Source organism: Struthio camelus, chromosome 18, assembly GCF_040807025.1.
Source record: "Struthio camelus isolate bStrCam1 chromosome 18, bStrCam1.hap1, whole genome shotgun sequence".
Lineage (NCBI taxonomy): Eukaryota > Metazoa > Chordata > Aves > Struthioniformes > Struthionidae > Struthio > Struthio camelus.
The window spans coordinates 8,000,422-8,277,416 of NC_090959.1; the positions used below are offsets into that span (position 1 = coordinate 8,000,422).

At 51.6% G+C, this 276,995-nt stretch overlaps 11 protein-coding genes across 25 annotated transcripts; 5 read left to right on the forward strand and 6 right to left on the reverse strand.

Annotated features, from left to right (window-relative positions):
• Positions 1-23,574: 23,574 nt before the first annotated feature.
• Positions 23,575-50,577, forward strand: ADA (adenosine deaminase). Of its 2 annotated transcripts, XM_068911980.1 has the most exons (12): positions 23,639-23,677; positions 24,607-24,840; positions 33,233-33,294; positions 36,746-36,868; positions 37,045-37,188; positions 38,007-38,122; positions 40,547-40,671; positions 43,723-43,794; positions 44,113-44,214; positions 44,836-44,903; positions 45,424-45,553; positions 47,000-50,577. In XM_068911980.1, exons 4-12 carry the CDS (start codon positions 36,855-36,857, stop codon positions 47,099-47,101), a joined length of 873 nt encoding a protein of 290 aa, XP_068768081.1. In that variant the 5' UTR covers positions 23,639-23,677; positions 24,607-24,840; positions 33,233-33,294; positions 36,746-36,854; the 3' UTR covers positions 47,102-50,577. The 2 variants fall into 2 exon arrangements, with proteins under 2 accessions (XP_068768080.1, XP_068768081.1); XM_068911979.1 differs by lacking the exon at positions 24,607-24,840 and having other exon boundaries at positions 23,575-23,677.
• A 127-nt stretch (positions 50,578-50,704) lies between these two features.
• Positions 50,705-69,482, reverse strand: PKIG (cAMP-dependent protein kinase inhibitor gamma). 4 transcript variants are annotated; one of them, XM_068911984.1, is made up of 4 exons: positions 69,365-69,482; positions 63,410-63,477; positions 52,155-52,339; positions 50,705-51,641 (listed from the first exon to the last, which is right to left on the reverse strand). In XM_068911984.1, the coding sequence occupies exons 3-4, from the start codon at positions 52,303-52,305 to the stop codon at positions 51,562-51,564; spliced, it is 231 nt and encodes a 76-aa protein (XP_068768085.1). In that variant the 5' UTR covers positions 52,306-52,339; positions 63,410-63,477; positions 69,365-69,482; the 3' UTR covers positions 50,705-51,561. The 4 variants fall into 4 exon arrangements, with proteins under 4 accessions (XP_068768085.1, XP_068768083.1, XP_068768084.1 ...); XM_068911982.1 differs by lacking the exon at positions 69,365-69,482 and adding an exon at positions 69,057-69,358; XM_068911983.1 differs by lacking the exons at positions 63,410-63,477; positions 69,365-69,482 and adding an exon at positions 57,628-57,741.
• Positions 69,483-83,477: 13,995 nt separating this feature from the next.
• On the forward strand, positions 83,478-91,802 carry SERINC3 (serine incorporator 3). Its single transcript, XM_068913084.1, has 10 exons — positions 83,478-83,629; positions 84,036-84,197; positions 84,678-84,871; positions 86,010-86,089; positions 86,800-86,937; positions 87,798-87,967; positions 88,702-88,792; positions 89,204-89,381; positions 89,795-90,022; positions 90,845-91,802. Exons 1-10 carry the CDS (start codon positions 83,591-83,593, stop codon positions 90,981-90,983), a joined length of 1,419 nt encoding a protein of 472 aa, XP_068769185.1. The 5' UTR covers positions 83,478-83,590; the 3' UTR covers positions 90,984-91,802.
• A 401-nt stretch (positions 91,803-92,203) lies between these two features.
• On the reverse strand, positions 92,204-101,469 carry TTPAL (alpha tocopherol transfer protein like). Of its 3 annotated transcripts, none has more exons than XM_068913088.1 (5): positions 101,435-101,469; positions 99,867-100,319; positions 98,947-99,140; positions 96,832-96,942; positions 92,204-96,054 (listed from the first exon to the last, which is right to left on the reverse strand). In XM_068913088.1, exons 2-5 carry the CDS (start codon positions 100,303-100,305, stop codon positions 95,779-95,781), a joined length of 1,020 nt encoding a protein of 339 aa, XP_068769189.1. In that variant the 5' UTR covers positions 100,306-100,319; positions 101,435-101,469; the 3' UTR covers positions 92,204-95,778. The 3 variants fall into 3 exon arrangements, with proteins under 3 accessions (XP_068769189.1, XP_009669401.1, XP_068769188.1); XM_009671106.2 differs by lacking the exon at positions 101,435-101,469 and adding an exon at positions 100,772-100,899; XM_068913087.1 differs by lacking the exon at positions 101,435-101,469 and adding an exon at positions 100,586-100,723.
• A 9,753-nt stretch (positions 101,470-111,222) lies between these two features.
• Positions 111,223-153,274, reverse strand: HNF4A (hepatocyte nuclear factor 4 alpha). 3 transcript variants are annotated; one of them, XM_009671101.2, is made up of 10 exons: positions 132,664-132,943; positions 128,368-128,545; positions 126,210-126,304; positions 123,531-123,637; positions 119,732-119,887; positions 116,359-116,446; positions 115,644-115,799; positions 115,128-115,364; positions 114,376-114,498; positions 111,223-113,687 (listed from the first exon to the last, which is right to left on the reverse strand). In XM_009671101.2, exons 1-10 carry the CDS (start codon positions 132,782-132,784, stop codon positions 113,545-113,547), a joined length of 1,404 nt encoding a protein of 467 aa, XP_009669396.2. In that variant the 5' UTR covers positions 132,785-132,943; the 3' UTR covers positions 111,223-113,544. The 3 variants fall into 3 exon arrangements, with proteins under 3 accessions (XP_009669396.2, XP_068768143.1, XP_009669397.2); XM_068912042.1 differs by lacking the exon at positions 132,664-132,943 and adding an exon at positions 153,040-153,274 and having other exon boundaries at positions 111,226-113,687; positions 128,368-128,542; XM_009671102.2 differs by having other exon boundaries at positions 111,226-113,687; positions 128,368-128,542.
• A 2,445-nt stretch (positions 153,275-155,719) lies between these two features.
• On the reverse strand, positions 155,720-161,473 carry R3HDML (R3H domain containing like). 2 transcript variants are annotated; one of them, XM_068912370.1, is made up of 6 exons: positions 161,335-161,473; positions 160,356-160,715; positions 158,571-158,689; positions 157,647-157,779; positions 156,515-156,630; positions 155,720-156,356 (listed from the first exon to the last, which is right to left on the reverse strand). In XM_068912370.1, exons 1-6 carry the CDS (start codon positions 161,419-161,421, stop codon positions 156,224-156,226), a joined length of 948 nt encoding a protein of 315 aa, XP_068768471.1. In that variant the 5' UTR covers positions 161,422-161,473; the 3' UTR covers positions 155,720-156,223. The 2 variants fall into 2 exon arrangements, with proteins under 2 accessions (XP_068768471.1, XP_068768472.1); XM_068912371.1 differs by lacking the exon at positions 161,335-161,473 and adding an exon at positions 161,106-161,328 and having other exon boundaries at positions 156,137-156,356.
• Positions 161,474-185,304: 23,831 nt separating this feature from the next.
• FITM2 (fat storage inducing transmembrane protein 2) lies at positions 185,305-192,807 on the forward strand. Its single transcript, XM_068912297.1, has 2 exons — positions 185,305-185,507; positions 188,646-192,807. The coding sequence occupies exons 1-2, from the start codon at positions 185,335-185,337 to the stop codon at positions 189,286-189,288; spliced, it is 816 nt and encodes a 271-aa protein (XP_068768398.1). The 5' UTR covers positions 185,305-185,334; the 3' UTR covers positions 189,289-192,807.
• A 6,724-nt stretch (positions 192,808-199,531) lies between these two features.
• GDAP1L1 (ganglioside induced differentiation associated protein 1 like 1) lies at positions 199,532-216,946 on the reverse strand. Its single transcript, XM_068913086.1, has 6 exons — positions 216,539-216,946; positions 212,823-213,015; positions 207,741-207,914; positions 204,313-204,410; positions 204,091-204,205; positions 199,532-200,972 (listed from the first exon to the last, which is right to left on the reverse strand). The coding sequence occupies exons 1-6, from the start codon at positions 216,716-216,718 to the stop codon at positions 200,629-200,631; spliced, it is 1,104 nt and encodes a 367-aa protein (XP_068769187.1). The 5' UTR covers positions 216,719-216,946; the 3' UTR covers positions 199,532-200,628.
• Positions 216,947-221,431: 4,485 nt separating this feature from the next.
• On the reverse strand, positions 221,432-226,391 carry LOC104141686 (oxidative stress-responsive serine-rich protein 1). 2 transcript variants are annotated; one of them, XM_068912224.1, is made up of 4 exons: positions 226,264-226,391; positions 225,057-225,177; positions 223,768-223,878; positions 221,432-223,080 (listed from the first exon to the last, which is right to left on the reverse strand). In XM_068912224.1, the coding sequence occupies exons 2-4, from the start codon at positions 225,131-225,133 to the stop codon at positions 222,387-222,389; spliced, it is 882 nt and encodes a 293-aa protein (XP_068768325.1). In that variant the 5' UTR covers positions 225,134-225,177; positions 226,264-226,391; the 3' UTR covers positions 221,432-222,386. The 2 variants fall into 2 exon arrangements, with proteins under 2 accessions (XP_068768325.1, XP_009669393.1); XM_009671098.2 differs by lacking the exon at positions 226,264-226,391 and adding an exon at positions 225,816-226,062.
• A 79-nt stretch (positions 226,392-226,470) lies between these two features.
• On the forward strand, positions 226,471-235,887 carry LOC104141685 (oxidative stress-responsive serine-rich protein 1). Of its 5 annotated transcripts, none has more exons than XM_068912220.1 (5): positions 226,513-226,591; positions 228,373-228,450; positions 230,102-230,218; positions 232,058-232,171; positions 232,960-235,887. In XM_068912220.1, exons 3-5 carry the CDS (start codon positions 230,142-230,144, stop codon positions 233,651-233,653), a joined length of 885 nt encoding a protein of 294 aa, XP_068768321.1. In that variant the 5' UTR covers positions 226,513-226,591; positions 228,373-228,450; positions 230,102-230,141; the 3' UTR covers positions 233,654-235,887. The 5 variants fall into 5 exon arrangements, with proteins under 5 accessions (XP_068768323.1, XP_068768320.1, XP_068768321.1 ...); XM_068912221.1 differs by having other exon boundaries at positions 230,105-230,218; XM_068912222.1 differs by lacking the exon at positions 228,373-228,450 and having other exon boundaries at positions 226,471-226,591; positions 230,105-230,218.
• Positions 235,888-237,852: 1,965 nt separating this feature from the next.
• JPH2 (junctophilin 2) lies at positions 237,853-276,469 on the forward strand. The gene is made up of 6 exons (XM_068912674.1): positions 237,853-238,503; positions 248,029-248,812; positions 266,269-266,387; positions 270,301-271,175; positions 272,749-272,846; positions 273,984-276,469. Exons 1-5 carry the CDS (start codon positions 238,125-238,127, stop codon positions 272,827-272,829), a joined length of 2,238 nt encoding a protein of 745 aa, XP_068768775.1. The 5' UTR covers positions 237,853-238,124; the 3' UTR covers positions 272,830-272,846; positions 273,984-276,469.
• The last annotated feature ends 526 nt before the right edge of the window (positions 276,470-276,995 follow it).

Genomic DNA, 276,995 nt, shown 5'->3' on the forward strand with positions numbered 1-276,995 from the left:
CACAGAGCCCTTGAGTCAAAGGCAGGATCAGGTCCCTCTATTTCTAGGGAGACTCTGTGATTTGCTTTTGATTCCCAGGAGCTATGGCTGCAGCAATTTGCCGGGCAAGCTCTCCAGGCATCCTAGGTGCATTGCCTTTCTAAGTCTCTCTGACACACCAAGAACAGGAAAGGGATTTGCTGTGGTTGTGGTGCTGCCATGGCTTCCACAGTGCTGCTTCAAACTGATGCTGCTCAGAGAGGCTCCTCTGGGGGTACGTGCAGGTTTAAGTGCACATCGTGGTGCGTTGCCTGTGGGCCAGTACATATTGTAGGTAAGGCTGCAGGTCTGGCCCTTGCAGCAGCACTGATAACTTCAAGCCTTGTAAACCCAAATTCAGCTCCTGAAAGTTATGACAGGCTTAAACAATCATGAGAATTGAAAATCTAATTTTAGGGGATAGAGCGCTTTGTATTTGCCTCCCAATGCCTCCCTCGTTCAGTTTGCCCTTTGCAAGCTTTTCTCCCAGCTGCTGTGTCTGAGGAGTCAAGGCTGGCTCTTCAGAAAAAAAGAAAAAGAACATCTCAAGACCTCCGGTAAACTGAGCCCTTCCTCTAGGCCCTCCTGTCCCCCTCCTATCAGAAGATATAAGAAGGGGAATTTGTGAGCTCAGAGCTCGTAGGAAAGGCCCCAGCTCACAGGAGCATGCATGCATGCCCTGCAGCTCTCCTGTATTGCTCTCTTGCACCTCCATTGACCAAAGACATGCTCTGTCTTTGGAGCCACGAACGTGTCTTCCCCCGTTGGTCCAGGGCATGGATCCTGGCAGGCTGCACACAGCAAGACTTCATCCCTGTCGCTCAGGCAGGCCAGATGAGAACTGCCCTGGGAATTGCAACATATATTGGCAAACATGCAGGAGAGGCTAAGTGCCGTTTAAGCAGGGCACTGATGTTATAAAGTTATACAATTACAAGTGATACCCCATCCCTTCCTCCACCCACTTTTCCCTTCCTCTTTGCTTTTTTCTGGCTGCAAAATGGGATCGTTCTGAAAAGGAAGGTGACAAATCCTTAGTCACTTGAACAGCAACGCTAGATCTCAGCTTTTTGGTACGTGAGCTCTCTGCAGCTTGGAATAGCTGCAGAGCATGAAAGCAAATGCCTTCCAGAGCACAGCTGCTCTGCAAGACACCCAGCTGCAGGAACAGAGGCAGTGGAGGAAGGAATACAGCTTTGGGTCTCCTCAGGTACCAGTGCAATTCTCTGCTTTGGTTTCGCCTCATTAGCTGTAATCAATTTGCTAATGAAATCACGGCAGCTTGTGAAAATATGCAGCCGCCTCCCAATGGCTGCTGCGACTTATCCTGGAGCTGGAATTTCCTCTCCCCACGGACGAGCACAAAGTTTCCTGCCTCGTGGGGACTAAAGCTGTGCCTGCCGGCGGCTGCACGTTCTCCCGAGGTGCGTCCGCACCGGCAGCACTGCAGGTCACGCTGGAGGCACGCACGCCAGGCATCTCTCCATCCTCACAAGTAGGTGGGTTCAGGCCCTACAGACAGATGTTCGCAAGCCAAGAGGGTCAGCACAAAGGGCTGGAGTTGCATCCCATGCTGCAGTTTTCTCCTGTCTTCCCAGGAGCTGGTGAAGCCGCGATGCCTTCTTGCCTGCTGCGGTGTTTTAGTCGCTGAGGCTTAGCCAGGCTTTCCGTAGCCAGCTGCGGTGCGTGTATCAGCAACTGCTTGAAAGGAGCCAGAGCATCACTCCAGTCTTGTCTCGAGGAGAGGGTGGTTTAATTAATTGATTCAAGGCTCATGTTTATTAGGGAAACCTCATTAACAGGCATGCCTCCACTCTCCAGTTACAAACCAGGTTATAGTGGTGCTAAGGGAAATAAAACCCTCTATCCCCTTCTGTCAGCAGGGTTGGAGCAGCTCCTCAGTGCACTGACAGGTGAACGCGAGAGGCCTCTGCCCCACGGGCAGCACCCCAAGCCCCGCGGGGTGGCGGGAGCCCTGACCTGGCACAGCCCCAAGCCCGGTGCTGCGCATCATCCATGGGTACAACACCGGGGCTTAGCTGTTCCTCACTCTGCCTGCCTTGTCCTCACTAATGTTGAGCTCTTTGGCGTAAGGACTTGTGCAGCACCTCATGCATTTGGGTCCTGGTCCTGGCTGGGTCCATGCAGCTCCCCAGGCCCTTTCCAGGGGAGCAGACTGCATCCCTGAGGGCCAGCGGGCAGGATGGGAGGATCTCAGGGGTTAGGAGGAGGAAAAGCCTCTTCCAGTGATGCTCTGGCATGTGGCAAGCTTACAACCTGAGTGTCCCAGAGGACTGCCGCTGGGCCTGGGATGTCAGTGGCCCACTCAAGGCTCAGCCTGGCTTATCCCTCCTGCAGCTGCATCCTGCTGTGGGTCCAGGATCTTTACTGAGCCTGCTCACAGAGTGTGCAATCTCTGCTGGTGGCCATGGCTGCGAGCCCTAGGGACGGACGTGGTGCCCCAGCTGGGCAGGGAGGGCGAATGTCCCCCCTCACTGCAGGCTGGGCAGAGAGGGAAACCTCCAGCATCATCTCTGACTTCACCAAGATGACGTGATGTCACCATGAGAACACAGCATCACTGCAACAGTGCAGTGTTGCTGGCATGATATGATGTCGCTGTGGCAAAGTGACATCGCTGTGATGACACGACATCATCGGGAAGCAGCGTTGCTCTGGCTAGTGACAGAGGGCTACAGCATTAAGGAAAACAGCAAGACCTGACAGAGGCCAAAACCACAAGCCCAAGCACAGCCAACTGCCCATACTTCAGATTTTATCAGAGCTGTTTATGAAGGAAGTGTCCTCGGCGGTATCAGCTCTGGCCTTGTGAGGCTTCCTGGCTGCCCGAGGAGCCGTCCCTGTTTCTACACAGCCCTCAGCAGATGTCCCCCCTGGGAAGGCTATATCTGTGGCTGGTTCCCACCCGGTGTAGTGGGCCACCTCTCAGCTTGCTTCCCTGTCCCCAGCCAGCCCAGTATCCCCACCTCACTGGCAAGTGTGCCCCATCCTGCTCCCCTCCACCTTCACAGGGCTGGGTCCCTCCTCCAGCACTTCTGGCCACCACCTCCTGGACCGCTCTGTTAGATGGGGAGAGGAGGGTTAGGTGCAACCTGAGCAAACAACACATCTCCTGGGACATGCAGGTAGTCCCTGGCCAGGGAAGCGTTTGAGGGCTCCAGGAGGAGATCAAAAGTGTCCAGGGGGAAGAGGAGAGATTCCTCGGGCAGTGCCCAGCAGTGAGCATGCACCAAAAGCATGGAGGGTCTACCTGACCTCAGGGACTTGCTGCCTTTGAAAACAAATTTTGCAAAAGCCCAGGAGCCCAGGGGATGAGGCAATGCTGTGCCTGGCAGTAGGTGAGAGAGATGCAGGTAAGCAGGGGGCCTGTGGTGCTTGCACCCCTTTCCAGCCTGTACAGGAGGTCAGGACAGGAGTTGGACTCGTGTGACAGGGAGGAGGGAGCCTCCACGAGCCCCAGGGTCGGCAGCCCAGGCTGAAGCCCTTCCTGGGAATGAACGTGAATCTCCAGCACTGCCAGATCTCACAAATACAACTTCACCTGACGACATAGAAAATGGAGAGGCAGCAGCATTGCAAACACAGAGCCGTGGTGCGGTGTTGGCAGATGGCTCGGGGGATCTGGAGCATGTCCCACAACCTCTGCAGTCTACAGGCCTGCTGAGCGGAGAAGTGCACCAGGAGAGCACCACGAGGGCAGGAGCCAGCGCAAAGCAGCAGGAAGGGGCAGTAGTGCAGGGAGGGTTTGGCTCAAACCTTCCAGCCCTAGCGGCACCCAGGGCCCAAGCCAGGTTAGGTACCTCCCACCATCGGGTACCAACAGCTCTGCCTTCTGGGACCAGGGGCCAGTACAGCTCAGGCATCACGACGCTGCCCATAATAACCCCAGCGGGGCTTGCTCTGCCCTTCTCTCTCTCTTTCCACTTCCCAGTTAATCTGAGCTCGCTGGGGACCATAATCTGCAAGGGACTTTGCTGCGCAAGATGCAAAGGACATTTCATCTTTCCCACATTTCTGGAATACAGGAGAGAAGCACTAAACTTGCTCTTCTTTGCTGTGGCCAGTTCCAGGCTCACAAACAAGCACGTGGGGAAACCCCGTTGCAGGAAAACGCAGCATGCTCTGAATCACTGCCAACTCACATGACCACAGTTCCCTGTGAGCCATCTCACCTGTCCCCTGCCAAAGCCTGGACCACGCATGGAGCGTCAGGAGGCAGCTTGGCCACCACGTGCCCTGAGCAGATGTGAAGGACAGACACTGCCAGCCCAGGGACACTGAGCTGAGCTGCCCCCAGCAGCCCAGCCTGCACTGCTGGCCCTGTGACGGCGACCTTGCCCAGCCTGTGCACTAACAGAGCAGGGCAGGGACTGGGCATGGGACTGCATGGTGATGATTTTTGGGAGTCTTCTTCCAAGCCTTGGCAAGATTCAGGAGCCTCCAAAAGATAAGATGTTAACCTTTCTCCTGCCCATGCTGCTCCTGGCCCAAGGAAGGCCAGAAGCTCTTCCTGAGCACCGGGAAATACCTTAGTTTGCTGAAGTCTTAGCCCATCCCCTGAAAAGTCACCCTTCCCCTCCATTTCCAGGATGGAAACAGGATGGTTTCCCCAGGAAGCCTCTGGCCCCAGCAAAGGCCAAGCCAGCCCAACCAAAATGCTTCTGGTATCCAAAAAGTCCATCTTGACAGCTCCTCCACTGATGAGGTGGCTTTTCTGTGAGTGACCTAGGCCTGAGTCTTGCCTTCTCCCAGCTCTTGGGATCCCGCACACCCACCACAGGGGTGACAGCAGCCTTTGGCAGCAGGTAGCCTGGCTGGGGACTGCATGCCCCTGGGCCGGAGGAGCAGACACAGCTGGGCGAGGGGCTGCACGGGGGAAAGGAGTGGAGGGCCTCACCAAGTGATACAGCTCTCGCACAGGTTTTGATTTATGAAGCAGCTTGAGAGAAAGTACATTAGCAGTTCGTTTTATAAACATGCAGTTATAGCCCTTCCCCTCCAGAGCACGTACCCCATATGTGTTCTGTACTATACATGTGATTTCATAGCTAGTAATTAAATCCATATGTTGTGCTCTGCAGTTTCTATGGTATTATTGTCAGATTTTCTTTTTTTCTTTCTTTCTCTCTTTTTTTTTTTTTTTTTGTGGTCAGTTGTGCAATAAAATAGTTGATACAGGGATCTCAATACATTTCCTCTGAGTTAGCCGCTGGCAAGCTCTGCTGTTTCTATAGAAATGAAAGAACTGACCCAGTGAATTTACATTTTTAGACAGCTGCTTTTTTTCATGTTAATGCCATTTAATATGCCATCATGAATAACACTGCAAATTTCATATTTGGTGCACCCTGCTCGGCTGAAATTGCACCCATCTGTGATGGATAAAGACCATAGTTTCCCTTGATCCCATGGGAGATCTTTACTCCACGTCTTGTGTTGAGCATCCACGTTAGAGCTGGCCAAAGTCAAACCAGGGTCTGGATGTCCATCTCTCTGCCCAGAGGAGCATCTAGGCTGCCCTAGGAAGGTCTCCTGAGTCCTTCCTGGATCTGTTCCTCTTTGTATAAACAGCAAAGTGTTATGGGTCTAGGGTGAGACCACCTCTTTACCTTGGGGAACAGGATGTTCCCTTTGCTTCTGGGAGCTCTTGGCTCAGATCCCTGTTCCAGGGGAGCAGGGCTGCTCGTGAAGAGTGGACAGCACTGATGAGAAAGCTGGATGAACATCCAACTTGGAAAAGCCAAGAGCCAGGAGACGAAAAGGAGAAGCCTCAGGCCTCCCTCAGCTGCTGAATACTTTGGGGTGGCTGCTGGCTGCTTTTATGAGACTTTTGGAAACATCCTGGCTTCGTCGTGGAGTTGAACAGGGGAACTTTGAAAAACCTACGTTTTTAGCAGGATGGGAAAGTTGTTTCAAATTCTATTGCACTTTGAACTGCAGAGCCGAGAGGTGATTATATTTCCATCCTCCATTTCCATCCCTGTTTGACCATTTTTGGTCCCTCTGGTTCTTCTGCTTTAGCTTGAGAGCAGAGTCGGGTTGAGAAGATGGGCCACACCGAGGGATTAGGGCTGGGCCAGGGAATCTTTTACCTTTAGGTCACTCCTTCCAATCTAGGCCCAAGCTAGGAGAGACTAAAAGTATTTACCATCTGGTGACTGTCCAAGTGACTTGTGAGAAAAGAATTCAGGGCTGCCGTCCAGTTTCGGATGGTCAGGCACTACATCATAAAACCTCGGTTTCATCTGGGACCAGTTGACCCCTCCAAATTCCCAGCCTCCGCAAAGAGGCCAAAGAGTGAGTGAACAACAGCAATGAATTGCCATCTCCCACTGAGAAAGGGGCTTCCAGACCGGGGCTGGTGCATGGAGATGGGGTGGTGAGAGCGCTGCCCTGCTAATTATGCTCGAATTTTCACCATTTTCCCAGGGCTTTAAGTAGATTCTGTTTTTTAAAAAAGTACCAAAAAAAAAGGGGTTTCTGTTCTTGTGACCAATTCTGTTCTCAGATTCTAAAATAGCCAAGAGGAAGGAGCTGAGAGATTACACGGGGGAACAAACAGACTATCACAATTGAGAAAGGGCTTGCTTAGCCAAAACCATAGCAAGATTTCATAATTCAAAGTGAGGGCCTCATCATTACTAGAGTAATGATATATCCATATATCAACTATTATGAATGGACCACACTTATTTTAATGTACATATCAAACCCTGGGCAGTAATTCTGTGTGATTTTTTGCTGAAGTCCAGACAATAGCAATTCATAATTGTCCCCATAACTTAAACATCCAGATAACCCAAAGAATAAGAATTTTGTAACGCAAAGCTTGGAAACTTCAGCCAGACGAGTCTTCCCATTATTGTTTGGAAAATAGTGTCAGAAATCATCAAGTATCAGACATTATGATCCTCTGAGAGTTTACTTTGGGTACCAAACATCATCGAAGCTACACTTCTTCTAAAAATCTCACTCGAAATGTTGTCATTCGGAGAAGATATAAAACCCAGATCCTGACCTCGGGTGGTTACTGACAGCCCCTTGGTATTTTTCACGGAGCTGCACAGTTAACTCATGTTTCCCAATCAAGTTGCTCGTGCTTTCTGACTATCTCTGTTTTTCTTGTGGTTTCAGGCTAAAATAGCCTGTGTTTTTCCTGCCGCTCTTGTCCTGATCGAGCGCGCCTCGTTCTCGAGCAGCTGCCATGTCCCTTGCAGCGTCGAACCAGCCGCAGATTCAGGCGCGGGTTGAGGCGCAGGCAGTGATGCTTTCAGATCCGGCCAAACTCACCTTTTCCCTGCAGCCACTTCTGCTTTGCAGAAGGAGCGATCAGGCGATTTCTGTGTTTCCTTCCAGCCCCTTTTCCCGTGACGACCTCCGAGGACGCAAGAGCGATGCGTGGGGCGCGGGCGCTATTCCCGCTCCAAGTCGGCCCAGCTCTGCCCGCTCCCAGCTGCGCAGCCCCGCCGGCCGGGGAAGAGGTTTGGGGTGGCCAAGGGCCAGCCTGCCCCCGAGCGCGGCAGCCCCCGGCCGCCGCGGGGCCGCCACGGCTGGCCCCTGCCCGCAGCCCCGGCCAGGCCAACAGAGACCCCACCGAAAGCTCTCGTGTGGGTGCGTGCGTGGGACCCAGCGGAGAAAAACAAGCCTCTCGGACTCCCTTCGGTTAGGAAAGCAGCGATGTCGCCCGGAAAGTATGCAGCAGCGAGCTGCCCGTGCCGAGAGGGGCGAGGGGAGGGGGCGGGCGCCCGCTCCGACATGACTCAAAAGCAAGGGGAAATTATTTCTGATGAACGTAATTACCCCGGCTCCAGCCCTGATCAATACGAGGAGCTGACAGGCTCATAAAGCGGCCGGGAATGCGAGCTATGCGCGGATGATTTGTAAAAGGTGTTTGGCTCGGCGCGCTGCCGCCCGCTCCAGGCTGCCCGCGGGCAGGGGGACGCGGGGCGGCGGCGGCGGCGGCGGCCGGCTCGTCTCGCCCCCCCGGCCGCCCCCCGCGCGAATCCCCCCGCCGCGGGAGGAGAAGGCGGCTGCCCCGGCGGGTGCCGCTGGGCCGGGCTCGGCCGGCGCTCCGACCGCCGGGGGGGGAGCTGGGGGGGCGCCACCGCCGCCCCTCCAGCGGGCTGGTGCCTCCGGCGGGGCCCAGGCCCCCCCCGGGGCACCGACTCGGCGGCCGCAGCGACGCTCTCCCGCTCCCGTCTCGCGGGAAGACCCCTTCTCCAGGGGTCTGGAGACCCCGGCACCGTCCGCCGAGCCGCCTCCGGCTGCCCGCGAGCGGCGTCTGCCCTCGGCAGGGCCCTCTCGCCAGGCGGCCCCTCCGGCGGAGCGAGCTCCAGGGAGGGAAACGCAGCCTAGAAGCTCGGCTGGTCGGCGGGGACCAACATCTCGGCCAGCTCTGGCTGAGCCCGGTAAAGGACGACCGTCTGTTACAGCCGCGGCCAAGGCAGAGACTCCCTTCGGCCGGGGACGGCGATGTGCCGGCTGGGTGCTCAGGTCTCGCTGTCGACCCAGGCTGGTGCTTTTGGCTGCCGTGGCTGCTCCCCTCGCGGCATTTCCTAGGGTATACCTGGCTCTTTCCTGGGGCACAGAGCTGCCCCAGCCGCATGGAGAAGCCCTGCTCTCTCTGTGCTGTGATTTTGCTGGAAACCACACACCGCGCGGTGTGGTCAGGGGTAGGAAGCCATTTCCCCAGCTGCTAGCTGCCCTCTTTACCGCCAGAAGCAGATCACATTCAAACCCTAGTTTTCTTTCCATCACCCGGTCCTGCTGAGATGTGCTCTGCCGCCTGTGCGGACGAAGCCACTCTGCTGGCCTGCCACCCAGAGAACATGCTCTGGACTCCCTGTATGAGAATTAAACAGAAGCACTTTGCAAACGGCAGTCCTCAAGCGCGAGGCACTGAGCCGAGAGCTGTCAAAGCACCGGGAAAGATCCTCGGAGCTGCCCTGGAGAAACCGAGCCAGCCCGGTACTCACAAGCGGAGAAGCGCAGAGGAACCGCTTTGCTGCACACCTGGCACAAGTGTTGCGTTGGTGGGCCAACCCTGGGAGCCGTCAGGCCCCCCTCTAGCTGAAAGGGACCTCGGCCGTCCTCTGAGTGCCTACCCCGACCTTCAGATCCCAGTTTGCTGAAACCCATGTTCAGCAGCCCTGCACGTGATCCTCATCCCGAAGGTTACACCAGGCACGACGGGAGACCAGTGGCGTGACTTATGCTGGAAAGTAGCCCCTGTGGTCTGGCAGCGCAGGCTGCAATCTGCCCGGCACCCCGGCGGGGGAATCCTGCTCTTCCAGCTTTAACAGCAGCCACCTCTCTCCCCCAGACCTGCGCAATGATGACAGTGTCATTGCTTCCTCCCCCTTACGCTCCCCCTTATGCCACCTTCGATGCTCACAGGCAGTGGTTTCCTCCAGCCTTGGCCCTGCTGCAGGGTGTCCTAACAAGCATTTCAGCAGCTGCGTTGTCTCTAGCTCGAAATACAGATTTCTCAACATCCCCTCGCGAGTGGTTCAGGGCAGCCAGTAAGAGCACTTGTACCGTGGCCCCAGCCATGGCAGCCCCAGGCTTTTTTTCTGAGAGAGAAAACAACCTGTGACCCTGCCTCCCCTTCTCACCTTCAAGAGAAGGGTCTCAGAGCAGAGTAGGAAGTTGTAGACCGAGAGCTTAGTTACTACAGCTCCTTCTCATAGAGGGGTGGCTTGAAGACTCTGTGGTGACATGTGGCTTCTGCTGGGACCTGGCCAGGTCATCCCTGCGCTGGTTGTCCTCCCTGTACGAGTGCGAGGCCACGGGCACCGCTCTCCTCTCCCACCATCCCTTGCCCTTGCGGGGCCAGGCAGGTCTGCCGGGAGGGAGCCCAGCCTCTCCTCCTGCCTCCGAGCACTGGCCCCTGGAAACATCTGCAAGGAAATAGCTGAAGGTATTGAAAGGGAAGGCAGGAAATGCTCTGGGTTTGTTTTTTTTTTTTGGTTTTCTTTTTTTTCTAAATCTGATGACACTAATGCTGTTTGTAAAATTAAAAATAGAAGTCCAGGGAACCTGCCTTTTTCCTGTTTGCTTTGAGCTCTTGCTTTCCTGCCTGTCTCTGTGTTCTGGGGATCTGTGTGAAAATAAACCCAACCAAGAAGATCTCAACAGCATGCAAAGCCAACCCAGCCAGGTTTGGCTTCCGTTCCAGCTTCTCCAAGAGGGGCTCTGCTCCCCCCGTGCAGCACGGGCAGCTTTGCCGGCCTGCAGCGGAGCGATGCTGCAGGCCAACGGAGAGCAAAAGGGGCCGGGGGGGACAGGCCAGCCACGCAGCTCGGGCAGCCCTCACCGCGCTGCTGGGGACCGAGCGCCGCGATGGGACCGAGCGCCGGCCCCGGGGGAACGGGCTGCTCTCTCCAGGTCTCTGGGAGCATGGCCATGTTTCTGCACCGCCTGCGCCCCGGCACAGCTCTCGCCCCTCAGCCGTGCCACCTCAGCCATGCGGTTCACCTGACGCCGTGCTCCTAAAAGAGCCTGGATTTGCCTGATCAGCTGCTGAGCTTAAAAGCTGCTTCGCAGGAAGCAAAATCACCAGGACGGTGCAGTCAGAAGGTGGTGAGAGGAGAGGGTTTCTTGGGAGAAGGCAGGTCCCACCCGGGACCACTTGTGCAGAACGCGTTGGGTCTGGCTGCCGATGGCCGAGGGTCCGAAACCTCAGCAAAGACTTGGGGCGAAACGGCCCGTGGAGCCTGGATGTGCCAGGTCGCCGGTGAGACAAACCGGCGGAGCTGCGAGCGCAGCGGGGAGCTGCGGACAAAGCCACAAGCTGCCTGGGGCAATTTAAAGAAGCTTTTCTTAGCAGCAGCACAGGCTGACCGCCCGACCCAGCAACGTCCATACCACGGCACTGATTTCATTTTGGGGTGAGCTGTGCAGTATCTGCCCAGCGACTTGGCAGGCTCAGAAAGGAGGCCTGGGGCTGCCGGGGCCGTGGGGGGAGTGCTCTTGCTGGCTGGCAAAAACCTGCCTGCGCCCATGAAACAGGACCCGGCACACGTTCCTCCGTTCTGCCCTGCACCTGCCCGTTCCCAGGCCTCTGAGCAGCCTCCGCTGGTGCAGACGGGAGGATTTTGCTGCCAGTCTCTCCCCAGCTCTTTAGGGAGAAATGGCCACATTCAGCGCTTGCATCCACAACTTCAACTCCAAAGAGGCTGATGGATTTAAGCTCACTTTGGCAGCACTGGATTGAACCGATGCACACAGAGCTCGAGAGAACAGGACTCGGGAGCCTGCTCCCTGCCCCATCCCGCCCGGGGAACAGATTAGTGCTGGAGAGCAGCAAACCGGCCGGGGAGACAGTGTTTGAATAGCAACATGCCTTTCATTCGGGAGGCGATGCCGCACCCCGGGTCAGCGTGCTTTCCTGCCTGCTGCAGGTGTTTAGATGAAAAGTTACATGTTCATTTTTTCAGCAGAGCAAACCGGGGTATGCGTGTCTTGGATGGAGGCTGCTGTCTGATTTATTACAGACTCGGCTCTAGGTGCCCCGGGAGAGTAAGTCCTGGCAGAGGATGAGAGGCAAACGTGTGTATGGATGGATTGCCGCGAACAAAATGCGGCATTGTAGTACGACTGGCTGGAACGCGCCGAAGCCGGGGTTGGGAGGATGAATGAGTCCTCCGGCCTGATTTGCATTCCTTTGCTTTCCCGGTTCCTTTCTCGCACTGGTGAACAGGGCGGGCTGGCAGCCCTGCTCACTCGGTCTGTCTTTGCAAGCCACAAGGCAGACGAAGCCCCAAGCGGGGAGCCGGGGCCTGGCAGAGGCGCTCGCAGCGGCAGACGGCGGGCTGCGCAGAGCGCGGGGAGAGAGGGACCTGCTCCTGGTGCCGCGGGTGCCACCCTCTGCTAGAGTCGCCTCCCGAAAGGCTGATTTTTGGCAAGGAGTGGTTTTCTATACTCGCAGCAACAACTAGCAGATTGAGCTCAGGTTGTGCTTCAGAAAGCCTTTCCCTCAGCTAGCTGGAAATGAGGTGTTTAAAATGTCACTGGACTGTTTTGGGTCACTGTCTGGGCCATTTCATACCACAAAGCCAGTTCTCTGCTGTCACTGGGAAATCCACACTTTTTAGTATCTGATGTGATGTGATATTAAAAACACCTCCCCAGGCAAGAAGCTTCCCCGAGCTTCCTTCCCCCGCCCCAGATGCTTCCTTGGGCCGGGCATCAGCCGCGGGCACTTGGTAGCCAGCCCACCTCTGCTGCAGCTTTTCAGCCTCCCCCTCCCTTCCAGGCACATTCAGTCTTTTCAGGGCCTGGCCGTCGGGTCTCACGCCGACAGCGAAGGATCGGACCTTTCAGAAGCAGTTCCTCAGCAGTTTCCAAGCGGGCCATTGATGCACAGACATTACAGTGACTCGTTCTGTGCGGGCGGACGGTGCCCGTCCTGCTCGCAGCATGCCCCGCTGGCTGCCGTGCTTTCATCGCCTGCTCTCCTGACTGTGCTCTCCGTGGCCTGCTCAGACCCGCAGCCCTGCTCAGCCTGGATGGGGTCTGACGGGGTTTGTGGAGGAGCAACGGGAGCCGGTCCCTGCCAGGCGCTGGTCTGCAGCCTGCTGTGGCTCTTAGTTGCTGGTGACCAGGGCTAAGCTGGAACCATCTATGGACAATGGACCTACATCCCATCGCTGCGAGCTCCTCCCCGTCATAATGCATTTTATTTGCACAACCCCTCTGTAGACATAGCGGTGTGATTGCCCCCAGTCTGCAGATGCGGATACGTCCCTGGGTCTCAGGGACGACGCTGCTGCTCAGGCTCTCCCCTCCTCTCAGTCCTGCTGTTGACCGGGCGCATGCCCTCGTATCGCCCCCACTCTTGCTGAGCAGGAGGAGCTGAGAATTCAAGCCGTGGTGCCGAACAGCGATTTGCTGGATGAGCCGGTTGCGGTGGTGGGTGATCTACAACCGGACAGCCCTGGAGCATGGGCCTGTGCAGTCCACGCCAGCTGTGCGCGGGGCTCTGCTTCCCTCTCGTGGCAGGCCTGTACCAGCGGTGCAAGTCTCGGATGATCTCAGGTGAAGGGCTGGATGTTTCACTCGCCACCTCGTGACTTTGGCTTCCATGCCCTGGGCTTCCCCCGGCTCCCCCGTGCCACGGGCAGCCCTGCCTGCCTGCTCCCACCCACGCATCTCCAGGGCCCATGGTGTTTTGCTTGCTGCAAACACTAGTTTATCATAACCTTGCTGTGCTCAGAGGTGCTTGGAGGTGTGAGCAAGGCCACCAGATTTTGCATGCAGAGCCTGCTCGTTGTTCGCCGTATTTGCTCAGCACCGTTCCCAGATATTTACCTTTTGCTTTTAAGTGAAGCCTTTCTGCTGTCACCAGGGAAAAACTTATTATAGCCAGACTTGCATCACGCCTGGGGAATGATTGGAAATGAAGCCAACTTCACTAGAGACAGCTGTCTAAAAATTGAAGCTATTTTCTTCCCAATAATCTGTTTTCAATTTCTTCTGCAGCCCTTCAAGCCAAGAACAGAACAAAACAAGAGCTCCAGCAGATCCTATAGAATATTAATTGGGTCAGGGCCCTGGATTACATGAATTAAAGCGTCTCCAGAAATTTCCAGCTCGACACAGTGAGGATCAGTTTCTTTTCAAACAGCCTTTGGCCGAGCAGGAGGCCGTGCCCAGTCGGCCCGGGGCCTCGCATCCTGCAGCCAGGCAGCCCGCGTGGACCTTCCCCAGCAGCTCGGTCCCCACTGGGTGCCAGGAAAGGGCAGACAGCTGGTTTGCGTCCTCTGAGCCTGGTCCTCGGGACGGGCTGGCTGCGTGGCCGCGTGGATGCGCTTGGGGGGCCGCGCAGCCGCTGGGGCGACAGGGCTGCAAACGTCGTCTGCGGCTCTGCCGTGCTGCCACTGGCTTCCCCCCACCTGGCTGCTCTCTCCTCTCTCCCCCTACTTTTTCCCTCCTTCACCTGCTGTGTCTTGCCTGCTATTTCTTCCTCGCGTTGCACAGCACCTGATGCGATAGGGCCCGAGTGTTATTTTTCTGCCGGTGGTCTTTGAGCATAGTTTGAGCAGTGGACGTCTCCCAGGACCAGGAGCCCGCTTGTAAGTGCTGTGACCTTCCCTTTGGGACAGCAAAGTGGATGAGCTGCAAGCATCCCTGAGTGACAACCTTGAGCTCTGACCAGGCAGGACGATTTAGGGTGCTGCTCTGCTTCCCAGATCATTTCATGCCCTAAATCAGGACATGAAAATAGCTCCTGTATCTTTCAAACCTGCTCGTGGGCAGCAGGGAAGGACCGGTGCCAGGCAGTAATAGCCATTTGAGCTATCCACAATACAAAGGTTGTCAGTGCCAGTACATCCAACACCTGGATTCGGACATAAAAGCAGGTGTGTCCAGCGTGGACCAGGATGGAGGTGAAAGTACAGAAGATAACAGACCGTTTAGCGGTGTCCACGGACACTGCAGAGAAGACCGGCTGACCCCTGCCAGCCCTGGTGCTGCCGTGCTGCAGCGGGAGCAGGGCAGGTTGGCCAGAGGCCGTACTAGTGCAACTAATTAGTGAAACTGAGCATGAAACCCCAGGTTGAGGGTGTTTCTGGCAGAGGGGAGGCACTCTTCTCTCCTGCACCCGCCGGCACCGAGGCGCCCTGCAGAGACCCCCCCAGGCAGCCCATGCTGCGAGCTGCTCCCCGTTCAGCCCATCCCGTGGGCTGTCCCCATCCCCATCCAGCCCATCCCATCCCCGTCCCCATCACCCTTCCCAGGCTCTTGCCACCCTCCAAGCCCCAGAGTCAGGGCCTGGACCTGGCAGACGCAGGGGTGACAGTCCCATCCCAAAGTCCCCTTGCAGTGAAGGGCCGAGAATGCCGCATAACCCCCTGAAAAAGCACAAACATCCTGCAACCCACCTCCCGAAAAGTCCCACGGATCCCCTGAAAGAAACAGGGTCCAGAAGGCGGCGGCAGGGCGCCCTGCCGAGGCGCGAGACCCGCAGCTCCGAGCCGAGAGCCGGGTCCAGCGGGAGCCGGGAGCACCCACATCTCCCCGCGGGCCCACGGCAAGGGAGCTGTGGCGCAGCACCGGGGCCGGACCAGCCTGGCGGGGAGGCGTGAGGGGGTTTCTCCTGCGAGAGGAACCCGCTGGAGCTGGAGCTGTGATATTAGGCAGAGTCTGAGGGGGGCAATAGCACACTGCAGTTTTCCCCTGCTCAGTCCTAAAGGATCGCTGATGAGGTTGGATCTGGCATCCCTCTCCCTTTCTTCTCCTTTTGGCCGCCGCAATGAAGACGAGGGCGCGCGGCGCTGAGCCTGTCTGAGAAACGCTGTCCTCAGTTTAACTGTGTCCTTCAGCTGCCCCGGTGGCAGCGGCTGGCCAAGCACTTGTAATCTAATTATGGGGCTTACGCCGCGTTGGAGGGCAGCTCGGCCCCCGCAGGACTCGTGCAGACAAACGCCGGCACGCCACCACTCTTCTGGGTTTGGAGAAGTCCGCTCCTGCTGCCCACAGCTGCCAGACGCGTGCATGCAACACCCCCGGGAGACGGCTCAGGCAGAGCCCCTGACACCGTGACTTTGCAACTTCTGGACAGCACTTGGATGTGGGACAAGCCATGAAACGCAATCTAATTCCTTCACGGGTGGAGGAGCCCGTGTGGGAGCTGAGGATGAAAACCCGCTCCCGACCCCGAGGCTGCCCCAGGGAACGGGAGGAAGAGAGGTGCGGACGCGCCGTGGCTTTGGGTCTGCAGGGCTTTGCACACGTGCTGAATTGCACAAACCTTGGCTCTCCGGGCCCTGCCTCGCAGAGATACGATCAGAGCTGGCAGCCCTTGTGGCTCTCGGTCCCTAGCTCAAAAAGTGGATTTGAACAGGGTCATGCGCTAGCCAGCCACAGCTGGGGTTGTACTTAGCCTTTTGAGCCGCGCTCGTATCCCTCTGCTGAACGCCCTCCGTGCAAGAGCCGGGCAGGTCTCCGGGCTTCCCCGCGGCTGCCGGCAGGCTGGGATGGGCTGCAGGGGCCGCCGGCAGCCGCAGCCCCCAACGCAGAGACGGCACGGCTCGGTGCCCCCAGCCCCTTCGCTGCACCTCCTCAGCCTGGCCGGCACGCGCCGTCTGCGCCCGAGCCCGGCGTGGCTACCGGGCCAGGCCGTGCCGCGGTGCCCGGGCAGCGCGTGCCCACGCAGGGACCCGGCAGGCGCTCCTGGCTCCTTGGGCCGGCTCTGGCTGCGGGAACGGTGACCCTGGCCAGCACAGGCTGAGGATGGACGCCTCCTGTGTCCTGTCTTTTGACTTACAGTCTCATTTTTATTTTGGTTCTTTCCCCTAGCTCAAACTGGGTGTTTATACACACGTGTGAATAGGTTTGTGTACGTGCATCTGCTTATTTCTACACGCAGGTGTCAGATCTGCACTGTGCGCAGAGGGGTGCCTAAACGCTTTCACAGCCTTGGATTAAATGAAGTTCAGCCTGCTGTTTATTGCAGTATTTCCTAAGCAAAAGCGTTGCAGGAAGTGATGTATGGGGGAGTCGTTCCGGGTAGGATTTGGCATGTTTCCCTCTGCTCCTCCCCTGCCAGCAGGATGGTCCCAGTGTGACGGGCTGCTTCGCTCTGATGGGCCAGCCTGGACAGGTTATTCCAGCTCTCTGGGACGGTCACGTAGGTCTGAGCAAGGCTCCAGCATCAGGGAGGCCCAAGCCTGGACACCAGCTTGCTGCTCCTAAATGAGGTCTGTACTGGCCGGGTAACTGTGCTAAAAAGTTAGCACAGTTGCTAACTCCGAAGCAGCACGTTGCACCGGGCTGGGATGAATCTGTGCAGGTGCAGATCTTGGCTTCTGTTGGTGCACGGGGCCTACACAGAGGGCAGCTACAAAACTGGGACGTGCCCAAACCACGGTGCGGGGCCGCACCAGGCACCGCCGGAGCATGCTCTGGCCCATGTCCCGCTCCGGCGAGGTCTCTGGACACCGGTGCTGGCGGCGGGCAGGGGAAACGTCCACCTCGCCGGCTGGACTGGCTACTTCCGTGCTGTCCTGCCCGTCGTTACTGCTGGAATTGACTCTAGTCTCACAAATGGGTCAAGCTTAATAACTCCTTGATAACGAGGCCTTTCTTCAGTGCCCAGAGACGTCAGAGCGGTGAAGGAGGGTGGGTTTCTTCCAGCTTGGATCAGAAAGCCTTGTGCTCTCCTGCTGCCTTATCTCTTGGGCTCCTCGTGTTGTCCCAAAGACATACCTCCAACACTCAGGCTGCCCCAGCTGATAACTGTTGCCCTTAAACCCTGAGAAGGGGCCTCGTCCCGGCGAGGTTTCTGTCCCGCTGCAGCTGCTGCAGCTGGTTCAAACTTCTCCCAGCTCCTTCTCCTGGCAGCACGGACACAGGGAGGAGAGGGCCGCCGCCGCCCGAAGCGCGCAGCCAGCCCAGATGTGAGCCCCGCTTCCATTTTGCGGTTATACCACACTTGCTCTTTACTTTGCATGCTTGTTCTTAGGATAATGGAACAGGCCAATAGGAAGTACAAACTCACGCAACAAACGGGCTCTGCAGAAACCTTCTCGCGTGCCTGTGCAAGCGGGGCCGTGCGGGTACAGCCTGGCCTGGGCCATGCTCGTGCAGGGGGTGAGCAGGAAGGGCAGAGCAAAGGGTACCAGCTCTGCTACTCTTTTTCCATTGCACGTAGACCTGTGACCACTGCTCTTTGCCAGGAGCAGTGGCACTGTGTTACTTTGCCTTTTCTCTGCTGTATCGTCTTCGAGGCTGCATTATCCTGATGCCCTGCAGGCCCCAGAGCAGCCTGAAGCTCCTATAGCACAATTCAAGCACAATCCTTCTAGTCTACAACAAGTTAACCCTAAAATACCTTAGCATGGCCTGATGTACGGTGCTGAATCAGGGCCTTAGCCCCTGGTGTTATCAACTAAATCGGGTTAGGGGATCAGCACAGCAGGTTCACAGTGGCCCACATGGCTGTGCAGACTGCTGCATCCCGAGACACCACTGTGTGCAAGGCCACCTGTGTGATCGGCACGCCGCAATCCAGCCAAGCGCACACCAGGGCTTCCTCTGCTTGCCCCAGAAATGCCCCTAAATGGGAAAAGGCAACCTGTTCACAGGATATACGTGCTAGGGCCCTGACAGCACTGATAAGTCTTAAGGACCCTGACCAGGCTCACCTAGGGCCCCACTCACGGCTGCCCATGACCCAGGAGCTCTATTTAAGCTCAGCCCAGGACCCTCAGTTCCTGCTTAGTCTGTGTTGGAAGAGTGCTGCTCTCTAGTTGTGTTACAGCCATGGGCCCTGCTGATGTAGACCCTGGCCTTTGCTGGAGCTGACCTAGACCTGCAGATGGACCTCCTGGCTTGACCTCAGACCTGGTGATCTTGACTCTTGGTTGACCCTGGCTGCCATCCCTGGGTCTGGCCTATACAGGTACTATGGGACAGGTCCTGGCTGGTGAGACTCCTGTCCTGACAGCTGTTATCTGCTTGCTGCCCACCCCTGATGGAGCTCCCAGCCCTTGCTGTGCCTGGATGATTGTACTGCTGGGTGCCCTCTGGGCTTTTTCCATTGCAAAGATTAATGGGTTTTCTTATTGCTTGCAGGCTGCTGTTGTATTCAGTGACATAAGGGTTAAGGCTCCTTTTGGAGAGGAGGTGGACACTGCACCAGGTGCTAGCCCCCACTTAGGTCTGTGTAGTGGCTCCTGGCATATCCAGGTAGTCACTAGCCTTTGAGGAGGCACTCTGCTAGTAGCCGGTGGTTGCCTTAGTGCCCTGGGGCTGTGGCTCAGCTAAGTCCTTCAGGAAAGGCCTGTCACTAGCTCCTGTCCTAGTGGAGAGCTGAGGGAAAGTGTCTCAGACCACGGTGCAATGTGGTGCCTGCTTCTTCTGTGGGGGTCGTGTCACGTCTGCCCTTGCCTCCTTTGAGAATAGAGGGCAAGTGAAGTCCCTTTTGGGAGCCAGGGTTGTTTCTAAGCTGGATTTTTTTGCCTTGTGGCCTCCCACTAACCACAGGGTCCTGTGACTTCTCAGCAGGAAGCAAGTGGGTCACAGCTGAGGTTGCTCTGCCGTTAGCTCTCCCTGGGGCAATGATTTTCTCTGCCCTGCTGAAGAGCTGCAGAAGTTAGATGAAAAATGCTGATATAAGAGTTAGGGGTTTGTCGCAAAGAAAACTTGCAGAAGCAACTGATTGGGCCAAGAGTTTCCATTCTTGCAAAACTGATTGGTACAGCAATCTTGCATGCTACACATGACACTGATAATACTTGACTGACAGTTAGTCCAAAACCACTTTTCCCTCCCCAACCTTAGCCAATGGGCTGTAGCATGACACTCACTCTTTGGAATCTGGTTAAAAAACAAAAGGGATGTAGAACAAACTGAAAAGTACTTTTTTGAAAAACATAAGCCTAGCAGTGCACTTTTCAGTAGTCTTAAGCTGTTTGCAGGGGAAGCAGGTGCCTAACTACCCCTCTCACAGCTGGTCTTGCCCTGTGAGGGCAATCAGGAGGGAGCAGATTTTAAATATAGCTCCTGGAAAATAAGCATTAGCATATCTACAAAGATCCCCTTTGCTCCTAACATGCTACTTGGGATTTTCCTAAAAATATAGATGAGAGAACCTACTCATCTGCAGAGATGAGCTGCTCTTCCTTCCAGGGATGGCCCCAGAAGAGCCTCCTTGGAGCTGTGCCTCTCACTTGGCCAGACCCATTGCATCTCATGCACCACATGTGAGACACATCCCTGTCCCCTCTTACCCTCCCCACTAGACAGTAGTGGCTTTTACAATGCTGTAATGCAGCACTGGGGGCCTCTTGTACCCCCAGCCCCTTTGGTGTGTGCACTCACTTGCATGCTCTGCTCCAGCTCAGCCCTGTCCCAGCAGTCTGGCGGAGGAAGCAGAGCTGGTAGTCCTGTGGCTGCCCGGATGTCCATCCTTCTGCATGCCTGCTGGGATGCTGTATCTCCTGCTTGCCCAGGTTGGGAGAAGCTCCACCAGCTCAGGGTGGAGACATGAAATGAGTGAGAAAAATCACATTGGAGTCCTCCCTAACCATACTTTTTCCTTGACCTGTCTGTAATCCACCTGAGGCTGCTTAGATCAGGTGGATTCCTGGTTCCTCTGCACTGCATAGGTTTAATCAGGACTAAAATAAACTGGTTGTTTTGCTTTCCATTCCTGCCAACAGCAAAGCTCTGGGAAGCCTTTGTTCTGACGGAGGGGGGTTTGGTCTCTTCTCCTGCTTGCTTCAAGTGAATGAAAGCAAGTGCTTGGAGTGAGTAGAGGTCCCTGTGTCTGCCCCTCTGGCTCCCCATGCGTGAATATATTGCTAGGGCCAGGAAGCGCTGTCCCAGGCAAAGCAGGCATGTGTGGGAGGAGAGCATGTGCTGCAGATTGGGTACTCCCTAGGAAAGGTGCTCCAGGCCTGCTTCTCTGGCAAGGAGCAGAGTGACTGTCTTGTCCATGGTTTGCACCTCTTCATGCATGGAGGATCAGGTTTTTTTTCAGGCTGCAAGGGCCTTATTTAGCATACTACTGCAGTTCAATTCAAACCACAGCCAGTCTGTGCTACTTAATATGGATTCTTGTTCTTGAGCCTTCCAGGCTGCAGAGAGATGCGGTGTTTTTGGTAGGAAAATGTTGGTTTCATATAAATAGTACAGCAGTCATAGCAACCACCTGATTAACGCAGTGATAAAGATGGATAGACTGGATCAGGGTCAGGCTAATTAAAAGCAGCCTGACCCCAAAGCTTATTTCTAAAAGCTCTACAACAGAGTTGCATGCTCTAAACTGCAAACCCAATGTTGATGTTCTCCTGGAAACAGCTGAGTCTGCAGCATACACATAATTGCTCAGCAGGAAAGAAAAATCTTGTTGCACCACTCCCTAGTCTGTGGGGCCATTTAGCTCCATTTGCCTCTTTGCCTCTCACTAACAACTTTTCTCCTGATGGAAGATCACCCATGTGTAATTTTCAGTCCACAATTTCCTTTAAATGCAAATAAAGGCTCTAACTGAACTGTGTCCCTTCTGGTGTGAATGACACCTTTTCCAAGAGGCTGTGCTCACAGAAGCCCATTAAAAAGCACCATATATTCATGCCAGGACAGTCCATGATGCAGATACTATGGATTGCAAGTCAGATATCCAAAAATGTGATGTGGGGTGGCATTCTCAAGGCAAAACAGGTGCATTTTCAAGGGGATGCTAAAAATGCCCATGCCTGGGAGATGGAATGGTTTGGGGGAGCCGGAGTTCACCTTGCTGCATGAACAGTGTGGTTTCACGCTTTGTTCAGATATTTGGCTGCTGCTCACAAACTCATTGTACACCTATGTCCTGAACTTAGGCAAAATTCCCTTCCCTTTTCGGAAGCCTGGAAAAGATTACCTTTTGGTGGCTCAAGAAATCACACGTTTTAGAGCAGAAAATACCTGCTGCTTATTCCCACTGACTTACCACGGGCCCAGGGTGGTGCCTCTCCTGCTGCTTCATCTTGTCGGATTCTCGTGGCCCTGAGCTGCCGTTTCCTGCTTTCCATGGGAGGAAGCCCCAGACCAGCAATGATCCCTGACCCTCGCAGGTAACTCCTGTCTCCTGCCAGTCACTGCTTTGTTAAGAATATTTTTGGCCACTGAATGTGGCTGGTGTGCTTTTAGCTGTACAGGACGGATTCAGAAAGGTGTTAGGGAGTCTCTGAAAGGTAATAAAAGAAAATATTTTGAACTTTCCTCCCCAGCCAAACTTTGTGCCCGAGACTGTACTTTTCTTGTGGGCTCTGCTGAAGTGCACAAATTAGCTCAGGTACTGGGACTTGAGCTGAAAAATTGCTGTTTTTTCAATGCCTATGTGACTCTGGGACAGAAATCCTGTCCCTGCTCTTATGGGCAAAAAGGAGCGACTGGAGGATTCCTGTGCTATTTCCCTGCGGGAGCAACAAGTCTGCAGCGTTTCCTATGTTTGCTAACTTGGCAGCCTCCATCCTCAGGGCCGCTCGCTGGGCTCTTTCACGCCACCTTTTCACGTCACCTTTCCACCTCCCTAGCAAATGTGAAGTGTGGCTGTGACACTGCTGCAAAAAGCACAGGCTGGAGGAGTGCCCAGGTCTTCCCCATTCCTCATGTGCAGGGCCCTGGCATAGCTAATCCCCTACAACAGGCTTTTACAAACAGTGCCCCTCTCTGCTGTAAACACAGCTGGAGAAGGAGAAGAGGAATCTTTATTTTCCAACCATTTGTGGTATCGCTCCTGCCTGCAGACCAGATTGCTTTCTTTGCTTACATACCAGCACAAGTAATAGTAATGTTTTACACTGATATTGTGGCTTTCATGTCCAAGGCTCTCCATGAACCAGGGCCTGGGTTAGGGATGGCCTCACCTGAACAGGTGAGTTTGGGACTTGCAGAATAAGGCCATGGTTGCCTGGCTCTGCAGCGAGTTCGGAAATGTTGTTGTCTGAGGAGTGCCCCGCAGGCAGTTTGGGTCTCGTCTCCGTTAGACTGCTCCAGGACCCAAGTGACTCCCTAAAGCTCAGTCTGGGGAGCTCTCCCACCTTATAGTTCAAGCGCAGATTTGCTGTCAGCTGCTCATGGGGCTGAAGGAGCAGTTTGTCCCTAGAAGATGCAGGCTGCCCCATGCATCCCCAAGTACCTGCCTGTGGCAGAACATCCTGCCCGCACAGCGCCCAGGGACCCTGTGTCTCCATCTGAGGTTTTATAAGAAGAGCTTGGGCCAAGCCAGGCCCTGCCCCAAAGGATGCAGGAATAAGATTCAGGAGGGGTTTGATGGTCCTGCCCGTCGTTTGGTGGGAGTGATGCTCTGCAGTGTCCAGGACTGCGGGAGCCTCTGCCAGGAGCTGGAGATGCTGGGGGAGATTGAGAGGGGAGGAAAGGAAGCAAAGGAGCAGCACAGAAGATGGCTGTGTCAGTAAAAGAAGAAATGAAACTGGGAGCCTGAGATGGCAGGAGCAAGAAGCAGGTGTACAAGGGACTAAAAAACCCAAAAGCCATTTGATGAAACACTGGAGTCACTGAGCAGCAACCCTACAAGCAGGAAATGGGGTGAGGGATCATTGCTCCTCAATCTAAGCAATTAAATCCTTTTTAGGTTAAAAAATATTGTTGCACGACTTGAGACCGCAGACGAGTTCTGCGATCGCATGCCAATTCTACGAGCTAAGCTCTTATTTTATCACATTATATTGTCCTTTGATGTTATCTTCGCAGAAGTAAGTATGCCCAGAATTTCAGCCCGAGTTTTGGGTTTAGAGGTCCCAAGCGAAACGTGAGAGAGAGGGATTAGCGGGCTGAATTTAGGAGGTGCCTCGAGGTGGGGGGTGAAGGGCCTCAGGGTGCAAGGTCTGGTGGCGGGTGCAGGCCTTCGAGCAGCGCCGAGAGGCGCCGGAGCCGCGGGCCAGGCCGAGACGAGCCGAGCCGAGCGGCTTTGCCGCCTCGCGCAACCGGGGGAGCGGAGGGAAGCGGCGGCGGCGGTGCTCGGCGCTGCACGGGCGCCGCTGCCCCCACCCCGCGGGGCGGCGCGGGGCGGGCCGGGCCCTGCAGGGGGCGGGCGAGGCGCCGCCGGCGCGGCGGGAGCGGCGGCGGGAGCGGCGGCGGCGGCAGCATGGAGCGGGGGCTGCGCGTCTTCGGGGAGCCCAAGGTGAGGCGGCGGCGCCCCGGGACCGGGACGCTGTGCTGGCAAGCTGGGTATGCCCCGGGGCAGAGGCGGCGTGTACCGGGCCGGGAGCCTGGGCGTGCACCGGGAGTAGGAGTCGGTGCGTGCATGGGGGCTGGAAGCCGGGGCATGGCCCGGGACTCGGCCTGGGTGCACGGAGGGAGGGAGCCTGGGCATGCACCGGGAGTAGGAGCTGGTGCATGCCCGGGGCTCGGCCTCCGTGGACGGGGCGGCAGCCGGGGCAGGCACCGGGAGTGGGAGCTGGTGCATGGCCGGGGCTCGGCCTCCGTGGACGGGGCGGCAGCCGGGGCAGGCACCGGGAGTGGGAGCTGGTGCATGGCCGGGGCTCGGCCTCCGTGGACGGGGCGGCAGCCGGGGCAGGCACCGGGAGTAGGAGCTGGTGCATGCCCGGGGCTCGGCCTCCGTGGACGGGGCGGCAGCCGGGGCAGGCACCGGGAGTAGGAGCTGGTGCATGGCCCGGGGCTCGGCCTCGGTGCACGGAGGGAGGGAGCGGGGCACGGCCGGGGCGGGAGCGGGTGCCGGCCCCGGTGCCCCCGTCGGGGCTGGCAGCGGTGGCAGCGCTGCCCGGGCGGGCGGCCCGGTGCTCCTCCGGGAGCCTCCTTGCGTCGGGTCCCGGGGGCCCTCGACAGAGCTTCGCGGGAAGGTGCTGCCTGTCCGCGGTAGCTGGAGCCTCGGGAGCGGCCCCGCACCCGCCGCCCAGAGCGGGACATGCTGGCGTCGGGCCGGGGCTTCGCTGCTCCTCAGGGCAGCCGTGTGCTGGTGGCCTGGCTGCGGGTATGGCTGTTGAGATGTGTCTGAAGGATCCTGCTGTGTAACCATGACTTTGTTCTAGTAAAGGAAACGTTTCTTTTTTTCTCTTGTTTTTTTTTTTTTTTTAATCACTTATTCTTCAGATGGCCAAGATACCATCTTGGTGACTGCTGGTGTGGGTCTCCAATATTTCACCTTCACCATTTACTATATAAATACATCCAAAGTAAGATCATATAGCAACATATTTATTAATCAGATTATGAAAGAGGTAGAGGGAAGAAGACAAAGCAGGTGCATTTAGCCATAACGGTGTATCTCGTTGGAAAGCACTGCGTTAACGGGAGAATACCCTTGCCCTTCAGCTGTGGTCTCAGGTAAGCTGGACTACTGGGGAGCAGCTTTTTTTCTCCGTTTGGCTCGCTTTGGGCTTTGTCGTTCTTCATTTGCTGACAGCGAGACGGTTTGGCTCTCCATGGGCAGTAAGGAGCAGGGCACAGAGCAGCCGTGGGAGCAGAGGAGATGGAGAAGATGGCATGAGCATCGCGGTGGGTGCCGCCTGGGAGAGCCTGAGAGGAGGCGAGCGCTTGCCGCTTTCCAGGGGGACATGATTGCCTCTGAAACCCAAAAGGGAAGCCCTGGGGCTGTTTATGTCCGCTGTCACCTCCCCCAGCCGTTTATCCCTGAGTTTGAGCTCGCACCAAAAAAGTGTAGCATAGCTGGAAAAGCCTGTATATGTGTTTTTAGTTCATGTTTCATTCCATTGCTGTATGAGGTTTCCCACTCTTGGGAGGTTATCCATGGAATAGCAAGCAAACCTTGATGCTGCAGTCCAGGGAGCATTAACATCTGCTAATGGTTAAAGCCTTTTTAAGGCCACTTCGGTTTAGGGAGATGTTGATGGCGTTTCATCAGCTCCACTAAGAACAGAAAGTTATTGGTTTACCCTAGTGATTTTAAGTTTTTGGCTACAAGAAGCATGTTAAGTTCTTCTTTCAGTTGTGCGTCTTCCTACTTTTCCAATTTGGGAGAAAGCAGGATGCAGAAGAGACCTAGGAAAAACTATGCAGTTTTTCTGCTAAGATCGGTCTTCTGTTGTCTGGCTGCCCGCGATTGTGAGACTTTGGATTTCATGAGTCAGGCGGTCCCTTTCAGTCCTGTGAGCCTGCTAAGTCAGGCTTGACAAAAAAAAAATGCAGCTCTGAAGGCAGATAGTGAGCCCTGTTTACCCCCATTCATCCCCCAGGACCCTCTGCCATTGGGAATGAGCAGTGCTGTGTTTGAGAGACGTTTGCTGGTGACCGGGGCGGCTTGCAGCCCTGCTGACATGGGAACGGGGCTCGTCCGGCAGGAACTAGCTGACTTCCAGCTGTTGCGGCGGATGAAAAGGGAGCTGCTGGGGCTGCAGCAGGGTGACTCTGAACCCTGCTTATTGTAGATATATGAAAGAGCAGAAAAGCCTGCAGTTCCTTGGGTGCAGACCATGAGGCTCTTCCCTCGGAGGCTGGTGTCAGGGGGCTCTCGAGAGCTAGAGCAGAGATTGCGTCTCTCCTGCCTGGGGCTCTGGTGCTTGCTGAGCGCTCGCTGCTGGCTCCTCTTCGCACCAGTGCCCAGGCCCTTCGCAGGCCAGCTCGAGCCCGGGGAATTTGTGGCAGAGGGCTCTTCCCTCCTGCAGGCCAGCCCATGCATGCTTTTTAGGGCCACCTGCGTGCTTTTCCTTTTGTTTGCCACCAAAACAAGCAGTGACACGCAGGTGGTGGTGTGACCTGCAGCTGAAGTCCCAGCCCGCTAAGCCTTGAGCAGCACTACGGGGATGCAGCGGAGCGCAGCGCGGGCGGCACAGCTCGCGCAGGCTGGGTAAATATATGGGAACTTGGTCGCGGTGCATGTTCCCCCAGCAGTGCCCTGCCTGCGATGAGCGTAAGGGCTAGCTCTGCTTCACAGAAGAAATTCGTTACCTCTTGCTGTCACCAACACAGAATAAGGCGTTAGTTAGTTGTCCACCTCATAGAAGGCATGCTCGGTCCCAGACGGATGGCAAGGTCTGGTAGCAGAGGGCAGCCGTATCAGTGCCTCAGCTTCTCCGTCCCACCAACGGAGGGACGTTGGCACAAGCGAGCAGAGCGTGGGATGTGCATGCAGATTTCTGGAGTCAGGCGTACGTCTTCCCGACAGATGTTGTAGCACTGCTGTTGGGTCACTGTTTCCAAAATAAACTCAGTCTGCTGCTCGCTTTGGGCGGATGTTCCCACAAGCTCTCACGAGGTTTGTTCTAGGTATCGGAGACCTTGTGGGGGCCTGTCCCCCTTCAAGATGAGGTACAGGGCTGGGATGTGAGGAGGGGTGAGAAAAGAGTGTATGGTGATCGTTGCACCAGGCACTAGACTTCCTTTACCCTTGCTCTATGATCATGTACTTCAAACACTAGTGGTTTACAATAAACAGCCACAAAAGGGCAGTCCTCAGCCCCAGTGGACAGACCTTGTTGTCTGGGGAGTGATCCGTGCTGGGGTAAGGTATGACCATCTTTGACATGTCCTTCGTACCTGGGAACGAGGAAGGAGGACCTGAAATCGCAGTAGCTGAATGCATCCCTATCAATGGCTAAGAGAGCTCCTGATGACCAAGTCCAGATGTCAAGGTGTCAGTTCTGCTGTGGTCGCTGGCTTTATTCTGAGGGTTTGGGTGGACGTCCTGCCCCTGCAACCCAGTGGCCTTGCTGAACAGATAATGTAGGTATTTGCCCTGGGTGCAAAACTGAAAAAGGGCTCCTTATTGTGGGGAGATGCAAGCGATTTCCCAGAACTCACAGCCTAAAGCCCCTTGCCATGGCTCTGTTTTTTCTGGAGGAACAGCCTCAGTGCCAACACACTGCCGCACCAGCCGAGGTCTCAGGTGGTTGCACTGAGCCACAGCTGTTAGCAGGAGAAAACAGCTTTAGTGCTTGGTGTCTGCTGTATGAGACTTGGCAAAGCACTTCGATCACCCCACCTGGGTACTGGGATGTGGCATGCTCACAGTGACTGGCTTGACATGGTGTTTGCCTTCTCCTCAGCTGGTTCTCACCCACAATCCAGCCTGCAGCCTGAGCGCGGTGGCTCTTTGTGCGGGTCGAAGTCTGAGCCCGGGCAGCATGTGTGTTCGTGTGGACCGAAGGCTGTGTTTGAGCTCAGCCGTGGGCTTACCCATTGCTGTGGGTACTGATAACTTCACTAATGCAATGCAGGCAAATTCTTAGATTACCTTCCTGTCTCTGCTTGCCAGCTGGGCAGCAAGAATAAATGCAGTTTTGGTGGCGCTTGAAGTGCGAGGTCTCTGTTTTATTGCTCGCAGGCATTGCCTCATTTGAGGGTGACAGGTCTCCAGCAGCTTGGAGAGGGGATCGCAGCCCTGCAGTCCCTACTGGAGCCCTCCGAGCAGTAGGGTGATGCCAAGCCACCTTCTTTTATTAGTGTCCCATGGCCTAATGGTACTGAGAGCCTTATATTGAGGTCTAAGGGCAGAAGGTGCCAGAGGAGGCCGAGTGATTGGCGCTGAGAGGAATGGTGCTAAAGACTGTATCATCTCCATAAGAGAGCAGGAATATTTTTTGCAAAGAAGCAGTATATTGTGTGGGTCTTGAAGTTCGCCATCTCCCTTGCTCTTTCTCTCTCTCTCTCTCTCGCTCTCGCTCTCTCTCGCTCTCTCGTTTTGTTGGGCTTTGCGAGGTCAGAGGATAATACTGTGTCTTTTCACTTTCCACTTCTCTTGCTCAAGTCTCACTTGACACTTCTAAAATGAGGATTGATGGTGAATTTATGATGTGGACAACAATTTACATAGCTCCTGATAGTGTGCTTTTATAAAAGCAATATTCAGGGAGCACAGGTCTTCCTTTTTGCAGTGGCTGACATTCATCTTATCTCTGGCTGAATGTTGACCCTTGTTAACATTTTTCTGCTTTATTTCCTAAATATTTAATAATTGACCAATGACAGCTGTAACTGCTCTATTTTCCTGTTATCGAATTCAATACAGATAACACACTCTAAAGTACCACCTTTTAGTGTACTGATAAATAGTCCTGGGCAAAGTCACTGATAAGGTTTTTAAATGCTGCAACTTTAACAGCTGCATGATTTATCTATTAACATCTGCTGGAAATGATGAAAACAAGAGGTGATGTTAATTTTGCTTTTACCATGCCGTTGGGGCTCTGCAGATTTTGCACTAGTCAGTTGGTGGCTGACTGCATTCATTAGTGTATTTACAAAAAACAAACAAAAAAAGAACCTAAAAGAATGAACATCTAATAAGTAAACTCCCTCAAGTGAATTAGCTTGGGTGGTGCTTTCTATGCCACATAATGGGTAAATCGAGCAGTTAACTGATTTGTCATGATTTGCTGACCAAACGGTAGAGTAATAGAGGAAATACTGTTTGGGTTGACTACAACTTAAAATATTTTGAATGTTTAGTTAACTTTTTCCCCTTCATGCTACTAAATTGACTGTAATCAAACTTGATCTTTGAACGAAACATTTTTGTTTGGACTGAAATACCTCATTTTGCATTTATATTTTTTTTGAAGTTTGTTAAGTTTCAAATGAAACACTACCGTATTTTCAAGACAGAAAAGTCAAGCAGAACCCTTGAAGTTTCTCTTTCTTTTAAGCTGAAACAATTTGCTGGTATCTGTGCTAACAGGTCAGATGCTGTGGTTGATCTAAAACTTTTCTGGAGGAAAAATGGAAAGCCCTCTCTTTCCACTGACAGCCTTGCTGAGAGTTGTGTGTGCTGAGGATATGCATCTTATGGCATCTTATGTCTCTTGAACTCATCCTTCTAGCTCTGGATCCCTTTTGAAGAAAACTTGAATATTCATTTTAGTGAATTGCACCAGAGTTTTGTTATGCACCAGCAGGTGGTCAGTAAACTTGCTCTCAGCTTAGCACTGTGGGTGTACAGAAGAAAAGCTGAAGGGTGACCACACCATGCCAAAGGTGGCCTTGAAGGCCCTCACTGCAGTGGGGGAAGAGCAGTGCTCCTGCTCAGAGAAGGCATTTGAGATCTCTCACGCTTTCTAGTTCTTCATCAGAACAAACGTATTAACTTCCAAGCTGTTGTGAAAATGAAGGCTTCGCTGGCCCCAGCGTGCTTGGTGGTGGAGACCTCTCTGGCTCCTCTCCGTGCCTCTGGCTGGTGCAGCCTCTGGTCCCAGTCGGGTCTTGGATTGACTGTTGATATTGCCATTTAATGTGTTCCCCAGCTTCCTTTCCAAACAGACCAGAGGGCTTGGGGAGGATCTCTGGGCACACCGAGAGCGGAGCACTGGAAATGGTGCTGAGCTCCCCTGTTCAGACATAGCCTGTATGTACTTAAGTTCTGCTTGTTCAGGCATCGTCTCACAGAGCTGCAGTTCAGGGAAACTGCTGTTATCTCTTTTTTTTATCTGGGTACTTTCCTTGACTTAAAGCAAGGTCACGTCCCCCATTTATGTCTGGGAAAGTCTTATACTTCAGCTCTCTTCTTGTGTGTTTGTTTTGGATAAAGCATAAGTCTGCAACAAGTGGCCTCTTACAGCATGGGAAACCTGCAGGGTTTGCAAGCAGTGCGTCTAAGGGAGCTGGGCTGCTCGGTTTTGCCTCTACTGATTTCGTCTTTATCTGGTGCAGGCTGTCTGAGGAAACAGGCTACAGGCATGTCCGTAGTCCTTCCTATGTAGGCACACCTCTCCTTCAGCTAAACGTCCTACAGTAATCTGAGTAGCCTAGATCAGTTACTGCAGAAAGGACTCCCTCCTGAGCACCGATCCTAAGGAACTCCTTGGAGTTTGGGGCTGAGTGGCGTTACAAAAGTTTCCTATCGCTTTTGTGACTGCGGTTTAGGTTCCTCCAGATGCAAAGAAACGGGCGGCAGTGGAGGAAGACCCTCTTCCTAGAGTTGGAGGGGGGCCTTGCTGCTCTACAAGCATCTCACCTGCAGCAGCGACAGAAAGCAGATGGCTTGCATATGTGAAGGACTCCATTTAATTTGCCTTCGCTTTGTGTTTTGCATGCTGGAATGTTTTTGCAGCAAACACTTTGGAAATACTTGGAGTGAGAAGACTCTGTAGATTCAGCTTACTTGATTTTTTGTGTCCAGCATGAGTGAGTAAAGCCTGTAACTCCATCAGAAGGTCACAAGGGTTGTTAAAAACCTTTAGGAATGGAGCTTGCATGGCTTTGAAATTGGAATTGGAGCCCATGAGTGTAAAACATGCCAGGCTTCCACATCTGGCAATGCAGATCATGTCCATAATCTGTTATTTTATCTGCTGCTTCTCAGGACATTTAGTCCCAGTAAGCAGAATTGCATAACTCGGGGGAAAGATCAGGTTTTGCCCTTTTAAAATCTTCATCTCTGTAGATTCAGATCATGTCTTAGGAGTCGGAGAAGTAACAGGGATATCTTTTTAGACCCTGGTAGCAGAGGCATGTGGAGGCACTGGTAGGTGAAATGAGAAGTGTGACTGAGAGAGGACTTGCAGGGAAGGCTGTCCAGGAGGTGACGCGGGGCCCCGCTCCGCATGATCTGAGGCAGTGACCCGAGTCCTCGGAGTCCTTTCCCATCTCAGTAGTGTGACACTCCACAGTGCCACTTTTCTGGTGGAGCTGAGTTGTCCTTGGAGGACCCAGCAGCATGGAGAGGGTGGTGTTTGTTTTTTTTTTTTTCAGGAGGGAACTAAATTTAGCCTCATTCAGAACTTGCGAGTCAAGGCAGAGAAAATAGCTCTGGCTACAGGATTTGAGGCAATAAAAAGAAAAGCAGAGCTGTCGCTCTCATGTACATTCTCACTGTGTGTGTGTGTGTGTGTATTTAAATGAACTGTGGGGTACTTACCATCATGGGGATATTCCTGACCCCTGGATTTGCTGATTGTAATTAGGATGCAGGATCAATGCATCAAACTCCTGTGAGCCTATTATCTGCGTTTTCCTCTCCAGCCGGCACACATCTGCAGTGACAGCTTCATGGCCTTCCTACATAGGTGGCCTGAATCCAAGCACTGTCCCACTCCTGTAGCGATGGTCTTTTGCAGCAGCCATGGTCAATTGAAGACACTGACCATGGATCAGATGTGTGCAGAAAATGGGTCTCTTCGCTTGCTTGGCAGGAGCCTAGGACCTGTGGAAGAGGTGGGGATGAGTGTGAGCTTTTGGGTCCTCAGTACAAACTGCTGAGATGGCAATTGGCAGCTCCAAGTAGGGTGCTGGGCCAGCGTCGTTCCTCCATCTCCAGCCGGTAGCAGTCGCTTCAGAGGGCGAAAGCTCCTTAAAGTGGGCAGTTAAGAATTGGCCTGCTTATAGGGACTGTTTGTTTATTTTTTTGCCAGCTCCTCTCGGTTATTGTTTGATACGTGCCCTGACACCAGAGGGTTTGTAGATATTAATGAGTAACCATGGGTGATTTAGTTACTCATACAAATATCTAGTCCTTCTCTGAATCCTATTAAATTCTTAACATCCTGTAGCAATTATCTGCATGGAATAATTTGCACAGTGTTATAACTAGCAAGAGTTTTGTTTTTATTTTAAGTAGCTGCTTTTCAGTTTCATTGGCCGTTCTCTCCAATTTTTGGTAGACTGAGTAAGTGTGCTTGACTTGCACATAATATTAAGGGACTAGAGAAGGCATCCCAGTGCCACCACACGTTAGTCTCTTCTAAACGCTAATGGCTGAAATCTTGTCCCATGCAGGTGTGGCGGTCGCTCTTTGGGTATCTCAGTATAGAGATGCTGCATTTCATCCACATCTGAAAGACCTGGAGGGAACGAAGCCAATCTTGTAGCCATTCCTTCCCAGTAACTGATTTCTGCTTCAGATTCTCCTTCCATTTAAAGAATAATGAAAGAAAAAAAAAAAGTTGTTTTGTAGGCTACGCACTATCCTGTTGCTTAAAAGAAAGCAGTTCTGGAAATAGGAAGACCTAGTTGAAATGTCTTACAGCTAATGTTTTCCTTCTCAGTTTTATTTCCAAATTACATTTGTCAGATTCCTCCTAAGCCCAGGCTGCCTAATAGAAAAGAGAAAGCAAGACTGCTTTTTCCGTGACTTGTTTTCCCCAAAGTCCATTGTTCCAGCGATAATCTGGAAACAGTTTCAGAGTAATCTGAATCTCTGTCCTGTTTTTAATGAGTCAAAACTTAAGTGTTGTATTTTGAAACCAGCTTGTTAGCTCTGTCGGGCAACTTCTGTTCTTTTTATTGTTTACAGCACCTTTTACCTCTGGAGTCCTTGTGCAGGATTAAAAGCTTACATGCTGTGATAATGCAAAGTAATTAACGATATAGCAGGAGTTGATTCTTGGAAGTGAAGTCAAAGTTCTTGTGTAATAACTCCTGCAAAAAATTAATTGATGCTTGAGGGGTCTGTGAGTTCCAGAAGGAGCCAGCTGGAAAGCAAAAGATATTTGGGGTTTGGTCTGTTCACTGTTCCCAAACTGCGAGCCATATAAGCCTCATTAGAATAGGCCAGTTTCTAAAGCGGTATGACTATTACTGAAAATAGATGAATTTCTAAAGGTCTGTTAAATGCGTGAGCTTAAGCAGGGACGAAAACAAATATTGGGACAATATATAGATGTTCAAAAATTGTATGGTATTGGTTTTCAGTCGTCTTTTACTTCCTTTTCATGACTCTGTCCCTGTATTAACTGCATTTATACCTGTGTTAGCACCATCTGCTTATCTTTAAACTTTTGCTGCAGCTCTAAGAATATATTACTGATTTCTCTTTATTTTATTGTAGGTAGAACTTCATGTCCACCTGGATGGAGCCATTAGACCAGAAACAATCTTACACTTTGGCAAGTGAGTTGTCGGGGGGAAGCTCTAGTTAGGTCTGAATAATCGTTTGCTTCAGTGTCTCGAGCAGGGTTCCTGCACTTCTAACACACGCTTGGACAGAGTGACTAACAGGGAAAGAGACGCTCCCTGGGTTTGGCCTTGCCCAAACCCCAGTTATCACAATGTGAAACGTGTTTTGGCTAGCACGTGCTAACTGTTCAGTAAAAACACCCTATTTTCACTTGGTACATGGGACAAGCAGTCACACAGATCGCTACCTACTCCTGTGCCTTCTGTTTGTCCAGTTTGAAGCCAAGAAGCTTGTTTTGGCAGGCCACAACCGTCCTTTCCCCGTGTTCCCTGGGCTGCAAACCCGGCTGGTGGTAGTCACACTCTAATCTCTGCACAGATCGGTCCTCTGGCTGCGTGGTGTGAGCGTATTGAGCGCTTTCCAAAATACAGTGTTGCAGCTGGGCTGAACTGATAGGAGATGTGTGAACAAGCAGTGACCCAGCACAGCACTCATCGGTCCACAAGCCAGGCAAGCTAAGAGGAGCCACCCATGATGAAGGAAAAAGGTGTCACCTAAAGAGATAGCTGTCTGCCTTGGATGTGTACCCAGGAAATGGCACCGTCAGGTTTTACTTTTTTTCATTTCTTTTCCCACATTCACAACTGTAAAATTGACTGTAAAGAAAACTTCCTGGGAATGTCCTCTCGGTGGTGGTATCATACCATAGTCTTCAGAGGAAAAATTAATTCAGGTGTTCCTCTTTCACTTGCTGATTGATGGTGCATTTAAACCCCAGACTGCTACTGTGCAGCGTAGCTGTTTGTTTGATCCTAGCAGTCAAAAAGTCATGCTAGTGTGAGGGTGACCCAGGAAAGCACTCAGCAGTGACTTAAACTGAGGTTGCTCCCTTGACAGAGCCTGCATTTGCCTGCTTGCTTAAGAGTGGCTTATGTGTGGGAAGCACCAGGGTAAATGATTAACCAGTGCAAGAACCTGGTTCCACAGTTGGAAGCAAAAAGCCGCAAGTCGTCTTCTAGCAGTCAGTGTTCAACAAGCGAATGGGCACTACCGGATAGCCTCAGATCAAGAATGTGGCAAGTTTAAAGATCTCAGGAAACAGTTCTTAGGCCCAACTCTAAGGTAACTTTAGGCAAGAAGTCATTTTTGAGAAGGAAGGGAAATGGTTATGGCATCCTGCAAGTCCAGCAGACTCCAAAGCAATGTGATTCCAAGGGGGAATAATCTTTCTGAAGCTAATTCTCCGATGGTCACTGGCCATAAATTTTGCAGTGCTGTCGGAATAAGTAAGGTAGATCAGAAAAGCCAGTCTCATTTTTTGCAGGATGTCCATATGGGAAGCTGAGTAAGGATTTCTCTTGGTCATGCCCTTATTGCAGGAGTTAGCAGGCTGAAGCACCAGAGTAAAAGTCCTGATGGATGAGAGTCACCCACTGTTCTGGCTCCCTGGAGCTCTGTTCGGTCCCTGTTGCCAATGTAGGAAAAGTGCCTGTATGGCCCCCAGGAGGCCTGGGAGATGTGGGGCCCTTTGAGGGCCCCACGTTTCTCTCTTGCTTAGAACTGAAACCTTTGTGGCCTGAGTGCATGCTGTGTTCTCACATATTTTTAAATAGCCCTGGTGTCCCCCAGTGCTGCCAGCCTGCGGGTCGCGCTCCCCTGGGGTGGAGTAAGTGTGCGCACTGTTTGTGAACTCTCAATACGTGCACACAAACTGAAAACCGATGGGGCTGTGTAGGAGACCGCCTTAACCTCAGCCTGGACACAGGAAGCTGCTTGTTGTCTATTTTTAAAGGTGAAGAGCTAAGGGTACGTTTGCCAGGTAGTGGCTGACCACATACGAATAATGTGAAGCTGTTGGGATGCGTAACTCCATGGGTGGTGGCTTAACTCTGCAGCTTTTAGAAACTTCAGCTTGAATTTGATCAGGTACGACTCCGACTTTGCACCCCCTACCTGGCATGCTGCACAAAAGTGTTTAGAGCAGCAGCAGACCAGCTTGTGGGATGGGGCTGCAGTGGGCTGAGCGTGCTCCTAGCCAATAGGCGGGGTAACTTGGGGGACAGTAACCCCAAAAGCCACGATGGCTATGTTCATTAGAGCTCATCAGCCAGAGACCTAAATCCAGTGGCTCTGTGTGTGTGGATCATCCCAAAGGGCTGCAGCTCCCCGCTGACGATTGTGCGGCAGCTGCTCTTCAGGAAGCGTTTGAAGGAAGTCGGGAAAATAGCTTTGCTAATAGGGCTCTGGGAGGAAAATTTCCCTAGGCAGGTGGAGGAGGATGTGGACGCTGTTCCTGGGACAGGCAAATAATGTGTCCCTGGGCTGCAAAGGGGAAGACAGGGAAGAAAGCCAATGCCTTGGCAACCACAGACATCTCCTACTGAGTGCCAGCAACTTAATCTCTGCTGATTGCATTTGAACGCTTGAGCGTAAGGCTGATTTCCTTCCGGCCCAAACAGGGGAGTGAGCAATGTTTGCTTAGCCCGGGAGCAGTGTCATTTGGGCTGTTTTCCTGCTGTTTGCTCCTTGGGATGGCTGCTGACGTTGGGAGGCTAAAACAGTCTGTGGTGCTTTGTCTCTGTTTGCAGAGAAGCATCCTTCAATCAACTGTAATTCATCATGGCGGGACTGGGAAGGAAAGAGGATTAGAAACCACTGTCTAGTTATTATTCCCAATTTATGTTAATAGTAATATGCAAGAAGATGGTTAGACTGGGGCAGGTTGAAGCCTGCCTCGGAAACACGCAGCGGCGTCCGCAAGCAGCCCTGTCGAGGTGGAGCGGTGAGCGGAGGGACCCCGGCCGCTGCCGGGGCAGAGCTGAGATAGGCTTTGCCGTCGCCATCTCTTTGGCGAGAGCAGTCGCTGGGACTGCCGATGGCTTCCGAGTGGAAGGGTGTCCCTGTTGGAGAAAAGGCCGCCATGTCCCCTTTCCACTGGCCCCCTCGGGATGCGCCTCGCTCCTCGAGGCTGCCGGCGGGTAGCCGCGGAGAGCTGCCGCGCTGCCGTCGGCGCGCGCCGCGGCCTGGGAGCTCCTCTGCAGCGTTACGGGCTTTCGAGGCTGCGTGAGTGGAAATCAAGCTCCCTAAAGTATTTTGGCAATTGCGCTTCTAGGACTCGGAAGTGCCAAGAAATAATCCAGAGTCTGTTTAAATGAACTCCCTCTGAAGCTTTTAACAAAACAAAACACAACAAACCCAACGTGCCCCAGCTGGGCACGCCGGGCTCGCCGCGTCTCGCCGTGTTTGCGTTCTGGATCGCCTTCCTCCCCTCCGAGATCCAGGGCCGCGTCTGCGAGGAGGTTTTTGGAAGGACAGCTTGTGCCGAATCGCTTCTGCGAAGAAAAGAGTTTAATGGCACCAGTTCAGGAGACGTCCGCTCCGCACAGTGAGCGGGTTGAAAGCGCGAGAGCCTTTCCCGTCGGTGAAGTGTGGCTTCGTTTCTAGGAAAAGGGGGATTCCTCTCCCCGGCAGCACCGTGGACGACCTGCTGGAGCACGTCAGCTACAAAACGCCCCTGACGCTTACCCAGTTCCTGAAGAAATTTGATCACTACATGCCTGCCATCGCGTGAGTAGCCGGCGCTCGCGGCACCTGCGGCGGGGGCGCTCGGCCTCGGGTCGGCCGTCGCGCGGCGCGGCGTGGTGTGGTGCGTTGCAGCCAGGCCCCGGCGCCCCCGGCCGACGCCAGCGCCACGGGCCCCGGCGCCCCCGGCCAGCGCCACGGGCCCTTCCCCGTCTGCGCAGGGGCGACCGCGAGGCGGTGCGGAGGATCGCCTACGAGCTCGTGGAAACCAAGGCGAAGGAAGGCGTCATCTACGTGGAGGTGAGGTACAGCCCGCACCTGCTGGCCAACTGCAAGGTGGAGCCGATCCCCTGGGGCCAGAAAGAGTGAGTGAGGCGGTGGCGGCGGTGCCGGGGTGGGGGCGCCGGGGCGGGAGAGGGAGGCCGGGCCGCCTCAGCCTGCCAGACCGGGGAGAGCCGTGGAGGGAGGTGGCCGCGGGGCCGCTCTCCGGGCTGCTGCCCCACCGACCCTGGTGGCGCCTCGTGGCAGGAGAAGCCCCGGCCCGTGGCGGCGGCGGCGTGCCGCTCACCGGCGGGCGCTGGGGTTACGGGGCACCCGAGGCCGCCTCTCTCCTCGCCTGCAGCGAGAGCCGGCGCTCTTCCCTCTCTCCTCCCCTTCGATAGCGTTGCGGTTCCCCCCCCCCACCCCGTAATCTCTCCGCCTCGCTTTGGGCGCCCGGTTCTGCCTGCGCGACGCAGCGCGGCGCTCGCGCTCTCGGCCGAAGCGGCCCCCTGGGCGAGGGAAGCCGGAGCCCGGACGTGGACTGCCCGCCCGCAGGGCGCCGCGGCCGGCCTGTTTCACGAAGACGCCTCCGGTCGCCAGCGCGCCCGGGCGGCAGGGGCGTCTGACCGCCTGAGGCTCGTCTCGGCCTCAGGAGGCATCTCTGCGTGCTTTCGCGCACGGCGTCTCGCGAGCCCGGGCGCGGAGCGGTGCGCGAGGCGCTCCTCGGCCCCGGCGGGAGCTCGGCCGCTCCCCCGCGGGGCGCGAACGCCAGCGGGCAGCCCCCGGCGCGCCTCGCCGGCGGCGGTGCTGGGCTTTCCCTGAGGTGGGCCTGCAGCTCCTGCCCGCTGCGTTTCCAGCGCCGGGCCCTGCTGGCCTGTTACTGACTGCTGTGTGTTTTTGTTTTTCTCTCCTCCTCCTGCAGGGGAGACCTCACTCCAGATGAAGTTGTTAGCCTCGTTAATCAGGGACTGCAGGATGGAGAAAGGGATTTCCGCATCAAAGTCAGGTCTATTCTATGCTGCATGCGCCATATGCCAAGTAACGTATTGCAGCCCACCCGCTGCTCTGCTCCCCCTTTCCTGACTTGTTGGGTGTGTGTGAGAGCCCTTGGGGTCAGGTCCCCGCAGAAACGCTGGGACGGCGCCGGTCACGTGGCTCTGGTTTGCCCGCGGGACCGGTGCCGTGGGCAAGCAGTGACTGCTGGGCTTTGCGCAGGGCGGATGGGGCTGGGAACGAAGGAGCTTATCTCAGTCAGGGGCTTTGTGCCCTCTGACGATGAGGAAAGGGTCAGCTGGATGTGAAAGGGAGGAACTGCTGACGCAACCAGTATCTGAAGACCTAGCTAAAGGGTCTCGCTAAAGAGACAAAGAGTTCTCCGCTCCTCTGCTGCGGGAGATGTGGTTTCTGCTAGTACCTCGCTCCCTGCCCGAGGGCTGGGGCTTTCCTCAAGCCACTTGAAGCTGCTTTCAAAGGGGAGACCAAAGCAAGCGGCCGCTGGGCTGACGGCAGTGGCTGCCAGGATGTTCCCTGGGTCTTTCAGAGGATGCTGCGTGGGGTAAGGGCATGGGAACAAATGGTCACCAGAGGAGGAACAAGCACGAAGTCTAGCACTTCCTATGGAGCTGGAGAAATGAAACCTTCCCAGCTGGAGATGACGCATCTGCAGCAGTATTTGCCTTAGTTGGTCTTAATGTGGGTTCGCCAAAGAATTGCTGGTTGTGAACTCTGCTGATTTCAGCTCAAAACACAAGTGAAATATACATAAGTAACTTATTAAGGATATTTGATAAAATCGGCAGCTCTGAACTTCTTCAGGAACTGGCGCTATTATCCAAAATGGGCAAAACCAATTTCCTGTGTTTCACCGGGCTGATGAGTCCTGTGAACATTTTTATCTAGGGAAAAACGCAGTCAGAGTGAGTTTGTATTACAGTAGCTGCCTTTCGGGAATGAAGGTTTTATATATGGTTTCATATCCTCACAAGTTTCAGGTAGCCTTAATAGGGTAGATGGTGAAAAGATTTGCTAATGAGTATGTAGTTAACTTGTGTCCAGAAATTTGAAAAACTCCGTTCCTGGAAACTGGACGATTCGAGGGTGGTTCCTCTTTTCAGCTTTGCACAATCAATACCAAACAATAGTTTGAAAACTTGACCTTTGGATTTCCAGCTTCTAAGAAAAGGACTTCTTTCCTTGTTTGTAGAAACTAGACAACTGTGTGTGCTTCACACTTGTGCCTGCAGTTACAGTTCCTGCAAACACGGAAGTAATAAATGCAGAAACCAGCTGCAGCGTCCCACTGCACATGTAGCGTGCACTTGCACAGCAGTAGGAATTGCTCTTGCAAACAGCTGAATTTGCATTTTCATGCCTGTATTGTGTGATCCCAGGGCACAGACTCTTACCTGGAGTCAGTGATGTGCTTGACACAAGAGTCTTTAGTGCCAGCATGTGGGACACGCTGCGCAGTGAGAAGCCACCTTTCAATTTATGAAGTGTTGACAGAAAGGCGGAAATGCTAGTTGGAACTGGATCATGTTAAACTTGTCAATAAAATAATGGCTCTAACCTGACAAGTATGAAACTGATGAAGAAGATGAAATTGTATGCATTTTCTTATACGTTAATAGGACTTCTGAATCGTGTGCATAACAGGTGCCTGTTAATTATTAACACTAGAGTTTATCTCTGCCTCTTGGCCTTTTTGCTAAGGGTAAGTGCTGTATCAGCTAAGAGATGCCATCTCCTTTCTTAGAGATCGTGCTCTATCCTGATCAGAGATAACTCTGAAGTAGTTGTTGGGCACTTATTACTCTTGTTCTTGCTGAAGCCATGAAGTTACAATACTTTGTGAGCATTAAAGATCACTCTTCCAGGTGGCCCTTTCTACCAGACGTGTCATCTATCATCTTGTCTGGGGGCAGTCTAGCATGATTGTATAGAGGACCTCCAGAGATCTCTTCCAACCCAAATCATTCCACGTTAAAACAATTCTGACACGCCACTTCTTCCCTTTTGCCTCTCCTTGCCCGGCTTGTGACTGTGTGAAAGCTCAGGAATGATTTGAGGGACTCCTCCCTCAAACAGCATGTTACCGCATGTTGCTCTGAAGAGCGATCTCTGTCCAGTTCAGCTTACCTTGGGCCAACTGCAGCAGTCAGGCACTTCTAACTTTATTTTTTTGGAAGAGAAAAACACGATGAGAGCAGTTTTATAGCCAGTAAATGCACTATATTCCCTTTGATCTTTAGTGGGCTAGTCAGCGTGCAGCTTTTATTTGGCTGAAGATGGCACATCTTTCTAGAATTTTGTTAACTTTTTTCTTTGAGTGTCAAATTTTAGAAACCGCCAAAGAGAACAGCTCTAGCATTCTAGTTGTGTGTCCAAAGTGGGTTTAGAAACGTGCTTGGATCGTGACTCTTGTGAATGCTTCCTCCTGAATCTTGATGCCATCTCTTCCAGGCTGGTCTCCAGAGGTGGTGGAGCTCTGTAAGAAGTATCGAAACAACTCTGTGGTAGCCATAGACCTGGCTGGGGATGAGTCACTGAAGGTGGACACCTCTTCTGAGCATAGGAAAGCTTACGAGGTTTGTCAAATAAGCTTCTTAAAAGAAGTGATAAGAAATTATAACCCTTCAGTTCTTCCTCAGTAGGGGGCATGCAGTGCTTTATTCAGACCCCAAACAGCTGGTAGAGCTTAAAAAGTCTTTGCGATTATTAAAAGTATTCTGTTAAACAGCAGAAGCATTACTTTGTTTATATTTCTAAATGATTAACGGCAGGCATCCTTGCTTAAGCATGTCGTTGGAGCTAGAGCTCAGAGCGCTACCCCGGAGCAAAGCCAAATGTCAAACATAGGGTGCGGAGCTTGCGTTCCTCTCTACATAGGTGCCTCTGATTCCTGTTAGACGGGGTTTGCTCGTGGTGCTCTGTGGAACGGCAGCTAAATATGCAACAGACTAGTCTTTCCAGTCTTCAACTAACGGAAGTCACCTAAACAATATAGAATAAGTTGAGTGTTTGTAGTTCTTTTGCTTTATCCAATCATCTCAAATGAAGCATTGAAATGACTTCAGGAAGCTGATTTGAGATTTCACAAGATCTCGGAGCTTTACGGCAGCTTAAGGGGAAAAAATCGTGCCTCTCTCCTCTCCCTGGTAGGAATTTAAGTTTGTAGAGTTGTTGGTTATAGAAGCGGCTCCTGCGGATGAGTGAGAGGTGAGATTGTGCGTGATCACTGCTTGAAAGAGTCATGATTTGAAAACTGTGTGCAGGGCTGAAGCGGTAGGGGGTTTTCTTGGGGTCCATACTACTGTAGCCTGCAGCGGAAGCACCTTAACACAGACGTGAATCTGAGGACATGGGGAAGAACTGAACATTATTCCTGATTGGCCTCAAACACCTGTATTTTCCTGTAAATACTTAATGTTGCTGTCTTTACTGTGGTGTTTATTCATTTACCATCACCTCGCAGCAAGGCACTGAAAGCTGACGTGGTGCTGACTGACATCTCTCGGTCTTCCAGCTGTACTGAAATCTCCTTGCTCTAAAGTATGAGCAGCTGCAGCCACTGTAAGGTCTATCTGTATTGCTATGCTGTGTTATACAAGATGAACTGAGCAGTCATAAGCTGTTATGCGAGTATCTTAACAGGGTTTTATTATTTATCTTATTAACTGATGGGCAGGAAGTTTCATCCTATCCTGCCTATGCACGAGGTACCCCAGCTCAGACTTCGCAGTCTTAAGAATAGATTCTTGTTGCTATTCCAGTGGCTCATTAAGGCTCTTAGATACTGAAAGAAACCCCATTCCAGTCCGTCAGCCCCTCTTGGCCTTCGTGGCAGTAAAATGCATCCCTGTAAGTCCTGCTGTTGTGATCTACGGGCTATGTAAGATATCTGAGGGAACCGGAGAGACTTGTAATGACATGACCAGATGTCTCCCTTGAGCTGGAGTCCCTGGGTGGCCGTGTTCTACCTGGGAGCTTTTGGGGGTTGCCACTAGGGGGGAAATAACAGATAACAGTGAAAACTTGACTGTGTATGCTGGCTGCAGAGGAGGACCAGAGGAAAAAAATATAGCTAAGGAGTTAGGAGACAGCAGTGTCCAAGGAGAGAGGAGGCAATGATCCTTGGAGGAAAAGGAGGACCAGAGGAAAAAAATACAGCTAAGGAGTTAGGAGACAGCAGTGTCCGAGGAGAGAGGAGGCAATGATCCTTGGAGGAGAAGGCAAGGAATGCTGTCAGGTAGCAGCTCTCAGACACAAAAAGTGTTTGTGGCACAGCATACAGATGTACTTTGCTGTCTTTGTTGTAAGCATGTAATGATATGGAAGCCAAAAACACAAATGGATTGAAAAAAATCCCTCTGGGGAGGATGTGTCTGTAGCCAGCCATTAAACACGAGCTCCCTCCTGGATGCAAACGACAGGGACAGCTCAAGGAGTCAGATTTCCAGAGTTTGAGAGGTAAGCAGTGAAGGATCACGTTGCGTGTGCTGTTCCTAACCCTTTCCCTTACGTCTCTGCTCCTGGCTCCTTTTGCGATATTTAGGGATCGCTGTCTTGGGTGCGGGGGAGGAGAATTTCCTGAAAACAAGCAGAAAATCTCTGTGCTGGTGTGAGTCTTTCTCTCTAGTCCTTGTCCGATGCTTTGGCCAGAAGGATTTTGTCACTGAAATAATGAAAATGACAAAACGTCAGCTGCTGGGGAAAAATCAGCCTTCCCTGGAACGCAGGGAGCACAGGCTGCCTTGCAGGTAGATATGTGCAGGACTCTTCTGGGGGCATCCAGTAACTGAAAAAAACATGAATAAAAAGCCCTGAAGGAGTGTCTGGGAAGCCTGTCTGATGCAAGCTGGGGCTGCAGCTTGCTCACAGCTGCCAGCTGCGTGGCCTTTCTCCAGCAAGGCAGGTGCCAGGCTTCCCCTGAGGCCGTGGCAGGAGGGAGCTCAGCTTCCAAAGGCCCAGGCAGTCTCTGGTGAGGGGGCAGAGGAAGCGTCCCCAGGGGTTTATCAGGACAGCCGTGGAGAGCGGCTCGAAACACACCAAACCCTCCTTGCTGGAGTCTGCAGAGCATTCCCGGCCACAGAGCTGGCTGCGTTGGCTTGTCCCCAGCCCCTCGTGGAAGTGAGGCATGCGGGCTCTGGGTGTTGCTTTCTCTGTACCCCAGTAGCTTTTAAATTCTCTATCAGACTTGGCTGAAGTTGGCCAAAAGGGTAGAAGTTGCAAAGACAGGAATTCCTACAAGTTTCATGAATAAAGGCAAGTGGGTGGAAGAAAGAGAGCTTCAAGTTTGTTGCTCTCTGGAGAGGAGACAGCAGTGAGCTTAGTGTTTATTAAAAGACCCTGGAGAAGTCTGGCTTGGCTCCATCTGGAAGGTAACCAGGCTTTCTAAGTTTCTCTGCTTGTGGTGTTACTGGTCTCTCCTCTTTTAGCCTGTGCTGTGGCACAGTCCCAGCCTGGGAGCATGCAACTCTCACAGGGTGTGGAGTTTGGGAGCTCTTAGCCCAGAGCCCTGTTGATCTTGCTTGCTATGCCAGTGGGGTGGTAGTCAGTGGAAAAGGTATCTCTCGAGAGTAGTTTGCTGCCCTTGCTTTGTGTGATTGGAGAGAGATGTTTCCTGTCTTACTTTTCAGGAAGCTGAAAGATGCGGCATTCATCGAACAGTCCATGCTGGGGAAGCTGGACCAGCTGCCATGATCAAGGAGGTGAGAGGAGATCCTGGCCAAGGACAGAGCGGAGATCAGCAGGGTGCTGGGGCATCCTTGTGTTGTAAGATGAGCAGCAGGGGCAGGAAGAGCCCCTTACTCATTAGTATTTTGCAGAGGGAGAAGCCCAGGTCCTTTCTGTATTCATAAAGGAGCAGAAATCTGGGACCCAGACAGAAATCTAGCTCTGACAACTCGGAAAAAGATCTCCTGGGAGCTATTTCAGACATATGGGCTGCAGTCCTGGTGGGGCAGGGTCCTCTTGGACCAGGTGGGAGCTCAGCTTGTGCTCAGAGGCTGTTTTTCCATGCTCTGTAGGCAGTTTACCTCCTGAAGGCCGAGCGCATTGGCCATGGCTACCACGTTCTAGAAGATCCCGAGCTTTATAAGGAGCTGCTGAGAACAAAGATGCATTTTGAGGTAAGGATGTATTCTGTGGGAGTGACAGCCAGGTATCTGATGTCTCAAGGTGGAAAATTGGCCCTTGTTTGGTCTGTGCTTCAGCCAAGCACCCCGAGTACGGGGTGCCCAAGGGCTGACCACGTCTTTGACAACACTGTTGTTGAACTCAGATGCCCAAAGCTCCTAACAGAAATGCAGTGACACCTGGTGACATGTTGGGATCTTTGCTGCGTGAAGCCCTGGAGCTCATATCAGCTTGCAGGAATTGTGTAGCAGAGAGAAATGTTCCTGTTCATTTTTCTTTCTTTTCTTTCTTTCTTTCTTTCTTTCTTTTTTTTTTCTTATTCTAGCGGTTTCTTAGCTGTAGTCCATAGACCACCAGTGGTTGACTGGCAGTGGGAAATGTCCTACCAGCCCTTGCACGCTCACTGTAGCAGAGGCTATAGATTCCTCTCATCCGTCATTCGGGATGTGCATAGTCTTGCCAGCTCAGAGAGGGGCTGAGGGATAGCAGCAAACATAGCTGTTGTAAACCTACATCTCGCTTTACCAGCACGCTTAGCTATCTGCATACCCAGCAGTATTTCATATCTGTATGGCTGATTCTGTTTTTTTCTTTGTTTTAACTCCCACAAACAGGCCTGCCCTTGGTCCAGTTATCTTACTGGAGCGTGTCTTCCGGACTTTAGGAAACACCCAGTAGCACAGTAAGGCATTTAAATAATGTATAATCTTAAAGTAACCCAGCCAAATCCCAGTTATTTATAGCCACTTTATTGCTTTGCAAGGGAAACACAAATCTAACCACTTACGAGAATATGGTACTTTCTTGTTCTTCCCCACAAAGAATCCTATGTAGCTGGGGTAAGCGTGCAGCCCCTGTAGTGTGAGGTCTTCCCATCCTGTTCCAGCCCTGCTCGGGGCTGCTGGGCATCCAGAGCTCCAGCTGCTTCACACTGGGCGTTAACTTTAGTTTGTGCACAAAAGCCGAGGTGGTTGGACCTTTAAGCAACAGACATCCCTGACACCCTGCTCGTCACTCTGCTGACGAAGTAGATCAGTGAAGAGCAGTGGTGAGACAAGCTGAGCAGTGTGTTTGTGTCCAGCAATATAAGCTGCGTGGACAGCTAGGTGTTTTTTTTGTTTTTACTGTGTTTTTATCCTGAGAAGTGTGTGAACAGTGCCACATCCAGTATTTACCCCATTTTAATCTCTGCTTTCTTACAGATTTAGGAAGGATCAAGCTAACTATTCCATAAGCACTGATGACCCCCTCATCTTTAACTCCACTATTGACAAGGATTACAGCATAGCAAAGGAGTACATGGGCTTTACTGAAGAGGAGTTCAAGAGAGTGGTAAGTTGGCCTCAGCTGGAAGCTCTGAAGATGTCCTAGTGCAGCCCAGAACAATCAGCTTTTTTTTCTTTATAAGCCGAAGAGTTTTTCACTGGAAGTGAGCAAATCATGCATTTTTCATGTAAGCACCAGGCATCAGCTGAGAATAGCCCCTAAAGGGGGAACGCTAGGAGCACTGCAGGATGTAGTCAGCAGCTGGTATAAATGCAGAGAGCAGGAGGGGATCCGAAGGCTGCTTTGTGCAGTGTGGTCTCTAAAGACATTACTCACATGTCTTGGGCTGACTGCTTTGGGCTTTACTGAGAACAGGTTAGAGTGAAAAGTACCCACTGCAGTTCTCAAGACAGATCTGAGCAGGAGGGAAGGAAGGTGCTTGTTACTTTTTCCTTTCCTTTTCTTTTCCCTTTTCTTTTATTTTTTTCTTTTTCTGGATTTGGATTTGCAGGTAGGTGATTTGAAGCCCTGGCCCAAAAATTAGTTAGGATTCAGCACGTGCAAAAGCACTTGTGGTTTTTCCACATACAACATGAGTACGCAACAATCATGGTATGACTAACATACAACTGAACTGAAAGCCAAGTGACTGCTGGCTTCAGCTTTGGCACACGCAGTCATTCGTGGCCTCAACATATCCTAAAAACTGGCTCTAATCGCTTACCTAAATCAAACTCCCAGCACTTATTCTATCCTACAGTCTTATCTGGGTACCAAGTAAAGCTTTCCCGGTTAGCATCAGAGCCATGCTGATTTGATAGCTTTCACTTACGTATCTCCATAGAGCATCTGTGATCTTAGCTACTGTCTGGTAATCTTTGCTTGGAATTGGAAATTCAGGATACGCTTTACAAGAGAGCGTTAGTCCTGCTCTGAGCTCTTGCTGAAGGAACAACGGGGTCCCTCTTTCCTGTAGACATGACTTATGCCCTGAGTCTGGGAAGAGGAACAGGGGACAGCTCTGAACTCTGCCACCTTGGGTCCAGCTGCTTTTCTGCCAGCTGTTCTTTTCTGCTCTTGCAGAAGCCAGGCTGTTTCTGTATAATAAAAGAAATGTCCCTGCACAAGAGAGACAAGCATGTTAAATCGCATAGCGAGGCAGCTTTGTCACAGCAGCAGCATATCAGGCTGCTGCCACCAACTGTTGTGAAAGGCCTCTTATCCAAAGGGAAGCCTGGAGTGCAGGAATGGCTCTAAAGTGCATGTCCCAAAAACTCTGAAGCCTTTGAAAACCTTCTCTTTGTGGCTGCCTCCTCCCTCTTAGGATTGGTGCTAGTGGTGTGTCAGAGCAGTTGTTTTGTAAAATGAGGCCATGGAAATGTATCTAGGAATGGAAATGATACGCCCTCCCTCACTCGTTGATGCCGAGACAGATGTTTGGATATGTACAACCACGTATTCATGTCTGATGTTTCTCAGTATCTCCTTTCTGTTCCTCCTCTGCCTCCCCAGAACATCAATGCAGCTCAGTCCAGCTTCTTACCTGAGAAAGAAAAGCAGGAACTTCTCAATACACTGTATGAAGCCTATGGGATGGTCCCCAGTACATCTTGATGCAGCTCTACCAGTCAGCACGGAGCAGTGGCCTTCTTGGTTGACTCATCTCTGTGCTGGTGGGAGCACCAGGAGAAAGGTGCCCAGAGTCGGTCTCTATCTGTTTTAACCTATATGGTCCTAGGCAGAATCAGGCTACCATCTAGCCTGATCTAGCCCACCTATCACCCCCTACATACCATACCGCTCCAAATGGGTATCAAGCTTCCTATATTGCTGTTGCACAAGCAGACTAAAACTGCTTCCTGGCCTGACTTCCCTTCATCTACCAATTTATTTGTAGAGTAAATGAGAACAGAAGAACCTTCCCTGATTTTTTGTTTTGTTTTGTTTTCTCTTCCTCTGCTTTAGCTGTAGTGCCCCGCTGATCTGCCTTAGCCCTTGTCTGCAGTACAGAAATAACTGCCTCTAACTGTGACTGTGGCCAGAGTTAACCTTCACCTTTCTAGGGAAAAGGTGAGCTAACCCTAAAAGGGAGTAAGCAGGTGGCTCAGAAACAGAGGTTTATTCCCAGGGGTTTATTCCTGTCGGTTTATGCCGATAGGAAAGTTTGGCCACAACTGTATTTCCCTATGCCTAGTCTTGTACTAAGAAGACTGGATCAAGAATAAGCTAGAAGCTGCGCACTTATCAGTACACAGGCATTTAAATACTACTACCTTCCCCCTGCCCCCCCCCCCAATCCTTTCTTGGATAAGGAGCTCTGTGTATCAGGCCTTACAATGTCACTGCCACAGAAGCACAAACCTTGGGCTCAGGGCTCCAGCTGTGTTCACAGCAGCTCATGAACATGCTCACACATGCATAGGATGCATGGAGCATACTTTTACCATTTGGGGCTACAAGCTGCCTTCTGGGACTTCCCCCAGTTCTGTACTCAGCCTGGAGAATTCCTGTGAGCTGCATTTTGCTCTTCCTGTATCTTTGTTTAGGACTTACAAACATGTGATTGCCTGTTTAACCAGGCTGCCCTCTTTCTGACTTGAGGTAATCTTTAGGCAGCGTTAAAACTAAATGAGTAATTAATGTGCTAGGGCCCAGTATCAAATATTGACTTGGGTCCCATCTGAATTGCTTCTCTCATGTAACCACAACACTGGCTAGAAGTCAGATCTTCAGTTTGGTGAAGAATTTTTCAGGAAATATTCACCAAAATTCCTAAGCAATTTTGGTGCGTTACAGTATTTTCACTTAATATGCAATAGAGTCATGCATCTAGAGAAAAGCCTGTAATTTTCCTACTGTCAAAGAGCTCTTCAACATGTTTGAGGAAGGAGTGTAGGTGTGTGGTGTGCTTTAATATCCCAGGTGTCTGCAAAGATGCGTGCTCCAAAGATTCTATACCAAAAAGTTGCCTTTGACAAAGGGCTGTGGTCACTGTTGCCACAGATAGTGTCCGAGACTGACTGCTCCAGTCTCGACCAGCAATGATCTAGTGCTGGGAATACTTCCATTCTTTTTGGGCTTCCATATTTTTCTTCTAAGTGAGTGAAATACTCATCTCTGAAATACGTGGTGCATACATACATCAATATGTATATATAGATTTGAGAGAGTGAATTTGTTACTTTTTATAAAGCAAATGATAAGTCATCACTTTTAAGAACGTGGTTGCTGTTAGACCTAGGTTTTTTGGATAATTTTTCTCTGAAAGTTGTCTTTTTTGGAACAGCTGCTTGTTTGGATTCTGGACAGTTGATTGTTAATCCTGTTTAATAAAATAAGAAATTTATATTAAAACAGAAATCTTGCCTCTGTGTTCAAGGGATGCCGTCTGGATATGGCAGTCCATAATCTGCAGTGTGACCCGTCATACCCCTGCTATGGCAAGAGGGTAATAGGTAGGTGTGATACAGTGCTTTGGCAGCCCAGTTCCTGCCTTCTCCTGTTACCAGGCCAGAGCACTTTGAAAGTTAATGCTGGGCAAGCAAGGGGGAAGATACCCACGCTCCCTTGCTGAACTTACAAACTGGGCTTACTGATGCAAGTTGTTCCAACCTCACGTGTCGCTTTTCCTTCAGTAATCAAAGTAATGCATGTATCACTGCTAGAAGTGGCAGCATTATTACTGTGTGCTGTGACCTCTTCTGGCATGTATCAAAAATAGTTTACATGATTTTCCCCACCTCTCCTGAGGTTTGGACAATTGGTTGATACAAAGAGTCCGAAATGGTACGATCTCTGAGCTGCATGCTTGTTAGACTAGTATTGACTCAGGCAGGAGATGGTTTCTGAAAGGCTTTTAGATATTTACTGTGTGGTTAGTTTTGGGAGGTCTTGAATGCTTGCATTTTCCACTGAAATCAAAGGCTCAGAACACCTGCGTGCTCAGCAGCTTTGCAAGTCAGGATGTTACTGGATTAATCTGATGCCCTTGGTCCCTCAGCACAATCAGTGATGGCAGCTGACTTGGCTCTTTTGCAGGGGAAACCTGATGCCTCTCGCCTGTCCTCTAAGGCTAGCTGGCAAACAGGTTGTTAATGTCCTGGCTAAATATAATTTCGGGGCAGATGCATTCTGACCAGGGAGACCTAAGATTAGCCTGCATTTGACTGCTTGAGGTCTTGTGTGATGCACCATCCCTCTGCACTGCCTTTCAGCTTCCTTCTTGTGTGTGAGCCAAAAATACTGCTTAGTGGAAGTGAGGAGAGCTGGAAGTGGGGCTTGAAAACCAAACTGTGCAGTCAGCCAAAACTGGGAGGTACCTGCTGTTTTGTCCCTGAATGTGGAGAAATGGGAGCAGGCTTTTGGATGCTGTTTGGGAACTGAGTGGCAATAGTATCCAGCAGCTCGAGGAGCTGAGTTTGTTTGTAGTTGCCAAAAAAGCAGATGTAGCTTCTACCTGGCTGCCAAATTCTTGTTTCCTGTGAGGGACAGAACTATATACATCTCTGTCCTGGCTCTGCAGCCATCACCTCTCAGAGGCCCACAGACAATTCTCCCTCTGTCTGGCAGCAACTCCTCTGCTTATTTATGGCCTTGTTTTCTTTGATAAATCTCAAACTTGTAACATTCCGTCCTTTCCCTGCCTGTCAAGGAGATGTTTGTCCTTGTGTCACTACTGGAGAATATTTGTCAGGCCAGCTCTGCCTGGCCCCTGCCTCAGTCTGTCCGACTGCTTCGGCAGTAGATCCCAGCTGGGCTGTAATCGTCTTCCAAAGCTCTGGCTGAATAGTTTCTCTTTGAGGTTGGGAATTGTACTGCTGTCCTCGAGCTTTGTGCTGCAGAGTGAGAGGACACCTCTCCCCACCAGCACTGCTTCCGCTGCCGAGCCCTAAGCCAGCTTTACTGAGCTTGACTTAGAGGGTAGTAATCTGGAGGAGCAGCACTCTGACATGTAAATTTAACACCTGTGAGAGAAGAACCTGGGGCAAGTCGGGGCAGACTTTCAGCATTCTCTGGCCTTGCTTTAGATCTGCTTCCGACAGGATGCTGCAAATATCGAGGGTTTCATGGAAGCGAACAGAAGTGACTCTCTTGTATCGCAGTTCCCTATCTCCCTTTAGCATAAACTGATGTAGCCTCTCTGCAGCTCACCCTGTTATAAGGCAAAATTGAGGAAGAAGAGAGATCCATGCAGAAAAACACCTTCAACTTCAATACTTGAAGGCTGTGTGTTATTTATTCCAACAGCTTATATAGTTTTATCAAACCATCTTTAACACAAAACATACCCTAAAAGAGAACGGTGTGAGATCTTTCCAGAGATAAATACTTCTCGGCTAACAGTTTGCATGGGTAAGCCTCAATTTCAACAGTCAAAACAGCAAAATTGTTCTCCCCTCCCCTTAACAATACCTTAAAATGCTAAAACCCAAAGAAAAAGATGCCTGTGGCTGATGCTGCTGGGTCTGTAGGTGGAGCTCGTCCACACGTGTCCGCGCTTTGGTCCTTTTCTGATCGCTACGTGGCAGCAGCACAGGTGAGTGGTGCTTGACATGAACACTGTGGGACTGGCCGGGTCCCTTCCCCACTGCCCACCGTGACTAGGGGCTACGCGGACAGTCCAGAGGCCAGTTCAGATCTAAGATGCAGAATGAGGGTGATGCTTAGAAAACCCCAAAAGTCTAAGCTCCTAATCTATGGAAATAGAGAATAAATAATAGTCTAAATTTACGAAGTAAGAAGGTACCTTGGACAGGAAAGTCTGTGTGTATTATTACTGAAATTGTGTTTTCCTATAGAGGAAAATTGCAGCTAAGGCATCTTGAGAATGGCTCATACCACTACAACCACTGCAGTGTTGTTCTAAGTTGTTAGGGGTGGGAGCAGAAGTCTTTTGGAGGTGCCAGTCCTTGCACAGCATCCTGCAGCTCTCTGAACCAAACGGTTGCAGCAGCGGCATTTGACAGAGAACTTGTGCTTCCATGTTGGCTTTCGTCTGCAGATTCAATAGTAAATTCTTGTTTAAGGTCTACAGCAAGTCCCTCCTCCTACCCCATCCCACCCCCTGCATGCCCTCATGGGGAGGGGCTGTTGTCTTGCCCCTTTGGTCTTGCTCCAGGGTCCTTCTCGGAAGAAGTGGCATCTGCTTGGCTTTCTGCAGAAGGGAGGATTGGGAAGAAAGTACGGTTACACTCGGCTGAGGACAGAAGTGATCAATAATTGCTACAGGCTGATTTTACTCAGATTGCCAGCTGAAGAGCTTCCTGTGACCAGATATTTGGCCTAAGAGTATCAGGTTCTCCTTTCATGGCCCCAGGGTACAAGCACTTCTCAAACAGAATAGGTGGTGACGTTGGGACGGAGCCCTGGGAGGTGTAAGGGAGCTGCAAGAATTTTAAATGACTGCAAGGTGCGTGGATTCAGCAGTCCTACAACAATAATCCCTTTCAAAGCAGGGATGTGCTCACCCTGTCTAACCTGTAAATGCAACTTGTAAGTGCTCCTGGAACATCTTTAGGACATGGTAGTGATTAGCCAAATTGCGCTGTTAGAAGAGCTCTAATTTATGCTTGGCTCTATTATGGGCGTTAAAGGGGTACAACTAGGGTAACATGTTTCAAGGCATTTTTATAGATAGAGATGTTTACTGGTGTCCATGGCAGCTCACCTGCTCCTTCAATGGAGAGGTCACTTATGTCCCCTGTCAGCTTGCGCATGCTGATAGCAGTCGCATCTCCTTGGATATCGTGGACAGCGTTCCTCCGACCAGCCCGATCACAGGAAATAAAGTCAGTGTATGTGGTGGACTCTACCTCCATTGCTGGTCTTGCATTTCCATATGCCTGCAAATCCCTGTGGAGAAAACACAGTTCTGAGGTCAAGGATGCTCGGCAAGCCTTGAGTCATGGCTCTGTTCAGGTTAGATTACTTTATGGAGTTAAATTACAGCATGAAAAAATAGTCCCTGTAATTCTGCTCTGGGTCCGAGAACAGCGGCTACTGAAATCTCAGATAACAACTCGATCACATGGGTGTCATGTTGGGTGACCTGCACTGTGCCAGGTATGAGCAGGTACGTCGAAAAGATCCGTCTCAGCAGCATTTCTGGCCCTTATTCTGCTTTCCCCATTCAGAAGCGAGGCAGACAAGGCATTTGTCTCTCTTGTTTAGTTTTTAGCCTTCTGCTTCAGGAGTTGCAAGGTCACAGCAGCAGCCAGGGCCTTTTCTACAGAAAAAGCAATCGCTCTGCTGCCGCCAGCTTTGTTCTTGCAGTAAGTCAGCGGAGACGGAGTAAACGAGACACGAGTTTGCTGCGGCGCCCTGTCCTTCCTGCTGCCCTGCTCCGACAGCAGCACCCGGCTCGCTGGCACGCGAGCCTTTCCCTGGCGTTTCATTTCTCGCTCCTCGTGCCCAGCTGCCCTGGGTTAAAGGCACAGCGCTGCCCTCACCCTCACTTTCGAGCAGGGGTGGTAGCAAAACTGAAATCCTAGGGGCGTTTCCTGAGAAATGACTAACGGTTGTGCTGAGGCAGGCGGTTTCCCCAGCACTGAGGAGGGGATGGAGGCTGTCTGGATTTCAAAGCCTCAAGTCCCAGTTTGATGTCAGCATTGCCCTAAGCCCCCATTCTTCCTCAAACTGCCACAGGAGCTTTGAACAGAAGCCAATTTTGGCTCTTTGCTCTCGGGCTGGGAGGGTTGAGGCAGCCTGAATATGTGATGAGAAATGATCAGGGCCTCAAGCGGATACCAGTGTGAAAGCTCTAGGAGCAGATGAGTATTTTATAGTTCTTGGGCTTTGAATCACTACTGACCTCAGCTGGTGTATTTGTCAGATGCATGTACCTAACTGAAAAAGGGGTCAGTTAAACTGCTTTGCGACAAGCACTACCACGTGAAAAACAAACTTTCTGTGCGGTTTTGGATCCCTTCACCCTAGGCTCGTTTCTGTGCCAAGCGCAAAGAAAGGGTTAGAATGGCCACTCGCAGCCCTGCGAGTAACGCTGCGAGCCAACTCTTCTTCCAGCCTGATTGGTATTGATGTTGTTGGGATTCATTTTAGTTGATGGTTTAACTTGCCAGCATTTGTACAGTACAGACCGTGCAGGGATCTCAGCAGCTTTGGGAACATATCAGCAGCATCTTGGCTCCCAGGCACAGAGCTAGTTATCACATGCTGCCTTTGCATTGGAAATCTGGTGCTCTTCATTCCTTCCCATGTTTGCAAGGCACTTTGTTTATTTGCATGGAAGTTGGAGATTAATAGTTTTCTTATCTCTGATTTTCCCCACTGTAAAGAATATCCTTAACCGCTGATGCTGTGAATGCTTGGAAAAGGTTCTGATGAGAAACATGCTGGTGTCTAAAGAAAAAAATTCAACTTCTTGCCATTCACTGCTTTTGTATTGTGGGGTTAATGTTCTGCTGGAGGCTGAGAAATTCGTTCAGCTCCTTTACGAACCCTGCTTAATGTTGCTTCTCCAACCTGGGAAATCTGCTGTGTTCACACTGCTCCCTGCTGGGAGTTAGACACACAAAAAGAGGTAACTCTCAGACTGCAACTGCGCTTGCTTGTTGCCCCTCAGGGTAGGGACAGCCCCGTGTAGGGCATGTGCTGGCCTCGACCTGCTCTCCTGCGTTTGTCCTTGGAGAGCAGGCAGGCGTCACGCTCAGCAGGGCTGAGCCCACACCGGCGACACTGCCCCGGTAGCAACTTCTGCAAACTCGCAGGCTCAGGGAGCCTTTGGCAGCAGCGGGCTTGCGTCTGTCAATCCAAGCATCCCTGCGGCCTGGGGAGGCTATGAAGCAATGTTTCTTGGGCTTGAAAACTGGAAAACAATTGTGAAACTCCTGACTGATGAGATGTTAAAGGAACAGGGCTAAAAACTGGCTGCTCCTTGCAGAGCTTTTACCTTCAGCTTTGCAAGTATATCCTTCCCTCTAAGTCTTAGCTCCTGCCAGCGGGAAAAGCTGCACCATGGGGACTGGAGAGCTCCGTGAGTGGAGTGCACAGCGTGGTGCCTGCACGCCACTATCGGCCGACCTGGCCTGAAGGTGTTGGTAAGCCCCAAATCCCTCCCCGAAGCTGGGGTGGTCCCATCAGCACACTCTGAGCCTGGGCTCCCATCTGACAACCTCGTCCTACACCAGCAGAAATGACTTGCTCACAGTGTGGAAGTGGAGAGCCCTCCAGTTCCAGCACGAGCCGGGCTCTTTGCGCAGATTACCAACAAGCTTTGGATATGGATTTAGCGAGCAGAGGAGTGGCCAGTCTCGGCTGAAGCACCTCTCTCAGACACTTATTTACAGATGCTGGGACAGCTGCTTGGTGCCACAGGGATGGTGGAAGTTAGAAGCCACTAGTGCTACTCCGGTATCACTTCAGAGCTGCACGAAGAACCAGAGCCAACTTCTCCTTCCCTCCAGGGCTTGCACTGAACACAAGAAACCAGACCCACAGCTTGTGGAGCAGCCACGCAGCAACCTCACTCACGTTATGACAGTAGAAAGAAAATGATGGAGAAGACGTGATAAGCCAAGATAAAAAGAGGTAAAAATCTCTCCTTTTTCTGAGATTTAGCAGGGTGCAGTACCCTCAAACCTTCATAAATCCAGTATGTTTCAGCAGCTTCTGGGTCTCCTCTCTTGGTGCTAACACTAGCTCAGGGAGCGCCAGCTTTGGCTCACTGGTAGGCTGTGGGACTTGGCCCACTGCAGACCTTCCCAGAGAACTTGCTTCTTGAAATCTAGCCTTGCAAAGGTCCCCCTCCTCCCCGGGCTCAGCATCTGTCTAACACATGCTCAGATGAGCAAGGGGAAGAGCTGCGTTCTTCACCCCAGAAAGAGATCCCAGCTGTTGTTCTTTCCTTCATCCTTCTTTCTCCGGCAGGCCTGTCCTTCCTGGGAAAAGGCGCCCAGCCTGGATGTGGCAAGCTGGCTGTCCTCAGCGAGCGAAGTGCCTTTCCCTGTGACAGGATGAGCATCTGTCACTCCTTGCCAAGTCTTGCTCTCAGCTCCTCGGGACCCAGAGGCTGTTGACCCTCTGCAGCTGCTCTGAGTCTTTTTTTGGTTGCACGCTTAGCAACGCTGATGTGTCTACAGCTGAAACCAAAATTGGAGGGGGCAGAGGAAATGAATATACAAGCATTAATTAACCTTCAGACTGAACAGGGGAGAGGAGAGCCTGGGAAAGCCTGCGACTTCAACATCTCGGCTCCGTATTAGAGCGTGCCCGTGGTCGGCCTGCCTCCTACCGCTCCCCGGGCATCCCCGTTGCCTCAAGAGCTGTGCAGTAGCTGCCAGAGAAATGTCACACTGAAATTAGGAAGCTTCTGCAAGAGTGAGTCACACAAACGTCCGTTCATCTCCACAAACTGTGAGGTGCAGCCCGTTCAGACGTGGGCTGCTCAGGGGCCCTCCTGCCTTTGCACCGGGGCTGCACTGCCTGGGTTTAAGGATGGACTCCATAAATTGGGGGCAGGAGCCGACAAGTCCACGGGATGCAGCCGTTTCCCAGTGTTACTTGGTGGACCTTTGTAAAAATAAATAAATAAAATAAATAAATAAATGAATGAATACGTCTGCAGAAGCATGTCCTGGTGTGTGCGGGTTTGGTTTCAAGCTCTGCTGGGTGCTGGCCAGGAGATGGCGCATTTGATTTATTTTCCATTGCTAGGTAGTTTGTGCCGTAGGATCCCACTGCGAAGAGATGGAGAGGGGGGATTTTGAGCGCAGCTATCGAATTTGTGCAATTCCTAGGGGATTTTCAAGGCGGGCAGCCCCCAAAAGTCTGGCAGGCAGGTCTCTGCCCTGCTGGCAGAGGGTCTGGCCTTCCTGTCACAGGGAAACCATTGCACTGAGCAGGTGGTGGGAGTTGTCACCTCAATTTTCTGTGTAAGACTTGATTTTTTCAAAAAACATGTCCATGTTTCCAGGCAGGTGCAAAACAGATCAGTAGGTTTTAGTCAGTGGAAACATCTTTTAGCATGTCAGTGACAAGAAAGGAGCCAACTCTTACTCACGTAGTTCAATTTGAAACTGCGTCACCGTGGACAGTCATTTTGCAGTGGCAGCGGTGCGCAGAAAGTGCCGTGTGTCACCAGCTGGCTCCTCACCTTCTGTTTTTCATATTCCTGAGGGCCGACAGGGGAGGGAGGAACCTGCAAGCTCTCGCCAGGCGTTCCCGGAGTAAGTGCACATTCGCGTTTAGCAGCCCATTAAAATGCAGCACGCAAGTGTTTCCAGGGCACCTTCTTTGCTCGCTCGCCTCGCTGAAACAATCTTGCTCTGCCAAACCTGCTGCTTGGTCTGTGCTTATTTTTCTGTAGTGTTTTATGAGGACTGGAATGAAATAGAAAATCTAGAGTTGTAATAATCTTAGTTCCACTGGCTTGGACTTGGCTCTCGAAGCAGTTTTTATTGTTGGACCTCCGCTGGGCCGGCGGTCGTATTTTAAGGAACTCGTGCAGCAGCTGAAGGAGCAGCTGCCTCTGCTTTCGGGCTCTGAAATTTTGTGGCTTAGATGCACTAGCCCTATTGGGGCACGCTGGGGCTGCATTTTACCCATTAAGGAGGTGTCTGGCAGGTGGTTAAAGGGTTCTGCCGCGTTTTGGTGTGCAAGAGAGCCAGAAACTAGGGCATTTCCTTTGAGTCAACTCCGCGCTGCTCTCCGTCCACCTCACGACTTGCCAGTTAATTCCTGTTCCCCCTCTTCCCTGCTTCTCCGCGAGGCAGTCCCCAGGCCCAGCGGCGAAGAGCAAACGCTTACCGCAAATAACGTAAGGGATGGACCCGGAAACGTCATGGGAGGCTGAAACTCAGCCTAGAGCTGCGTGCCCGCAGAGCGACCGTAAAGCCCCTGACGCAAGCCAGGAGCCCGGGTCTAATTTGGCGGGATCTGATGGATTTTACGGTCGCGCTCAGCCCTAGACTGCCGCTTCAAGGAGCGCCTTTGCGTGGTGTTTCACCCGCCCCTGGTCCGCGGCCTCCTGCCTAGGTTAACCCGTAGGCTGTTTAGGGCAAGGAAGAGCTGCTAACGGGCACACACCGACACTGGCTACGGGCGGGCAGCACCGCTTTGCTGCACGCGGCCCCCGTTCCCTCCGCCGCCTCCTTCGCTCTGCCTTTCTAGCCCGCCTCGCTTACCTCCTGCCCTCCTCAGGCTTTCGCTCGCCATCTAACCCGGCTTGGCAGCGGAGGCAAAGGCCCTGGGTGTCAGAGGAAGATCTGTTCGTCTCTGCGTGGCACCTGCGGCACGTCCTGGCGAAAGGCAGTTTAGCCTCGTGCTTGGACATTCCCGCCCCGTAGGGCAGCCAGCGCAGCGCCGTCGCTGCAGTCGGGCGGCAGGTTCGGAGGTTAAGCTCAGCCGCCGATTTCCCCGCCGAGCCAGGCCTGGATCATCCCCTGGCGCCGCCCTGCTTTCCTCTACAGACAGGGGGATTGCCCCTCGATCTTGATTCCCCACTTCCCCTCCGTAGCGACGGACACACAGGTCCGAGTAACCTCCGCCTCCCCCCCGCCTCCCCGTTTACTCTGGGGCGATAGGGTGACCCCCCCCCGTCCCGTCCCGCGGTGGGGGGCAAGCGAGAGCGGCTGCAGGGCTGCTTTGCTCCACGGGCGAAGGGCAGAGCGGCGCCCAGGCTGCCGTCTCCCCGCGGGGTCGCTACCGGCGCGGCGGCGGTGCTGAGCCCCGAGAGGCGCCGGGGCGGCAGGAGCTGTGGCGGGCTGACGTGCCGGGGGCCCCGGGCCGCCCCGGCAGTTGGCAGCCAACCGCCCCGGGGCCCGGCCTGGCGCGGCGTTCTGGGCCGCCGGGGGCTGGCGGCCCGCCGCCGCCGGGGCTGGGGGAGCCGCGGCCCCCGCCGGAGCCGCCCCGGGCCTGCCGGGCCGCTGGGCGCGCGAGGCGCAGAAACCAAGAGGAAGGGCTCGCCGGAGGGCGGCGGCTGCGGGGCTGAGGGGAAGGGGCCGCGCTTGCAGGGCTGCGGAGGGGGCTCTCCTCCGGCCTGCTGGCACCCGGGAGGGTAAAGCCGCGAGGCCTCTACTGCCTGTCCGGGGTGCCTTTCTGCACCACATCAGGACACGGTTCTCAAGGGGCACAGGGTTAGGACCGCCTGCTTCGGCTCAGGCGTCGTATGCTGCTTCTCGCCCCGTTACTGCTGAGCTGCAGGGACAGGCATACAGCGGTACGGCTGTACCCGAGCTCTCCGCCTCGTGCTAAGCTCCCCTTGCCCTTTCATTCCCCGGCACGGTCGCTATTATTAGACCTCTCCTACCGGGGCCAGATCCATAACAACAGCAAAACATACTCAACAGCCCTGCTGGGCTTTTAAAATATTTACAGTGTAAGAGGGTTTACTGCAGGGGGGGCCTGGTAGAGCACAGAGACGGGAGCACCAGGACTTCTGTGCTCCCTGTGGGTCCGCTGTGAGGTTCCCTGCTGGCAGAGTCTCATCCAGGCAGGAGAAAAAAAAAGTCAGGCAGGGCGGAAGCCAGCACTTGAGGTCAGGGGGTTTCCACCAACTGTCTGACAACTTCCAGCTGGAATTTCAGCAAATTTTCCACTAGCTCTTGTCTGGGAACAAGCGTGAGTGAGTGCGCATCAAAGAAGGAGGGCTCTGGGCCAGGCCTGGAGAGCGCCGGTAGCACTGTGCGCGTGTTTTCAAGGCCTAGCTATGGCCCAAGACCCCCACGCACTTGAGCTTAGAGCCACAGCCAGAAGCCAAGCTGAAGCTGCAGAAGCCCTGTGTGGAGCCCAGTCTTCCTAGCCGTTATATACGTGAAAAGCGTTGGTAAGGCTGGTCACAGACTGGTCTACGCTGACCCAGGCACACAGCTGCCTGCTTTCCTAGTGGGCATATATCCTCCGAAATGGGGGGATGTGGTGGTATTTGTCAGACTTGACATGGTCCCAATTGCTGAGACCCCGGTTTCCTGGCTGGGAGAGAAAACAAGCAGGACGAGAGCTGAAGCATGGTTTCCCGCCAGAGTATGTGTGTCCACCTCAGCACGTGTGTCCAGCTCATTTGTTCAAGGGCTCCTTTCCAGAGCAGAAGAGCATGAAAATGCTCACCAGGAACCCCTCGTGCCACCAGAGTTGGAGTGGTACCCCACTGCCCTTCCAGGATTTCTCTCTCTCTCCGTCAGTTAGTGGCTGAAGAGATGTAAAGGTGGGCTGTCAGGCACGTCTCATTGTCCCCCTGCCCCCAGTATCTCTGCCGTCCCAAAGTACCTCCTGCTGCTCCAGGTCCTTCTGGCCATTGCCTTGCTCCCAGCTGATGCAAGAGATGCTCCAGCAGAATTCAGAATTACGGACAACCCTCGGCCTCGGGGGGCAGAATGACTCCCTCGTGCATGTGCACAGCAGTCCCCAGGGGAGTGGGGAAGGCCTGGGGGTGAAGGTGGGGAGGCGAGAGGCTTAGCTTCATTAGTGTTAGTCTGTGCTGATCTCTCTGCTGACCAGGCTCCAGCCCCACGCGCGTGTCAGTGACTACACAAGGCTGTTAGTTATGTTCACATTAATGGTAAAAGGCTCCAGCTAATCATTTGGAAAGGCAACACGCAGCAGCATGCTCCAGACGCCCAGGAGCGTGGCTGTGCTTGGTGCTGCACGCATCCGTCTGGTCTGGCCGTGCAGCTGTGCTGGTCTGCACTAGCTGAGGCTCAGCCTGGCGCGGGGTGCATAAGGCACCTCTACCCCTGCACTGGGGCAGCATCACCTTTCGTCTCCACTAGGGACAGGTGCTTAGTGTCTGCTCCCAAAATCCTCAGTGATAATAGGAACCACAATTTCCCTTGGCAACCAAGGTTTAATGAAGCTCTCTGCTCCTCCCAGCATCCAACCTTGGCTGCATTTTAAGCCTCTTCTGCAGCTTCTCACTAAGTTGATTAATGGAAATAATTGGTCTCTTCGTGCATCTGGAGACAGTTGCCGTGACAGCAGTTGTATTTTTGTTTTTTGTTCCCAGGTTGAGCTTGTTTTTCACATCCCACAGCTTTGAGGTGCTAATAAATCAGGGCACTTCAGTTTCTCCACCCCTCAGAAAGGGACACACTCCAGCGGGCATTGGGGGAAGCAGGGCAGAGCAAGCATCTGCATCGGGGAGTTAAAATTAACTGTCTGACTCAGAACCCACGACAGATAAAGCCACAGGATGAAGCCAGCGCAGCCCCTTGCTACGTGCAAGATGAGTGCCGTACATCGGGGGACGTGGGGGATGTGGTAGCCTCCGGCGGCCCGTGCCAGCTGCGAAGGCGGTAGAGCAGCCTTTCCGCCCCATGGGAACTCCCCACCTCCGGCAGGGCACGGAGCCGAGCTCCGGGAAGGGCCCTTCCAGGCAGAGGGGCAGCAGCGCTGAGTGAGGCGTGCTCATCCTTGCCTCCGCCACGCGCAGGCACAGCTCAGTGCTGCCTTCAGGCCAAGCCAGCCCTAGGATAGAGCAGGCTGGCACATCTCTGTCCCTGCCTTTTTGTCTCCTAAAGCCAGGCCTCATGCTAGTGCTGGGTCAACACTGGTCCCTGACTGCTGCACAGCGAAGAGAAGTGAGCCAGAGCCCTCGTATTCCTCCAGGGAGCTGCTGCACGGCCACTTAGCGCCTTCCTCCTTGTGAGCCAACGCGTTGTGGGCTCCTGCATCCCTTGGAGGGTAGATTTCAAAGCCATAAGGAGCATGAAGGTATCCGTGCCTTCTCCCAACTTCTTATTTAGCTGGCTTTTCATCTGAATATGCCTTTTATATGAAAAAAGTGATGACTGTGTGGAAGATCTAACAGTGGCTGCATTTGCAAGCCAGACTAACCACAGACCAGACACTTCATGTAGCCGCTCCTCTAACGTTTTAGAAAGGCTCATGTTTTCTCCCCCCACTTATGAGGGGCATAGACATTCCCATCATGTCTGGGCCATTTAGTGGACCCCTTCTGGGTGTGGGTGGCCTTTGGGCAGAGATCCTCCTGCCTTCCCTCAAATCACTCAGGCCCCTGAAAGAAAAGTCCCTGTTTCACCTCAAAGGTTGGACACTACTCGGTAGTCCCACAGCCCTTCTGATCACACCAGGACACTGTTCTCCCAAGTGACCATCACCTTCTCAACCCTATCTGAACTCCCTTCTCAGCCCAGGGATTCTCACCCACAGCACAACCTCCTCCTCCTCACCTGACAGACTCCCCCCCCAGGCAGGCAGAAGTTACATCAGTTAGGAGTAGACACAGCTGGAGCCTTTCTTCTAGCATAGCTGCCCTTGTCATGTATAAATGGGGGGAGAAGCCAGACTGGCTCTTGATGGCCTAGCTGTGTTTCTGGGTGTGAGAAGAGCTTTCTGCAAGGGTAGAAGTAAGCAGGGCTAGGGTTTTATTTATATGCTAAAGAGGGAAATGAGTAAATTGTATTTGACTTGGCTCTGTCTTCTGAGGGGAAGTATTGATCTCTGTTGTTGTGTGAGCATGACGCTTGCATGCCTGGAAAGGGAGAGTTTAGCTTGGAAGAGGTGTTATGCAGGCTATAGCAGCAGCTAGAACTATGTAGCTAGTTGGGGGGAGACTGCTTAGCACAGGGTATATAAAGCTGATAGCCACCTGCATTGGGTCTTCCTCATTCAGGCTTGTACAAGCTTGTAGAAAGTCACATTCATCTTCCAAGTAATCCTTCTGACTAGGTGCAGTGTGAGGGGCTGAGTGAAGCCATGAAACATCCTGATGTGTGAGAGCCCTGGCAGCTCTCAGTAGTCCTAAAAATAACCAGGGCAACTCCTGAGAATGTCACTAGGGAATAAAGCAGGCTGATCAGCAAAAATGGGCTTAGCTCTGCTCCCTGGGGCCTGTCTGACCTGTTTCTGCACACCACTGCACAGAAGAAAATCACTAGTGTACCTCAAAGCCTAGGGCAGGGGCAATGTTTGCCTGGGAAGTTGGGGTGGGGGGGGAAGAATCTGTCTTCTGGAGCTATGACAAGGATTAAATGGCTGAGATGCTGCTATTGGTGCTTTGTGTACAATAGGAACGAAAAGTGTTGGCGTTAAAAACAGGCTTGCAGTGAGATGAGGCTAAGCTAAGTCCTTTGGTGTGGCGCCAAAGCTTGTCTTAAATCAATAGCTCCTCTGATGGTGCTAACACACTCAAACCCCCACCTGAACAGGGAGAGTGTCACTGGGCCTGCATATACTGTTCTCTGAGTATTTCTATGATGGATGAAGAAGTCTCGTATGTCTGCGTTAAGTGATAGCAGCTTCTGCTCCTTACCGCAGACAGGTTAAATCCCCTCTCAGTAAGTCACTGGGGAGAGGACACCTAGACATGAATTGAAGTGGCATTCTAGCAATGTGACTGTAAAGCTACCTCAGGAATACCCAGAGAGGGCATTGCTGAGTTATAGCTCCAGGACAAGGGAAGCTCTCAAGAAAATGAATTGCCAGCTATTTTCTTGTCTACTGAAAAGCAGCCTGGGCATAGGAGTACGTGGGCTGCTGCTCAGATCTTGCTGGGCTGACTTTATGTGCAGGGCAAACCTCACTGACGTGGCTGTCTGTCTGTGGGCAAGCGGTATTCCCATGCAAGCACAGAGGCAGCCTGTAAGAAAGAGCAGGCTACGCACACGATGCGTTTCCCTCCTGCCATGCACAGAGCACACTCGGTGTGTGGCAGGTAGTACAGTTTGCTGGTTCATGTTAGTGGCTGCCTTTAGAGTCAACATTGCGACATGGTCTTGTATATAAGCACATTGCCATGAGGTAGAGAAAATACAGCAGGAAAGTCATTACAGCAGAATTGCGGATGTTCGTTTCCTCTGAGCTCTGGGTAGCTTTCTAGCAACTAGTAATTCAGAATACAAGGGGAGGTCAAATGACTTTTTGCAAAACGGGAAGGAAAAACCCCTTTCCTGTATATATAATATTTCCCTGTAAATAAAAATCACACCAGTCTGCAGCGCGAATCCCTACCTGATTTAGTTGACTTTCCTTCTGGACATGACTTCAATTAAGCTTCATACACAGCAGGGCAGCAGCTTCTGGGGATGGAAAAGAAAATAAATGTAAGAACGTTGTCCGTGTTTTTGTTTGGGAGCATGAAGCGCAGCTTCTTTTTCAGCTGTCTGAGTGTAACAGCAAAGGGAACGTGGGGCCTGGCAGGGCTTTGCCCAGGAGGCTTAGCAGAAGCGGGGCTTGGTGAGCACGGAGACGAGAACTGCAGGACTCTGGGGCACAGCAGGTGTTTGAGGCACGTTCTCAGGAGGATTTGCACTGCTAGTGATTTGGCCTGTTAAGGTCCAAAAACAAATGAAGTTTGCGAGAAGCCTGGCTTTCACCAAAGTTCTGTCTTTGGTTTTACTTCTCCTTTTGTTAACTTCATTTGGGTGTGCTGGGGAGAACTGAAGCAACTCACTTCCTCTAGTCCAGACCTCCGGCAGGCTTGGAGGAGTCGGCAGCTGTGATGAGAACATTAACAAATAATGGTTGGCAGCTACGTTGGCATTTAAAGAAGTGAAATTTCCATGTCTGGCTCTTTGAGACACGAGGGGAAGTTCGATCGGTACTTTTAGTTGCCTTGCTTAGTTTATCTTACGTTACTTGGGTTTCTTTGCTGTTTGTGTACAGCTGTGCATTTTGTCCCCAAACCCTGCTCAGAGACGTTTCCTCTGTGGCCTTAACATCTGGGGGTGAATCGCAATCTCCTGACCTGAAGAGCCCAGCCAGCAAGACACTCGCTTATTTTAGCAGCTGTTTCAGCTTTCAGACTTTTTGGAACATCTTGGACTGTTTTTTTTCCCACTTTGTCCCAGGAACAAATATTAGCAGAAGAGAAAGCAAGAAATTAACTGTTTAATAGCATAAGCAGTAAATAGCTCAACAATTTTTCTGTCTAGTCCATCAGTGTAGTGTACCCCTCTGGCATTATGTCCTATCCGTTTCCAAACCAGGACAGATCCAGGGCGTTTCTCTTTATTTTTGACGGGATTTCAAAAATGCCTGGTTGCAGGAGCCGAATATTCCTTGTTGGCTCTGTCCCCGCTTCAAGGACAGGGCACTTGCTGCTTCTGTGTGTCTGTTTCCCCATCTGTTAAATGGAGCTATTAATACTTGCTTCCCTCACTAGATGTTTCAAATATTTGTAAAGCACTTTAAGATCTGCAGATGACAGGCCTACAGAAGTGGAAAATACTAATTATGATTGTGACAATGTCCAAACAAAGACACAAGGATTGAACAATATGCTTTTGTTACAGTGTTTACTGCATTTACAGTGAAGTGCTCATTGGAAACACCAGACAGGAAAGGAAACAGGATTCCCACAACTCTGGGAATATGTATAGCCCTTCTAGGGCTCAAACAAGGCAAACAAAAGCTGGAAGGAAGGAAGTCAGCTTTGACAATCCATGATTCTTTATTTTCCTCCTTCACATTCTTGCCTCCCCTGGCTCTTATGTTAAGCAGCTGAAACAGTTAAACCTCCAGCATCTCAAATTTACTGGGGCGGGGGGAAGTCATCTCAAAATATATAGTCCTGTGCCAAGAGAGGCTTAAATTAAATTGGAACAAAGATGCTCTGAACCAGAAGAGGAAGAGTCGTCCCTCAGCGAGCCTGCTGCTGATGAGATGTGAGGGGAAAACCCTGCTGTCCCTCAAAGGAGGGGACTCAAGAGGGAAACTCTTCAACAACAGGTCAACTGGTGTTGACCTTCCAACCCTGCAGCCCTGGCTCCAGATAGATGTTTCTCCCCACAGCCCCAGCCTGAGGATTTGGAGTCCCTGTGTCTGCAAAAGTGACAGGGTGAGCACCTTGCTCCATCCCCAAAAGCTCCCCAGACCACCCTGGGCAGGCCTGGCCCTGTGGCTCCAGCTGCAATGGGCAGAGCTGTGAAGGTGCCTCTGCGTGAAGGCTTTGGCTAGGCAACTTCTCACACATGGGGTTTAAGGGTGCTGAGGTGGTTTAGTCTGTGCAATGTGACTAAGGATGGGCAAGCATGACTTGTTAAAGAACAATTTACTTTTCCTAATCTGGTCCTATAACCCATCAAGGTACCATGGATTATTTGAGGACAGACTTCTGTGGAAACATATGTTGGATAGCTAAGCATCCATACCCGATCAGGAAAGAATTACAAGGGCATTGTCATCAGCAAAATATACATCATTTTGGGTTCATTCCTTCCATTTTCAGCAACAGTTGCCCAAAAGGAACAAACATATCAAATGAATGCAGTGCTTCTAGCATTGTTTCAAAATGACTGCATGTTCCAAAAGACCCAGAATGGGCAGAATTCAACAGTGTTCTATATGACAGACGTCATTATGCTGCTTTTGATCCAAAAAGGAAATCCTCTTTGGTTTCAACCAAGTTTATGGTGGCAGAGAAGGTCATCCTCATATCTCTTGACTCATGGGTAAACAACAGGCCAAATGCATCGCTGATTAGAATGAGAATTGTCCTCTCGGAGCAGACTAGAAGACTGTCTCATTTAGTATCCTGTCTACAAAACAATAGCTGGCATCCTTGGCCTCAGAGGTGCTAGCAAACTTGCAATTGTAATGGGACATTTTTCATCAGTTACTAATTGCCCTGAAATAGAAGGTTTTATAATCCTTAAGAAAACAATATCTTAATTATAACCAGAGTAGTTTTATTACCCAGATAAGTACCTTACATCTATTTAAAATGCCTTCAGACGTCTTAGTTCCAGGGATATCTAGTGGCAATGAAATTAATTACATGTTGAGGAAACAGTAATTCCAGTAAAGTTGATGACACTCCAATGGGGATAAGTGTAGCCTATTACATCATTGCAAATATCAACAAATGTTGGCATTTCAGCGCTTGCCTGGGAGTTCCCGAGGCTATGGCTTGTGACCAGTAGTACGTCTGCATGAAAGCAGGCATGGAGAAGTGACACAAAGAGCACCATGCTTCTACAGGGCTTTGCTGGGAAGGGAAGAATGTAGGAATTTGCAGCGCAAACCAGAAACCAGTGGTGCAAAAGTACGTATCCTTGCAGGCTGAAACGGAGCAAACATTTTGCAACAGGGGAATAAATAGTTCGTAGTCCAACAGGGCTGCTCTTCCTGCTCTTGCACTACAGGTCTCGTGCTGAGTCCTAGAACGGTTTCTCTACCTATTTGTATCTTCTGTCTCGAGTAGCTGAGGACAAAGTGCATGCCATAGCCTAGTGCTCCCAGTTAGTTTCCATCTCTGGCTCATACTGGTAAGCTGCTGGTAGCAGCTCCCTTTATGACTTGGCTTTCTCTAGTCATGGATTAGAGTATTGGAAGCACATTTTTTTTCTCACGTTCTGCCTCAGAAATGCATACTGTGTTGAATGGCTTGTCTTGGGTCCTCTGAAGCAGCGCCTGTAAAATATGGCTTTTGTCACACTAAAGAAACCCTTAGTAGTGGAGAAACTGCTGGATCCAGGCTTTGAATGTGAAAATGGGAGAGGATCAGAGCAGGGAAGCATAGAAAGGCAAACAAAAAGCGGGGTCATGGCTTCTCATGTTCCTTCTTGAACATGGAGCTGGAGCTTCAGCCCCTGATTCTGCCACAGACCTGTATGACCCCAGGAAAAGAATTCGGTCTGTCTAGTTTCTGTCTATAAAATAGCAGATGGACTGCCCATTCAAGCTGGAGGGTTTAACACATGGCAGAATCCTGCCATAACCAGCCCTGAAATGTAGGAGGTCCAGGAAATGTTAGCAACTTGGAAAAGATTTTTCATAGTTATATTTTTGAGGTGAAGGTTGTATGCCTGTGTATACTGCTCTGAGCAGGCTCAAAAGTAGATCTACCCTTCTTTGGAATAAGAAAATAAAAAAGGAAAATATGCAAAACCACACACTCTAGCTCCTTATGTGACTTTACACCTAGTTAGAAATGGCCACTGACTACAAAGACGAGTGGTTGGAAAACGTATGTCTATGAACATTCTTGGGTTTTAAGGTCTCCACTCAAGCTACCCATGGTGGGAGCATATCTACCGTATTTTAATGGTTTTCAGTTCTTTCAGGCATCTGAGTCTTCACTCTGGAAAGTGTCCTTGAAAATGATGGCATGGAAAACCAGCATGTCCCTGCGGAGCTCTGTCTGAAGGAACCGGGGTGCCCTGTTCTGTGCTCAAGATATTTTAAGCCTTGCTGCTGTAGCCATGTTTGTAAATGGCCATTTAATCTATGCCTGCAGCATGAATGAACTCGGCCACTGAGGAGCGCCTCATGCATCCTTGTTTCCTGAACGCTGTCCCTAATGAGAGCAGAAAAGTGAAGATTTCCTAGTTGGGTGGCCACACACTAGCAGGATGGCCCTTTCCAGCTCAGAGCCTGAGAAACCAAAGTGTGCCTCATGGCTATCCAAATCAGGCACGCCAGCCTCCCCACCAGCATGCAGGGCAGAGCCTAGAGCCGTCCAGGCTGCACCTGCCTGCCTTGTCCCTGCCACCAGGCCATGTGGCTGCAGGGGGGCTTGGAGCTGTCCCCTCGCACTGCTGCTGTGGTGCAACATCCCCTCTGTGGCTACCCCTTTCTCATTTGACACTCGCAAGTCCTCCTCTGAGGTTGTCCCACCATCTCAGCCACCAAGGGCATCGCTGCTGGGGAAAAGGTTGCAGCACTTGGTTCTCATTTTATGGACTCGTTTACCCCTTCTGAGCAAATGGAAATGTTTCCTCAACGCCCTTTAGGACCAAGGCATTACATTCACTTAAAAGCTCGCTGCCACCGCTTCCCAGCAACTCGGGGGAAACTAGAGAGGAGAAGGAGAAACACAGCTCAGAGGTGGAGGAATTCTCCAAACCTCCTGAGACTCTCACCATACTGCTGTTCTTTTTCTTTATCCCAAGTCTTTGCCTTTTAAAACACTTACTTGGAAAGCTGGATGCCAGAGAGTCTCTGAGCCCGTTTCCACTGACATACACGGCAAAACTCCCATTCATGCCAGCGGTTTGCCTAGGAGCACTCGGGAGCTTTGCACTTCCTAAGGATCCTGAAGGAACGATTCGTGTGGCAGCATAGCAAGCTCCCATCGCAGCCCCACGCAGAAAGCGCTCCAGGCACAGAGGCCACCCGGCTATATCAGACTGGCATTTTTTTGTATGAAAAACAGAAGCGCCCCTTATGTTGTAAGGCATTTTGTCTGGTTAGTTTCCCAAAACAAATGGGCAAATGTCAGAATTGGGGCCACAAATCCCCACCGGGGTCAGAAATCCACGCTCCACCGCGATTTCTAAGCTCTGAATCCGCTCTCTCCGCTTCCCCTTCGCAGCAAGTCCCCAACTACGCTTCTTTGCCAAGCGAAACGGTGGCCACCTCCCTCGGCTCACCCTACAAACGGCGGGGGGGGGGGAAAAAAACCGGCATTCGGCTTAGTTTCCAAGCTAGGGTTTGCGGGCAGCAAAAAAGTCTCGCTGTTCGCAGCCGGTCAGGCGAAAGTTCACCAGCCCCTGTCGGCGAACCGCCGGCTGCAGCGGCCGCGCCGGGGCTCCCGGCCGCGCCGCCGGTAGGTCGGGCCCGGGCGGGCGGAGCGGCACCTGCCAGCGGCGCTGCCCGGCCCCGCAGCCGCGTCCCCCGCGCCTGCCCTCGCCGCGGAGCCGGCGGCTCTACTTACACGCAGACCGAGGCTCCGGCTGCCTCCTGAATCCCGAGTTACGAAGCGGCGGCGCTAACAAAGAAACCGGGGCTCGGAGCAACCCGCGGAGCGTTATCTGCCTGGTGCGGCAAGCAGCCGAGGCGGCCGGCTTAGTGGCGGCCAGGTTCAGACTTTAACAGTTTCCTCGTCCTAAGAGCTGCTAGATGAAGTTGCACTTCTGGGGCCGAGGGGCGTGTTCTCCTGCTCTCGCCCGCCCGGCGAGTCCCTGCCTGCTGTAATCCAACGCTCATCCTGATGATGTCAAGCAGCTACTGCTCGGCTTCTACCTTACAGCAGGCAGGAGGGATCGATTTCCTTCTCGCGGAGGTCTTTGTTTAGCTTCGCCTTGTAACCTCATCTCCCGGCAGCTGCGTGTGCCCAAACATCCTTCCTTCGGTTTTCAGCACTGGCGCTTTTGTTGCAAGATGCAAGATGCTTCCTTCTTGCGGCGGCGGCTGGAGCGGCCCCCCTGCCCCCTCGGCGGCTCCACCTGTTAGCTGCGGCCTTGTGTCGCTCCTCGGCTGCGCCCCGGTCTTGAGCCCGTCCAGCAGGGCCCCAAAGGCACCCTCGCTCCCCGTGCAGCATGCCCAGCCTTACCGGGCAGAAGGCAGGGGAAGCGCCGCGCAGAAAAATAGCTTCGTGTCCAAGATTGAGGGCGCCTTTTGCTCCGTAGAGTCCCGCAGGATGTGATATGCTCCATAAAAGCCACGCGTGCTTCGGGTCATCTGCCCCTGCCCCAAACCCCTTGTTTGGGGGTGAGATGCAGAGCTGGTGTCAGCACTGCACCCAAATTTAACAGGGGGGAAGGCGGTTAGGGCAAGCCAATACTGTGTATTGAGCACCTATCTTTGCGTTCAGGCTGCTGCGAGGCAGAGCCTGGGGGCCCTCAGCGAGATCTGGGCCGTTCCACGAGCAGAGGCAGTTTTGGCTGCTTTCGTCCATATCAGAGGCCCAGGAACGTTCCTCTCTGCGGCATCGACCTCCCTAAGTCCTGTCAGCCTTGGAGGCAACACCAGGTGACTGACAGCAAAGGAACAAGCTGACTGCAGCGCTGTCTCTCTACTCTTCCTCCTGGCCCACGCTCCTACATAGCCTTAACAGCACGGTGGAGAGGTGCGTGAATACTCAAATGAGAAAGACATTACTGTTTATATATGGTTTGCTACTGCCCAAATGCTGCAGTTGGAACCAGGGCCCCTTAATGCTAATTGCTTTGCCTGGAGATTGCAAGACACAGCCCATCCCTGCTGTAAGGACACGAGCCACAACCTTGTAAAGGGGACAATAAGTGGACATGGCTCAAATGGGGAGCGTGAAGGATATTTGCAAAGGACCTGATTCAATCCCCACTAGAGCCATGGGAGCTTTTCCATTGGGCTGCGTGCAAAGTGAGCGATCTGAGCTGCGAGAACTTGGCTCTCCCAACCAGCCATCTTGCTGAGCAGAAGACAGATATAAAACCAGGATTTCTCTCATCCTGCAGCTCTTGCATGGCAGATGGGCCTTGGAGTCATTCAGCCCCAGGCTTGCCATCTGCCTCCAAGCTGGCTAAGAGAACCAGCATTCTCCCTCCACCCCAGGCCGGGCTGCTAAGCTGGACCTGCTCCACCTCCCTTGGTGGTCGCCTCTGCCAGTGAGAGACTCTGTTTGTGTACACCAGAAAATGAGCTGCTCATTGTGATATATACTCACGCTCCCTGCCATCACGTGCCAGAAGAAAGAAAAAAATGCCAACAAAAGAAGCGGCAGTGCAGGAAACGCCCTGATGACTATAACGAGGCACTGAGGAAGGGGAAAAGACCTCAATAAAGCACAACATACTCATGCTCAGTGTAGCCTGTGAGCCCCAAACTGACCTGACTAGCTCTGTCTCTCGATTCCATTCTATTTTGTTTCAAAACAGGCACCAGGAAGCCAGTTTGATTTTCAGAGATGTATCGTTTGACAGAAACTAATCTCTCTGGTACTTTTGAGTCATGCATTATTACCTACCTGAATGTAACAGTAAGCACTTCACCGCAGAGCACAAAGTGCTGCCTGTCTTCATTAGGGACGCAACTGATGGAGGAGGGCTCTGCCACACTATGCCAAGATATCAGCTCTCCAGACCGTAGCCTCAGGAGATTGCTCAGCTGATCCAGCAAAGGCTGAAGCTTTTGTGTTTATTCCAACTCATATTTGAAAGAAATCCAGAAGACAAAAGCTTTTAAACTAACACTTAGACTGCAGGGTCTGAAGGCCAAATGTTGTCATGGGCTTGTAAGGATACAAATGCCTACCACAACAGCAACCCAGACGTTTTCAGACCAAATGATGCAATGCATGCGCTGTATAGCAATGATAGTAACAAAGCACTTCAGAAATCCTGGAGCATGGTGTACTAACTTTGCTTTTTAAATAAGATTTTTCTTAACTATATATCATATTCAGACCTCCTGATCCTGTGTATCTGGTCCTGGGAGCAACCCTGTCAGAAGGGTCCTTCCTTTCTTCCATGCACTCATGTGTCCTTACAGTGACCTCCTCATCTAAGACTATCTCCACAAGGACTGGTCAAATATTTTCCATCAAAACTCTTTTTAAGTAGAAAAATGCAGCTTGGGATGAAACTATTTTCCACAGAATGTACCTTTTTCCTGCAAGGAAGAAAGTCCTGAGATGCCAAAATGTTTTCAGTTTCTCTGAAATCTTAACACGTTAGGATAAAAATGTATGGTGTTCAATGTATTTATTCTTATTATTTTTAAAGGAAAGTTGACATTTTTCTCAGGAAATCCACCCTAATTTCTAGCTAATTCTCAGGTTCACCGTCTCTTGTCCTATTGCTTCCTATAGGATGTAGGAAACTTTGGTGTCCCAGAGACCCCAAGACATTCATCCTGTGGTACCGACTATAAATAAATGAATAAATGCTGTTCCTATCCCACCATAATGAGAACACATTATAAATGCCTGGCATGCTAGGCACTGAATGATAGATTATATTATAGGGTTGAGCGGACCAGCTCAACTAAAGCCACAATCAACCTTTAATGGCTTTGTGTACTTTTCTATGCTTTTTACTCCAGTTGACTAATATGCTTGCCTTTGGTGCTGTTTTTGCCGTTTTTTGCATCCAGCTGCTTTATGCTGTGCTTTCCTGCATGGTCTAGGATGGCTGTTAATGGCATTGCCACTCTGGCCAACAGGGGGTTCGGTTTTGCTCTGTTATGTTGCTTCTGCCTGCTGCGGGCTATGCAGTTGGTCTGCAGGGAGCTGCAGGGATTTTTGTTCAGCTCTTCGATGCTCTGCATCAGAGAACGGGGTTGGAGACCAGCACCACAAGAAAGCCCCTGGACTGACTGTTGCCCTTTAGCTTGTGACCAAAAGGAGGAAAGGCAAAGTCAGAGCAATCTTTTAGAACAAGTGTCAACATTAGGTGAGAGAATCCCTAAGGGTGATAATGTCAAGAAAACAATCCACAGAGCAGCGCGACGGTGCTTGATTGTGCACTGCGTGTTCCAGCAAGAAAAACAAACAACACAAGTGTCCAGGAACCTCCGAAGCACAAGGAGACAATCTGTCATTTCAGGAAGAACTGACCTGATTCTGACCTGAACGTTGTGCAGGCTGAGCCTAGTTTCCCTGAGAAGCTAGTGCTGCCATTGTTAGAGCAGCATTGCAATAGCTCTCTGGTTATATTATTATGCCTTCTCATATAAATGAAGCATTCCACTAAATTTCCCAGGCGCAGAGCTGTGCCCTAACTACATTTGTCACTTGATATGATCAAAATTGCAAGGAGATATGGAATGGTGAAAAATAGACATGGAAAAAATGTGGTAGATGATTGATTTTTTTTTTCCAGACTTCCATCCCTGCCCCCCCCCTCCCCACGAAAACACATTCTTTAAATAAACTTTTGATCAGAAAATGCATAGCTTATTTCAACAGTCTGCTGGGCTTCTTAAAGAAAGCGTGGATGTCTTAAGCCATCAAATAACATCTTACACTCTGAGAACCATAAGAAGAGAAGAATCTGAAAAAAGCAGCTTTAGTGACAAACTACTCTTTTCACTGTCCCAAATCCAAAAGAATGGACACCGTTTGTCGTGGATTAAGGAAGAGACAGCGGGTATCAATATGTCTGAATGAAATATTTGATGTTCAGACCAATTCACTTTTTACAGAAGTTGTTAATCTGGAAAGGTTCATCAACAAGTGAAATGCAAAAAAGCCTGTAATGAGGCTAAACTCCTTAGTAAATGATCTCAGGGGTCACCTTTACTGATGGCCAGGGTCTAACGGTGAAGTCTGACTGTGGAGAGCTCTCACGGCGCGGCAGCACTGGGAACGGGCGGACGTGCGCAGCCTGAACGGGCCACTTCGGATGCTCTGGCAAAGCAGCTCAGCGCAGGGCTGACGTGCCAGCAGGGCAGAGCACTCTCAAAAACTGTTTACTTTGAGCTGAAGCTATTTTTAGCCCCAGTAATCTGTGCGGAGATGATAAAGCTTTTCACTGCAAAGTGAGTGGCTGTGCTTTGCTTCTGGGCAATTTCACTCCACAAGTGCATCCCATCCGCCTTCCCTGCCACTACTCCCAGGGAATCTTATCTTCCCTGCCTGTGGAGTTCAATGCGTCTAAAAGGCTTGTCCCAGCTAGATAGCTATTTGGCGTCTCAGCCCAAACTTATTTTCTTTATTTGAGACAAGCAGGTCTCAAATTCAGATCTCACGGTAAGCCAGAATCACCATTCAATGACAGCACTATCTTATGCCATGTTTTACCCAGAAGTATCCCAACGCCTGTTACAAACTACCTTACACACGCTATAGAAGAAGTACTTTACCTGCTGCTGATAGGAGTAAGTGTGGCAGCCGGTTAGCAGCATAAAGAATGCAAAATAAGCATAAATCCTGCTTGTTAAGGGATTTGTTTGTCTAAAGGGATCCAGAAGCTTCTTCAGTATAAACCCACAAAGGTCACACATCCAGCACATGCTTCATCAGAAAATCATCCCACTGGCAAAAGCTTTCTTGTTGTGACACAAGATGAATATCAACATCTCAGTTCAGGGACATAATTGGAGAAGAGGAGACATGCAAGTATTAATTAGACAGACAAGTTCATTCCTGATGACTTCTACTTGCCAAGAAGGGGTTGACATAGAAAAAGAGCTAAAACGAGTGTCAGGCTGAGAAGGTACTACAGCAGACGTATTACTTCCGTTACTCAGAGTTGTTCAAGAGGGCTGCGTGCGACTGACTGTTCAGGTCTTACCAAACGAGAAGCAGGAGTTCCTCAAAGGTCCACGCACGGGCATTTCATCTTTTTCTCTCTCTGTTTCTGTTAAACGGGATGTTAGAAGACATTAAGTAGCAGCCTAGGCTGGCAAGCCTACTTCTCCTTTCTGGAGAGCAAAGGGGAATGCTAATAAATGAGAAGAAATTAGTCGTCTCTGTCAGCTTTATAATCTATGCCGCAGCCACCCAGCCAACAGTTAGGATTTTTTCCCCAGCGTTTGGCAGCCAAACGAGGATTCCTGTTGCAGATGTGCAGAAGCCCTGGAAATGTTTTGGTCCTGACTTGTGCTCCCAGCTCAATGGGTTTTCACATGATTTGACTCCATGGACTCTGACTGGGGTGCTTCTGGGCTGTGCTGGTGACAGATCAAACTCAGGCAATTAATCCTCTGCTGTGAGTCAGAGGACTGTCAGAGGACTTCAAGCTTCAACATATATACTCACTCTCTACCTAAGGTCAGGAAAAAATTCAGCTTAACCTCCTGGCATGATTCTCTGCTTTCCATATCGGCTCATTAAGGGATGCATATGTAACTAGATGATGCTCTGCCTTCTCATGAAGCAGCTGGCCACTGTAGCAGACAGGATAAGCTCAATAAGGCAATTCCTACATCCTGTGCCATCCCATGCCCTTAGACGCACTGCAGCTTATCTCTTCCAACTGTTTCCAAGGCCATAAAGACGAAGATTGGTGAGGTGCAGTGTGCCTCCGGAGCGTGGTCTGAAATCAGTGGGAGTTCAGCGCAGTTCATAGGAAGGACTCCGTGTTCTGGCTGGGGAACAAAATATTCTGTTTGTGTTAACAGTGTATGTGAAATAAAAACAAGATTTGCCAAGTAAGCTGGGAGCATTTCACAGAGGCATTGGATACAGCCCTGTGCTCTCACCACAATACTCTGTGTGATCTGCCGTATATGTTGCAAGCCATCAGTCCTACTGTCATATCCTTATTTTCATGTGGACGATAGTTGGCCATCCTGCTAAAGCATGTTCAAGGGAGCAAGCTGTACAACAAGCTAAACAGCTGCAAAAGGGCCAACTATATCGATGGCTGCTTTGCAAGCTGCCCTTCTCAAGCCGGACATAGTTGCTGGAACCTGAAAAGCTGACTAACTGAGTGAGCTGTTAAGCTAAGGGATGGTGTACCTCACTGGTCTTGTACCGCAAAATTACTACCCGAAAAGGCCCTCAGCTCGCTCTGTCGCTATGGCAACCAGCAAGGAACGCCATCTCAGTGTTCGGACAAGAGGTGTGCGCTTCGCAACAGCACTGGGCTTCCCTGCAGAAACGAGGGCTCACACAGAATAACCAGGAGGAAAAATCCTACGTATTTTGACTTAGATGCTTTTTTAGTTATTATTTATCCAAGTCACGAGGCGCTGTACCATATCATTAACAAAACTGTTATATCTCAGCTCTCTTAAATGATGAGCTGAACTAGAATGGAGCTAGTTGGGCACCTAGAAACGTTCCTTTAAGCCTTTTCATTGCTATGGGAAGTTCATCCCCAGCTCTCTCCAACAGCGCCACCAAACCCGCTACTTTTCTTCTGAACGCAGAAGGTCACCCGCTTTTCAGTATCTAAACCAATCTGGGAAGCAAGTCCCAGCACGCAAGGGCGCCCACAGGGATTGCTCTGCTAGCTGTCACCTTGCTGGCTAATAATCGCGTGAAACAGAGAACCAGAATTAAAGGAACAACAGACCCCTTTTCCCGTCTTCATTCGCAGGGAGGAAAAAAAGACTCATTAAATCGACTGGTTTATTTGAGAAATTTAAGACACAAAACTAAGAGAAACCTCACAGACTTGATACTGACATGTTGCCTGTTGAAAGGGGTCCTGCTTGCCCTGGGAACGAGTGTTTACTGAACAAGGACGGTTCAGCCTGGAGCCCCGCTACATGGAGAACCTGGTGCCTCTGGGCTGAATGGGAGGTATATAGTGCTCTAACTAGTAATTACACTGCACAGAGAAAGCTCACGCAAACCAAAGAGCTTACTCCATTTCTAAGCTGGAGTAAACTACTATACATTAGGAATCTTTACCCCAGGAGTTAATGTCGAGTGACTTGTGTGCTGCAAATCTCATCTTAATTTGCTGCATACTGACTTCCTCATGTAAGCAGGTCATTTAGGCAGGCCTTACGGTATGCTCACCACTACTTGTTCACCACTACTTCCAAGTGGGACACCGCCACAGTCGAAACAATTTAACTATGCCTCCTGGTAGGGACATAGCACAGCAAGAGCCAGGCCCTGATGCTGACATTGCCACTGTCAATGATGGGACCCAAACAAGCCAAGTTTGGGAAGCTGTTAGGCGTCGTCTTTCATCATTCAGCATTTTCAGTTGAGTCCATTTAGTTCCAAGCTGGGTAATTACAGCCTCCTCATTATTTTTTTTACCCTGAAGACAAGACTGTAAGCCAGGCAGAATAATTCCTTTTGTCACAGTTGCCAAGATGTGACAGTACATCTACCCCATGAGGAATGCATCATGGTATCACTTTTATTAAGTGTAAATAAGGGCTATTCTGTTAGGCAACATTTTAACATTATCAGGATTGAAGGTTAAAAGGGTAAGTAAATTTTAGCCCCTACTGACAGATAATTGAACAGAGATTACGACTGCCCAGCACAGTCATTGTTGACCCAGATGTGTCAGGTTTTGCGCATTGTTATCTTCTACTGAAATTGGTATCCTGCTACAACCAGATTTCATTCTAAAACCACAAAGACCCACCTAAAAATAAGACATCAAAGTTCCCATGACAGTAAATAGAGGCCAGGAGCACTGGAGTGGTAATTCATTCTATCCGAAGGCAGATCAGATATCAGCAAGCAACTCATCCTGTCTGTCCATCTTCACTGATTAAAGAGAAAGCTCGATAAACTAATGTAGATTAGAAACTTACCTTTAAGGTGGCTTCAGGTCAGTGAGATGAAACCATCCCAGCAGTGAAGTGAAAAGAGACATCACGTTTATGCTGTTGCATCTTGCCAAAGGTTCTGTATTCCTGCAAAGACTGTTTTTCACCCTAGAAATGGCTCATAGTACAGTGAAAACTTCTGAAATACCCACTAACACCCGCATGTCCATTTCTATTTTGCTTTAATGACTGCCGCACAAAATTATCTGAGGACTAATGCTAAACATAAGCTTGGAAAGAAAAGCGTTGGAAAGAAAATATCCATGAGAACTGCATTACTGGCCTGTGAGGGTTTTGCATCAGCCCTTAACAACTTAGTAACAAATACAGTTATACTAAAATGCATTTTTAATTAAGAATTGTAAGCCCTCTTTTAGAGTCTGACTAAACACCTTTTCCAGTATTTCAAAAGGACAGAAAATTTGGAATGGAGTTATTATTTACGTTAGGGGACAAATACTTTGCTACAGACACTGAAATGTCTACAGAGGCCAAGCTTGGAAATGTGCCCTATTTGTGTTTTCAATGAACTCTTTTAACAGCTTTTGAAAAAATGTGACACCCTCCCCATATGTTTTAAATTTTTTAATGTGTGAATTTTTAGTAAAGGCTCAGTGCTCCTAAATGTGTTCTGTAGCAGGAAACCAGTTTGTAAGATCTCGTGACAAACCAGCACTCAACTCTCACTTTTCACTCTTCCTTCCCCTCTAAAATGAGGCTAGTGCACGTGAGCCTTGTCACAGTTCTTGCCCAATACTGTCCCTGTGAATTTGCTTGATTTAGTCTCTCTCAAGCAACAACCTTATTGAAAGCCATGATGCAATCAGAGCTCGGTATGGTATTATTAGACTCCCCTAGGGTATTTTTTTTAAAATCATCTAGGATGGGAAAAACATTCATATAAAGTAGAATGCCATGACTCACTCTCCAATACCATGGAGATTCAATACAACCAGAAAAGAGTTAACAGCACAGCCACCCCCCCAGGAGTATTTCTGAGTTTCTCAGTACAGAGTCCCTTTCAATCTGGATGCCCATTTTTGTTATCTTAAAAGTATTTCTGGAACTTAGAGCCTGACTCCTGGCCAGCTTTAAACAAACAAGCAGGGAGAAATGCTTGTGTAGATAATGTGGTCAAGAATGTGCAGTTAATGAATCTTTCTAAGTTGAAAGGATTTCATTTTTAAACTCATTTCTTTAAAGCTAGTGAGCAGAAGAAAAAAGCTTCAGAAAAGTTAAATCACACAAGCATTCCAGCTACCAGCTTTGGAATAACACTCATTCAACTTAGCAAATATCAAACGTGGGAAGGGATTTATCTGACGCATCTATATGATCGTGTGAACTCCTTCCTCGAGGAGAAACGGTCTCTCTGCTGGAAACACAAGAGGAAGGAACTGTTTTCCCTTTTTCTTTTTTTAAAAAATACAACAACAACATAAGCAACTGTAACACATTAAATGCTTCCTGGCACAAGTACAAAAATGCAGCATCTGAAACGTCAGCTGGTATGCCAGGAGGATTTACATGATTGAAAAGATTTGTGAGAAAAACTATTTCACTAGATGCAGAACATCTTCTCGGAAAGAAGAAGCACCAGTGTGGAGGACGACGGAAAATGAGGGCAAAAAAATCTCCAACTGAAAGAAATGATCGTGCCTAATATGATCCTGCATTGCTTTTATACTATTACAAAACGGTGGGCCAGGCGCTCATCTGATTTTAAACGAGCAAAGCTCTGATAATTATGTCAGTTTAGACCCAGCTGAGGATGGGCTCTGGTTAAGTTTTAAATAAAAGGTCTCAGTCCTGCATGCTTGCTGCCACTGCTACATCTCCATCCAGCTGTGAAGTCACCCATAATAGTAAGGATACGTCTCTAAGTAATAGACTGGTGAACAGCTGTTTAGCAATCTGTGTTTCCCACTCTGCGTGGAAAGATGAACTAACTGAGCCTGCCATGACTCTCTGGTATATGCTAATTTTCTCACTTAACATACTGGCTCAACTAAAGCCACACAACTCGTCCTTGGAAGAGGCAGGATTAAATCCAGAAATCCCTGACTATTACTCCTACTATCGTTTCAATAGGGTCCGTTCTGCTGCAAGGATACAATAAGGCAGGCCAGCTGGATTTAGTGCAGGCTCTCACGGGAGATATGGGGTCGCAGATAGAGGGAGGGGAAAATATGTTTTTTATAACAAATTCTGTATCAGATGAGAACAAAATAATGAGAATCATTTTTTGCAAGTGCGTTTGGGTGATGCTTAGATTGAACACTGATTTGCTTTGTGGCCACCCACTTTTGAAGTGACTGCGTAAAAGTGGGGCACTTTGATGCCCTGCATAGTGCTGTGGAGATGCTCTGGCATCAAAAAGTAGCCTGGATTAGCATTGCCAGGTGGCACAGGGGGTGATACCTGGCTCCGCACCAACGTAATCTCACCGACAAGCATGGGGGAATTCGCCAAGCTCCAGCAATTCCTCCTGCTGCAAGGGTCCTCCTCGGGCAGTTACTACCAGCTCCTGTCAGAGGAGGCCGAAGGTGCCTCCGACATGTACTAGCGTGTTTGCAAGACCCACAATGCCCTTTCCATGTAAGATCCGGTCCCTCAAAGGGCCCTGTCTGAGCACCCCATGGTATTTGCAGGGATATCATGTTCACCTGTTACAAAAGGACACCTTTCACTCCCTCCTCCTTTTTACTAACCATCTGTTGCTAGTCCCTTTCACGGTTCATTCGCAGATGTCACTGCAGAGCTTTTGTACAAAATATTCCCTCTAGTGTATCTCTGGTCTTAATTTTTTTAATGAGCTTCTTTTTATGTTATTTTAAATACTTTTCAATGTGTTTAAGTTTCACTAATGCTTCCATTAATAATGGGAAGAAACAGCTTGGTAACAGAATTCCAGGATATTGGATAAATATTATTTTTCTCTCCATCTGTTTTACCAATTACCTGACCTAAAGCAGCTTCCCGATCAAAGCACATGGTCTAACGTGAATTGAAGTCAATGAAAATGTCTCTGGTGACAAATAAGGACTTGGAGAAGACTGAACAAAGGTGTCCTATGAAAGAATATTCTGGCCATTCAGAACTGGAAAGACACAAGGATTACAACTCCTCTGTTATAACAGCAGTGACTCACACAGTTGCATAGTCATTTGGGGTGAAAAAGAAAATAGTTACTCAATCTCTTAGGGATTTAGACATAGAAGAATATATTATGCAAGCTTTAGCAGCATTAGTAATGGTCTTGAAGAGCACAACGCTACTATGACTCTAACTCAGCTCAGCAGATCACAAATAAGATGACTCACGTATCTATGACATGGTAGGAAAATAGTCTAAGAAGTGCAGAGGCAGGTGTTAACGCAGTCATAATGCACGCAGTCAAAGAAGATGAAACTTATAAAATCGTGAGCGAAGGACTGAAAAGCAAAGAAGCTTGCATATTTGGAGACTTGAGAGATGGGCTTGAGAGTGCAGACTATGCTGATTTCAAGTTGCAGGGGCTTGACAGTCTAAAGTAAGCCTCTAAGCAGAGAAGAACGAGGTGGAACATGCCCTGATTTCTTGTGCTTCTCTGGGGATCACAACAAACAGCACATGTTGACCTTTGAATATTACTGGTGTACAAATACCTGTACCTACAGCATTAGATCATACCCCAGTGAAAGTGATTTGGGAGATCCATAAACTTAATTATATTTGTACTTGTGAGGACTTTTTACGCTGCTGGAACATCATGATTGTGTAGAAACTATCAAGGGTATCCATTTAAAGACTAATTCAACCCACTAGCGGTTTCAGACATAGCAGAATTTGGACCATTATTTCATGACTGACTTTCCCAGAGACGGAGGACTTTGAGGGCTATTTTCAAAGCATGGTTTAAGATCTGGATTCTTGAATATAGCTTAACCCACAGCCTGAACTAAGCAGCTGGAACAACAGTTCTCCCCAAAGAAAACTCTGTAATTCTTCATGCTCTGGAGATCCAATCAAAGGATAGTCATGAGTAGCGCTGAAAGCTAAACACTTCACAGAACAAAAGTCCAATAATTAGGAGGGGTATATTAAAAGGTTGATGCCATTGCCTCCACATTCTGAAATTTATGCAGGCCAAAGCACGGTAAAATGTTGAGATCTATATACAAGTCGGAGCAGCATCATTGGAGAAACACAGATTACCTACTATTTTTAAATTTTTACACTTGATTTGACCCAGGCATTCCAATTTGCACTTCCCTTGCAGCTGGCAGAAAGATTCTGGAAGGTCAAAGGATTATTCAATTATAACCCATATGTGGGATCTGTCACTTCTAAAAATACAGCCCATGCAGACCACAGACCCTCACATACTCCCGGGAACATGAGAGAAAGTTCTACATTTTTGTTATTATGGAAGGAAGACCTTTGAGACTAACAAAAATAGCACTAACGCACAAGCTCGAGTGACATTTTTTATTAGCTCAATAGCACAAAGAACTGCAGAGAACTACTTTCAGATGACTATATCTGACACGTTTCCTTTAACTGTTACCTAATTCCAAGGTCTTTATTTTAGGCCCTTCAAACAACTAACATATAGGATGCGTATGGGATGCACCATTTTATTCTGCTGTCAAAACTGATTAACATACCAGAGCAGGGTATTTTTGTACAAATTAGGATAACCTCCTGCCACGTCCTGTCTCGTTCCCACAGCTGACAATAACTAGGCTGACTTCATCCTTATCATCTCCTGTTAAACACGTGTGGTTTGAGATGATGCTATGCAGAATCAGAGGACTTTGATGTTGGGAAGTAAAATGAGCACTTGGAAATCCCTTGGACAGTGGAAGGAAAAAGCTTCGTACGTGAATCCTTTGTCCTTCCCTAGCATAATCCAGTGGAGGATCTCAGAGTCCCTAACAAACGTATTAGTCTCATAAATTTCCTGTGAAGGAAACATTATTAGACTCAGGGTTTAGCTGAGTTTCATCACTGTATTAGTAATATACTTATGAAACAATTAACCCAAGATTACTGGGGAGGGAACACAGAATTTGGGACTCTGCCTTTATTTTGCATACGCTCACGTGCATGAAGAGTGGAGTGGCAGGGATCTGGCAAAAGCCTGCTTACAGATCCAGCTGGTGCACACAAAAGGATAAGAAAAATGCGTTAACAATAAGGCAAAGGCTCATGTCTCATCTGAAGGAAGCACAGTTTCAATGATTTATGGTGTGAAAGAAGCATGTATATTTTCATGAAGGATGCTGATTAAAAGAGAGATACTGTTAACATAGTCTTCATATACTCTTGAGTATTAACGCTGCTGGTGGAAAATAAGCGGCTGATTTATTAGATGTTCTTTGTCATTTCTTGGCGCTTTGAGGGAGCAGTAAAGCCGCCACTCTGATTACTTGTCCCCTTCTGTGGTGGAAGCCGTCTTTTCCGAGCGGACCGTGTGGGGGAAAGGGTCTGCCGCAGACCGGCTCGCATTGCCCTAGCCGCAGTACAGCCTCTAACTCTTTGTCGCCTTCCCACGGCCGCTGGTCGCGTCCTGAGAGCCCCCGCGGCCGCCTAACCCGCTCCCGGCCCGCCGCGGCCGCTCGGCGCTTCCTCCGCCACCGCCGGGGAGGCCTCTGCCTTCCGCGCACAGGCCAAACAGCGTCACTTCTCACGCGGCTCCTTTCCCCCGTCTTACTTCCATCCCAGGGGAGCAAGCCTCCAGCTTTGCTAGCCGGCAGCCTGCACGACAGGAAGCGAGCGTAACACGAACCGGGGCAGAAGCGCCGGGCAAGGCGGCAGCCGGCGGGCGGGGGGCGCCATGGCGCCGGCCGGGGCGCCGGGCCCGCGCGCTGCCATGGCAACCGCGGCGCGCGAGAGCGCCCCCGCCGCTTCCCGGAGCGGGGGGTATTGAATGGCTGGACGCTTGGCCAATCACCGTGCTGCTTACGGAGGAGCCTTACTCATTGGTGGTCCCGCTGGTGGGACGGCCCGTTCCTTGGCCATTTTAACCAATCAGCGTCCCCTCTTCTGTGACCTCACCGCCTCGGAGAAAGCGGGAGGACAGTTCGGAAGTACCAATCCGCATCGCTGTTGCTTCCCATCTCCCCACCCACTCGACGTTCCGTTCCGCCTTCTCATTGGCGGGCAGCCGCCCCCCGAGGGCGCCGGCATGGCGGGGTCAGCCAATGAGCGGCGGCGCGGTCCGGCGGTCGCGTGACGCCGCGGGGCGGAAGCAGGAAGCGGCGGGAGCGGGGCGGCGCGGCGGCCGGTACCGGGAGCGGCGGCGGCGGCGCCATCATGGGGGCGGCGCTGGGGGTCTGCTCGCTGGCCAGCTGGGTGAGTGCTCTCCCCCTCCCCCCAACACACACCCCGGGGCCGCGCTGACGGCGGCCTCCCCGCGGCGGGCGGCTGAGGCGGGGCCCGGCCCGGCCCGGCGCGGTCCTGGTGGGCGCCGGGGCCCCGCGGGGCGGTTTCGCCGCTCAGGGCGGGAGCGGGGCGGCGGGTTTGGACCGATCCGCCCGTCCCCTGGGAGACGGCGGCTCCCGGCGAGGCCCCCCGGCCGGTGAGCCCGGTGATGCCCGACCGCCGCCGGCCCCGAGCCCAGATCGATCCGGTTCTCTGTGCGGTCCGTAGTGACCGAGCAGCGGACCCGTCTCCAGAGAGAGCTCGTCCGGGAGGTGGGTTTTCCCCCGGCGGCAGCTCGCGGGGAGATGCCCTCGCTATTGCTGTGTCTGTCCTTCAGATCCCCTGTCTGTGCAGCGGAGCCTCCTGTTTGCTGTGCCGATGTTGTCCCAACAGCAAGAATTCCACCGTGACGCGCCTCATCTATGCCTTCCTCCTCCTCCTCAGCACGGTTGTTGCCTGCATTATGCTGGCGCCGGGGATGGAAGAGCAGTTGAAAAAGGTATGGAGGGGAAAACCTCTTTCAAACTGTTTGCCAAACCGTGGCTTGTGCTGGTGACTACTGATTCTTTGTGCTTGGAATGGTTTACACAAGAGACGCAAACACCCAGTTAGTGCTCTCTGAGATGGGAATGACCCCGAGTTAAGAGACAACACGTACTGAATGGCTTCTAGCTGAAACAATGAGTGTGTGTTTTTAAGTACATGCCTGGTCTCTGAAACTTGACCAGACCAGACCAGGAAAATGCCAGTCATTATCGTAGGCCTGCAGCTTTGATACCTTAATCTTCCCGAATGTTTTTAGTGATGATATGGGAAAAGGAAGATGATAAGAAGGTCTCTGCTGGCTGGCTGAGCGCAAAGCCTTATGTTAGCAGTTCTCCGAGAAGGGAGCTGGCAGAGAAGCTTAGCTGTTTGAGTGCTTGAAAAACGTAATTGCAAATGCAGAAGTTATTTCACGACTAAATGTGTCTTTACTCAGGTGCCTGGATTTTGTGATGAGGGGCTTCATACTCGGATACCGCATATGAATGGCTTTGTCAGCTGTGATGTGTTTGTTGGATACAGAGCTGTCTATCGAATCAGCTTTGCCATGGCAGTGTTTTTCTTTCTCTTCTCTCTGCTCATGATAGAAGTGAAAACAAGTAATGATCCAAGAGCCTCAGTGCACAATGGGTATGTTTGTAAGCTAGCTGTCTTGTCTTCTAACTTGTTTCCTCTCTTTCTCCTCTCTTAAGCTTCCTTGCAGAATACAGCAGCAAATCGCTTACGCGTACGTTGATAGTCTTAAGTTTCTTTTGAATTAAATGCAGACTAATGCTTCAGTCTCATAAAAGACTTTCTACTCATGTTACGTGTTCAATGTACTGATAAAATGAAGCTAGACATCATTGCTAATACTCTGAAATTGGGTAACCAAAAGCAAGGAGAGCTCTTGTTACCCCTTTCTGATTCCACAGAGACGCTAGGTGTTTGGTTATTTTATCCTCTGCCTTATGCTGACTAGCACTCATTGGGCCATTCGCTGAGCCCATCTGACTCGGTTATCCAGCAGAAACTACCCGCTGATTTAACTGGGTTGGTTTGGGGTCAGATTACTAAATTACCATGGAATAATTTAGGTCAGAAGGGACGTTTGGAGATCATCTGATCCATCCACCTGGTCGGAGTGGGGCCAATGTGGAGCAGGTTGCTCAGGGTCTTGTCCAGTAAAGTTTAGAGCATCTCCAAGGATGGGGATTCCACAGCCTCTCTGGCAACCCCTTTCAATTTTTCCCAATATGTAATTGTAAATTCTCTTTTTCCAACTTGTCTGTTACCTCTAGTCCTTTAACTGTGCACCTCCAGCAAGAGTCTGTTTTTGTCTTCTCTATACCATCCTATTAAGTAGTGGAAGACAGCAATTAGATCTCCCTTCTCTTCTCCAGGCTGAACATTGCCGAGTTAGCTGTGCTTGCTGCAAGGATGTGCTATGACTCATGTTCAGCTTGTTGTCCAGCACAATCCGCTCTTTTTGCAAAGTGGCTTTCTAGCCAGTCGACCGCAGCCTGTCCTGTTGCATGGGGTTATTCTGTCCCAGGTGCAGGACTGTGCTTTTTTCTTTTTTGAACTTCATGAGGTTTCTGTCAGCCCATTTCTCCAAAGTATTGACCATGCCTCCCCTCAGTTTGGTGAGCGCTTTTACCTGTAATCCCACTGAATACAACTTTTTGTTTTATGCCTGTCTATGTAAAGCAAGGTACTTACAGGTCATGTGAAACGTGGCTATTGCGTTCAGAGTAAGACCAACGTTTTCAAATTTCTTCTGTTAAAGGTTCTGGTTCTTCAAAATAGCTGCCATTGTGGGTATCATGGTTGGAGCTTTTTACATTCCTGAAGGGCCTTTCACAAGAGGTACAGTTAATACATAATCGTAGAATGCTGTTTAATAAACTCAAAACTTCTCGCAGACTTACCAGGCTATAGTTGTGATAGCGAAAGTTGTCTTGTAGGAGACTCTGAGTCTGTCCTATTTCTTTACAGTATCTTGGGTCACCAAATATTTTGATGACCAACTGAAGTAATGGGGTTAAGCAATATATTTTCAAGTGCATACGTGCTGTGTATTAACAATTGAGTACTCCATGACACAACCACTGGTGGATTGAATGTTCTGTCACTGTTTAGATTAGAGGCTTCTCAGCACACTGTCTGGGACAAGTGCTGAATACTTCCCAAAGTCCCTGACAAATTTATGCAAGAAACTTTTACTGTCTAGCTAGAAAATCTTGTTCATTCTCAAAGAGTCTAGAGAATTGTGTTGATTCTCAAAGAAATGCGGCGTGATGGTGCTTAGGTACGCAAAGATGTCTTGAATTCATTCTGAAAACATGTTGCGCTACACGTTCTCATGCTCAGGTTGACTGGCATAGGCTGCCCCCTTAAGCTGAGATTCCTTGCGTGCTTCTGTAGGATGGAGGCCAAAGTGAATAATAGCATCTGCATTTCTAAATATAGCTTCAGTTTTTTCATTGTTCCTCTGCAGTATAATTAGGAGCTAATTCTTTCCAAGGTAGCGTGTGCATGGTGAAAGTTAACCCTGTTTTTCTTGCTCTCTTTTCTAGCCTGGTTTGCTATTGGTGTTTGTGGAGCCTTCTGCTTCATTCTTATCCAGTTAGTGCTTCTTGTGGACTTTGCTCACTCCTGGAATGAGAGCTGGGTTGAGAGAATGGAGGAGGGAAATTCTAAATGTTGGTATGCAGGTAGGAATCTGAAACTGGAAAGGATTTGTTTCTGCTGGCCAGTACTCTGCCTAATGTCACTTACTAGTTTGCAAACATATCCTAGAATTACACTGTACAGCCTCCTTGAGTAAGTATTTGGAATTAATAGCTGCAGTATTGCCCTGTTCTCAGTAAATAAAATGCAAAATATTCTAGACTTATGCCTGGCAGATCTGGTAGTCATAATAAGCAGCGCTCAACTTTCTTGTCCAGTTTGCATACCTGCAGTGGGAGTGCAGAACTAGTAGCCTAGCGCTCTAAAGTTCTAACTCTGCTTTGCCACCTACCATACCTCAGGGAGTTATTTACGTCGGTGATGGTGGCTGTACAACAGTGGCAAGCCTGCCTCAGCTTGCAGCTGACCATTGCAAATACAAAGTACCAATTTTTGTGGTTCTTTGTTCCTGGCTTGGAATACTGCGTCAGCATGTTGTGGTTTCTTATAAAGAATACAGCAGAATGGAAATGAAAATAGATGGCCTGTAGCATAGAAGGGGAAATTCAGGGCTTGTAAATATCCCATTAAAGTGTGCAAAAAGCACTCGTTTTTGACACTGTGTGGCTTGACAATAGTTAAACCAATTAAGCTGCAGCTGAAACACAAGTCCTATTCCTCTGTTGCCAATAGTTGTCTTTCCTCTGAGCTAGCGTACCTGATGAGCCAGAACAGGAAATTAGCCTCATAACACATTCTGCCAGTCCAGCTTTCTGAACCAGACTTCCAAGTGAGGAAGGGAGAACTGTCCCTTTAGGGTGGTAGTTAACCATTAGATCACCTTAGATGTATTGTATTGCCAAACTAAACCCTGATTGTAATGGGTTTTTTTTTCCCCCTCCAGCTCTGCTGTCCTGTACAAGCTTGTTCTACGCCTTGTCACTGGTTTTTGTTGTGCTTTTCTATGTTTTCTACACGAAACCTGAGGACTGCACTGAGAACAAGTTCTTCATAAGCATTAATATGATCCTGTGCATTGCTGTCTCCATTGTTTCTATCCTTCCAAAAGTTCAGGTATTATTTTATTTTCTTCAGAAATGCAAAGCAGGGATGTCACGTGGTTGTACCGATTCAGCCAGACATAAGAACTTTAAAGTTTGGTTGTCATAGCTATGCTAGCCAAGAACATTTAAAAATATCTTGCTCTGAAACCAGTGCGCTATGTAGTGATGTATTTCCTGTACATGGGCTTTTTTTGGCTAACGTCGTTTTGAGTGCTGAGCGTTGTTTCCATGGAGGGCACTGCTGGCATAGCTGTAGTAGTTGAGGTTCTCGCGGGACAGAGAGAACCCTTAGGAAAGAGCAAAACAAGCTGGGAAGTTATTGGCCTAATACTGTGGCTTCCAAAATATGGATAAAAGTGTTTAAAATCAATAGGAAGCTTGCATGTTCCTTGATTTTGAACTGGATATTTCTCAGATAAATCATGTGCTAGATTCATATCTACGAAACCATTAAGCAAGTTGGGATTAACGCTGTAAGAACTGGGTCTGAAGCACAAAAAAACTCAATTTTCATCTTTAATTCATTCTTTAATCTTTTCATATTTGAGTTACTTGTATAAACTGTATCACTCTAAGGGGTTTCTACATGTCTTTTAAACATAAATCAAAGCCCAGTGCATTTCTAAAAAACAAAGTTTTTCTTCCGTGTTAATAATCGTTAAATCCGTAGCAATGGGGATTAAGTCCAACTGTAGGTAAAACTTGCCCTTTTGACCTTGGGTGGTTCTGTCTTTCTTTGGACAGGAACATCAGCCTCGTTCTGGCCTCCTCCAGTCCTCTGTTATCACTCTCTACACCATGTATCTCACTTGGTCAGCCATGTCTAATGAGCCTGGTAAGCCACTGGTTGTCTTGAGTAACGTTTTGGTGTGAAAGTAGAAGCCGTTGATGGGGCATATCGTTATTACAGATCACTGTGTTGGGCATTGCTGATCATCTGGTTAGATAACATCTAGTGAGAAAGAGTAAAGCTGATTCTACTAAAACCATTGAATTGCTTCTTTCCAGAACTAAGCTGGGGCTATTAGTGAGGGGAAAGGAAATAGCGTCAAGGTATTCTGATTGGTTTTGTAGTACACCGTTGCCTAACTCACACAAATGAAAAATATTCCATACCAGTGCTGCCTCTGGAGAATTAAAGAGATCAGCAGTTAAAGCAAATGATACATTGCAAGTTATCTGTCATCTTTTCTTAGCTACGTGCTGTCAAAGCTCATCTCTTAATCTGCCTCTAAATTCCTTTCAGAACGAAACTGTAACCCAAGTTTGCTGAACATCATTACACAGATAGCTATACCCACAGTTGTTCCAGTGAATACCACTGTCCTACCTGCTACTCCAGCTCCACCCAAGTCCTTACAGTGGTGGGATGCACAGAGTATTGTTGGTTTAGTTATCTTTGTCCTTTGCCTCTTGTATTCCAGGTAGGATCTGTATTGCTTACAAATGATTAAAAAAAAAAATTGGGATTTTTCTGCTTTTTTCACTTGAATCTGGGTCCAGGGCAAAATGTAACTGCGTTTACTGACGTGCAACTTAGTTATATTTGGTTTGGGTCTGAGACCACCTAATAAAAGGCTTTACTAGCCTGATTCAAAGAAAACAAAATGTGTTACAAGGCTTGGACTGGGAACACTGCTTAATTAGATTAAAGAATGCTCAGATGAAAACAGATCTTTTCAAGGAGCTTTCTTATGTTTCCAGATGGATTTTAAAAAAACGTTATTTGCTAGTCCCAGACATTCATGTGATCTGTTGCCTGCTTTATTAGCAAACATAGGGCTAACTTTTAAAAAGTGAGGTTTTTAATCATGCTTCTCTTTGGGCTGTGCTGCAGCATCCGCTCTTCAAGTAACAGCCAGGTGAACAAGCTTACGCTGTCTGGGAGTGACAGTGCCATTCTGGAGGAGACCGTGGGAACAGGCAGCGGGGCTGCAGAGGACGGAGAAGTGCGCCGTGTCATGGATAATGAGAAGGAGGGAGTTCAGTACAGCTATGCCTTCTTTCACTTCATGCTCTTTCTTGCCTCTCTTTACATTATGATGACGCTCACAAACTGGTACAGGTAAGAACAAGACAGAAAGTGATAGCCTGTATGTGCTAGCCAGTATTTCTAGGTGGCTAGGTGATTCCTGCTCTATAGTCCATTCACGCCAAGCTGTTTCAGGTTCCTATGACAGCTGCATTAGAACTGTGGCTATTTTGTGTTGCTGAATTCAGACTTTAAAAAAAACACCCTATACAAAACAGCAAAATCAACAGCTGCAGTCCTGGCAGATTGCTTCACAGCTGCAAGGACAGAAGAGAACAGAAAGTTTGATTACCATCCTCCAGCTATGCAGGCAAGAGGAAGGATGTATGTGAAATTGGCCTGAGGTGGCCTGGGAAGCTTATGAGAGTCTAGCCTAACATTACTGGCTTTTCACCCTAGGACTGGAAGGATGTGCAGGGACAGCCATATATGATTCTTAAACAAACAGAGCTATATTTGGCTAGATCTATTGGGAGCACTTGGATGTATGTTCTGCAGCTGCAGCTTATACTAGCTTTCCCCAGGATTAGGGCATTGGGCTCTTGTATGAATAGCTGCTGCTCTGTGAGCATATTTGCTATCGGGAATCTAAAATATTGCATAGCTTAAAGCAAACCTTGCAATAAGAGTAGTACATCAACATATACAAGCTGGTCTGTTCTGAAAACTGGGTGGCAAGAGCAAGAGGTCTACAGTGAAGCCATGGGCAGTGGTTGGTTTAGTTGTCTCACCGTGCTCCCACAAAGCTACTGAAGCGTCCCAAATGATTCTCCCAATTTCAGATTGGTTTGAGCAGTAGCAAAGAAGAGTGGAAGGTGTCTCAAACATGTAGTAATTGATTTCTTTACTTTCTAGCCCTGATGCAGATTTTAAAACAATGACAAGTAAGTGGCCAGCCGTGTGGGTGAAGATAACCTCCAGCTGGGTGTGTCTCCTTCTCTATCTTTGGACCTTAGTGGCTCCTCTTATCCTTACTAATCGGGACTTCAGTTAAATGGCTGCATCTCTCTGAGCGCACAAAAGTGGGGAACTTCTTGCTGAAAGCCAAAATGTTCATGTATTGCTTTAGTTATTAAGGCAAATACTGTCTTGTCTTATAGTCATATTAACATGCAGGTGGTTAGAAAGTTAATGAATTGCACAATGCTTGATGCAGGATGAAAATTATGATCAATTATCTTTATGTTAACCTTCAGCCATGGTTATTTTATTTTTTTAAATTCACTATAATTGTGCTGTCATAGCACATCCCTCTACTCTGTACTGTCCAATAGCCCCAACCTTAATATTGAATAGAAGTAACATTTAGCTAAATATGAAGTAATATATTTTAAAGAACAAGTTATATTCAGCATAATGCACTGCTGTACTAATGCTTCAGTTCCTGGAATTGTAAGCCATATTGCATAACTTCTACATTCCACTGCAAAGGCTTATTTCAATGAGACTTATGTTCCTGTCTTACAGTTAAAAGAATTAAGTTTTTTTTTTTAGTTTTTTTTGTTATTTCTCACCAGAAGAGCACAACTTTAAGGTTGAAAAGATGTTAACTCTTATGTTTTTAAGAACAAACTTGCCCTTTCAGAGATACAACATCTATGGTAACTTCTTTTTTAGTATGTCTGCCAAATATTAAGTGGTAAGTGTATGACTAGCTTAAACAACTTCATGATTATGATGGAAAAACAGAGCTCCTCATTAATTTTCACTTGTCTGGTATGCTTGTAAGAGGTAATGCATATGAAGTGATCATTATTGGCACTAAAGCATTTGCACTGTAAACTCATTTGAATAAAACAGACTAACTACTGAAGCTGTCTCAGCTCTTTTGAGAGGTGTTAAGGACTAGGGCAGTTATTCTCCACATGCAAGATATGACAAATCATGATTAAAATGCTAAAAGCCTCTACAGGGGCAAGGTGACATGACTGGATGTTTTCTCCACGCAGCAACTACTCAGTCATAGTGTCAGTACTGTATTTCTTTGGAAACAAACTGCATCTTCCATGAGACTCTGAATGTTGAATCCAATTTCTTGATGTTGTTCAGGAAGTAAAATTTAGTACTGTAGTAGAAAACAACTTCTATAAGGCTGTGGCCATCATACTTGGCTGCAACTGGGTTTAGTGTGGCACTAACTACATGCTGCTATCCACTCTTACAATAAAATACAACAAGATGACACAAAGTGAACATATTTAAAGTATCAAAATAGCAGCTGTTACAATAGCATTTTTAATTACTCAGTCATGCAGCATAAAATTACACATTTTGACCACTCTATTTTATAAAATGCAATATAAAAATAAATTTTGTCAAAATAAGATGTACACTTAACCCAACACCTTTAGGCCCACATACAACAGAAGGCAAAAGTATTAGCTTGAACAACACTATAATTAACTCATGCCAAAATGAGATTAAAAAAAAAAACAACAAACACATCACCCACTTTCCTGAGAATACCTCAGGGTTTGTAACACCCATTTATAAGAGTATAAATTCAAGTACTTTTATTTACAATATGCAGCTAAATTTTATCCCATGTAATGCCAAAAGCCATGGCTGCCCAATGCAGTTTGAGTACCTTCCCTTATTGTGTGTTGAATTTGGCAGGAATGGCTTAGGTACTAGGCAAAGCTTAGAACCTCTGGAAACAGTTAAAGTTTCTTCAAGTAGAAAAAAAAGATCATATCAGTTTTAGTGCTGTGGAAGAAGAGCTGGGAGTTAAATAGCTTTTCCTATCTACTCTTAACCTGCAGATGAGGAGCCTCTACCTAAACCAAGTGTTTATTTTCCAAATGCTGACATGAGAAATTTTGGGACAAAACTGATTTCTTTGCTAGTAAGTGCTCAAAGAGCACTTTCAACTCAGTAGTCAGGTGCATGTAAGACAGAACTGTGCTGTTACAAACCTAGAAAGGGTTAGAGATACAGCTGAATGAAGATGCTGCTTTGTCTATTTAAGTTCTAAAGCCAAAAAGGCCAAACCTAGAAGAAAATGCTTGACACAGGTAAACCTGGCTTAGTTCCAGCATCCTGATATCAACTCTAAAGCATCTAGCTTTAGGAACAAGCTGTTCTGGAGGTAACACAGGCTATTTTCAGCTTGAATAACATACGTTCATCCTGTTTAAGAATAAAGCAAGTGATTTAGTTTCTCCGTGAGCAGGAGAGAAGGTAGGGTAGACAGATCTAGTCTGCCTATCATTTCAGGCATGAAAGAACATAAAAGCCTGAAAAAAGGCCTGGAGGCCTAGTTTCTGTAGATGTTCCTCAGGTGCAGCCTCCTGCTAAACACCTGGGGGTTTCTTTTGTTAAAGATACTAAATTGAATATTCAACTTCCTTCTCCAGTCATTACCCTAAGGGGGTCAAAGTAGCTGTACTTGTAGGTGAGCTGTCAAAATACCACCACTTCAAACCCTTTAACAAAATTAATGAAGGACTATCAAATGCCAGTCACATCTTCACCTCTCAGAAAAATGTTCCATCCTACTTTTGTTTTCTAATTGTACATGGTGGCTGGAATTAATAGTCACTCAAGCAATATAAACATCGATATCTATTGCCTGGCAGTTAAGAAAGATAAGTTCCTACCCAGACTGTTTAAGTCCTGGTGCTTTGTGCTAATGTCTTGCTAGATGGCACAAAGAACTGAATTAATCTCAGCAAAACATGCAGCAGATTCTGGTCAGAAATGAGGAAGCAGCAGCTAGCAGTGCATTCCTGCTTTTATCCTAAGCATCAAAAAGTGATATGTGTTTTTTTTTTCCCCTGCACTTAAGGTAATAGCTGTCAAAGAAGAGTAATACTTGAATTATAAAGGTAGGAAAAATCAGACCTGAAGTGGGGAAGATTTCTTTCTTCCTACCTATGTTCTAAAACAGTTGAAGTGATGAGTTCTTCGCTCCCATTAAAACTATGAACTGCCATTCAGGAAAAAGCTTCATGCTTTCTTCCTTTTCAAAACCTGGTCTCCTTGTATAATGCTTGGATGACAAGCCTGGCATCTGCCATCCCCCTGTTCCAGGATGAGGTCTGCTGCCAGGTCAGAAAGTCATTACTACAGTGGTGGAGGGTTTTTTTTTTTTTTTGGCAACATAACCATGCTGTAGGGGGACTGAGAAGAAAAAAAGACATTCAAAGTAGTTTGGCACTTTGAAAAATGAATGTCTCAACTCCTCAAGATGTTATAGCTTTATGTTTACAAAACATAACTGGTACCTATATCATACTTGGCACAAAATAAAGATTTCAGCCAGAAAAAAAGTGCTCTAGAGATAAGGTTTCCAATTAGAAGGGTTGTTCTTTTTCACCAAATAGTGAAATATTTCACCTTGAAATAGTCGGGTGTGCTTTTCTTCTTTCCTAGTGAGGTTTCCCATCTCTGCACTAGTTTAGTGCAGAAAAACCATGTGCAAAGAGTGTGCTGAGAGTTAATTTCTAATTCACGACCATTAAACAGAGTGAACTTGGGAAGTGGGAACAGCTTATTCAGACACAGGATATCTTACCCTGACTTGACACTGTAGTCTTGGTTCTGGCTCTAGACAAGTACCTAAAAGCACAGGCCCACAAGCTATGGGTAAATACTAGCGAGGTGATTAAAGTTAACTCTATACAGGAACAAAACAACCAAAGACAAAAGAGGTCAACAAAGCTGAAACCAAAGTTGTAACATTTCAAAAAGAGCAGACAAGCACAGCGAACAAAATGCTACAACGCCTGGAAGTCTAAGACTGTGCTTTCAAATACCCTGTCTGCATTTGGTTTCACAAAGACTCGAATTCAAATTCCATCCAAAGTAACACAGCTAAAGAAGCACCTTGCTTTCTTTTAAGAAATATTGCCTTCTATACATTATACAGCAGCTGCTACAAAGCCTCCTTACAAATTCTACTGATGAATTGCTTACCGAGTTCCTTATCACAACCAGCTAAAGGAAAGAGCAACTGATAACATGGGAAGGTGACTGACATAGCTCTTTATCGTTTGGTCCTGAACCTCGTTATTTGAAACAATCTAATCAAAAAGCTGCAGAACCTGATCTGAACAATTTACTCTTTTCTGAAAATGGAGATTGCATCTGTTTATAATAAGTTTTGATATCAATGTTGCAATAATTAGTCCACCAGGTATAGTTCTTCCTACTGTGAGAAAGGCTCGTAGAAAAATCTCCATACTGACATCCATGGATAAGAAAGTTTTACTTTGCATTTTTATGAGCCAAAAATTCATTTAAATATTCCTGAAAAGCCAACTCACAATCTGGACCAAGTGATAGAGCACAGACTTTGCTTTAAGTGCTCTCCAGTGACGGAACTACATTTTGCAGGGCGCAAAAGTAGTTTTCTTGTCTTGGATTATCAGTGTTTTCAGAAGGTGAAGAGAAGGGAAGAGATGACCAAGCTAGTAAATCATTGTTGTTACTTTTCACCTGGGGGTGGGGGGAGATGGTTGTGGAGACATTATCAAGTTTACCCTACTGCAGTATACTTTTGTCTTATCATTAGGAAGAATATGCCAGTTGGCATCATTCACACAGAGGTTAACAAACTCTAAATATTCTAGATAACTTGGCAGCTATGTGCTCTTTGCCTTTATCCTCCACAAACTCTGCCTTGCCCCCATTGTGCCCTCTTCAGCTTCCTTTGGTTCTAGTGTAAAGTGCCTCAGCAGTCTGTTCCTAAACTGCAGGTTTAGGAGTAAGGCAGAGTTCACAACATCACTTATCATCAGAGTACAAGAGGTCTTAACTGTGCTGGGAAGCGTCCCTTCACTGGCTGATTAATAACAGTAATAGAGTTGAGGTTTCATGCCTCGCAGAGAATCATCACATTGCTTTTCATCAGCATCCCCACTCACTAGCATGTCATGGGGAGAGCTGTCACATGGGAGAACCAGCTGTGAGAAATCATGCAGAAAATCCTCTTCAGAGGCTAGAAGCAATTGATTCCAGGCTGAGATGTCCAGCTTCCCTGAAGTACCACCATACTCTTCAGGAAGGATCACTGGAGGAATGTTTTGATGAAGGGAATTCAGATCACAGCCATGAAGAAAAAACTAAAGAAGAAAGCCAACAAAAGCTGTAATAGTGCACATCAAACATTTTACAGCATATTACTGAAAGAGTCAACTAAACAGCTTATTTTGAGTTAAAGAGCAAATGTTAAAACCAATGCCTTTCTGTGCATGACTGCAAGTGGCCGCATACAACACTGGGCAGGTGCAGTTAGACACATCTGTGAGGGAAGATTTGAGACATTCCAACTCCAGTGCAGCTTAAATCCCCAGAAGAGAGAATCTAGATTTGCTCTTCTGTGCAGAGCTTTGACTTGAGCTTGTATCCAGTTCATTCATGGGACTGGAAGCACTTAACTGTGTGGAGAAAGGCATCATCCTATGCAGGTACAGCCAGTCCTATGGTGAGAATGCTAGTGCCCTGGACACTCACGTAAAGGAGAAAAGCAAGGAAAGGGCAACACAGCAATTTCCTGTTACACCACCTTTTAAACACACAGTGCTACTTGGCCAGAAAAACCAACCCCAGAGATTGAAATACAACGTCTTGAATATGTAACATTATGTACTGAAGGGCCATATTAACGTTAGGCCGATATTAAATCCCTCAAAGCCTTCTCTCTGTCATGAGGAATTTCCTCAACAGCCATATTTTTAAAAATAAAGATATCCAGAACACAAAAAGGGCCAGTTAGATCAAGCAAACGGCACCAAGCTTTCTCCAGCCATGAGCTTTCTCAACAAATTTTACATGCAGGTACCAAGCGAGGAGCTTATCATTAACATTAGTATTAGTGTTAAAATGACACAAATCCTTACCCGGTTTGCTATCTTTTCCTTCAGAAAAGGCTTGATGATTGCAAAAATGCCTTTGAATATACGAGGCTCATTTATGATGTTAACAGCTTTTATTCGAATGGGGAATCCATCCTGAAGGGTAAAGAAGATTTTTATAGTGCAGTTTTAAAAACGTTTGCCATCTTTCTCTGTTTAAACTCTCCTGAGACTGACTGCCAGCACAACCCACTGGCTCCCAAGCTTCCATCTGAGATGCCAACATAAACCGATACAGCAACAGAAGTGCACCTCGCGATAGGAAATGGCCTTAGGAGGAGAGCTGCGGGCGTAAAAATGAGACTAGAAAACTTGGCACACAGATGGTGACCTTAGATTGGGAGACATACTGCTGTCCCCAAGTCTTCATTTCTTACATTGCTATTCGTGTCCCCTGAAACACTTGCTTAGGCAGTTGCTATCCTGGTATTCCCAACTGTAATCAGGATGCAGCATTACAAAGTGAACGACCCTGGCTTCTGAGGAGCGGGTGCACCATCCTCAGAGCCAGCAGCTGGTTCTAATGACATTCCCAAGTACAGGATCTGAGGCCCGAGCTGTTCTAAAACATGCTTGTATACAAGGAGGACATCTAATAGCACTGTTTCTCTGCCATTCCAGCTATTCTGTCATGCTACCTGCAGAAAACACACAGGCTCTGCAACAGCAGATCCCTTCCCTGCATTTTGATACAGTCAGAGAAGACTGACAACCAGATCAGGTGCCAACAGCACACACAGCGCCTTCTACGTAAGACAGTTTAAAACAAACGTTAGGTAGGGGATGTCTACTGAAAAGATTTATTTGCAGAAACGTTTTTCCAAAGCAAAAGCTCATAATCAGCAATTAAGGTCCCACATGCCTAAGTGAAGCTTCTTTCCTCCATAACCAGCTCCGTGTATACAATAAAACCAGTCAATGTTTAGACTGAAGAGCAGACGCATGCACTGCAGCAGTATTTTTCTCCTTATGAGTGTAAGTGATTTGGCTCCTTTTTACAGGAGAGGCAGCTCAGCTAGGCTGAGATAAAGGTATGGGTAGTGTATAAATATGTTACATCCTCCACCCAGGTTCAGCTTCTTTTGTTCTTTTAATAGCCTCCACTGATAATAGCAGGACACCCATCACTTTATTTGTGCAAATTAAATATAGTTTCAGACAGTTTAACAAAACATTTAGATCATAATTTAAAGGAGTATGAGTTCTTAGTTATTCATAAACCCACTAATCTCATCTCAATAAACTCCCAATTCCCCCTATCTTTCTGTATGAGCCCAACAGATACAACAAAGAACATAACCAGCTCAGGTTAGAATAAAAATAGAATAAAAGTAATGAGAAAAAGAACCCATTCAAGAGCAGTTTTCCTCATCTCACTCCTTCAGCTAGAATGGTGGATCAACAACTAAAATCATCAGTTCTTCCTGCCACTTTGACCAGGTTACTCCTCACTCCTTTCACCTTCCTGTTTTGTTACACCTCCACTTGTGCATATACCCTTCCTCTAATTTGTTCTCCATCACTTTCCCTCCAAACATCTACTGTTGAGATGCTTTTTAGTGTCTCTCGCTGGCCTTCCTTGCGCCCCTCAATGCTGAGGCAGCCTGTCTTTCTCAGAGACCAGATGGAAATTCTCCTCAAATCACACCTATTCAAAAGTTATCTCTGCAAAATTTTTGCAGCAGTACTTGAACTTGCACTCACCCAACGATCGGGGAGTGATGCGTTTTAGACATCTTTAGGTAGGAACCATTTAAATAACAGGAATCACTTGTCATCATTCAGGCAAAAGCGCACTTTCTCCTTAACTGTAATCCACTGCTCTCTTCCTCATCACGTAGCTAGCAGGATAGACTTTTTTCTGTTCCAACTCAAAGTCTGCATTTCTAACTCAAATTTAGACTTGGGGGATGTAGAAGTCAAAAAACAGCAAATGATATGTTAGCAAGGATCTGAGAAACTGGTTGGGCAGAGATGTATTTTAACTCTCCTAGTGAAAGCCAAGATGCTTAAGTTTCTGGTGACATAGTCAAGAACTCTAGACACAGAAGCAGTCATTTACAATGCACAAGCTTATTTTCCCACCAGTTCAGGTCTTACCTGAAGAATTCCAATCACTTTTTTGGCTACAAAAGGACCAAAATGAGACGCCTTAGATAAGCTGACTCCTTTGTAGTCTGCCAGGATTACAATTCCATTCACCTGGGTCTCTTCGGACTGAATGAGTTTTTCTAACGTTAAGTATATGGCACGAATGTTCTCAGTAATCGGATAATTACTGGGTGTCCATCTGTCTGAGGTTACAAGACATGGATGGTAAGTCGGAAAGTAAATATAAGCTAACAATACACATTCCAAAACCTGATTTTCCTAGTTTCTTAAAAGTCAGTCTTTAATAGCCACAGTCCTAATTCAGAGCAGCCTTTCTTAAGCAAGAGATAAACGGCAACTCATGTTTCCTTCAAGGAGCAAAGGGTCATTACTCCTTATGGTTTTAAGAACCCCGTTCTCCACCCAGCAGAGATCAGAAGCAGCTTCAGCTCAGAAAGAAAGCAGGTAAATGGAAAAGAGGAAAATGAGTGAAGACAAATTTGCAGCAAGCCTGGCAGCACCAAAAGCACGTTAAAAACTGTTTCCACTGGAGTCAAAGCCAGAGGCTCCCCTCTCCGCTTATTGTCAAAGCGGATTACAAGCTTCTGACTAGAGGACAGCAGACCTGTTTCAACTTGAGTTACTACATATTAATTTTTCTTGAATTGCCTAACAATTTCCTCAACCCACCTCACTGCATTTGGGTTTTTACTCAACTGCAGTAATTGCTAAAACAGGAAAGAAAGAAAAGGAATTGGTATAACGTCGGCTAATGACAAACGTGTCCCTTCACGAGCTAGCTTTTCAAATTTCAAAAAGAACCCATGTACTCTGCATAAGTAACCAGCTTTCAAAGGAGAGCAGGAAATAAATTTTGGCCCCGACACACCTCAAAGGCGGAGAAAGACGACATTCATGCATTTTAATACCTGGGCGGATGCAGACAACGTGGCGTCCCTCTGGGTCCAAGCGAGGCAGCACAGTGACAAAACCAGACTCTAGCACAGGCTTTATTGCGGACGGCTTCAAATTGTTGAAGACCTCGGGCCAACTCCTCCTACAGGTGTGGTAGTTCACCAGAAGCTGAAGTGCTCGATCATAATCAAATTTCCTGGCTCTGAGGAACCTTAGCAAAAAAGCATCGTCCAGGCAGGTCCCCAGGGAAGGATAGTCTTTGCACACCATATCTCGGAGCGCCTGCACATCACGAAGCCTCCATTCAGGTTTCTCTTGCAGTTCTTCCCGGGCTTTGGTAATGAGATCAGGAGATAGCGAGCAAACATATTTTGGACGATCTGGCAAGAGCTCATTGTCTGATAGAGACCCTGCTGATGGGCTTGTCCTGGTGCAATCACTGTCTCCCGACATAACGTAGCAGGAATCTGTCAAGAATCAAGCACTACACATGACAAACAATCCCAAGAGCTAGCAATCATATGTATTACTTACAAAAGCACATAATTATGTTCTATAGCCCCGAGTTTCCCTGCTGAAGAAACTACCCTGCTAGAAGCAGTATGAAAGCCACAAGTACAGCTCAGATGTTCTCTTCCTAGGATGAGAATGCGCAGGTTTCTCCAGTCTCTTTATAACCTCCACAGGGAGCGTAAGACAATCAAATAAAAAAATTTTAACATGGAAAACTTACACAGCTTCACTGCAGAGAACAGAATTTAATTTGTCTAACATGTTTTTCCTATGTCTGGCTGGCAATGGAAGAGTACATGCGTCCTAGCGAGAGTATTCTCAGCTCCTGTGTGAAAAGCTGGCCAAGCTCCACACGCTGTTCTGAGAAACTCCCAGCTCAACCCAGACAGCGTGGAGCTTTCATTACCTTCTTTGGCAAACACGTGCCTCAACCAGCACGTCTACCCACGCGAAAATTTTGAGCAATTCAGGCAGAGCAGCGTTCCCAGAAGAACACTTCAGGAACATAAGAAATTACTTCACCCAGTTCACAGACTGGATGAACCGGCAAGAAAATGACCGACTCTTAAGCCAATACTCCAGGGGTATTAAGCAGGCTTAGTCTAATTTCCAGTGTGCCGCACGTATTTCTAAACTGGGAGGTGAATTTCAAAATCCAAAAGCGAGTGGATAGAGGTGAGTAAAAAAAGGATCAAACGAATCCGGCTTGCTTCCTGCAGCTCGGCTGGGGCCTGGGCAGGAAAAACGCGCCCCTGCTCCGGGCTGCCACCGCTCAGAGCCGCTCCGGGGGCGCGGGGCGGGAACCGGCCGCCACGGGGAGCACCGACCCCGCCGCAGCGAGGGGCGGCGGCGGGCAGGCCCGGCAGGCCCTGCCCGGGGGGCCTCAGCGCGCCGCAGCCCCGGGGCTCGGCCCCCGCCGCAGAGCCGGCCCCGGCGAGCGGGGCTCCCGCGACGGCGCGCCCGCAGCCGCGGCCCGGCCCGCCGCAGGAGCCGTGGGGAGCCGCCGCCCGGCACCGAGGAGGGACGGCCCCCGCCGAGCTCCGTGGCCCCCGCCCCGCTGCCGCCGTACCGTCCCGTCCCGGAGCGCGGCCCCGCGCAGCACCGCCGTCTCCAGGCAGCGACGCCCCGGAACCACTGCGGCCGCCAGGAAGCGACGCGCGCCCGGCCCCCGCCCCGCCGCGCGTGCGCACAGGGCGGCGCGCCGGCCGGCCGGCGGGGGGGCGCTGTGAGGGGGGGCGGGGCCGCGCCTCACCCCGGGCGGGAAAACGGCGGCGGGCGGCGGGGGGAGCCGCGCACTGCTACCCGCCTCCCACCCCTACTCACCTGCGTGGTACCGGCTCGGGGTGCGCCGCCCCCCCCCACCCACACAGGTGGTACCGGCTCGGGCTGTGCAGCCCGCCTCCCCGCCACACCCCCTGTGTGGTGCTGGATTGGGGTGTGCACCCAAACGCCCCCTCCCCCAACAGGTCAGGGCGTGCACCCATACACACCGCTGTGTGGTACCAGAGTGAGGTGTGCACACAACCCCCCCCCCCATGTACTGGGTTGGGGTTTGTGCGTGCGCGCACACACCTCCCCCCCCATGTGTGGTACCAGGGCGGGCTGTGCACGCAAACACCCCCCTGCCCCTTGTAGTACCAGATTGGGGTGAGGGCGCATGTGCGCGCACACTGTGTGGTATCGGATCAGGGTGTGCGCCCACACACATACACACACGTCGTGTGTGGTACCGGCGTGGGGGTGGGGTGTGGGTCCACCCCCCCCGCCGTGTGTGCACCCACCCCTATACCCCTTGTGTGGTACTGGGTCGGGGTGTCCTCCTCGCCCCCCCGACACACACACACACGGAGGCCCCAGGACGCGGCCTCCCACCGCCGCCAGCTCCCGCCTCGATGGGCGCGGTGTGGCCGCAGCCCCGGTGGCCTGCTGTCCTCGGGGCGGCCTGCGTCCCCCCGCGTCCCCCGCGCCCCCGAGGCGGCCCAGCCCCGCGGCAGCCGGTGGCCGCGCTGGGCCGCGCAGCCCCCCGGCCCCGCCACCTTCGCCTGCCGCCGGGGCCGGGCCGGGCCGGGCCGGGCGCGAAGCCACCCCGCACGGGGCCGAGGTGCCGGAGGGGCGTGAAACATGTCAGTCAGCCAAAGGTTGCCCAAACATGATTATGCTTTATTTTTTGTTTGCTTGGCTGGGGTTAAAGCCATCCCGTCACACGTTTCTCTAGCACAGATTCACGCAGCCCAAGGTCCCGCTTAGGTCATCTTGCCTGACTTCCTGCCTAGTGAAGCCATTACGTTGGCACCCGGTTATTACCGTGTTGAGCAATATCATGTGTTCAGCTCGACTGTCTTCTAGAGACATGTCCCGTCCTGTTCTGAAGACATCAAGGAATGGAAAGCTCTGCATTTTTCTTGGCTTCCTGTTCTCAGTCTGAAAATGATACTATAGTCATTTCAGATCTGGGTGACTCTGAGTCTCCCTTTACGCGGATAACTTCCCGTACGGTATATGAAGTGCATCTTAGCAAGATGAGGACTAATCCTTGTAAAACCTCAGCAGAAATTCTCTTGTGTAGCAATGATTCCCCATTAGGAACTCCTTGGGGAACCTCCCTAAAAACTAACTCTCGATCCGTGTAAAACATGGTCTAGGGACATTGGATCATGGTATTGCATCGACTGGACAAAAGGCTAGTAAGTGCACCATAAGGCAAGTTTTGGGCTGGCTTTGGGAAACACCTTGGATTGGTGAATACGTTCTTTTCCGTCACTAGTACCTACACAAGGCAATCCAAAATACTAGTTCACGGAGGACAGTTCTGCTGATTGATTGCTTCTCATCCTTCCAACTATGCACCACTATTGACTAATAACACTTTTTTTTGGAGCTAGAGTCATACCTGGAACTGATCTGCAGAGGGTGGGAGTGATCACATGCTAAACAGCGAACAGCAAACTGCCATTTCCCCAGGCCCCTTGCCTGCCTGCGGCTGGGCATTCCTCCAAAACCATGCTGACAGCCCCTAGTAGCTGTAATTTAGCACATATCTCTGAGAGAGGAGCAATCTCTGAAAATATGAACAGATGAGAAAGTCGGTTGGGAAATGGGACCACAGCAGCATCTACGGGCCCTGGGCGCCTTTCCCTCCTGGCAAGGGCTCATCATGAGTGAGCCAAAACCTGGAGCAATCATTTAATTACCTGGTCAAAGCTAAGGGAACCTTGAAGTAGCGCTGCTCTGTCCAGGGAAGTGCAAGTGGCTCTTGTGGTGGGATGGGAGAGGGGAGAGAGGAGAGGATCCGAGAGACGTGCATCCTGTTGTCAGAATCTAAATGAAGAAAGGTCGTCTTTTTTCTTTTTCTTTTTTGGTTGTTTTGAGACAAGGAAAACCGGTGTCCTTTGCTAGTACAGGAAGGCTGCGGTCTTTTCCATCCGAGCTCCTTCCTGCCCCGGCTGGATGAAGGACTGGAGGCTGTGCCTGGGACGGCCTTACGGCATCCAGCTCACAGGAGTTCTCATCACCATGCTGGACCTTGCTGCATAAAATTCACAGTAATAATAGAGAAGGTGATCACTCCCCAGGCTTGCCAGATTATATAGGGTCTGACAGGGAGCGGTGGAGACAGGGAAGAAATGACACACGTTCAGCCCCACTGCACGTCATTGGACAAAGAGTGAGATTGTGAAAGGAATTCAGTGTATTGCTGGGGACTGTCCCCAGGCTGGAGAGTGTCCCTGTGAATTCACTGGGCTCTGCTCTTTTCTCTTGGTTGTAACTCATATTTTCAGCCAGGAGAGGGAGTCAAAGACAGTTAGACAAAGACTGGGGAACAGAGGAGCTCTCAATGCAATTCATGGCCTTTCTCTAGCGTCTGAGACTCAGCTCTGCTCTGTTTCTGTTCCAAGGTTTCATCCTTCCAAAGCTGAGTACTGCAGTGACACAGTGACTGGCAAATTTATGCAACCAGAAGTGATATGTAAACATGGCAGCAACTTTAATGCGTCATAGGTGTTCACCTGCGGAGAGATGATTCAGAGAAGTGGAATATATAGATTTATCCCCATGCTAATGTTCCAGTCCAGCGCTGCTCTGGGTCTAGCCAGCTCAGAGCTGGGTGCAGCCAGGCGAGCAGGTGCACTAAGCTGAGACTCCAGCTTGGTTCTGTGCAAATTAGACCACTTTGTGACTCTACTCCATGCCCTTTTCAGTAGATCATATGACAACTGAGGTTGGAAGAGACTTCAGGAGGATACAGACCATACATTGCTCCTGTTTCCATTCTTCCAGCTCCTAGGCACAGAAACCTGAGGCACAAGCATGAGGAAAGCAGCAAGCTCACACCTGGGCCTGGTGACCCAAGGTAGAGGCAGGAGCTTAAACCTGGCAGTTGCAGAAGTGTTTAAGAGGGAGCTCTTTCTGGGAAGGAGCAGTCTGATTCCTCTGGAGGGAGGGAAAGGGGGAGAAGGGGAGAAGGGGAGAGAAGGTGTGTGTTCAGGAGGTAGGTCTGTGGCCTCACGGCTGAAGGGATGAAGGAGATTCCCTGGTGCATCTGGTCCCAGCTGATTACTGAAATTAGTAGGGGACAGGGCTGACCTGAGAAAAGGCTTAAAACACCAAACAATGTTGAAGTTGCAAACAGGAATGTATGTTACAAGGTGCAAAACCTGGTTGGAAGTTGCCTCCCAAACAAAGGAGGAAAAATTAGCAGGGAGACAATACCAGACCTAGCTGGCTAACAGCTACTGTAACAGTGTGTCGGGGTTAAGCAGGGATATTTGAAAGGACTGATTTGTGAAGAAAGCTCTGTTTTAGGGGGACAACTTGGGCAGGAAATAAGTGCAAATCTTTAGCGATCAATTTGAGATAGTTGTGGAAAAGGCTATTAGAACAAGAGCAAAAAGAGCCTGAGGCAGGTAAAAGAGTATGAAGAGCAGAAGTGAGAAAACTGCATAGTGAGGAAGGACTAGAGATGAAATATAATCTGGGGATGGCCCCCACATTAAGTAGCTGTCTTGCCTCAGTTTTCCTTAGGTGGAGAACGCTGAACTGGAGGACAATGGTGGGTGGTGAATGGAAGTGAAGGATTCAAGCATCCATCCAAGTTAAAGGGGGAGTTTTGAAGGTGCTGCACATGAATGTGTTTGAAGGTGTTCACAGGAATGGTAGCCAGAGTTTCTATTAATTTCCACTAATTGGTTCTGGTGTCCTGTGACTAGGGACCAGTAAAGGCAGAGCCTAGCTATAAGGAAGCAGAAACATAAAAAAAAAAAAAAAAAGGAAAATAAACATCCAGGTGCTGATAGTCCTCTCTTAGCTAGAGAGTTTTGTCCTTACCCACCGTTGCAGGAGGGGGGGAACAGATGCACCATGCATGTGCAAACCTCCCCAGCTGAGAGGAGAGCGATCATGCCTACTCTGCCACTTCACTGGCTCCCAAATCTGCAGAGTTTTGCAGGAGTTTCAGTAGAGGGTTGTGTTGCCTGACCTTGGAGGCTGCACCTGGAGCCTCTGGGGGAATCCAGCCCTTCTCATGTTCCTCTCCCCTATCACATGCGATGCATGCTATTCTCAGCTCTGCTGCTCCTGGTTGCTCCCGCGCCCTGCCGTTGTGTTATAAATGAATGGCTGTTGGTGTTGGTTGATATTTAATGAAGGCCATGTAATACTCTTCATTCATTTACTTATCCAAACAGTCTTAATACCCAGCCTGGGAAAGTTATCTTGGCTTCTTTAAGATTTTCCACCATTAGCAATAAACATTTTACAGTCTTGGCAAGTTGGGTTATTTGTCTGAGGCCGAAAAGAAAGCTTGACTTCAAACAGCATTGCTAGCAGAGAAAGCTTTAAACTGATATTAAATCACTAAACTGTGCAAACATAACAGTCCTGTAATAAAGATAATCTACATACAGTTCAGCCCAAGAGGGGCTCCAGTCCTTAGGGTGATGGCCGAGTCACCAGCCCCCACAAATTATGCAACCCTTTTGGGCAGCTCCATATCAGGATGGAGAGTCACTAGTCCTATAACGCTGGGTGAGGTCCGCTCACCCGCAGGGCCGTGTTGTATCTCAGACCTGATTTTCTGCTATTCCACCAGTCTGGCAGCATGAAAAGGGCCCTAGAGGAATGGCAGCCTCTAATAATCCTACCTGGGCAAGAGCACACGTGTTCGGTGCAAACCCACTCCGGACGCAGCACCTGGCTCGCACGGTGCTTGGCTGTGATACGGTCCGATAGCTATTCCTCTGCTCCTAAGGGCCCACAGAGGGTGAAGTGACTCAGAGAATATGCCCTAAATTGCCATGAAGATTCACAGTCTCAAAGCCTGGAAGTGCAAGCTTCTCCAGGCCAGGCTTCCATGCCTGTTCCTGCCCTGCATATCTTGGTCGTGAGAAGGGGATTTCAAAGATGGCAACTTCAGTTCTGAGAAGTATACGCCATGCGGCAGAAAGCTGCCCCAGCTCAGCAAACACACTCCCTCGCCACACACACAGCAGGCCAGATCCCCATGCAAAGCTACGGAAACAGCCTCTAATATGCAAATGCATACAAATCCATAGCATCTGCCGGGAAGCAGCTGCACACAGGCAAACATTCCCCCCCAGGCATATAAAGTTGTGCAAATGTGCAGTTAGACAGCCCTGACAATCAAGAAGCCAAGTGCACAGTGCAGCACAGACGCACAGCTGTGCCCAGCGCAGGGTCTGAGAGAAGACTCACCCCTCTCCTTGGCTTTACTAGCCTCAAGACTTGCAATGTTTTTGCAAAAGCTTGGTGAGGAATGTGGTTGGCAGGGCCTCTGAATGTCTTAAATATTATGGGATTTCTGTAGCTTAATTTACTCTGAACTGAGACAGTGTTTTCCCAGTCTTTCATCACATTTCGAAAGGAGTTGTCTCTGTGGTAGGCTGGATCTCTGGAAGGATTAGCCCTCCCGGGGGCAGTGAACATGCTGCTCAGGAACCCGTGTTTCTTGTCAGCACCTTCATGGTGACATCAGTAGAAGCAGTAGAAGCTCTCTGTTTCGCTCCTACAAAAATCCAGTCTATAAAGGGTGTAAGACACCTTTTCAGGGCAGAAGGAGGGAAGCACTACTGTCCCCTGGTTGGACTGGGCACCTTTGCTCTGGGGACCTTCCACAACCTGGCGCCTTCCACAAGCCCACGTTGCAGTAGGAAAGAGGGAAGCAGAGCTGTGTGTTGTAGTAACTCCTAATCAGTATCTCAGTCACTTGCACAGCTTTGGGGTGAAGGAATGCAGCTGCACAGTGGGCTGTGAGGAGACGAGTCGCACTGCGCACAGGAAACAATAGGATTTCAATGGAAATGGAAGAACCTGCGATGCGGGAGCTGGCTCCACTGCCTCCTCCATGGGAATGCAGCACAACAGGTCTCTGGAATGCTGTCCTGGGAAGAGGATGCCATTCGGAGACATTTAATCCCATGCCTTAGGGTAATTTTTAGAGAGAGCTGAAAACCACTTGGAACAGAGAATCCCAAAGGTTCTCCTTCATCTGTACCAGAACTCTTTCTGGGAGAGGAAACACCGTTGATCAGAAGCAGGAGTCTGGCACCAAGGTTTCTCTTGCTGCTTCTGCTCTTAGCTTTTTTCTCAGTTGCTTGCCACCTTATCCGGTGTATGAGCTGGGGACCTCCACTTTTCAAAGTACTGTGCCTGTTTACGCGAGCCTTTAAGGATCTATATCCTCTGCTCTCAGTAGATCCTATCATATGCACGAACTAGCTCCATGTCTGCAGTTGATGGTGATACTAACCCACGGGCAGGATGGATTAATGGGTGTTTTAAAGGACAGTGAGATTTTGGAGAGTTCTAGAGAAGGACAGAGAAGAATATTATTGAGTTATTTTATTGTAATGATTTTCCTGGTCAGTGAGGGGGAACAGGTCATGTTCCAGCCAATACTAACACCTGGGCTCGCAGCTGCAGCAAGGAATTATAGTCTAGCTTGAGACGCTTTCTGCTGTAGGTGAATATCCAGACATGTCCCTCAGGCAATTCTGGCACTGCTTGTTGCAGCTGTGGCACTTTCTTGGAGTGAAGATAGGGAATCACAAGAGCTCCCTCAGACCAAAGTTGTCTGGAGTTGGCTCAGCAGGGCTCAGAAAGGCTCCCTCATCTTCATGTGTCCATGGGATTGCTGGGACTACACATCGCAGCAAGGCAGCACTGCCAGATGCCAGGGACCACAATGGAGCATGGCCTGGGGGACCTGCAGCCTTGCACAGCCCATACTTTCTTCTTCAAGTGATCTCCCAAAGGCAGGAGTGGCCCTCAGGCCCCTGAAAGCTGATGCAGCAGCCAAGGTTGGGGAAATCTGACATTACCCCAGGTCCAGAACCAGAGCAAGCCTTGGAAATACAGTTCCCAAAGGTCTTCCTTCCCAAGACTCAGAGCTGTTCTCCTCCACTGCTTTAACTGGGAGTGCTCCGTTGACCCTAGGAGCCTCTTCTATTTCACATGGGACACTGAATTAAAGGAATTCACTGCAAAACTTTTTGGTGCCAAGCTCTCCTGTTCGCCCCACACGTAACGAAGCTGGCAGTGTATTGCCATTTTTATTGGCTAGGCTGACAATTTTTCAGTGCTAGGTGTGTTTATGACTGTCAGTGTCACGCCTTAATTAGGAATGGGGAGAGGGATGTTAAACATGCCCACACCTTACCCTTCCTCCTCCGGCCTTTCTAGATGGAAAGGGACCATGCCGTGCATGGCGTGGATTCCCAAATTGTTTGGTGATATTTGCACTCAGCCTTGAAGAAAGTGGACAACCTGGCACCCAGAACTGCCTGGCTCAGCAGTGCCACGTTGCTGAGCTTGTCCCTGCTGCCTCTTGTTTTTCATGACTATCTGTGCCTGTGTGTGTACTTGCAAGTTTAATAGCAGCAATAGTTGCTTTTCTCAGAGATGATATACAGGCCATAAAACGCGTTTGCCATTCTGTTTTTTTTTTTTTTTTTTCCACTGAGATATGAAAGCTCTGGAAAAGGAGGTTCCAAAGCCTGCTGGCTATTTCATATCAGAGTTATATAAGGAATATAAAAAGAATGCATTTCATCGTAGCCAGAGTACCTAAAAATGCCACTTTCACAGATCTTTGTTTGGACGTCATGAAAAGATCTTGCAGCTGGATATATTGCTCGCCAAGAAATGTCCTTAATCGAGATAGCAAGCATAGAAGAGGACAGTAAAAAAATCTCCTATCCAAAAATAGTGTAAGCAGGTTGTGTCTCAAGGGCCAACGCTGGCTGTCCTTACAGCAGCCATCTCCTGTGAGGATATTGCCTGCGGACTCCAGGGAGCCCAATAGGGCAAAACACAGCCCACGCTTGGCAAGGCCAGCGTCTCAGGGTGATTCTGGGCTGGAGTGACAGAAGTGGAGAGCGTTGTGATTGAGGACACCATTTAAGGACAGGGTTGTCTCCTGGACAATCTGTAGGTTTTTTTCCAAGTGAGCTGAATCCAGCAATGAGAAAACTCCTATAGGAACTGCACTGATTTAAGATTAACCAGGTAAAGGGTAAACCTGATAGAGCAGTTCGTGGGAAGGAATCCAGAAGAATTTATTGCTTCAAAGATTTGATATTGCATATGTGCAGTTATTAGGGCATATACCTAGGTAAAATCAGCCATGGATTACAGGGTCCTTGGGGCAGGCATAGGGAGTCCTGGGGTTTATTTCACATTATCAGAGGCAAGGCACTAATTCCTTTTCCTTCTTCTGACAGAACTAACCACTAAGTCTCTCTGTTTGCGCTGAGATAATGCATGTCCTGCAACTGCCCTTGCTGACCTTCGTCTGGAATTCAGCTGTGGCGTTGAGGCTCTGGATGTTCAGCTAGGGAAGGTCTCCAAGTAGTGAAGGTATATTAAATGTGGTCTATCCTATTCTTCTGGGTCCTGACCCCGGGACGGAGACAAACTTTAAGTGCTGTCTCCACACAGCCCTCAAACACAGCTCTGAACCTCATACCTGCGTCTCCTACCTGTGGACAGTTTTCACGAGCATGACTGTCACTGGTTGTGCAAGGAGGCTCATGATGCCAGTAGCAGGGTAGAAAATCTGGCTGCTTCCCAAACCCTTGTAACTAGGATGGGATTGCCCGACTCACTTCACATTGGGGTGGGGAGTGGGTGCACATAAGAGGAGTCTCCTGCGTATCAGAATTGAAAATACTCTGTATTAATCTTTGCCAGATACTTAATCTTTACAGAAATCTAGACGTCTCTCCCCTCGCCCCATTATCTTCCTGGGCATGCTACAGCTTAGAGCAGGCTCCTGTGATCAGTGGAGCAGGTCATTGGCTAATTGTCGATGTATTTCTTCACCTTTACAACTGGTGACAAATTGACTTTCTCCTTATCATCTCATTGTGCCCCATTGGCTGCACCTGCTGTCAGCAGTAGGTTGACTGAGCGTGAACCAAAGGAGAATCATCACCCCAAAATGCTCAGAAATGACCTTTAAAATAAAAGAGCAACTTAAAAATGAATGGGTTAAAAATGCTAATAGCACATTTTGGCTTCCGTTACCTGGCTTTCAGAGTGTGGTTACAAGTCTTTAAGCTCTCTGGAATCATGAAAATAAACATTTATTCTTCTTGTTTATTTTTCTTAAATGAAAATCAATCAGGATTGTCATTCAGTCTTATGATTCCAGCACATATGGCTTCAGGACAGACACCAACTGACATTAAGCTTGCCATGAAATAGTGACAGCTGGCAACAGCATCAAACACTTGTTTGGGCTTTCTCCTCAATACACATATGCTTTGTGCTCAGACCAACAGTGAGGTGAGCCCCTTGATTTAAAATAAATCCTTCCAGAAGAAAGAAATCCATCTGCCTGGGAAAAGTTAGAAAATATTTTTGCATTTATTTCTTTTTTTTTAATGAATACAAACGCTAGTGAAGAAATATTCCTCTGTTTCCATTGCAAGGCAGTAACCAGCAAAAATTAATGTACAGCATGGAGGAATGCTTGGTGCAAATGGACCAGAAAGCATTCCCCACAAAGTATCTCTACATATAAGAAAAAAGGTTGCTGCAGTTGGAAAAGACAGCCTGGTTATTACTTCTTCTTCTTTTTTTTTTTTTTTTTTTTTTGCATTTAATTTCCTGATTATAAATAATCAATGTGATTTACAAAATAATTTACAGAAAATGATTGGATACATCATTGCAATAAATTACTCAGTATAATGCCACCAGCTTTGAGAAAAAATACAATACTTTTGACACCATCAGCACAGGGCCAGGTGTTTCATTTTTGCATTGGAAATCAAGGGACAGATCCATAGCTCTTCTGGTCAGACTAGCTTAGATTTATCCCTGTCAGGGACTTCTCCCAGACCTTTTGGCAGTTGTGATTCCACAAACTTTATCTTCCTACAAGGCCAGGACCCCACAGAAACATAGTCTAGGGTTACTTAGAGTTGCTGTTGCCCCAGAATAAAATGCTTTAAGTTCTGATGGAGCGAGAAATTGAAGGGCTATTTTCCTTCTTGCTGGATTTTCCAAGGCACAGATATCATGCATCTGCTGTCTGTCTTTCCTCGTAAAAACTTGTTCCAAGTTTTCTTGGCACCTCTACCATACTGCTGCCAAAAATGAATCGGGCAGCACTTGAGGACACAGGGACCTCCCTGTGGCCTGAAGTCAGGCAGGGCTCTGTCAGCTCCAGCCCTACCGTCTCCTGGAGAGGCAAACACTGGGCATGGGGTGGGCTCCTTTGCTGACTTCAGCATAAAGCAAACGTGGAGTCTGCAGGGTTTCAGCACTGACAGGCTTCAGTGAGCAAAGAAACATGCAGGCAAAGAGAAATGGGGAGCCATGGCGGGTGCAGACCCAAGGGTTCATGCGAGACAGCGCCTCTGTAGTTCTTCACAGTAGGACTCGAAGCTTTATGGTTTGAGGTTATTGCCCTCAAACCCTCTGAGGTCTGAAGGGGTCATAATGAATTCTTATCAAACTATAAAGCCCTATAAATCTGTATCAGCCACTCACTCTAAGTAGAGGGAGTGGCACTGGCCTGGACAAGGTAGATTATATGGCATGTGCTAGCATTAAAGCTGGGTCTGAAACGAAATCCTAGGTCACAACACTCCCAGCGTTTGAGTAGCCCGAGACCTTTGGGCAGTCTGTGAGGTTTGGACTCCTCTCACCCTCAAAGACTTCTCTCCTTCATGCACCCTTTCCCTGGACTCCCTTCCTAACAGGCATCAAAAGATCTTCCTTTGTGGATGAATGTGAGAAGCAATAGAGGGGCCAGTGATATTTTGGGCAGTGCTGCCTACAGGCAGCCTGGGTGGGGGTGACCCCATCCTGTTAGTTGAAATCTCGTGAATCTCAGTCCCCTCAATTTCCAGTCCGGGCAGCATGTAGGCAGTGGCAGTGTAAGGGAAGGATCCGGCAGTGGTTGCCTCCTCTGAGCTCTGTGCCGGGAGGGCAGTCAGGTACAGGAATAACAAAACCCCTCGAAAGGCAGAAGGATCCAAATAATGAAGAATCCTAGTGGGCCAGACTTTGCCCCAGTATCAGCTATAAGATATGTTGGACCTGGCTGTGAGACCACTGCTGGAGGGTGACACCGTGCAAAGATCCGGGTCGTGAGCTGAGGCTGAGGAGCGATACTGTCAGTGCTACCTGGGCAAACCCCAGCGTGCTTCACCTGCAGTGATGCCTCCCAGGGAGTTTCCAGCTTTGTGAAATTTGGCTGGACTGAAGACTATCTGGGGAACTGGCATAGCTATGGGAAGGAACCCCACCCCATCCTGCAGTGCAGGGTCCTCGTTTAGGGAATCGCTTGTTCTCAGGGTCTGTACGTGCTGAACCAAAGCTGGGAGGTGGCAGTAAAGAGACAGCCAACTGTACTGTCCCATCTGGCTACTGCAGCTCCCTGCTGAGGGAGGCAGAAATCTGGCCCTTCTTATAAGGAATGAAGATTTCAGTAAGGCTTCAACCTTGGTTCTGTGACTTGGGGCTGCCCATGGCACGTGCTGTCCATAGCTGGAGAAAGACAGCTTTTGGTGGTGGTGGTCTATTCCAATAAGCAAGTCCATGTGTCTGTGCCCCAGGACCTCTTGATGATTCTCTTTTCACAGTGACAGAGACAGTTCAGGCTTTTCTCCCACTTGGTCTTCTGAAAGAGGCCAGCTGGTCTGCAGATTGCTAGATGACCTCCTGTTTGGTGATGGTGGGTTGTGGGATGGAGGTGGGCTGTTTTGCCACAGTTGCAATGGCTCCAGGCAGTAGCTTGTATTGCTCTGGCCCTGAGCCCGCAGGTGGAGACGGCTGTGGAGTCTCTGGAGTAGCTACAGAGAGATAAACAAAATTGGAAGGGCAGCATGAACTTGACAGCACTGGGATTTACTCCTCACTCATGTGAGGTTCAGGTGTAAGCAAGACAAAGGCTCTGCAGCAAAACCATGGCTTCTGATGGCTTGTATATTTGCTGCAAGGCAGCCCTAACCCACAAGCCCACACACAGTCCTCCCAGTTAGGTGCCCTACAAGAGCCCAAAATAAGGAACAAAAGATGAGGGGAGCTCCAGGCCTTTTGACCTGCTCTGGCCATTTGTTTGGTCAGCTGGGGTTGTCTCACCCCCAAATTCCCAGGTGGTGGCCCCACGTCATGGCTCTGATTCTCCAGTGTTTTTGCAGAGGGCAAAATGAGATATGTCTGAACCATTCAGGGGAAGGGGAGCCTTTCCACTGGTTCCAGTAGGTGCTGGATGGGACCGTTAGTTCCTAAATTTAGGGCTATGCAACAGTTGCAGTCTGCCAGGGAACATCTTGTTGAACCAGTTAATCTTGCCTAATCTGATCTGACCCACTTCTCTTTTTGTCTTTCCATCCTTTCTGCACAGCAATTTCTCACACACTCATTATCAGAGACTGTCTTTCATGGAACTTTCCTTGTAAGGTAGAAACTACCTTCACAGGCACACTGGAAGGCTCACAGTTTCTCCCAGGCGCTATCAGTTACTCTGGTGATACTCACACATCTGTCCGTTGTGCATCTGAGGAGGCATTGTGTTGGCCACAATGACATTTGTTCCCAGGTTCTCCTGCATCAGATGAGGGTGCAGAGGGTGGTGAGCATGCGGCGTTTCACTTGATGATCCTAAAACCATGCATATAACATTGCTATGATGGCAGAAGGAGACAGTGCAGAGGGCAGAGATCCACTACGCCAAAATGTCAAAGCCTCTCCAGTAATTGTGCATGAACTGCTTGTATGCTTGTGATTGGAGCACACCCTTCCCATCTTCCATGGATATCTTGGGCTCAGTTGCCCTGCCTGCTGCCTGTATTTCCTCTTACAGAGAATTATGTTCCTCTCCTCCTGGGTCACATCACATAAAAAATAGCACAGTGGCAACTTCTCATTTTGTTTTGTCCCACTGGATGCTCCCAGTAGAAAATGTGGGCATTCTTTCAACCAAACCTTTCAAGCCCTTTTATTCTGATGGCTCCCTCCTGACACAGAGGAGGGTTAGTGAAATGGTAGGCATTTGGGAGTTGCACAGCAAAACTCATCTACACGCTGAGGGCGGGGGATGCCTCTCCATAAATAGATGCACCGCTGTTTGGTATGGATAGAAAGGGAGCATCCTTTCTTATCACTGTGCAAATGGCAGGGAGATGGTTTCATGTGAGTCAGGGATGACCTGCACACAGTCTGGGAGGGTCCTAAGGGGATGGTGATTGGGGAGCGCTAAGAAGCCTCTTGCAGGACCCTCAAGTACTCACCTCCCAGCAGCATCTCCTGCAGCAGGTTGTCTATCTTAGCCATCCCAAAGAGCTTGACAAACTGGATCTGCTCTATCATCTGCCAGGTGATGCTCTGCAGCACGGGCAGTAGCAGCAGCAGCTCCCCGAAGCGGCCCCGTGAGTCGTACTGCCGGTCATTGATGTAGTCCTCCAGGCTGACCTGCACCTGGTACCGCATCCGCTTGATCTTGGACGGGTCGCTCAGTCCTTTGGCATCTGAAACAATCCATAGAACAAACTGTCCAGGCTGCTTTCCTAGGAACTATCCTTCAGTAATAGCATGAGCTCTAGGTTCAGGCTGAGGTATGCTGTCTCTGATTCTCTATCTGTTGCTACAGATATTTTTCCTCTTTAGGCTGACTTCTCCCGTCTATCTAAGAACAGTTTGGCCCAGAGAGGAGACCCGGCAGCATTTCCATAACTCAGCACCAGTCAGTATCACCCAGACTAGTCCCCTTTAATGGTGATCGTCACCTGCTGCAAGCTGGAGCATACCTGGGTCGAAGAAGATGATGGCTTTCAAGCAGGCATACTCATTATCATCTATCTGCAGTTCCTGGAACGGAAGGACCAGCTCGTCCAGGATGCGGATGGCCACGCGGCTCACCTCCACCAGTTCAGGGCAGTTCCGTGGGATGATGTGGTCATTTCCTTTAAATAAGCAGTACAGAGACCATCACCCTGTCATTGCCCAAGACTTACCAAGGGTGGCAAGGGCTTCAAAACTTTCTAAACCCAGAAAACCAATGTTGAGATGATTTTGGGGTGCGGATACTGGCTGGGTCCCAGGAAGTTCTCACTTCTGCCCATTCCTTAGCACTGCCCACCAGAAATGCTGATCTGTGTTGCCAGAACAGCATCCCTTTATTCAATCACAAGGTTGACAGGAGTCACTCAAGTGAGAAAAAGCTGACTGAGGAGCAAAAGCCTCTTTCTCAACTATAGCATGGCCTGGTTACACAAACCCGGCACAGCAGCACGAATGTTCATAGTCCTCCACCTTTGCCAGAGCAGCATGCTGTGACCTTAATGTGAAGTGAGACAAGCCTAGCTACACACTAAGGTGGTGCTAGGCTTTTTAAAACACAGAAGCTCAAGCAACTATCCTGCAAAAAGGATGCCCACAGGCACTGAACCACCCTCTCCTCCAGCCCCTGGAAGGGATGCTTAGTAGAAGCAGAGTAGGGGAGAACACAAGTGCACTCTTTACCTAGCAGCAAGACATCCTTGAACACCATGGACCTCTTGGCAGCTCCCAGTAACAGATGTTCCCCCGCGTGTGCTCGCAGCAGTGCCACCTGCAAGGGCAGGGACAAGTTATTTGTGTGATGGCAGCAAAGAGACAGAGAGAAGGCTGCAATTTCATGTAAACGGGAGAGAAATCCCAACACTCCTGTACAGCACTCAGGATTGTGGGGTGAGATCACCTCTCCAGTTATACGCCTGAAGTCAGAGGAAGAGGCCAAAAAATGGTTTATTCCTGTGCAAAAACAACTCTAGATTCAGCAGAACCAGTAGATATCAGACCTACGGGGCTCTAACCTGGCCTATGTGCATCTTGTCCCTCTCTAAGAGCTACCTAAAGGCGCTGCCACGCACCCCGGCGCTGTGTTAAATGGCCCAGGACTGGAGGTCAAGGAATGAGCCTCTCTGAGACATCTGTGTGAGCAAGCACTACAGCTTTCACTTTATCTCACAGGAGCAAGGAGGATGGTGTCTGTACCTCCCGGCAGTGCTCATCTCCCACTGAGATGAGTCTTATGGGGACCCACGCCCCACTGGCAGGTGAGGTCACCTTCTCACTAGTGGCAATGGACGTTCGGGCCAGGGAAGCCAGAAGGATGTTTTTCTGCCCTGATGTTAATGATTGAAGTGTTTCATTTTACACCCCTCAGTGGTTCCTGAGAATGTTCTGAATCTTTTGCCCTCCTTCGGTTAAAAATTTCAAAGATTTAGGCAGAAACAGAAGTTAACAATTGGACAGCCTGACATGGAGGCTTCTTAATGTCCAGCCAGGAACCTGTGCTGAAGAAAACAATCATTAAACATTAATGGAAAGATTCTGAAAAGTGCGTCCTGATGGGAATGGTCCCATTTTCCAGTGCGTTATCTCTCAGCATCAGACAAAGACAAGAAAATTCCTACTCTGCCAGAACCGTCAGGAGAACGCATCATCTGTGGAAAAGAGCTGATTAGAAAAGATGCTGATATCTGAGAGAGATTTTTTTTCAGACAGTGTAAAAGAGCTATGCAAAATAAACAGAGCGGAGGTCCTTGCAAAGAGACTATGCGCACATGATGTTGGGGAACCTTTATCTGTATGCCAAAATCTCCCTCTCTCTATCACTACGCAAACATGGGTGGATGTGTTAACTGAGGCTGCTCACAATTACCAAAGCTGCACAAAACTGAGCTTTCCCATCTGCCAAAGATGTGAGAAGGCTGGAAAAACTGGAGCTTCCAAGGGAAAGCAAAGCTCTCATGCAGAGATTTCCTGCTTAATGCAAATTCAGGAAAAGCCCAGTTTGGATTCACCATTTTTGTTTCCATAAAATTCACTTGTTTGAGAGGGGTTGAAATACATTACTTTAACAAAGCAAAACTATTCATTTGAAATTCGTTCTTTCAGTGATTAACCTCAGATGCATCATTCTATTGTGAACTAGAATAAATACAAAAGTTGTAACAGGACAAAGTAGATCTTTAACCTTGAAATGAAATGGCTTTGCCCCACCAAAGCAAGTACTTTGACATTTAGGTGCAGAGGAAAAACAAGGTGTTGAATATGACCTTTCCTTTAAAACCTTGGCAGAGATGATTCATTCTCAGGCAACATTTTAATGGCAATGTAACAGTGTTTCCCAACATTAAATGTTCCCACTGGACATGTCTTGACCAGCTCTCATGCCCCTTGGGCAACTGGCTTGCACGTATTTCTGTTCGTTCCTGCTTCCTGGCACTTCTGTCCTCCTTCCTGCACTCCCCTGAGTATCTGCTGGCTCTGTTCTCACACGCTGTCCTTCGAGAGCATGTATGCTATTAATTACATAGTTTTAATGCAGCACAGTCTTTCCTCTCAAACCCTTTGGGACAGCTTGGGAGCTGCTCATCACGGGGGATGGTTACTCCCAGCAGAAGCCCTGTTCAGTGGAGAAGAGCCTTGGAGCAAGCTGTGAGTGGCCTCTACCCTGTGGGAATGCAGGGTTCAAACAATCTCTTCCTTAGGTTTTGTTTTATTCTTTCTAAAAATTTTCATCACCACAATTGTAAAATGAACTCACATGCAAATTGCCGGGGTTTACTGGACTTATTAACCAGCTTTACTGCCTCTCTTCCTTTTCTGGGCTGCGGCCTGTTGGCTGGGTAAATATAATTAATATAATGTGCCATTGGACTCCATTTTGTTTTCCATAATTTTTGAGTTGAATTTGTCTCAGGAGTTTAGCAAACTGCTTATAATTGTAAAGAATTTAACACGTGCACACATTAGAAAAGAGAGAAAAGCGCTCCTTGGGGATGCTAAAAAACACTGAATTCCCCAGGGCTCTGTGCTGCAGGATGGCTATTCAAGTTCTCAGCATTAGGATTTGGGAGGGGGGAGTTGATCAGCTGGATGCTCTCACTTGCTACATAGATCATTTTTCTTCATGATGCAAAACTTATCTCTAGGTCAACAGGACTGGAGACTGATCCTAGCTGAAGAGATCCCAATCCGTTTTTGTGACCAAGTAGCAGTTATTACCTACCCGTGACAGGTACTGTGCTGGTCGCTGTCAGAACTGACCTGCTTGCCCTGGCCCTTGGGAGCCACCCTACCACCACAAGCGCTGCTCAAGCCTGCGCACACGCCATGTCCCACAATATCTGCTGCAGACCTCTGCAACTTAAGACTTAAACAGGAGACAACTCCTTGTATCTCTTGAGGCTTCCTGAGATCCCACAGTACCATTTTATAGGGGAATTCAAACCCACAGTGCTGAACTTGGTGGAAGAATGAGCAAATATCATTTTAGTAATTTGTTTTAAATGCAAATATATTTCTATTTTTTAACTCTGCAGTGAGATTTTCATATTGCCTTGGGATCTTCAACTATAAATGTCAGTAAAATAGTTTTTACCTTCAATTAATTCCACACCAGGAGAATGGATACAAATATATCCCCAGGCGTGAACCAGAAAGAAATATAGACAAGCAGATTTGTTTTTAAGTCTTGAGCAGACCTTGCGCTAAGTAATTTTTCCTAGTAAGTCAAAGCATTTGTATAGTACTTCAGGTTTTCAAAGTGCTGCACAAACTGCAATAAGTCAACAAGTAATTGACTAATAGATCCATGCAAAATGCACACCTGATTATGTATCTAATTCGAGCTTACTGTTATCATGGCTGTGCTCATTAACTGACTGCACAGGCAAGTGGCCTGTGCTGTCATTGTGTGCATGCCATTCCCCAATCAGCTCCGGCAGTCACGATAACAGAGCGAACAATGCCCATTTTCTTTGAAGCTGTCAGCTGTTTCGCTCTCGTTTGGCTCCCTGCCGCCTTTGCTGGGGAAGAGGGAGGAGGACAGATCGAGAGGACTCGCCTGGTCGTCCAGGGGCAGCTCGCAGAAGGCAGGGATGTATTTGGCCCACTCCACCAGCACGAGCAGCTGCTGCTTCATGGACTCGCACACATCCGAGATGTTGGCAATCTTCTTCCCTCGGATGTCTCCGTTGATCACAGGAACTGGGGATGATATCTGCAGGGAGGGAAGAGACCCTTCAGGTCAGAGCCACAGAGACAACGTGAGCAGGAAAATCCCCAGGCTGGGGAAGGCCCATGGGATGTGTGGTGATGCTGACTCCAGCACTGAGACAATTACTTTTTACTGCTGCATATCCAGCCCCCGAAATATGTGGCCCAGCACAGCTCATTTCAAATTGAGATCAGCTCAGGGATCTGTAAATACGAAACGCTTCAGACCTGAGACTGTGGATCATCTAGGTAAGATATTGTGCCTTGAATAGTCTAGCAAGCACAGGAGAAATATGTCTAAAGCCAAGATGAATTCCCACTGAAAGAATATGCTCATTTAAGATCTAACAGGGAACAAAGGGGCTCATATAACAAAGGGGGAAGGCAGTTAGGCTTTCCCTTTTGCTGTCCGACTCTCTCTACTTGCAAGGACGTGTCCAGTCCAGTAGGTCACACAACAGGGCAGAGATCTCCTCCCCTTTCTGGAGTCGGTGCTCCACCAGAACTGCCTTGCTCTGCTTTTGACATGAGACATGCAGGCTCTGTTTCTCCTCCTGTCTCAGTTAGTAGGAGTGTGAGAAGTCTCTGCTGAAGATAGTTCTCCAGGTCTGAGCTTGGCCTCTGTGCGATTAGCACCAGGTCATTAATATTTGACATTCCCCACTTTGAAATGCCAAAGAAAAACTTTAATAAGAAAAAAACCCCAACATTTAGGTCCTTTTTGCAAAGCTGCACATGTGCAAACATGCCCTCAGCAAGATAGGTCACTTCTTTAGCATGAAGGATATTTATAATTGCAGAGGCCAATGGGGCCATTTCATTTGCAAGGGATAAGTCTGACAGCTCTGCAGGTATCGCAAGTCAATGGTCACATGAGCTGAAACAAACATCCCCCCAAAACCAGGCACCCAACTTCACACCTAGTTCTCGGGCATAGCTGTTCATCCAGCTCATGTGAAAATTTGCCCTTAGTCACTACTTTATCCTCATGCTTCTGTGAGCAATTAACTCAACCCCATCACTGCCCTCCACCTGCCCTCTCTCCTCTTGAACAACATCAGCTCTTCCTGGCCTGTTCCTGCCAGCACTTTCAGCTCGGACCGTGCCAGCCTCCCATAGGAAACGGTGTTCAAATGCCACTTGCATTTTTTTCCAGGTTGCATTACTTGGAAGTTTTCCAGCTCTGGAGCTATTATTGAATAAATAAGATTGTAAAAATCTCACCACGTATTACCCTAATCAGAGAGCCCGGAAAGCTTAGCAAATAAATAAAGACCTCTGAGTGAGTGACCTGAGATCTTGGAGAAAGCAACTCCTCAGCAGTATCTTGTTCTAATTAGCCAGGCACATAAAAGTTACCAATTAGCGTGCTGGAGCCTGCCCTGTTTGATGAGTCGGTCTGTTCTCTGCGGCAGAGCAACAGCTTCCCTGGATTTGTTGATGGCTGTGGTTTTTATCAGCAGACCCTCCTCAAGACTTTCGTATGATGCCACTGCAGGACTCAGAGTCCCGGAAATGTCCTTCCCTCGTAGATCTGGTGACTTGAAACCCCATTATCTCACCTCACCGGGAACAGCACCGTTACTATTTTTAGAATGTTTACAAATACATTAGGACCTGTGCAGGACAAGGTGAGGCACGGGATGAGACAGGATACACTGCCGGCATAAAGGCTTGGCCCTTTGCCTTCTGGGCACCCACAGGGGCCTGGCACGTCCCTTCCTCAACGAACTGAACCTTAAAGCCTGACTCTGGGCCCTAGCATGGAGCCCAGAGCACCAGCACATCCTGTCCCAGAGCATCTCCAGGGAAACGTGACTCCTGAAGCAAGGAAGAACATAGAATACCAACTTGAACCCGCTTTTGTTTTTACTAGAACAAGAAGTGCTCCTCTTCCTGGCTCCCGCGAAGGATGGCAGCTCCTGCCTCCCGCTTCATCATTGTTCTTCCACAGAAATCTGCCATCGGCATGTGCTCTCCTGTCCTGTTCTAGCTCCAGACTTCCTGCACCCTTAGGAAACCCTCCACGTCCTGCAGCCCACATCACTCGTGCACTCCGGTTTTGGAGGCTTACCATAAACCCTGAGCAATCCCTGCTTTTTCTGGGGAATTTCCAGTGCCAGCTCCCTCCCTGCCGACTGCCTTGGCTGCACTCGTCTCTCTGGGCTGCCCTAAATCGCTTCTTTTTTGAGCAGGAATTTGAAGACCCCGTTGCCGCTGCTTACGCAGAGGGTGGTAGTGGTGGCTGGTGCTGCCCTCTGAGCAGAGACGGAGGCTGGCAGTGACAACATGGGGTCCCTGCTGTGCTGCCTCTGGCAGCTGCCTAACCCACCCAGATGATTTGGGGAGCCTCTCCATTTCTTTTCAACAAGTTTGGACCCTCTAAGAAATCAATCCACTGTCTCCACCTGGGCACTTCAAAACTAGCAGATCTTGAGACACATGGCCCTGACACGGGAATACAGCCTGATCTGCAGGGATGTCACCCCCAAAAAGGGAGATGGAGGGATGAGGGGGCAGCGATATGGTCTCATGGTCACAGGTTGAGCTCCTCCATCACCCTGAGCAACCTCAGGTCTCCCCCAGTCAGCCCTGCTCACCCTTTCAGCTGATCCACACCTCAACTGGATGTGCCCTTCCCTCTGTTGTGTGTTTCCCCTCACCTCTCTCCTACACTGCGGGCAGCCACGAGTTCTCAGGAGGAGGATTTGGAAGGAGGTGAGGGAAATGATCTGGCTTGTGAGGCTGGGAAGATCAGTCCAGAAATAAGGAGCAGGGTGGAATAATTTATAATCGCACTTATCAGAAGAGATGAAGGGAAACTGAAGCAGTAGGGTGGCAGGATGGAGAGGGCTCTGACAGATGCCTGGCTTTGAATGAGGACCTTTCTTGCACAGCACTAATAATGACTTGAACTAAGTACACGTCTGCACAATGCGATTGATATCGGCCACATTTTGGATTCAGGCTGCCTGGCAAGAGAGGACACTGTGTGAACTCCTCTCTGAACAGACAGACCAGGAGAGAAGTCTCAGGGTTCCCCCTTTTTGGAGTCTGCCCTCTCCATTCTTCCCAGACAATGCTGATTTAACATATACTGTTTGCAATATTCAGATTCTTAAAATGGAGACTCTTTTCAAGTGAACATTCTAGGAAATGAGTTTCCTGGCTTTGTGTTTGTGGAAACAGCGAATTTTAAGCAAACACCAGAACGAACATTTGTGTAATGCAAGCATCAAGCTGATTCCTCATGAAACTGCAGGAAGCCAGAATCCAAGTTACTAACAGCCAGCGGGGAACAGAGACCACTCATGCAAGGCCAGCCCCTTGGCTAGCATAAACAGATGCAGCTCCTTGGATTTCAGTGATTCTACCCCATTTTATACCAGCAGGCACTCTAGCCTTCAAGTGTCCCATCAAAGCAGCTGACAGTACTGCATTGCTTACAACTCGGTTCCAGACCAAGGAGCACTAAAGGAATGGTTTCAGGTAGCAAATGCCTTTGAAAAAACAAGTGTTGAGCTGGCAGACAAGTTGCTTAGAAAAGAAGTGGTGATTTGAAGACTCAGCTACTAAATGCTCACCTGGCCTTACTGGCCACACGTTCCTGATGCTTTTGTATTTGCCAAAAAGGAAAGAAGAGGTACCTGTTGTGCCAGGACTTCTGCCTGCAGCAAGACGTTGATGGAAGGCAAGCTGCTGTCTTCATAACTTGATCTTCGGGTGCTGATTCGGTCCCGTTCATTTTGTACAGCTGCAAGAGAGTATTTTGGCTCAGTAGCAGCTCATTCGTGGAAATACACACCAAAACCCATCGCACTCTTTTGGCGTTCCCTTTCACAGCGCCTTGGATCACTTAGCTGCAATTTGACGGTTCCCCAGCCTGGCAAGGCAAAGGTGCAGCTGTGCCTAGTTTCTGATGTGATGCCTGAGAGACCTGACTACATTTAGTAGCTCTGGTTTCACATTCACTTTATTAGGTTTTCCTGAGACTGAGTTATTTCAGAATCCAAGCACTTGCTTCAAAGCCTGTAGAGATCAATGGGAAAATTTCATTTCAAAGGATCTGGCTCTAGGATTTTTGATTGCAATTTCTTAAGGGAATCTCTGAAATTGTGGCTATGCTTACCACCCGAGCTATGTGTGAAAGCAAGCAGTCAAATATCTGCATGCCTATTTTGTCTGTCCACGTGACTTTTGTGAGCTGTATTTGGGAAGCTCTTGCTTCCCGTGCACCCAGAGGAGGGTAGGGGCAGTGTGAAAACTTTTCTTTAAGCTAGAATGAGGAAGGAAACGCAAAACAGATGCTACATTTCTATCCAGAGGAAATGAGCTTTCTCATACTTTATCCTAAAGTAAAGTCCTAGAACAGGTATGAGCCCAGCATGCTTGCTTACTTGGTTTATTCTTGAGAAGGGACTGGGCTTTGAGTCTAAGAGGTGGCAGGAACCAAAGCAGAAGCAGGAGGAGGATTCCTGTCTATCTGCCATGAGGCTGTGGGCTAGCCATAACTCTCCGCGGGCAAACCAGTCACCCAAAGCCATCTGCTCAAATAAGGGGGGCAGGGGAAACAGAACAGTCTCAGCCTGTGGCTGAGAGGCTGGTGGCTCTCTGAATTGATACGTTCTCAATGTATAAATCCACCTGATAAAAAGCAATAATGAGGCTGGGCCAGAAGAAAAGCTCTGCAGTCAGCGGCTGTAAATAGGAGCTCTCAAGGTTATGCCGCTTGTTATCAGTAGCAGGCCCCCGAGTTCAGTCACGCCATGATGTTTTCCAAATGTTTGCTCAGTATTAGCTGGTCATGCACCTAATGTAACTTCTATTGAATATTAACAGACAGCAGCAAAGTGCTGGGCATAGGATGAGCGGGCTCGGCAGAGAGAGGAGGATTCCTACGTTCTTCAGGAAAAGTCAAGCCAAGTTCCTTGCAAAAGCTCGTCCCCTTTAAAAGGGGGGGAATGTTCCTCGTCAGAGGTGTTCTCACAGGCCAATGGGTCAGTTAAAGCAGCCAAGGTGTGGGGTGGTACTTCCCTCTTGTCTTGAAGGATCCCTTTTCTCCTGAGTTTCTCCTCGAGAGGGTGCGAACTGGGGGGGGGGGGGGGGGGCGTGGGGCTTACTTTCTCAGCATCAAACAATAGGGCCAAACACCTCCCTGGCGTCCCTTTGCCGACGCTGGTGGGGACGAGTGTCTGTGAGGTGCACGGGCGGCTCCTCGGGGCTGCTCCTGGAAGGGCCTCGATCCCCCCCATCAGCAAAGCCACCGGTAGCGCAAGGTTTCCTCAGCACCGTGAGTGCTCTGGAGTGCTGAGTGGGGCTGAACCGGGGCTGAGTCCTAGCCCGTCATGTCTAGGTCACGAGGACCTGGAAAGACTGCAGAGGCAGAGTCGTGTGGAAGTTTTTGGGGTGAACTTAGGAAGGTGGGTATATCCACTTGGGCTTAAATAGCCAAAATGCTCCACTTTGCTCTGGGTCCTTTCTGCCATGCACTGTATTGGATAAAGCTAAGCTCTCTACAGAGGGCCAGAAAGAGCTTATATACACATTAGAAAAAAAGGAAGCAAAATGACAGTTGGACCCTTTGCTGGACTCTCCTGTCTAGGTGCAGATTTCGCAGTGACTGTGGGGCACCAGCAATTACAGCAGTTCTTCCAAAGAGTTTCCAAATTGCCCAGACCATCTCTGAAGTTTCTGCTTCTCGCTGATTTTGCGAACTATTCCCGAATGGCTCACATGGCCTGGCTACATGGGAGCACAGGTAATGTGTGAGCCAGTGTGAGGGCAAGTGAGCTAAAGAGCATGAGTGCAGCCATAGGTGTGATCTGTAGGTACAAAAATGGGCAGGTCTGGGACACAAGAACGCCTCTGTGGCTCTTCCATGGGTATGTCTTTGCTGGCATTTTGTTGGACGCCCTGAGAAGGAGCCCTGAAATTGGATGCGCTGACTGTATGGACAGCAAAGACCAGGAGCCCCAGGGAACTCTGACTTTGGGGGCACACAGGACCCCTGTGCCTTGCCCGGAGGCTTAATCAGCTGTTAGTACGATGGCTGCTTGTGAGGTCTTTGTACAGATAGGAGCTGGGCAGGTGAGGTACATGCAGGGTTCATGCCTATGGACCAAACCTCCCCCTAAAGCCTCCTCTGAAGGGTGATCTTGATCTTTGCACTTGAGAGCTCTGTGGAAGGAAGGTGCAGCTCAGCTGGCTGAGCAAGCATCTCCACGAAATAGCAGGGACCAGCCTTCGGCTGCACAGGCATCCTCAAACATACGGCCAGCGTGACTGCTGCTGAAGAAGCAGTACAGGGAAGCCACGCCGTGACCCACCTTCCTTCTTCATTCCTGCTCGGAAGCACTTCTTAAGCCTGCAGTATCGGCACTGGTTTCTTTTGTCTTTGTCTACCACACACTGCCTGTTAAACCTGGGAAGAAACAGAAGTGTGAGCAGCAGCAAGACCGAGCCTAAAGACAGGACAGTTCAGAGTCCCACGCTCCAAGACATGCTTAGAGCAGATTCCCAGAGGCTCAGCCCTAGAAAGGAGCCCCAGTCAGTGTCATTTCCACACTTACTTTAATCTGAGTGTCCTCCTTTGCTTGCAGTGCCCCATGACTAACAGAATAACGCCTGAAACGGGATGGTTGCAGGAACTCCTGGGGATCTAAATGAACCGTTCCTGTTATTGCCAGTGGAAACTCTAGCTAAACCTCCTAGTTGGCACTGAAAATCTCCCCTGACTTACCCCTGGATGTACAATGAGGACAGGCTAGAGCTGAAGGTAACATGCAGGAGCTCAGGCTGCTTGTCTGGTGCACCATCCACTAGGCACACAGGATGCTCAAGATGGAGGAACAAATCCCAGTGAAGTTAAAAGTGCATGCCAGGGGTTCAGAGTCACCTTCTTAACCTCTACTGGAAGTTAGGCCCCAGTTAGAGTGGAGGAAGAATGTATTTATTCTATAGAAAAAATATGCTATGTTCTGGAGCTAATATTTATTCTGTATTAAAAATACGCTATGTTCTGGAGCTAATAAGGATAAGAAGTGGTTTTAAGTCCCCGAGCCTCTCAAGAGCTGTGTCTAGGATCCAGACAGGTTGCTTCCGACCCGGACAGCATCACTGCAGTGCAAATAGCTTCTCAGCCACTGCACTTCAGAGAGGAGATGGGATGCAACCACCTTCTTCCTCCACGGTTCTGTCACTAAATCCAGCAAACCTGGGGAGTAAACACAGATCTCCCCTGTATGTGGCTCTTGCACGTACCAAAAGCCTGGTAGCTGTTTGCAGCATGGATTTCACTTGCAAATTGATGTGATCCTGCTCTAATTTACTGCTGATTGATCAGGCTTGGGAACTAAAGACGACACAGAGCCCGGGCTGCTGTGAAGGGGAAGGGCACCCAGCCATGCGGACTTGGGTAGCTTTTGAAAAGGCTTGTTTCTATTGTTCTTTTTAAAGCCCCAAGCTAAGATTTCCCAAAATGGATGCCCAAAAGCAGCTGTTTAAGTGTTTGTTTAGAACTTATATAAAGTTCTAAACTTTGGCCCAGTGTCCAAAGAACTGGGAACCTTGGCTTTTCCCACTGGACTGTGGGGAGGGGGCTCCCTGGGCAGCCAGTCTAAATAACTCTGGGTTGCAAGCACTAATGCGCTTCACGTGCACTCATAGATCTGGGGCTTCTTTCTGTCACTCAGATTTTGGAGTCATGTTGCTGTTCACACTCTCCAAGTGGCTGTCAGAACACCTGCAGCAAATCATTCAAAAAGCCTAAGTGAAAACGCCTAAGTGATTTAGACACTCAGTATCTAAGGACTCCTTGATTTTCACTGCAAATCAAGAAGTCCTGGTTCCTCAGAAGCAGTGATGGCACATCACAGCCGCTTACGGCACCAGAGAGCCATGGTGACACAAACTGCAGTGTTTCTGTTGGGGGTGCAACACGCATGTCTCATCCTGGAACGAGATATGCAGACATGTGCACTCCACGTCACCCAACCTGTTGCATCTTCAGATGTTCTTTCATCATGTAACAGGCAGTGACATCATTTTAGGTAGATGGCAAACATACTTCCATCTTGTGACAGAGAAGGGATAGGGGGCCACCATGCTGCCCCTGGGGAGGGAGTCGGGTTTGCACTGGACTCAGAGCACAGAGTAGAAACATTCTCAGGCCCTGTAATAGGACTTCCCCGCCACCACTGCCTTTCTTGTTGGTGATATTCACCATCAATTTGCAAAGAACATGTGCTTGGCCCCTAAGGAATGGGGCAAGACCACCTGGGGCCTTTTCCCAGTGACCGCCTGAGGGCAATCCAGGAGTGAGAGTTGTCTCTGGCCCTTCCCAGCTGGAGGGTGAGGTTAGGACAAGGTGGTGGAAGAGACAGGGAGAGGATGAAGAGCCATGCTGCTGCACCCTGAGGAGTTCTCCGTTCAGCTCCTGGGGACCATTTGGTCCCCGACACACAACTCAGCCCCATCCGTCCTTACCTGCAGGAGTACATGTGGTTCTTCCGGACACTCCTCCTGAAAAAGCCTTTGCAGCCGTCACAGCTGGAAGCCCCATAATGCTTCCCCGTGGCACGGTCCCCGCAGATGGCACACAGCGCACTCACCCCGATGCTGTTGGTAGTGTTGAGGTTGGCTGCTTCTGAGGGAGATGTGTCTGCTTGGGAAAGGACACAGGAAGGAAGGTAGTGAGAACTAGGCCTCCAATCAACATTTGTTAACTGAATTTCCAGTGAACGACCTCATTTTCTGAAGAACTGGGCAGCTGCAGTCAGACTGTGCAGTAGAGGCCTGGTCACTAGCTACTTGCATAAGGAGTGGTGGGTGCTCAGAATGTCTTAAATCACATGCCTCACTTGAGTACATAAAAACTCCCCGTTTGCCAGGGTGAGACGAAAGATCTGTCTCCAGGGACACCTTCAGACTAAATGGAAACCCTGCTGCCACTGTCACAGAGCAGAGCCAAAATTCTTTTGAGATTTGCAGATGCTTTGGGTCTCAATGGCATGGCCAAAGAAATAACTGGTGCAGAGTTAAAGCTGAGGTATTAGGGCTCAGGGTGAGCTGCTGATTTATTAGGCAGGCGTTTGTATTATAGTCCTCAAAGAACTCAACGCAGCCCTGAGCAGAGGCTATGAGGGGCTTTACAACCCCCTTTGCTGTAAAGCCCTCTCCGTCAGGCATGGAGCACTAGCCTGCACAACGTTTCTTCAGGTGAGCAAGCCTTTAAATAAACAATAATCTCAAATGACTTCGGTTTGAAAACTCATGTGGGCAAATACTACTCACGCAAGGAAGGACTGGATAAACTAACCCAGAAAGAGTGACGCTAAAAAATTGAGGCTATATGCTCCGTATCTGCAAGAGTCTCGTAACACCATGGCTGAGACCTATGTGTCATTTCCTTAAATCCTGACAGGGGAGGCTGGCACCTGCACGGCTCTTTTGGAAGGATGGGGGATTGCAGAAGTCTCTGTAGGAAAGGACATCTGAAAGGCTCAAAACCATGCAAGGCCTACATTAAACCCCTCCGGCAAGCCAAACAGACCTCAAGGCTGAAGGGATCAGCTCTTACTCAGTTGATCTAATTGTCACCTCTCATGCACATTGTCTTGTATCAGCAGGAGGCACGTTTCCTTTCGTCCTTGGAAATCCTGGTTGCAAATGATACCCAGGATCTAAGAGGCTCCAGAAACCTGCTAGGTTTTTAATACCTGAGTCTACTGGTCCCAATAACCTTCTCTAACGGACAGTAACAGAGATCAGCAGGGTCAACAGAGACCATTGGGCACTGATTCTGACCAAGATAGCAGAAACCTTTGCCAGAGGCACTAAAATGTCATCCTCAGCTCATGATCCAGCCTCCACCCCATAACAACGGGGCCAGCATTGCAAAACAAACAGCAACCCCTCCGAAGACGTTTGGCCGGGTACCTGCAGGGAACACCGCTGCGCTCCCAACCTCCCCAGCGGATGGGTAGCCCCTCGCGCCATCTCCCTCATGTCCCTCTCTGCTTTGGCAAGGATGTGGTTAACTCTCGCCCCAGGAGGGCCACAGCTGCTTCCACTTGGCGCCCAGCTCCCCCAGCCAGCAGAAACTGGGCCGCGGAGGGAGCTGGGACCTAGAAAAGGTTGGCCCCAAGGGGACTTGTGCTGTTTGCTGGAGCTGGGGTGCTGGGGGAGGCCAGGGAGATGCTGCTGTAGGAGGGCTCCGATTTCAGCATTTGCTGAGCAGCTGGGCCAGCAGGGCCTTTCAGTGGGGTTTAAAGCTTAGCGTGGGGGGAGATTGCTCTCGTGAGAGGATCCTGGGCACAGCAAAGCCAGGCTTTGGCAGTTCAGTTGTCCAGCCACACGGGCAAGCCCTGTGATGGGATGGAACAGCCTTGTGCTTTTGCTTGGCACAGACGTGTGGGCACAAGCAACCCAGGGCTGAGCCTGCGCTCCCGAGAGCAAGCGGTACAGGGGAACCTCGAGCAGCCTCTTCCCCGGCTCTGGCAGCAGCTTGTATTTCCTGGCCTGCTTTCTGTCTCTGGAATTCCTGATGTCCCTCCTGGGTTTCTTTCCTGGGTCACAGTTGCCTCTCCTCGCCCAGGGTGTGCCAGGGCCGGAGGGAGCTGCGTGTCTGCGCGTGCTGCGCTGCTGCCCTCAAAGCCCTTTTCCCGCGCCCGAGGCGGCGGGCTCCCTCCGGGCTGGTGCCCACTCTGCCGGCCCGGCGTCTCGCCAGGCTGTGCAAGCAGCTTGCCTCTCAGCCCCTGTGCCTCCGAGCACATCCTGAGCGCTCAGTTGGATTAAAGGCGTTCCAGAAAGTTAGATTTTTAGCTTCATCTAACCATAGAACTTGCAGCTGAGAGGAGAAAAGAGATAATCTGCCCATAATCGCATTACTTGGGTATCTGTGACAGATAAATCCCTTTTAGGGGTATATCACGCTGCATGCAGATGAACATGTAACAGGAAAAGCAGGCACCTTTATCTGAAAAATTACAAAATCTTAGTCTAATAGGCCAACCAAAAATAGCATTATTTTCCATCGTGTAATTTTCCAATGAAGTTTATTTTTATAGCGCTGGAAATGTGGGCTTCTGGCTGCCACAGTGAGGTGGGTTTAACGGGCATCAATTTGGAGTCAAGCTACACAGAGGAAAGAAAAAAAACTCGCTGAAAGTTTGAGAGACCACTGAGGCTGCTTCTGTTAGGAGGATGATATCTCCCCAAAAGGTCCCAAAGCATGCTGAGAAACAGTGCATTTGAGCCGTGACAGTGGCAAACTCTGTCCCTGCTCTGGGCTGGAGCCACAGGGCCTTGCAGAGCAGCGCGAAGACGTCCTGCAGGCTGCAGCCAGGGAAAAAGGCAGAGGGAGGGATTTTGCAGGCCGAATGCCCTTGTCTGGGTGGGAAGACGTCAGGGTGCCAAACTTGCCCTGGAGGCATGACCTACCCCTAATCTGGAGCCAGGCACATGATGAGGAGAGTTTAGCTCCTTGTAACCCAGCTGACTCATCTGCCTCCAGGGCGTTTCCTATCGCACCTGAGCTAGAGTCATGTAAAACTGTGCATCCCTCTGCCCCACGGAGGGGCCGAGCCGTGGAGCCCCTCGCCGCAGCGGGAGCCGGGGCTGCAGGGCGACCCCCGCCCCGTGTGTGCGGCGGGTGGCAGGACAAGGAGCAAAACCTGGGCTCGTCCTTGAGGGTCTAGGCCAGGGTCAGCCGCTTTTGGCACCCTGCTCCCAGGGCACCCGTGCGGGGGCCAATGCTGGGAGCGGGGAAGGGGGACCGAGACCCCAAGGGAGGGCGGCGGGGGCTCAGAGCACGGCTGAGCCGCCTCGATGCCACGGTGCCGTGTCCATGACTGCAAAGAGCCATAAGGAGGGGGACAAGGTGCCACCGGCGCAGCCCTCCCTGGGGGCAGGGTGCCACCGGCGCAGCCCTCCCTGGTGGCAGGGTGCCACCGGCGCAGCCCTCCCTGGGGATGAGCTGCGCCCAGGCCGCCTTCGCAGCAGCCTTGGCGAAGCCGCCAGCAGGAGGAAAGGGCCCGGCGAGTCGCTTTGTGCCATGTATTAGTTTAGCCATTAACCTCATATTTAGCGAGGCTTTAGGGGGAGACTTGGAGAGGAGTCTCCCGTTATCTCTGAGCATCTAATCAATGGGAATCCTTGGCCCCCAAATCAGTGGGCCAATATTGCAAATCCTGGTAGGTTAAATGCGATTCCCCCCTCCCGGAAGGATCACCCTGCCACAGCTCCTGGGCACCACTTGGGTGTCTTTTCAGAATGATTTCCACCCTTGCCAGGCACAGCTTTCCGCTCTGGGAAAAACCAAACTGCAGCTTCCCCCAGGGCAGGACTTGCTTTCGAGCCCCCAGCCCCGCAGCCTTTCTGCTGAGCCATGGACAGCGTTGCCCCCTGAACCGGTTGCCTGGTACATGCTTTCCCTTGGAGTCTGGGAGTGCTGAGACCTGTTTGCTTTCAGCTCAGGCCCTGGTCCCTCAGCCGTGGCCAAATACCCGGTGGGGACACCTGTGCTCTCCCTAGCTCCTGTGCTGTGCCCATCACCGAGGTGTCTGGGCTACAGGGCAGCACCTAGGCAGCACCAGCAGCATGTCTTTCAGCAGGCTCTATTCCTTTCCGGGGGAAGAAGAAACCCTTCTGGGCTGGTGGCTCCCTGGAGCCCGACGGCTGACACCCAGCGCTGCCCGAGCCCTGCGCCGGCCGCCTCGGGGACCGGAGGGTCCCGGCTCTCCCCACCCGCTGCGAGGGACGGAAAGGCGCGGGGGAACTTACCATTGCCCATAGCCAGCACCTGCATGTTCTCAAACTCCAGAGTGGTATAAGCCGGGTCTAGTGCTGCGCTATAATCTGCCATCTCCATGTCTATCAGGGCTTTGGAAAGGCGCATTATCATCAACAAACACGGGCCAGATTGCACTGATTCCCTTGTCCGAGGCTATTGGCCCTTCTGCCTCCCGCTGCCTTCACTGCGTCCCCTATCTGTTGTCTTTTATTTCAAATATTTCTCTGAAAGGATTTGCTGAGCCTCAAGGCCTATACTCCCCAGAGGGGTGGAGGCAGGAGGCAGGGGGTTAATCTTTAATCATCTCACCCACTGCCGAACGCTGCCTTTTTTTTTTTTTTGGTGGAGCAGCAGTGATTCTTGTTGACTGTTTATTATTGCATGTAGAGGCGCTTGGCTGAGTCCAGCTCCCAGGCACATGCAGGGCTGCAGGAGAAGCGCCCTTGCAGCCCGGGAAACACCTTCCCGGGGCTATTGACCTTGATGCTGAGCTCTTGTTGTTGGTCTTAATTGTACCCGGAGTGGAAAACTCGGAAAAAACCTTGCCTGGAGAACAACGTTGCTCTTCACGTCTGTCATCCCTTCCCCTCTCCACCTCGTGTTCCCTTCACCCCCCGATCTGCCCTTCTTTCTCTGCCTCTCTCCCACACCTTTTCCTTTTCTCTCCCTTCCTTTTCGGAGAAGGTCAGAGCCGGCGTTGCAATTTACACGTTGCTATGCAAAGTAACAACGCAGGACTCATTTTACTTCCCCATAAACTGCGTTTTACAGGGGCTGACTGCCCCATAAACAGATCCCACTCCACAGCAGTGACCAAACAACCTTCAGGGTGAGGATTTGCCTGCCAGCGCCAGGCACGCAAGCAGGGGGGCGAGCGGCCGCCGGGGCGGGCTGCCTCGCAGGGTGGCACGGCCGGTGCCCACCGGGGCAGCGCCTGTCCGGGCGCTCAAGCCGCCACGAGTCAGACACACCCCGGCCAGGTTTTTTGGCTGACATGTCTTAAAATTTTCATTGGGCGTTTTACAACGCAGCAGAAGTTTATTCTGCAGCGTGATTTTTCCTTTACACATTCAGCCAGCTAGCGCTCTCCCCCCAGGTACACGCTGACCTGCAGCCCCCCGGCATGGCCAGGGTCTGTCTGCCACCTGGCCGAGACCTCGGACCAGGCCCTCCAGTAATTCAAACGTGAGCACCCGGCAGAACCATGCCTTCTCCTTTCTCGCTAACCTGCGTGCTTTCTGGGCTCCCAGTTTGCCCTGGGCACTTCAGTTCTCTGCATTAGAAAGGACTGAGAAGTTTTAGTACAGTTTCCATCACATGAAAACGCAAGATCAACAAGGTGGGAATGTAAGTGATCACTGAGCACCGTCCCAGAATCACAGAAGTCAGCTGGCTTGCACAGAAGAACACGTAATTAATGCGTTAGTATCAGCTCGCTCCGCATTGAAAACATCCCCATTATTTCGCAATCAGCACCGGGTGACTGAGTCTACGCAATTAAATCCAACATGGATTTAATTGAGTTTCACAGGCAAACCTACCAGCCATCCAAGGCCCTGCTGCCTCTCTGAGCTGTCCTACCCACGGAGACTTCCCCGTCACAGCGTGACACCGAGGTCCCTGGCTCCACAGCGGTACGTGCCTCTGGGCAGTGACACTAGACACAGCGAGACTTTGCTATTCATATTTCAGGAGCGCAAGGGCTGTTCAAACAGCCTTAGCTCCCAAAAGCTATGTGTGGTCTACGTGGCACTTCCAAGTAACTCTTTTTGGCCCCCAGGATGGGACCATAAGGCTACAGATCTCCAGGAACTGAGCTGAGAAGATGGGAAAGCCCTGGGTTTCTGACTTGAGATTGGTGATAAGTTTTCCTTTGCTGCAGGGGGAGCAGTCATCTGCTCTGCACTCAGGAAGGACAGACCAGACTTCATGTGCCCGGTTGTTCTTCCCTTCAGCTTGAACAGCCCTGAGCCCAAAACTGTTTGAATGGTGCGTGCCCCAGGGTGGGGATGGCAAGGTAGAGCAGAGCCCCGCAGTGGCCTCGTTCCAGGGACCTCCGTCCCAATCCCGGTTGGGCCACAGTGATCCCTTTGATTAGATAAATGCTACAGACACTAGGTCAAATATGTGCAGGATTTGCCACAGTGTCTAGTAAAATATCATAAAAGCATGGCCCGTTTTGCTCTGTTCAGCAAAACAAACCTTTTGCTTAAATAGCCTGCTGACCAAATAAGACTGCAAAGGCCATTTGCTCCTAGGGTAGGAAGGATTAACCATGCTAGGAATAGAAAATGGAGAGGTAGTGTCTATGAGCGAGAGAGAGATAAGGTGTGGGGAAGTTTGGAGAGAATTAGGTGGCTCAAGGAGCTGGGAATTGTCAATGGGACATGGAGCCTTCCGCCCGCAAGCTAATGTTGACTGTCGTTTTCTCACTACCGGTGTCCTCTGCCTATCGCTGGTGCCCCCATCACAAAACTCTTGTCTCAGCATAGAGGTCGAAGACCAAAAGGGCCAAGGACACCGTGCACTTCCTTTGCCCCTGGAGATGGGCTCACCGACACAGGGATGAGATGCCCTGGGTGGAAATCCATTGGCTGCACCCTGGGATTGGGTTTGCTGCAGGCACTGAGCTCCCAGAGAAGTCCCTAAGGAGTCCTTGCCCCTGCGTGATGGCCCTGTCTGGTGGCTTTCTGGGACGGCTCCCAAGTGTAGTCATGGCCTATATTAGCTAACAGGGCCCCGTGGGCCTACAGCTTTTTAAGCTGTAGATGTTCATGCCAGCAGCCTGTATTGATGGACGTGAGCACAGCTGGAGGAGTGGCCCAGGGCTGGCATGTCACAGCAGCCGTAGGAAGGAAAGGGCACTTTGGAGGGGTTTCTGCTATGTAACATGGGCACAGAGGGACCCCATGCTCTGTCCTGAAGGAGAGCCCTGGTAAAGGAAAGGCTGTTTCCAGACCAGGTGCTCGAGGAACTTCAGCTTGTCAGACCCTTTCTTCTCACCTCCTTTCCCATTTTTCCATGTTGTCTACCCACCATTTCATGCACCCGGAGGTGGCTGTAAAGGAAACCATTACAGTTCCAGGAAATGAAATATTCTGCTCTGAGTGATCATTTGATTTTTATCTGTTGAGCAGTAAATCCTTCTGCCTCTTTCCACACAAGCACATCATGACACTAATTCTGTCCCATCAATAGATCTTTCTGACTAGCAAATTCATCCAAAGCAAAAGGGGATTCCCAGAATATAAGATCTATACTTCTTAGTAAATATGTAACAGGAATAGAGTATTTAACAAAGCACTTATGGTAAGGTAAGTCAGCTACTGTCAGCTAGCACTTGCTAGCTCTTCAAGTCAAGTGGATGAGCAAGGCTTCTTTCACAGGGATCTACCTGCCTTTCTTGAATAGTATATCCTAGAATCATAGGGTAATTCAGATTGGAAGTCCAACCTCCAGCTCACAGCAGGGTCAGCTATGAGAACAAACCAGGATGCTGAAGGCTTTATCCAGGCTGGTCTTGAAAACCTCTAAGGCTGGAGACTGCTCAGCCTCTCTAGGCCACCTTGGCTGTCCTCATGGTGATTAATTTTCTCCTTATTCCTGTTTAAACCCTTGTTTCAGCTTATGCCCGTTGTCTCCCGCCGTGCACCACTGGAAGGAGCTTGTCTCTGTCTTCTTGATACCCAACTTGTAGGTCCCAGCTGGCTGCGACAAGGTCCCCCCCAAGCTGTCACCTCTCCAGGCTGAACAAGCCCAGCTCCCTCAGCCCCCTGGGCATCTCGGTGACTGGGCTGGACTCACTCCACTTTATAGATGTCTTTGCTAGACTGGGGGGAAACGAGGGGTAAAACTGGATCCAGTAGCTAGATGGGGTCTAACAAGCGCCAAGCAGAGGGGGAAAATCACTGACCCCAGTTTACAGGCTGTGCTGCTGCCCAGGAGGAGCAGGGCTCTGCCTACAGGGCCCAGCATGCTGCTACCTTTGTGGCCAGGGTGTGCCGTTGGTGTGTGCTTGGCTGTGTCCGCCAGGACCCTCGGGCCTTTTCTGGGGGAGGGGGGGGGGGTCTTCCTCCCCAGGACAGGGTTTGCTTTCACTCTAGGTGACTGTCATGGTCCCTGTTGGCCCGTTCCTCCAGCCAGCCTCGGTCCCTTGGGATGGCAGCGCTGCCCTTGTACGCATCGACTGGGACCCCCGTTGGGTGTCACCCACAGACTTTCTGAGCACGGATGCTGGCCAGGCTGCAGCCGAGCGCCTGTGACCCTCCTGGCCTTCGGTTTCCCTGTACAGCCCTGCACTCTGTTCTGCCCAGCAGAAACAGCAGTGCCCAGAGCCAGGAGGACTGAGCTCTTCTTACGGACACAGTTAGCGATACCGTTGGTACCACGCACAGCCATAACTCCCGCCGGGGACGTAAAGATCACTTGTAACACGTCGCTCAGCAGCTTCAAGCCCCGCTGCACAGCTGAAGTGCCTTTGCCTTGGCAGGCGAATAAAGCAGAGATGGGCTCTGGGTCTGAAACCTCTCCGGCCTTGGAAAGTCCTGAATAACATCTCGGCTTCCCAGCCCACTTTCCCCTGGGTGCCTGCTCGGGGATTGCACCAGCAAACCCCTCTCTCTCCTCACCATGTCACCAGGCGAGCTGATGGGGAAGCGCGAAGCTGAGTTACAAGACAAAGAACAAAACTCCCAGGGGAACCTCGCCAGCATAGTCATCTCCACACATGCAAAGGTCCCTTCTGCTTTTTTTTTTTTTCCCCTTTGAAATTTCAAATTCCAGTTTGTGGACAAAGTCCTGCCTATCTGAGAATATAGATCTCCGACCACTGACCAAACTCCATTCCAAGCAAATCCCGAGGTCTGCTTTTCCCCTTGCCCACGGGTCCCTCCACTCAGTCCCCGGATCTGCTGGGATCACACTGAAACTTTTGCACCAGAACAGAGCTCTCATGCTTGCGCAAAGTGGATTTGCACTCTTCAGTTTAACAGCTTCCTTTCTAACCGTGGAATGGGGAAGGATCATCTGTAATAACCAGGTAGGATCCTTATCGCCTGTAATTCATCTGGGCAGCCATTACAGAGAGAAAATGAGAAGGAGAAACAAGGGCTTCCATTGTGCTTATATAGCAATTTTAGGTCACCATTTAAATTAGGGATGGGGGAAAAAAAAGGCAGCTTCAGAGGGGATGGAAAACAAGGGGGAACATTAGCTCTTGGAGGCAGAGCCACTCCAAATAGTTAACTGATAACTCCAATTTGTCTCTTCCCTCTCATCTTTTCTGATTCTCCTGATCAAGCTGAACTTATTCTCATGCTAATCATTTCTTGACCTGTTTATTCTGCATTAAAAAATTAACAGAGAACAGTTTACTGCATGACTTGTTCACACAGAAATGCTACAGATTAGCAGGCAGGCTTTAAGCCTCTGTGCAGGACTTTTGGATCTAGCACCCGGTCTGCACAGCTGGAGGATGAGATTTTTTTTTCCTGTTTTTAAAGAACAGCTTTTTCTAAAGTCAATATAAATCCCCCTCCCTTCATGCCTTGAGTATATTTGCTCTGTGGCTGTTTCCAAATGGGAAAGATAAAGCCAAGGGCTTGTGTTTTGTCAGACTTTTTGTAAACAGGGATATTTAGGCCACACTGTCAGACCCCTTTGCCTTTTGCCTTGGTGAGCGCTGTGAACAATTACAGAGCAGAATCGTCGGTGTGTTAATGAGCAGCTCCAAGGAATTTGGCAGGGGCTGTGGACGCATGCGAGTCAGCACAGTGCACGAGCCCAGCCAAAACGAGTTCCTGCCTAAAGCCAAGGATCTTCATCTCAGCTGCTGGCAGTCAGATGACTGACACTTGGAGGGGTGTCTGCTCCCGTGTCCATTCCCAGAATGTCCCTGGCAGCGGGGAAGTCTCTGAGGACACGGATGATTCAGCAGAAGTTGTTCAGGGTCTGTTTGCCCCTTGTCAGCCACACACAGCACATCCCTGCCCCAGCAAAACACGCACGTGGGCACCTGGGGAGGCATTTCTCACTGGGGAGTGGATCAGAAAGATCCAGCCCAGAGAGCCAGGAGGTGACAACAGCAGCGCGTCAGAGTGCGAACAGTGCCCTGGGCAAGGTGCACCTTGCTGTTCAATGGCAAACGTCTCTCTTGGTGATTTATTTTCCCCAATACTAAAGTTCCTATGCGTCTGCTTGGAACAGATGCCTCCTAGAGATTACCAAGTCTGTGAGGTGCCGCGTGCTGCATAGGACAGCGTGATCGCTAAGGCAGAAGGGTTGGTGGTGCCTGACCAGATAGCGGACACATTGCTGCTGGTGAGCTCCCTAATGGGTATTCAGGGCTCCTCGTGGCACAGGGAGCTGGGGCTGACAGGAGCAGCGGAACATCAACCTCAGGCTGTTTCTCAGCAGTGTTGAAGTTCTCGAAAAGTGGCCAAACCAACCAAATCAGTCCGGGTCCTCCAGTCCATAAAATCACTCTATTGAGAATCAAGGCGATTTTTGAACATGTGGAATAGACACACTTCAAAGGAGGTAGAAGATTCTGCTTGACATTTTCTCCAAAAGCAACACATGCATTTCATCTGAAGCTGGAAAGGCTGTTGGAGCTGGATGCAATTAATGGAGCCTAATAAAGAGCTGCTATGCAAAAGGGCTAAGGAAAGAACTGCAAACATGGGGACAGGCAGACTATTTCAGCATATACTGCTTCAGCGATAACACTGTGTGTGCCTTTCATCCCGGATCAGAAAGGGGTTTATTATGCTGACGAACAAAGGCTCTAAACACTTGAGGAAGTAATTATTACTCTTGGGAGCTGTTGTTTTGCAAGGACAGTAGAAGCAAAGAAAGTCTGAGCTGTTCTCAGCATGGCAGCCGCACTCGGAAATGTCAGTGCATTTGCCTGTCTGGTCAGTATTTGCAGTCACTCTGACTACGATGCAGCCTCTAAAACAGTATCTGCGTTCGTTCTCGTACTCCCAAGCGTGCACTTGTAACTCTGAAAATGTGGCTGATGTGCTTTTATACAAAATCATGAGATGAGCCCAAGACCAAACCATGAAGAGGAACGATTAGCTCCATTTTGTTTCATTGCAGCCCGTCTTGCAACTTAGCCCAAGTTAAAGCTTCTACCTCTGATTCCACTTGCTCTCCCCAAATCCATATAACTGGCGAGCATGTCATTAAATCCAAAACCCAGCTGAACGGAAACCCAAACATTTTCCAGCAAAACATTCTGCTCCCTATTTGGGAGAAAATCAAGAAAAGCTCTGGAGCGACTTTGCCATGTGATGTTCCAAATTCACTGTCTACATTGGCAGATTCTCAGCTTGAATCCAGCAATTTAAATCCCAAGCTGTAGGAAAGCAGAAGTCACAGGCAGGTAGATGTGCTGGAGAGAAAGTTTGCTGCCAGATTTTCCACTCAGCAAAGAGCCATGAGCACCTATAGCCCTCCTTGCCTAGCCAGCGCACGTCTCGTATGGCAGGAATCTTGGCAGCCCATGTCTGGACCTATAGAGAACTTGTTTAGCAGATAAATACAATCCCTTTGGAACTTAAGTAATCCTACAGTTTCCTAGGAAAAAGATCCCTACTCAGTTCACAGTGTGGCAGACAAAAGAGTGTGTCTGCTTACCCCTACCAGGTGTTTGCAGTGCGTTTAGGTTTCATTTACTTATACCTGATGTTCATTGCACACACATGAAACAGCCTGAATCGCTCCAGCTGGTGGAGCAATAGGCAGAGGAGAACAGCCAAAATCAACAAAGATTACAAAGCAAGTTTTACTTTTCTGTATTTATTTTATCTTTTTGTAAAGGTGGATTTCATCAGCATGCCATGCCTGCTGGAAGTGACCGCAAGTCGCTCCCGGGGCTCTTGGGATTGACCCTTGCTAGCTCTGGGGGAGGGCTGATGAATTTAAGGTATAAGACTGTGCAAAACTGCTGCGGGTGTGAAGGGAGAGCTGAGGCGGCATGAGGGTGGCAGAGGGACAGACTGAACCGTGAGTCCTTGGAGGAGGAGAAGTTCTGATTTAGTGCTCCTCAAGGAGCATCTTGCTAGAGCAGATGGACCCGCATGGGAAGAAGGACGGCGTGGGGCCCCTCTAGCCTGTCTGAATAACCTGTCTTGTTCCTAACGTCCCAGATCTTCTAAGCAAAACAACTGTCAGTGGTGTAAGCGGAAAGCAAAAGTCACCAAGAGCTCCCATCCCAGCAGCTTCACGCTCTGCCCTGGCATCTGCAGCTAACGGCCATCAGAGCACTCACCTATGTGACACTCCCATCCCGTTTACTGCCATGGAAATAAAAAAGCCGGGAGGCAGCAAGGTTCGGAGCTGCCTGGGCTTGCTGCACGCTCAGTTCTGCTGTGTGGGGCCAGCAAAGAATGGGGATTACACACCTCCGCAATCCCATGAGCCACACGGGCCAGGACACCGTAGCTGCCAGATAACAAACAGCACTGCAAACCACCACTTCCCTTTTGAGCATTTTTCCTAAGTTTCGAAGGCAGAATAACATTATTATTTGTCCTTTTACACTCCTGCAGGGCCCAGTGCCATTGGCCTCATCTATCATAAAGAAATTAAAATATATTATGACCATAAACTACATCATTTGAGGAAATAAACCATTTCTAGTAAATGTATCATGGCACACTGAAGCCATGAACTTTTCTAAATCAATCGTCAGCTGATAAAGAACGCACCTATTACCTGGGAGCAGCTCCCAGCACATGGCTTCCCAAAGCCACTTCCAACTCCATGTGCCAGCACAGAGAGCTCATCCCAAGGCAACTGGAGGCTCAGAGCAGCCCTGATGCCCCAGAACAGGTCTTTTGCTCTGCCCTGACTCAAGCAGAGACCATCAGAGATGGTTTGTGGAGGACCTTTGCGAGGTGCAGCAGTTCCACCGCTACCAAGAGGTTTCAAGTGGCTGTTGGTACAGAGGGCCAATGGGGCTGAGTCTAGAGCAGATGTTGGGGAAGATGTGTGCTGGAGGGGAGATGGTGGAGGGAAACCAAAGAAACCTCATAGTTTTATGAAACCAATAAAGTTTGAGTCACATGCGCTTTTCTCTTAGTTTCTTTAGCTTGAATTTTGAGGGCGACATAAGACCACTGCAGACCTCTTTGGCTATGGAGTAGGCGGGGAGCAGCACAGGACCGAAGCTACTTTGCAAGCCGATAGGGCCTGACGCTGCACCTGGCCACCCCGTGGCACCTCTGCTAAGGCTGCACACGTGGGGGACATCAGCGCCAGGCAACGTTGCCAGACACCGGCAACTGGACTGAGAACGACCAAGTCATTTCCCCGGAGGTGCGGGCATTTTTCAGGGGGCATCCATGCAGTGCCACCGCAGTGCCACCATCTCTTCCCCACCAAAGGAGTCATGCCACCCTCTCCCTGTGCTGCCAATGCTTGTAGATCTGCCTCAAGAGCCTCAGAACTGAGTTCGCGAGATCAGTCGTTGCCAACCGCAAATCAAGCGCATTCACTCAGCACAGCCATGGGGCAAAACAAAAACCAAAGACACCAGGGTCTCTTTTGAGTCCCCTCGGAGGCCATCAGCAGTTCATATATGAGAACAGAGCACATTTCCATGGACTGCTAAGGGAGGGAGATGCTGAATTGGGACAGAGGTGCTGATTTGGCCTGAGGCAGTGGAAATCTATCAGGAACAGAGGCCAAGGCCTCTGTCCTAAGGGGTGGATGCAAGTAGTTCCTGGTGGCTTCCTCAGAGTCACCAAGGCTGCTATCACCTGCAAATGGCTGGGAAAACAAGAGGGGGAGGCGGGAGAGTAGGGAAACGTTGCCTCAAGTATCCTCTCCTGGAGGAGATGTTGTGGCACCCGACAACACATCTGAGAAAGAAACATTTTCCTGAACAGCTGCCTGACCACGGAGAGCATCGTGCCGCCCCGCTACCCGAGAAGCAATCCCAAGCCCTTGCCGAAAGCTCTCGCCAAGCTCCCCTTCAGTCCCCAGGGGGCTTCAGAGCAGCCCTGCAGGGGCACCCACCGCCGGAGCCCACAGAATTACTACTGCCCTTCGGCCACGCAAGCTTTGCAGCGCTGGCTGCACAACGCCTCTTTCCCCACCAGGGTAAGAGCGATGCCAGTGGGAGCACGCGCAGTACCTGGCGTTTCCCGGAGCAGGTCATATCTGCTGCCATTCATCTTCCAGGGGCGCTTGGCTCTGCAGGTGGAGCTAGAGGAGTCGGGCCCTCGGACAGGGACTGCTACGCAGCGAGCCCCCTGCGGGCCGCGAGCCGCGAGCCATGCCCAGGGCGAGCACCGGGGAGCTGCCTGGAGTGTGGGCTGCAGGGATCAGCTAATCCCTTAATGCTGGTCACAATGAGATTTGATTAGGAGCAGGAGTTTTTGCCGCAGAGCTACAGGTTTTAAAGGGTCTGGCCATTGCCCGGATGGGAATTATAAGGTGGCTCCGGGTCTGCCCGCTGCGGTCGGTGGCTGTGCTTTCTGGGCCCCCTTTCCGAAGCACCTTCGCCCTGGGCTCTGACCCACCATCGCGTTTCTGCCGTGCAGGGAGGTGCAGAATCGCACCCGCAGCTCAGAAAATATGCTTGCGTGCATTTCACAGCAGCACTGGGTCCAACTCCCTCTCTGGGGAAGGGCTGGCAGCTTTGGCTTTAAAATGTTTCTATATAAATACCCATAACACATTATCCTTGAGAAACAACCTTTGTCTCACCTTCCTGCGTTGTGCAGAGAATCAAAAGTTACGCGCTTGCCATTACAAAGCCCTGAGAAGGGAGACGTGAAGATGAAGAAGGCAGAACTGCGCAAGTGTGCAAAACAGTGTGTGCAGCCTTTAGCGTTATGTCTTTCAGATCCCTAGATAGCTGTGCAAACGATTTACACAGCCCTGGAGTCATCAAGGAGCTCCTCTGAGGGCCTCCGTGGGGGCTTGGAGTGTGTTGGCAGGTGGGCACCATCCACCGGCTCTAGAGAGCCTGGACCCTCCTCTCCTCTTCCTTCCCCCGAGGTGTTGCAGCAGCCCGCGACGCCTGCGGGAGCCAGTGTGCTGAGCAGGGAGGCTTCGCCGACCGCTCGACCCAACGTTCCTCTGTCCTGGGCATTTCAGGTGCCAAGGACCAGCTCTGCAGCTCAGGGCTCTGCTGTGTATCCCAAGCTCAGCCCAAAGATGGAGGATGTACGAATTTTGACCTGGAAAACCGTCCGGGCTGACATTTCTTAGTAGATCGTGCACGTTGGTTCTTCCACCTCCTCTCCTTCCTACAAAGCCCCCTCAAGTCCATGGGGAACGCAGGAGCCTCTGGTCCTGTGCAGCCCGGGCTCTCAGCCGCAGCGGTGCCCAGCTGTTCCTTATGCCCAGGCTGAGGCCAAGTCAAGCCCATTAGAAAGAAATAGGATTTCCCAAGTGCCAAACTAGAACAGGACCTTCTCTGCCACTGCAGCGCTGAAGTTTCTATTTCTTTCTGGGCCTCCTGCTGCTATGACACTCTGGTGTTGACTCATTTGGCCCAGGTCCAGGCAGGGAGAGCAGCAATTGCTGAGCTCTGAGATTTTTCTCCTCTGCAAGGAGTGTGCACTGGCATGTGTGACCCTGCTTAGCCTGAGAGAGTACCATTAGGTGAGAGATTAGAGTGGCACTTTACTGAGTTTTCACATGTTAAGAGCAATGAATTTAATACTGAAACAGAGAAGAGGGGGGCACCTTTGCAACACATCTGGGTGCTGCATGCTAGATCTGCCGATCAGGCAGGGAACAAGTGTGGCCGTGCTCAGCCTCTGCGCCTGAAGGAACCGACCCTGGGGCTACGTCCCATCAGAAACGCAAATGTATTTCTTCCTGCATTTTTCTTCCTTCTCAGCTGGCCTTCCTCCTGCGGAGGCTGCCTGGCCTTCCGCTGTGGCTAGCAGGAGAGCTGGTTTCTGCCCGCCCCGAGGTCTCAGGCCCCAAGTGTGATCAATACAGCACGAGTCTGATGGAGCAATGGCCCAAACAGTTCCCCTCCGCAAGCCTCCATACTCCCTGCCTGGGTTGATTTTGAACTCACACAGCTTCCAGGAGCTTTCAGCAAGCTCCCGATGAGCCCGGGACCAAGGACAACAATTGGTCCAAACAGAACCCACTGTTCTGAGATGAAAGCGAGTTTCAGTCTGGCTTTGAGGTTTTAAATGCACTAGACAAGAGACATGGGGCCGAGGGGGGCCACTGGAGCTCCCCCAGGCAGACAGCGAGGGGACGTGCACCCCAGGAGGTCCATATCCCCACTGCGGAGGGCAGCCCCAGCGCACAGCCAACCATCTGAGCCCCGCGAGACCGGGCTGCCGGGCGCGGGAAGGGGTGCTGGAGGCGGGCGCCGGGCGGAGCGGGGCCCACTGGGGCGAGGAGCAGCACCGCGGTCTGCCTTCGAGGGAAGGGCCGGGGCTGAACTGTGCCTAACCTTGTGACACCTCCCTTCACCTCTCTGTTTCCACAGTGATGCTTTAACGCCTGTAATAGGGAAACACACCTAGATCAACAGAGATTTCTCCCAGACGGCGGCAATGCCTGGACACACACCCATGGGCACTCCTGCCTGTGGACAGAAGAGCAGGCAGCGCTGAGCTGCACACCATCAGGATGTCCAAGGGGTGGCAAAGCTGCCAACTCCATCCCCCTGCAGTTATGCCTTGAATTCGGCAGCTTCCAGGCAGAGAGCGGGCAGGGATGTGGATCTGAAGTCCTACTGTTTGCCTGTCTCCCCGCCAGACACTGCCTCGTCATTTCACTTCTCGTTTCCAAACGCTGCCTCGGCCCTGCTGGCACCAGGCTTTTTGCTCGGGCTGGTGTCCCCTGAGGGCCAGCACCGGCTGGTCTCTTCTCCACTCCTCCCCGGACAGCCTGAGGGGGGAAGGAGGTCCTCCTGCTCACAGACCATGCAGGAGAGGCCACGCATCTTCCCGAGGTCCTGTGGATGGTCCTGCACTCGCAGCGCTGGCCAGGGGAGTCCATCCGCCCAGCTCCTTCCCTTAACCTTGCAACCTGCCCAGCATCTCTTCCGGTGTCTGGGTGATGCTAACACCAGCAATCTGCACCCCCGGGCTGGGCGGCCACTTTCCACCAGGGCGCTGGGATGGAGATCAGCGCCCCGAGGGACGGGACTGGGCGGGATGCCGGACTTGCGCAGCTGGGCAGGAACCCAGGGCCGTTTGGTGACCTAGCGGAGAGGAGCAGCAGCAGCTTCTTACCAGCCCTGGGCCACACGGAGTCAAGGCTCCGGGGGACGTGCGGCGAAGTTACGAGCGTGCCGTCTGAGGATGGGGCTGAGAAGTAACCGGGCTCTGCAGGCTCCATTAAAGTGCTGGGTCATAAACCCAACGCAGTGGCTGTCGTTTATGTGTCAGCAAACACGTCGAGTGGGCTCGACTGTTGATTCTGACTGTATAAAAGAGTGTCGTGCCACTTGTTCAGGTTTGCGCAGGTTTTACAGCTCTTGTTCTGAGAAGTGCCCATGTATTTGGTTTTGCTCCTTCCTTCAGGTCTATCTGTTGACATTGGCGCTCTTAAACAGAGCGTTGGGCCCTGCCAGGAAGCTGAGTGTACAGCTCTCCCTGCGTTTCCCACTTTCCCAGGAGTTATCAGCTATAAAATCTTGCACACGCCCATGGCTGGGAGCAGGTTTCCTGTGCGAGGCGGGTGAAAGGTGCCTGTTGGCTCTCCGCTGGAGGGGTTCGGATGCCCCAGATTCGGTGGCAGGAGCACAGCTAGCTGCACTGAAGGACAAGTTTTGGGGTACATGGGCAGAGCCTTGGGGAAGGTGCTTTGGGGGTTGCCACCCTGGCCAGCCTGGGCAGGGATGAGCAAGGCGAGGGGAGACCTGACAGATCATCCGTAGGGCCGTGATGAAAATCAGAGCAAACAGCCAGGGGACATGGAGGTACGAGGAGGAACAAGCTCTGCAGAGTGTCAGTAGCGAAGGAGATGATGCACGTGTGGTGACCCAAGGCACGAGGCTGGCGGTATCACCCAGCTCCCGGCTCTCTTCCTTCAGGTGCAGAGAGCCTGCAGCGGCTGGTCATGGAGCTGAGCTCAGGCCACTTGTGCAGTTTGCTGCATTCCAGGTATCAGAGTTGCCGGCAGGCGGTTTGGAGGCAGCTCATGCCCCTCGGCACGAAGGCGAGCCCCCCGAGAGCCGGCAGCAGTTACCATGCAAAGCTCCTGCAGCCTCCGGCCAGTCCTGCAGGCAGGTCCCAGCCCCTCACTGCACGGCTCTGCAAAGGCCCCGGTGACACTCGGGACGTTTTGGGCCTGTTTGCTTGTGAGCCGGCTGGGGAGAGGGGGAATCAACGGTGTTTGAACTGCAGCTGTCCCGGCCTGAGAGGCACCGTGTTATCAGCGGCTGTAAAGCACGGGTCCTTCCTGTGCCGTTTGCATACGTATCAGCAGATTAGCCCGAAGCAGGCACCGTCCAGCTTTATTTGCAAGGCCTGCGCGAAAACACCACCCTTACCCCACGCTGGCAGGGGAGGGGAGAAGGCCACCTCTAACCCTCTTCCCATGGTGGAGATGCCACCACGGGCTGAGCCTGCTGGGACATGGGGTTGCTGAGAGGGCTTGAGCCCAGGCTGAGCCGTCCCCAGCAGCCTCCCCTGCAGCTGGGCTCCTGGTACCCGCAGACGCAGCCAGAGTCCCTCTAGCGGCTACGGCATTTTTGGATAACAAGTCCAGTCCGAACATGCGACCTACAGCTCTTTGCAGTTCGTTCCCTGCGGGTGACTCAGCTGCTGGCGTCTTTCCATAGCTGGTAGCTCTGAACGAAGTTGCTTCTCTTTGGTCCAGACCAGGCCATTATTTTTTGAGACACATATTCCTTTCCTGAAGGGATTTGCTAGGTAATTTCTGTTGTGGATGCTCAGGCTGAAGCTTGGACACAAGCTGTTTATGGGATTAATTCCTTCTGGGACCTTGCCTGGCTCGAAGGTCCTGGTGGTGCATTTGCCCAGTCCAGGTGAGCAGAGCTGTCAGATTTGGGTTTATGACACAGCCACTGACTTGAAATTTGCCTTCCGTGAATATGCTGCAACATTTGCCATTTCCACAAACATTTCTGCCAGGAAACTTATTTGCTTGAATATTTGAGGAAAGCAAACAGTAGGGAAGGAGCCTGAACACAGACAGTCATGCGCTTTTTTCGCGGTATTGGCCCAGTCCTACCTCCGACACCAGGCAGCGGAGGCACTGCCAGACATGCCCTCGGGCACCCGAGCGCCCGCCAGGAGACGCAGGGCACCCTTGTGCGGTCCGTCCTGCCCCGGCTCTCTCTCCGGACAGCGGAGGCAGACGGCCGCCGCCGACGGGGGAAAGCAGGGTGGCGGGAGCGGGATGTCTCCAGAGCATTAACTCCCTCGTCCTCCGCTGCGGGCCCTGGCGCTGCCTGTGCCCCCCTGCACATATTGCCGCATTTAAAGGAAAATTGCCCAGGCCTTGCTGTCTGCAGGACCACCAGCACTCCCCACCTCTTTGCGCTCACTGTAAACGAGTGTCATTTTAAAACAGCATTGCAGAAAAGGGCAGCTAGTACAATAACCGCGCACGTTCCCGGCGCCGGGGGAACCTGGAGAACAGGCCTCCGCTCGCCTTGCCGAGCTCAAACCAGGTCTCACGGGCTCCTCGAATCTCCGCTGGCCTGCTGCTGGCCTCTTCGCAGAGCTGAGTTTCACTGGCCCCGGGTAACGACGCGCCGTTCTCACTCCCCCTCTTAAAAATACCAGCGTGTTTTAAAGCGGAGCCGAAGACAGGGGCGCGCTGCCCCGTGCGAGGAGCCGCCGGCTGAGGCATGGGCTGCGGCGCGGGCAGGGAAGGAGGGATGCCGAGAGCCGCCTTCCCGCAGGGCGCGATGCCCCCGCAAGGCACAAAAGCTCAGCGTGGGTCATATCTAGTGGAAACGTTTGACAAGTTTCCAGCGATATGGAAAAGAATTACAAATTGTGCTTCGGATTGTCCCCACACGTTGGTCAACGTATCAAGTGTGGTCAACGTATGGACTATTGCCCTGAACGTTCGCAATAGTGGAAATCTTTTCTTTAACCTATACAAACTTAGATCCATTTTGAAATGAAAAAAAAATTGTTTTGCAGCACAGACTACATATCTTTCAGAGTTCTGCCTCCTTTCATATCCTCCAGCCGAAACTAGTCACCAAATCTGACCAAAACGCCTCAGCAGCCGGGCGGTCTCGCGGTCCTGAGTTAACCAGCAAAGCCGCGCGCCGGAGCCGCTGCCTGCGCGACCCACGGGGGCACGGGGGACCGCTGCCGCAGGAGCTGCCGCCGCGGCGGGAAGGGACGGCGCTGGCTGCGGGGGGATCAAGGGGAATGGCCCTGGCAGTGCCGCAGTCTCCCGGGGAGGGTAAGAGCGCAGACGGAGGATGTCTCCTCCGCACGGCCCGGAGGGAAGGCGGCCGCTGGCCCCGTCCTGACCCGGTCCCTCCGCCCCGCTCCGTCTGTCTCTCCGTCCCCTACCCTCTCGCACACCTATCTCCAGCCTCCCCCTCCGTCTTGTCAGCGTCCCCGGAGCCGGCCGGCTGACACCACCCGGGGAGCCGTTCCCATGCCAGGGCCTGTCCGAGCAGGATGCCGAGCGCGGGCTCCCGTCCCGGCTCGCCCTGCTCGTGGGGGCCGCAGGCACCGGGAAGGACCGCGGCGAGCCGGAGGGGCCGTCGCAGCCTCCCCGCCGGGCATCCTCTGAGCCCTCTAAGCTCAGCGCAGACCCAACGGGAGGGGAACACGTGCCCCCAAAGCGCGCTTTCGTGGGAGGATGCGAGGCAGGGCGGGCGGCGAGGCTGCATGTTCCCAGGGTTGCTCTAGCACCCCGGCGGGGGGATTCGCCGCTCCGCGTCCCCACCGCCTCCCCAGCTCCACAGTGCCCTGGCCATGCGGCACGGCCACGATCGGGGCAGGATGCTGGCACCCTGCTGGGCACGGCTGCCCTCGGCAGCAGACCCACGGCGCCAGCAGCCCGGCACGGGTGGCCCGCGGGCGAGCCAAGCTTTCCCCTTGGAAAGCTCTCTCTCCCCGAGCTCAGAGCAGATGGGCCCTGCTGCTGCCACGCTGCAGCCCCTGCCATGGACAGAGAGAAGGGAACTACCTGAAACCAAGCTCGCCATCAAGAGAAACTCCGAAAACAAACAGGCGGCCCTCCAGCAGGCCGAACCGTCGGCCGGGAGAAGCCTGGCGGGGAGCCGCCAGCCGCGAAGCCCTCGCCCGCGGCGGCGTCAGCCGTGCTGCCCTGCAGCGTGCCGGCCCGCGCTGCGCCCCAGCTCCCGCTCCCCAAACCCCCTTCCCACCGGGAGCAGCCGACGCGCGCCGGTCCCCGCTCCCAGCCAGCCCTTCCTCCGCCAATATTTGGATAACTCTTTCACCCGCTTCGTTTATGAGGACTCCCCTCCTTCTGCCAACAGCCTGGGTTTCCTCTTGCTTTGGTCTTGGAGGCCCTTCTTTCGGGGCTTTTTTTTCTTCTTCTTCTTTTTTTCCCCTCCCCTGGCGAGGCCCTGGGCTTGGCAGGCCGTGCCTGGCACAGGCTGGCGCCCGGCGAGCGCCCGCTTGGAGCACGCCTGCTTGCCGGCGGGAGCAGACAGGCGAGCGGGTGGACGGGGAGCACCGCGGCTCCCGCCGCGTCCCGCCGCCTGCCTGCTCTGCTCAGCCACCCTCTTGCTTTCCGCCGGGGCTGGGCTCAAGGAGAAAATCAGCCGCAGAAATATTTGCCTGCCTTTGTTTCAAACCGTCTCTGTGCTGAGGCTCGCAAACGGCTGCTCGTGCTAAAGCCAGATGCGAGTGGACATAATAACTTAATCATAAGTGATTAAGTAGCTTGTTCAGCTCCCGGAGTAACATCTGTCGGGCAAAGCCGGCTGCTCACTGCAGAAGTGCGGATGGCTTTGTGCCCCGGGACAAAGCCGCGTGCAAACACCCTAAGTTTGGGGACGTGCAGGCCCTGCTACTTTGCACTGCCGCGGTTCCCAGACTGTGGCGTCACCGTCCGCTGGAAACGTCACTGCATCCTGCCCTTCTTGTGCAAATCAAGCACAAATCAGGCCCTGTTATCTTGGGGGATTTGCAGTGGATCTACCGTGAGGACCAGGAGCAGGAGAAAATCATTTGGCCAGAGGGGACAGCTGCTCCTTCTTGCCGGATTAGTCACTCGAGGCTTCAGCCTGAAGGATGCTCAGCATCCTCCTCGGCTGCCCAAGCCCAGACTGCGATCATACTCCAAGGCCAGGCCCGCTATGTTTTTCTTTTTCCTCCCTAACAAACAGCCTCGATCACACAACGTCTCCTCTCGCTCTCAGAACAGCACCAGCTGGACTCAGATCACAATCTGCCCCAAGCACTTCGGTCCAGACAAAATACTAAGCATTTTGTTTTAGCACCTAGCTTCATGCGAGAGCTCCTGTCCTGCTGCTGACTCCTATGGCCCAGCGGGGTCGGGGGGGTTTCCAGCTGTGACAACAGCCCCAGCTCCTGCATGCCTAGCATGTACAAGGGAGCAACCGGGTGAAAATGGGCTAAACCTATGTGTTTTGTAACCGCCTTATTTCTCCTGCTCTACTGTAGCACTCTGCTCCTCGCTTGGCTCCGTGCGGCCCCGCGACACCGGCTGCCGGGCTGACGGGAGCATCCAGCAGCAAGCTGCGCCCGTCGCCGTCGGACCCACGGAAAGGAGCGGTGCCCACGGACATGCACCGTGTCCGGACGCAGCCGCACCACGGGGCCATGCAGGGGGGCATTTTGGGCCCCGAAGCAAAGCGATCTGGAGAGGAGGAGAGTGGTTGTGGCTGTGGCTAAAGAAACACTGGGCCTCATGAGCTCACGACGCGGAGGTGTGGAGTCGGGCTGACGGTGGCGGAGGCAGCCCCGGCCTCTCCTCCGGAGAACGACAGAGTGCAGCTGAGCACCCTTACGGGGCTGGGGACCTGAAGAGAAGCCATCACCTGAAACATGGGCACGAGCAAAACTCGAGAAAGAGGTTGCCAATAAGCTGAAGGGGCCATGCTGGGGATGACGACAGCACGCGTGTTGGCCGGCATGGGCTGGCGGAGCTGTGTGTGTCTGTGACAGATGTAGTACAGGAGCTGAGAGAAGAGGAACAGAGGCCAAAAGTACAGATAGGAGAGCCACGGTGGCATGATGGAGAGCCAAGGTGGCGTGATGGAGAGCTAAGGTGGACGGTGGAGAGCCACGGTGGCATGATGGAGAGCCAAGGTGGCGTGATGGAGAGCTAACGTGGACGGTGGAGAGCCATGGTGGCGTGATGGAGAGCCACGGTGGTGTGATGGATAGCTAAGGTGGATGATGGAGAGCCAAGGTAACGTGACACAGAGCCATGATGGCGTGATGGAGACTCTCACAACTGTGAGACCGTGTCTCCAGGGGCCTCATGCCTGCTGTCGGGCTCAGGCTTCCCCAGGTTGCACAGGACGGTGCCAGCGCCAGCCCCTTGCCCTTGCGGGGAAGCCGCAGCACGTGCGCGTTTGACCCGTCCCCAGAGGGTAACGGCGGGATGACGACAGCTCTGGGAGGGGACACCCGTCCCCCGGGGGCCGTGTGCACTCGGTGGCAGTTCACACCTGGCAAAGCTAGCCAGCGCAGCAGGGGTTGCCCCGGCGTGGGACCGGCTCACGGCCCCGGGGAGCGCGGGAAAGGCCTCGCGAGCCTCTCCCTCGGGACCCAGGCGTCCCCGACAGCAGCATGCCGGCTGGGACTTTGCACGGGCGAGACGTGAGGCTGCCGCTTGTCCACGGGCTAACCTCCCTGCTGGGAAATCTTCTGCTCAGCCATAACAACAAACCAGCCCCTTCCCTCGGCCGGCGGCGAGAGCAGGCCGGCTCTGCCGAGCACCGGGGCTGCCGCCGTCCCGGCTCGCGCATGCCACAAACCGCACGCAACCTTTGCTTTCGGGCTGGCTTTTTGTCCTAAGGCAGCACGTCGCGTCGTGTCAAAACTGCTCCGACTCCTGCCGAAAACCTGCTCCCTAGCCAGAGCGCAACAACCCCTTGGCAAGCGGGTAGAGCCCGCTACGCTCGGGTCGCTCCAGCACGCTCCTTCTTCTTCAAGTAAAACAGAGTGAAAGAGAGACCAAAAAAAAAAATGTATATATATGTATATATATATATATATATATAAAAAATATCAAGAACCCTCTTTCTGCAGCCGTCTCCAGCCTTTGCACATGAGCGACCCCGTGGGCAGCTTCGCGGGGCCGGGGCCGGGAGCGGGGCCGGGAGCGGGGCCGTGCCTGCAGCCCTCCGCCAGCCCCGCGCCCCGGCCGGCCCTGCCGTCCCTCTAGCGACGCCGGAGCGGCGGCGAGGGAGATGGTAACGCTGTACTCACCATATGGAGCCTCCATCTTAGCGTTTAGCTGGGTGCTTACATTGACCATGTCTCGCCGGCTACCGCTATGGGCACTTGGGGTGAAAACCGGAGGAAGTGTAAGGATAATAATAATAATTAAAAAAAAAAAAAACAAAAAAAGTATCTATCACTAAGGAACTAGGTGAAGGCAGGAGGGAGTGCGGAGAGGCAGGGCGAGGAAACCTGCCTCTCCTGTTATCTTATTGATTCGCTTAATCAGGGCTAATGTGGGTGGAGATGTTAAATAGTAACCAAGCTCTTATGGAAACCAATCTGCAAGGTGCTGTTGCTGTAGCTATAGTAACTGCTGCCAAGCTAGAAACTCAAACACGGCTTTTCCCGTCCTGTTTTGGGGCTCCTATTTCCACCCAGAGTCAAGGCCAGGGCAGCGCCCGAACCAGGGGGGTTTGTTCCTCCCTTGGCTGCGGAGAAAAGATGAGCGGGGCGCCCGGGCGCGGGGAAGGGAAGGGCAGCGCCCGCCTTTGTAGCAGCCGAGACGCGGCCGTTTTTATTGCCGTCACCAGACCGCGGTGGGAAAACAAAGGCTGCGCCTGCCGGCGCGCGAGGGTGCAACCGCGGGGGCCCCCCGCGCCCGCCCGCCGGCCGAGGGATGCGCGGGCCGGCGCCGGGGGGATGCGCGTACGCGGCCGGACGTGCGCTGGCACGGGCGTGCGCGAGTTGCCGGCGGGGGGCAACCCGGCACGGGTCAGAGCAGGGTCTCAACGAGCCGTTCGGGCAGCCCGTCCTCTACGGATGTCCCAGGCGGCGTTTGCAGCTCCTCCCTGCCTCCCCCCGCTCTCCGGCTCCCTCCCTTCACCCCTTTTCTAGCTGTCTCCTTGCAAGGTGGTTTTTCCGTGCTCTCGGCACGGCAGGACGGGGAGGATTTGCCCGTCAGGCAGCGGGCTGCCAGGCGGGGACGTGCCCCGGGCCGGCGGCCAGCCACGGACAGCAACGCTCCCTCTTGGCATCCGGGAGCTCCTCCGCAAATCCCGGGCTCGCAGAGCCTGCGAGCTCTGTCTCTGCCGCCGAGGGGCTGCTCGGGACCGGGAAGGGCACCTTCGAGAGGTGCTGCTGAGATGACACCAAGCATATGAGAGTGCCGGCCTTGGAGCTGTGAAAATGAACACCCAGCAGTGCAGGGTCCGCTTGCATCTCCCCTGGTCTGGTGGACCTCGGGTCCTCCTTCCAGCCGCTGCCCAGGCAGTCCAGACGCGGCAGGCTGGGTCTGGAGAAGGAGATTTGGAGCTTCCCCAGTTGAGCCAGCCCTACTTCAGCGTGGCCTGGGGGAGGTCGGGGGATGTCCCGGTCACCGGGCCCCGGGGCTCAGCTCCCTACCACCAGGCTCGGTGAGTCCCCTAGAGCACCCGGCTCCTGCACGTCCTGGCACAAACGGAGACATTGCATGGCAGGTTTTTTTCCAGATGGGAAAGCGGATCCCGAGGGAGCGCGAGGATGAGGAGGGAGGCAGCAGGAGGAGCCACCCTCTCGCCTGGGGCTGCGGGAATCGGCAGGCCGAGGCCACGGCGGAGGGGCCTGGGAATTCGGAGCAGGGCCCCCGGGTTTGTTTAGTGGTGACCCGTCCTGGAAACTGGGAAGAAGTGTGGATAACAGGGATGCCTCGGCAGAGCCGGGGAGGTAACGGGAGAGAGGGAGCCATATCCGTGGCCCCCGAGGCAGGGGACGGGAGCGGGGGCTCCCCTTGGCGCCGCCGTTGGAGGAGAGCCGTTTGAGGGTGCTCCCTTGGGTTTTCCCCCTTCTCCCCTGCCAAAGGGGAAGGGGGTCTGCAGACCTGCCTGCGGTGACCTTCTTCCCCACCGCTGCTCAGCGAGGGGGAGGCCAGGCAAAGCCTCCGCCGTAGGAGCCGGCTTGTCGCTTCCCGGGGAAGAGCGAGGGGTTTCCACGCCGCCCCTAGACCCCACCAGAAGACGAAGAGGCCTGAGCTGCGGCTGGCTATGGGGCCTTGCCCCCGCGCACAGGACGGGGCCCGGGCCCCTGCCCGCCGCTCCAGCAGCAACTGGGCACTCCTGGTGCTCCACGGCCGCTGCGGACGCTCGCCCTCAGGGTTTCCTCACCTCCAGCCCCCTCCTTCCCAGAAGAGAGGCCATGACACGATCGCCCCGGTGAGCTGGCTGAGCCCCGCCGCGCTCGCTGCACAGCTAGGATTCGCTCGCAGAACGCCTGCTTGCGGGGCAACCAGCTCCAGCAGCCTCCGGCCTCCCGTCCCGCATCGCAGGCCGTTTCTCTACCCGTGGCCGAACCGGAGCCCTCTCCGCGGGGCTCGGTGGCGGGAGGAGCTCCAACCCGCCGCAGGCTCGCGCCCGGCCGCTCCGGCCCCTGAGCCCGGCGGCTCCTTCGGGACCAGCCGAAAGCCCTTTGCAGGCGGGTGGCGGGCAAGCATAGAGGCGACGGGTGCCGGTGGCAGCCGGGGACCTGCCCGCTTCCCCGTCGGCCGCTCTCCGCCGCCGTTTGGGACGGGCCGCGGCGTTTTGCCAGGGCAGGGGGCCCCGTCTCAGGGCGCCGCTGCCTTCGCCCCCCTTCCCCGGCCCAGCCCTGCTCAGCGCCCCCGGGGTTTGCCGTGAAAAGCCAACGCGCGCTTCGCTCGGTGTTGCCAGAGGGGCAGCAGGCTGCGAGCAAGGACGGACGCCGGGCACGGGGGTCTGGAGACACCTTTATTGGGGCGGCGGGAGGCGGAGGCGGGAGGCAGCACCCATCTCAACCCCGCTGCTCCTCGGAGTTGGTTTGCAGGGACCTTCTGCCTTGTACGCGCGAGGGGGCGGTGGGGAAAGCCTGCAAGAGCCCCGCCGGGCGGGCAAGGGGGGCGCCAGCCGCCGGCCCCCCGGCCCAGCGCCCCGGCGCCCAGCCGCCCCTACCGCCCTCCCAGCCGGACGACGCGAGCGCCCCTCAGGGAGGCGAATAAAAAAGGAGGAGACGCAGAGCGGCAGCGCAGCCGTTTCCTAGCCGGCCCGGGGACGAAGCAGGCTGCGCGAACCCCAGCGGCCTAAAGCCTCCTCCGGCGGCCAGGAGGGCACGGGAGGGGGGCTGAGGGAGAACAGAAGGGGCTCGGGGGCACCAGCGTCATCCCTAATTCTGGGTTCCCCCCCACCCTTGTCCCCGGGGAGATCTCCTCTACCTCCTGCCGCCGGCGCCCCTCGCCGCCGCAGCCCTAGAACCAGCTCACTTGGTTGGACCTGTGGCCCGTGAAGCACATGTTGTTGCTGCAGAGCCCGCCGTAAGTCGGCGGGCAGGCTGAGCACGGTCGCCCCACCTTGTACGGCGCTTCTCCTATCCAGTTGCCCCTGCAAAAGAGAGGACGGCGTTGCCTTTGAGCGGTACCGCCCGCCGTCGGGGTGAACGTAGGCGGCTTAGGGCCTCCTCGCGGGGCTGGGGGGCCCCGGCCGAGGGTGAGAGCGCCTGCCGCCCCGCGCGCCGCTCTGCATCCCCTGCGCTCACTTACTTGACGGCGTAGTTGCACACGAGGAGCACGGCCCGGCGCCACGTGCTGCCCCACACCCTCACGTTGGCGCAGGTGTTGACGGCGCAGCCCAGCCTGTTGGAGGACGCCCACACCATCTGCGGCCGAGACAGAAAACGAGCACCGTCAGGGAATACCCAGCCTGGGGTAAAACCCTGCCGGCCTGCATCTCTTGGGCGAGACGCTACGTCCGCCTTGGGCACCGTTTTGTCACTCGAGGGTGACTTCTCAATGTCCCTTGTCTGCCGGTAGCCCACACGGCACCCCTACGGGCTGCCTTTCCACGCCTGGTTAGATGGGCAGCAGAGTCCGGGTCATCTCTCCAGTCTGCCCACATTCGTTACCCAGACTCACCCCGAAGAACTGCCAGCAGCAGCCTACAGCCCTTGGGGCAACATCAGGAGGCGAGGAGATGAAACCCTCTGCACGCTGATCAAACCTGGAAGGCTCCTCCAAAAGCCTCACGAGGCTGAACGTCTCGCTTAGTGAAAAACAGTTGCATTTTGCACGATGGCAACCAGTGACTGTCCCGGGCAGTCCCTAAGCCACTGCAGCAAGAGCCACACGGGGATGGAGGCGCGCGCCCGCTCCCCGGCCGGCGCCCGGGAGGGTGGCCGCGGCTGGCCGGCGGCGGCCGAGGCTGGGGCGAAGGCTGCAGCGGGGCTCGGCTGCCCGGGGCAGACGCAGCGGGAGGTTTTCCACCTTGTTCTGGCAACGCGCCCGCTGGACGTGCCGGGGCGATGAAGGGGCCGCATTCACGGGGAAGCCAGATGTGGCCGCACGCTGAAAAGCTGCTCTGTCGCAAAGCCCTTGATTCATGACCAGCAAAAGCAGGAAGGGTTTTATTTTAATTTTTTTTTTTTCCTTCACAACCTTTGAGGTGCTAGCGGGGTAATAAGGAGAAACCGAGGGCAAAGCAGAGGAAAAAAGTTAAAAAAAAAAAAAGAGATTTCCAGCCAGCTGGCCTGAAGGTGCCGTCTGCGCTCCAGAAGGCTGGGAGAAACCTCCCAGCAGGGAGCAGCGGGCCGGGCCGGGCCCGGGTGCCGCCGTCCTCTCCCGGAGGAGGCTGCGCTGCGCGGGCCCCGAGGGGCCGGGCCGGGGCCGCGGCGCTCACCTGCGTGTAGTGGCTGCAGACGGAGGCGCTGCATTTGGAGGGGCAGCGGGGGCGGCACTCCCGCGGGTGGGGGAAGGAGTAGTGCTGCTTCTCGTAATGCCACGATTTCACCAAATCCACGAGGGAGCGGTACCTGCGCAAGGGCACATAGGCAAACGCGCGGCGTTATCCCCGTTGCCCGGCAGGAGTCCCGCCGCGGCTCTGGGTGCAGGTTCCAAGTGAGGCCTTTCGGCGGCCGTCCCAGAGAAACACCTGGGTGACCCGAGCTGGGACAGGCGAGCGGGGTCGCCTCCTCCTCCTCCTCCGTTTCCCAGATGAGCGGTCCTGGGCGAGCGGAGGGGGGAGGAAGGCCGCGGCTCATCCTGAGGGAGTGTGGAAGAGAAGGGGGGCCGGAGCTGGGCGTCACCGGAGAGGCCGGTCAGGAGCAAGCGTGCCTGCAGGGAAGGGTGCAGTCACGTCCTCGCACCAAGCACACCTGTACTCGAGGATGCAAGCAGCCCCTCGGAGGACCTGGACCTCTCCGGAGACACCTGAGCGCTCAGCAGCGTGGTGGGAGACCAAAACCTACGTTGTCCTGGTCTGGCTGCCGGGTCGGGCAGCGAGAAGGGAACAAATGCTACATCTCCCACTTATCCCGCTGCAAGAGTTGGCCACCCTTCCCAAGGCGCCCGTCCCCCGCTCGCCTGGCTCCAGGCCCCCCGTCCGTCCTCCCCTTCCAGCCGGCAGCATCGCGCACCGCAGCTCTCCTCCCGACCAGGGGCCGGGCTGGGGTCCGAGTCCGTCCTGCCCGTCGACGTGCGTTTCGACCCTCCGCAAGGGAAACTCAGGACCCCTTGGTTCCTTGCTCGAGGCGCTGCTGGCGCTGCCCTGCCGGCAGCGAAGCGGGGGCTGCGCGAGGAAGCCGGGGCGCCCGAGGCCACCTACCTGCCCGAGTGGATGGAGAGGTTCTGCCCCACGTGCTTCATCAGCTGGGGGGGCCCGTGGTCCCACAGGCACCGCGCGGCCCAGGCCTCCGCCGAGCGGGCGAGCCTCTCGTCCCACACCTGCCGGGGGGAGAGGCAAAGGGCAGGCGGGGGTCCGGCTGGCCGGAGCCGGGACGAGGAGAAGCCCCCTCCCTCGGGTTAGGAGGGGACTCTCCGACCCACGCCGCGTCCGACAGAGCCGACTTGGCCCGCGGGTCTGGAGAAGCGCGTTCGGGAACAGCTCCAGCCGCGTGCGGTGGCCCCAGGTCACGTCCAGCCCACGCTGCTCGGGCCAAGCACGATGCCATGAAGCAATCCAGGCCCCGCGTGTTTAACGTGTTCACCTCTCCGGGATTTACCCCCTTCCGCTAAACTGAGCCCAAAGTCACGAGGCTAAAACCTCCGCAGAGCCCGCTCCGCTGCTGGAGCATCCCGCCGCTGGTGCCTAGCAGCCGGCATCCCGCCGCCGCCCCGGCCCCGCGGAGCCGTTGTTATTCTGGCTGGTCGGGACAGCTGCTTCCTTCATGCATTTTTTCAAAGCTCCCTCGCCCATGCTGAACCGCTTTGGGGATGGGCCTTAGCCGTGCCTGGGAGAGAAAGGGCTAGCTGGGGCCTTATCTGGGGAGGCTGGAATTCAGGGCAAGCGTGAAGCGGCGCAGGACGCCCCAGGGCCAGGCTGCGGCGCGCCGAGCGAGCTCGTCCCGAGCCGCGTCCGGGGCCACCCGGCTGCTCCCGAGCGGCCCCTCGAGCGGGCTCCTGCCTGCCTCCCTGCCGCCGGCGCGGGGCTCTCCCACCCTCGCGGCCAGCGCCGCAGAGGCACCCGGGGCTCGCGCTGCCCCGCGCCCGGGCAAGCGGCCCCACGCCGGCTGGAGGCGGCCAGCGGCGCAAAAAATCCTTCCCTTTGGTTGCTCTCCCATTTCTCCTCCCCTTAGGGCTAGGTCAGGAGCCGGTCAGGACCGGCGGGCTGGTGAACGAAGGTGGCTGAAGTCGCCGATCCTGCCCGGAGAGTTAAGGGTGCTGAAGTGATGCCAGCAATTTTATTTCCTCCTGCAGCATCAGCACGAGGCTCTCAGGGCACCTGCAGCACCAGAGAGCCCGGACTCGGCCCCCGCTGCGAGAAAGCCCCGCTGCCACCAGCTATCGCCAGTAGGAACCAATCCTGTGGGGTGCTGGTTCCCATTCAGGAAGGTTTAAAGTAGCTGGCATTGCTGCACCTGGGGCGGCTACTCATTGCCTCACTCCTGCCCTTTTCTTTTTGCTGTGACAGCCCTCGGCACGCTCCCCGTACCGATGTCCAGGGCCTCTCGAGGGACCCATGAGCCGGGAGCTTCCCAGGCTCGGGGCGGTCGGCCGCGGGACCCTGCTGGTGACCGCCCAGTGACCAGCACCGTCCCTTTCCTCGGAGGCCACAGTTGGAGGAGAGCTCCCATTCGGGCTGTGCACTGGGACCTGAGCCTTTCTTGCTCTATTTCTTCAGGTTTGTGAATACACCCAGTGCCAGGCGTGTGCCAACGGACGGAGAGGGACTAAAACGCCCAAACTCTGCTGTTTGCAGCACGTAGCACCGCAGGGAGGGTGCAGATGGGACACCGGGGGCGTAACCACCTCCCTTTCCCCGATATTACCTCTGCAAACTGTGGCTTTTGCAGCTCAGGATGGAGCCGGCCACCCCGCAGGCTGCAAAGGCGGCTCGGTACCCGCCTGCCCGGCAGCATCCCGCCCCGCGGCGCAGGGGGCCAGCACTCACCATATACTCCATGTTGGCAGCCGGCGGGGACACCTGTGCCCGCACTTGGTTGTGGTAGTCCAAAATCGCGCTCATGTCCCGGGGGGAGATGTAGCGCCTGCGCCGGCTCCTGGGCACCCCGATGCCCGGCACGAGGCCGGTCGCTCCGCCGTCGGGCGGCTGCAGGAGCTCGGTGGCGTTGGGCAGCACCAAAGAGCTGGATTTCTGCGTAATCCAGAAGACCAAGCCAGTGACATAGAGGTGCAAGTGCAGCAAAGTCATTATAGCCCTGCTGTTCGAGTCAATCGACTGCTTTCGGCTGAAACAAAAAGTCAAGTAAGGAGAAGGCAGATCTCCGTTCCTTACTCCCGGCGGGTGGATCTAAAAGAGGAAAAAACAGATGCACCATTTATTTCTGCATTTCACATGTAAAATCCATTTCCCCAAATAGGATGGATATAAATTTTCTTTCTTTCCTTTTTAAAATAAATTTTAAAATTTAAGCTGTTTGATAACCTGTAATTCCTGCTCTTTTATCACAGTAACTTCACCAGGACCAGCAGGGAGACGTCTGAGGAATTTTTCTTGTTGTTTCCTTTTTTTTTTTTAATTTCAGTGCAAAATCTCTCCCCATTTTTCCAATTATCACACGTTCCTGCCAGACAGGGGCTAATGAAGAGCATGCTGAGATATTAGCGGCAGTCGCCTGCCCTGTAATTTCGCAGGCTTATGGTACGTTGCGTAAATCCCCAGAACAAACGGAAATCTTACACAGATAAAGAAACGAACGGCAAGTTGTAAAAGGACCGCCAAGAAAGCCTAAAGGGGCTTTAGCTCAGGGAAAGAAAAATAAATCGCTGCAAAATCAGTTTGTGAAACAAAGGAAAAAAAAAAACCAAAAAACACCCCTAATCTCATGGTCTTTTAGCCGATGCACCTTCCACCAGCAGCGAAAGCCCTTCCCCAGCGGAGCCGAGGGGACGTTTCCCAGACTACATACCTTGCGCACCGCGCCAAGAACAGCTGAGAAGCGCTCGCGGCGGCCGCCCGGCGGATTGACCTGTGCAAACAACCTGCTCGGGCACATGTGGCGGCGAGATTTAACCTCGCCAAGCGCTGCGAGCCTTCGAGAGCATCTGACGCAAAATCTGCATCTTGACTCTTCCCCCCCGCCCCCCCGCCGCCGGGGGCACGGCCTGACGTTTGCCAAGCGCTCGGCGAGGCGATTTATAGCCTCGCGCCGGGGTCTAGGCGCCGCTGCCGCGGGAGCTGGGCAGGCTGCGGCGGGCGCAGCGGGCTGAGCCGGGCCGTCCCCGCGGGGAGGCAGAGCGGCTGCTCGGCGCTGCCCTCCGCGGCCGCTCTCACGGGACGCGTAGCGGAGATGTTTCCAGAGGCTCCGCTTCCCCCTGCCGGCACCCCCAAATCGGATCTCGCTAGGAAGCTGTCGACTAAAAGCCAGTCGGGGTCGGGAGAGGGATGCGGAGGGAGGATTTTGCCCCAACAAGCCGGCTGTGCGGCTGGCCGCTGGCTGGGAGCCTGAGGGCAACCCCGATTTGGGGCAAACTGCAGCAGAAGCAGAGATCTCCCTTCCTGCGGGTGGCCGAGAGAGGACCCGGCGACCGAGTGCCCAGGGTGTCCGCTGGTGTCCCCGGGCCAGCAGCGCTCCCCGTCAGCAAGGCAGCTGCGTGCCTGGGCTGGGCACCGCTGCCCTGGGTTTCCCATGGACTAGGGCTCCCTGCAGCCCACGGTGGGTCTGCCCCGGCCCCACCACTGAGCTGGGCTGGCGGTGCCCAGCCGGGGGCATCCCATCAGGAGAACGCAGCCCTTTCTCTGCAGTCCTGGTGCCCCTCCAGGACAGCCCGGCAGAGGGCCAGGTCTCCGTCTCCCAGCAGGGGAAATCGCTGCATGAGTCTGAAAGCCGTAGACGGTCCTGCAGCATCAAGTGTGTTTTCCTATAACATCCTGAGCAGTCACGATCCCCCGGGGACTGGCTGAATTACTACAGGTCACAAAAATGCAACGCTGGCAGGCTGGAGGGGCTGCTTGCAATGCCCGTCACATCGCCTCTGCCTCCTGCTGCGCGCGGAGCCGGCGCGAGCGGCCGTTGCGAACGGCGGTGGGGCTTGCTGCAGTTATCGCCCTGCGCCGCGGGGCCGCAGCTGGGAGCGGGCAAGCCCAGCACGGGGAGTGAGGGCTCCTGCAGCGCTACAGCTGCTCCGCGGTGGACGGAGCAGCCTGGCTTTGCCAGGGTCCAGGTGGGCTTGGAGCTGAGTTTGGCTCTTTGGTGAACACCGAGGACAAACTACTTTTTCTGAGTTCAGTGAAGACACATGTTGAGGTGCTGAAGCTGAGACCAGAGCATGCTCCAGGGAGAAATCTGGTGCCCAAAGCAGAAAGTTGGTGCCCAGGAAGGTAGAAAAGGAGGCTGCAGGGACTGTGGTCTTGTCTCTAGGGTATCTGTTCACAGCAGCACCATGTCACTGCAACGAATGATGCTTCAAACCTCCCCCAAAGGGATGCATGCTGCTCTTCCTGCACACTGTGGGCGCAAGTAGCCTGGCAAAGATACAGTGAAGAAGCCCTTTTTGTGTCCCGTGGGGAGGAGGGGAGGAAAAGCCAGGTCCCCCGCAGCAGAAGGCAGTCCCACAGCGGGAGCCCATCACGGCTTCTCACGCTCACTGGTGGCACCGGGATGAGGAGCGAGGTGTCGGTGAGGGGCGATGCACTGCCCTGAGACCCCTGAAGCAGAGGATCACCATCATACATATCTTTCAGTCTGGTGGAGTAATAGAAGTGCAACAGGAGGCTAAATGGTGTGCCTCCTCCTGCCCTCACCTCATCTCTCTTCCCATGCTGCTCCCACCTGCGTAATTTCAAGCCAGGACTGACAGACAGTCTGTGCAGCTGCGAAAGGAGAGGGGAGGGCAGCTCCACGCTGCTCCGGGTTCAGTTCTGGGGAAGATGTTTCTGGGGGGGGGGGGGGGGGGTCTCCCAGAGGCAAGGACGAGATTTATGGCTAGGCCAGTCTTCTACAGCAGGGGCAGAAGTTGGCCAATAACTGAGTCAGAGTGAATAAAACCAGCAACTCTAACAAATCCGCAGCGTGAGGAAAGTCAAACAGGAGTGCTGGGAGGGCTAGACCCAAGCAAGGAGCATAAATAACACCCAGATCGTGAGTTGATGAGTTACATCAATACAGCCTCAAATGTCCCACTGTAAGACTCCTGCTGAAATATTCCCCTGAGTATATTTTTGCCAGTGCTCAAGCTTTCCTGGAATCAGCTCTGCCGTAAAGTGGATCAAGCTGTTAGGGGCCCCAGGGAACGGCTGGAGACATGTGGCGGAGGGATATTTCCATCCACCCCAGGCCCAGCAGCTGGAATAATGATCGTGCCAAAGAGGAGACAGCAAAACCCTTCCTGCAAACCTGTCCTCGGGGTGAACATCAGGGGAGATGGCTCCGGCAACGCGGGAGGTGGCCCCGGGAAGCTGCCACCGGCCGCCCGCGGAGTGGGGAAAAGCAGCACAGGGGGACACTGTTTCCTTATAGGGGTCCCTGAGGTCCCTCCTGAACGTGTCCCAGGATGGCAGCTCCCCACCACTGCCTTCACGTGGAAGCACCACCAGGACACATGAGACCTGCATGTGCCCCACAAGCTGTTTGGCCAAAAGGCAACTTTGGTTCATTCTGGTTTGTGCTTCCTTCCCAGATTTGGATACGAGCTTGGCTGAGCGCTCAGTCTAGCTCAGTCTGGGCTTCCTCCGACTCCTTCCCAAACACCGGCCTTCGAAATGGGCTCAGGCCGGGTGCTGGCAGCGGGTGGCCACCAACGCACTCTGCATACCGCGGGGCTGTTATTCCTGGCCCCACGCCTGCAGCACACAGGGCTCTGCCCGCTGCACTGCATGAAATGGGAAAACAGCATTTACTGTAAATTAAGAGAGAAACTGCCTCTGAGCTATCAAATCCCTCATTATTGTAAAGACGGTTTCATTCCCAGCAGCTGAGAAAGGCAAGCAGGGCACAGTGAGGCTGGAGCCATGGCTGCAGCTGGGGCACGAAACCACAATCTCGACAGCCTCCACTGGGCTAACTGGGGACTTGGGCTGGGCAGACTGGGAGGTGCAGTTGCCAGAGTATTTACCTCCACATCTGACCTAAATGCAAAGTGCACACAAGGGTGGGAAGGGCTTTGGGGCTGTTTTATGGGGAACTTTTAAAAATGATTGATTATTTCACAGAAGATAGAGGCCTGAGCAGCCAACACTCATCCAGCACTGCGAACTGTGCGTTTTTGCATTTGAGAAAACAGCTTTTGTTTCCCAGTTTGACATGCGTTAGATTGAAGGGTTTGGAGAGTGCAAACCTGCTGCGGTTCCCACTGCCATAAAGGGAGCCGAGCTTGAAAGCATCATGCTCGGAGGCAGGGAGAGGGTTTTGTCTTGGGTGCAGATTGAAAGTGCTGCTTAATCAGCACTCCACGAGACAATCCGAATTCCAGGAACTGGACAGGGTTTGCGTCCCTGCCAGGCGTAATATCCTGCAGCCTAGACTGGCCTGTCTGCCAAAGCACACGCTATCTGCAGAGAGGACCTCGCCGGGAGCCAAGAAGCACACGCGTTCAACTGGATGCAGCAGCAGCGCTGGCAAAATCTTGTTTTAATGGCCATCCAGGAAAAGAAGAAGAGATAAATCACTGAGCTCGCAGAGGAGACGCACACCGGTGCTTTTTAGACTGACGCACGCAGCAGCTCGCTCCAGAGCAACCCACGGTGGCACTCACAGACTTCATCCATCACGCTTGCCTCTCTCTGTCTGTCAACCTTGGGCACCATCCGTCACCGACGTGCCAAGGTGACAGACCATGGCTGGGCCCTATGCAGGAGTGAGCAAGGCTTCGCCGCTGCTCTGGGGCCCGCGCGACATGGTGATCCCTGCGGGAAGGTGTCTCGGCCCTGCATGCCTGCACAGCGGGGCTCACCACTGCCAGCAGGGGAGATGAAGGATTTGACTTGATGAAGGCTGTTCATCTTCCCCTAGCCCCACCCTGAACAGCTATGACAGCATCCACTCCCCGCTGCTGACCCTAGGAGTGAAGGAAAGCGGGACTTTTGATGGCTTTTTGCACTTCTAGAACCCTCTAGAGGTCAAGCACATCAGGAGCTTGGTTCCTCCTCATGAATCATGAAAGGGACATTTCTTCTCTGACTACAGGTCAAAAGATTTAATCTCTATATTTTTATGACATGAGAAAACCTACACTGAACTCTTCTATGTAGGTATTTGTGAACTCTCTGGAATGCAACACACAGTTAAGCCACAACCCAGGCACTTACATTTTTCAAGTGACTTATCCAAAGCGTCCCCATCACTTGTTTCATCTGGTGAAAATTTGACCTTTGCGGGGTGATGGCATTTTGCTAATACAGCCCTGCCTGCCTCTCTGCTGATATGGGAGACCCAACACTTTGGTCTCACCAGGCAGGGGAAGCGGTTGGCACCCTGTTCATATGGCAGAACTCCTACGGGCTTCAAGAAAGCCCAAGTTTCACATAGAATTAGTCAGAGAGTGCCAGAAAGGCAAAGCCAGAGCAGAGCTGCGGTCTCCCCGTGACCAGCAACATGTTCCTGCAAGGAAAGGGGAGAACTCAAAGGGGACAGGCAGGAACGAGCAGCTCTCACAAGAGCTATCCTCTTGGTCCTACTCAGCATCTGAGAGTGAGATGAATCCTGAAGGACTTCAAGGTCATCCTTATCATCAGTTAGGACCAGCTCCTTGTAAATGATGAATCTCCTTCTGAACCATGCTGAGCCTTAAAGGAAGCAGTATAGAACAGTCAAAGCTCACACTGAAGAGGCGACATCCCAGACCGTGGGAACGGTGGGATGAAACTGAAGGTGCCATCAGAACTGCTCCATTCTTGGCCACAGTGCTGGGCAATCAGAGTGGAATGGGCTCTTCCAAAGGATAGAATCTTTCTTCATTAAAATAAAAAAAAAAGGTTAAGAGGTATTGAATGCCTTCTCCCGTGTACCTCAGGCATCTCAGAAACAGGGCAAGTTTCTCAATGGAAATTTCACAATTTTAATAAAAAGTGACTACAATTGTGAATTCTGGTCCTCCAAACTGTTCCTAATGCTCACTGTTAAAACCGAGGAGTAGACGTCCCTAAACTGGCTTGGTAGAAGTGGGTTCAGAGTATAAAGCCAAGTTGCAATGAGACTGAGGTGAGTAAATGCCTTTCGGCTCTGCTCTGTCCCTGGAGACCTGGCACAGCGCTGGGTGGCTGCCTCCTCTCAGCTCTTCACAGTCTCACTGTGATATTTCACACTGTTAATCTCACTTCACTTCCCTGCACCTACAGGGACATTTCTATACCCAAGAATCTGCTTTCCACATGCAAGCGTAGAACATACAAATCAGGAAGGAGGCAAAGTCAGGAATGGACTCCTAAGCTCACCACTAAATGAAAAGGTCTTGCTAATTCGGCTTCCACATCTACCAGGGACTTCTCTAGCTCCTGTTACATGCACTAGCACGATGGGCTTAGTGTGGGACATGGCACAAGACAATCCATAAAATGCTCTGGACAAATCTTTGATCTTTGCACCTATAAATACACTAACTAGGGTCCAGGCTGCTGGAGCAAAACAGGCACGCTAGCCAGAGTGGTCGAGAGCGGAGCAAGCCCCACCAGCTGGATGCCCATATCTCCTCGAACGGTTGGTAGCTGTGCCATAAATTGCAACACTCTGGGCATTACAGGAACCTTCGCAGTAAACCTGAACCAAGATGTCTCATATGTGTTTGCCAGAGCTTACAGGATTATTTATAAGGGTTGAGTTATAGATTTCTACTGGATTTTTTCCTGACCCCAGGCTCATGCCGAATCCTGTTCTTGGAGACTGCCTCCTAACCCATTTGGGCGGCGATCATGTCTCCTGGGCAGCATTTCTGCTGTTTCTGGCCAGCTGGCAGGCAGCAGTGCAGCATAGCTTGTACACTACCAGCCCCTCAGGGAGTGAACATTTCACCTCTGCTGTGTCTGTAATTACGGGATGGTGGGGAGGGAGGAATGTCCAAGCCAGCCGTGGGACACAATGAATTCCACTGCCAGCAAGACTCATGTCTGGGGCACCTCATTCCAGACAAGCGGGGCCGCTGCTCCCAGCCTGGCCACCTATCAGCAAGCCACAGCATGGTGCCCAGTGCTGGAGAGGCGGTTTTGAGAAAAGCCCTCCTGGAAATTCACTGTCTGGCTTGAAGATGGGAAGGAGAGCTATTCCAGCCTGACCTTTTTAGCACTCTACCGTGTGCGGGCCCCTGCAGAGAAGTGTATATGCAGACTCCTGTCCCCAGGTTCGTCACCCATCTGACCAGCTGGACTCCAAATCTTCTTGCCCTGCATTGCAAATTGCAGTGGGAGGTGAAAGTATCCAAAACTATCTATCTCTAGAAGCACAGCTCAAAACTTAGTGAAACTCTGCTGATTTTCTTGTAACCTCCAACCATAGGAGCTGACAGCTCTTCCATACTTGTGGTGACAGTCAGTGACATATGGACCTATACCTTCCAATATCTTCTTTCTTTACTGCTGCAAGAAGGTATTCAAACTGGAAAGGGAAGAGGGAGGCAAGAAGCAACCTACATGCATGTATTTCTCCTCTAAACCCTATCACCTCATAATGGTGACTTGAGCCTGTTTAACTTCTGTCTTTGTTTCCCCTTGGCTTGTTTCTGGATCACTTCCATTTATTGACTGGATGAATATTGTCCTCAATATGCAGTCATGGGAGCAAGGAACACAGCTAGGAGATCAGCAATCTGTAAAAGAAAGGGTAGGTTGAAGGTGGCCAAATAGTATCTAACCTTTATCTCAACTATTCAAGGCATCATACCCTGCCTACAACAGCATGCTAACACCATGTTAGCTTGAGCCTTTCACAGCCTAGTCCAAACTCTAGTTTTCAGAGGATTTCCATTAATAAATGTGAGATGCCTCACTACTCCCTGATGGCCTTCCCATCAAAAAATCACAAAGACATTGAACTTCTTGCTGATTTTTAGGACTGTCTGCAATTCATGGGCACTGCTATCATATCTATGCTGGAACAAGGTGGGATTGTTCTTGTGCTGGAGCAGGCTTGTTGGCTGGAAGGACAGCCAGCGGCCTTCTCCGTGGCAGTGCCGACATTCCCAGAACCTTGCATACAATGCCTCGTGGCCGCCTCTGGATTAAGTGAGATATCCTCTCATAACCCATCATTTCCACTTGCATATTTGCTAGGACACGAGAAAAGCTAAAAATAAAGGTGAAAAATCCCCTCCGATTTTATATTTTAGTGCCGCCACCAAGCTCTTGCAGCAAGCAAGGAGGAACGTGGGCAGGAGTGCACGCGTCCCTGTGGTTCTGACCACCCATGGCGGACTCGGTAGGCGGCACCAAGCAAGCTTGCCCACAGCTCAGCTACCAAATCCGCTCTCCGATAGACAACCGGGCATTGCCCCAATTCTGCAAGCTGCTGTTTGCTCCTGTTGTTGGCGCAATGGGCTGGTTCCTTGCTAGGATCCTGGGATTCATTAGTTCTAGCCGCAAGTGAGGTTGAAAATGCGGCAGGACTAATGCTTTTATGGAGTAATGTAAAAACCACTTATATTGGGGTATTAACTAAGGCAGAGATGTCCAAATGCTGTCCATCAAAGGGCAAGCCTAGCAGGCTAACAGGATCTTAAGTGATCTCTTTAGTAAATGGGGGGGTATTAATCCTGGGATTGACTTACAGAAACCAGTTCTCCCCATGGTATCCCATGGCACCGTCAGAGCTGTGGTCTCCACCAGCAGCCCACGACTCTGTGTTAGGAAGCTGAGAAGGCCACTGGCTCCACCCAGCCCCAAGATATAACTGGAGCCTTTGAAAAGCAAGAAATTTTTCCGCACTCTCTAGAAATAAATGTCTCTGAACTTGTACGGTGTGGACTGTAGTTTCTTGCAAAGGTATTTTTTACAGTAACTGGACTAAGTTTAGAAATCCACTTGACAAATAACACGGAAGCTACTCTCAGCACAATGCAAAAGCCACTAGCTAATTTTCTGTTTGCTAACGATGTATTTTTTTAGCCCACTGCTGTGCGTGTGCGATGATCTCATTGCGTTCTGCCAACCTGAGAAGAATCTGACGGGTAAGTGAAAACAAGGGCCCATCCAACTATGAATCAGCTGAGACCAAGACAAAATAAAAAACGAGAGCAAAAAATCAGTTGTGACCTCCTTGCCATCCACACACAGAGCAGGTACCAGGACCCCCCCTGCCCAGAGCAGCCATGCACCCATTGATGCCTCACCTGGAGGAAACGGCTTGCCTCGCTGCCCCATTGCACACCCACACACTCCCGCACCAGCAGCAGCTCTTATCCAGCCTGACCTGCACACACCAGAGTAAATAGCCTCAGAAACACTGCTGGCTTATTTCTGAGCGTTTTTTTAATGTGCATATTGCTGGGTCTCTGATTCTCTAGCTTTCAGTCTCTGTGGCATGAAAGACATCATCAGTCCTTTTGTACAGGGATAACCTCAGTCGTCAGTCTCTGAGCCCAGACGCCTCATATCAAGGAGTCCCAGTGGGAGCTCCCCACGCCCTGCCATTACCAGTCCCCTCCAGGCAACTGCCACTTTCTGTTGCTTTTCTCCTGGGCAGCTAAAGGTCGCTGCAGTGTGTTGGGCTGGCTGTAGCTCCAGGGAGGAGCTGCTCTGACATCTCACCACTATGCAACCTGCTGCATCCGAGTTTCAGACGTGAATATGGGGAGAGCAACCAACAACGACAGCAACCAGGTGCCTGCTCCTGCAAACGCTTCCAAACACCCACAGCTGCAAGGCCAGAGCTGAGGTCTACAGGGTGCAAAAGCAGGTGGGCAACACCAGCCTGCACATAACGTATCAACCCAGGTCATCTCCAAAGAGAGCTGAGACCATCTCTTTTCCCAGTGTCTAGACACAGAAAATGCTACCTGTGTAATGGTCGGGAAATTTTGCAGCTCCAATCAAGGGCTAGATCAGCTACTGCTCTGGGGGCTATCTGATCAAAGCCCAGAAAACCCAGACCCAACAAAGTGAAGTCAGGACACCCTGGCAACCATAACATGTTATTTTCTTGCTTGGAAGGGTGTGTGCCTCAGCTTGACTGGAGCCCCTGTGTATTCAGTTTGTTCACTTTCTTTCCAAGACCAAAATTGAGATAGAAATTGAGCATTTGGCACTAGTTCACAGGCAGGTTTTTCATTGCTACACAGGGAGGTCTTGTTCCCGTTGTTCCTCTTTTTGGTTTCCCTTGGTGCCCCGGCGGGCTCCTCTCGCACCCGCGAGTCAGGGTGCCTGGTGCTTGCGTGCCTGAGCCCTGCCAGCAGAGCACTGGGAAATGCCCTTCAACCTACACCACAAGAGCAAGTTTCACTTTCTCTAGCTGCAAAATGGTTGTGCCGCAGAAAAGATTGCTGGTGTTTGTTTGGCTCAGAATAAAATAACTGTGGGGTTAAAAGACACATTTCTTTTCCCTCCCATCCGCTAAGAACATGGAGATGTTTGGCAGCGATTTATCGTTCCTCAAGGATGTAGGGATGGAATCTCCTGAAAACGTCGTTTCGCACCAGGACTCTGTCTAGGGCACGTGAGGCCAGGAGGAGGACACTGCTCAGATGGTCGTCTAGCATGCAGCACCCATAGGCGTCACTAAAGACAGTTCCAGAACCATTAGCTCAGATAATTTCAGCTCTCTTCCCTGCTGAGTCTACAACAACAGGTTGTTCATGAGAAGAAAATGTCTAAAACCAACCAACAAGAAAGCTTGCCAGGCTTTAAAAACCCAGACTCTTGTGAAAGCAGGAGGTGGCCCAGAATTGAAAGACACACAGGCACAGGAGCTCACTGGGGGTGCTGGGAGAAGCTAGGTGGTCTGTGGTCACCCTTGCAGGGTGGAAGGGCTTTGGGCGAGAAAGACATGCCCATACAGGCTCACTACGTGCTCAAATGTCTTCTCTTCACAAGGCTGGGAAACCACAGTGGTTAGCACTTCCAGGGCTCCTGGAAGAGAAAGCACCTGTCAGGACCCTGCAGGCACTAACAGGCTTTAATGGCCCTGACCAGATTCACCTGGGGCCCCCATTCACCCCTGCCCCCTCTATTTAAGCTCAGCTCAGGGCCTTTGCTCCCTTTTTGAGCTGTCCTGGAGATGTGTTGCTCTCCAGCCTTGCCCAGCCATGGGCCCTGCTGATCCAGACCCTGACTTGTGGAGTGATTTCCCAAGCTGACTTCAGCCCTGCTTTGCTGCTGTGGGCCTGCCTGGTGACCACTGGCCCTGATTCTAACTCTGACCTGTGGGTTGACTTCCCAGCGTGACCCCGGACCTGCCTTGTCACTATAGTATTGCCTTATGCTCTGGACTCTTGGTTGGACCTAGCCCCCACCTCTAGGCCTGCCCTGCTTTGCCGCCTAAATGGTGTGGCTGGGTTCTGCTTGATGGGATCCCTGCCCTGCTGGCCATGTTATCCCCCTGAGCTGCTGCCTTATTTTCCCTTAGGGAGCAGTCAGCACCTGACTGGCACAGGTGGGGAGGGTTCAGGGTCCTTCAGGGATCCTGAACGTTTTGGTCTCCTGAGTGATGCTGGGAAAATCACTTTCTGTACTTCTCCATCCATACTGTTGTACCGAGTGTTTGTCGAGGGGCTTTGAGGTGTGCTAATCTCTGTCGCTGTGTAAGAGCTGGGTATGAATGCTCCTCCCACCCTGAGCTTGGGTGCTGCCCTTCCAGATGAACAAGGAACATTTTTAGAAAAAACACGATTTCGGCAACTTTTCTCTGCTTCTGGTACTGAAGCTGAAATGGGTTTCAAATATTTTCACTTCTAAAATCACTTGCTGTACCTGCACAAAGCTTCCTGGCCTTGGCTTCCAGTAGAACATAAGTAGCTTGAAGAACACTTTATATTTTCATCCCTCCACTCTCCTGTAAAGACTTCTTGTGAATCTTTCCCAAGAAATCTCTTTTCTTACGGAACTCCCAAGCTTTCCCAGATCCAGATGGCTGAATCCAGGTCATCAGACTTCTGGTCCCCTAGACCTTAAACTTCTTGGGCTCAACCACAGAAATTCAGAGGTTTACAAGAATCATCCTACTCAAAGCAGGCCAATGGCTGGAAAAGGAGATGAGGGCTATGGGATGCCTACAGTTCTTTGTTTTATTTCCTTAGTCTTTACCTACCCTCTGCTTGCATGTTTTATGTTGACTGTACTTCCCTTCAGATACAGCTCATACAGCCTTCTTCTCTGGCACATCAGGCAGCGACTCTAGAGCCTGTGGACCTACATTATTATCATTGCTGCTTTGTGCCAGAGTTAGGGGCATCATCTGCTCCTTCTCTGCCTTGGACTCTGCTTTTGTTATGGTAGAGTGTATGTGTTGGGGCCTGCACTTGCTTGACCACCAAAAAACAAACCTTCTGCCTTTTTGGATTGCTGTGCAATAACCTGAGGTTGAGCCAAGCGCATATGTGACGTATGAAGGAAAAGAAATCAGGAGCTCTGACTCCAAAAGTATTTGCCCGATGATATAAAGAAAGGAGTTCTCTGGGCTCAGCCCATGTCAGAGACTGTAAGAAGTAGCTGCAAACTCTGCATTTGTTTAGGTGCTGTATCTGCCACAAGTGATATCTTCTTTTTTTTTTTCCAAGTAAGTCTGAGGAACTTCAGCTGAAGGTCCTGGCCAGATGTTTGTGTTGCTGTCACGGTGTCGCTTTGGGGTTCTCTGTGTCCCCAAAGCTGGGAGAGGGTCAGATTGGAGAGATGGGGCAATGCCATTGGACAGGGAAGGAGAAGCTCAGCAAAAAGAGTCAAAGATGGCAGTAAGGAACTTGGCAATGTCTCCTTTCCATGTTGGACCATCATGGAGGGTTTTGAAATGGAAAAGGAGCAGTACAGAGCACAACCTTCCTGTGGCTAATCAGTGCTCAGAGGAAAAACAGATGAACACATTGGTGTGGGTGCATGGCGACACATGTGACACAACCCCCTTCTTTCAAGTGACTAGAAGACCGCCTTCGCTGTCATCTACCCCTTGTTCGCTGACCACCTTCTTCCTAGCATGGTATGTTCTGCATTCTCAGTAACTAGAAATGCTTCTATTTGACTGCCAGCCCCTCAGAGTGGGGCTACAGCCCCCCTGGCATGCAAAGCCTTGTGCCTGGTGCTGTGGAAGTAACAGCTTCAGGGAAACATGCCCTTAGGCAAGATCTTGGGGAGCCCAAATGTATCTGGTGTTTAATGACAGTGCCCAGTTGATAGAGGCAGTAGGGACTTGGTATACTGAGGATGCTTGGGGGGGAGGTGTCTGGAGTCAAGGCAGCAGCTCTTGTCCAGGTACCACAGTGCAGAGGACATGGAGGTATTGGCCTGCTGAAATGTGTTATAGACTGTTCCTCCGTTTCGATCCTTGCTCACCCTGCCTGCCAGCTCACAACGTTGCTGTCTTCTGAGCTCTGAGGAAAGATTTGGACATGTTTCTTGACACAAGTAGTTTTTTCCATTCCATTTTCTTTTGAATATGTTGCTTGCTGCCTTCAGCCAGAGCGTGTCTGGGCACCTTTCACAGGTGCATCAAACATGACAAGTATCTGTCATCCAGAGTCCATCTTTCCAGCTTCCCTGGCCCAGAAGTGTGTGTGCACAATGTAAAGACTTAGTAGCACTAGGCTTTTTGCAGAAATAAATCTGACTACTGCCTTGCGCTTGCATCCAAGAAGGGAACGCTTGTGAAGAACATTTGCTGCAGCAGGGTATGAACTGGTTGGCTTCCTGGGTATGTGTGTTTTACCTGGGCAGTAAAAGTCCCACGTGTTTGAAGATGCTAATCATTGCAGGCCTCATCTTGGAGCAGGGGGTATCACGGAAGCGTCTTGGGATTAGGCCACTGGATGTGGGAGAGAAGAACTGAGACCCTGAACGTGGTCTGGCACATGTTCTGTGCTGCACACTCGTTCATGGGCTTGTGCTGTTGATACCTCTCTGCTTCGGGCACTAGTCAGTCTGTTTTATGCTGAAATGCACTTGAATACTAAGAAATGACAGAGGCTAGGTCACTGTCCACAGCCAAACAGCGACCGCAGGGGCTGTTACTTGCAGATACTGCCCTGCGGGATCTTAAGGTAAACAAGAAACCCAGGAACTCTCTTAAATTGTGGACTGAACTGACTGGCAGTGATTTATTTTGGCCCAAAGAGATTGAAGCACAGCTGTAAACAACCTAAAGTGCTTTCCTCTGCTCACCAGCACAACCTGTGTGTGGCTTGCACTCTCCTGTGCATGGCAGGATGAATAGAGCTGTGTGTCACTGTGGTCGGCTGCCAAGGGAGCCTGCGCTGGTTGACTGGTGTTAACAGGCTGATCCCAAGCTAGGGGTGGTGAAGGATAATCCCTGGGGGCTTCCACAAGGAGAAGACTCCTGTGTGGTGTAGGGGAAGTACCCCTGAGCCAGCCCTTAGGAAGAGGTCAGTGTTTCAGTGCATTGCCTCAGTTCCTAGCTCCATGTCGGATAGGATGCTTGTGACTAGTGGACAGCTGGGTGGCTGTCCCAGCAGGGCACAACTCCCTTGTGCATGTGTGTTTGACCTATCAGGGGTGAATGAGAGTATAAAATACACTGTGTGTGGGAGGGAAATGTATAGAAAGATATGGAAGGAAATCAAGTCTAATCAAAGCCTTGAAAGGACTGAAATGGTGGTCTGATGAATGGCACCCATAATGGCAGCAATTCTCTCCCCAGGTGGAGATGCGTTCTCTGTGGACTTGGTCTTCCAGACTGGGGGAAGCACTGACATGCGAGTCCCCGAAAATCTTGGAACGGGGACAACTCATTTGAGAATAAATATCTTGTCCGATGCTCTGAATGCTGGCAGCGCCAGAGTCCGCGCTTCTCCATATTAGGCCTTTGAAGTACAGAGAGAGAGATGAGCAGATTGCTGCAGCTCTTTTGAAACTTTTGCCACTCGGGCTGTGTCTGCAGAGCAAAATAAAGATTTGATTGTGCCTTGTGCTAACATGTGTGTGCTAGCATGACCTTGCCCAAGTACCAAGAGCAATGAAGAGGAAACATAAGGGGACAAACTCTGTGGGAAACCTGGGTTTGCTACAGATGATAAGCTGCTAAGGATCCTCCTGTCTTTTCTTTTCTTCTGTTAATACAGTGTAGTTTTTTCTTTTTTAAGTATCCCATGTAGGCAAGCATGGCACAATCAAGCTTTTATTTTGCAAATAGATGTGCTGGTGTTGGTCACCACAGATGGCCCTGGCAGGTAAGATAGAGTTGCTTAGTGAATGAAAGGAAGGAGCCCATCTGCACTGTGGGACAGCAAACACTGAGGTCACAGAGACAGCTGTTGCCTTTGGCATGTCTTTCTCTCTGCTCCAGTTCACTTCTCTGCTTTTCTGCAAGTGGTAGACAGAGTGCAGTTTCATCCTGGCATCCTGGCTGCTGCCCTTGCACTGCTGCTGGGCCAGGCTCTTCACCCCATCGCAGAGCTGAGCTCACTGCAGTGGTCTGGCTGCCCCATGCCTGGGCACTTGCTGCAATGAAGCTGGAGGAGTTGTGTGAGCTCAGTGGAAGATGCTGTGCCCTGGCTCCTGGAAAGCACACAGCTCCCGAGCTGCTCCTTCCCCTTGGTGTGATACCACGTGCCGTGTGTGTCCTGGGACAGTGGTGCTGGCCAGCTGCCGGCAGCACGGATGGCAGCCGGGGGATGATAAGGCACCTTCTGGGCCTGCGTGCATTTCTCAGATTGATTCAGTTACAGCCCTGATGCTTTCTTCTGTTTTGTCACATCCATCTGCAAGACTCCTGCTGCTGAAAGAAATGAAGGGTGGCATTGCCTTGGGGTCCATGTCAGAGCAGAGGGGTTCAGTTGCTCAGCAACTAGATGTGGGCTGGGAGGTGGGGGTAAGAGCCAATCCATGTCCATCAGCACCTTCTTCATCTGATGCTCAGCTGTTCCTAGTCTTTCTTCCCTCTTTTCAGCTGATGTTTTCACTCTTTGCTTTGTGGTCCACTCCCTGTTTCCAGAGGAGGGATGCATTAAATCCAGCTGAATACTCTTCTTATCTTTTGCAGCCCCCTGCAGAACACGGTGTATATGGGTACAAAAACCTCCTAAAGAGCATGCTGCAAGCATGGAGTAGCAGTTCGGGGGCCCAAGAGCCAAAGCGGTGAGGGGTTCAGATCTGGGGCCCCAGGGTAGGTCTCACTGTCAGTGATTTGCTTTCTTGGATGAACATAGAGGAAGCATCCCAACCTGTGTGGTTTCCCAGGGGTCATGCTTCACTGTGGTGCTCAGCTGATCCTTGGCACCTTCTCTTTTTTGTCTCTAATCAGAAACAAGTTGTCCCTGTGCTGCCCAGCAGAGCCCTCAGGCATGTCCAAGCCAAGCTGAGAGGAAGCCAGCCCTGGGGAATTTGGATTATACATGATCCTATTTTAAACACATGTGCAGAGAACTGCAAACAGCATCTTCCTGCCCAGCCTGGCAGGAACAGATCAGTGAGCCCTCTCTTCCCTCTCTTCCAGCATTTAACTCTGCTGTTGCAGTTACTGAGTACTGTGTGCCCAGTGTGACCCAGAGCTGCCGTGCTGATGAGAGGCAGCTTCAGAGCAGCTGTGAGTGGTTTGGTGTCTGAGGCAAACTGTTGGGTGTCCAGGTAGCAGGCATATACCCCTGGGCTGCTGCAGTACAGATGCCTGAGGCTGACTGGCCCAACAAAATCTATTTTGCCAAGCCAACACCTTCGACTCCTGTGTGTGGGTTGGGGGATGAGAGGTTGGAACTTGATAAATTAATGAACGGTGAATGTGGTGTTGCATCTTGTGGTACTGATGGCTCACAATGACCAGCATTAAAACCTGTGATAGCAGTGGGAGGTGCAATGTGCTCTTAACTCCTATGAAAAGCCGATACGAATCTGGAGTAACTGGTATGAATGAAGTGGTTATAAAATTACATTAGCTATGCTGAGAGCAGAACTGCTCCCCTTCCCTTCTCTGCGGATGGGAAGAAAGGGATCTTCTTCCTCCTGCCCATTAAATGCACGGAAGGATGAGGACCCTCCGAGTTTGCACGGCGTGCTATGGGGGAAGAGCTGCAGGCCGCTGTGCTGCAGATTTTCGTGTCCGTCTGTTTCCTGAAGTGGTTCGGTAAATCAGCACAGCTCACCCCTGGTCTGCTGAAACTCCTCCTGCCATCTCGTACGGACAACGCTTGAAGTGATGAGGAGAGTTAATTAACTCTGACAAATATTTACCTGTTCCTCTGAGTTCACAGAAACCTCGCTCCAGCCCCAGCTTTGAAGTGGAGTTCAAAGCCCCAGCAACGCTGACATCTCTGAGGCTGTGAGCTCTCAATGATGTGCAAAAATGCTGCTCCGCGAGGATGGGAACCGAGCTGCTAGCTCTCCTCAGAGAGCACCCGGCACTGCGCTGGCATATGGCATCTTTCACAGGGTCCTGCTGGTTCCTCCACACCAGGTAAGAACCGCTCTGCTGATTGTCTGGGGCCTATGTTAAAGAAACAGCCCAAAGAAAGGGTGTTTTCAGCAGAGCAGGAGAACACACTTCTCATGTATTTTCCCTAACCTCTGAATTAGGTCAACAGAGATGGGGTCGAGTCATAGATCTGTGGTGTGTTCATATTTTAAAAAAAAAAAGCTTGCTTGAATTGTACAAATAAATACTTCTGAAAGGAATCCTGTTTCTCTAGGGGAAGTTGGTAAATGCTCTGACTTAGTTACAGCACTAGGATTTGGCTTTAATTTTATATTTTACCAAGCTTAATGCTCGTTTAGGAAAAAAAGGCAGAAAGCTGTTTATTCTAAGAGCAGGTACAGTCCAGCAGCACAGTTTTCCTCTCTGCCTGCCTCCTCAGGCTGTAGGAGAATTTCCATATGTCTTCAGGTACTGGCCTTTCTGCCAAAGCCCCATGCTAAAAGGCGCCATTGAAGACGGTGGCTTTGTAAGGCAGATACCTGTCCTCTCCGAACTGCCCTGAGAACCAGCAGCTAATTTTCCACTGCTCACAGACGGTCACCGGGTCACCTGTCAGTCTGGCTTTGATTTACACTGTTGACCCAATGGCAGGGCCTTCCATCCCTTCATCCCACATTCGTGAGGAGCAGAATAGACCACTGTATTTTGGGATCTGTTCCTGGGAGAACGGGACACGCTGCCTTGAACAGAGCTGAAAAGCAACCAGTCTGTTCCACTTCACACCAGGGAGCCGGACCAGACCACAGTGGTCCAGTAATTGCCCTGCTGATGTCTTGTGCCTGACAGTCAAACCTCATTACGAACTCCATAACGAACGCTTCAGGCTTATTAGGCTTTCTGAAGTGTTTAATCCAAATTGCTGTTCTCTTATGCCTGGAGAATACGTGTGGGACCTGCCCTCTGAGCAGCCAGGAAAGCTGAATTGCACACCACAGCAAAGCAATTGTTTCTGAATCTTTGCAGAAGCTAAAGGTAAGTGTCCTGGCTGGAAAAAGTCTTGTGAGAAATGCAGATCTTGCAGCCCTGACACCAGCACAGTTCTGGCTTCTCTTTGGGGCAAATCCATTTATTTGCTGTCCCAGTCTTACCAGTGGCTGACCTGAGGCTTGCTCAGTGTGCTTCAGGCTGATCTTTGCAGTCACCTCACTCTTTCTCCCCATCCTGTCTTTCAGGCACCACCTGTGGTTGATCACGGCACAGTGAGAAGCTCCATGACATCGGGCCTCCTCATCTCCTGGTCTGATGAAGGTCTAAAAGTGGGATAGAGACCTACAGAGAAAGTGCAGGCAAGGTGAACAGGAGGCATTCAGCTTGTTGAACACAGGGAATCAGTAGGTAACCCACTGAACAAATCACTTGTAAAAAATAATTTGTTTAAACTATATAATGCTGTCCAAATTAAGACTGTGACAATAGGTCAACTGGCTATTCAAAATGCCCTTTGAGTTTATTTTGTAATTATATTTTATCTACAAAGCATTTCAATAGTGATTATTGTCAGGGCAAACTCAAATCACACTTCCGGCTGAAATCATAATTAATCAAGCCAATAAAGCTCAGATTAGATATTATGTATATTTACTACATTTTGCATGTAATATTTGCAATCGTCTATTTGACTGAAATAGCCACAGCTGTTTATGTGGTTTGTTGTGCCAGTTATCCAGTCAAGAAACTGGAAGTGTTAACTTTGGTCCCTGTAGCTAATCAACACAGTCATTTCCAAATTTTACATCTGAATGTATGATTCTGATTCTTTCCAGCAAACATATGGGCTAAAACTATGCATTGGTAAAGTTTAAAAAGTTCATACTTCTGAATTTGAATGAATAAGTGCAGACCGCTTCCTTCCCATATTCGCTCAGTTCCAACAAACAGTAGTTTCTTCCTTTTAAAAAAATAAATACTCTTTGCACAACAGAGCAGTAGCTCAAGGGCTGCCCAGCAAAGGGATTTGTGGAAACTGGCTTTGTGAATTTTGCATGATGTTTAATCTGTGATTGATAATCATTGCAGAAAGTGAATAATTGGAAACAACTAACGCTTGTAGCATGTGACTAACATGTTAATCACAAAAAACAGAGTTACTTATGAGTAACCATGCTGCTTTGAAAGTACTGTCCACTAAGCCTGCAGAAAAAATACACAGCGGCTACCTCTAAAAGACAACACTGAGAATCAAATAATTTCAAATTTGCAGGTGTTAGAAAGTGAGGATTTTCTCTGAACATTAAAGGCACACATTATACTGTGCAAAAAAAAAGCAATCTGGGCCAGATGTTTTAGCAAGAAGTTATGCACACAACTACCATGGCTGCCCTCCAAAGTCAGGTAATTATAGATAAACATTGCTAATTAAGATCATTTTATGCCCAAATGCATGTACACTTAATATGAGTCATGCACTTTTTGTCATCTTATGCTCATTTTATCTTCTAATGGGCTGTTTAATTTGCACTGTAGTAAAGTAACTTCTAAATCTTTGAACTGTGGTTATTTTTAAGCTTTTCAGACAGTTATTGTATCCCCCTGGAACCTCACAATTATAAAACTTAGCAAGACACTTAGGAGGGAGGAAAATATAACTGTCCCCATTTCCTGCTCAGGATACGGGAATATAGAGGTTAAGGAACTTGCCTACGGCTGTAGAAGGAGTTTCTGTCAGAGCCACAAATTAAAACCAGATCCTCTGAATCCATATTCAGGGCCCTAATCACAAGACCATTCTCTTTTGTAAATTAAAACCTGTCATTAGTCTGTTCTGCTGAAATCTGGCTTTGCAGAACAAGAAATATAAATATTTTGTAGCAGTAGGTATTAATTGGTAGCTTTAAAGTTTGCACCACTGAAAACTGAATTGATTCTTTATTACACTTTGCCCTGTGTCCCAAAATATTTTGATCTTTGGATACAACCACCAAATATGCTGAAAATTCCCTTCAGCTAAGATCATACCCTTTTTATTCATGTAAAGAGAGTTTGAGGGGAAATGTATGACCTGCAGAGGTTTTAATGCTGCGTCCAGGGATAGTTCAGTCTGTAAAAATTACCCGGGGTTAATTTCCATGGTGTTTTCCAAAATTCTTGGGGTTTCAGGACTGGGAAAGACCTTTCCCACTTGTTTGAACAGCCACACAGGTTGTGCAATACTGTTTTCTCGCTTCTGTTTCTTGATTCAGCATTTCTGCTGTAAATAATGTAGTGTCCTCTCACAAAAGTGAGTAACCCTTAGTTGCGCACAGAACAGAGACAAGTGCGGACAGCATCCCTTGGTGCTAGAGACGGGCAAAAAAGATCTAGGCCCATGTGCTGGGAAGGCTGTCACACCTCTGTCCCAGATGGATGTTCAAAGGCACTGCTGATGCACAAGGGAACAAAGCATGCTCTCTTTCAAGCTGACAGTGGAACAGACGAGGCTACAGAGCTGAAAGCACTGAAGTTGAAGGACACAGTGTCAGGAAAGGGCCAAAACTATCTTAAACTTCAGGCTTAAGCTCCCATTAGGCAAAGAAAATACAGCAGAAATTATGCTTCGGTAGCACCTTTCATGCAAACATCCCAGCACACTTGATCAAACTCAAACACAATCAATCATGGACACGTGAGCAGAGTTCACCAAGGAAAACAGAACAAGTGAGGCTTGGAAAGAATGAGTGGCACTGCCACTAAAAGCACACGGTTTCCAAATGATTTTCCTTTGAAAAGCACTGCAGGAGTGAGGGGGAGCAGCTGGGGTAAAGGGTCCCCTGGGCTGAAAAGCAGGCAGATAATGATGGATAAGCAGATGCTACTTGGGTTGCAGGAACCCAATGAGACAGGAGGGCAAGCTGGGAAGAGGAGGTCTCCCAGGTCCAGATGGGAGATTATGATGGGATAGCTCAACTCCACCAAATGTCTGGCCACAGGCTGTTGGCTCTGCTTGTCCTTGCAGGGCAGCGTGCTCTGTAGGGCACCCACTGCCCTCTTTTACTGCTGCAGGCTTTGTCCTACTGCATGTGAGGAGGTGGCCTGGGTGTAGAATGCTACCCATGTGCTATAGTGTCCCTAGGAGGAAGACTCAATTGTGTGGGCAGGCAGGCAGCTGTAGCAAACGCCAATGGTCCAGGTACCTGGAGATCCTTGGAGCACATCTTCCCTCATCAGCCTGTAAGAAGACCCCACTTCAGTCCAAACTCAGGCCACAAAATAACCAACATCACTTTTTTTTTTAAGTTAATGCAACGCTTTCTCCTCCACACCCTTTGTTTTGGTTGCAACAGAGAGCAGTGCATCCAGGAATCCCATAAAGAAGAGATTCCTATTTGCCAAATTCAGGAAACTGTCTGAACTGAATTCTCAGCTCAAACAGTCAAACTTCTAGGTACTTCTCCATAGCAAATTTCCAGACCTTTCACAGTTTGTTTTTAGTCTTGAACAGCTTAGAGCTGGAAGGCTCCCTTGCTAGGACACTCATAACAGCCAAAGTTCCTGCAGGGTTTCATGAAAGAGCTGAAATATGAAAGCTCTGGCAACCCACTCTGAGAATGGCTCTAAGGCTTGATCAACCTTTCAGTAATGACCTTGCCTCCTCGTTACAGGCAACACTTTTGGAAAGTGTCTGGCACAAAACTTGTGAATTGTGGCCTCATGATATTTATGCATGAGACTAAAATTGCAGTGACATGTTCTGATGAAATATCATGTACTCAGCATCTAGGTGATAGCAGTCACAACGCAGCACTATGAGTCTGAGCAAAATGTCACTGTCTTGTAAAAAGCAAGGAAGAAGCAAGGTCTGAATTCCTCCACACTTAATTTTAAGCCCAAATTGGGTGTACAGTTGCCCCAGGCAACTGTAAGATAAGAGCTGCTAAGGCCTGAGTTCTCCTTCCACTGCCTGCATACTGGGATTAGGGTGACTGGATTCCTAGATTAGGATCCTGAGTTCTGCAGAAGATATCCTTACCATAGTCTCACATCAGCAAGAAAAATTTCATTTATCTTTGAATCAGGTGCAATTGAAGAGAAACAGAATTGCTGGGATGAGATAAGTGCATTTTCTTAGTAACCAAATGGTTTAAAATAATTTAAAAAATCACTGAGCGGTCTTGTTTTTTGCTCCAATAAATAGTGAAGTACCTGACATAATATGAGGCTTTATGAACAGGAAAGATTTCCTCCTGACCCGCCACAGCTCAGGAGCAAGGACTTTCTTCCAAGGCACACTGGATCTTATTTCAAACCTCTGCTCAGGCAGACAAGATCTGCACCTTCAGATCAGATGTCCAAGTGAGTGCCCTAAATTTTGGGTGACTGGCCCGTTCCCTGATGCATCTATTCCAGTGCACCTTGAAGGCAAAGTGTAATCTCTCAGTGAAAGAGGAACAATCTGTTTGAGGGTTTTGGTTCAAATTAAACCTTTTGTTTAACCAGAAAAACTAATTTGTTTCATCAGTTAGTCTGGAGTACTTCAGCTTCAATCAGGCAGTGATGTGTTACAGAAAAAGATACAAGGAAAGGTGGGGACAGCCACATCTGCTATACCCAACAAATTACTTCTTTTTAATATGGCTCATAACTGTCACAGTTCTACCAGCCGGCTGTGAGGACTCTTTGGGAATCTTCTGCAAATCCCCAAGCATATACCCGATTCCCCTGTTTAAGATGCAAAAGCAATTTCTACAGTTTTAAAACACCTAAATTCTGGTTCTCTGTTAAGGAAATGTGACCGGCTCCTCAAAAGGACTATTGGCCTTGGCTGGTGGCACAAAGCATCAAACACATGGCAAGAAAAATAGAGATTTACTTTAAATCTGCAGGACACCTGGAACCCAGCTGAGTTTTGCTCACTGCACTTGCTAGAATTCATGATTTATAGAGATAATCCTCAGACATTTCCAGCTGGGCTGAAGACAGACAAATTTCCAGCCCATGCCATCAACCCCATTCATCTGGAACAGGTGCCAAGCTTATGAAATCTTACTGCAATGTGGTAGACTCCACAGCATGCTTCATTAGCAGCCAACCAAGCAACTTGCCATCTCCAGCTCACAGGCACTGAAAACAATCTGAAGATCAGAGACTCAAATGTGTGAAGCAAAGGAGGAAAAGTTTCAAAGGCAGCTGGACTCTCACAGGAGGGGATTTAGGCAGACAATGCTGCACTCTGTGAAACCTGCTCCCAGGCCCTGTTATCCTCACTCGTTTGAGTGAACGCAGCTGTCTGTCTTTTCTAATTCAGGGGTATGACGATGTGGCTAGAAGTGCTAGACATGATTGTGGCAGTCTTATTAAAAAAAACATATAATAAATTGCCAAATGCCATTTACACTGGATCGCCTTCTTAGCTGAAGCTCTCCGTATCTGCTGCAGTTTCGTCTATGTCAGTTGACTTTGATGAATCCTTCTGCTCTTTCAGCCTAGATGTTGTCATAGATTTGTTGAGGATGATTGAAAAAAAGGCTTTGAAAAGCACTCTGGCAAGAAATACTTTCTCATCCTGTCTCAGACGGAGTCTTTTTTTTTTTTCCCCCCCCCGCTCACATTTTTATTACCAGGGCCATCGGTATGAATACAGGCTCTTTGTTCAGTTAGCGGTTCCTCTGCTCAGTGCTGCTTTTTGTATTTTTTAAAGAAGTTGAAATGACAGCAGCAGCAGCGCAGCAGACGAAACAGGTCTCCAAGAGCGTAGAGCGAGGGAGAAGCAACGCTCAGACACCGCCGCTCTCAGCCACGAGCAGGACGGTGACAACTGGAGCAGTCCTAGAGCTCCAGAAACACTTTCTCCCTCTACCTTAAGGCCCGGAAAAAGACCTACTGAGTGAGGAAATTCTCAGATTTTCTCTTGAACATAAGATGTTCCCTTGAAGGGCAGCCAGGGGCACTCTAGAAGGGATGGCCGTCACCTTACAGTACAGATAACGCAGCGCGTTAGCCCATTAAGTGCATCTCTTCCCATTTCTCTGGTCTGGGAGCAACCTAGCAGGTTGGCAAAGGGTGCCAAAAGTAATCTCCGTTCTCATTTTGGCAGGTAAGAGCGGGAAACTGAGGTAAACGGGAGCCTCTGAGTACGCGCTTTGCTCGGGGCGCACCTCGGGGACGGCGCCAGGTTTGGCAGACGTCCCCCCCGCGAACTGTCCCTTCCAACCCCGCTTTCCGCGCCCGCTTCCGGGGGCCCGGCACAACGCCTGGACGGGCCACGCTGTGCCCACGACTGCCTCCCGGGTTTTTTTTCCGTTGGTGCCGGACCCCAGCAGGGACCCCGCGCTGCGGCCGGCCGGGCCGGGCCCCGCCCGCCATCAGGCGCCGGTGGCCCCGAGCTCGCCCTGCCCTGCGCGCATGCGCCCCGCCCTCCGCCTCCCCGCCCTGCGCATGCGCCGGGGCGCGGCGGGCTCCGCCAGGGGGCGCGGCGGCGGCCTGAGGCGGGGCGGGGCGGCGGCCGGCATGGAGCGGCTGGAGCGGTGCGGGCGGTGGCTGCGGGCCGGCCTGGCCGCCTGGCGTGTGCGGCTGCGCCTGCCCTGGCTGCTGCTGGCCATCGCCCTGCTGGGGTCCGCCCTCAAGGACGGCGACCTGGTGCCCGAGACGCCCATGCAGAACAAGCGCAACCTGCTCAACGTGTGAGGAAGGCGGGGGGGCGCCTCTAGGGTGGGAGGCTGGGAGGGCCCTGTGGGGCGGGGGGGCGTCCCGTAGGCTTGGGGGGCCCTGTGGGGCGGGGGGTGGGGGAGTCGGGTAGGCTTGGGGGGCCCTATAGGGAGGGGTGGAGGTTCCGTAGGCTTGGGGGGCCCTGGGGGGCTTGGGGGGCCCTACAGGGCGGAGGGGATCCCCTAGGTTTGGGGGGCCCTGTGGGATGGAGGGGTGCTGTAGGCTTGGGGGGCCCTGTGGGGGGGGGTCCCACGGAGCTGGGGAAATCCCATAGGGTGGGAGTGGGGTTGCATAGGGCTGGGCGGGGGGGGGCTCACGGAGCAGGGTCCAGTAGGGCTGGGGGGGCCCTATGGGACAGGAGTGGGGTCCAGTAGGGCTGGGGAGGGAGCAGGAGTGGGAGTGCTATGAGAAGGGAGTTATATAGGGCAGGGGGTCACATGGGGGTCCAGCAGGGCTTGGGGGGTGGGAGTGGGGGTCTCAAAGGGCAGGGGGAGTCCCATGAGGTGGGAGCCTCTTAGGGCTGGAGAGGGCCCTAAGGGGTGGGAGTGGCAGTCATATAAGGCTAAGGGTGGCCTGTGAGTTTGGAGTGGGGATCCTATAGGGCTGGGAGGGTCCTATGGGGTTGGATTGGGTGTCCTATAGGGCTGGGAGTATCCCATGGGATGGGAGAGGGGATTCTGTAGGACTGGGGGAGACTATGGAGAAAGAGCGGGGTCCTTCAAGGCTGGGAGGTTCCTATGGGGTCTCACAGAGCTTGGGCGGTTCCCTTACTGCTTGGGGGGGGGTTCCCCCAGGGAACTGGTGAGGGACAGGGGGTAGCGCCAGAAATTTATGACCCTCTTTGCCCTCCCCTGAGAAAGACAGGGCTGCGCTGGGGGGCCAGTGGCCCAGCCAGGCCATTTGCCATGGCCGCACTGGCCAGGAGGGAGGAGGGCGCTGGGGGCACATGGCTGCTCCTGCGCTCTGAGAGCACAGAGCTTAACTGAAGGTGGCTTTGAAATAGCTCTGAGTCACCTAAAGAGATCTCGGGTGCCGCATGATTGCAGAAGACAAAGTAAGTTCTTAAGTTTATGCTAGTGATAGATTAAGAAGTAATATCTGTGTGCTAGGCCTGTACTTGTGCGTGGCAATGACAGTTTCTGACTATTAGTTTTTTTTTTTTTTTGGTCTTACATCTAGTATAATCTACAGGACTTGAAGATTTCAGAACCACCATCCTTTTTTGCTCATTTTTTATTGGTAGTTTGGAAGAGGAGAGCAAGGAACTTCTTAACCGTTCTGTAGCTCCCAGTTAGTTCTGAATAAACTGATAGTTACTGAATTGATCCAAAACCAAGCTAAAGAAAGTCAGTCTCTTGGCGTCTTTTGTAGAAGCAGGATTACTGCAGTTCTTTCGTAGTGGTTAGGCAATGATTTGACTGACTCTCTTGTCTTTTAAAACTGTTGTTTGAACTTTTCACAGGGGAATGAGGAAGCTGGGACAGTGCACATATGCTTTACCTGTTGTAGATCAGAAGGTAAAGCTCAAATTTCTATTTTCCCATGTGAGTGGGGGGAATTTGTCACTTGGTGACTTGAGGCAGAGAAATTGCTGTTAATGTGGTTGAAAAGAACAACTGGAAAGAAGACTTGGAAAGTAAAATTGATCTGACAGTAAAAGCATACCAGAGTTCACTTTTATCACCTCATTTTAAGTAGAGGAGGTTCACCTGTACTGAGGGTTCCTGGAGCTTCCCCCTCCCCCCCCACAAATTACTTGCCTGCTGGTTGCTGAGAGCAGTCATGTTAGCAGCCTTTCTTGCTTTTAACTATCTTAATAAAATGAGGAGTTTATTTTCGGTTATTATTCCGTGGCAGCAGCTGTAGTTGCCACACAGATGTCTTTCTACTGTGGAATAAAGGGTAAAGAAGGTAGTCCTCAAAATCCTGGGTAAAGTCATAACCGTTTTTTTTAGGGTCTTAATGAAAATATAGAATTTCCTGTCCTGCTTGTTTTTGTCTTAGATAGTGAGCATGCTGGGTGCACTGTAATAAAATAACAAATAATTATTGTGTCTAGCTGTAGCTCAGTCACAGACCAAAATTCTTCGTTGTTCAAGCCAGGATGTGGGTAAACGTGGGGCTGTGCGCTTCGTCTTCCCACCAGTAGACAGGAAGGAAGGCTGCACTGGAAGGTGCAGATTGGGAGAAAGAGGTGCAGGTGGGAGAAAGAAGATTGGAGACTACAGTCTTCTTACTCATTAGTAAATTCACTTGTACCTGCTCCATTTTAAAACTCGGAAAGGGAATGAATTGAACAATACTGTCACATCCTGAGCAGGATATCAGTTTGTTATCAAGATTTTATAGGCATCACAGCAAAAGTTTCCAAGGTGGACAGTGTGTTTGTAGATGGAAGGATTTGTGTATGCTCAGGGAAAGCTTTCTTCAGCTGGAGGGACAGAAACATGCATACGTATGCTGTTCTTTTTATTTTGTAATGTGATAATGGAGGAAAAGTGTCACAGGCTGATCAGAGGGAATAGCTGGCTTTTCTCCTGGGCATTTCATTCAGTACTAAGAGGGTAAAAGGTTGTGAAAGGCTTAGAAAGCAAAGATAACTGGAGATGGAGGAGGAGGGGAGGAAGACGGAGAGTCAGAGAAAAGGTTACTGTGGTTAGGGTGGCAAGCTAAGAAAACCTTCTTTGCAACTGTGTTCTGGATAGGGCAGAGCTGAGTGGGTTTGGAGGGTACAGGCAGTTGCAGTAACTGAACTGCAAGTCAGTTCGGAGTCTGAAGGAGGGCTCTAAGTCTGAGGGAAAGCTGCCTGAGAAACAGTTGGAGTACTTGGCTGAGGAAGTATTCAGGTGTTGGGCTGGGAAGATAAGTGGAGCAGGTAACCCACAATATCTCGGAAAGGATGTATTGGGCAACGCTCGGGAAAGGAAGTAATGGGGAGAGCATTAACATTTTAACTGTGCTGTGCTTTGAGGGGAGGGGACACGTGCCTAAATTAGGCAGCTCTGAACAGTTACCTTAGAAAGCTACTTCTGCAAGCCCCCTTACTTGGCTCCATCCCGGCCCATATGAAATTTCTTGCATACTATGTTTTCCTTTTGGCTTTTCTCTGGCAGGTACTTTGTCAAGGTGGCTTGGGCCTGGACATTCTTGCTTCTGCTGCCCTTCATCGGAGTCACCACCTACCAGGTTGCCAGGAGCAAGTTCCTCTATGGTCCCACCAAGAGCGTTCTGATAGTGCTGCGGCGTCTCAGCGCACTGCTGGTGGGCACTGCCGTCTGGTATTTGTGCACTGGACTCTTCATATATGTTGAGAATCTCACTGGCATGTGCTCTACCTCGAGTGAACTCAGTGAGCCTCGCCGGCTGTATGCCAACAAGCAGGAATGCCACCAGGACAACGGGATCTGGAATGGTTTTGATATCTCAGGGCACTGTTTTCTCCTCTCATACTGTGCTCTGATGATTGTGGAGGAAATGTCTGTGCTGGAAGGCTTGTCTGTAGACCAGAACTCTAGGCTGCGTGTTGTGATCAACGGCCTCTTTGTTGCCTTGTGTTTTCTGACCGTGATCTGGGTGTTCATGTTTTTATGTACTGCTGTGTATTTTCATGACTTCAGCCAAAAGCTCCTTGGTGTGCTAATAGGTCTGACAGCTTGGTATGGGACATACAGGTTCTGGTACTTGAAACCCTTTTCCCCTGGACTGCCTCTCCCACGTATTACTTCGAGTTCAAAGAAATACAGTTATAGCAGATAAAATAGATTTTAAAGTTTTTGGATTTTGTTTTAAATACTGGCGTAGTTGAATATAGGAACGGTTACAATGTTTACACTGTAAGGAACAAGGTGATGAGCTGGGGAAGAGACGAGAAAATCACATCTACTAGCTGATCTTTACTGGCTGACAGACAGTAAGGAGCTGTTTCCTGGTGAGGAAGAAGACTGGGTATTGCAAAAGGACTACTTATAGTTGGGAGTTACTATCTGTGTTGCTGGCGTTCTCAGCAGAGAGTCAGAAGTTGGTCTGTTCCTCTGCTCACAAAATGGAGGAACAGACCCATGACTGACAGAGGCCTTCACTCTTAAGAATTTAGCTGGCCTCAAATTACTTCTCCCTCTTCCACTTTGATTTATTTTTTCCAAAATACCATGGATGATCCAAACCTCTCTTTTTGTTGCTGTTGTTCTTCAGTGTTCGTGCTTGTATCGCCTTAGGGAAAACACTCATGACAGTGCTGCTAACTGTTGCAAAAGAGAATTAGCTATCAACATTCACTTGGTAAAGCAGTTTTGACCCTAGAACATCTCGTGTTGCCAAGTGTTAAGTACACTAACTTGCCATAAATTCTTCTTAGTTCTGTATGTTCTGCGGTGAAGAGAGTGGATCTGAGATCCGGTGTCTTAAGGAGGTTTTAACTTTAAATTCATGCCTACCTTTGAAAAGGAAATTCTTGGAAAAACGAGTCTGAATTTTTCCTTTAAGGGTTTGAAGTAATATTCTGCCCTTTTATCCTTGGTACGAAACCCCCAAACTCTTCCCAGTTCTAGTAAAGTCTGTTAAGAGAATTGAGGTCTAATGTCCTTTTAGTCTTGTGAATTGCACACTTTGTGACCAAGAGTACTTTCTGGTGTGTTTCTTCATGAAGAACAATGACATTCTGGTGTTACGAAAATGTGAGCTTGGCCAATTATTTCCTGAATATTCTGCTTGGTAATGAATGAAACAATGTTTATCCGAAGAGCTGCAAAGCAGTGTGCTTAAAGCAATATTTATTCTTACTTATCCAGCAGTATCAGTAAGCTACTTTAATTTTAATTGCACATAAGGCTGTAGCCACTTCTGATGTGGCTGGAAACCCACTACTGAATAAAACACTACTATGATGCAGTGAATTGGTATGAAATGGGATGGTTTTGATAATCGTATCAGTCAAACATTTAGCATAGTTTTCATCTTTAGAAGCTTTTTATTATTTCGTAAAGGCTTATTCATGTTGCAGTTGCACAAAAGTTGTTTGACAGTTGTAGTGCTGAGCCAGACAACCAAAAAGTTCTGTAGCTTGTCTGCGGTCAAGGCTGTGGACAGTGTCCATTAATTTGATAGCAGACCTGGTCAGTCTATAACGTTCGGCTCTAAGTTGATTACTTTACTCAATTTAGAGTATGATGTGCCATACTGTAATCTTTTTGTCATCTCAACAGCTCCTTTCCAGCAAGAGAGAGGTGGTGTTTGTAGTAAATACAACAGTGTTAATTCCACGTTTGTGGTCTGCTCCGAGGAATGCTGACCTCCCTTGAATTTCCATTGAATGCAGTGGTAGGTGGGAGTTGTTGTGCATCCTCAAAGTAAAAATCATCTCACAGAAAGAAGCTGTTTCAGGAGGTTGTGTATTTTGTATTAAGTTCCCCCTTTTGTTTTTGCATTAAATTGCCTTTAAGCTGCCTCTGTGGAAAATCTGCACTGATTTAACTCATATTGGGTTTAACTAAAATTGTTTAAACAATGCCAATTCCTTTGCAGACGTTCTTTTGATGTAACTTAAGCCTGCTCCCAGCAGAGTTAAGCTACACAGCAGGTCACTTTCATCCAGAAATAGGATTATATATGCAGTTGATTTTCTAATTAGTTTCATCTGATTTCAGTTCCCATTTTAGGTTATTTTATGTACCTTTGCTACATAGACAAGGCCTAGAAACAGGAAGTGCTGTCTTTTTAAACTAGCTGGCTTGCAGACATTACCTTTAGCTCTGCAAATACGTTTTGTGCGATCACTATATGGATATTTCTGTCCACTTTTAACCAATATCATACAACTTATTATTTGAATCGTGTAGGATATGGTTATTCTCACAACTTTATTTTCCAAACTAAATTGTTCAGGTGTCTTTATCAGGGGTTGAGGCTTTCTGAATCTATTTCTGGAGTCCATGCTGCTGCTCGTCATGTCCCTGAATGATCCAAGCTCCTGGTTTTCCTGTGATTGCTTAGGCACATAATCAGACTGTCATTGATAATTCTGCAGTATTTGAATGGGTTAATAAGGCATAAATTCTCAAAAGTACAGGGCATAAAAAAAATGCCTGACAAAGATTTCTAGTGTGTCCCTGTTATGCCAGGCAGTTGATTATTTAGGCATGGGTTCAGTATAGCAAAGCAAAAGCCTAATCCATTGAAATGTGTGCAAAAAATTCCTATGGACTATAATCCTCTTTAGGAGTTTGGAAATCTTGGCCTAACTTTCTTTCTCGGTACCCAGAGACCACATGCTAACTGTTAGCTTAGAAGGTTCCTTTGTGCTCCTGAGCTCTTCTTTGCCACTTTTGACTCTATTTCAGAGTAAATCTTGTACTATATTTCTGTTCATGGATTTGCCATCACTTTTACCTGATTCTCCTGCTCCTCCCCTGGTTAATACACTTTTGTCATTGAATTTAACATGTGGCCTCTTTACAGCAGATTTGCAGCCAGAAGAAAAGTGCTCTGAATAGCTGGTTTTGATGCCTTCTGCCAAAGGGGCAGATCCTTTCTTTTAACTGTCAACGGTTATTGCTAATCTGTTTTAAGTTTTTAAAACAAAGTGTTAACATATTTTAAAGGTGAATGTTCACATTTGGTAATGTGTTCCAAAAGAAAGCAACTGTAATCATGAGAAAAACTTGGTACCTTTTTTTGGCTTCTGTGCATTAAAGTTAATTAAGTACGGCTTTTCTCTTGTTCCTGCAGAGATGTGTCTCCATGTCTTTAGAACTACCTATGGAATTCTTCTCTCCAGCATCTTACAGCTATATTACTTTAATGTGTTTGCTAATTTTTCCTTGCACATGTTGAAGTCTGTAGCTTATTTTGTGGGCTCTGTATAACAGTGCTTTCACAGAAGCAGCATGTGGTCTGAGTGATGTGGGTGAGGGAGTTTTCAGTCTTGATGCCTTAAGCATTCTCCTCTGCTAGGCGAGTAAGGAAGGGAGCCTCAACTAGAACGGAGTGGGAAGTTTAAACAGCTCAGGATTCAGTTCACTCTTGCCTTATCTGGGAACTTCTAAAAATGTTTGCTTTGTTGGAGGCAAGATCAGAGAAGCAGAAAGATTTAGATCTTTTGTAAGATCCATCTGGACAATTCAGACAAAACTGAAATTGTGGTTTGATTGTTCCTGGAAGTCTTACTTTGTTCTGTGAGTGCTTCCCTGGTGCTAAGTGGTATTCTTGATTTGCCGATTTATTTGCGAATACTGAAACTTAGGTTGTGGAGCGGCTGCAATAAAAGAATCCTGTCTTCTGTGTTGATGCATTGCAATTCATGGTAAAGTGAGAAACACACAATTATGCCCTGTGGTGCACTTTAATGAAAAACCTGTACAGGCTGCTGTGATGTGTGAAACGTCCTGGAACATCTTTGGTTCTGAACAAAAGTCTGTGGTCACTGTTCTCAGTGAAATAGTACCTGCTTTCCCCCCCCCCCCCCCCCCACTGCAGCTTACGTAAGATATTCCTGCAGCCTCTCCGCAATCTGTCTTTTCCAGCTCTTTGCCTTTGATCAGCCTGTGTTATCTCTGTTCGCTCAGAAACCTGTTTCCTCTGACTATTTCTTTTCATAGCTTCCTCTCACCTCCTGGAGCTCAGATTAGCAATAAATATTCTTTACCTCTGTTAAATGCACTCTTTCTCTCTTTTTTTTTTTTATTCCCCTTGAAGTATTTTGCCAAAGCTTAAGATGAAAGTAACTAATACTAGCAAAAAAGGCTGTTGTGACGCTGAATTTACATGTAACCATTATTAAAAGCAGCTAAGCGGGCACTAATAGTGTTTAATTGCCTGGAAAAAAAGCATGTGTGTAATTATTGAAGTAGAACTAGGTCTGATGTGCATGAAATCATGCACGGAAAGAGAAGGTAACCTGACGGTGCCAGTTGGTGCACTGGAGGAGTAAGCCCTGTAGTTTTTTCAGGGAGCAAGCACTGCGGTTTTTTGTGAAGAGCAGTTCCATCCAGATACTTAGTAGGAAACTATTAGTTCATTTGGATGTGAGACGGTTTATCTTATTGCTTGGAACAGAACATATAATGGGGACGTAGAGGTTACAAGCTGAAAGACCAGAAATGAAAAGGACTATCTGGATTGAGCGCAGCCCCTGCAATTTCAGACAGCCACGTGGTAATACGTAGTCCAAAAGATTTTGTCACCTGCCTTCAGCCCATTACAAAACACAAGCAATGCCATGTGCCTCGTAACAAGCTGAGCAGATTTTCTGTGAAGCTTTGGAACGGTAACATGGCACAAAGAAGCAGCAGAAGGTGAAGAGCTAGCTTTACCAGTCTTTCAGGAGCGTTGAATATCAAGGGAAAACGTTACTCAGAAAAATGCCCTTCTGCAGTTGCACTTTTCCTGCAAATGTATCCAGTTGTAAGAGATCTGTGATCGGTGCAAGGCTGACCAAGAGGAGCATGGAAAACAGTGAATACGAATGACTTTTTTTTTTTTTTTCTCGCGGTTCTGAAGCTTTTTTCTGTGTCCAGTCGAGGTTGCTTTTGCAGTTTCAGCTCATGTATTTCCTCAGTCACGCACTGTAATGCTTCTAATGTGTGGGAAAAGTGTTTTGTATCAGGGCATAGTCTTAGTGTAAATGTCAATTTTCTGCTGAAATCTGTTCCCCGAAGCCTATGCTGCCGTTGTTCCTCAAATTCTCATGGGAAAGGGGAGAGAAGAGCACTGTCCAGAGTATGCACAAGATGTGTCTGTAACTGTGATAGACTTAAGAGACCGTGTCTCAACGCTGGAGAAAATTGAGCTAAGCAGGTTGTGGCTCAAAATAGTTGACCGTGAAGGAGAAAGCTGTGCAAAGTAATTAAAAATAAAGATAGGACCCCATAATTAATTAAACATAAAGATGCGGGCCACAAACAGTAAAGACTGTGATCCACAAAGCCTGTTAGCCTTATTTCCGTGTGTGTGAATTGTTGTACCTGAACTCAGCAGAATTGTGGTATAATTCTGAATGGTGCTCAGGGTCAGTCCTCTGGAGTTTGCAGGTGACGGAAACAAGCACCAATTTAAAACGTGTGTGGTAGAGTGTGATTCCAGATCACTGTTCTCAGCTCTGTGTACCGTTGCTCCAGCATTGCCATAGTCTGACCTTACCAATTTTTGTTTGTTTTTTTCTTTTTGGAAGGGTAGAAAGGATAAAGGCCTGGGATTTTTAAGCCCCCTCCCCCCAATAATGGTCATGATTTGAAGGTTAAGAGATAGCTAAAACGGTGCCAGATTTTTACTTAAGGTTTGTGGCCAAGAATCCTCCTTATTGCTGTTCTGTAGAGGTTAGTAGGTCCTAGAACATAGAATGGAAAGATATTGCTTTTGGTAAGCAAAAATAGCAAACAAATGTTTCAGGAGCTTTGCAGTAGAGTGGTATTACCCTGTGATGCAAAGAGTATGTGTGAAACAGCTCTAAACATTTTTGCAAATTACTTAGTTTTATGTCAAGAAGTGCCTGCAGCGCTCATACACCCTCAAACCTGGTTACGCTCTGTTCTGATTGCAAAATAGCTTTATTTGGATAACTCGACCACAGCTAAAGAGGATTTAGGTCGTGGGGAGGATGAAGTACGGTAGGCAGTGGGTGAGATGGGAAGCGGTGAAAGTAGAGGGATGGACAATGTTATTTTTAAAGACAGTTATTTCTAAGTCATCCTTTGGTCTGTGCTGTTAAAAGCTTATTTTAGCCAGACTCTCTCCTTTTTCTTCTTTTCCTCTCTCAGAAGAGGAAATTAGAGGCACTTTGTCCATTGATGCAGTGTTTCACAACCCGTGGACTCCTGACAGTAGAAATACCCCTATGAAAATGCTCGTGTATCCCTAGCTATCTGCTGCAGGAGATACGAAATCAGTGGAGTCCAGGAGAAGAGAGGAAAGGGACAGGAGGGCAGAGAGGGATAAAAAACAGGAGAGCTGAAAGTAGGTCATTGCACAGAGGAGAAAGAAAGGAAGAGAGAAACCTCTGTGAGCTCCCACGCTCCTAAGGGCTGGGTGGAGGTTGCCACTTTGCTCACTAAACCTGTTCATCGCTGAGGTGACAGGGAGAAAGAAAGAATCTGCTCTGACAACGGCAACCACTTTCTACACAAATAGCCCTGGGCTGCAGCAAGCAGGTCGCTCTGGTCTGTGGCCTCTGCTTTCTCCAGTTAATGCTGACCGCCTTTGCTGCGAACTGCAGTAAGTGATGACAGCTGTGTTCTGACAAAGCAATTGTTCATCTAAATTATTTATGGAGTATGTGGTATTCTTTGTTTCACTGTGAGGTATTTAAAGCAGACAGACTGTTTTCTCCCTGTTTAATCTTTCAGGGGAAAGCATGTAAGATGGAGAGTGGAAAGATGATGATGATAAACGTCACTTGAGCACACTAGGAAATTGGCATGAGGGGGAAACACTGATTGATCTGAGAACACAAGTTCCAGTGTTTTTCACTACTGCTTGAAACCTTAGATTCAGTATCGGGAAAGGCTTGGTCTGAATCCTGTTCCAGTCCTCAATTGTCATTGAGGCCCGGCTTTAGGAAATCATCTAAGGATATGAAGTCTGTCTCTGTACACAAAATACTTATGCAGATGCTTTCATTCTGTTCCTGTCTGTGGAGTTCAAGTTCTTTGTTGTCCAGGAGCAGTATACTGGGTGTGGGTTGGGGTTTTATTCTGTCCTACCAAGGCAAAAGTAGCTTTTCCACAGGTTCCTGTAGTAGAAGGAGCTGTGCTCAGGGCATGCACGGAAGCACAATTACCTCCTTATCCTCCACTGTTCCACAAATGACTGCAGCTATGGAGTTAACAATAGTTAACTCTTAGGTTGTATGTTCTTTACTGGTTCTTTGATTATTTAGTTTTAAATCCCATATTATCAGTATTAAAAGGCCTTTCAGGAACCTGAGAGATTTAGTCAGTTACTGTCGCTATTGTGGAAACAGTTTGGTTAGATTTGGCTTTGATCATGATGATGACAGTGAATGACACAAAATGCCACCCACTGTTAAGTATTTTCACAAGCTCTATTTTCAGTGTTTGCCATTCTCGGGTGGAAAGTCCTCCTTTTGTTTTCACAGCAGAAAGAAAATTTTCCCCCGCTTTGGCTCTCTGGGACATCAAAGGGCTCGAAGGAACAGCTCTTGCACCGTGCTTTTTTCTTAGCCGGATGCTGAAATTGCCGTTGAATGTTAGGGGTGGTTTTTCATTCAAAAACAGAGCAGGATTCAGCAATTAATTGCTTGGAGGGCCACGAGATGGTCACTAGGTATTCTTGGACTTCCCTCGCTCTTGATTTCTTTGGCAACCTGTTACAGGCAGGCTCCGTGGTGTTCTCCCTGTCCTCTGGCAAGCTTTATTTCGAAATCCTTTATTCTGCATGGAAAGGTTTCCTCCCTGCCTTGAAAAGCAAAGGAAAAGGCTGCCAGCCCAGCCCATTGCTAGACGCTATGACGTGGACATTCATATTTTCGTAACCGAGCCTTCCAAACAGAACCCGTAGGAATCAAAAGATTTCGTAAGCTGTAGTTTCCCAAGTCAGACCATTGGGATCCAGTTACATAGGAGATGTTGGAGGGAGGAGGGAGTGATCACTTCCTTGTGTGCTGGACACCCAGGGCTGACTCAGTGTCATGAAACTCCGTCTCAGAGGTGCTCTGAAGGGTCTGGACTCGATGAGCAGCCCTTGATTTTATGCCCTCTTGTAACTGCAAGTTCAGCCTCTCAGCATATGAGATGGCCCTGAGCTGCCTGAAAGCATAGTTATCTCTAAAACCCAGAGGTTTTGAAAATAATGCATGGATAAAAATATGCATGGATAAATAAAGACACGTGGCATGATTCTGTTCCTCAGTGCTACCGTGAGACTTGAGGAGTGCAAAGGAAGAAGGACCCAAAATCAGCTACTAGTCTCAGATCAGGCACACAGATGTACAGGGTGTAAGATGGTACAGCACAAGCCATTCCCTCTGTAGTCTAGTGTAGCTAAGCCAGCATTTCAGTGGTATCAATTTGCTATCAGTATTGTTCAGCAAGGTGTCCAAGAGCAGGCATTTGCTCCAAATAGTACCTCGGAGGTGCCTCGCCTTGCACCGTACCCCTCAGGTACTGCTGTTACCCCACACCGTGCTGAGAGCGTGAAGTCCTGGAGTGAGAACCCAGCGTTTGCACTCGTTCTGACATTTCTGTGTACAGAAAGTGCCTTGGACGGCGAACGTTGGGCCAGTGCCTGGTTTATGGAGGTGTGGAAATAAGAGTCTCCCCTTTTAAAAGGAACTAGAGCAGAAAAAGTTCTGATTAGGCTCAGATGAGGTAGAACAAAAGCAACTTCTTATGATGACAGCCTGTAATCACCATGGGGCTGCTCCACGGTAATTCGCTAATCTAGATGGATCAGAGTGGTAACAGTCATCTCCTGGCTCAGCGTGGTCTTTAATCAGTGCAGCCTCTGCCCATCACAGTAATTGTCTTTTATTGCTCTTGCAGATTTCTTTTCCCTGGAGCAAAGTCATGCTATTTTTTTTTCATTACCAGGTTAGGGAAGCAGGGCTCAGTGGTGGGGAACGCTGTCGGCCTCTCCTGCCTTCTCTGAATTTTTTTATTTGGTCCAAAACAAAGGCTTAGAGGTGAATGTTACTAGCCAGTCCCCCCAGTTTCCACTGAGATCCCTATGCAGAATGGACCTCGATGGCATCTGTGGCTTTCCAGCACGCATGAGGTGATGTGACAGACAGCTGCCACGTGCACTGACCTGAACTGACCTGTGCCTGGTTCCAACCATTGGCTCTGTCTGGCATCTTTGTAATACTTGCATCATAACAGTGTTTAGAGTTCTGATGTGCTCTGTGTAATTTTAAATTCTTTCTTTGGTTTAAAAAGAGAGAGACAAATGCCAGTCTTGCTAAGAGTCTTTGTTCTGCCTCAACCTCAAGGCAAAATCCTGGGAACTATGGGAGTATTTCTTCTCATTTTCTGGGTTTCCTGGCCTTGTAGCCCTATTAATATTTCTTTCTGCACCTGGTGCATGCATCAGTTCTTTGGGATCATCAGGGAATGTGTTTGTAGAAAACTGACAGAGGCAAAAGAGAGGATGAACTCATGGCAAGCATTTCATGTCAGTGTGTCTTTATAGCTTCTTCTGGGGGTTTTAGCACCAACTGTTGGACCAGATGGACCGTGGGTTGTTTTTTGTGTAGAAAGCGTATGTTCTTGCACCTTTCAGACTCAGCAAGGTGGATAATTTTGCAGGACCCTCTTATCCTGCTCCTCAAAATGCACTAAAATGCCTACTTCTTCCCAAGTCATTGACACCACGGAGCAAATATGTAACCACGTTTGTGGGAACCTGTGTCTGCACTGGGCAGCTGTAGGTGCTCGGCCAGCATGCCCAGGTGGTGATTTGGGTACTCCTGTGTGTGCCGGGGGCTCTCGTGCACCAGTATGGAGAAGTGTGGGCCTAATCACTGAGAGGTGACTTAGCTGCAAAGGCGTTATGCTACCTACACAGGGGATCGTACACCAAAAGTGTGTCGGACCTGCCTCTACAGTCATGACAAGCACAACATAAATCAGTACGTTTTGCATTTGTCCAAGCCCTGCGTGCTCATCCCTTGTAATTCCTGCTAAATACTCACAACTCCACAACTGCCAGGTTGTATCGAGCACCGGAGCTCCTAGGAAATCCTGCAGCTCTCAAATGCCGAAAAATCATTTTTGAGTCAGAGGCAGTGCAATTCCTGTCAGTTCAGCCACACTTGGTATAAGTTACCAAGCCTGGAGATGGCTTTCTAGGAAGCACTGGAGCGCTCTGAAAACCAGCCGGAGGAGGTCCTAGCAGGCTGAGTGCTCCCAGAAGTATGTGCCTTGGAAGAGGGGTATGTGTTGTTTCCATGTGAGTTGTATACTAATGCAGTGCGTGAGAAAGCACAAATCACCTGCGCATCCCTCTACGCGTGGGCGTGCTTTGAAATAAGACTAAAAGGATGTTGAACACATTTAGAAATGTAAAGCAGTTACTCCTCCCATATGGTTTATTGAGGATCTCAGTTTTCAAAGCATGAGTAGCAGTGAGGCCTGTTATTTTTTCCAACATGCAAAAGGCACAAGAAAGTGATAAATGTGATTCTGTGCAAAGTGTCTCTAAGAAAATACACAGCGAGGTAATAACAGAAAAGAGGCCCCAACAGAAGAGAAAGCCAAAGTGTCTTCAGGAAAGTGCTGAAAAGTTCTGAAAATGGTTGTATTTTTTCAGAGTCCCAATGTGCTCAGTCGGTGAAAGATGCTTTGCCGATCCATGAAAGGAAACTCAAGGCAAAGAGCCACAGGGCTAAAACAAATAATAATGATAATCCCCTTCATGTGACGAAATTCAGGATGGAAGTCAGAATGATTTATCTCGGGAATAAAGTGTGGCATTTAGTTAAAGACAGACATTAAATCTTTAAATAAATAAATAAATAAATAAATGTAGAAAGTGGATACATTGTAAGAACAGCTCAATAAAAAATTTCTTTAGTGAAAATGACAGAAAAATGGATAATTAAAGTCCACCTTGACTGTGAGCAGCTACTGCACCTGTCCCAATTGGCTGTGTCTTCCCTGCTCCCAGGATAGGCCTCTGAGCACAGCAATAGAGCGGCTTCTAGAAGAAGGAGGTCCTCACTACTCGTGTGTGGAACGTGGCCGGTGAGCGATTTGAAAACATAAATGTACATAACTGAGTATCCAGGTCTCATTGCTTAACATGGGCGTTTGGAGATTTCCCGGGGTTCCCATCTCCCCCACTGGAGCTGGCCTGCTCTGGAGGCTGTCTCGCTTCCCGGCGGGCACGGGAGAGCCCCCTGGTCCCCGAGCGTTACACACGTCTCTCTAGAGTTGAATACTTAAACCTAAAAAAGGCATTTACAAGTCGACACGTTTTTTGTTGTTGTCTTATTTCCTTGCAGTATACGTTTCTACTTCTAGACTATGGAATGTTACATTAAACAATATAATTATTCATACCTTGCTTCAAATTTCGTTACAGTTACTGAGGCTTCATCATAATTTCACACAGCACAGAGACACCAAACTAAACACCAAGCAGCCAGCATTAGATGTATTTTTTCTTTAAATACCAATAAGCAAAATACCCCATTCCCCCCAGAGATCCCATAAGGAAGGAGGCTCCAAAGAAGGAGGGAGGTTTCCGCTTGACCAGCCTGAAGGCATTGGGTACCACTGCTGAGAGGAGCGTGGTATGTATATCTCCCAAAACTTTCCTGAAGGCAAAGCGTTTTTGTATCCTATCAAAGAAGGATTGTAGGTTAGGTCTGCTGCCGTCTTCCCAGTATTTCTTAGAGAGTCCTAGAAACTTGAGGCGATGCAGGGTAGCTCCTAACAAGACATCGGCCAAGGTAAAGACGCATCCGCAGAGCCAAAGTTCACACTTCTGCCCTGGAGAAAGAAGGCACAGAAGAGGTAGAATAAGAATATGCCCTTCGGTGGACACTTAAAGGCTTCCTCAAAAACTCCTTGAAAGCAAAGGAGCGTGGATCAGAGCTGAGGTGCTCTCTGGTGTCCCAAGAAATCAGAGCCCATCTGTCAGGCTGTGTGATGAAGGACGTGTGGGGCCACAAGGCTGGGAGCATGAGGTAATCATGGAAAACCCATGCAAAGATGTAAATCACTGTCTACAAAATGGCTCTGTTGGCCCTCGCTGTGATTTGGCATGTCAAGAGCAGCAGGAGACCGCACCGTGGCTCGGGCTAGCCGGCCGAGGCTGGGCTGCAGGTCCCAGCATGGGAGTCGAGCTGGGGCAGTGCTCTGCCGTGGAGGTGTCGGCAAGTTGGTCCTTTCCTGCTGGCTCCCTAGGAAACCAGCCTGGGAGCATGGGAACTTTCTTTCCTAGATTTTGAAGCTGATCGCAGGGCTGTAGACTGCATCTAGGTCAGTTGTTTCACTTCAGGGCCTGTGGACCCTGGGAGATCTGGGGACCCAGGAACTAAAATACCCTATTCAGTTGGCTCTGCAGAGGCTTGCACTGGAAACTCTTTTGGGGTCTGCAGTTGCCTGGATGGCAGGTCTTACCTAACCTGCTTGCCAGGAGGTCCCTGGAAAAGAGCTGTTGGCTTGAAGAAGGATCTGGTGCAGTGACCTCTTCTGCTCTGTGTCAGTGCTCAGGGAGAGTAAAAGCATTTGTCCTTGGCTGCTGCTAGGCATTGTGAGATGCTTTAGGAGGGTCATGTTAACATGTCCTATTTTAGGGTTGTGAGAAATCCTTGGGAATCAAAGCTATTTACAGGGAAGAATGAGCCTGCACAAGTAACCGGCCCAGCCTGGCTGCTCTCCCTGTGCGCTGGTGGCAAGGTCCTGCCTCCTTCCCCGCTCCTGCTCCAGGGCACCAAAACCAGAGCGCTTCTGTGCTAAGAGCCAGGTTACTAGGGGAGGCAGAGCTTGGTGTGAATGCTGGCCATGAGGAAAGATAATAAGCATTGAAGGCACCCGATAACAGGCGACCCTGGAAATAACATCACCAGAGACGTGCAGGAAGAAAAGAGGCTACTGTTAGGCTGAAAGAAGTGAGCTCAGGCCAGGAGAGTTAAACACTCCCCGACATGCTCTTGCGGTACTGCTGAGCTGCAGGACACGGGTCCCCAGGGCTCCTCTCCCGAGCCTGTCCTCCCGCTGGGGACCGTACCCCGGTCATCGCTGCCCCGTCCCGACGCGCGGGTAAGCAGGGGAGCGGGGGTGCTTAGCGCTTTCCAGCCTGCCCAAGCGAATCGGGGCAGCAGAGCCAGAGATAAAGCCTGTTCGGTAAAGGAAAGCTCGTGTTCCCGCTGGGAAGCCCAGTCCTTGTCCTCTCTGCCCTTCCCAGCCTCGAGAGGGAGAATATCCCCTCTGGCTTGTTCCAAACGCCAGGAGGAAACCCGAAACGCTGCCGTGTGCCGTATCTCCCTGCAGGCCAGTGCTGGCCGCAGAGAGAGGCGTCCGCGCTGCCCGCTCCCACGGTGAAAGCCAAGGTGCTTTGCACTAAATCCCTAGCTCTTTCGGGCTCTTCCGCTGCCCTGTGCCGTTAGTAGCGCTCTGCGCTGGCCTCCGTGCTTTCCGGGCAAGGTGAAGGTGCGATGCCTAGGCGGCCTGGAAAGGCCGTGCCCTACGGCTGCTACGTTGGGGGAGGAAAGAGAGGCAGCTTCATTGCACCCCTGCCCAGACGCTGGCAAAGAAGGGCAGGCTGCCTGCAGAGGCCACAGCCCCGCAGTTAACGTTAATTACCCGCCCTCGTTTGCACCGCCTTGGCAGCCAGCCTAATCTTGCTGGTGGCATAGCCCAAGCGCGCAAAGTGCCTGTGCCTAATTAGTCAATAAAAGTTTTCAGTGCCTAATGAATTGAATCGCTAGGGGGATGCGGCTGGAGCCTCCTGGCAGCTTCGGGGATCCGGAGGATGTCGGGCCCAAAGGTAAAGAAAAGGGAGCGGAGGTGCCTGCCCGGCCGGCCGGAGCGCCCCTGCGGGCAGAGGGGCTGGGGGACGCCGGCGGGGAAAGCAGAAGGCGAGTGGGGGTGCAAGGTGCAGCCTGGGGCAGGAGGAGAGCACAGCGGCGGGAGAGCACCCGCCAGAGGCAAACGTGTTTGCTGCAGCAGCGTTTGGCGCTTGAAGAAACCCGGGGCTGGCACCGTCAGCTCTGAGCGCGGGTTTTCCCGGGAGGCTGGCGCAGACCCACGGCGGTCCCAGCTCGGGCCGAGCAGGGTGCCTGTTGCATGGGGGTTGCCCAGCTGGTTCTGCAGGATCTTCCCCACCCTCCTCTTCCTCCTCCTCCTCCTCCTCCTCCTCGTCCGGGAGCGCAGCACGCCATGCCCTGCCCGCGCCGCTGCGCATCGGGGCCTGCAGCGGCGGGGGGGACGGCTGCAACGCGGCTCGGGGGCTCCCGGGAGGCTGCCACAGAGCTGGTGCGACGCGGGGAGCGTTTGGGCCCCCCGAGCAGAGGGCAGGAGCTGCTTTGCAAGCACCTGGAGGAAGCAGAGTGCCAGAGGGACAACGGCAGAAGTCCCTCTGCTCCGAGGGCGACGGACCTTCCTTGAAGGCGCCTCACCAGGCTGAGCTCGGCTTGCTGATCCGCTCGGATCACTTACCGGGAGCGCTGGTTGCGGGCGACGGGGCCGGCGCGCGGCGCCACTGCCAACCCTCCAAGGCTGGAAGCCCGCCGAGGGCAGGGGCGGCCGCCGGAGCCGTCCCCTCCTTGGCTGCCGCTGAGCCCCGCTCCGGACCCGGCATTGTGGCCGCGCGTAGCTGCGACGGCCGGGCCATTAACCCCTTGGGCGCGACGCCGCTCGATGCCCGGACGGCGCCTGTGTCCCGCGCACCCCAACCGGGCCGACCCCCGAGGCGACCGGGGGGGACCTGCCGCAACCGAGGGGCGTCGCGGGCTGCCCAAGGCCTCTGCGCGGCCCTGCTGGCTGTCCGCAGCCCCGGAGACCCCGACGGAGCCCCCGAGCAGCTTCGTCCCCCGCAGAGCCGTCGCGGGGCTGTGCCTCAGCCTCGGCCTCGAGGACTGCCCCCAAGCGGCCGCGAGCCTACCTTGGTACTCGAGTTTCCTCTTCTCCAGCTCGGCCTCGACCTGGTCTAGCACCATGCCCAGGTCGCCGAGGATTTTCTTCAAGTAGTTCACGTTGTCGTGCTCCAGGATCTTGGCCTGGAGGAGAGCGGCGGGTTAGGCTGGACGGGGACGGCCGGGCGCCCCAGGCAGGTCTTCGGCGTCTCCCCGCAACCAGGAGCCGCGGGGCGCTGCCACCAGCTTACCATGAGTTTCTTCTGCTTGGAGAGGTACGGCTCTGTCAGCTGGGGCTCGTCCTCGTGGTCCAGCTTCATCAGCTCCGTGCTGGCGTTGGCTAAATGTCCTGCAGACAGACGGAGAGAGGGGCTGCGGGAGCCGGAGGCCGCGTTTGGCGGCGGTGAGGCTGACCTTGCACCGTGACACAAAGTACCCGGAGGCAAGGTAGCGTCATGGCGTTGAGACAAGCAGCCTAGAGACCGAAATTGGGCCAAATTTCGGACTTACCCCTGCAGCAAGGGCCGGAGTATTGCTAATGCTGCTGCCAAAAGCTGCCGGGCCTGTGCCAACACCAGGAAAATCACTTCCGTGCGGTGCAAGCCGGTCGGAGCCGGGAAGCTGTGGGCCCGTGCCACGGGCCTCCGCGGACGGACGCGACCTCGCTCTGACCACGCGGCTCCGCGGCAAGCTGCAGCCTCGGCCGGCCAGCGCCGGCAACAGCTCGTTCGCTCCGCTCAGCAGGCTACGGCCGCAGTTTCAGCCTTATCCCTGGCCAGAGGTGGGAACGGGGAGCGAGGCCGGCAGCCAGGCGCCGGACGCCCCTTCAGCGGGTTTAGCTAAGAGGGATGTGCAAGCACCGGCCGGCTGTTCTGTTTGACAGGGAGACTTTCCGGTGCATTCAGTGACTTTGAAGCGCTGTTCCTCTGGGCTGAAAAGCAGAGGGGGGGGGGGGGAAACCACTGCCGGGTGACTAGGTACGGCAGATCTCTGCAGGGCTGCTTTCACCCTCCTTCGCTGTCATCCCCGCGGACCAGGCGCAACGGCAGACGCTAGGGGACGCGCAAAATCGGGCGGGAAGCTGGTATCTGCCCCAAAGAGCTGGCAGTGGGAGGCTGTGAAAGGGGGCAACAAACGGCGGGGGAAGAGGCCGGACCGAGCCGGCCGGCGGCCAGCGCGGGGCTGCCGAGGGCGCCCGGTTCGGGCCGCCTCGCGGCCTCCCAGCCGTTTCCCGCCAGAGTTGCTCCTGCTTTCGGGCAGGTGGACGGAGCGAAGCTGAGACGTCGGCGTCCGCGGCAGGTCCCGGGCGCTGCCGCGGGGCTAGGGTGCGCAGCAGAGATCGGCACCCCGTTTATTGCCAGCAGCAGCTGAGAGCCGCTGAGTGACAGCAGTCGGGCGCAGGCGAGGCGGCCGCGCGGCGGCGGTGCCGGCGCCGAGTCGCTGCTCCGTGCAACTGGAGAATCGGGGACGCTGGAGCCGCTGCGTCGGCAGAAACGGTGGAAGTTCGTTTGTTAACGAGGGGCACAGATAAAACTGGGAGCCCGTGCTGGGGGGCGGGCAGCAGGAGCGCGTCTGAAACTTGGAGGGAGAGCGAGCGCTCCGGCGGGGAAGGAAAGGCAGGCTGGGGAGGGCGGGCAGGCGGTGGGTGCTGCCCCGGCTCGGCCCCCTGAGCCGGCAGCGGGCAGGAGCGTCGGACCGGCCTATTGCAAGAGCTCCTGCAAGAGCGGCCTCGTCTCCCCCGGGCGCCGCGGGCGGCGTTTTCGTGGCGAAAGACAAGGGAGAGGGAAGGGGGTTAAGGGGAGCTTCCCAGCTCTCTGGCCCTGCAGCCCGCGCCGTTCCCACCGCCGGCGCCGCATCCCTGCGGCTCTGCCCCGGGCCCGTGTCCCCCCCCAGGACGGGTCTGCGCAGAGCAGGCAAGCGCTTGCGCTGCTTCCTGAACTCGGCTTATATCACACACGTTCGCCCTCTCTGCTGCGACGGGCCCGCAGCTGCTGCCCTTACCCGGAGGGGAAATTCGGCATGTCACTGCCACCGTGATGGGCCCCCCCGGCATTCCCAGGGATGTCCCCGGCCCCTCGGACGGCCCCGGGGCGCCCGCTCCGGGGGAGGAATGTGGGTTGCGGGGCCCGGCGCCCCCCGCGAGGCGCCGAGGAGGGGACGGGACCGCCGGCTGGCGCCGCGCTGCCCGGGGGGAACCCGTGCGGCGGCTGCCGCCTGGGCGAGGAGCGGAGCGGCCGAGCGGTGCCGGCAGTGAGGACGCAGGAGGCGCGGGTGGCCGGGGCGCTGCCGTCCCGGGAGCCCTTCCGGAGGCACCCTCGCCTCGTGGCCATCCCGCGGCGCGGGGACGCCGGGGCCCGGCCGCTTCCCCGACGTCCGCCAAGAGCCTTTCAGCGGCTCCCGTGCTCAAACCCGGCGTTTCGAGGTGCCAGCGCAGGGAAAGGCAGAGGGGGGGACGCGCCTCGGGGGCGGCGTGCTCCTCTTTGGGGTGACGGGGGCCGGCGGGGCACGAGGCGCAAGCAGGGACGCGGCGGGCGGCAGCCCCCCGTTTCGGAGGCACCGCCTGCGGCCCCAGCAGCCCAAGGGAGAGGGACGGGGCAAAGGCATCGCTGCCTGCAGGACGGCTGCCGCCGGCCGCGCCGAGCCCGGCCTGACTTCCAGCTCCCGCTTGCAGAAGGCAAAGGGTGACCGCGTTTGCGCAGGGAACTGTTCGGGGCGGGAGACGGGGCCACCGCCGTGTCGTGGTGAGCAAGCCGCTCTGCGGAGAGCGATCCTTGCAGGCGAGCTATGTTAAGCATCGCCGATGTTCCCCGAGCGCTTGAAGGTCGCGTACACACTGCTGCAGCTTCATCCCGTGTCTGCAATTCCATCCCGCCGCAGGCTCCCACTTCTACCCCTAAAGTTGTTGGCGAGGGCAGGGAGGCAGCTCCCTCGGGGAGCGAGGGAGAGGGAAAGGAGCGCAGGGGAGGGCGCGCGGGCCCGAGGCGGAGCGGAGCGGGGACGGACGGACGGACGGACGGCTGCAGCGGCGGCGGCGGCGGAGCGAGGGACTGCGCCGTCAGGGAGGGAGCGAGCCCGGGCACCTAAGGCCCTGGGCAGGTCCTTGCAGACAGGCTTTGGGGCCGGGGTTGTTTTGCAGCCTGCGGGCGGGTGGGGGGCTGCTCTGTGGCGCTGGCCTGCGGGATGGCCCCAACCGTCCCTGCCCCGGTGCTGCTCGTCCCGGTCCGCGCTGCCACCAAACCACGGCGGGACTTGGCGGTTTACACCGATACACCGGGGGGTTTAAACGCTCTGCAGGAAAATCTCCTCCCAGGTCTGGCTGCAGTGTGCGGAGAGGGCAGAGGGCTGCTTCGAAAGGAAGAGGAGGGCTGCTGTTTCCGAAAGACCTTCTGCCTCGAGGGGGATATTTTTTCCCCTGGGTCAGCGCCACATGGGAGATGCGATGGGTGAGGAGGAATAAGCGATCCGGGCGGAGGGGCCCGGCACTCGGGCAGAAACCCGGCGGAAAGCCAGCGGGGTGAGAAGCGGGTGCCCCGGCCGGGTGAGCCTCGCGGGGACCCCCGCGGCCCCCAGGGAGCTTGGCCGCTTCCCGGCTCTCCCGCTCCCCTCGAGGTCCCCCCCGTCAGCTCGCGCCTTCGAACGCGGGCCGGCCCTGGGCAGCCCCGCCGGAGAGGCGACTTACTGCGGATCTCAGCGGTGGCGTACTTTGGGATCATGGAGTCGGTGGTGAGCTCGGGGTGCAGGATGCAGCCGTGCGTGTAGGCGTCCATGGGCAGCGAGTCCAAGAGCTCCCGGTACTGCAGCACCCGGGAGTGCAGCAGGCTGCCCGGCTCCGGGATCAGCTGCGCGACGTTTTCTGAAATGCCGAGCGGGAAAGGTGTTAGCGGTGGCCGGGCCTGCGGGAGGGCAGGCAGTCACCAGCGGTTCGTTCGCCCGCGTCTACGAGAGCGCTGTGCGGCGCTGGCTGGAGCTAGCTCTGGTCAGGGCTGCTTATGGCAACGAGTAATTCCCAAATCGGCAAGGCCGGCTCTGGCAAGCCCCGAGGTGGGTTTTGCCCTCTGCTCCGGCTGGGGGTGCTGGGGTGCTCCCGGCCGGTCAGCCCCGTGCACGGGCCGGACCCCAGCCCGCGGGGGCTGCTCTGCACCCGGGGCTTTCGGGCAGCAGCAGCACCGCCACGCCATGCTCTCCCCTCCGGGCGGCTCTGCACCCCGTCCGCGCGTGGTGTGACGGGAACAGCCCCGGGCAGGACCCTACCAGCGAGCCAACACCTCCACTTTGGCTGTCGGCTACCCCCGTGCCCTGCCGCGGGCTGCCAACCCGGCAGCAGCACCCCATGCTTCACGCGGTTGCTGCACAAGCATGAATTGCTCTGCGGTTGGCTCTGCCGCTTCCCAGGTGGCCGGGTAACGTGCCCGTGCCGCCTGCCCGCACCAGGACCTGCCCAGCCTGGGTGCAGCGCAGGGCAGACCCACGGGCCCGCGAGTGCATGTGCAGATGTCCTCGCCCAAAGCTCTCAGGCCCTGCGTTCCTGTTTACAAGGATCTCGGCGTAGAAAATTTCACCTCTGCAGGCTCTGAATTTGCACATTTTGGTTTTCACATCTCTCAAAAGAGGAACAAAATATTCCCTTTCTGCGGGGAAGAGCTAAGACGCAGGGACTGGAGGCAGGGGGTCTCCCAAGTTGTGCACTCTTTACACCAATGGGAATGAGGTAACTCATTCCCTCGGATTTTCTGGAAAATCCCATTCAAAATGGACAGTCTGGGAGCTGATGACAAAATAAGGAGCGGAGCACATCTTTCCTGAACGCTCATCCAGTGCCCACGCTGCAGGTGCGTCCTGCTGCCCCAGCTGGGCTTTGTGTGTCCTCAGCTTGTTGGGTTTTATTCAACTTGGGTGGATGGCAGTTTGTATCACGCTCTTTTTATTGTTCCTACAGCTCAAAATACAGTGCAGATGACACCAGAATAAAGGAAATGTTGCTTTTGTCTCCCCCAAGAATATTAGCTTCATTTTTTATGGGATCATAAATGTTTACAGCTTTTGCAGAGACAGTTAACAGGCAGTGAGTAAATTTACCCCTGGGACTCAGTAAACTAAGTTGTCCGTATGCTGCCTGCAGTGCAGAGCTCCAGCAAGCCGGATCCTTGCTCCGAGGTGAAGGACGCATCAGCAGGACTTTTGCAAACACCGGCCAGCGCTGCTCCTAATTAAGGGCCTGAGCTGGTGGCGGTGCTAACGTGGCCCCCCTGCTCTCAGCGGGAGCGAGAGCTGCGGGAGCTGACGCGAGGCCTCTGTTTGGCAGAGATGCACAGTTTGCCAGGTGTGCTGCTGCAGGCAACACGGCACCTGCCCCGACCTGCCGACTGCCATCATCTGGACACAGGGCCAAGGACGTTTCGGCCGTCCCTGTATTGCCAACCTCTTCACACCTCCGATTCAGGGAGTTTTCCTAGCTTGCTAGAGGTCTGGGCCCATGACGCCCTTCTTGCCCGAGCGCCGAAGGTGGGCATCTTCTTCCTGGGGTGTCACTGCTACAGGGTTACACTTAGGTAAGGCACCATCAGGAAATCAGCCTGAAGCACAGCTCCCGAAATCAGGCAGGGTTTACAGAGCTCCCAGAGAGATGTGCAGGCTCCCTTTGAGGCATGCAGCTCAGTCCTGCAAGCAGGAGGGTTTCCTTGAGTGCTGTCCATGTTGTAGATGCAACGTTGTTGGTGTTCATGTTGTTGTTATTAGACTGCAAAGCACTGGGAGGCTGAGGGGGGACTAATTCTGCCCCTAAACTAAACGGGGTGTCAGCGCTGCTAATCTCCATGTGTGCATTAGACTCAGGTTGTTCCGACCGGCAGGTATCAGCACTACTGTCACCTCCATGAAGGGGAGCTCCTCCAGCTTCTCCTGGAGCTTGTGGGCTGCTCATTGACTCCATACAGAGAAGCCTGAACTCCAGCTCTCCAAACTGGGATTTTCCATCTGAGAAAAGCGACCAGCTGAATGAATCTATAGCCTGCATGCTCCTTCCATACGGCACCCAGCCAACATCCTGTTGGCTGGTGCCAAGGCTGGAAATCAGCACATCGAGAATGACTGTCCCGTCCAGCACCGACGCAAGAGATAGGCCATAGGGACCTAGACACGTGCTGGTCACAGGCCGGTGTCCTTCAGTAGTGTCTGAAGGCGGTTCAGTGGGATGGCATTCACGCCACCTTCACGTGCTCGAGTGGGCCTGCAGGTATGGGCTGCGTGGGGCTGCTGCAGATAGATGGTCATCAACTAGCGGTACCTAGTCCAAAGGCAGCACCTGGGGAGATTTTGAAGGTTGCGCGGTTGGGTTGGGAGCTCAGGTCCACGGTCCACTGGCACCAAGACACGTTGCCACCAGCCATCTGACAGCCAGTTCTTGCTGCTCCTGGGCAGCGCCCTGGCAGGAAGCGCCCTTAAATGGAGCATGTTGATGATCTTCACTGCTTTTCTTGGGAAAGAAAAACATCACTTAGCACGCTACCGTTTAAGGATAGCTGACCCTCAGAGTCAAGCTCTGCCCTCTCCTTCCACCGGCTCTTTGCCCAGGTCCCCAGGAAGAGCTATAAATATCCAGCACTCCCAGAGCTGTTCCCTGTTGCTGAATTAGCTGACATCTGCTGCTGGTGACAGCTCGTTGTCACATACGCCGGGTCTCCTGCCCTTCGCGGGCAAAGCCACCGCGCAGTGTGGGGACAGCAGCCCTGCGAGCGTCCCACCTCGGCTCCTCGCGGCCGCAAAGCCGCAGCTGCCGCTGGTTGGGGGAGCAGCCGCCGTCTCCCCGCCGCCCGGCGCGGGGTCTCCTGCGGCAGAGACGGGCCAGGCCGACCGAGGCCGCAGCCGCACGTGCCCCGCTCGCGGGAAGCAGCGCGTCTCCGCCGCGTGCCGCCTCGGGGCGGCGAGGGGAGGCGGAGCGGGCAGCGCTGAGCTGGCAAGACGCCCGTGCTTCGGGAGCTATTTTGAGATGTTTTTGATGTCTCTGCTCCACGGGTGATGGATGCTGGGGTGAGCGCTGTGACGCCGCAGTCAAAGCTCCCTCCTAAGCTTTGAAGTCTCCCCGGCGGAGCATCCCCGCCTGCCAGCCCGCAGATTCGGGAAAATGAGAGCGAGGGGACGCAGGAGAAGCTGGAGAAACGCTGCTCGCCGCAGTGGCTGGGCAGACGTCCGCCGCGGTGGCCCTCAGCGCCGTCCCGGCACACCGGGCGCTGCGGGAGGTAGGGCAGCGCGCTCAGCTGGGCACTGCACCGCAGCCCGGCTCCGCGGGTGCATAAAGGGGTTTGCTCTCCCGGCTTTCCCCCGCTCTGGATTTGAGTCACATCATGCTCCCTGGTGCTGCCGGCTTTGTACAGAGGCAGTCTTCTCCCAGCCCTCCCCTCCGGGGCAGCACCGGGGACCCCCGCTCCCCCGGCCTCCCAGGGAGGGAGGGCGGCTGCTTGGGGAGGCAGCGCCGACCGCCCCGGCCCCGCGCTGAAGCCTCTGAAACACTCCCGTGTGGGTCTGCCCTGGTCATCGCTGGTGGGCTCAGGTCTGCCTCGGCCCGGGACCAGCGCTGCTCCTGTCCTGGGGCTGATCCCTGCTGCTGCTGTACAAATATTTTGGGGGAAAAGTTGTCTCACGTGCACAGCCGGCACACGCTGCGGACATTAAACCCACCAGGTCGTCTAGGTGTAAGTGGAGGCTGGAAGCACAGAGAGCCTGGGTGCCAGGACACCCCGGAAAAGACCTGTAATTTTGCAGGTGTTTATGGCCGCTGAGTTAATGGCAGAAATCCCCAGTTACTGTGGTGAGGAAAACCCGGAGCTAACATCTGACCTTGTTGGTGGGCTTTTGGTTTAACTAAGTGGGAGCTGTCTTACAGCCAGGCTCCATTTAGGTGTGTGTCCAAATCCCGTTTTGGTGCTCTCTGCACATCCCAGGAAGGGGGAGAGGGACAGCAGAGCCAGACTCGCACCGACCTATCCTCAGCTGGGTGAGCTGTGGCGAGGCACTGGGTTTTTCACGCCTTTCCCCAAGGCCAGAATCTAAAATAGCTCAAAAAGAGGCTCTTACAGCCAAGCCGAAAGCAAAAGGGCATGGAAACCTTACAAGACACCTCAAGAAATAGTGGCATTTTTGAAGAAGGTTTTGGATAGCAACTGGTTGTGACTAGGGGCACTAGGGCTTGTCTTCACAGCTGCTTCCATCTCCTGGTGCTGGTATCTCCCTCCACTAGGAAGGAGACAAGCTTACACTTTACGGATATGACCTGAGCACCCGGCGCTACCTGTGCTACAGATGCGGTGTTACCTCCGCATTGCTGCAGGAGGGAAGAGGGAGTCAGGAAGAACGTGGACAAAGCCAGAAGTGTTTCAGCCAGGTGGTGCCTCCTGGGACACAGCAGAGTGGGCTCTCCAGGTGAGCAGCTCCAGCGCACCGCGAGGTCTCTGAGCAGCAGTGTCTGGTGGGAAAACGTTCAGTTTGGGAGCATAGCCTCTATGGCAGGAAGGGACACGCAGCCACAACTCCTCCAAGGCACCGCAGCAGCATTTCCAAAAGGACATTTGGGGATTTCTGCAGGAAATCCTTCATTTTCACAGGAAAATGTAAAAGTCTGGGGAAGGCTGGTTGGTTGTTGCTGTTTTGAGAGGAAGCTGAAACTTTCCAACAAAAAGTGGATGCATCTGGTAAACAGCACATTTGAATGAGGCCTTGGAGCCCCCCAAACCCAGCGTGGCAGGACATCTCTGCCCACTGCTCTTACCTCCTGTGAAGTTCTTCTCCATGTAGTCGATGATCTGGTTGTAGTCGCTGATGATGTTGTCCCTGTGGATGATCACGGGCACCTCCTCGCCAAGGTTGAGCCGCATGAACCAGGGCTCCTTGTGCTCCATCAGGGGCATGCTGACATCCCGCTCCTCACAGGGCAGCCCCTTCTCTGCGATCACCAGCCGGACCTAGAGGAGGAGGCCAGGGCAGAAACAGCTTGGTCTCGCGTAACCACTTCTCCCGCAGGCCCCCGGGCAGGGACACTCAGGAGGACCCATATGCCAACCGTGCTATGGACATCTCTCCCCGTATCTCACTAACTAAGGAGGAAGGTGGAGGTAGAGTTACCAGATCTCCAGAAGTCCTAGAAGCAACCCAACCACACTGCCCTTCCATGGCACCTTGGTGTCCCTCACCTGCCACTTAACCATGGTGGCCTGCCGTGACACATGCCAAACGGGGGCTGCTCACCCTCTCTGCAAGAAGCCAAGGAGCAGCAGCAAAATCTGGGCAGCAAACTGAGTATTTCCATTCCCAGAAGCAGAGGGAAATGTCACAAGGAAGAAAGTGTGAATGTTCATGTACTACCCCGTAAAAAGTCATCTCCAGCCAAGGCCTCGCTTGCCAAGGAAATAGTCACTAAGTTTGTCCCTCAGGTATGAAAGGAAGGAGGAAAAAGGAGGCCCAAGGGTGCCCAGTGCCTGCCTGACATAAGTCAGCTCACTGTGTGTGTTGCATAGCTGCTGTCAAGGCCTGGGCTTGGTACTTTTTGGGAGCAAGGGTGGCTGTGCGAGCAGTTTGGACATGTGTCTGCTGCGCACGCCTGTTCTGCGGGTGGCGCGCTGCAGCGTTTGCTCGCCGTGTGTGCGGCGCTCAGCCCTGGCGTGGCAGGGTGAGATGAGCACAAGGTGTCACGGTGGTGTCACGGGCGGGTGCCCGGCACATCCCCCAGCTCAACACCGGGACCTGGCACCCGGGCGCTGCCGAAGGATCTGCAGATGCTGCTGTGCAGAGGGCCTGAACGGGTCACCACCCTCCCGGGCGGACGCGGCGTTGGTGCGGTTTCACCCCGCTCACCACCCGAGCTGTGCAGGATCACTTCTCCATCACGCAGCCAGGATGGGTCACAGCCCCAGCGGCTGTGAATCCGCCACGCGAGCCTCAGAGCTGGCCCGACGTGTCCTGCTGCTGCTGTCCTCCCTCTGCCAACTCACCGGAGGGGAACGGAGGTCCTCGAGGAGCAAAACCCTCCCGTCAGCAGTGGGCCGAGAGCAGCCGGCGCTGCGGGGCGGGAGGGCAGCCGGCGGCTCCCCAGCCGGAGGGGATCTGCGGTGCTGCCGTGGGCCCCACCTGGGTGTTTGCACCACCTGCCACTGCCCACCCAGGCGAGACCCGAGGAGGAAGAGGATGCACCCCTTGCACCGGTGGTGCTGTGGCTGGCAGAAGGAGGTGGCGACGGCAGTGCAGGTATGTGCCGCTTGCGGGGTGGGCTCTGTGGCTTTGCCGGGCAGACTCGGAGCAGGGAAAAGGCTTTGCTTTGTGGGGACTTCAAGCAGGTGTTGTGCCCCTAGGACATCTTGGAAGCTGCCTGTGTGAGGATGGTCCTGCCAGGTATTTCTTTCTCCCTCTCTCTTCCTCCTCCTCCTCCTCCCTACCCCGTAGTGCCACGGGGCCCAGCACCCGCTGCGGGAAGCAGCCTGTCTCAGCCCCACACACAAGAATCTCATTTTAGGCACTTGGATTTTAAAAAAACTGACACGAGACAATAAGTATGTCAAATAGGAGGAGAAAAAAAAAAAGACCTGAGGGGACATCGGACTGCTGCTTCTTACAGAACTGCTGGAAGAAGGAGAAGCACTTGCTTTCTTCCAGCTAGGAGCAGCTAAAAATACCACTTAAAGAATATAAGCGTTTCTATGAGTACTTCAAATTTCCTGTGGAATTAGCTGTTGATTATTTACCGGCCTGACAAATTAATTATTTCTTTTAAAGTGAAACAAGTAAAAGCCTGGTTCCCTTGTTTGCACCTTGCTCTTGGTGCTTTCCTCCCATCTTATGGCCAAAGCCAGCAGGGACCATCCTGGGAGCCCAGCCCCTAAACTGCTGCCCTTCGTCCTGTCCCCCTGTTCTATCAAGAAGCAGAAGCTGAAGGCCTGGACCTTGTTGGCCTCGTGAGGAGCTGCAGACACCGCGGCTGTTTCCTCACCTGCCGGCAGGGCCTCGGGCCCCGCTCGCCCCCTGCACCGCGCCAGCCAGTCCTGGCACCTCGGGCATGTGCTGTGCTAAGGCGTCTTTAAAAACCCCAAACTGGTGGTAAAAGTCCATCGCTCTGGTCACAGGGAGGGTCGAATCCCTGCAGCGGCTCAGGACCCTGCCCACAAACAGCCTGCAGCGCCCTTGGAGGGAGACGTCCAGCAGGAGCTGAACCCCAGGGGCCGGGGAGCAAAACCGCCCGCCGCCGGGGCTCTCCTCCGCGCACCGGGGCCGTCGGGTGCGCTGGCACCCAGCCTCCCTGCGCTGGCTCTGCCCCGGCTTGCTCCTCGAGCCCGGCTCACGGGGAAGGCTCCTTCCCTGCAAGTGACCTCAAAACCGAAGCTCACCGCGGGTGTCCTGCCCGACGTGCCAGCCTGCCCGGAGGCGTTCGGGGTGCCCTGGGGGCCCCTCCACCCTACCAGCGCTGAGGCTGCTCGTCGGAAACCCTGTGCCAGAGGCAGTTTAACCGGGTCCTGCTTGCTGGTGGTTTGCAAATGGGCAAAACGAAAGATAAAGGCAGCCCCGTCGCTCAGCGTGGCCCGGAGGAGCCAGGCGAGAGCATCCCCTCGCTGGTGCAGCTCCAGAAGATGCCCGTGAGTCACCTGCCGCCAGAGGCAGAGAGGCCGACCATGTGCAGCACCCTGCTGCAGTGAGCAGCCCACCGGTCCTTTGTGCGCGCAGAGGCGCGCGCGGCCCCGCGCCCCGGCCGCCCTGCCTGGGCCGACAGGGCCCTTCCTGGCGAGAAACTTTGTGCTCCCCTGGGCCCCCCGAAATACCTCATCCCCCTTATATAATTAACGGCCTGAGAACGACAGGGGCCGTTTGGGGCCGGGAGAGGAAGGTCAGCTTTGTTGCACGGCTGCCATGCTGCAAAATGAGCATTCGCTATTGCCTGGAAACTGTGATATCCCGTCGCTCAGCCCTGAGAGGCGAGCACGGCAGCCTTGAGCGCAGCTGGGGCTCCTGGGGAACAGGATTTCCAGAGCGTTGCTGCAACGGCGGGGGCACATCCTCCCCCGGCACAGGGCTGAGCCCCACGGCCCGCTCCCCGGCCGGGGACGCGCCGGGGCCGGGGCTGCCTCCCCCTCGGCCGGCTGCCGGCTGGTCCCCGGCAGCCCCCGCTCCAGCCTTTGTCTGCACTCGGTGTCACGCCAATTCGCGTGAGATTCGTTATAAAGCCGAGGCGTCTCTCGGTGCAAAGCCTGACCCCAGAGCAGGAGCAGGATGCGGCTGAGCTGCTCCCCGCCACCGCCCGCCATCCCCTCCCCAGGCAGAGCCCGTTAACATGCAGAAATGCAGCTACAAAAGACCTGCCTCTGTGCACAGGCTGCTCGGCCGCCTGCTGCCCTTGCCGGCCCCGAGAAGGAGCAATCGTCCTTCGCGCAGGGAGCCCTGCTCCGGAGGCAAGGGTACACCCTGGAGGCGACGCTCCCCTGGGAAGCCAGCCGAGCCGTTTACCTTCTGCGAGCTGAAGGACTGGGTCCAGTGGTACAAAACCAGCCTGTCCTGGGATCCGAGCGCGGGGTCTGCCGGGTCCTGGTTTTCCTCTCCCTCCTTGGCTTTGCCCGCATCGCTCTCGAGCGCCGAGATGGGCCACCAGCTGCAGTTGGTGGGAGTAACGTTGTTGGGAGTCGCCATGACGGGCTGCGAGCAGGAGGCGCGCTGGCCGGGCCGTCCGCGCTACCCAGCATCACATGGCTCCTGCCAACAGCATCGCTCGGGGCCGCCGCGCCGGCTGCCCGCTGGCTGCGCTCGCCCCGGCGGCAGCGGGGGCCCGGCTGCACAAAGGCCGGCGCTGCGCGCGGGCGAGCGCGCCGCCCCGGTTCGCTCGGCTCGGGGCTCCCATGGAAACGGGCCGCGCTCGCCGGCGCCGCTCCAGCAGCTGAGTCAGCAGCGGGGGCTCCTGCCGCCGGCTTGCCAAGCCGGGAACCCGGGGCAGCTCCGACCCCAGCATCTCACTAGCAACATTTTGCAGCAGAGGTGAAGATGCTTGACTGTTTTCCGATTTGGCAGATATGTAATAAGCGTGCACATCAGTAGATACTGCCTTTAAAATGACGGGCAGGTGGCTTGCCTGCCTGGAGCCCTGCATTAAGGGTTTCTTTTTTTTTTTGGAGCGGGGGGAGAGTACGGATTAATTCCTGCCTAGCTGGTGCTGCGTAGTACGCGCTGTGGTGGAGCCCGGGAGCCCGAGCGGTGCGCTGGAGCCCCGTCCAGGCGGGACAGGCCAGTCCCGCACCAAACGGGCACGGCTGCCGGTCGACACTCGGGCTAATGTGCAGCGCTAGCAAGGCGAGGCGCCTTTGTAACCCAGCTGGATTTACCCTGATGAGCGAGCGGTGGGGCCTCTTCGGATGCCCAAGGCTTAGGCTCGGGGCGCATGTGCCAAACACTCCGGGGAGAGGGTTTGCAGGAGCCGCTCGCACGGGGAGACAGAGCTGCTCTTCATCCAAGGACACTCGGAAGGGACGAGGACGGGGACGGGGGGGCAGACGGTCACGCCACAGACGAGTGTTTGCTATCCAGGAAGCATCTTTTCTTTCCAGGCTCTTTTCACTGGAAAGAGGCACCGTTAACTGAGGCCAGTGCTTTGGGTTTGGAAAAGCAAAGGAACAGCTTGGAATAAACAGCAAACGCTCCCTTCTGTGGAGCGCTGTCCAGAAAGCTCCATCTAGCGGCAAATGTTGTGATGAATTAATGCTGCGCAGTCGGGAATTAAAAAAAAATGACAGTCTCCTTATGCTTCTGTATCCTGCAGGCATTCGCCTCCTCTGGAAGCACTTATTTGTTTAGCACTTAGCTGGGTTTCTGCTTACTAAGCTGAGCAAAGGCTTGGGGGGCAGGATGAGTGCGGGCCTCCTCCAGCTCGTCCCTGACATTGCGCGACCTTGAGAACGGGTCCGGCCTTCCCATCCGTGAAAGGGGCCAACGCTGAGCTGCCTCGCGGGACGCGGCGCCGCTGAAGCTGCTGGCGTTTGGCAAAGCCTCGGTGGAAGGCGTGAACCAGGGAAAGCATTGTGGGCACTGATTTCTTGCGAACTCGCTATGTGATGCGTCTTGTGTCAGATTTGCTGCAAGTTTTAAGGAGGGGAGGAAAGAAGAGGAAAAGAGTCGATTCTAGGACTTCCCAGGCGCAGAAACATGTCCTATATTTAGCACAGCAGGGAGCAGGGAGGGTTTAGGTTGTGAGTTCAGCTGCATTGTTTTTCCCAGGTGGCCTGAGTCAGTGTCTGCCAATGTAATGCTTAGGTAAGGACTCCGTTCAGCTTCTGTAAGGAGCGAAATAAATTCACTGATCCAGGGTGCTCTTCTGCATCACGCTTCACTTGGCCTATTGGACTATTCCTGAAACTACTGATCAAGTAAAATGTTGTAAAATGTTGGGGGTGAGGGGCAGGTTTCATACTAAAAAAAGAACATCCTGGTTCTGCTGACGTAGGAAGTACGGAGGTACCGTGAGATGGAAAATACTTGCAGGCTTCAGTTGGCATCAGGTCTCTCCTGTACAAAATGTTCCCAGGTCTCTCTTGGCCTGCGGTATGGAAGCCGCAGGCATGGCAAAGAATAGCTGCTGGTTTTATCTACGTTATACAGTCATTATTTTCAACTGTATGTAGTGGAATGGCAAAGAACAGAGCTGTCATGAGGGATTTAAAAACTGGAGCAAAACAAAAAAAAGAAGGGGAAGCAAGAACCCAGAGCTTATCACTTGCCTAGTCACCACCAGCCAGTGGGGTGCTATCGCTCTCGGGGTAGACATCTCAGGTTTTACCAGGGGAGCCTTTCCCTTGTGGTGCAGTGGGAAGTACAGTTATGCATGTGTTTTACTCCCTGAAGTTATTACTCCACTGTCAGCTCAGTCCTACCTCCTGGCACAGAAATCTTCTGAGCTGGGAGGAGCTCAGCCAGCCTAGCCACGTCGTGGCTAGAGACGTAGGCTGGTTCCCCGGGACCAACCAGCTCTCGGTGGAATCTGCACCGAGGACAGTCGTGGGGGTACTTACTGTTAACCTGCCAATGCTTTCTTAGAAAAATTTCCTCTCAAATTTTAGACATATTCTTTTGTAGATTGACTGGGAGCAAGTTCTAGAGCATCTCTGCCCAGAAAAAAATCCCTTGGCTTGTGCATGCAGAAAGGGCATGGGATCAGTAACGCTGGCAGGGCTTTGCCCAGCGGTGCTTATACGGAGCCAAGCCTGAGGCTGAGAGCTGGTGCTAATTGCCCAGGCTGATTGTGTTATGCAGGCATTCCCAGAGAAGATGCTGTTTGCTAACGAAGCTTGAGGCTTGAGGCATCAGTCAGGCAGAAAGCAGGAGCTACTGAGTTATTAAAGAAGCCGAGTATAGGAGCTACGTTAGGAAGGCGTTAAAGGAAACGAAGTTTGAGATTGGGTCCTCTCACGTAGAACTTGGCTTTTCCCCAAGAGGAGGTGGTTTGAGCAATGAAAGTGCTAGCAGCAGTATTTCAATAAATTTGGTACGACTGTAGTAATCCAGAACCCCAGACACCTGCCCTTCCTCTATTCAGCACAGCACTGGACATGCTTAATCACCAGCAGACAAGGCAATCCTAACAGAACAGGAAACTACTGAGTTTTGGTCTCTTCCGTCTCCCTCCCCCACCCTTCCCCTTACCTGTCTCTCGCACAGGACACTGAAAAATGTCGCAGGAGAACCTTTTCTCGTACTATTTCCTCCCCTCTTGGCCACGTGGCAATTTAATTGAGTTCAGTTCTCAGCCCTCAACTCTGGGATATATCTTGGACTAGTTTAACTTCCATTATCTGCTAAATTCCCCTGTTTTCACCAGAGACATCAGGCCTGAAGTATGTTGTAGTGTGATACCTGCTCCAGAGCTGAAAACTGTCTCAGGCACTTGCAATGTCTGAGTTCACTACTAGTTTTATGTAACACCAGCTTGAGGTCTAGACACTTCTGGGTTTTTGTACATGCTTTATTAAATAGAAGCAGCACTGTATTCCACAGCAGAAACAACTGCATCAAGGTGACCTCGAGTCAGTCAGACATCCCACACTTCCAGGGAAGAGCCTAGCTGTGCCACTTGCTAGTGCTCCTGCTGCAAAGGGGAGCATTTTTTCGGTTCCCCCCCCACAGACAACCAATACTAGTTTTAAAGAACTGTATTTGTGCACTCTAAAGAAATATGCCTCACCTTCAAAAGTGCCCGTTCTAGGTTAACATTCACTGAGATGCAGAGGTAATTTCAAAGAGTTTAAAAGGGAGAAATACAGCATTTAGCAACAACATCTTAAAGCATTTTGAAAGAGGGCACAGAAATAAAACGTGAACAGGAACATAAGCAGACACTCTCTGTTGAAGCAGAAACATCCTTTGAAAAAACAGCAGCAGTAAAGATAACTAGTACTGAATATTTAGGATTAAGAGCAAAGTACGCATTATACCACATTTGCTGAAGGGAGAAAGAGGGGACAAAATGAGGAAAGCACAACCAAGTGAGAGGAAAACTCTTGTCTGTCTGTGTGTGAACATGCAGGACAGCACTAGAAGAGCAAGGAGAAGGGAATGGGACAGTAAAACACTAACCAAACAGGGAAAAATAAGTTCACATACAAAATTCTGAATATTTGAACAAGGTAATTCACAGGTAAAAAGGAAAATGTAATCAATAAATTACAGGTAAAATAATGACATAGCTGTTGTCATTATCCAAAATCAAGATCACAAGACCAAAAAAGACCCTCAAAGCTCAAGAGTAATGATTAACGTTAAACAGCTTTCCTTTTCTAAACATGTAATTGAAATATCTAAACAACATCACTCTTCCTATTTTGTAATATAAAGGTAGGTAGGGGGAAAATGTGTAAAGTGAGATAAAATTTAGTAATCAGTTAAATGCAATCAGCGATAAGCCATACTGCATGCTAAGTGTACAAAGTGGCAACACTTAAGAGCAAAGTAACAGTTTTAGTTGTATTCCCATGCTAATTATTCTGGACTTTTTTTGATCTTTAAATCTGTACTTCCTGGATTTGTAGTCTAGATTTTAGGGATGATTAGAATAAAATCTACAGAAAGTGAGTGAGGATTAAGTGAGGATCATCTAGAATATCTGAGACTTCCCCAGCACAGAAAGGAAGGTCAACTGTCTACACCTGCTACTATCTATTTTGGTAGAACTGCTTGTGACTCCTTGGCTTGCTGACCACTGATGTTGAAATGTTAAAAACTGCACTATTCTACTCAAACACAGTTGATGATTAGTATGCATTTATAGCTGATACTGAATGCACATTTTAGTTTTAAAAAAAAAAAAAAACTTGGGTAAAAATCAGTGCAAGTCAAATTATTGAGGCTTTACTTTACATATGCTAGGTTTAGACAAACATTTATTAATGCAAGTCTCAGCAACAAAGTGTTTTATTTGAATATTTTCAACCAGATGGAACGTTATACTTCCACACCACACAGGCAGTATGATAGACACTTCTCGTTTACCCCATTTCCAACCTACTCTGTGCAGCAAACATACCCGCAAATAATCAGTATAGACGGCTTCACAATCTCAGGTTTTGGAGAGATTGCACGGCCCAAAGGAACTGTTATTCTTAACTCTCTTAGCCTGCTTCACTCTCCCTTAAATTACTCCATCTGTAAAGCATGCATAACAACATATATTTTTGCTTCTATGAGCTTCACTATCTGTAGATAAATATAACTGTGCAAGAGTGAGTTAATTAGAGTATGAAAGGGTTCAAGCACACTCCAGCACACTCTTGACCGACCTCCTAGCAAACTTCTGAGGAAGAAGTTTTCACAGTTTGATCCAACTAAGAAAAAGCCAGGCAGTGTTCAAGGAAAGGATATGCATCCTATCCAAAATACTGAATGCCTTCTCATTTTTCTCCCTAGAGCAGGATGAATAAGACAGAGCTGGAGCTATAAAACATTTCTAAGTACTGGGATGCTTCAAGAATGAATCTTCCACACACTGAAAAATCTCAGAACAAAGCTTAAAAGGCTCTTCTTCCCAGATATAGTGAAAACAGCGTACAGAGCTTGAATATCCACAGCACAAACCAAAAAACAAAGGGAGTTTATTTGATCTATAGTGCTTTTGTTAAGGTATTCAGAGACTTTAGTGCACTCTTTTTAGAACTAAGCTCAGAAACTATATTCCATTTTTCATTTTATTAGAAAACTAAACTGTATGATGCAAAGAAACATTTGATCAAACACACAGCAGTGAAAATAGCCATGGCACTGACAAGGCATTTAACCCAACCATTATCACAAACTCTGATTCATGATTCTCTATTGCTTTCAGTCAAGTATACATCATTTCTGCCATATGAGACATTTTCTTGGGAATATATAAGTAGTATTCCATGTATCCTGAAAGATCTTCAATAGTCACATCATCCACAAAGGCTCGAGCTTGCTCAGAACAAGATCTAGGAGAACCTGAAGAGGCCGTTCCACAAGGGGCTCTGCTTTGAAGAGACTGAGAGTGGACTCCCAGGACTGCCTTTTCGCATTCTGACAGGACACTCCGTAAGCCAGAGAAAGAGTACACTTCCATGGTTCGCCATTGTTTGCACTGGCATTTCTTGTCCGTACAAGGGCACTGCTTGCCATTGCTAAGCATGGATAAGGACTGGAAATCTGAAGTGTGGCTAGAATCCAGGCTAGTTTCAAAGGATGAAGAGAGAGCAGGGCAACTCTCCCTTGAATTCTCCAATGGCTCTTCAGCTGTGGACGCTTCCAGAGATTCAGTTCTGGCTCTTCTGTCATCACTGGCCTCAAACTGAGAATCATGCCTGTCCTTTGTACCGTGTTCTGCTGTAACAAAAACGTCTGAACTGACATTACTCTTTGATGTGTCTGACTGGGTTTTGTGTTTCAGCTGGTTGTTGGCTTTCATACCGCAATACGTGAACTTGGGTGGATGCAAGACAGGAGATTTGGAACGTCTGCGACGTGGGATTCTTGCTGATCCTCTTGCAGGCTTTCTCACGCACCTGTTGGGTTATAACAGGTCAACAAGTAGGTAACTCCAAAATCTGCACCACAGCTCAACAGCTTCTGAAATAAGGCTAAAAAATGTTTCAAAACATTTTTTTGCTCCTTACAAAAATCAGAGATGATGGGTCACTTAAAATCCCTAATGGGAACAGTGGAGGAGTCAGAAGAAACGTGGGTTTCCCCCAAAGCGAAGATACATACCAACACCCCCATTTTAAAGATATTTTCCCCAAAGCCTTTTGCGTTAAGGAAATGATACTTTGTTGAAGGCGCTCTGGTCTCTGCCACCGTCATCCCAGATTGAACTGTAGTGCAAAACCTGGACATAAATTAAGAGCTGCTGGCAGAACTGCACTGAACATCCAGGTACTTCAATACAGAAATAAAACACCCCATGAAGGAAGTTAAAAGGGGATGCAAAGATACAAAACTTGGAGAAGGACTTCTGAGGAAATCAGTGGAAAAGAAAGTTTTAGGTACTCTCTCTAAGGGAAGAAGCAATATCAAATTTGTCAAAATCTTTGTTGAAAGCCTCTTAAAAAACATTGTGTCAAATGGCTATAGTAAAGCTTTGTGATAGAAAGGAGGGAACCACTTAACTAACGATACTTGTCATTAGGAAGTTTTAAATGTCTCAAACAAAACAGGAACACAAGCATAGCATAGTTAATGACGCGTTTTACCCATGCCAAGTTTCTTTAGAGCAAGTAGACTGCTGTTTAGCTCCATCCATAGCCGCTCTTATCGGTGTTCGCAGAACTGTCCCGTCGCCTGCAGAGAGAGCTGCAACGGACCTGAGCAGAAAGGAAAATGCTACATTACGATACTGCCTCAATATATGGTTTCAAAGTTTCAAAGACTGAGCCTCAGAGCTTTAGATGCTTATCTAAGACACTTAAGTTTTCAGCCTTGACTTGCTCTACAGCTAGTGGTTAGAAATAGGATCTTACAGAGATTTATCTAACCTCTCTTTTTTATTGACCTCAGTTAAGGGTCTAAAGATAGGTGGGATGAAACAAAGCCAAAATGTCCAGTGGCTGATGTCATGCTCTATTTGTACCAAGAGAACACATTAAAGGAATGTAAACTCATGTTCCAATTGTTCTCGTCAGACAGTAATTGTTAAAACTTAGACTCCTGCTGCATTTCAAATGCAAACTCAGGAACACGCAGCATCAGGCTGAGGAGTCAGTAGAGAAGTGGGTGAGGTACAATAACAGAAGAGGAAAGATTATTACTTTACTTCTTACTAAATTTCCCAGATGAACAGGAAGGAAAAGCAATTTATTTCAGGACTTCTAGGACTATCCCAGAGCTGTTACACTGCATTATTTTATTAACTCATACTTTAAAGGAATAGGCTCATAATATATGCTATGTATATACCAGTGTGCTACAGAATAACTTTTTAGAATAATGTCTGCAAATATTTTACTCCATGATATCCTCTGAAATAAAAAATTATCAGCGGTCATATTTAGCTTGACAACGTCCAACCAGACTGGACCATCTAGAATACCATGAAGGAGTAGATGGTTGGTACTGCGCTTCGGGTGCTTTCAGAGCAAGCGTTCCTGCACTACAGTAAAGGCGGAATAACGTGGCTGAAGACACCAGCATGTGCTTGAAACGGACAAACAAGTTCTGTATCGCACAAGGTGACTAACGTTATCACAACAGTGCTCTTAAGAGGTACGCTGTTTTGGGTAAGTCGTTTCATGTTTTCCTACAGCCCCTGTGTAATTTCTGTTGGATATTGTGTCTAAATTAGTCAATTAAAAAGTACTGTATTGCCTATTAGATGGCTATAACGACTGCATTTCTGTGTTTCTATAACGATCTGCTTATTCTCTCTAGGAGAATTAGACCTTTGACCAAATGACATTTGTTGTGAGATTCAAAATAACGGAAAACAAATATAAGTATTTAATAAAAACCAAAAAATTACATGGTACTTTTCTTGCTCACTTACCCTGCTGCATCCACTCTCAGCTTTTTGAAAGCTGTCTGCAGACTCTCTTCCTCTTCATCTTTAGCTCCTAAGTCCATTGATGGGCTATCAGTGTATCACCAGCTGTGCCATACAGAATAAGCTGAAATACAGGAATTATGATTTGATGCTGAGATCTGAATACGCACTGGGCTCTGAAACGTGTTGCGGTTGCCCATTCTTCTAGCGTCAATCTCACTGCCTTCAGATTAGAACCATTCCACTACTTTTTACCATGCACTAAAAGCCCTACATTTCCCAGAACAGGCAAGGGCTTTGCCAAAAATATTGATATATCTTCTGTTAGCCCAGGGAAAAAAGATGCATATGTTTCAATTTCACCTGTAGACATAATAGGAAGAGATGCCACCAGAGATAAACAGTGCTGAATAGCTTCTAACTCCGCTCTTCTTAACCTCACATAGTGATGACTGAAAAGCGTTATCAATGAGGTACAAAGAAACTAACGCCAAGGCTCGAGAGCCAGAAGCACAGCCAAGTCACCCGTGGCAGACCGCTGTCTCACCAACAGGGTTTGAAACCTCCACAAGTCCAACGCTTAAATAACTTTAGTTACGATGTTTTTCTCGCATTTAAGCCCTATCATCTTTGTGTTAATGAAACCAGGTCTTGCTTGTCATATATATAACTGGAAGCTTTACCTACGCATATATATACACATGTACAGACTACCCATACAGTTTAGGAGGCATACGTTCTCTTCCCTCTCCCTCTACACACCACTCCTTCCCCGAAGACGGCGTTTCTTAGCGATTTCACCGTTCTCCTCTCTCCGCCTGCTTCCAGGGCCACCGCCAGCGCGGATAGCCCTCCCTGCCCGGGCAGGAGGCCGCTCCCGGCGCCGCCGGCGGCAGGACCCCGCCAGGCAGGGCTGCCCCTCGCGGGCTGTCTGCCTGTTTTCCTTCTCCGGGAGCAGCGTCGCGCCGCCGCCGTCGCCGCCGTCCCCAGGGCGGGGGCGGCAGCACCCTCCCCCCCTACCCGCCGCCGCCGGGCGGTCCCGCGCGGCGCCGCGCGCAGCCAATCAGCGGGCAGCCCCCCCACCCCCCGCGCCGCGCGCCGCCAGCGAACGTTTAACGGCTTCTTCCCTCCGCGGCCTCCCCGTCGCCCGCCTGCCCGTGGCGGGGGGAGCCCGAGCCCGAGCCCGACCCTCCCCGCGCGCGTCACTCACCGCCGCGTCCAGCCTCGCTCTGGGCGGGCGAGGAGAGCCAGTGGAACAACAGGAAGTGAGCTCACCGCCGGAGGCGCCGCGCTCGACGGCGCATGCGCACACCCTGCCCGTCTCGGCGCCGTTCTCCCGACGGGGGTGAGCGAGGCGGTGCCCTCCCCGCTGGAGGGCGCATGCGTGAGCGGGTCTGTCCCCGCCCGGCTACCGTCGCTTCCGCCTGGGCGGGTGTTTCTCATCCGGGTTATTCGCCCCCCCCCCGAGAGGCGGCGGCGGCGGAGCGCGGTGCGGTGGGGCCGTGCCGGGCCAGGCCGTGCCGACCGGACCGAGCGCGGTAAGTGCGCGGGCGGCGGGGCGCCTTCTCCCTAGCTGCCCGCCTCCACTTGCGCCGGACTCCGCCCTCTCCCGCCCGCCGGCGCCGGTCGCGCCGGTGCCGGAGTCGCTGCGCCCTTGTGGCGGGGCTGCTACAGGCCCGTCCGCCGCCCTCCCGAGGCTCCCGCAGGCTGCGGAGCCGCCGCAAGGCCGCGAGTGCCCGGGCGGCGCGGCCCCCGCGGAATGGAGTCGGGGGGGACCCTCGTGGGCCCCCCGGTGGGGCGGGAGGCTGTGCTGAGTCACCCTCTGCCGCCGGCGGGGTCGGGTCCGCGCGGCCCGCCCCCCCTGCCGGGGAGAGGTGCCGAGGTGAGCGCCGGTGCCGGGGCTCGCCGGGGGCTGCGGCCCGGGGTGTCCGCTGCGGCCCGCGCCGGGGTTAGCAGGGGAACAGGGGGCCCCTATAAGGGAAAAATGCTACTGCTTGGTTCCTCGTAGCAACTCCTAGCTTTTCGGTCTCTTTACCCCCGTTAGGCCCCACTGAAGCGCAGCAAGTTGTATTCCCGTGCAGGGTACTTAACCTTGCTCGCTTATAAAATCCTTGGCCGTGAGATTCTTCGAGCTTTATAATCTTTTTGCGTGTCTGTTTTCAAAATGAAGCACGTGTGTTTATGCTTTATATCATCATCGTTTTATGAGCAGTGTGGGTGTCTTGCAATGCAAGGTGGGTTTGTAGCCCAACGTTGCTGGGCATTCCTTGAAGATAAAATAGGAAAGGGTAGATGTATACCTCGCTAGAAAACAGAAAAACAGCAAGTAGTTTTGTATGAACTTTCCAAAGCAGCATTAGACTTTAGTTGTTTTGCACAGTAATTGGGTTTTCTCAGAAATCAGTACTAGTTGGTTGATGTATCTGAAATGCGTATGCTTATATTTAATTTTCAAAATGAATGGATCTTTGTCTGAGTAAATTTGGTATTCTTTTGAGGGTTTGCTGCTTCAGTGATGAAGGGTAGCACAATAAAATGGTTTGTCTAAGACTGATAGTCCATTTTGAGTGATGCACAGTGATTAAAACTTTCTAGTGCCCTTTTCTTGTTAAATATTCGTATTCCTGTCTTAAGTCTGTGTAATACAGGGTTTTACTATTTTAAAAATAGTTTTAGACTGAGTTTGTAATTCCAAAGAGCTTTCATTTTGAGTCAAGGAAAAACTCTACTGAAGTAGAGACTCTATGTTTCATCAAAGTAATAGTATTTAACCAAGAGTATTTAAAATAACCTGCTCAGATGAGTGTCATGTTGTCAGTCTCTATATTAGTCTCCTCATCTCATGTGTACTTGCTGTATGACTCACTGGACAGTGTGTGCCTTTAAAGTTATGATGCATCATCCTGTGTGTCATAATGGCTGCCCGCAATAAAGAAGAATGTCTGTTTGGAATCATGGTAGAGCAAGCAGCTGAAAGAACAGCTTGGGGAGCTACCACCTTTTGCTTGAAGGAGATTATGAGGTGACAGAAGTTACCATTCTTTATCCACATAAATAACTGATCTGTTGATGTTCTGATCGCTCCTCCCTTTTCACCTAGACTTTCTTCTTTTCCAGATTACAAAAGAGCTAGAACTTAGTTGGTAAAAGTAAAATTAATATAAGCATTACTGCTGCATAATTAGGTAGTCAGTGCTCTGTATGAATGTATTTTCATTAGAGCAGCTGTTAGCAGTTTGCTGACTTAGGTTGTTATCTTCATAATGACTTGAGATTTTAAACCTTTGGGAAGATGTATTTGATTTGTATCCTGTTATAGAGCAGTTTTGTGGAGACCTGAATGACAACATACCTCTGTGTACAGACTTTCTCATGTGCGTTAATGGAGACTTCATAGGTGAGAAGTATGTTCTTTTCAATAAATAGTAAATAAATCTGACTGATCAGCCAGGTAAACTTAATCGAATGATGATCTAGAGGGTACTCTCACGTAGAAGTGAGATTTGCCACTGCCGGTGGTACTGCTCAGTAAAAGCAAACCTTGTGTTAATGAAGCAAGCCTTTTGAAATATTTTACAGTGGTGGAATGGCTGATTTAACATTTGCAAATGGTTACAAAACTGCAAAGTACTGAGGAGCAACAAATATAGTAAGACTTAAGTTCCCTTTGTGACTAGATTAAATAATGGCCAGGATAGATTTTAAAAGTAATACCTCAGTTTTTAATGGCCATTTGGCAGGCAATATACCATATTCTGATATAAATGCATTACTTTTGCAAAGCAGGGGAATATTACACAAGTGTAAAATATGCTTTGATACAAGCTATGTAAAGATGGAAATTCATACATTTACATGCTTATTCTCAACTTTTCACTTGGTGTTTACTAAACTGCACTGGATAGGGGTTAGACTTGAAACGTATACAAATAACTTTAGTAGCTTTTATTAAAGTACTTCAGATGGGCTTTCACATGATGGAAGCCTATCAGAATATTATTGACATAACTAACATGTTCATGAGACAAGGAAAGTACAAACTGCAGTAAACTGTTCCAGGTCGGGACAGCCTGGATTGCCAGCGTAGTTAGAAAATTTCTTTTGGATGGTGCGAGTGATTTTGAGGATTGTGATTCTTTAGGTCCTTTCACAATCTTTACCTGCTACAGGATTCCACTTCTGCCAAGAACTGGGAGCTGTTTTTCTGAGTTTACTGCTTCTGGATCGTTTAACTCAAAATTTTATACCTGCGTTTTACAAGTAAATTGAAAATAAAAGTAAGGAGAACCAAAAGTGCTTTTGGTTGTTACTTACGTTTAAAAATTCTGCTTGTAAAGGCCAGGAAGTGCAACATGCGGACTTGTCAACTTCGGACTCCTGCTTTGAGTTTATTCTTCCAACGGTTCAATTTATATAAGCAAGAATAGCTACGCTTGAACTCACTTGCACTGTTTTACTGTAGTTTGAATGTAATTAAATTTGGATAACGTTCATTTTAAACAAATTAATGAAAAAAGCGAACGCACTCTGAAAAGAATCCTTCTGCCCTTCTCCACTTGCCAAGTTGACAGTGGTGGCAGCTGGTTACGGAGCACATCAAAAAACTGTGTAACTAATGTGACCCACTGAAGTGGTACAGTGGGTGGGACAATTGTAATGTAATGGCCTGTAGGAAGTTGACTGTTTCTAGTGGTGCTATATGTCTGTCTTCCACCTCTTCTCCTGGAGTTATTCTGATAATGGCTTTAAGAGAAATGGGAGAATCTGTCTAGACTTATTTGGATAAGCAAGGCACCGTTGACACCAGATTTTACTGTAAATTGCAAATTCATTTATGCAGTTATGCAGGAGACTGTTTATGCCATTCTTGGGTATCTTAAAGCTTGTTCTGAACAACTTTCAGAAAAGTTCTTCTACAATGACCTCAGCTTTATGCGCTCAGTGTGCTATTTCGAGTTTATTTTTAGTGTATTATGATGCTGCTGGGCAACTAATGTTTTTAACCAGGCATTCGTTCTTATTTTCATATGTTTCTTTTCTGCTTTTAGCAGTATATGGTAACTCTATCAGCTTTTGACCATCTCAATAATGAAAACAGAAGCTAAGGATGGAGAAGAGGAAAGCCTACAGACAGCTTTCAAAAAGTTAAGAGTTGACACAGCTGGGTAAGTAAGACTCTAGGCAAGTACAGTGTTAACATATTGCAAATGGATTGGAAGGAAACACCATTAAATCTGAAGGAATGAGATAATTTCAAAAGGTTAGGCATTGAAAGGCTTCATTCTAGTTAAGCAAATTGAAATACATTCACTCATTGTAAGTTGCATTTCTAAAGGAACTGTAATTTGTTTGATTGCTAGCTCCCGGCAGGCTTCAAACTAATCTGTATGCTGCCAACTACTGGCTATCAGTGTGAAATGAGTTCTGGCATGAATCTGGTTGCCAGAGGACATGTCCGTAGCACTATAATTCTGCTATTGTAGCTGCTGTATTAGGATGGCTCTAAAGGCCTTTAATGGATATAAATTCCCTTCTTCTCCCTGCAGAGAAATGTTTTTTTCCATATTAGTAAGAAGGGTGTTAGATGCAGTGCTCGTTTATGATGCAAACTGCTTTCATTGATGTCATTAACATATTTCCTGTTCGTAAATGAAAACACCAAATGGGGAAGAATGCTTGTTGTGTCATCTTATTACCTAGGAGATGTGACACATGTGCCACTTAACCTTGCTGCCCTAGGTAATAGAACGCAAGCAGCACGTGTCTTCTGTTAGCGACAATCTTTTTTGTCTAAAATAAAAAGTTAGCATATCTGTCATGCTCTTTCTGCTGGCATACGGGCATCATTGCGCATTACATGTATAATACTGTGTTTCAGTAAGCAGTTGCCAGTGCTGCAGGTATGCTGGTGAAGGCACTGCGTAAATATGAATTACTGTAGAACTTAAATGACAAATAGTGGGACTTCTAAAGTTATCCTTCATTTAACTAGTCAGACTCATTAGCAATCCGTCACCACCCTGGTGCCTCTCTTCTCATCAGTGTCTCCAGTCTGACATGTTAGAGGAGAGGGGAAGGGAAAAGGGAGGCAGACATTTTTTTAATTATGGTAGAGTTTTTATTGCAGGCCTTCAGTTTTACTGCTCTGTGTTCATAATTTTTAAGTAGAGAGATCCTTCAGTAATAGTTTGGCCTCTATTAAATGTGAGTTGACCCTGGCCTAGGACAGCGTGCACAGACTTAATTTCATTTTTTGGGAAATCCACCATGTTCTAAACTAATTTGAACTAGATCTGACAAAGAAATGATTTTCCAAAACCTATGTTAATGTGTGACGTCTCAGCTTGGAAGACGTGTTCCTGAGGTTATCACAGTGTATTGAAAATGGGAATTTGGGATGGATTTGTAGCCCCAGAGAAATTAGTAAATCTAAGATCTCTGACTTGAATAGAAGTAGAAGACGGTGTGATGCAACTCTGTCGCTCAAGTGGTTGAACTTGCAGTAGTCTGAAGAGTTTTAGCTTACGTTCTCCCTAGACAGAGGCATAAGTGTTCTTCAGATAAACAAAGTCTATTTATAACCAAAGAACATTTATTTTTAGGAAAGAATGGCTTATTTGTCTCTGGAAAAAGAGGCCCGTTTCTTCAGTGTGGGTTGTTGGTTGTGTGTGTGTGTGGTGGTTTTTTTTTTTTAAGCTCTTGTGCTGCATTATTGATGTGTGAAGTTTGGATTTGAAACCTAATTGCTGATTAGAATTGTGTTCAGCAAAAGTTTGTTATGCCAGCTTTTGATGTGTGAACATGTAAACGCTGTTCTGATTTGGGTGATCTTTGTGGGCAGGTCTCTTAAGATAACGCTAAAAATTATTTGACGTAATCTGATCAGTATTATGAGAATGAAAAAGTTTGAGTCTTCTTTCCCCAAACAGTCCAGACTCTTGTTAAATTCTCATTCTCCCTCCTCCCCCCCCTTTTTTCCCTTCCCCTTTCTCTCTGTTTCACAGGTCTATTGCTTCTCTTTCTGTGGGTGAAGGGACAAGCCCAAGAGCACTAGTTAGAACAGCTGCAGAGGAAACCAAGCCTAAGAATGTGTGTACTTCTAAGGAAACCTGGCATGGGTAAGAGAAGCTTGGGATTGTCCAAGTACTTCAAACGTGATTGCATTGAAACTGAGCTTTAAGTAGCCAAGTATTCTATTGACTAGGCCCCTAAATGAGACCCAAGTTTTCTTTTTAAAAGAGAATATTTAAAATATGCTCTACTCCCTTTTCTGTTCACATATAACTATTCTTATTTACAGTTTTCTGGAGTGAAGTGAAATGCTTAAGTGCTTTCCAGTGTTATGAATAGAAGCATGATCCGTGTTTCTGTAATACAGATGTGATTTGGAGAAAAAAAAAAAAAAAAAAAAAAGCAGATCACTCTCAAGACTGTGTCTGTTTCCATAATTGTTTGACGTTGCAGAGGCTGCCTTGGGAACTAGATTAAAACCAAGAACTGATTTCCTGAGGGTCCGCACAGAACTTTGCGCTCAGATCTCTTATTGAAACAAAACTGTCCTTTTTGCGTTGATTCACTAGTGTCATACTGTTCTTCTTTTAAAGGTCTGTTAATACTGTCCTACATGCTTTACTTTTTTTCCATCCTCAAAAGCACAAGCTTTAGGTTTCATTTCTCATGGGGTTCCTTTTCTATTATCTATTTTATTACATATGTATTTATATTGTATACAGATGCTTGACTAGAACAATGTCAAATTCCAAGATATGGGTCTTGTGCAAATACCCTGAGCGTAAAGCTCCTGCACGCAATATAAATGCACCTGAGATTTTGCCTGGTGTTATTTGACACCCGGTGATAAGGCCTTTACTGACTCTGCAGTCACTTTTGTGTATCTCCGTGGCAGGTCTGTGAAGAAGCCTACGAGAGGAGCTGTGAGAACCCAGCGTCGCAGGCGTTCCAAGTCTCCAATTCTTCATCCTCCAAAGTTTATCCATTGCAGCACAAAATCACATTCTACGTGCAACCAGCTGGTACGCAAGAGCCAGATCGACGCCCCAGATGACAGCACTGGGTTTGGGATGCCAGCCACAAAGGCAGCTTGTGCACGTGAACAATGCCACATAGCTCCTGACCTTAATCGGAAGGGAGCTGATGTTGAGTCTTTTGGAGCTTCTGTTACAGAGTTGGTGTCACAGAACAAATCAGAAGAGTCTCCTGCTGCCATTTCTCTGGTGTCCAAAACAAGTCTAAAGATTACGGAGCTTTCTGACTTTGAATCTGTGTCTAAGCTAAACACAAATAAGCCATGTGCATGTGCAGATAAGGCCTGCGAGTGTAAACGATGGCAAGATATGGAAGTGTACAAATTCTCTGGTTTGCAGAACACCCTCCCATTGGCACCTGAAAGAAGAACGGTTGCTGAGGACTGTTCCCAGCCTTTGCCATCAAGAACTCCCTCAAGTTCTCCACGCTCTTGCTCTGAGCAAGCCAGGGCCTTTGTGGATGATGTGACTATTGAAGATCTTTCGGGCTACATGGAATATTACTTGTATATTCCAAAGAAAATGTCTCACATGGCAGAAATGATGTACACCTGACAACAATGAGCACTAAAAACACAGAAGGGGGTGTGATTTAAATCTGCCCTCGGTCCCGTTTGTGTGAGATGGAACCCACTCTCTGCTCACTGTGCTTGCAATAAAAACACTTCCTTTGCATCTTAACAAATGCTCATTATTGTAAGCAGGACAAACACTTTAGCTTAAGCGTTATGGTTTAAGCTCTGAAGAGATAATGAAGTAAACATCATGAGTTTGGGTAGAGAGTATTTTCTTTATACTTAAGCGGCCTAACATCTGAGAAACTTTACTCTGTTTTCAAAATAGTCCTGTTTTGGTTTGTTGAAAGAGGGGAGGATCTAGATCTCTTGGTGATTAGAGCTCTTTATGTGAGAAGCTAGTGTAATTCAGCTCCTTTCAAATCCCTGACCTCAGATTGTAACACTCATGCTTCCATTTTTGGATGCTTGTGCCTCTAAGTTTATTTCCTAAAGGAGTGTGACCATGTCCTTTCCCATACTCCTTAGTATTACTGCTGTAGGCGAAGTCAGGGGACTGAATCTGTTTTTCTGGGGAAGAGGCATCATTATTTCTTTGTGCCTGAAGAGAGGCATTATATTTGGCTCAACAGGCACCTTCCTTCCCCCATCTTCCATGTTAAAGTAGTCAGATGCTATTAGGTAACATGAAATATTTGCCTGCTAGGCTGCCCGATCAGAAAGTAACTTGGATGATTAAAACAAGATTATTTCAAGAAATTAGCCTGATCTCTGCAGGCTTGTGAGGTTTTTTTTTTCTCCTCTGTAACTGGAAAACATAAAACAAGCCTAACTTTTTATTGTTTAACAGGCCCTAGAGACTTATCTGCAGCAGCAGAAATACCTTCAGTGGAATTGCTTCTCGAGTTACCTAAAGGAAGAATGAGATGGAGAGACTCTGAAGCTTGGTGTATTTTTTTTAAGAGGGCCAAAGACAGTATTTGCCAGCTTTCGTGGATCTCATTCTTAGCTGTTCAAGTTCTTTCGCCCTGCTCTGAAATACCAAGTATTACTATTCAAATATTAATAGCGAATAGTTGCCAGCTACAAAGTAGGGAAATCCTGGGCATTGTGCCCACCCCCAGCCTTTTTCTAAACCATCATCTTGGATGCTTTGTCCAGGTCCAAAATATTGGTGGAACCTTGCCTTCTTTCGGAAGTTTTCTTGCAGCTTGCTTATAAAAGACAAGGTCTTTTATACATCCGTATGTGTACAGCAAAGGAGCATGCTTTCAAATACTATGATTTGTTCAGGGAGAGATGAACTGTGTTTTTGCCTTCACTGTTGGTTGTCCCCAAACTTTCCTCCCTTGTAAAGCTCTGGAGAACAATTTGAGGCAGGCGCTTTCCAGCTAAGTTCTTTGGTGTTCCTCTGTTTTTTTGTCACCTCTGTTGCAGTACCTAATGTCTGTCTGACTGGAAGTTTATTTACATGGGTGAAGTGGCCTTGCTAATTTAGCTGTTATTGACAGAAGTCCTAAAGTGTCATCTGCCTTTTGTAGGTTGGGTCCCATGTCTCCCTTCCATTTCCGTGCTCTCAAATAGCTGTATTTTTGTCACCTGTATTTTGAATTCAAGATAATTTTTATGACTGGATATGACTGGGCTGCCAAAGCATTGAATGTTCTTACTCCTCAAAGAAATATTCTTTACTATTCTCAAATATCTGCAAGTAGAAGCCACAGCACTGTTCTACGTAACGCTGCAGGTATCATTATGGAGATGAGAATACCTGTCTGCCTGGCATGGCTTTCTACCGTTTCTTTGATCACTCTTCACAGACCGTGTGAAGTGCTCAATGCTGCATTCTGGAAAGTGGATTGAAATCCAGGAGATGTAATCTAAAAAGAACGGAGTGGAAAGGCGCGGACGGGGGTGGACTTCGGAGAGGAAGCAAGCACTGTCGGGCCACTAGAGGTCAGCCCCGGCCCAGCTGCCAGCCGGGCTGAGATGCCGGCCGACTCCTCCCTGCTTCTTGAGCTCTGGAAGTAGCCTGTGAATTTCTCTGCCAAAATGAAGAAATAAGACCAGATCTCAGTGGTGCCTTAATATGCACGAAATAAATGTTTTCTCTAAAGTTTGATTGTTTAGTCTAGACAGCTGTCAACTCAGGATATGGGCCTCTAAATGCCAGCCTGTGCATAACTTACTAGCATTTAAACAAAGCGTTTCCTTGGTTCAAATTGTCTATGTAATTAGGAAGAGCCGCTAAGTAAATAATTAAATGATCCTGAATTCTGGTGTCTTTTTAGGGCGATGACGACATATTTGGGCTGGTAAATCCTGGAACACCGTGAAATAGAAGTCTCCGGAGAGCAGCAACTGCTGCCTTAACGCTTTCAGTTCCATTACTACAAGTAGTTTTAATATGCTTTCTTCTGCCTAGAAGCCACAAAACAAAATCCTACAGTTTTGCTTTAAGAAAATGTGAATTTCTACTGCTTGCTGATGCAGAGAACCTCAGAAGTTTGAGCAGGCTGCAGGCTTAGAAATGAGGAAACAAGTGTTCAGTTGTTCTAAATGATTCCATCTTTGGCCACTTTTAAAATCTGACTCACTTAAATGCTTTAGAGGGCTAGCCCTGCCAGGTGGCACTTCTGAGTCTTAAGTGATCATTCCTTCCTTCATGTAGCTGGGTGAAAGTCAGGTCTTTTCCCATGAGTTTTATAGCGGACAGTTAACTTTTACATGAGGCCCTTAAAGAACAAATTAGCCCTTTTTACCTGGCTGCCCAGGAGGGTATACAGCTACTGTAGTTTATATACTATGTACACGCATACTCAGCTATTCTTGCAGTTATACGTAGCGTGTTTTTCCTATGCCTCTTGTTCCTAGAAACATTGGGAGGTTGTCCAAGTTGTGCAACTGTATTATGTGAGTATGAAATTTGCTGCAGTCTGTGACAGCTTTGCACAAGAGCTAGATCTAGAGTGTGGGAGCTTACCTCAAAGCCATATCCCTCTGGAGAGCACAACCTGTTGATAACACAGTTTAACCTCAGAGTTCTTGCCGTTTCTTAGTATGTCATCTGCTTGTCGTCTTGCTGTGATGATGCCTGTAGGAGTTGGGCCAGGTGTGGCTGAAAGAAGGGAAGGCTTGGATTAGCCTGTTAACGCTGGCTGGTATTTCGTTCCTTATCCTCTCCCTACCTTCTATGTTTGATGTTATGAATTGTAGTCGTAAGTGAGATGGACTGACGCTACTTCTGGAGTGCTTATAACAGTCTCGGGGTAGGGTCCTACCTGTCTCTTTCCAAACATGCTAAACTATGCTACCATCTGTTAAACAGGACATCTGTTTGGGGGGGGGGGGGGGGAGAGGGTGACTATTCATGGCTTCTTGTAACTACCCTAAAGCAGCTCTTGAAATTCACTTTACATGCAGCAAAGAGGGAAGGAGAATTCACCTGACGCTAGCTAAATAATTAAGATATACACTGTAATCTGGATGATCTCTGTGCTTTTACCCTTTGCTTTAAATCAGCAGAGTTAAGTACTTTTTCCTCAGCTAGGGCAAGCAAAGGGGACTTAGAAGCTCTACCTGAAGGAGCGTTTTCTCCCTTCTCCAGCTCGATGGCTCCACTGCTGCCCTGGCCTGGAGCAGGGCACTGGCGGGAGCCCGGCTCCGCTTCTACTTTTTCCTCGCCGGGGCCGCCGGCTGCCGCCGCCGCTCTCCCTCGGCCCCGAGCCGCGCAACGCGGAGCGAGCGCGGCGCCCCCTTCCCAGGGTCTATTTTAGGCAGACATTTACTTTCCCAGCCTCTTCTCTCCCTGGATGCCTGCCCGGAGGGGGGGGCGGCCGGGTGATGTGTCTCTTTCCTCCTTCATAAAAGGGCCCCGAGGCGGAGGCCGGGCTCCAGGGGGTTATTTTTGGGAGCAGCTCCTGGGATCCGATGGCCTTGTTAGGGCAGCGCTGACCTTTCTCCCGGCGGGGGAGGAGAGCAGCGGGGCGGCGAGCCGGGCGGCGCCGGGCGGGCAGCGGCGGCGGATCGCGGCCGGGCCGGGCCGGGCCGGGCTGGGCTGCGGGCCGCCTCCCCCGCCGGTGCCGGTGCCGGTGCCGCCGCGGCCCCCCCCGTGCGGCGGGCGGGCGGGGCGGGGGCGCGGCGCGGCGCGGCGCCGGGGCAGGTAGCGGCGGGGCGCCCGGCGCTGCGCGGCTCCCCCCCCGTGCGGCTCCTCCGCCGGGTGCCCGGGGCGCTCACCGCCCCCGGCCCGGCCCGGCCCGCCCGCCCCTCCTCCGCGCTCCTCTCCCCTCCCTCCAATTCCTCCTTCCTCCCGCTGCCCCGGCCCCGCGGCCGGGCAGGGCGAGGCGGGAGGCGCCTGCTCCTTGGCTCCTTTGGCAATGTGGCAGCCTTCCCCTCGCCCCAAATTTTTGCCCCTGGCAGAGCCGCCCAGCTAAGCGGGGAGCGGGGCGAGAGAGCGAGCGAGGGAAGGGCCGAGGGAGAGGAGCCGAGCGGCGTCCGGGCTGGAGGGTACCATGAGCGGAGGCAGGTTTGATTTTGATGATGGAGGTGCCTATTGCGGGGGCTGGGAAGGGGGCAAAGCCCACGGGCACGGCATCTGCACCGGCCCCAAGGGCCAGGGCGAGTACTCGGGCTCCTGGAACTACGGCTTCGAAGTGGTGGGCATATACACATGGCCCAGCGGCAACACCTACGAAGGCTACTGGTCGCAAGGCAAGAGGCACGGCCTAGGAATCGAGACCAAAGGACGGTGGGTTTACCGAGGCGAGTGGACCCATGGCTTTAAGGGACGGTACGGCACGAGGCAGAGCATGAGCAGCGGAGCCAAGTATGAAGGTACCTGGAATAACGGGCTGCAGGACGGTTACGGCACCGAGACGTACGCCGACGGAGGTAAGGGGGACTCTGGAGGGGTCGAGAGGGCGACCAACAACTTAGTACCTGGCCTGCGGTGGCAGGGGCTGCGCGCTGTCCCCACAGAGGGGTTACCTGGTCTCGTCCCTGCCAACACGAGGGGCTGCGCCCAGCCACTGCGGTGCCAGGTGCTTCAGTTGGAGAAACAGGGGTGGAACTGCCTTTTAAAAGCGTGTCTGTGCCCTGCTTTCTGCCGTCTAGCTGTCCCCTGGGAAAGCAGCACGTGCGCCGCCTGCCCGCTCCGAACGCGAGGGAGTAGCAGCGAGCGTTGCCCCTGCCATCCCTCCTTTGAGAGCTGATCTCAAGTGTCAGTATCAATAGTGAATATCAACAACCTGTGTTTCGTGTAGTCCGCGACTCCTGATCTTCCAGTGATTGATTATTCCCGTTCATCGCTGAACTAAGCCAGAAACTCCTCACTGGCTAGCGACTGCAGCAAGCCATTAACTTTCTCATTGGCCTGTGAGTTGTGAATGTTTTCACATTGGATATAAGCCACCCACAGCATCGTAGCACACTTTGTCTGTGTATTAAATACTGCTCGCATGTCGCTGAGCGGATGCCTGAACATCTGCTTTGCTGAAACATTCTGGTTGAGTTTATCAAAGCTGTTTAGGATACTTAGTCACACGTCTTTCCCTAAAATAAATCCCTTAGATTACTTTGAAACACTCAACCCCTGCTAGTACGCAAATGCACTGAGCAGTCAGATATTTGTTGTGCGTTCTGTAAATGCTTAGTCTAATTGCGTTTTTGCAATAGTGGCACATTTTGGATTGGGAACATCACAAGAATCTCTGCGCAAGTAATTCTGTAGCTCTTCAATACTGTAATGTTCCAGGCTGCCATATTTAGGATAGCTAAATAAAGAGGGTGATTTGAAAGAAATACCCTTCAAAATATGTATCAGAATTGCAACTATATTTATCCAGGACATGCAATGGAGTCTGTTTATGAAGAAAAATAACAGTAATGGTATGTAGCTTCAGAATAAAAAGCATTTGATTTATAGACATTAGAAAAATGGATTAATTCGAGATACTGGCTGTCAGAGTTATGCTTTTATAGTAAGTTCTCTAGGTACTTGGCTAACTTTAAGCCTGAGAACATAGTCTTCAGGTGGGCTCATTTTGTTTGTTCCCTTTGAGGTGGTTAGCGTAGATGCGGACCAGAACTGATTCATCTCTCTAGCTCCTTAAATTTTAGCTTGTCTGCCATGTGGCCATGGATTTGTTAAACACTCAAATTTTGCATGTTGCACAGAGATATCCAAAGTTAAGGCTAAAACATACATGCACGTGCAATGCGCTTGTGCTTTGCAAAAGCTTAACGTGTTGACTTAAGACCTGTAGGTTACATGTAAGCTGTGTCTGACTGATAGCGCGCAGTGATCTGATTACTGTAAGCAACAGTTGCCTGCCAAGTATCTTCTATGCAATTAACTTTAATTCTGAAGATCTCGAAGTATCATACAAATTTTCACAGCTATTTCCTCACTGATTACTAAAATGCATCTTTTCTCTCAGGGTACAGTGCTACAGAACCTGAGGTTAATGTAGTGCAGGAGAGTCCAAAGAGGCAAAACTTGCCATAAGAGTTTGAATTTGATTAGATCTTGTACTGAGCGCTTGGAACAGAAGGGGGGGAAACATGAGTCAAGATTTTATCCTATATGGTTTTATAAGATATCATTTCTGCCAGCATAACACTTCCCAGCCCTCCCTGGGTGTTGTCCGATACTCAGGAATGTGCTGTCTACGTGATCCTTGAGGCAGTCCTAGGCTGGCAGTTTAGCCCTGACCCATAAAGATGTGACCTGCCAAAGCCACTGTGGGTAGTGGTGAAGCTCAGCCACCCCAGTGCCCAACCAGACCCAGCTCATGAGGCCTGGGAAGTTCACCACAGAGAGGGCTCCAGCGGCCAAGCCTCTGCTCATTGCTTTGGGTGATCAGGTCCCAGCTGGTCTGTGTCTGAACAATTCATTCAGTACATGAACTCTGATGCGAAGGGAACATGTAGAAAGCTACGTCTGAAGCCAAGTTTACGATTGTTGGCCAACATCAAGTATAAGGGAAAGAGGTGGAATTACCTCATTAACCTGCAGGACCTGCTCCTGTATTGTCTTCTCACCTGTGCATAGTAACCATCTGCAAGATCCAGATGTGGCCAGACTGTTAACTGGACCTGTTAGTGTTTGAATTGGAGGTTGCCAAGACAAACATCTGGAAACCCTTTGGAAATCTGCCATCTCTCTAGTAGGGGATGTGATTCACAAGCCCTCTGGAAGCCAGCCATGCAAAAAAGAGGTCCTTGGGAAGAAGGGGCTCTTGTCAGTTCACTAGAAGCTTTAGGTCACTATTAGGTCGTAAGCAGATTTAGTGGAGATGCAGCTAATTCTAATGTTTTAAAATGTACTTAAATTGGTGTATGAGGAAGCTGGGTTGCCTGTGATTTGTGTCTTGTGGCTGGTCGAATTAGGTGTCTAAATAAAGCCCAAATCTGGAGTGAAGCTTTTCTTGTGAAATCCCATGTAGATTTTTGCTGTTTAGTAAGAAGTGAATTCACGTTACAGTTTAGCCCAGCCACTGGTAGTATTGCTCTCTTTTTCTCTCTACCAAGTGCCTGTTTTCGTGAAAGCTGTGGGAGGTTGATATCTTAAGGAACTCTCCTTCTATGAAGCTGATTGAAATGGGAAGGGTTTCAGAGTTCCTTAGGTATGGAGAGGCAGATACAGTAACACTGTGATACATTTCCTTAGGTATCCAAGCTAAATATATACGTGTGTGTCTCTTTCTATTACCAGGAGAGGGCTTGGAGCCCTTATAGGGACAGGATATGATATCTAAAGAAGAAGGTGATTTGGGTTTTGGAAGGTTCTGCGTGAAGGAACTCACCATTTTACAACATGAGTTAGAAGTAAACATCTAATTATTTGACTTCCACCTCTAAATTTTATCTCCACTGGAAGGAAGACTTCATTTTCGTCTTTTGATTCTGAGTGCTTGATCCTGTCAAATCTTACTGCAGAAAAAAATCTCACTGCTAATGCAGAATCTTACTGCTAACAAAGGATCCAGGCCCAAACCTATCTTTGCTATACAAATAACCTTTTATATATACATATATGTATGGCCCGGAGAACTCTCTTTCAATCAAAGCAACCTAAAACCAACTCATTATTTTTGATGCTGCAGTTTAGTTTCTTTTAGCTCCCTACGAACCAGTGTTGTAAATTAACTGCGTGCGGAAACAGTTAGACCATTGAGAGATCATGAGACCACAAGAAAGGGGAAAAGAAATGAGGAAGTGTGCTTTAAAGGGAGATACGGCATGAGGTGATGCGAAGCCATGCAGACCCTTCGGGCTCCCAGCTCTGCAGAGAGGTGACGCGCTGCTGGCGGGCCGAGGCCGGCGAAAGCGCTGCGGGAAGGGGCCCCGAGGACGGGCGAGGGAGCAGCCGGTGCGCGGGTCTGTGCTCAGAGCACCCCTTGCCAGCTCCGGCAGTGATGGCAGAAGCAGGAACGTGCTCCTAGGAGAGCCAAGACGATGCTGGTTTGTGTCTGCACGTAGGGGACCAGGTGGCGCAGATTGAGGGCTCAGGGCAGAAGCTGCCACCAGGGACGGAAGGGAAGGGGGTTTCTCCAGAGCTGGAGCAGTGAGGGCGATGGGTTTTGCTCGCTGCGTTATCCCAAGGGCAGCCGATAGACAGCACAGTCGCTGGGGTCGGTCGTGCTTTGACAGCTGACTTGGGGCAGCGCGCGCAGGCGCTGGGAGCTCCGGGCGCTTTCGCAGCCCGTCAGGTCTGGTGCACCTTCAGCCACAGGCTGGGAGCGACGGCACCTCCGCGGCACGTCTCCTCCAGAGATCGTCAGGTGCTTCACGAGAAAAGTGGAATTATCTCCATGTGACTGAGATTGACAGAATAACTTGTCAAAGGTCACATAACACATCAGAAATGGTGCAGGGCCTCAAATCCCAGTTTTCTAGTCTGGCATCAAGACTCCTACGGCCCAGGCTGCCTCTGTAGCAAGGCCGAATTTCACCCAGGAGTTACTGCTGTCTCTTTTCTTTCTCTCCATGTTTTTCTCCCTTTCTTTTCCAACAGAAACTTTAGACAATATTACAGCAGTCCTTCCCCTGGTGACACTGACACCACCAACACGCAGCAGGCTTTCACTGGTCTGGCACGTGGCTCTGCGCACTGATTTAATGCGTCTGGCCTTTCCTACTGCCTTCTCCTGACACGTCTGTCATTACAGTATTGGGGTAACAGCAGATGATTGTAAGACAGCGAGACTCTTTGAGTTGTTTGCATTATTTACCTAGTTGTTTGTAATATTTACATTCATGGCTAATCATACGAGAGCTTAGACCCAGCCTGGGAAGGGGAGAGGTGGCGCCCGCTGTCAGCGGGCTCTCGCTGGTGGGGCTGGGTGCGCAGCGGCAGCTGGAGGCTTTGTCTGGGACGCAGCCGGGCGCCGTCTCATCCTGCCCTCGAGCTGCTGCCGGGAGGAAAGACGTGCTGCCGGGGGAGACGGAGGGTGCTACCGCCCCGCCTGCCGTGGATCGTGGATCGGGCGCGTTTGGGAGTGAAGTGTCGGCAGGGACAACGTTTTGATCATCACTGCAACTCGATCCTTCCCGTGCTATGAATACGCGTAGAAAGGGTCACCGCCTCCCCGCTTTGTTCAGGGGCAGACATAAGATAGACCTCGTCTGGCAGCGGGTCCGATCAGCCTGCTCTGGGTTGGGCGGCAGTCGTGAGAGACGGCGCTGGGGAGGCAGGCGGTGAGGCTCTGTCCCAGCTCCGTCCTCAACAGAGATTTGTTTTCACGTGAGAGGATCGTCCAGCGGTTTGGGCGCAGGGCTGCGTTCCTGCTGCCTGTGCCGCTCGTGAGTGACGTGGCCGCGCTGGCTTGCAGCTCTGCGTCCTGCCTTTCCCACGTCGCGTCTCGCCCGGGGCCTGTTTATCCCTGGAAAGGGCACGCGCACCATTATAAAAGAGACCGAGAGCATCGGCTGCATTTCCACGGGAGAGCGGCAGGGAGGCAAGCGCCTTTCCGCGCAGGAGCGTCTCTCCCGGGCAGGGAGGGAAAGGAGTTACTGAGCCGGGTGAAAAGACCCTGCCGCAGCCTCCGCCGGCCCCGCTCTGGGGCTTTGCTCCTTTGCCTTCCGCCTCGACAAAACTTATAGTCCAGTTGCATACAGTTTTTCATGCAAAGAAGATTATCTCATTATGCAACTCCAAAGACTAATTCAACGTCGTCTTTTCTGAGCCGTTTGCAGCTCTGGAGCCGGTTTGCCTGTGCTGGCCTGCAGCCCCGCGCGTGGAGCTGAGCGCTGGCACTGCTGTCCTCGTGGCCCACCCTTCCTTGCTGCAGGGATAAAGCAAAAAGCACGTTTCAGACAAGGGGAAGTGTATTTTTGCCATAAAAATGTGCATTGTAATGTTCTAATTTTAAAGAAAAATGGAAAAAGGGCAAAACTCCATGAGAGAATTTCTAAGCCAAAATTTCTGGCTGTTCTGCTGGGCTGGGGCAGGAGAGCGCTGGGGGAAGGGAGAGGGAGCTGGCTGCTGCCCCAGCAAAATCAAACTCCTGGGAAGAGCCACTTCGTCACCAAAATATTCACTGAAGTCAGTGCAAATCTGAAGGGGGTGGAAAAAGGAAGAAAAAAGACCTGCGCAGTCCTGGCTCCTGCTTGTATATTTTAATAGCAATGCCTTATATATATATCTTTTAAATTGCCATAGCGCTTTGATGTTCACAAGGAGTTAAGGGTCAGATGCGTGCCGGTGTGCTCAGAGCGCGTCCGTGAAGCAGAGCGAGTTAGCACAGCCCTGTTTTCTCTTTGAACTCAGTGCATCGGGACCTAGGAGTCTGCCTTGCTGAAAGCTTGTGATGTAAAATCACATGCTCATAAAGCAAGGACCGCGTAGGGACACTTCATGCCGTGAGGAAGAAAAAACAAAACCCCTTTGGCTGCAGAGCCAGGCTGCAGCAGTTTCGTCCGGTTGGGAAGCCGAGCGCCCGGCCTGGGCCTTGCTGCCTGGGCTGAGCTGCCAGAGGGGGAAAGCAGGATGGCTCTTTCCACAGTGGGAAACTGAGTCAGGAAAACACGAAACGAGCTGGCCAGGGCCGCTCGTGACTCCGTGGGAGCACCAGGACCCCTGACTCCCAGCGCCGTGGGTGGTTTTCCGCTACAAAACCAGCTGCATGTCGCTGTAGCTGCACTGAGCGCGCCGGAGCTCGTGCCTGCTTGGCGTCGGGGCGGCTGCGAGGAGAAGGGTGCCGCCGAGGGGCGGCGGGACCGTGTCTGTCCCCGGCTTGCTCCGCCACGTCCCCCCTGCGGCGCTCGCTGGGCTTTGCCGAGGGGGAGAGGAGGACGCTTTGGCGCGAGCTGTTCCCGGGTGCTGTTCCTTGCCGCGTGGCGAGGAAGGAGCCGGGTCGCCTGCGCGGCGCGCGCGGGCAGCGCGGCAGCCCCGATGCGGGAGAGGCAGCGCGCCGAGCGCCTGCCTGCCCTGCCCCGCGCGGGCTCTGCCCAGGCGCTGTCGGCTACGGCGTGGGAAGCGGCATGCACCGCTCGGTGGTCCCTCACCGGCTGGACCTCCTCCCGCCCTGGCCCCGGTGCTGGTGCCTGCTTTCCCCGCGTTTGTTTTGCCTGTCGGGGTGCCTGCCGCCTTTCGGTGCTCTCTGTTCAGCCAGACGTGGTTGGCAGCTGTGGTCACAGCACACGCAGGAGAGGAAGTATCGCTGTCCAGTACGGGCTTAAATCAGGCGGCCTAAACCACCCTAGAGGGAGGGTCTGCCCAACACGTTGTGTAGACGCACAGTCGGGGTTTACCTGTGCCCCAGGGAGAACTAGGTACCCAGATCTCTGCTGCTCGAAGGCCTGCTCTGCTGTGTGGCTTTTCCCTTCCCAGCTGGCCAGAAGGTGGCCTTGAGGCTGGTCGGGAAGGAGGGAAGGGGACAGGGGCTCGCTGGAGGCAGAGGCGGCGCTGAGCCCCTCTGTGCTGCAGGACGTGCCCCGGACGCCTCTCCCAGCGGGATAACGCGGCAGCAAGAGCAGACGGTGCCTTCCACGCGCAGGGCATCGAGCGGGGCTGGAGGTTGTCCCGTCCTGCAAGGAGCCCTCTGATGTCACCCCTGTCGCGTGTCAGCCCTGCTCGCCGGTCGCCGCCGTAGCGCAAGCAGAGATGAAGCGCTGAGCGCACCCGCTCGCCGTGCGGAGGGAGATGGGGACAGTGCCTGTGTTCTTGCTAACTCTTTAGTTTTGGTTTGGGAAGATGAGTTGTCACCGTTATACAGAGAGGGAACTGGGAGCCCAGAAGGACGAGAAGCTCGCCCAGACACCTGCGCCGGAGGGGTGCAGCAGGCCTCAGATGCGGCTCCTTGGCTCCAGCTCATGCCCAAACTGCTGACCCGGGCTGCCCTCCCCTCCGTATTTTTTCCTAATGGAGCTGCTTAAAACTATGCCAAGAAGCAGGGCGCTGCTACCTTGCTCTGGCCCCGCGCGCAGACACTCCGCACGGCCTGAATCCTCCTGACTTCTAGCAGACTCAGCAGGGAAGCCGAAGCTGAAGGCCCCGTCCCGGAGCGGCGGCGCGGGCGAGCGCGGCCCCGACGCGCCGGGGGCTGCTAGCCGCCGCAGCAGGTGCTGCCGGGCGCGGGCGCTTCTTGTCTTTCCCGGCCCCCGGCGCTGTAAGTCAACACCCCGCCGACGGGGCCAAAGAGGCTTGCAAGGAAACCTGAGGCTCGGGAGATTACGCTGCAGAAGTGGCCTGGGAGAGGGTAAAATATGCACTCCCACCGTCGCCAAAGAAGGACCGGGATTTGATCCCCGGGCAGCAGGGTCAGCCCTGGTCTCAGCAGCAGCGTCTGAACGTGCAAAGTAACGCCTTGAAGCCAGGTTGCCCTTCTTCCTGGGGGAGCAAGCGGGGGGACGTGCTGTGTCCCGCTCGCCCGGCCCCGGGGAACGCCGCCACCGGGAAGGGTTCGCGTCCCTAAAAGTTAGTCCATCCTGGTGACTCCCTGTCACTGGCTGATGAAAAGCGGGCGGTTCAGGACAGATGCCCGTGGAAATGCCCCCCGCACAGCCGGCCGCTTGCCTGCAGACGCTGCGCCCGGGAGGACACCGGGAAGCCTCTGCCCCCCGCGCCGCCCGGCCGCCGCGGAGCCCGCTCGGCGCAGGGCCGGGGGCTCCGGGGCGGCTGCCCTGCGGCTCTCGGCCAGGGCTGGCCCGTCCGGCTTCTGCCACGGGGGCCACGGGCGGCCGAGCGGAGCTGAAAGCCGCTTTTGTTTGCGGTGGTTTGCCGGTTACTGAGGCAACAGCATCTGCGGAGCGCGGGAACCGGGGCTGGCAGGGCAGGGGCTGGGGGCGCCGCGGGTCCCCGGGGCCGGCTCTCGGGACGCCTCGGCCTGGCTCAGGGTAAAGGCTTCCCCCTGGGCCGTGCCACCCACAGGAGCCCTTCTCGGGAGGGTTTTGATGCTTATAATTTAAGTCCCTTGACATCCTACTGAGAAAGGTCAGAGCTGTTGTCTTTGACTTAGTTTTCTGGAGCCTGCGTCTGCCTTCTCGCGCTCACAAGAAGGTGCAGACCTGGAAAGGGTCTGGCCCGCAGAGGAGTAATACGCTATTCCCCATCCTTGAGCTGTTCTGGTGGCTCTTAGCGGGGTCCTGCACCCCTGGGCGCAGTCCCAGAGCAAGCACGTCCCTCTCCGTGCCCTCCCCTCTGTCACACACGCAGTCTCTGAGCTGGGTCAGGAGAAGGGACATAGGGCTGTGATTTTTGGAGATGGGGACGGAGCTGGGGGAACCCTTCCCAGAGCTGCTGCTCTCCTGTCCCCTCCTTCCTGCCCATCTCTCCCTCTGTGCAGTGTGGCACACTTCTTGGTGCTGGGACCATCGACAAAGCCAGGGGCAAGACGATGCTGCTGCAGGTGCACCAGGGAACCTGGGCGATGGCCAGGTGCCCGTCTCTCGGGTCCAGAGCCCGTCCTGGCAGGCCTGTGAGTGACAAACTGCAGAGCGGGCTGGAAGGGACTGTCACCGAGCCAAGGAGAGCCGTGCCGTACCGCCTCGCGCGTACGCACAGCACTGCTGCCACCCGCCCAGTGCAGCTTGCGCTCAGCCCCACCGCGGCGGCCTCCTGCTTCCAGTTGCCCTGGTCCAAATCTGGACCATGTCCATTAAGGTTACTTTGGGCTTGCACTGGTGCAACCTGGTACCCCGGCCCCTTTCTGGTGAACTAAAGGAGACCTGTCACCCGCTCTGGTTTGTGTCCTCTGTCCTCCTTCCCCTTGAAGCTCCACTTTGGGACTGTGGCTTTTGCAAACAGATAAATGGTAGTGCAATTTGGACTTCTCTTCTCTAGAGAAGGCAAAGGTGGATACACCTCATTTAAAGCAGGCGCGACAGCGTAGCACTGGGTTTTCACTTGCTGGGTTCACCCATGCGGGAAAGGAAAAGACATCTTCTAACCAAAGTCCCTCCTCTTTCCCACAGGAACATACCAGGGCCAGTTCACCAACGGCATGCGGCACGGCTACGGCGTACGGCAGAGCGTGCCCTACGGCATGGCCTCGGTGGTCCGCTCCCCTCTGCGCACCTCGCTCTCCTCCCTGCGCAGCGAGCACAGCAACGGCACCCTGCCCCAGCAGGACTCGCCGGCCGCCAACGCCGAGAGCCTCCCCATGTCGCCCACCATCACGCGCGGCGGCTTCGCCCTCAGCCTCTACTCGGACGCTGAGGCCGGCAAGCCCAAGAAAGGGGGCCTCTTCCGCAGGGGCTCCTTGCTGGGGAAGCTGAAGAAATCCGAGTCCAAGTCGTCCCTGGCCAGCCAGAAGAGCCGCGTGAGCTTCCTCAAGAGCGAGAGCGGCATCAGCTCGGCCGCCAGCGACGCCACCTCCACCGTCAGCCTGGGCGAGGGCGCCGAAGGCGAGGAGTTCCCCCCCTTCGAGTCCGACATCGACGCCACCACCACGGAGACCTACATGGGCGAGTGGAAGAACGACAAGCGCTCGGGCTTCGGCGTGAGCGAGAGGTCCAGCGGCCTGAAGTACGAGGGCGAGTGGCTGGACAACCTGCGGCACGGCTACGGCTGCACCACGCTGCCCGACGGCAAGAAGGAGGAGGGCAAGTACCGCCACAACGTCCTCGTCAAGGGCATGAAGAAGCGCGTGATCCCCCTCAAGAGCGCCAAGATCAGGCAGAAGGTGGACCGGAGCGTGGAGGGGGCGCAGAGGGCAGCCGCCATCGCCCGGCAGAAGTCGGAGATCGCGGCCTCCAGGTAGGGGCTGTGGGCCGCGAGCGTGCAGGCACCCGGCGGTGGGGTGCCCTTGCCGCGGGCCCCTCCGGACCCCTGCCCGGCGCGCCGGCGGGGCGAAGCGCGGCTCCCCGCAGGGCGCTGCCGGAGGAGCGGGGCCGAGAGGGGCCGCCGGGGCCCCCGGGAGGCTGCTGCGCCGGGGGAACAGCTTCCAGCCTTCCCTGGTTTCCATCTCCTTTTTTAGACAAACTCACGCTTTTGGCCTCCTCGGAGTCGCGTGGCAGCGACTTCCACAGTTTAACCGAGCTCCCGATGGCCATAAGTGTCTGCTCGTGCGTGTGTTTGACCTCCTGCCCGTCGCAGCCTCTGGCCTCCCAGCGCTGTTTCGTCCCGCTGGAGCAGCTGGGGTTTTATTAATGGGGCAGAGCGGAAAATAGGGTGTTTTTGCGTGCAGTAGATCAAACAGGCTCCTGAGCAGCGAGCGTGGCGTAGTCCTTAAGGGAATCAGTCGGCTCTCCCTGCAGCCCCCCAGCTGCGGTCCAGCAGTGATTTTATGGCAGGCACAGGGTCGTCCCCGCCTCGGCCCCCCGCTCCGCGGCGGGCTGAGCTCCCTCACCCGCCGTCTGCGCAAGCCTCTCTCCCGCGGTGTTTACGCAGCTCCGAGCTTTGGGAGCACCGGCAGAGGAGCAAGGTGAGAGGACGCGGCAGGGTTTGCTTTGAAAAGCAGACAGGTGGGCTCAGCTCGTGATTAGCTGTGTTAGTAATCAGCTGGAAGTGCTAATTGCTCCACTGTTCCCCCACCAGCCAGGCAGGAGGAGGCGAAGGAGCAGTGCTCTTGCTGCTTGGTCTCCCCTCTGCCCGTTGGGGCCCTGCCGGTAGGAAAGCAGAGCGTCCGTCCTCTGGCAATGTTTCTTGCTTGTCTCTAAGCTGGTCTGGCCATGGAGCGGAGGTAGGTGCCTGGTCCCTGTGGCAGCCCTTTTCCTCCTCCCGTGCCGTGTGGGGGGGATGGAGTTGGTGGGAGCAGGCCCCTGTAGTTTGATTCGCTAAAATGGGTGCTTGGTGCCCAAACCAGTTGGTGGGGATGTCTGTAATGGAGAATGGGGGCACTGGTGGGTGGAAGTTCAGAGCCTCCTCGCTCCCCTTCTTCCTCAGGGAGATGCGGTTGTGAAAGTCCTCATGGTTTTCATCTCACCTCTCTACTGAGACCCTTCCCTGCCTGGCTGTCGCTCAGCAGCGATGGAGATCTCCATCCTTTGGAGCCAGGGCCATCCAGGCTGGACGTGCCCAACCCCGCTTCAGTTTGGATGGGGCGCCCTGTGCTTGCTCTCTGCTCCCCTTTGGGGTTTAGCTGGAGTCAGGCTCACTGCGATGCTTGACACGATCTCAGAGCTCCGGTCCCAAGTTATGGCCTTGCTTTTGGGGGCCACAGAGTTTCTCTTTGCTCCTGCAGACCGGCGTGGTGGGAAGTGGCGTGAGCGGGGTCTCCTGGGTGCGATCCCGGGGCTCTCCTGCCTCGCTCCTTTTTACGGCCATTCTATGAACCTTACTTTGTTATCAGGCAAACCTAGGAGATACCTGCAGCCAGGAAGATGCCCTATTTCAACCCCCTGACTCTGCCTCCTGCCGCAAACCCTTTAGAGAAAGCCCAGCTCTACGTTGCCGGCAGCTGTTTCGGCTCCAAGCGTTGCAGGAACAGGCTTGTTTGCAGCCAGGCTCCGTCACCTCGGAGACCGGCAGAGAGAAGCCGGCAAGATTTCAAGCGAAAGCCGTGCAGGGACAGCTACAATAAAAATAACAGCGTGCCGTGGTGTGAGCGGGCAGGCAGCGAGGGGCAGCGCAGGCTCAGCCCGATACCGGCGCTCACGGCACCCCGGAGGAGTGCGCGCGCCCGTGCTGCTCCCCAGCCATAAATAACGAGGTTAGAGCTGCAAAAGCTGCTCCCTGACAGCTCGGTCGGTTTATAGAAGCCTCTTTTTATTATACACTATTTACACGTTGGATCAAAAGCGGTTTGGCAGTGTTTTCCATCAGGGGCTGGAATGCGCCCGCTGCCCTCGCGAGGGACTGCAGCCCTCACGAGCGCGGCTTGGAAATAATTTCCTATTAAGGAAACCTTGGAGTTGGAGGAAATAAGACGTTAGAGCCATTTTCCTCAAGAGAGTCCTCCCCTCGCAGAGCTTGTGTAATGCAACTGGTGCGGCCGGGGAAGAGGACGCAGCCCTCTCCGGCCATAAATCTCCTCTGATCGCGTTCCCCTCGTTCTTCACGGGGGGTTTTGCCTGCAGCTGAGGATGGTGGTTGCTGCAGCTCCTAGAGGGTGGCCGGTGGCTGCGGAGCAGCTGCATCTGGGTTTCCCCCTTAGGGCATCCCCAAAAAGCATTTTACAGGACCAAGCTGGTGCTGCTCAGATATCCAGGGCTTCAGCAGGCTGAGCTCTGAACGCAGCTAGTACCAGACCTGCTGCAAAGGGGAGAATTGTCTTTACTTTCTTTTAACTTTAATTTGCTGTTTCGGTTAGCATGTCTTCTTGGAGCAGGTTGCACTGTGCAGAGCTGCTGCCTTTTAAAAACCTGATTCACGTGCTGCTTCCTTCTTTTAGCTCAGCTTTGTAGTCAAGAGTAAATATATTGAATATCACTTAGAAAGCCTCTTTAGATGTAATCCCAGCTCCGTCACCAGCTTTCTCTTTGGCCTTGGCCCCTGCCTCAGTGTCTACACCCGTGACAGTAAATAATTGTGTATAGATTTTTGGGAACTAATTGCTAAGGTTTATAAAAGGGCTGTACTGCCATTAGCACCTTCCTGGCTTGTAACCACAAGGTGGAGTTTTCCAGCTTGGGTGTTTGCGTTACTCCTGGGACTGCGGCGTCCGTCTCCTTGCCGCCCCGAGGGCGTTTGGCCCTAGGCAGCGGCACTGTGATCCCCAGCTCAGCGACACACGCGGGAGCCTGTCAGAGGGCGCAGGCTGAACCTGCGCGTCTGAAACGCTTCACCTTGCACCCGTCCTGGCTCGGAGCCGTGTCAGCCCCGGGAGCTGTGCGCCGCAGCCTGACTCCCGGCTTTTAGGTGTTGTCCTGATGACTGTGCGTCCCTGATGGGTCTCATCCCTTTCCTGACCCAGATCCCGCGGCAGCTACAGAACTCACCCCTGCTTTCGAAAGCCTCCCGCCTCCTTGTTTCCAGCCAGAGCTGCCTGGAGTATCTCTGCGTTCCCCGCTCAGCAGCCGTCCATATCCCAAACGCTGTGTCCCGAAGCCTGCGGAGACCAGCTGCTGAGGCTGCCCATCCCGACATGTCCTTGAATGGATGCCGCTCGTATTTCACCGCTGGGCTGGCTACCCGAGGCGGGATAAACTCGTTTCATGGTGGAGATCGCCCTAAGGCCAAAGGGGGTCTTTCATGTGTGAGGACAATGAACAAGTGGCCTCATCTTAGCGGGCCAGCGGGTTTCACTGGGGCTGGCAGGTCTCAAAGTTAGGAGCTGAGACTTGTGGATTACCCCAGAAGCAACACTAATGTCAAATTCCTGTTTGCCAAGTGCCAAGATTTCAGAGGAGAGAAAACAGGGGGATTTACCTCCCCCAGTCCCCTGTGAGCCCTGGGGATTGCTTTGCTAACGGCACCCAACCGTGATTCCCGCTGTCAAAATCGCCTCACCCAAAGAAATGTCTTTGAGGCCACGTGAATCCTTCCTTCGCGGAAGGTCTGACATATCTCTATGTGAGACTATCGTTAGGAACTAATTACTGTGGCCAAGCAAACAGACTGTGCAGAAGCATGACTAAATCCATGCACTTTTGCTGTAGGAAAGTCTGATTTTTTTTTTTTTTCCATGGGCTTCTGGCACTCAGGGGAGCCCCTTGCAGAGCTAAACTAATGTGGCATCCAGTCTTTCACTGTTTGGGAGTGAAACGTCAAGGGAAGACCGGAATTCACTGTTTTTGTACCATAAAAGGCTCTTTAAGGCAAAGAAACCTAGAGGAAAAACAAGGCCGAGTGCTGGCAGCTGTGCAAAGCCCTGCCTGTTGCACCTTAGGAATCTCAGGCATGCTACCAAAATATGAAGATACGCAAGGCTGCAGCGCTCTGCGGCACGGCCCTGCTGATGTGCGTTCAGAGCCTGGCACGTGTCTAGTGTGTGACAGTGGATATGCACGTGGTGGCAGACCGGGGATAGCGAGCATAAGAAAACCATCCTCTTCCTCCTCTTGTGCACGTCTCCAGTGCAAGGGTGTCCATGCGACTGGGCTTTGGTTTGCAGGTCCTCCCCTCTGCATGCTTGGTTTGGCTTTTCTGGCTGTAACTCTGGACCTGCCGATGGCCTCGTCCTTCAGGCTGCTCTGGCCTCATCAGGTCCCTCCTAAATTTCTCTCAAGGTGAAAATCTAGCTGCTTTCCACGTTAGGCAACAGGCTGCGGACAGAGTTGGTGTTGCCTTGCTGTGGCCTGAGGGAATAGCGATTTATTTATTTATTTATTTATTTATTTTCATGATTTCAGTGAAACTGTTCGATAGGAGGTAGTGCTATCCCAGCCATAGCCATGGCCGCAGGCTTCCCGTGCCGGGCTGTGCCCGGCTGCCGCTCGCCAGGACGGGTGTCTCGGCACAGCCTCGGCGGACACGCGGAGGCCGCGAGCAAAGCCTGGTTCCCGCTGGCCAGGCAGAAACGTGGGGCGCATCCATCCGGAAAGCTTGGGGGTCAGCTAATGGGGTGAAGCTCGTGCGAGCTAAAGTATCTTGAACCCTCCCTGCCGTGGCTGCTGTTCAGGAGAAAAATAGCCTGAAAGCTCTGAATGCGCCTCTGCCCCCGCAAACGGAGACCGCGCTGCTGCTGCCTGCAGACGGGTTAGCGTGCGTCCTACGACGGCCGCTGGCTTTACCCCGGACTGCTGATGCCCCCGGGCTGTTGTGAGCCCTCCGATCCCAGCAACTCCCGCGGGAGCCGAGACGCAGCCGGCCCCTGCGGCGCCCCGTGCCGGCGTTAACGGCCGAGGTGCCCGTTTCCCTCCTGCCTTCCTCCTCCCCGCGCTCGCCCTCTGCCTGAGTCTGGGGGCTCGTTCAGAAACGCGCCGGGGTCGTGGGAGCCCAGCTGGGAAGTCGTTTCCCAGTCACTGAAGCAGGGAAGTTGGCTCGAGGGCGGACGGCTAGTCCGTCCCCTGACAGCCGCCGGGAGGAAAGGAAACAGCCGCCGGGGAGCGGGACGTCGGCCCCGATGCCGAGGGCCTTCGCGAGAGGTGCCAGGGGCGTCGCCGCGATGAGAGTCGCCGCGATGAGGACCGCCGATGGGCTCCTTTGGGTTTTCCACCCTGGCAGCCCAGCTTTCGGCTACCCCAGGCCCAGGTAGCAGCGTCGCTTTTGGCCCGCCTTGAAGATGAGTACCGCAGCTTGCTCCGAGGTCCGGGAGGCCGCGGCTCCGCTGCTCTGCCTCGCTGAGCTAGCCTGGCTGGCGTCGCGCCGTCGTCTCGCGCGCGCCGCAGGGCCGGCGCGGGGCACGGCTGCCGGGCGGATGCTCCCGGAGGCGCGAGCTGCCCCAGGGCCGCTCCGCGAGACCGCAGAGCGCGCGCGCGCGCCGCGCGGGGAAAGGGGTGCCTCCCCAGGCAGGCAGCGGGATGCGGGCGGTGGTCGGCTTTCGTCTCCTCCGAAATCAAATGAAATGAGCACGTGGAGGAGGCGCAGGGCTGGCTGCGTCTCGAGGGTCTCCCCCGGGTCGGGGGGACGGTCTTCGCTCTGCAGGTCTGTACGCTCAGTAGCTGCGTCGCGAACCAGAACAGATCTCCTTCCTAGCGCGCGCGGGGGGACCGAAGCAGCAGCGCGAGCGTCGCGCGTCCCGGCTCTGTCCCGCTCGACTGGCGGCCGCTGTGACCTTCCTGCTGCCTCTCGTCGTGCTTCCTAGTGACCTGGACCACAGTCGGTGAGGGGACCTCGCGACGCCCGCTGTAACACGAGGATTTGGCCAGTCCCTTCGACAGTTTGAAAGGCGCGCGTCCTGTTAACGCACCTGAAACATGCCTGCCAAATGCCATAGGAGCAATGGGAAATCAAAATATGAAAGATGGTAAAGACGTCACTGCCGTGCTTCGCCTGTTTATCTTTAGATGCCAGCCCCAAAGTCGCCGAGAAGCTGGAGGGTACGACTGAAAATGAATATATTTATAGCTTTTGTTAACTGTACTCCCTACCGAGGGCCTACGTTACTACCACTTGAACAGATGCCTGTAAAAACGTCTAGACTGGGTTTGAAATGTCGGGCGTTAACATCCCTTATCGCAGGGTGTGACCTGTGCGAGCGCGGCCGGCTGAAGGCTCGGGGTGAGGCGGGGGCCGGGCCGGCCCTGGGCCTCGGGGAGGCCCTTTGCGGGCCGGGCGTAGGCCTCGCTCCTGAGGCGGTTTGTTGCCCGCTTTTGAAGCCTGGCTGGGTTTGCAGGCCGCACGCAGCACCTGGGGGGCGCGTCTCCGCTCTCCCTTGCGGGACTGCCGCCAGCAGAGAGGCGGCCCCCGCACCGCTTTGCCAGCCCCCCTGCGCCCCCGGGCGCTCGGCGCGGCGGGCCTGCCTGCACCTGCGATCTTCGGGGCTGTGCCCGAACTCGGGAAGTCTGGCAACGAGAGTATCCTAGGGATTTTTTTTTTTTTTTTAAACGTCCTTTTGCAGCCTGGTTTCCCCCGGTTTTGTGCCGAAGCGTGAGAGGCGGCGGCGGGAGGAAGCCTGGCGGACGGGCCGGGGCCGGGGCAGGACGCGCCGCTGGGCGCGCTCCTCTCTCCCGCTCTCCCAGCAGAGGCGTTTCTCGTGAGGCTCCGTGTGTTTGGAAAGCGGATAATCTTGCTTGGTTAATTCTCAATTAATAGAAATTCGCTCGCTGGCGTTTATTTTAGCATTGAGTGAGGTGCGGGGGCTGGGGCTGTGCCTGGGAGCCCGGGGCTGCCCTGCTCCCCCCCCCCCCCCCCACCAGCACCAAAAATGCCCGTTCCCCTCCCGTGCCACAAAATGAATGAAGGTCTTTTCCCATTCGCCTCTGCTGAGCGCGACTGAGCTGCTCTGCGGGGCTCACCGCGATGAAGCTGGACCGAGGACGAATGCCGAGAGGCACGTCTTCGCCCCTCCTTCCCGGCGGCTGGCCCCGGGGCCCAGGCGTGGACGCGAACGTCCCCCCGCGCCTTGCGTCACGGCTGTCCTAGGTCATCGGGGGGCTTGGTTTTGCTGTTTTAGCAAACGACGCCTTGCCGGGAACCTCGAGAAACAATCCTTGTGCTTTCAAGGTGACCAAGGCTCCTTTTAGTAATATATCCAACTGAAAAAGGAGCTGAAATAAGCAAATTGTGTTTCCTAAAGGAAAAAAATAAACGGAGGAAATGCTTTGTTGTCTTTCAGGATTCCCCAGAGGACCACTATCAGGCCATTAAGAAACAGTCCCCGTTTCAAATCGCTGCCCGTCCGTCAGCTAGTTCGTGCCCCCCTCCCCGGCGCTGGCGTCTCCGTTAATCACGACGGAGGTGCCGGGAGGAAGGGCGCGAGGAGGCGTCGGGGGCTTCGGTGCTGGAGACGTGGCGAGAGGCTGGGGGAGCCGGGGGCGGCTCCCTCAGCCCCGGCGGCTGCGGGCGGTTTGGTGCCTCGCCGCGGGCGAGCGGCAGGGTGTTTCTGCCGGGCTAGAGGAGGGCCTGGTCCCCGCTGCGGCCCTAGAGCGCGCCCGGGGCTGGGGCTCTGCGCGTCCCTCGCTTGAGCCGATGGACATTCGACGAAGGCGACGAGAGGAAGCTGTTAAACGCTAGGAGCTCTCGCTCATGGCGTTTAGACCTAGAGATGCCCATCTGGCCCGCGGTGGCCTTCGGAGGTTGCCGCTCTCGCTCGGCAGCCTGAGCGTGCCGGGGAGCGCGTGCAGCAGGGCTCTGGGCAGAGCAAAGGGGAACGGCTGATGCACGGGCTGGTTTTGTGCCGGTTTTAGAGGAGGAAGGTGCATGCCTTGGGCGGACGGGTTGGTACCCCTGCAAGAAACCCTATGCACCCGGCCTGCCACTGGAGCAAACTCGCGTAGGCCGCACCTACGTTGCGCGCCGCCGAGGGCGCAGCCTCCCAGAGGCTGTTTCTAGCCCGTTTTTGCTGCGGAGGTGCAGACACCACCGTCCTCGCTGCCCTGAGCTGCTCCTCGCTGCCTTCTCGCTGCTGGAGTCCAGCAGGGACGAGACTGCGGGATTTGGGTCGGCAGCTCGTTGTCCTCGTCCACGCGCAGGGCACGGGGACAGGTAGCAGAGCCGGGATCAGGAAACCCGGCAGAGCCACGCGACTCGTCCGACGGCTCCGCAGCGTCGCTCCCCCACGGGTGAGGACGTGTGCATGGGGGCTCCGCTGACTGCGGAGACTCGGTGCCGCAGGACGAGTAAACGCGTGATGTATTAGACCTCTTTTCAGCTCTTTCCCAGAACTGCCTCATCTGCAGCCCGAGCTGGCCGTGGCTCTTGTGGAGTCGGAGCACTAATGCTGACGCATTTTTTGGCTTTGCGCGTTTATTGTGGTGAGATGTATTTTGACCTCAGAAGAGGGTGCACAGAGCTTTATCTCCTTTCCACCCGCCTTGCCTGAATTTTCTTAAACTCGTTCATGCCCTATTAGGGTAAGAGGGAGCGCGCGCTTCTAGAAGCTCCGAGGAGAAAGCATCTGTTGACAGCAGGCTGCTTTCTCCATGGCTTCCTGGGTCTCTCGGTTTGAACCAGGAGCAGCTGAGGCTTGCGGGGATCCTCTAATGAGAAGCAGTCAGGAGACCAGCACATCAGTCCCAGAGATGGATATGCTTCAGGCGGCCGGCCGTGCGGAGGAAGTGGGATTAATGGCCTATTAAGTCTGACCTAGTGGGAAATCCTTATCTCAACAGCTTACCAACACAAAAAGGGAAAAATGAAGCGTGCCTTTAATCTGCAAAATGACCGTGGTAAATGGTAACTTCTTGCTCGATTGATCCGCTCCTGCGTGGGGCAGGGAGGAGTTGACTCCCGTCCAAATGCTTGAAATCAGCAGGCAGGAAGCCATGGTTTAAAGTCATCCATTTCAATCGGGCTTTGCGCGGAGGTTATCGTCATTTCAGTGGAATGTGAAAGAGGCTTATCTATAAAAATAAAATATATTTAAGTAAAATGTCCAATTTACATATAAAATCTGAGATACAGAAAGCCTCCCTGCCTGGGGGAGGGCGGCGCATTTTTTCAGCTTACCCTGGTACGGAGCCAGAGCCTTTTGGCCTGCCGACTATGAGTTTTTTCCAGTTTTGCTTCCATAAGGCCCGCTGAGCTTTCGCAGAGCGCAGAGAGGGACCTGGCGGCTCATGGTTCCTGCGTGTCCTCGGTAGCTCTCGGCGCAGACGTGCTGAAGATGCTGGTGCTGCCGGCCTGGGCGGTGGTCTGGGAGCTGTCTCAGCTCACTGCGTAGTTGTCGTAATTGTTTCATCTGGACTTCGAATCTGTGAATTGCTGCTCGAGAGCCCCATAGGACTGGTAGAAAAATTCCTCTGCCTTTAATTGTGATGAATGATTGGGCTTCTGACCAAATGCCTTATTTTAAGAAATCTGCCTGGTTTCATTTCCTCAAAAAACTCCAAGTTTTTTCATTTTGGCTGGGGAAAAAAATCGCAAAGCAGATACTGTATTTCCTCACTTTTTTCAGCCCGTTGAGTTTTGGGCTGGATTGCTGAACTCTGAAATACCCTTTGAGTTAAAAGTGGCTAAAACTTTTTATGGAAAAAACAACGTCATGGAGAAAACCCTTTCTGACCCAGCTGACTGGCAGGCTGGCAATCGGGTAAAACATGCTCGGATTGAGAGTGGCGTCCGTCTGACAGAAAGTGGGGCCGGACAGGAGCTCCTGGGTCAGCCTGGGCTCCCGTGAAACGAATGAACGCTGCTGCTTTGCTATTTTCTTGGAATTAGGAATTAATTCCCGCCTGCCCTTGGCAAGGAATAGCCTAAGTCAGTTCAGTGTTGGTACTGAGGCCTGGAGGGGCTGAAGATTGGAAGACCCTGACTGCACGTAAAGAAGCCCTGATGCATTTATCAGGGGGATAAGCAGCATGCTTTGATCTTGCTGCAGTAGCTAATTAAGTAAGGGTCTCCAGAGCATTAGCCGAGCCCCTTTTGTTATGTTATGGTATAAACTGAAATAAATCACTGGCGTGTGTGCATAGTCCGAAGGCTGTGCAGCTCCGGCTGCTGCTGAAGAGGGGGTCAAAACCACAAGCAGGTCACTCGCTCCTCCGCACTCAGCCGTGTCCCACTCCCTGCTCTCCCCGGGCAGGACCGGGGCAGGAGGCACTCCTGCTGTAAGCTACAGCATCCCTCCTTTTCCCTGCAGCTAGCTCTGCCGATGGTCTCCCGAGGTGCTTCCCAGCTAGGCTGAGGCACAGCATCTCTCGCAGCCTGGCGGGTGGCCCCAGCCTCTCCGCGTGGCCCTAAGAGCAGGAAGAGCAGAAGCAGAGTGCGGAGCTGCGTTTCCATCATCCCTCGGCCGCAGGGCTGGAGCCCGGAGGCCGTGCGGGTTCGCCCGCCCCGGCTCCCGCCACGGCCCCAGGAGCGTGCTGGCAGGCCCTGGCTTGCACCGACCCATTTTGAGCTGGCTCTGGGCAGCTGCTGGCTGGAATCCGAGGTCTCCGCACAGGGCCTGCGGGTGAAGGAGCCGAGCAGCTGCCGTCCGTCGCGGCCCCACGCGAGCCGGCACGGCCGTGCGCCACCACGGCTGCTCCCCTCCCTGCATCGCTCGGCTCGTGGAGTGAGCAGGATGAGCTGCACAAAGTTAAAGCAGCAAGTTTCCCCTGTGCAGGATGAGGATCCTTGCGTAGTCGTCCTATTGAGGACAGCTGCGGATCTGTCTGCTGGGAGATTAATGTCACTGTAACTGTGCTGTGGGGACGTATCCTTTGGTAAGAGATGCAAGTGGTTTCAAGCTATTTAGAGCTGAGGATAACATTTCGGTATTTTAAAAATTCACCGAGTAATCATAAAGACTAATGCTTGCTGAGCTTGTTAGGTCGCGGTGCCAGGCCTGTGCCCCTGCAGCGCTCTGCAGGGAAGGATGCTCTTCTCCCAGACGAACGGCCTGTGCAGCGCCCTTTATGCTGAAAGGAAGGAGAAAAGGTCCTATTGATCCAGCTAAGCAGGCTGGGTATTTACATAGTGGGATGACTTTTAAATAAGAGCTGATACACTGAGTGAAAATCTTAGGGCATTTCATGAACTGTTTGCATGGAAAAGGAGACTGGAAGGCAGAGCACTTCCACAAGGTCAGGATGGTTTATCTTTTTGGATTTCTTTTCTAGTGATATAGGGGTGTTTCCTTTAGGAGGTGGTTTGTGTTGATTTATGGTGTAAGTCATTATGTAGATCATACCCTGCAGGTGCAAAGCGCTTAATGCAAACCAGCAAAGACTCTGCTCAAGGATGTCAGAGTCTGAATTGGATGGATACCATGCACACAAACAGCAGAACAAAAAGAGCAAGCGGATAGTGAAGTGGATGTATAGCTCTTAGGGCAGGAAGCCCCTGGGATGGGATGGACGGACGGGTTTGACTGTGGGACAAGCAAGGGATGCAGCGCCATGGACCAGTTACAGGCAAACGAGGGGAGCAGGTGATGGAGGTTTGCTGGTACCTACGTGTGTACGGAGGCAGACATGAGGGAGAGGCGAAAGGGAGATGGACTGGAAGGGCAGGAGGAAAAGGCTGCCCCAAGGATAGAGGCAACATGAATACAAAGATGGTGCTAAAAAGAGAGAAGCCAGAGAGCGTGTCTGTTCTGCTCAGATGCTGGTGCGTCCTTTCCCTCCGCAATGCGAACACAGAAGTGACCACGTTACCGTTAGTAAAAGCACTTCTCCGTCTTTCCTTTTATCCCTGAGCACTACAGATGTCCCTGCCAAGACAAACTATTCTTCTTAAATTTCTTCAGAAGGGCAAAACACCACACACCTGATTTTTGGAAAGCGCTATATTTGCTTGTGTTCCCCGCGCCGTGTTATTGCTGTGCTTGGAGTGCAGCACGTGCCGATTGCCGCTGAGCAGGGCTGGCGGTGAGAGGGACCTCCCGCAAGCCACGGTCTCACTGGCAGAGGCACTTGTCCATGTCGGACATGGCAGCGATCCTGTGGGCAGTTCCGCTTTCCTCTCCGCTTCCTCAGAAACCTGCGACCAGTCTGTCCTGGAGAAGGAAGGACGGTGCTGGATGCATCCCTCTTTCCATTAGTATGTGCATGTGAAATAGGTTGGGCAGAGAGCTGAGCTCTTCCCCTATTTCTAGCTACAAGGTCATCTCTGCACCTGTAGGTGCCCCAGCCCCGTCTGGTATTTGCAGTATTCTCTACTAATTCCAGTCTCATTTACAGTCTAATCCAATGTGGATGTGCAAAACCACATAAACCATCCGAAGAGACAGGCTTGCGGGCTTGGCTTTGGGTCTCACCTGTTAGCAGCCACGCTCAGCTGCGGCTCGTGTATCCCCATGGGATTTTAGTAGCAGTCAGAGGAATGATTTGGGCAGCGTTTCTGGGAGACGGCCAGGAAGGACGGACGCGGTGCTCCGTCCGCACACTAATACAAAAACAATTAGAGTGTCAGAGCTGTGCCAGAGGAGCAAACGACACGGCAGACGCGTTTAACCCTCCCTCTCCCACCCGTGCGGCCGCAGCTCGATGCACCCCTGCCCGGGGAGGCAGCGTGGTCCAGAGCCATCACCGCGAACCGGCTCGTCCTGCAGGCGTAAAACACAGCAACGTGGTCCAAGGGCCGGGCCGGGCCGGCGGGCTGCCTTCATCGCGGACGTGCCTCCTCCTCGTCTCGCCGTGGGGCTCCAGAGAATTCACCAGAGCTATTTTTAGCTGTGCTGCCTGGGGAGACAGTCAAGGATGAAACCGGGAAGCTTCCTTCTCCTGGCTCTTACGGGCTTGTTCGGGGCAGGAGGCTCTGGCATTGGCTTCGAAAGGCCCCTCTTTGTATTGATTGCCCTCCGCTGGATGTGTTTAATGTTCGTGGTAATTTTCCAGCACTGCTTTGCAAAAGGGCTTTTGAATTCTGCCGCTGGGTGCTCTAAAATTCTTGGTCTTGTTGCAGTTTCACCCTTCCTTCTGCCCTCCTCCAACTTTCTCTTCTGCTGGTTTTTGCACAGGCTGTTTTCAGCTGACGGCTGACCGCACATGGAGCGGTAAATGAAACAAACGTGGCCCCGATTCAAGTGCTGCCTGAAAAACGCTGAATTTATATTCCTGTCATGGAAAGCTGGCATACTTCTATTTGCAAAAGCTGATTCTATTTTTTTGAGTAGATCTTGCTGAAGAAGGAATTCTTCCTCGTATGTATTTCATATCTAAGGTTCAAAAATCACCTTACTGCCTCCCTCAAACCTGCCTGAGGCTCTTTTTTACCGCCGTGCCCTGCAGCCCTGGGGCCATGGTCAGGGAGAGGCTTTGCTGCTGCCTGGCGCGGGCGCTGGACTCCCCCAGGGCGGCTGGTATTTGCCTACCTCTTTGCAGCTGAGACCGAGTTTTTTTCTTTGTGTTGAGCTCCCAGGCACTGCCAGCCATGCAAATAAATAAAAAATCCAGAAACACTCTATAAAAGTTAGATGTTGTTATGGCTGGGCCCTTTCTTGCAGACTGCGCTTTGTCACTGTGTGACCAACTCCTCAGCAGAGCTTTTGGGTGGCAGCAGCGCAATGTCTCCGTGACCCAGACCTTCGTCACCTGGTGGCCTCCATAATAAATGACCTAAGCGACAGCGGGACCAGAGCAGGGTATCGGCATCACCACCGAGGGAGGAAGCTCCTGGCGCCAAGGCGGAAAGGAGGGCTCGGGGCGGCCGCAGCCCATGTTGCGCCGCTGCCTCTGCCAGCAGGCCGGCAGGGCCACCACGTGGGGCAGCGGAGGTGCCAGATTTGATGCTGCAGCTGTGCTCATCTTAGTTCCCCCCAAAACAAGGAGCTTCTGGAGGGCTTTGCAACTAGTGGGACAAGAGCAGAGCTCAGGCATGTCGCGCAGAGCGGGCGGACCGGGGCAAAACAGCAGTTGCTCACGTTTCCAGAGCGGGGGGGGGGATCCCAAAGTCAGATGCCCTCTGATTTGATGCCATCCGATTTGCAGTCGGAGCTCTGAGACGGGCTCAGGAAGCTGAGACTCAGGCCTGGCCGCGCTGCGTCTGAGGACTAGCTACCAGCCCTTCTTGCCTTGCCAGCTGGACGGTGTCTGCTGCCTGCCCTGCCCCAGCGCCGAGCCCGGTCCTCCTCCGCTCCCTTGGAGAGAGCGGCAGGCTCCCCGCCAGCTCCTGCCTCGCACGGGGCTGGCTCGGGAGCTGCCCCGCGGCCTCCCTGGCCTCGCGCCCGTCTCCGCCAAGGCGGTGCATTGCGGAGCCCCGCTGGGCTTTCGGTCGCAGTGATTCGCGGTCATCGGCACCTCGGCTCCTCCGAGCTGGACAGCGCACGAGGACCCACAGCATCGCTGCAGCAGCCGCAGCAGCCCGGCCGTGGTCTCTCCTGGCATTGCCGTCTCTTTGCCTGCGGGAATTGTGTTATTTGAACCCCACACAGCAGCCAGATAAGATCCTCCAGCTTCTCCAGGAGAAAGGAAATCTCCAGCTACCAAACAGGGGCTTCCAGGAGATTAGTGTAATCAGGAGCTGCCGTGTCGCATCCAGCGCCCTCAGGCTGCTCCTCTGCTTTATCCCCATTGCTGGGCAATGGCAGAGGAGGCCAAGAGCTGCTGCACCCGTGTTTGGTAACACTTCGATGTTACCATCGCAGAGTCCTGCTCTGTGCCCTGCTAGTGGAGAGGGGCAGTCGCCAGCATCACATCGGCTCCCAGACTACCTTTTTAGAAGTCCCCTTTGGGAAAGGATCCCTCTGCTTCCGGGAGCTGCTGCTCCCCTCCCAGCAGGAGCCTGGTGGCTACTGGTCTGGGTGGGAAGTGTCCAGTATAGTCTATGCCTGTTCAGCGAGCGGTTGAAAGGGAGGATTTTATCTCCATGTGATGAATCTCCTATGCCAAGATGGACAGGATGGGTCTCTCCCCAGAGACCTGTCTCTATCCCCAGGGATAGACCTGTCTCTATCCCCTGTCTCTCACCCCCCCAGCTGTGGCTTCCCCAGCCATGAAACGGGGAGACCCTGGAGGAGCTGTTGAGGGCGTTTTGGATCAGCCCGTGGGCCGATCTGGGGCTCCTGCACCGCACACAGAGCACGCCAAGTCCACTCCGATTCCCCTGGCACAGAAAGCACAGAAGCATCCCCCGTGGCCCCTGCCAGATTATAGTGGAATTAATCATGCTGATTATATGCTACCAAAAAAGGAGGTGCTTGCTCTGTTCTGAGCTGCCCCAGACCTCCTGCTTGCAAGCAGAGGCTTAAAATTGCTGTTTTCTGCCTCATCACTTAGCCTCTCTGGGTGTTTCAGGAGCTGTAATAATTTTGGATGAAAAGACCAAGAATGACAGCAATCCCAACCAGCTCAGCTTGCCGAGAAAGCAAGCAGATAACGCGCCAGCGTAGGCAGGGAGGTGAATCATGTCTCCGGCAGACTGGGATAGCGTCCCAGAGCGAGACAGGCTGAAACAGAGCAGAGAAGCTCTGCTCCCTCTTCCCTGTCACAGGGCCCTGCACAGCATTTTCGGCTCCCCGTCAAGTCACACTGTTGCCAGTCCTATCAATTGGGATTGATGCCCTAAACGTAATTCTTTCCCCACACCCAGCATTGTGTGGATGTGGGTATGTATATATATCTTCTACCTTATAAGGGTTTCACAGCAGCATTTCTGTCACTTTTCATTGCACCTGTAAAGTATTTGGACTGAAGCTGCTCTTGTCTGCTTACTGCATTTCTCTGATGTGCAAAAGGAGGAATCCTGGTATCGTGGCTGACTTTTGTCAGGCCAAAAATTCCTCCAGAGAATTTTCATTACTGGGGTGGGAACTGCATCTTTCCTCATTTTTTTTGTCCTAAAACACTACCAGCTACCAACCTGAATCTGAAAAGGATCTTTGGGTGTCATTTGAATAGCTCGTCAGATACCAGAAGACCGCATTAAAGGCTGTAATTCATAGTGAATTGGCATTTGGAGGCTGTTAACTGCCCATCTAACTCTCCATGCCAAAATAATGTGGCTTTGAATGTGCAGCCAGTGTTTTCTGCATTATGTCCAGGGCAGGAGATCCTGGGAGCCTCTGGAAACACGTCGATGAGAGCACTGGGAAAGCAGATCTCCACGAGCCATGGGTGGAATGACACAGCTGGGGACACGGTGCTTTGCCCTCCCTTTATTTTAAGGTGCTATTTCGCTGTTTGAAGTCAGCTTCCTCCTAGATAGCAAGCAGCTGGGCAGCAAAGCGAGCCTCGCTCTTAGCATGAAGATCACAGGGTCCGGGGCACGAGGCATCTGAGGAATACAACAGCCGGCGCCGAATACCTCGGATAGCAGCATGGAGCGAGGAGGGTGTGCGCCGCGAGGAAGGGAGCGGGCGCAGGGCGCCAGGTTGCGACGGAGGAGATACCCATGCCTTCCCTAGCACTTCTCCTGTGACGAGAGCAGCTTCCCGGGCTGACCAAGGAAAGGAGCCCATGGGCAAGCTGTGTTGTTTGCTGGAGAGCTGAAGGAGAGAAATTCAGGATAAAAGGCGACCCAGCAGGCTGAGCAGAGGTTACGCGTGTGCAGTTAAGCTGATACTGGCTAGGTACAACAGCTCAGGGCTGGCGGTGTTCAGCTGCCATGTCTTTGTCCCCGTTGCTTCGGTCTTGTGCTCTGAAGCTGCCCCGGTGATGGGATGGGGGGGGGAAGGTCCGCGAGGTGCCCGCTGCGGAGTGGGGTCCGGTCCAGCTGCTGCGTCTCGCTGGCTTTTCCACCACGCTGGGTCTCACTGCTGGGGCAGCTCTGGAAAACACCACATGCCACAGGCTGCCACTGAGCCTCGGTTTCTTGGGGCGTATGGCTTAAGGTCTCCCTCTGAGCAAGGGTTTCGGTGCTCGGGAGCGCCGTGGCCAGCCTGTTTGCAGCCCCTGCTGCCGAGCTGCAGTACGTCACACAGTCACGTTTGCAAATATGCTTGCCTTGTTTCCTTGTGTGGCAAAGCGCAGCTTTCATAGACGAATTAGCCTTTAGCATTTGTGTGCCTTATTTGTTGAAAATGTTGTCTTTTGGCCTCGAGTGCTGGGTTTTTCAGCTGCAGCAGGCAGGCTCTGTGTGCTGCCTGCTCAGTCTTCGGTGTTGCTCGTCAGGGCAGTGCGCGCAGCTTGCTGCAGCCACGCAGAGGCGCCCGGTGCCTCTGCAGCAGCAGGCACGGTGCTCCGACCCCGGCAGGTAACTGTCCTGTGTCTCCGCAGTCATCCCGGGAACCTCAGGAGAAGAACCGCTCTCTGATTATGCCAGATAGACTGATTTTATTTTGTTGCTTGGCACTGACACTGTGGCCCATGCTCGAGGCAGGCCAATGTCAGCTGGGATGGTACTGACTGTCGCCCCTGTTGTCTCTGCAGGACGGCTCACGCCAAAGCTAAGGCTGAAGGGTCCGAGCAGGCAGCCCAGGCAGCTAACAACGAGTCGGGCATAGCCAGGATGATGGCCAGGGAGCTCTCTCCAGACTTCTACCAGCCAGGTAAGATTAGAAGCGTCTCAGTTTCCTCAGGGAATCTGTTCAAATGCTTCCCCCACTTTAGATCTCGAGGAGTTTCCCTCCTGTCTATCCTAAATCTGCTTTCCTGCAAGCTCAGCCAACCCCCATTCACGTGGAGTATAAATGATTGCTGTCCTGCTTTACCCCAATGTTTTACCTCTTGGAATATGTCAACATATCCTGGAGGAAAACCCTGTAGTCCTTCAGCTTCTCCCTTTGTTCCCGTACTGTTGGCCCATCATCTCAGCTGGCTCCAGGTCCTCTCCAATCTGTGCATGGTAAGTCTGCCCCTGACCTGGCCAGCCGAGTGTGGCTGAAGCCTTCCCAGCACCAGGCAGAGCCGTGAGCTCAGGTCTTATCTGCAGCTCTCCTGCTGATACGTCCCACGAGCAGACATGGCTTTTTCTTGGAACAGCTTTGCACAGCTGACTCATATTCCTTATCCTGTGGGGCTCCGCACTGCACCAGGGTATGATCAGACTGAGCTAATTAGTGTCTTTAATATCCTGTAAGAAAGTTGCTCATACAAAATACTTTTTTTTCTGACTTCCTATTTGTTCACTAGCATCACTGCTAATTATTTGGCTGGGAAAACACTTGTGAGGTTCCTTCTATGAGATCGAGCACTGAGCATTAGTGGATAGGAAATATAATGTTAAAAGCAGCATTATGAGTGCCATTACCTTGCCCTAGGCCTACCTAGCTAGGCACATGTTCTTCCTGGAAAGTTTTCCTCCCAGCGAAGGGAAGCAGGAATAGAGCAGCAAACAGGGTTCCAGATGCCAACATTTGTATCCTGTCTTGGTCATTATCTGGTTTTGCTACCCAGAACAACTGCCCTGCGGCTGCCGAGGCAGGATCACAGCAGACGGTAGGGCGATACGTTAGCCAGCAGCAAAATTGGGGGGAGGATCCCACCATTGTGACTCCCACTCACCAAAACATTTTGCTTACTCCTGCCGTGATTTCAGTGCCTCCAGGTCTCCAGTGCTAAACGCTGGTCACAGGGCACCCAGTGGGAAAGGGGAATGGCTCATTCCCAGGGCTCAGCCTGGAGAGAGTCATGCTTATAGATTTGCCCAAATTCCCTGCGCTCCTGCCTCGTCCTGCACTCTCACGGCTTGGGAGACGTTGCCCTGGAGGCTTGCCCGCATCTCACCGAAGCATGGCCAGTTCTGCTGGGGCTGGCTGTAAGCTGGGAATCACCGCAGCGCCTTGGCACGTGTGCGAGCCAATGTGCGACACTTCACTTAACAATAGCTAAACGTCATTTGATCCTAACATAAGCCCCTCAGCTGTCACTCACAGCTCCACATTCACCCTTTGCATACTGGGGTATTTATAGCACAGAGGCAAAGGAAACTGGAATTCCTGATGGAAGGTTTTTGGCAGATAGCTAAGATTATTTTTTCCACCCATGACAATTCAATGAGACAATTGAAATGGTCTTTGCAAAACGCCTGGACCAGCCCGTCCTCGGCTTTTTGCTACTCAGGTGCCTGAATCCTCTCCATATTTTTATGTACAGCTTCACTCAGGTCCTAGCCTCTTTCAGTGGCCATGTAACCTGCTGGTGCACAAATTTTTCTCCTATGATTCCTTTTAACCTCAACATTTACAAAACAATCAAAGCATGACAAAGAGAAAAGTATCTTCTTGGAAAGCTGCACCATCCATGAAAAAATGTAATACTAGATCTTGGATTTTGCTAGGACTCAGGTAGCATCTGGTCTCACAGCCAGGAGAGCCTGACGGCGTTGGGCAGATACATTTGCCCCACTTTCCCAGTGTTTGGCATAGGACAAGCCCTCCTCAGCAGACCTCAGCTCTTTAATAAGTATTTATCCTTGGGTTTCACTTAGGATAACAGCTGTACCAATTTAGGGGGGAGTGATGTAAGCCAAAGTCCTTGCTGAAATGTCATGCTCAGAGGTGAAGGTGGCACAGGTAGCGGGGAGAAGAGGATCAGGGCTATGCAGTGCCCTCCAGGAAAGCAGGTTTTCTGGTGTGAATTATTGAGGAGGAGAAGAAAGCACCAGCTGATAGCAAGGAGCCTGGAGCTGCAGGCAGCCTATTTTGAGGAGACTGAACAACTGTTGAAACGGCTTCCAAATAATCCATTTGCAGCCAGAAATAAATGGCCCTGAATGGGTCGCCTCCTGATTGATGGGAGTGTGCAGACAGGGAGAGTAGCTAAAATAAATCCCCTGCTTCTCCCCGCCACCACTCCAAGGGAAGGCAGTGCCCATTAGCAGCATGCAAATCACACTATTGATTTATTAGAGGGAACGAAGGCACCCATCTCCAATTTCCAGACCCAGCTCAAGTCTTCACTGGTCCTTGGGGGAGCAGAGAAGGGGGATGAGCTGCCAGACTACGGGGACAGCACGGACCAGGGTCTGTGCCACTCAGGAGCACAGACCGAGCCCTGTGCCTCTGCTCCCCCCAGCGTTGCTTGGGCTCAGCAGAATGAGGCCAAAGCCGTTTTCAAAAGCAGGTGCATTGCTTTCAGACGTGCTGCTCTGCAATCCCACCTTGTCCCTAAGGAGCCTGTGATCGTCCTTCGTTGCTGTCATTCGTTACGGGTATCGCAGCAACATGCAGGGCCCCGTCCCAGAGTGGATCAGCCTGCACAGGACACTGCACGTGGCTGTTTTTCAGCATGATTTGCCCAGTTGTTCTGGTGGATTTTGCTCCCTACCAGCCTCATGCAGTGGGCCGTCTTCAGCACCAGGCTCTGGCTGACTTTCCTGGCCCCAGCTGGGCGGTGATTTGCTTTGCAGACATGGCCCAGGGTTAACAAGAAGAAAAGATTTAATAATAGGTGAATAACTGAGGTGATGGCAAACATTTCAAGAGCTGACAGGTTAGCATGCGAGTTGAGGACAGGATGAAACCGGAAGCCCTGCGTCACCTTGTGTGACGGTGCCAGGTGATTTTGGTGCTGTTGGGAGGGATGTCCGAGCTGCGGGTGCCCGGGTCAGCGTGGAGGGGAGGTCTGTGAAACGCCCGTGCTCTCACGGCCAGCCCCGCTCCTTGCACAAGGAACGCGTTTCCCATAGGGAGGAATGAAGGACCAATTTGCTAGCAGAGGTGGCTGGAGAGAAGACGACCCCCAAATGACCATCTCCCCTCACCGTGGGAAAGGTGCAGCGTGCACTCAGCCACACTGTGAGACACCAAAGAAGCCACGTGGAAGAGTTTCCTAGCCGTAAAAAAGCTTAGGTGGGAGCTCGATCCTCTTTAGGCCTAGGATAATCCATCTATGTGACTTAAAGCCACAAAAAACAGGCTGCAGATTTTCACTGCTTCTTTACTTTCGCCTGGAGCTCCTGCCTGCTTTCCTTCCGCTCTTCCCGTGGAGGGCGGCACGAGCAGGGGATCCACGCCCGGGCCAGGGAGGTGGCAAATCCCTTCTGAAAGCACGCTCTGCTGTGGGATATGCAGCGGAAAATCCACCCTCGCTCCAGTCACCTGGGAGTTTGTCACGTCCCTTAACCAGGCCCCGAAGGAGAAATACGCAGAGCGAGCGTGCAGCTATGAGACGTGGCGTGAGGCGCTCGCGCTTGTTTCTGCAGGAGGGGGGCACGGCTAGACGGGACCAGAAAGGTGGGAGTGAAGTAAGCGGATAAAGCGGAGTCACGCCGATGGGGCTGTTTTGTTCTCTAGCCAAACGCCGACGCGTTCCCCGCGGCAGAGGCCAGAGGGAGACCGGACCTGCCCGGCGCTCGCTCGCAGCGCGGCGCCCGCCAGCTCCTGCCCCATCCCGCAGCCTCTCCGCGGGGCTCGAGGGGGAGAGCCGCGGTCTTGCCCCAAGCCAGGCAGGGCCGGGGGCCGAGGCGGCGCGCCGGCCCCCGCTGAGCGTCTCTCTCTCTCTCTCTCTCCCCGCTCCCAGGCCCCGAGTACCAGAAGAGGAAGCTGCTGCAGGAGATCATGGAGAACGCGGAGCACAGCATCAACATGGAGGAGGAAGCCCCCCGGCCGGAGGGCGCCCCGCCGCCCCCCACGCCCCCCGACAGCCCCCAGCTCCACGAGAAGGACGCGGCGCGCCGCCGAGCCAGCCCGGCGCCCAGCCCCGCGGCCACCCCGCCCGAGGCCAAGCGGCCGAAACCCGGCGCCCCCAAGGACGGCTTCCTGCGCCCCGGCGGCTGGGACGAGGAGCGCGGCGGCGAGGGCAGCCGGGCCGGCACGCCGGCCGACGTGGGGCCGGCCCCGGCGGGGAAGGCGGCGGGCGAGAGCCGGCCGCCCTCGCAGAGCTCGGGGCGGCAGAGCAACGCCCGGGCGCCCGCCGAGCAGATGGAGATCAAGCCGCTGCAGCGCATGGCGCACGAGCCCGACGTCGAGCTCTTCAAGGGCTACCACAGCTACGCCGTGAGGACCTCCTCGGTCTCTCCGCCCGTGGACTATGAGGACGAGCCGTTCCCTGAGCCCAAACCTCCTCCCAAGCCCGTCTGCCCGGAGCCCGGAGCGGAGGCGGGGGCCGCGGAGCCCGGAGGGGAGGCCCGGCGGCGCGGGGGGACGCCCGCCGCCCGGGAGGAGAAGCCCGCGCCCAGGGCCGAGGCCAAGCAGGAGCCGGCCCGGCCCGAGCTCCGCCGCAAGGAGCCGAGGCAGCACCGCAGCCCCGAGCGCGGGCCCCCGGCGCGGGCCGACGCCGCGGCCGAGCGCAAGACTGAGACCAAGGCGCTGGCGAAGGCCGAGCCGAAGGGGGTGGCGAGAAGGGGGCCCCCTCCGGCGGCGGCGGCGGCCCCGGAGGCGGAGGAGTGCGAAGAGGTGACGCTGCGGGGCGGCCGGCCGGCGCGGGGGCCGGTGGCCGGCCCGGCGGCGGCGCGGGGACGTGGGGGCAGCCTTTCTGCGGGGCGGGCTCGCGGCTGGGCTCCGAGGGAGGCATGGCTGCAGCGTCCCAGCTCCTCTCCGGGTTTCAGAGGGAAGCGGCGGTTGCTTTTCTTATTTTTTTTTCCCCCTCGCTACTGATGCAGCCCAGCTCCGGCAAGAGGGCGCTTTCGCCCCTCGCCGCCGGCGCGCGCCCGGCACGTTTGGGCAGTGCGTGGGTCTCGGCGCACGTCCCGAGGGGCCACCAGAGCTTTCGATCTCCCCTCAGGCGCTAACGCGCGCCGGGGCTGCAGCGTGACGAGAGAGGCTCCCACGGGCTCCTCCTGGCTCCTAAAGCCTTTTGGAGGACTTTCTTCTTTCTCCCGTCCCCTCCCCTGCCAGCCAGCCGTGCCCCTGCCTTCCAGGGAGGCGGTGTGACAGCTTCCCAAGAAACCTCCTTGCTCTTGCCGGCAGGTCCTGCTGAATCAACGTGCAGCCGTGGGGAGGCCCGGGGAGCGCAGCCGTGCAGCTGAGAGAGCTCCCGGCTGGGTCACAGGGCTCGGTCAAGAGATGGAAGAGCCAGCACCCTATTGCCCTTATCTCCAGACCGAGCTCTCTGGGGTCCTCGGGGATTTCGGAAATATGCTAGTCAACTTTTCTCACGCTGCTCAGTCTGGGCAATCGTTTGAAACCTGGGGAGGACATTTAAAGGACATTTCATCCAGTCCTCCCTGTGCCCTTTGCAGTGAGGACTTCCCTGGTGGGAGCAACGAGGTCAATCTGAAATTTCAAAAGTTGAGGAAGAGAAACATCTTGTGCTAAATTTTTCACGCTTTTCTCTTCTTCTGTTCCCTTCTCTTTTCCAACCGGTATAGATCTGAAAAGTTTGGGGGAAATGTAGGACAGAAAAAAAAAAAGGTGCCTTTTTTTAACCTTCTACTCTTTTGCGATAGGATTACCTTATGAGCTGAACTGTGTTATCAGGTCACAGACTGATTTCCCAGATTTAAAAAATAATCACTGTAATTCATTTTGCTGTTCTCAAATATACCCCTAAAGCCTTACACTTTATTAGCCTGCTGCTTCTCCTCTTGCAGTCTCATTTTGCAGTCCATTTAGATATGACTTTAGAAAAGCACTTGTTTTGGTCAGAAATCAGAAAAATTTCATACAAAAAATTTGTGAATCTTAAAAACAGCAAATTTACAGACAGACAATTTGGGTAGGGAATGGAATTTGGAGAAACATCTTGAAATGAGCTTTGCCATTTCTGTACATGTGGTCGTGGTCTTCTTTAGTCTGATTTAGTCTCAGCCTAAGCTGAGAAGGAGGGATCTTGCAGAGAAGAACAGGGAATAGGGATTGATATATGATGTATTCAACTAGTTTGAAATTTGGGCTAGTTATTAAGTGCCAGACCTATGTGTGCCAGGAGAGGGTAGCAAATGTTGAATATTAGAATGCAGGCAGCTGTATCTGTCTCCCCATCTGGAAATGTAGTGTATAATACTTTGTTTCGACATTTTTCTTTCAGGGACCTAACACAATCGTGATCTGCATGGTCATCTTATTGAACATTGGTCTGGCCATCTTATTTGTACATTTTTTGACATGATGCGCCCCTCAGGCAAGGTAAGAAGAGCAAACACAGCTAAGTGAGGTTTTATCCCCAGTTTGAGGGCTTCTGTAGACGTCACTGCGGGCATTTTATGGTTTACTAGCTTTACTGACAATGCAAATCATTCACTGATGGATGCACTGATGATGATGAAAACGTAAGGGCATTTATTTAGTAGGTACTACTTCTCTACTTTAGTTGTAATTTGCCTGCATATGCAGTGACTTGATTTTTTTTTTTTCTGCACATACGCTGCAAGGGACACTTTCAGTTTGCGGTTCCGTGGCCACTGCTGCCAGGTAATTCGTGCATTGCAATATTTATTGGAACTCAGCCCAGCAAGGCAGGAACATAAAGAAAATGTGCAAACGTGAAGTTTGCAGCTCTGATCTGCACCAGCGCTAGTTCTGCCACTGTCATTATGTAGTCGTGTTACTTAATGTAAATGTGAGCTGAGACTTCTGCATCTAACTCAGATTAAACTGGAGCTCACTCTGGTCTTCCACCTGAGTTAGGATGACGGTTTACATCTGGATTTGGTGGCAATGGAAACTTGTGAGGTTTCTTGTGCCTGGGTGGTTCCTGCACACAGGAATGTGTCATGAGTTTGCATAAGATTTCTGTGCTGTGATTTCTTGGGCTGAAATATTGCAAAAAAAAAAGCCCCATGAAGGCTGAACCTGACCCTTAGTCCTCCCGCTTGAACATAATACAAGAGGCTCCTCCTTAGCTCCTGTCAGGGTGTTGAGCTGCTTTCTCCTGGGGTCTCCTGGGTAATAAAACTACTCAGTTAGACACTGCTTTCTTAAGTCTAATTAATCCCCATTCAGACTGCACAGGTGAAAGCCGCGGGGGAAATGAATTGAAGACCTTTATTGATCTTGTCTTCTCTCAGCAGCAAATCTCAGTGGTCAACTTAGTTTAAACGTGCCAACCATTTGTTAAATGTTTTTCTGCAAAGGTCTGATTTCAGATTCGAACCAAATCTGTCCACAGACATCCTGCAGCATGCAAAGGACAGGGTCAAGCCACAAGGGCGCTGCGGAGCAGGGTACCTTCCTCTCCCAGCACAATCGGGTGGACAGGGATGGTTACGTGGCGGTTGTGTTTTGCTCCCTGTTGACTTTTCCATTCATGTGTGTCTGGAACAGGCGTTGCTGCTGATGGAGACCACAGACCTTGGCAGGGATTAAACTCTCAGCCACCTGGAAACATCTGAGAGGAGGGCTTGAGATCCCAAGGTTGCACTGCAAACATGAACCTTAAACGAAAGCTCCTGAAGATCTGTTCAGCCTCCCTGCTCCCAGTCTGTGGCTGGCCTCTGCAATCTACCAAGAAAAAGCCAGGATTTCTGCAATTCAGCCTCCTTCTCTTCTTTGTATGAAATAACAGTTGCCTTAAATTGATATCACCAAAGCCATCAACTGTCCTATCGTTCCAGGGATGAGGGATTTATCTGTAGCTGTAGGAAAATGGATGAAGGTCTCATCCATGCACACTCAGAAGTGTTTTTTAACTCCCTTATTTGACTCTGTGTCAGAGATTTCCCAAAGAAAATCGTCCGTGTCCTGGAGATGAAGCAATATACAGCAACCAAAATGACTCGTGAGAGCCACGCCACGGCTGGGGATGGACAGCGCAGCTCTCTGCACTCGGAAGTCCCCCAAAGGGCCGAACAAAAAGCCTTCCCTTTCCCTGTTGCCTGGAATTGTTTTCTGCCTATAGAGGATTGAGAGGGGGAGCAAGTGAAGTTGGACATGTTGAAGTGTAAGCAGACTCCAGCAGGATCCCCTGATGTGCCTGCGGAGGAGCCACGGGCAGGGGCTGCACTGTGCGGGCTCGCGGGACCGGCGAAGCCAGGGCTACCCATGTGAGCGGGGAGTGCCGCGGGGAGACGGGGCCCCGCAGGGACCAGGCACCCTGCCAGCTCTCTCTTGTCGCCACCAACTGTCCTTGCAGGAGCATCTTGCCGCAGGTTGCATCCTGCTGTGATTGGAAAGGAAATAGATAAATGTGCTGAATTTGCCCCTTCTCCCCTTTTTCTATGAAAACAGTGCGAGTTATGATTAAAAGGAGGTGGCTCACAGAAAAGCAGCCTGCACACCCACAGGTTGCTCCCTGTCGAAGCCCCAGCCAAGTTTCGCCAAGGCGGTGAGCTGACTTTCCAGCCAGTGGATGCGGGATTACCGTCGTGGGAGTGGTTAGGTTATTCCTGAAAGCAAAAAGGTGCAGAAACCTGAGTGTATTTGGGTGTTAGGCTGAAAAGTATGCAGCAGCCAGACTTTGATCAGTGGTTGAGTACGGAGGGGAAATTCTGGCTGCTGTTCTTGCATGAGAGACTTAGAGGCCTTGGCAAGACACACTGCTCCTTCCCAAGAGCTGCAACAGAGAGCGACATTTGAAGGGAAATGTTTCCACCCTGATCTGCTCTGACCCTTAGTAGTGCGAACTTAGAAATATCGGCACAGATGAAGTTAGTTTAGTGTGAGGCTGAGCGCTTGGACGTGTTTCTTTCTTCTTAAAAGCAATATATATTTTATATCCCTTTTTAAGATAATCAGAAATGTTATTTATAGTCAGTTGTGCACCTCTGTATCCTGAAGTCCCACAGTGCAGAACAGGCTGAGAAAACCTGAGGGACTGGAAAGAGTGGGGAAATGATGGATGAGGAAAAACAGATACCCAGTCTGCTCCAAATGCTAATCTGAAAGGATTTCAAAGACAGTGTGGCAGACAGGCAGGGGTTTACACTGCCTAGAGACACAGGGCAAAACCTAATTTATCTCCTCTAATTATGCCGTAAGAGAGTGAGAATAATTCAGTACTCTTTGTGAACCAAGTTTATTTTTTAGCCTTATTTAGCTCAGGAATGTTGGCACAGTCGCAAATACGTGGTGTTAACTGTGGGAGAAGTGAATGCGATCCCTTTCTAAAAGCCACGCGGCTGTACCAGTCCTGAAAAAGCTGCGCAGCATCATCTGCGCTTCCACAGAGCATAGTTTAGTAGCAGTTTGCTTCTTTCTTTTTCTTTTCTTGAATATAAGTGTATTATGAACCCAGGCTCCATTGCTTTACCCCTGTTTGCTGGCACTCACTTGCCAGCTCTGCAGTTTCAGTATGCCAGCTGCTTTCATTAACTACCAATACGATTTCTGTTGAGAGACCTGAGGGGCCTTTATTTCTCACTAAGCATAAAAATGGATCTTTTTCAACAATGCTAAGGCAATTCCCCCCTCCCGCCCCAGTTTTGTATGCATGTGATGTGCGCTCGGTTATGTGCTTTCTTCCTAGGAACGTTCTGAGAAAAGTAGGTAGATTTGCTTTTATGTGACGTATAAATATATCCATATTGCACTAAGATATGGATATATATAAATAAATATATAGCCCCTTAGGGATTTTGTTTTCTTAGATGCAGAATAACAACTTTACCTCAAAGTGCATGATTTCAAAACTGACGAGGATATGGTGTTAAACTTTTCAGGTCTTACGAAGGTGCAGATACATTTCACTCTTCACAAAAAATATCACAGATTTTGCAAGCCGTTTACTACCATCTGTGTAATACTGTCCAGAGTTTTCTGTCGGTTGTTCTGCTGGATTACGTGCAATAATAAACAGTTATCTGCGCACTGTATTAATGTGGACCTTTGCAGGAGGATCTCAAGCTTCCTTTCTGGGTCAACGCACTCGCTCCGGTCTTAGAGGAGAGCTCGCAAACGCCTCACCCAGAATCTGACAGGTGGGATCTGCTTGATTTTTAGTTTTTCCCTAATATCTATTCTAGAATCTGCTTTTTTGTTAACAGGGGGTTGCTTTTTAAATAGAATTGTTTTCAGTTCTGGCTGTTTAAAAGTTTGGTGCCAGATGTTTGCAGACAAGTCCAGAAATCCCGCTGTGCTCTCCGAGCAACCCCTGTGCGCTGGATGACGCGAGCCTGGCGCATGCCTGCCTCAGCCAGGAAACCCTTGCAGTGAATACCAAGCAAGTGCCAGTACAGACCCTCTCTCATAAATAACCAGTGGAGCATGTGTGTGACAGAGGAGAAGAGGCCTAATGAGGGAGACATTGTAATCGCAAGGCCTGTTGCACGAGGGTAGCAGCTCGTGTGCAGGGCAGCCTGGCTGCGTCCCTCCGGCGGCCGCTGGGCCGTACGCCTTCCT

What these genes read in the sequence shown, in the direction of transcription:
- ADA (XM_068911979.1), top strand. Translation starts at nt 23,642, where the DNA reads ATGGAGCGGGGGCTGCGCGTCTTCGGGGAGCCCAAG. An exon ending in AGCATAGGAAAGCTTACGAG is followed by an intron (nt 40,672 to 43,722) that starts GTTTGTCAAATA and finishes CTTACTTTTCAG; the next exon opens with GAAGCTGAAAGATGCGGCAT. An exon ending in AAGAGGAGTTCAAGAGAGTG is followed by an intron (nt 45,554 to 46,999) that starts GTAAGTTGGCCT and finishes CTGCCTCCCCAG; the next exon opens with AACATCAATGCAGCTCAGTC.
- PKIG (XM_068911984.1), bottom strand. Translation starts at nt 52,305, where the DNA reads ATGGAGGTAGAGTCCACCACATACACTGACTTTATTTCCTGTGATCGG. An exon ending in CCTCTCCATTGAAGGAGCAG is followed by an intron (nt 51,642 to 52,154) that starts GTGAGCTGCCAT and finishes TCCCTTCTGCAG; the next exon opens with AAAGCCAAGCAGATGCCACT.
- SERINC3 (XM_068913084.1), top strand. Translation starts at nt 83,591, where the DNA reads ATGGGGGCGGCGCTGGGGGTCTGCTCGCTGGCCAGCTGG. An exon ending in CTATCCTTCCAAAAGTTCAG is followed by an intron (nt 87,968 to 88,701) that starts GTATTATTTTAT and finishes TTCTTTGGACAG; the next exon opens with GAACATCAGCCTCGTTCTGG. An exon ending in CTTTGCCTCTTGTATTCCAG is followed by an intron (nt 89,382 to 89,794) that starts GTAGGATCTGTA and finishes GCTGTGCTGCAG; the next exon opens with CATCCGCTCTTCAAGTAACA.
- TTPAL (XM_068913088.1), bottom strand. Translation starts at nt 100,305, where the DNA reads ATGTCGGGAGACAGTGATTGCACCAGGACAAGCCCATCAGCAGGGTCT. An exon ending in CGTTGTCTGCATCCGCCCAG is followed by an intron (nt 99,141 to 99,866) that starts GTATTAAAATGC and finishes TTGTAACCTCAG; the next exon opens with ACAGATGGACACCCAGTAAT. An exon ending in AAGTGATTGGAATTCTTCAG is followed by an intron (nt 96,943 to 98,946) that starts GTAAGACCTGAA and finishes TTTACCCTTCAG; the next exon opens with GATGGATTCCCCATTCGAAT.
- HNF4A (XM_009671101.2), bottom strand. Translation starts at nt 132,784, where the DNA reads ATGATAATGCGCCTTTCCAAAGCCCTGATAGACATGGAGATGGCAGAT. An exon ending in GCAGGAGATGCTGCTGGGAG is followed by an intron (nt 114,499 to 115,127) that starts GTGAGTACTTGA and finishes GCATGGTTTTAG; the next exon opens with GATCATCAAGTGAAACGCCG. An exon ending in GATGCACAACGGACAGATGT is followed by an intron (nt 113,688 to 114,375) that starts GTGAGTATCACC and finishes ATCTCTCTGTAG; the next exon opens with CTACTCCAGAGACTCCACAG.
- R3HDML (XM_068912370.1), bottom strand. Translation starts at nt 161,421, where the DNA reads ATGTGCCCGAGCAGGTTGTTTGCACAGGTCAATCCGCCGGGCGGCCGC. An exon ending in CTGCCAACATGGAGTATATG is followed by an intron (nt 158,690 to 160,355) that starts GTGAGTGCTGGC and finishes TCCCCCCGGCAG; the next exon opens with GTGTGGGACGAGAGGCTCGC. An exon ending in GTGTGCAACTACGCCGTCAA is followed by an intron (nt 156,357 to 156,514) that starts GTAAGTGAGCGC and finishes TCTCTTTTGCAG; the next exon opens with GGGCAACTGGATAGGAGAAG.
- FITM2 (XM_068912297.1), top strand. Translation starts at nt 185,335, where the DNA reads ATGGAGCGGCTGGAGCGGTGCGGGCGGTGGCTGCGGGCCGGCCTGGCC. An exon ending in AAGCGCAACCTGCTCAACGT is followed by an intron (nt 185,508 to 188,645) that starts GTGAGGAAGGCG and finishes TTTCTCTGGCAG; the next exon opens with GTACTTTGTCAAGGTGGCTT.
- GDAP1L1 (XM_068913086.1), bottom strand. Translation starts at nt 216,718, where the DNA reads ATGGCGACTCCCAACAACGTTACTCCCACCAACTGCAGCTGGTGGCCC. An exon ending in CGCCACCGCTGAGATCCGCA is followed by an intron (nt 204,411 to 207,740) that starts GTAAGTCGCCTC and finishes GTCTGTCTGCAG; the next exon opens with GACATTTAGCCAACGCCAGC. An exon ending in GAGGAAACTCGAGTACCAAG is followed by an intron (nt 200,973 to 204,090) that starts GTAGGCTCGCGG and finishes TTCTTTCTCCAG; the next exon opens with GGCAGAAGTGTGAACTTTGG.
- LOC104141686 (XM_068912224.1), bottom strand. Translation starts at nt 225,133, where the DNA reads ATGGACTTAGGAGCTAAAGATGAAGAGGAAGAGAGTCTGCAGACAGCT. An exon ending in CTGAGAGTGGATGCAGCAGG is followed by an intron (nt 223,879 to 225,056) that starts GTAAGTGAGCAA and finishes CTTTCTGCTCAG; the next exon opens with GTCCGTTGCAGCTCTCTCTG. An exon ending in TCTAAAGAAACTTGGCATGG is followed by an intron (nt 223,081 to 223,767) that starts GTAAAACGCGTC and finishes ATAACCCAACAG; the next exon opens with GTGCGTGAGAAAGCCTGCAA.
- LOC104141685 (XM_068912222.1), top strand. Translation starts at nt 230,142, where the DNA reads ATGAAAACAGAAGCTAAGGATGGAGAAGAGGAAAGCCTACAGACAGCT. An exon ending in TTAAGAGTTGACACAGCTGG is followed by an intron (nt 230,219 to 232,057) that starts GTAAGTAAGACT and finishes TCTGTTTCACAG; the next exon opens with GTCTATTGCTTCTCTTTCTG. An exon ending in TCTAAGGAAACCTGGCATGG is followed by an intron (nt 232,172 to 232,959) that starts GTAAGAGAAGCT and finishes TCTCCGTGGCAG; the next exon opens with GTCTGTGAAGAAGCCTACGA.
- JPH2 (XM_068912674.1), top strand. Translation starts at nt 238,125, where the DNA reads ATGAGCGGAGGCAGGTTTGATTTTGATGATGGAGGTGCCTATTGCGGG. An exon ending in CGAGACGTACGCCGACGGAG is followed by an intron (nt 238,504 to 248,028) that starts GTAAGGGGGACT and finishes TCTTTCCCACAG; the next exon opens with GAACATACCAGGGCCAGTTC. An exon ending in TCGGAGATCGCGGCCTCCAG is followed by an intron (nt 248,813 to 266,268) that starts GTAGGGGCTGTG and finishes TTGTCTCTGCAG; the next exon opens with GACGGCTCACGCCAAAGCTA.